General features: G+C 38.8%; 1 protein-coding gene and 1 long non-coding RNA gene across 4 annotated transcripts; one reads left to right on the top strand and one right to left on the bottom strand.

Annotated features, from left to right (window-relative positions):
- Positions 1–20848: 20848 nt before the first annotated feature.
- On the top strand, positions 20849–197191 carry FBXW7 (F-box and WD repeat domain containing 7). Of its 3 annotated transcripts, none has more exons than XM_053976363.1 (12): positions 20849–20948; positions 97365–97922; positions 166257–166339; positions 169450–169591; positions 176801–176935; positions 181265–181388; positions 183265–183401; positions 185097–185210; positions 188267–188448; positions 189505–189730; positions 193868–194078; positions 195140–197191. In XM_053976363.1, exons 2-12 carry the CDS (start codon positions 97434–97436, stop codon positions 195406–195408), a joined length of 2112 nt encoding a protein of 703 aa, XP_053832338.1. In that variant the 5' UTR covers positions 20849–20948; positions 97365–97433; the 3' UTR covers positions 195409–197191. The 3 variants fall into 3 exon arrangements, with proteins under 3 accessions (XP_053832338.1, XP_053832339.1, XP_053832340.1); XM_053976364.1 differs by lacking the exon at positions 20849–20948 and adding an exon at positions 37123–37143; XM_053976365.1 differs by lacking the exons at positions 20849–20948; positions 97365–97922 and adding an exon at positions 163622–163780.
- Positions 193960–195281, bottom strand: LOC128806644 (uncharacterized). Its single transcript, XR_008436891.1, has 3 exons — positions 195201–195281; positions 194806–194880; positions 193960–194037 (listed from the first exon to the last, which is right to left on the bottom strand). It is a non-coding gene; the product is annotated as an uncharacterized LOC128806644 (long non-coding RNA).
- Positions 197192–246968: the final 49777 nt, after the last annotated feature.

Genomic DNA, 246968 nt, shown 5'->3' with positions numbered 1-246968 from the left:
TTTTTTTTTTTTTTTTTTTTTTTTTTTTTTTTTTTTAATGAACCAACTCCCAAAGGTGACATTGTGTGGTTTAACTCAGTTCTGGCACACTGGTGACCCATCACCCTGTCCAAGCCACACATTGATAGTAGTGCAATGCACCAACTCAGTTTGCTGTGGCATTTGAAAAGAGCCTGTGCTGTGCATGTTGATGGTTTGGGGTTAATGCTAATTCTAGATGGTCCTTCTGCCAGATAAAAGGCTGTACAGTTCCAAATAAGTTTCTCAGAGATAAAGTTTCACTTATATATTTTATTTTACAAGTTTACCTTGAGAGAATGTATTTTCTGTAAACTTATGCCATTAAGCACTAATTCTTATTCCAGTGTTCATGATTGATCAATCTCTATATAAAGCTATAAAATCAATTTTGTCCAGAACTAATGTCTAGGTTTGCGGTTTATAATTATTCCTGTCACTTAGCCTCTCTAAATCTGGCATGCTAGAGAATTTATTTGCCTCTTCAGGAACTTTTTCAGCATTTAAAAATACGAAACAATGCTTTGGGCACTTCCTTGACCAATTATGACGGAAATTTTTTCTATCTGCTGATTTTTAAAAGTGGAAACTTAATATAAGCTGTGTTACTATTGAAAAACGTACCATTCCATCAAATCTCACCTGTCATTAGGTCCTGTCCTCCTTGTGTGAAACATACTGAGGGTAAAGCAATTTGCATTTCAGTATAGTTATGGATGTTTCTCATAGATTCCCTCAGTACTAGACAAACACAATTTTTAGTGTTTCTCTTTTTCCCGAACATTTATACATCACTGTTATCCTCCCCCTAGCCCTGAACTATGGAGGGCATCACTCATTTGTCTGATTCCCCAGCCCAGCTCCACACTGCTCCGTTCCACCCCACTGGTCTCTCTCTCTGATCACAACTTTCACACTGAGGTCTGCATTTGCCACGGCCACTGCCCAACACCTGCTCACTCACTTACAGCCAAGCCTTTCTGTGGACACTGGGTTCAGGGGTGCAGCTGCACCATGGGCTCTGCTTTGGCCCCTCTGCTCCCTCACCCCATTTGGTATTTCCCTCTTCTGTTTGTCTGTGTGCCCCTTGCTCTCCTGTTTGTTTTACACTTTTCATCAGTTCCTGGTCATTTCCTTATGCACAGTTTTGCCTCAGTACTTTAATTTTGTGGGTGGGTTGAATTGCAGGGGATTCAGACCATTTCATGCCTACATTAATGCAGCCAAAACATTATAATATTCCAGTTCATGAGTATTAACTGTACACCTTCCGTTGATGCACCTTCATTTTCCCTAAAAAATGTTTTTCACACAATCAGTTCCTCTAACCCACAAAATAAAAAGGAGAGCCACCAGACAGCAGATAAGATAGTAGCAAACTTTCAAAATTATTTTATCACTGCTCACTACAGAGCACTTAAGCCTCTGTGGTAATATCCTCATTGTTAACCTGATCTGAGCCAACCCATCTCACTATCGTCTTGCAACATCTACCAGTAACTGATAAGTTATCATCCTTCCGTAGAAAATGAGAAAAAGCACGGACAGGAAGTGCCTCCCACTATGTATTGTTCTAAAATGTTTCACAAATATGATGATCCCTAAGGAACTGCTACCTCTTCTTCCATTTTCTTCAATCATTTCAGCAATTATCCAGCACTTCAAGACAATTTGACATCTTATTTACAGCATGAGGCCTTTTTGTCCTGTAGAAAAGCTACAGACCCAAAGGAGGATTTGTCTGAGAAATACATAGGTAATAAGAAGGGTAATTAAACCCAACACCTCTCCTAGATATGCTAAAAATCAGTATCTTAACAAAATAGAAATAACTACTCCATAAAGTTACAAACATAAGGTTGCTGATATTACCGGCAGCTAATTAATTCCATAAGAGTCCTGCACTTGTAAAGCACATAACCCTAACATTGACCTCAGCAAAAAGGAATATTCTTTTAGTTTCTAGAAAATCATAAGTTATAGATTCGTAGATAACTCTTGGTCTGAGATTTAAAAAATATTTTTTTTTTGTAATGCTAAACTCATTGGGGACCCTAAATTGAACTTTTGTCACCTTTCTTATGTGAGACTGCTGTATATTCAACTGTTTTGTTATTTTGTAATGTAAATATTTAAAAGACACAATATTACTTAATTGTATATAAGAGACTGAGATTTTAAACAGCTTGTTCTAATAAAGATTTTAGTGTCTACAGGTTCTGTTTTTTCCATAGTCCTGCTAAGCCACTGAAGTCTATGGATGCTAATTACTTGTTATTGATGCCACAATTACGCAGGCCTGAGAAGATGTGCACAACTGGTACATAGATATCTTATATATCTTAGATATATATCGTACATAGATATCTTACTCTTGTCAGCTCTCTAAAATTCAGGCAAAGCCAAAAAAAAGAAAAAAAGAGAGAGCTGCTTTATATTTCATTATATTTTTGTTGGGATATTTCAGATTGTTTATCTCAATAGATCAATTCTGACTCCAGAAAAAGTAGTGAATTACTTCCATGATTTATCCTTGGGTGACTGTTGCCATCTTTTTTTAATGATCAATAATTTCTCAGGTTATTTCAGTTAAAACACTCAAATGGGAGTCTCCAAGCTGATAGAACTGCTAAAGTAATTTTCAGTGGATTTAAGGGAAAAGGAAGAAAAAAGATTAAAAAGAGGCATGTATTTCCAACTAGAAAATTAGAAAATATTAATAAAGTAAAGCATTACTTTCATCTATTTTTACAACAGACAATTTCATTAGAGAGGTGTATAATTGCCTGGGAATATCCAGAAAGCCTGAGACAGTTTTATTCTATTTAATGCTCTTAATGTTCAAACAACCTCAGTACGAGAGCATCATAGCAATGACAAGGCAGACACCAGTCACCTCTTTCTCTCTCTCTCTCTCCCTATTTCCTAGACAGCACATCAGCAAGACACTTGTCTAAGGTACAGACTTAGAAATCTGCATTTTGGGGCTATGCTTGTTTAGTTCTCAAGGGAGGTGCAAAAGAGGACTTGACTACTAAGTCCCAGAAAATGTTGTGACACCTTAGGGAATAACACACTTACTCTCCTGCCCCAGACACTTGCTCTTGCCCCAGTCTGCCCCTCCTAGTGCCATGATGGTGGCCCACAGCCCAGGGGCTCCTCAAATGTGCACTAAAAGAAGGCTGTAAGGGGTCGTGGGAGACCTGGCTTGGCAGCAGGTTTGAGGGGTGAGCAAAGGACCCATCCTGCACCAACATTATCTGCAGCAAACATGTCAATACATCCCAAGCACTTACTCTCTGTTTGGCTTTAAGAATGGTTAAAGTTGTACTTTCTGTGAATATCAATGACAAGAAAATAGTTGCAGCATGGTCTGACACCACAGCACCGGCTGCAGACTCCCAGTCCCTTCCAATGAAGTTGCTCCAGGTCTGGCTTTGTACTGGATCAGTCCTCTGGCCTCATTTTGAGTAGGATCTCACAAGTCCAGTAAACCATTATAAACGGGTGAATTATGCACCAAAGCAGTGTCTTTCCAGACAGTGGCTGAAATCTCGCCCAGCTCTCAGAAAAGGAGCTATTTTGGGTGCCCAGCTCTCATTAAAGGCGCATTTTTGGTTTGCTGGGGTCTCTCTCAGCCGTATCTCGGCTCAGGGCACCCACTTTGCTCTGCCTAGATGCATCCAGCTCCGGTCCGAAACGCTAGTGTGACTGCCACCCCCAGGAGGCAGTCCTGACCTGCAGCTGCAGAAATGCATCTCCTGCACGGAACCCTGCCTCCTATTACCGAGAGAAGGAGCCCGGGGCTGGGGCAGCTTGCCCTGGCGGCAGCACAGGGACAGGAGAGGGGGTGTTCTTTCCCCACTGGATCACCCGCTTTGCCCCCCAGGGTTTGGCCCGGGGTCGGACCAACCGAGAGCAGCAAAGGGGTACCCAGCCAACACTTTGTGGGGAGCAGCGCTGCCCTTCTCTCCGGGGCTCGCTGCTGCTGTGGGGCTGCTGTAAGGGCGGTCACCCCGCGGGATGAGGCTGCTCAGCTCCACAGCCACAGGAAAACTTCCCACGAGGGGGGTCACCCACACACCAGATGTACATGGGAACATGTGTTTTTGACTCCCACAGAGCACGAGAGCTTTGTAATCTTCAGCCTGACTAGTCATGCAGACCAGTCCAAACTATACAAGAATATTCTTGTGAAAGCATTGAAAATTATACATGCAATTTGTATTTTGACCATTTTCCTCAAACAGGACTTCTTCCCAGTACAGACTGCAAGGCTGGGCCTGATTCTTTAACTACATCATTTACTTTCCAAGTATATTAACTTAAATAATTCCTAATAAGATTTTGTAGAAAAACAGTGGCAGTTTAAGAAAGAACAAAAAGATACAAACCCTTTAATGACTGGAATAAACACAAGAATTTTCTTTAGGGAAAATAAATGCTTCTTATCCACTAGGCTGTATGGTGCTCGTATAGGAAGTTAAAGCAGAAGCAATCACAGAGCAATTTCCATGAGCAGGTTTATTAAAGAAGTCTTGTTTTTTTTCAGTCACTACACAGACCTATCAAAGAGGTCTGTCTTTATTCAGAGGGAAAATAGGACTCATGGAATACTAAAGTGGAAATCCTTCTGAAGGTGGCTCATCCAGAGTTTGGATGACAATGCTAGAGGGGTACAATAGCATTGTACAATTCCTACAGTGGTACAATAGCACTGGTATAGGTGCAATGAGCTTCCCTGCCTGGGGAGCCTGACTGCTAAAGTATGCAGATAAAAGGGGTAATGAAGGAGAATTAATTAAGTGGATGTATAATAAGGAGTTTATAACCCTAGAGGAAAAACAAGGATTTGTACAGCCACGCATTAGGCGGATTCACAGAAGAGATTTATTTTTAGAAAACACATGAACAATGAAAGGCCTCTTTGCTGAAATTAAAATACTAAGGTTAACTGTACTGCTAACACTTAATTTAACCATAGATAATTCTTTCCAGTTTTCAGCTTTGTGAACAGTTCTGTAGGACAACTTGAAAATATAAGAGCAGAACTTGTCCACTCATAAAAGACCATAGTCTAAAAAGGCCAGATCCTTGTGTTACCTCACTTGAGCCAAATCACTGAACTGAAAGCACAAACCAGAAGGAGGCATGAATCGAAGTATTATCCTTGTGCATTCCAGGAGCACGGGAAGAGCTGAGGTCTGGGGGAGGACTCAAAGGTCCAGGCAGGCAGCACAATAACTAGCTCCTCTCTGTTTTATTTATTTATGCACAGAGTGCATCTATTCTGTGAACACAAGATTAGTCACAGGATCCTCAAGTTATTACTATTTATGGATATACATGTTAGCATAAAATACTACCAACCCCAAACTCCTCCCTCAGTTTTTGATGAAGAGTTATTTATCTATTAATAATTAGGTTTAATGCTCCCATATACTAGACTTCAGTACTTGTTTACACTGCTTCATGCCAAAGCTTCAAATGTATTATAGGGGAAGTTCATTATTTTTGATTTATAATTATCTATGACAGGAGAGATCTTAGACAAGAGCAGAAGAGGGCGGGAAATTATCTACTCATCCTCTATTTATGCAACTACTAAAAGAGGCATGTGATGGCTTTGGCTTCAATCCAGCTACCATTAATCTCTATAGGACTCTTTCTATGACTATCATACAAGAATCATGGAGCCCTTGTTTTTTCTTCTACTAACTCAGGTGTAGACAAGCCATTGCTTTCAGTCTACAAATATCCCAAGATGGTGCCTCATGGGCAATGAGCTACCAAGTGACAGAACAAAACTTCTTGTTGATATATGGCATTATTTTTCTCCTGAAAATAAATTCTCCTGTAGCCTTGGTGATTCATTTTCCTCCCATCTCCATATCATTAACTATCAGCTGTGAAAGTCAACTACACTAGTGCAGCTCTGGGAAACCCAAGCCAAAAAAAACCACCCCAAACCAAAAAACCCAATCAAAAATAACCAAATCAATCAAAACTTGTTTAAAACCAGTGACACTTGACAATTCAGTCATGCCAGCTCTGGAGCCAATTTGTTCGCCGTGCCCCAAGCAGGGGTGCACCAGCAGCAGCCACCTTGCCCCCTCCTCATACCCAGGCAGGCTGGTCCAAGGGCTCATCAGTCCAGGGGGCTTTGGCAAGTGCTTCCACACCCCAGTCAGTCCCAGACCCCCTCAAGCCCCAACCCTGCAGCACTGTGGCAAATATGACTTGACAAGCAAGCCTGGCACAGTCTCTGCCCAGCTCACTGCATCCCTTCTCTGACTGTCCTCATTCATCAAACCTCACAAAGGCATGGAGCAGTGAGGAGTTTGTCCCCACAGGAGACACACTGGTCAGACATCTCCAGTTTTATTATTAGGGTCTTTCCCACATTACATGGAGAGATGATTCAAAGTAGTTTGTAATTTTATAGTCTTCAGCTCTTTGCCCCAGCCAGTATCTATGTGGTTTTTCCTCCTCTCAGTCTATTAAAAATGCCACGTACAAAAGCCTAACAATATCTTCCTCTCTTCTAGAAATCCTTTTTAGAGTTTTGACCTCATCCACACACATAAGCATTTTATTCCCAGTAGCTGGTAGTCTCATTACCCTTGTCTTACTTTGGACCACAAATTTATGGTTTTGTTTGCTGTTTTCTTGCATGCAATACTGTGCCTTATTTATTTTCCTGATATTTCTCCGCCTGCTGTCTTAACAGAGTCCTTGATCTTAGAGAGACATGGTCTACATCTTTTTTGCTTCAAAAAAGAATACTTCCCCTAGTGATTTTCCAGCAATAAACCTCTAACCTCTTTCAGAGTAATATGAAAATTCACATATATTTTTTTACTTTCAATCTGCATATTCTTGCATTTGTGCATATAAAATATTTTACACTTGAATATAAAGCTGAAATTAAAAATAATAAAGCAAATTAATTGCTTGCATCCTCCCATCCATTCTAAACTACGTTTATAGAATTTATTCCATTACTACATGAGCATCTCACTCCCTGGCTCCTAACCCAGCTGCCTTATAAACATAACAAAGCTTTCCTCCTAGCATAATTTGCTGCTCTGTTTTTCTTCCCCTTTCACCTCACTCTGCAACCAGATTATCCATAGGGAGTGGCACAGGGCTGCAGCAGGGAGCTTTGCCTGTCTCTTCTGGCAGCAGGGGATAATTCAGAGCAGGATGGAGTCTGTGCCAGGTTATACTGGGGCTGGGTTTTACTCCTCCTAGGTTTGAACTGGGAAGAAGCAGAAACATGTGTTAAAGCTCTGTCACTCCACCCGTATAAAGGATACTGAAATCACTACCCAGTTGTGAATTCAATTTGTCATTTTTTCTGAGACAAAGGCAATTGAGGCTTTATACCACCCCCTTCCCCAAGGCAGGGTCACCTTCCGTAGCTGTGATTCCGTGTGGTGATTTTCCAGCTACCTGCCTTCCCTCCTGGGCAGCCAGGGTGGGTGGTCACACAGCTTCCAGAGTAGGGCTGCACACCTCCTCTCACCCAACCCAACAGCTTCAGCACCTGATCTGTCAGTGCTGGGAGCTACTGACAGCATTCAGCCTGAGCAGAGCAACTAAGAGTGGCAGAGAGAACATTTCAAATTTGCAGCACCAGCAGCATTTGAAAGGCAGAGACACAGGATGTCTATAAGCAGATGGGGGAGAAGACCTTTATATACAGATTACACAAACACAGTTAGGCCTGTATTCATTATTAGTTTTAAGATAAAGCCAACAGGGTTGTTACTCTTTTCCAGTTAAATCTACACATTTTCAATCCCAAGATCATGCCTAAACCAACGTGCTTTAAATAGAGGCAAATGTGTCCACCTGTACTGTTGAAAGCAGTTGGCAGTTAACACAAGGGAAATGCTGGGATGGGGATAGGTGGGAAGACAAGGCTGGCTCAGTTCACATCCAAGAGGCAGCATGCATGAAAGACCCTGGTGTAACAGCCCAGAAGAAGAGGGAGGGGAAAAGCAAGAGCCAAAGAATTCAACTGCTGTCTCAATAAATTCTTATTCCATAAAAAGGCACCAAAATTAGATCTACACATCATGATAGCTTCCTTTATATATAGGCATGTAGTTTCTAGTGACTGATAAGCAGAACAGAACTAGTAAGCAGAACAGTTGCTAATTTTATTGTGAAAAAAAACCCAGAACAACACAGTGATTTCAAATTGTTCAGTCTGAAAGTGACTAACACAGAGTGAGAAAAGGGCTTCTGATTACAGCACCTGCAAGAAGCTCTTCAGGCTCCTCACCCCTGTAAATGTTCTTTCAGCATTGAATGTGCCTAGAGCTCTAGAGTGCCTTGATTGGATGCCATTAGAAGATATTTCCAGACAGATGCCTTAAACAAAGCCTGCAATTCTCCAAATACAAATGTGCCATAGTAAGAATGTTTATATATGAAAAAATAATTCTATTTTTCAGATATTGCCTTGTCATGTGACATATTTCAGTTGAAATTGTAGCATTTTATATGTCTCAACACTGGGAGATTGTCACCATAAAGCATTATATGCTGAATCTATAGTCAATATTGAAATAGTCAACAGATGAAAGCTGGAGCTAGACAAATGTGAAGCAGAAATAAGAAACATTTTGAATTAAAAAGAATAAGTAACCTAGGATTGGGATGCATTTGTTATTCTAAGATTTCTTCTAAAGAAACCTCACTTTCCCTTCATGATCTAGGAACTCTGAACTACCATCAGCTGCTGGCTAAAATAGAGACATTTGTTTGCTAAGCCATGGTTAGAAGAGTTTGTAAAATCTCTAAGATCCTGCAATTATGAAGACGCCTCCTGTGCATGGTCTTCTCTGCACTTTGAAAAACTGTTTTTCAAAGCCATGAATATGGCCAGAGGATGTCAGCACAGGTGAAAATCCAAGATCTGGGAGTTATAGGCCAGGCTCATTCCTTGAGTTTCACTCACTTTAGATTATCTAGAAGTCAGTAAATTAAGAGTATTTGAACTGCGAGCTAGGGCTTTTTTTGAATGAGTGTTTTTGGGACTTGTGATCCCTCAGCACATATCACACTGCACTAAAACTCACAATGAGCCTCTTTGCTGAGGCACCCATCACCAAGTTCCACCCCAGCCCCCTGATGGGTGATACTACAGCACATTCCTCCCTAGAGCTCCTTCTCCAACTCACTCTACAGCAAGCTCCCGCTGCACTTTCTACATTCCTGTTGGGAAAAAGTGCTGTCAAAAGATTTTATCCACTTTCTAGCTATGCAAAGGCAAGTTTCATCTTTACTTCTCTGGCCACCGACACCTGTCAAAACATGAACATAAACATTTCCAGAGTTTGCTGTCTTCAGCCTTCTTCCTATGTGGAAAAGAACTGCCCAAATTTGAACCCATAGCCTACTGCTTGCCAACATGCCTAACTGAACAATCACATTGCTGTTAGATGTTCCAGCTGTGCTATTCATTTATTGCCACTGGGTTACTTTACCAGAAAAACACACAAAGTTCAGTTTGGAGAGTCTTTCATGTTTGGGGATGGGGGGAGGTTTGTTTTCTTTTTTTACATAACTGAAATATTTCTTCCACTTACTTTTTAACCTTCAGTAGTTCTGGTTTTTTTGCTAGCCTGCTATGTGTGGTTGCTCCTTAGTTACCATGACACCCACTAATGTGCAGAAGGTTAGAGCCCAAGAACAGAAAACAGCTGAGTCACATGAGAAGATGGACAAGTTGTCAAGCAGATAACTGTAAAAAGCACGCAGAGGCTCCTTGGTTGACGTAAATCAGTGTAGCACCATTGAAGTCAGAGTTATAAATCTCTCCCTCTGACTTGGTAAATACCTTCAGGGATCTGAGCTGCACCTGCAATTCTGTTGATGTAGTTGAGCTTTTAGGAACTACAGCTACAGATCTCTGAAATAAGCACAAACACAGATGTAAGTATGTAATTCAGCATTTATTGGAAGATATTCAATGACTTTCCTGGAGGTATAACCAAAAAAAGTGAACGGAATATGAACACTGAAAGAAAAGCAGAGGTGAAACTAAATCTCAGATCCAAAGGACATGGAACAGACTTGAATTTCAGGACACAAGCTTTCCCCTGCTTCAGTCAGAGACTCAGCCCCCAATATCAAGTGTTGAAAATCCAAGTGACTGATAGGAGTTTCACATTTTCCTTCTTGTAGGAAAGTAAACATTAAGAAATGTATGGTCTTGCAGCTTCTGTGTTAGAAGATCAGGATATACCCAGCTTGGAAGGCTTTGTGGCAGCTGTGGGATGGGTAAGTTAATGATGACACTGCATGACATATTGGATTGCCTTTTTATTTAAATAGGTAAAGTCCTAGCCCTAGTAAGGTCAATGTGAATTGTGCCAACAGCCTAGGAAACTCTGTGTTATGTTTGCTTTAATAAGCATTTAAAAACCAAATGAAGCCTTTGGGAATGAAACACAACCTGCCCCATGCTAGGTTCGACTGTGGGCTGGGTTTGGCAAATTCCTCCTTCCTTGGTCACTTGTTCTCAGGTGGGCTCAGTGCACCAGCCCCCAGCATCACCACATCAGAGAAGAAAAAGGTGCAGTTAGCTGACTGAGCTCCAAAATAAACCTCCTAAGAAAGGGTTATTTCTGATCTGTTTTTTATTGAGGCTGTACAAAAAGCTTGCTATCGCAGCGAGGGTGGGGACAGGGCTGTGCAGCAGGAGGTGAGAGGGGCCCCCAGGGCTGGCATGCTCCAAAACTGTAGCATGACACTCAGTGCTCTGACCTCTGCAATTGCATGGGGGAAAAGCCCAGACTGTGTTTCTGCTGCCAAATCAGGGGGAAAAACTAATATAGACAGGACTGTTTATAAAGAGATCCCTAACAGAGTCTGAGATTTCAAAGCATTTTTTACTACTCCTCTACCCTTGAGTGAAAAATCAAACCACTGAAACTGATTTTGCCTTTCCAGATTGGCTAGCCTAGCTGATCAGACAGTGAAATGACGGGGTTTTTACTGGTATCAGCATTAACAGGAATCCAGAAAGCCACGCCTGTCTAGCAGCAGTTACTAGGGATCATCATGCTTTGTGTACAGTATCATTAACACACCAAATGAGAGGCTGAAGGAAAGGCTCCTGATGCAGCCTGGGCTCCCACAGGAAAGCAGCGATGCTCTCTGCTGAGCCTTAGCATGCTGCTTTTTTCCTCCACAGCCTTGTATGTGTGAGTTTGTGTTTTTCCTACTCCTGTCCACTACAAATTCTACTGCTAAAGTGTGCAAAGAGGCACTGCAAGCAGTGTCAGGAAACAGCAGGAACTTTTCTTGAGCTGTAGCAAGTGTTTTCAGTTCTGTGTCACTGAGGCATCCTCCCAGGAGGCCTGATGAGAACAATGCTGAGCAGCACTTGCAAAGTATGAGAACTGTCTAGATTAAGGCACCCAGCACTATTAATAGTCATGCAACTGATCATGTATTATAACTCCAGGCCTTTTTTCTCCTACAAATAACAAGAGTCTTGAAGTTCCTTGATGATTTAGAAGTTTTATTGTACAGCAGTAGCCTTCTGAGCATCAGTGAAGATGACAATTGAGAAGATGTTCTGGATAAGGAATTTTTAAGTTGTTTTCTAGTAGTGCTTCTGCTAAAGGGCAATTCTGCAAAATAACATGTGTAGGTTCATTGCTTTGCTTAATAGAAACAGTGAAGAACCTGAACCAAACAGAGCTACAGAAGAGATATTATGTTATCTTGCTTTTGTTCAAGCTTATGACGTGGTTCAAGCCCATTATACTTGCCAAGCGACAATAAATATTTGACCTGTGAATGCTAGAAGGGAATTCATCCTTATTTCCTCTCCTCGGATTACATAAATCTGAATGACAAGCTATTTAATCTGGGTAATAGTTAACAGTCTCTGATTGCAGCTGTTAATATTACCCAAAGGAATACCAGTTACTAGTCAAGAGAGCCATGGTAGCACCTTGCTAATGAGATCCATATTTGAGGGTACTCAGACTAATAGTTTGATTCCCATAAACACATTTCAAAAAAAAAAAAAAACAAAAAATTTGGCATTTATAATAACAGGGTCAGTAAGAGGGTCCAACTATATAAGAATCTTTTACATTTTTGGAGACTTACTTGGACTGCCTCTGAACATCCTGGAATTGCCTTCAGCTTTCCCTCTCAGGCACCTGAGACTACTTTTTACTTCTGGTAAGAAATTGCTTTCAGTCTGGTTTCTTCAATTAAAATTTTTAAAGCATTTTACATTGCATGATATAGCCCTCATAGAACAATCACCTCTGAAAGTGCTGATGACCTTCAGAATAACTCTTGCAAAGCACTAGGGAATCAAAAGTGTGTTTTTGTCTTTTCTCTCTCTAAATTTTGTGTTTGTTTGTATTTCAAAACTCTCTTTCCCACTGATATTTGGAGATGTCTAGTTTTGCTGTTTTGGAAAGAGGCTTTATACTGCAATGCTAACTTGTAGATATGAGATAGATGGAACATAATAATCTGAAGGGATCACTTGCCACAGCAATTGTCACGGCTGTAACACCTTCTCTGTTCAGGGTTTCCTTTTTTAGTGGAAAAATATAGTATTCAACACAAATTCATGGTATCATTTTTTTCCTCTCCCTTGAACCAGGGTCATCCCTAGGAGTCTATTTAGCTTTCTACACTACTCTCTTCTGGAAAATTTTGCTATGCTGTGGAGAACAAACCCACACTTCTCTGCTTGGTTCCTTGGGTAATGTCTGTTGGTTGTGCCTTTGAAAAGAAAGTTTGGGAATTCTCTCTGTGAAGTTGGGCTCTTGGATGCAGACACTTTCAAAGTTTAGCATTTCCTACATGCTTAATGTTTCTATTTCCTGATGCATTTGGTTGCTGTTTGATTTAATGTGATACGGTTTTACCTGATGAGAAAAAGCATTTTTTCAGGTAAAAGAGGAAGCCAGAGAGCATAGCACTGGGCTTTCACCCTGCCATTCGGAAGCCACTCTTCATTGCAATTTAATCACTTTCTGTTACATTGTTGCAAATTTGTAAAAAAAAAAAAAAAAAATCCCAAAGAGCCCTGAGCTAGTACAAAATGTTAAACCTTTGTGTCTTTCTATTTTCCTTAGGGCCCCGGCTGAAGCCAAATAAAAAGGGGTAGCAGTATAACTGGCTAACCAAAAATTTATTTTTGAATACACCATGAAGAGAGGAAGATTTTTCCTTTTTCATATAACTTGCCAAATTTGTATAGTTTTCAGATTCTATTGTACAATTCGGTGTAACAGCTATACCTTGATTTTTCTAGTACACAGGCAAATTCTTTGAAAGTTGCTCTTACGCTTTTCCTCCCTTTCTGTATGTATATTAATGATATTAAAATATCATTATTGAAATATAAGTAGTCAAAGTCAGTTTTTTCAAGAGCAACACAACTATAGAAACTGTATTTTCTACAGTCATGGGAGATTTTGATTTGCTAGGATATGGGAGAAACAAGAATGAACTCAGAAGGAAAAGAAAACAACACAGGAAACAAGTTACTATCTGGAGAGCATGAGAAGTACTGGAAATAAAGTTCTAGACCTATATAAATTTGCCAGCATTTTTGGTTGTGAAATGTAATATCAGAAAAGACTCAAAGCCTAGAATTTGATGAGATAATGTTGCCTCTCTGGGGCAGTACTAATAGCCTAATTCAGATAAATTGAGAGCTGTCTGTCTTACGTAGACTTTGGGATAGTTCCTTTAATCCCGTTATACTGACATTATTATTTTGGGGCACCAGGTGGCAGTGGGCTAAAACATCAGTGTCCCATTATACAGACACATAATTACAATCAAAATGGCTCCCAAAACTTTAATTGATGAGATTTTTGTGTCACCTGTTACATTTAGTAAGTATTCTCCAATTTAGCTGAATATGAGTCCAATGTCTTTTTACCCCTAAGACTGTCTTTTTTATATTTGTGCAAACCTTTTTGCAGAAACTGTTTTCCTGAATAATTGTTTTATAAACTCCAGCCATTGCGGGGAGGGGGGAGTTGTTGATGGCCAAAGGAAGATGGCTGAACAAAAAATCATACTGGAGAGCAGGACAGTGCCAGATAGTATTCAAAATAAATGTGAAATATAGTTATTCAGATTTATGTCAAGAAATGATTCTTAAATTTTGTAGAAATATCTCTGAAGACATGGACAAGAATGTGATAAAACTTCTGGGAAAAAAAAGGGCTCTGCTACGGTGTGGGGATATTCAGCACTAAGATCAATCCATAGCAGAAAACAGTGATGTTACCACCAGGTTTCCACACTGGTTTCCTATGAACTGTTGTTTAATGGAATTATAAATAGTTTAAATATTGCAGCTGTGACTCAGTTATTTTCAATACCGGGGAATACCTTATTAGGATTTGCTCCCACCAAACCTTCTTTGCTAACCATGACAGTCAGGCTACCATGGCTAAATATAGATTATGGAAGAAAGTTGCTAACACTTTCAACTTCAAGCACACACTTAGATAAATACTATAAATAGGCTGATGTTTTGTAAACTAGTACTTGCCAGAGGTACAGACTACATGCTTTCCTGTGTGAATTTTTCCCTTTGTTGCCTTTATGAGACAATTAGCTAGTCTTAGATATCTGAGCTCTCTTTTTATTACAATGAATTTCAATTTGCTGTCCAATAGCAGCAAGAGACTGACAAAGCTTGTGAGCAGCAAGCATTCAGGCAAGCTGCTCAATATAGTTTTGCCAATACACTTATCTGCACTACCCTTGCTATGTCTGTCCTGATTTTGCCAGGGTACAATTAATTCTAGTTCTTGTGCTGGCTTAGTCCTGGTGTAATCACAGCCTTGGTGGGCCTGACAAACTTTGTGTTTTGGTCTGGATTTGGAGAACATCAGAAATTGGTTCATTTGAGTGAATTATCATGAGTGTTAGTAATGGACTGAAATACCTGCCTGTAAGCTTTCTAAGACTGGAGATTTGAGCCTGCACTCAGATTGCACAGGTCAGGTCAAACTGGGGCTCAGTTCCAATCACTTCACCAAACCCTATGTTTTTGCTTAAAGCTGTGTCCTTTAAAAGTAAAAAAAGAAAAACATCAGCAGCACTCTTGTATTAAAAACAAATTAATCTATCAATATGCAGATCACTTAGGCCAGAGCTGTTTTAACTCTAGTTACATTTGCTTTAAGCTACAGCCGACATACAAAGGTAATTAACTCTATCATTGAAACTACTATATTTGTATAGATGGTCTTTTACCAATCTTCTCACTGATTGTACTGTTTCTCTTCGTTTATATGTTACTTCTACTAAAACCATTACACTACCTATAATAGAACGAGCAGAAATGGAACAATAGAATAAGGGAAGAAAAAGCCCAAAGGTCTTGCATCCCTGTAAGTATCAAAAATGAGACCATTTTCCTGAGTCGGGGTAAGAATTCACAAATCCTCTCTGATGTGATATTATTGCTATGAAACTTTTATGTAAGTGTCATAGAAAAGGATGGTGTTGTTACCAAGACCTAGGGTTTGAGATTGAAATTTCTTTTGATGAGATCATCAGTGCTATCAGCTCTCTGAGCTGATGCTGTCACAGCACTGTCCTTTACCTTTACTTGCAGTCAGATCCTGGGACTGCTGTAGTTATGTCTGGCTAAACTTTCATCAATGTTTGTTGCAGTAAATTTACTCCCTTTGTCTCTCAAGTGGGGATGAGTCTTGGGAAATAGGGTCCAGTTCTTTGGTGGCATCCAAGAAAATTTACCTTATCTATCTTTATCTGCAACTGGGAAGTATTAGACCTTTACACCTCTTGAAAATGAGATCTTGTATAGCTCTTTTTTTCTTTATCTGTTCATTTTATTGAAGAGAATATTTACATTATAACTCCACTTGAGCTCAGTATGTCCATGATGACCTGTTCCCTACATCCTAGATGAAAGATGATTTTAATTCTTGTTTTCTTGGTATTACTTCTGTTGTATCCTCTCTATTTTGTTTCAATGCAATAGGCTCTGTCTACAACCACGATTTTATTGTCTAAGTCTGGTGCAATGTGCTTACACACAACTTTACAGTACTCAGTAATGGCATGGGGAAAATGTGAATTATGCCTTACCAGTGACTCTAAAACATTCTTGAGAAGAACAGTAAGAAAAGAGAGACAAATCAAATGTCTGTCTGCTGGGATGGAGACGGTTTCAGTTCCATCATGCAGGGTGTTTAAAATGACCTTCCCAAGGTCAGCCAGGACGGCATTTTCATTTGTAGGGAATTAAAGGCAGAACTAACCGTGTCTTTGATCAGAAGATTGCCTATCAAAGAGAGGAGCTCTTTGCTTCTTTATCTCAAGTCTGTCATATCTATACATGAAGCAGAGAGAAATGATGTTTCATGCCATTTAGGAAGTGGCAGCAGGCAGTCTGAATTGGTGGATTTAGTTTTAAGTAAGGTTTTGACAGCCTATGTGTAGCCTGAGCACTGCAGCTCAAAGGGTGGGTGAAGCTTGAGCCAGATGAATCAATCTGTATTTCACTAACAACAAGCAAACCTTGTGGTTTGCTTATCTTGCCCCTTTTGCTACCTTTTGTCTGCTCCCCGGACTTTTTTCTCACCCAGCACAACAAACTGTGATTACAACAGCTGCTGATCCGGTGTCTCCTGCTCCATTGCCTGCCTCCTCCTACACCAGCAGCGCAACAGCACAGCTTCTCCACACCTCTGGTCTGTTTTTGGCAGAGGGAAACCAAAACATGGATAAGCACTATGCTACAAGCCAGGACTATGTGTCTGCTGTAACTCCCTCCTCACAGGAGTCCTGCTAAAGGGTCTGTTTCCCAGGCACCAACTCTGCCTCAGAAACCCTCCCCAGTCCGGGACCTGCATGTGTGCACCGCACACATCCCATTACATGGGATGCCTGCATCTCCCATCCCAAACCCTGACACATGCAGCCTCAGGTATGGGCAGGTTACAGAAGCTGAAGCATCTGCCTGAGACAGAGCTCAGTTTTCATTCTAATTTCCGCAGGCAGTGGGATGCACAGCAATGCCAGCCATTAGGACATATCTACCTGTAAACAACTGGAGAAAATAATTTCTAAAAAGTAAGGATTCAAATTTAAATTGCATTAGTAAAAATGAACTAAACCTTGTCAGAAGACCTCCTTCAGAATTACCATAATTTGGGTCCATGTTTTCCCACACAAAGAAATCCTTTATTCTTCCCTTTATCTGCAAACAGCTTATAAAATTTATCATAGATACCTGATAAAACCAGTTTACAAAATTTGTAATACGTGCCTCATAAAACCAGAAACATGGGCAACTTAAGCAGATTTTTAAAATGGTGGTTTAGTATTTGAATGTGCTCCTTTCATTTGGTTATTTCACCTTATTATTTATGGCATGTAAAAGACGACAGGGTCAGCTCTCCTCTATAATAACATTTCTATAGCAGATTTGTTACTCGTGCATGTGCCCTCTCTCCTGGCTAACACTCACATTCAAATAATCATCTAATTTTCTATGCCTTTTAGCATAGAAATTTAGGAAGATTTAGGAATCTTTTCAGTTACCAAGGTTGTTGATAGATTGCAGTCTTGCCATTAAGTTTAATACCAACCTCTGGTAGGGGTGGTAGTCCATCAAGATTAAAAATACCACGGGAAGAAAATGCATCCAGACAAACAGCAAGTATCCCTTCAGCCTCTAGGCAGAGTGCTTAAAACCCCAGGGTTTCTCTTCCTCTGTCACAATTTCATGCACAGTAATAATCTCTGGCAAGGTTTTTGCATTCTCACTGGATTGTATGTTGAAAACAATACAGTTCCACTTAAAATCGTTCTGTGTGTTATTTTTAAAATCATTTTTATTGAAACTGTCTGTGTGGTGGCATTCAAGTCTGGCATATGACAGTGTGATTAGTTCTGCCAATGCATTGATCTGCAGTACAATTCCTATTTTTATCCCTAGTGTTTGAAGTATAGTCACTCATGACCACATTTCCATTAAAGACTACACGCTGAACCAGTTTAATCTGTGATTAATAAAATAATCGTAACATTTTCATTAAATCCTCAGCCAGTCCAAGCACCATCATCAGTGCTGGCAGAGTAGTGATTTTCTGTTTCTTGAGTGATGCATCTGCCATTGTCAGTGATCTACACTGATTTGAAGCCAACTTTTTCCTTCACTCCCAAGTAATGTGTACTCAGTATTAGTGTCCCAGTTATGTTTGACCTATGTGTGAATTTATTATTCAACTGGCAGAGAGAGAACACCACAATTAGTAGAAAGCCAATGGCATAAGCAATAGATCCAAGAAATAGGAACCAGTAACCCCTTGACATGGATAGGGTCTGAGGAGAGAAACCTGTGTTCTCTTAGCTCAAGGGGCAAAGATCCATACTGCAGATACAAAAGTTTTAGCAATGCTATTTCCTTTGCAGAGGGCAAAAAATGCATGTGTTTTTGTAAACCTATGGGGAAAAGACCTTGCTAAATGAAAATATTATTCATGCAAATTTAATTCCTGCCTGCTCCAGGAATAAGAAGTTCAATTACCCGATTACATCTTTACCTATATACTTATTGCAAGGCTGCTTTGTCGTTCTGTGGAAAAGGTGATATTTTTGTGGGGAAGCAGGCCTCACTAGTGAAGGAGGCTTCTGTCTGCAAAAGCACCCCTTGCCAATTTGTTACAATTAGCATAAACTAGGCAGGAATGGATGTGTGGAAGTTCAGCTGGTGAGGAAGGGATGTGCCTGCAGCTCTCAAGAGTGCTTCTCTGCTGCATTGTCCCAGTGGGGACATGGCAGAGGTTTGGAGACTCAAAGGAGCTCAAACATCTGTTTTTAATACACGGGAAAAGAAAAATCAGGTAAACAAGGTAACAGGAAAGGGTAAAGAAATACCAGGCAGAAGACGATGGAGAATAAGAGACAGATTTACAACTGAATAGCACACAGGAAAAAGCTAGTGGGCAATTGGAAGGCTTTTAGTGCAGTCAGACATCCGGGTCCCAATCAATGCTTGTGTGAGGTCTGGGCAGAGCAGCTAATGTCTGCCTGGGCATACCCTGACATGGCAAAGATCAGCCATGATCTTTGGAAAAGGAAGGAAATGCCAGACCTAAGGTACATGAGTAACCTTAATTTTGCTCTTGTTGTATATGCTTTATGATGGCAACAATCAAATACTGCTTTTTTTTTTTTTCCTTTTTCCTGAGGCCTAAGCTTTTGTCAGTGGCCAGGCTGAGAGCTGCATTCAGCCATCCCATATGCTTAATGATCAACAATTAAGTACTCAGTTTTTACCTTGTTGTTTGTTGAACAGTACTGTATATCAGCATCACAAACCAAAGGAGGCCTAGCAGAGCTCTTGTGTAATGGCCACAACTCTGCAACTGGAGCACATGGCCATCACAACGAGCGGCTGAGGGAGCTGGGGTTGTTTCACTTGGAGAAAAGAAGGCTTGGGGTGACCATATCACTCTAAAACTCCTGAAAGGAGGGTGTGGCCAGATGAGGTCAGTCTCTTCTCCCAGGCAACCAGAAACATGACAAGAGGACAGTCTTAAGCTGCACTGGGAGACGTTAAGTTTGGACACTAGGAGGAACTTCTTCACAGAAAGGGTAGTTTGGAAAGGGCTGTGCAGGGACGTGGTGGGGTCCCTGGAGCTGTTTAAGGAATGACTGGATGTGGCACTCAGTGCTATGGTCTAGTTGACCATGGTGGTGTTCGGTCATAGGTTGGACTCAATGAACCCAGGGGTCTTTTTCGAACCGAACTGTGATTCTGTTAGAGGCTCTTGTAAATAACGCTTGGTTTAACCCTAGGAGAGCAGGGACGGGGTAGCCATCATTCCCGTTACTGGGTTCGCGGCGCCCGCAGCCCGACTGACAAAGTGCTGATAGGGACAGGTGAGCCCCAGTTTCTGGAAGCACCAAGAGTGACCAGCACTTCCCACCGCCGGCTCCCGGACAAACCGAGCGGTGGCCGGGCACGGAGCGGCATGCACCGGGATCGCCCCGGCACCGGCCATTCCCATGGCGGGAAAGGGCGGGGCGGCCACGGGGCCACCCCCTTGTCCCGGGCTGAACCGCGCGGCCGCGGCGGGACCTGCGCGGCTCCGCCTCGCCCGCCCTCGGCATCATCGCTCCGCGCCGGCACCGGGGCGGGGCGGGCCCCGTTGCCGGGTTACCGCTGTCATCCGCCCGCGCCACCGCCGCGCTCGCTCCCTCTCCCGCCCGCCCTCCCCGCCCCCTCCCGGCGCCGCAGGAAGCGAGCGGATCCCGGGGCGCTGCTGCCGCCTCTCCCCCCACCGCGTCCGGCGTCCCCGGCCCGGCCCTGCCTCGCCGCCCAGCGCCCCGCGCCGCCGCTCCCCCCACATGCCGCAGAGCGGAGCGGTCGCGGCGCCGAGCCCCGCCGCCCGGCTGCCCCGCCGCGCCGCCCAGCTGGGGCCCTGACGGCCCCCCCCGCCGCTGGAGCCGGGGCCCGGCGGCGCCCGCAGTGCATGAGAGGGAGAGAGCGGCGGGGGCCGCGGCCCGAGCCACTCGCCTCCCGGCCGGCGGCGGTGCGGGGACCGGCCCGGGGGGCGCCGAGGGGCGGCGAGGCGGTGGCTCCATGTGAGAGGACGCGGCGGCGCACCTGATCCGCCGCCGGGACAGCCGCAGCCGGGGAGATTCCTCGAGGGCCACCAGTCCGCAGCCCGCCCGGGGCGGGGGGCGGCTGGATCCGCCAGCCCTTTTGAAGTCACCCGGCCCCCGGCGGCAGCCCCGGGGCGGGGGGGGCAGCGGACCCCCTCCCGCCGGGGGAGAGGGGCTCCGCCTCGCCGCCCGCATCGCCCCGCCGGCGGGAAGGCGCGCGCGCCGCGAGCGGAGGGAGAGCCCAGCGGAGCCCGTCCCGAAAAGTGAGTGCGAGCGGGAGGAGCCGCCTTGGGAAGGGGTTGGGTGCTCCGGGGCTGCCGGCGGAGCGGGCGGGGGGCCGGGGGCCGGGGCGGGGGGCGCGGCGCCGGCGGTCGCCGTTTCCCATGCGGCTCACGTTGCCGGCCGCGCACGGTCTGCTGCCCCGCGGTCCACGCGCCGCTCCCGCCCGCCGCGGAGACGGGGCGGGAGGGGGGTGCTCCGCCACGGCCCCCGGGGAGGGCCGAGGTCTCCTCCCCAAGTTCTGCCGCCCGCTTTGTGCCGGGAGCGGCGGCCCCCGCGAACAAAGGCGGCGGGCTCGGACCCCTCCGTCCCGTCCCCGCCCGGGGAGCCGAGCGGAACTGCCGCGGCGGAAAGTTGTGCAAGGTTGGGAGCGGAGCGCACGGCCGCAGTGCTGTGAGCCCCGAGGGTTTCAAACATCCCCCACCCCGCTCCCCCGTTTTCCTTCTTTTCTCTATAGGTTGAATGGCTCCTAACAGACCCCGCGGCTGCCTCCTGCCCGCTCATTTACATAACACTTGGGTGGAAAATGTAGCTCTTCTTTTCGCGGAAAAACATTATTGAAGAGTTGGTTATTTTCCATGTAAAGTATTTTGAATGTGTTTTAAAAGCCAGGAGTAGTGTTGGCTCTTCCTGTTTATCGGAGTAGTTGCTGCTTCACGAGGCACGAGAGTGCTCTTGCTCTTACTCCAGACCTCACTCCGGGACTGGGTAAAGAAGTGTCTCGTTTGGGAATGGGACTGTGTTTGCTTGGGTTCTGTTTTACTTTGCTTTTTAGAATTTCCGCCCCGTGCATAATTTCCCGTTGAGCAAAAACTGTATCAAAACTTGAAGTTTTTCAATAGAGTATCTTAACTTTCTTTTAACTGAAGAAAACAACACCTCCGTAGCCTGTCGGGGAAGAAACAATTGTGTCTGCTAGTGTTAAATTGTACTATTTGGGTGTTAAAATTTATACAGCAAGTTGTTACATATGAGGAGGATGTACTGAAAAATGAAGAGAGTAGGTTGAATGTCGTTTATTTGATGAGACAGTGCTCAGACAGAGATCCAGAAATTGTAACTCTTGTGTGGAAACTGTCGTCTGCACGAGTCCTCTCCACATCTTCCTGGAAGGAGTCTAGAAAGACTTTGAAGGGGAAGGTTGTAGGGTTTGTCGGGCTTTTCATTAAAAGAAGAGTGTACAGCTTGTGAACATCCTGTGGGCCAGTTGCTAGGCGCCTGCTCTCCTGTGCTTTCTTTACCAGATGCAATTGAAAGCAGAGGAAAACAAAACGTAGCAGAAATGTACACAGTTGCTGAAGTATATGGGTGTGAACAGAAGGCCATACTCCAGCATTCCAGCTATGGATGCTTGCTCTGTGCTTCAGTTTGTGCAACACTTGAGAGCACTTACTGCCTGTTTCCCAGCTATATCTTCTCCATTCTGCTGAGGAGATAGCCTCTGAAAACTCGGGAAAACCTAGACACCGATAGGAATTTTAAGGTAGGCAGGGCACCTGATCTTTCACAATTTCATTTTGAGACACAGTTTGCTGAAGGTAAGAAGATTAATTTTCTTTAGTTTGAAATATCTCCCTATCTTAAGCTTTCTGTCATTGCTGCTGTTTTGAAAAGGGGTGTAAAGAAGTTGAACTCTACATTTGGTTCATTCCTAGCTTTTCTCAATCTCAGAACTCAGTGGTTAGGAAAGGCAGTTGCATTCTCTTCAGGCCAGTATTAAGGAGATGGTCAGTTCTGTGCTGCATTTAATATCTACAGGAGCAAAATGACACTACATCCTTTTTTCATGTGGTGATTACACTTGTTTTGAGGCATTTCCTAGTCCCAAACTTAAATCTGCCCTTTCTCCATCATCATCTGGTTGTTAATGGCAGCCTCGTTCTGTCTCTGATGGCAATTATGCATTCTTGTTGGTGTTCCAGGTTCATAAATATCTCAAAAAGATATATCACTTCATGTTTTAAATTTTTTTTTGTCAAGGTTTGGATTTTTCCTCCTACTGCAGCTTATATCTAATCAGTGTAGGTCCTTTGTTCAAGCTGAATAATTTTCTAATAGAACAGTGTCTGTTTGGAAACATAAATGTTTATGAGTAATTATGTGATTTTCATTTGCATTAACTGTTAGAAAAACTTATACAACAAATAACTTTTTAGTTTAGGGAAAGAAATACTTTTTATCTTTAGACTTAGGCTGACAAATTAACTTTACTTCCCCTTATGTATGTATGCGGTACTTTGCAGAAGTTTTGTTCATTACTTCAATGGAATTTGTTGTCTCTGAATGAGGAAAAGAAAGGAATGATGTGTGATGATTTAGGCCAGAAAATGTTATTAAACAGAGAGGAATGCTACTTACTCTTCTGTCTCTTTAAAGTAAACAGGTTTTAAAATTTGGACGGTATTTAATGAACATGTTTAATCTTCTGAATCTTTTTGTGAAGAGCACATGCAATGGCTGTATGTACATTACACTTGAAACAAAAGTAGCATAAAGACCTTATCTGCATAGCTGCTTCAGCCTTGTCATATGTGGACTGTGTATGTCAGGTAATTCTGGAAAGACATGATAAACATTGCATCAATTGCTCATGAAAATGCTCTTCCACAACAAAGTATTGTGCTTTAGTCAATTTGTGGAAACTGATGGATGGTTCAGTACTGAAATGCTCTAAGTATTCACTGGATAGACAAAATCTATTTACTGCGATCACTGCTATGGATATTAAGATAGTCTCTTGTGACAGCAAAGGCGACAAAGATTTTAGGTGTTTGTCTGATAAGACCTAGGCCCGTGTAAGCATGGAAACTGACTTATTGTCAACAAACTTCTTCATCTTGCTTTGTGGTGGTACGGCCGCTGGTTATTACACAGGCTCTTCTGGCTAAATCAAGCAAGGACAGTTTAGCCCAGAGGATGTCTGCAAAAGACTGTAGGCAGCACAAGATGCTTACAGGTGCCCGTTCCAGAGCACCCTTCCGGCTGCTATCAGTGTGTTCTTTAGGGCTGTGTCACTTCTGTGTGTTTGGCAGCCCTTAGTGGCTTCCTCTTGGATGAACATGTTTGGTGGCTTTGAGGGAGGAATGGGCAAGTCATTATTTTGAAGTGACTGGTGAATAAACGTGTTGTCAGGTGTATTGGGTACCTTCTTATTCCTATGTTAGGAGAGAGGAAGAATACTAAATCCCTGTCCATTCCTCACCTGTCACAGTTTTGCGTTTAGTAGAAAATGAAAGGTGGTTCTCCATCTTTCACTTTGTAAAGATTATTGGTGAAATAATAAAGTAATCAATTTTTGGCTACCTTCTCTTTTCAGCCAAAATCAATAAGTAAATATAACAGCTTGATTAGGCTCTTACTTAAGCATTAAGCTACACATTTGCTTTTCTTCTTTGAGAGTTTTGCATATGCAAGGTGTTTTTTGGCTGTAATGAATTGCGAGAGGCATTGTGGCTCACTTGCGAGGGGACATTTCTTGAGCAGGAAGAGGGAATGGGAGTAATTAAACTGTTGCAATGCTGTGCATCCTGCCTGGGTCTTTGCAGCAGTGGTTCTGGTTAGCTACTCCAGTGTTTGTCCTGTGCATATACTGCAGTCATGTATTTACTAATAGATCCTTGCTAGGTTTTTTTGTCAGTAATGTGGACGTGATTTACATCTGTAATGTCAAGTACTTCAAAACTAAGGGATGTCAGAGTAAAAGGAACTACTGCATTCAGTTTTGCTCATGCTCACTATGGCAAAAAATACGTGTTCATCTCCTCAAGACTGCTCATTTTTGGTAAATAGACAGATCTGTGTAATTCAGGAACTCTGCTCTATTTTGTTTTCTCAGTGTTCTCTGAAACAATTGCAGTTATTTTTACAAGGGTGAAACAATGCAATTTTTTCTATAATGTCATGCCAAACCTACCAGCAGAAATCTTTTCATTTGCTGTGGCAATTGAAGATGTTACCATCAGCTAGAGGATACAACACCCACAGCTGGTTGGTAAGAGGAGGTGTGTAAAATATTGTCCAAAATTATCTTGCTTAGTTTAGGTAAGCTTTGCCTGAGTCTTGAGCTGAGACAGTTGGCTTTGCTTTGTGCTGGAGGATGAAGTGTTGGTGTGTGCTGTTTTGGTGGCACATTTCTGGTGTGATGGTTTCAGCAGCTGTGTGCTTACAGGTAGCTGCAACAACAAGATTTGCTCTCAGTTATTTTTTTCCCAATCCAAATCCCTTCAACATGATTGGTGGTGGTTGTTGCACTAGGAACTAGTAGATTTTGTCTAGTTTTCTGACCCAACACAAATATGGCCATAAAATAGAGAAGCATGGCATGTTTTAATTAAGATATAAAAGAAACAAAGAAAAAAACCCAACCAAACAAAAAATATGTGCTGTTTTCCCTTTTGGCTGTAATTTAGAGTTATACCAGTATGATACATTTTGCAATGCTATTTACCTTAGCTTATATTGAAAAAAAAAGAAAACCAGTTTTTCTTTAATACTCTCATAAAAGGTCGAGTGATGTTTGGATTTTTATAATCCAAATACATTGTTATGAAACTGATGAACATATTGATGTACCTTAGATGTTTTGTGGGCTGGGGTCATTGGGATGTGGAAGCAAAAGGAATGGGTTTCTTGAAATTGCTTAGTCTCCGAGCTCCAGTATCGGAGAATCCTCTTGCAGGTAGTGCCTGCTAAGCTGGCCTAGGTGAGTCTAGTTTGTCTTGTGACCTGAGACTGGATGGCTGCTTACAGCAGAGGGACAGCTCTGAGGTCATTAAGTAATGCTTCCTGTTCAAAGGCTGGCTATTCAGAGTTGTCCAAAATGTGGATGTTGTTAAATGCTTTTTTGCTTGAAAAGCTTTCAGTGGTGCAGATGTCGTGACCTGTCTGATACTTCTCTGGAGAAGCAGCACTGGGAAGTTTATGAAGTCTTCAGCATGGGCAGGCTGAGATGAAGTGTACTCGAGAGGGCAGGGCATACTGCTGAACACTTTCTAAGCACAAGCTCTGCCTCCTTACCGAGGCAGGAGGGCTGCCCTAGGGTGGAGCTGAGAGGCATACACGTGCTGTGGTGAGACCTGGCCTTGTGGAGCTGGAGCTGTGGCGAGTGGGAGGTTAGAGCAGGGTTGCAATAGAGTTGCCATAATTTCCTCTTAAACTCCTCACAAACCTTAGTCAATAAATCTCACCACTCCAGTATCCTAGGTTGTAATAATAAATTAAATCTTTTCCCTGCCAGTTCTCCCTTTTTACACATGGGTCTCTCTTTGAAAATAAAATATCTGAACTGATTCGGGATAATCATTGTACTTGTTCATATGTACTCTTCTCCTGTTCCTCAATTTCTTGGTCCAATGTCAGAGCTTGTTCTCCCTCTTCAGCACTTCATCCTTAAGAAATGTTGCTCTGGATGGCTTGGAATGTGGGAGGTGACCTTTACATGATACAGGTTTCTAGAACCTTCCTCTGTGTGTTTCCTTGGTGGGTTTATCAAAGAACTTAAGGGTGGTGGTGGAGACTTGATTGCACATGAAGTTTTGGTGGGTCCTTTTGATAGATTGAAGGATTCCTTAATTCGGTCATGCAGAGTCAGAGTTACTCAGCTGTGGCTTTGTGTTTGTGTAGGTTGTGGCAACTGCTGTGAATTTCAGGAGGACAGGAGCTGCAAACCCTGGGTGTGTGTTGTTGACAGTATCTACTTAAACTCTGCCCTCTTTGACTGTCATCATGTCCTTACTGCACACATTAGCTCTGTGTTCTCACAGATGCTGGTGGATACTTTTGGAGCACATGCTTTTCAGGATAAAGTCTACCATGTTTTCTTAAAGGTGAAACTTTATGTTTAGATCTGCTGTAGAATGCAGGACCTGCCTATGCTTATAGGGAGTTAGTTTGCTGTATTGCAAAATTGCATGTGAAAGGTTATTACTGTCTTTATATAAAATGTGATGTGTTTTATAGGACAGAATGTGTGTCCGTATATGTCTGCAGGAATGACAGTAGTCACAGGGAATTCAGAACTGAACAGGCTACTTCAGGACAAGCTACTTGTCTTACTAAATGACTAACAAGCCCAAAGCATCATAAGCCAGTGGGGAAGACAAGGTTTCAAGCTTTTCCTCAAGTTCCCTTTTTAGGAGGGTAAGCTGCTCAGTGTGTTCCCTGGCAAGTGTAAGCCTTTTCAGCATTGTAGCATACTTCATGCTTGAGAAGTTGCTCACCAGCTATTGCAGTAGCTGCAAAATCTAGCATTTCTTTGCTAGACAGTAGTGTGTACATTGCTTTTGTTGACTTCTTCATTGCCTAATAAGGCTTTAGAATATACTAGAGAGTATTTTCTTTAGTGTTCAAGGCCATAACCATTAAATAATAACCAAAACTACAGCCATGGATTCAGACCTCTCTGAGGAAATATTACTCATCTCTTGTGGCAAGTGTGACCCGACACAGCTTGGCATAGTGCTGAATCTCTGTTGAAAACAGGATGTCTTCGCCTTTGCTTCACCATTGACTATGTCTTTTGCTAAGCTGTATTACTTGTGGCCCTGAGCTTGGGCCAGTAAACCTGCAGTTTGCCAGGAGTGTCTACTTCTCTTGCTGTTTATATCTTGTCATTTTGTTTTAATTCATGCAATGATACTCAAAGCGAGAGATGATCTGGCACAACAGAAAAGGACCCTGAAACTGTGATCCTGGAGATACCCTTGTCTAAGTTATTTTAAACGTTTGTTTCTGAGTTCTGCTGTGGCAGTTTCATCTGCTGTTGCCAGAGCTGATGAGTGTGTCTGCAGATCTGTGGCATTTCTCTGAGTGGGTGGATCACTGCAATGACAGGTAACTCTTTTTTTCTTTACTACAGAGTACAGTAGTGACAGTTTTTATGGATCTTGAGGGCTAATCTTCAGCATCCTTTAAGGCATGCTAAGGCAGAGTTGCTGTGATTTTATTTTTTTTTTACTTCTTTTTTTCTTTTTTTTTTTCTCAGGGAACTTTAGACACTATTTCTTTCTCCACATACCAAAATAGCAGTCTCGATTTGATCTTTCAGCAAGAATGGGTTTGAAATAATCAATTCTTCTGGAGCACTGTGTTTGGGGATTGCTTTTCTCCTAACTTGCTATTTGCTGCAAGAGTTGATGGGGAGGGAGACAATGATCAGACCTGCTATTCTCCCCCCTCCTACCCCATATAAAACCCAAGATGGGGCAGACATGACCCTTATGACAAGCCTCTGCTGGAAGGGGGCAGTTATATCCCTCTGCTTTCATGGTGTGTTAGTTGTGTTATCTGTGGCAACAGGTGGATTCTGACTGTGCTATTGGTGGTCTGGGTAAGAGTAAGTAAAACTTGGGTAAGACTTGGACACCGCTTGACTCCCAGCTTGCTGGACTTTGTGCTGCCCTGCACTTGTTCCACCCTACCAACTATGTGATACATAGCCCTGAACAGCCACTTGATCTCCATGAAACATGTCAAGAGTACCATGCAGGCTTTGGTAGCCCTTGAGTAATATGGTAGTAATGCTAATTATGTTTTAACATTGTGTCTTCAGGGGAGTGATTATATGTGTGAAAGAGGTCCTACTAATAGTATCTTAGGTGGGCTGTAATACACAGCTGGCTGAACTTTACATTTTGCAGTATTATAATATAGAAGTGTTTCTGTTAATAATCCTGATTATCTCCTTAATGGCTGCTTCATTAGGTTGTCCAGATGTTTAACTTAAATTTGAAAGTTTTACACAGCTGAGTGCACTGCAGCTAGGGCAGTTCTTAGACATGGCTTGCTGTAGCAAAACAACTTTGACATGCACAGTTACATTTAGTTTGTTTCCAGGACATCCTGTATTTTCATCTCATCTTCAAGGTCAGACTGAATGGGCTTTGAAAAACCTGGTCTGGGGGAAGGTGTCCCTGCCCATGGCAAAAGGGTTGGAATTACATGACCTTTAAGGTCCCTTCCAACCCAAACCATTCTCTGATTCTATGATTTCAGGTTGTGTATTGTATTCCCAGCTTTATAGCTTATTGCCGTGGTAAATCTGTTGTTATTTGTGCTTTGAACACTGTTAGGCTTGACTGTTTTGAAATCAAGTAATTCCTGATGTGCTACAGAAAAGTAGTGGGCTGATAGTGCAATAATTGAGGGTCCAGCATCAGCTCTGCCATTACTGACATTTGGCCTAGTGGGAGCAGTAGATAACACTCTTGTGACTCAGGAGCACAGGCAGGAGTTTTGTTTGAAGAGTAGAGGTGGGTGGTGTCCCCTGTCATGGGGTGGGTGTGTGGCTGTCTAGTGAGGGGAGCTGCATGCTGGGGTTGCTGCCTGCCTATGTAGGAGGTATGTACAGTCATCCTGCTCAGCTTGCAGTTGTTTACACGGGCTGTGGGAACCTTTCAAAGGGGTGCTGGGAATGACTGGAAAAACAAAAGCTTGTTTAGTGGCACAAAAGAAATGTTAACGTTTTGGTCCTTCTCATTCCTATTGTTTGTTTACATTGCAGAGCGGTGGGAACAAAATTGATTGCATAGGTTAGGCCCGACCTAGCAAAGATTAAAAAGGAGAAACTCATCATTAAACATTTTACTCTTCTTTCATAAAATAATTTCAAACATCACAAAGGTTGAAATGTTATATTCACTTGTCCTTTATGGGGTTGTCATTTCGTATTGTATTTGACCTGCTTAGTTGCTACTGGAAGGAATGGCTCCCAACAGCTTCTCCTACCCATATCTCTTCCTGCACTAGCTATTGTTTTTCTATAATTTCAGTTCCCTGAATTTAAGTGAGAAAGGAACTAAAAAGCAAATTGAGTTGTCTCAGTGTGACACAGAATGTGCGTTAGAGCTGGCATGGGGGATGCACAGCTGGCAGTGAATCCTTTGGGCACTGGCTGGACATTAGATCAGCTTAACTGTGCCCTGAAACCTCATGGCTGTGGTTTGATGATCTGCTGAAACCAGTGTGGAGTATGTGCTATAACCAAAAGGGCTGATCACGTTCCCTGTCCCTTCTTTGCTTTTGTGGTTGTGCTGTCCGCTTCTGAAATCCAGCTGTTTGTGAGCCAACATAAGTGCTAGTCTTGCCTGATGTCTTAGCCTTTTCAGTAAGGAGAGAGTGATATTGACCCTTTTAACAGCAATAGAAATGTAAGTAATCTGAAAGTGTTTACAATCCTTATACTAAACTACAAAAGTATTGTCATATGTATCATGCTGTAAACTATATGCATGATATAAACCACCTTCAGCACTACTACCACTTTGGCCTTTAAAAGAGAGCATGTGCTTGATCTTCAAAGGTTTTCCCCTCGAGTTCTCTTCATATCACAATCATAAGCATGCCAATATGGACAAACTAATCCTTTTATTCAGTAGAGCTACATTTAATACAGTGATCAAAGCTGCAATGTACAAAAATATTAGTATTTAAATCTGTAAAACACAAGGGAAACAAATTGTTCTGTGAGCAGCGGAGCTAACAAAACCTATTTTCCTGTGGATTTGTATCCTCTGTCTGCTGCTGTATCCCATCACTGTAGTAACAGTGCTGATTACTGTCCTGTTATCTCCTGTGACCTCCCTTATCACAACATGTCAGATCCTGCAGTCTGACTATTACACCACTCCCCCATATAATCTACCTGCTAGCTGGGGTAGAGGCAGCATGTGCTGTGATGGTTGCAGAGCTGTGCTTGGTGGCTGCTGCCAAAGGGGGAAAAAATTTTGCATTCAAGAAGTCTACTGATTGTGAAGCTAAGAGTTTAACTTCTGTTCTATTCTTTCTGCCTATCCGTTGCCATTTCTAGAAAAGCAGTGGGACCTCATTATACGGTGTGTGTATCTTTCTCTTCAGAATCACTTTCCACAAAGATGTTTTGGGCACTGGAAAGTTTCATGTATAAAGCTTCAAGTAGTTCTGTTCTTCTTTACGTTATTTGTGATGCTTTAACTAAGTTTAGTTGAATATATGCTTTTTGTTATAAAAAGCCAGTTAAGCTCAAGGTTCTTAGTGTTTTTTTTTTCCTATACCTTTTCCTTTATATCCTTCTCGGTTATGATCAACATACCTAAACTTTCTGATGGTTTTTGGCTTCCCCTTTAAGATGCATGCTACTAAATGTCACCTTTTTTAACTTTTAGTTTAACTACATTTCAAACCATTTTTATGCCTGCCTAGGAGTGCTGTATATTTACAAAGTGCCTGTTTAAAATGCTGTATTGAGTTTGTAATGTACCAATTATAATGTTCTCCAAAATATTTAATGCACATCCTAATTTTTTTCTTTTACTGAGTAATATTCTTCTATGGACTATCAAGAGTCAATATGTTTCTTTCTGAATTTGTTGTTAAGGTCCAGGAAGTTGGTGAGTAAAATATTCACCTGGACACCCACTACCTTGTTGATTATTTTCTTTGTCTGTCATGTATTTTCCATTTTATCTTGCTTGGTTAGACTACATGAAATGCTTAAGGTTCCTTCCCTTATCTTAACCTTAATAGCTTTTCTGTGAATGAGTTTTGCTGCTTTTTGCTTTCTGGACCATTAGGGAATATGTGTTGCAGTTCTAGTGAAGAACTGTGGCCTTTTGCTGTTAACCCTTTTCTGCAAATTAACAGACCACTTACTGCTTTTTCTTTTGATGCTTTACTGCTGGCATCTAAACACAAATGTTTTCCCCTAACACCAATATTAATTTTACTTAATGGCCTTTTGGGACTTTGAGGGAGGTTTTTCAAAAGTCTTTCTTTCAGCAATTTCTCCCTAGTTCACTGTTGTTATTATAAAATTCTACTAGCCTAAAAAGCATGGTTTCCTTTCCAGAAACCATGCTGTGTAAATTCTCTGATATTAACCTGCATATGTTTTACAATCGTTTTCTCCAAACAATTGTTTCAGCTTGCTTGCTATGCATGAATGGCTTATTTGTTTTTGTAACACATTAAATCAAATTTACTGGGTCTTTCAAATGTAGATAAGTACTGTGTTTTCTAATACCAATACATTCTAATACCAAGTATTTTTAGTAGGAGGTGAATGTAATTTTTTATTATTTATAAATTTTTTTTTCTCTTGTTCCTGTAGAATCACTCAGTTCTGATTTCTGCTAATAAAATGAGAAAATGCAAAAGTACCATGTTTTCTCTGAGGTGTTGGTAGTTTAGGTTTGTTAGCTCTGTCCTACTCCCTCAAATTGTGTAGTGGAGTGGTGGCAGCTGAGAAACTTGTGTACTCAAGTAGTCCTGCAGTTTGAGTGCATTGTCTAGGAGATCTGGGATTCGGATGGCAGAAACATTGAGATGTGCAGTGGAAAGGGAACAAACAGGCTATAGATGACTTCCTAATTAGTGAACAGCCTGATGCCTGTGACATATTCTTCCATTTTTCTGCTTGTTTGTTTGTTTTCAGGAGGGAAAACAACCTGCAAATAAACCCAAAATGAGTAATTTAGCTTTTCTCTGGAGAAAAATAGTAGCTGGAACTGTTCAGTAGTAGAACCATTCTATTTCCCAGTAAGTGCTTGCACTTACTGCAAGTCTAGAAGGCAAAGCCATGAAACTGCTGTAGATGTTTTAGTGGAGAATAATCAGTAGTGTTATTCCAGTAGAAATACAATTTTGTAACTAATATTTTGAATGAAATGTCAAGCTCATTAAAACATTTGAGTGTAATATCTTCTGTCAAGATGACAGTTTTGGGAGGGGTGTCCAAAAGTTAAAATACTTCTTCTGTATTTTTATTGAAATGTTCTGTTTCAAATTGTGTTTAATAAATAGTTTTAAATGTATTCTAGAAAAATTGACCCACTGGTTCATACTGACATGTGTTCTTTCTAGCCTAGTATTCTGTATCTGATAGCCATAAAAGGGAAAATCTTGTCTAGGAACCCAGAAATTCCCTAATTCTTCACATGACCCATCTCAAAACAAATGTGTAAGTGGATTCAGGTGGAACATTGAGAACAAGATCATTTTACATGCTTTTCATTTCATGCTTGTTCTCCAGCTACTTTCAGTTATGGAATCTCTGAGCCAGAAGTTGTTTCTGTTTATTCAGAAATTCTTGAATGATTTCTCTTCTGAAAACTTGTACAATTTCTTCTTGAACCCTTGTAAATTTTTCAGCTCCATTGCATCCTTTCACAACAAATCCCACAGATCTGCTGGCCATTGCCTGAAGAGTTCTCCTCGCTTCCTTAGGTGCTGCCTTGTGTTTGGGTTGCAGGGAGCAATGAACAACTACTGTTCTCTGCCTTTCATGTCACTTGCCTCCGGCATAGTTTCTTGACATGGGGATCTCTGTGCCTAAAGAGACTATTTTTTTGGGTCCCAGTTCTTCTATATTTAAGCACTTTTTGCTGTAAGAGTTCACCTCTGTAAGACGTCAGAATCCTTGTAGAATTTTTGTACATGATTTTTCTTGTAGAAATGTGGAGGTGCTGTTTGGGTATCAGTGCTTACTGGTGTTTCATCATTAGAGTCAACCATACAAATGGCAACTGCATCTGATGTTTAGGCTGTACTGGGGGCATGTTTGCTAAAGAATTGCTTGACCCTGTGAAAATGATTGATATGCAAGTAAGGATGAGGAATTCTCATTGGTGTCTCCAGGAAATGGCAATTCCTGTATAGTTGTTCCTGTGGTCATCTTTTAATGTGGTTAGAACATCAGCTTAGCAAGTTTCTTGCTAAGAAGAAGCAAGTTTCTTGCTAACTTCAGCTCTGAAGTTTCTCTCTATTGATGTTATGAATCATGAAAAAAAATAAAAAAACACTAGGATCTATCTGAAATGATAAATAGTAAGTTTCCCATCTTAGCATTACAACTGTTGCAACCAGGCAGAGCAAACAAAAATTCAGCTCTTGTAATTGAAGTTTTCTTCTTGGTCTGTGGTGTTAAGAGTGCATTGTGAGCTTCAATTTTATTACCTTCCCATGTGAGTACTTTTGTGGAGAAAAGTAAATTTAATCCTTATAGGCTTTCTGTATACCTCTAAAACATTTATTTAACTGGGTGATTTGTAGATCTATATGAATAGATTGTGTTTAGGAATAGGAATCTAAAAGAATAAATTATAGAGTCTATTTCTTAAACACTCCTATAAATGTATACATATAAAGAATGTATTATTTATAGAAATATATAGAAGGGTTCTGCAAGCTACATCTTGAGGTGTTAAGGTGTTAAAGTCATGTAACTTAGAGTGTTTGTTTAAAAAACTAGTTATTATTTAAGTTATCTAAGTAATTTATATAATCACCATAGGCTTTTAAATTTTTTTGATATATTTTTTTTTAATTTTAATGTTAAATTGATTACTATTATGGAGGAAAAATCTAAAGATACTTGTGAAGCATTTTAACTCAGTGGTTAATTTTCTGTTGCCACTAGTGATAGACTATCATATTAGCTCTTCTGGCATACAGGTGAAGATAAGATAAATGAAATCTAGGTCTGACCCTGCAGTCACTGGAGTATACACTTAGATTTGGCCAAAAGAATACCTGTAGAAAGCTATGCACTTGCATAATATTTGCTGCATCAGTAGCTACAAATGTAGATTTGTCAAACTTAGTCGAGTACTTTTATTGCCTCAGAAAAGAACTAATTGTCAGTTTTCCATTGATAAAAAAATCATAAGTCTAAGCTTCTGTTTATTTACTTCTAAGAGCAAGAAGTTAATCTCTGAAGAGTGGGACTTTTCAAGTATGCTTAAGTCATTTAGGAACATAAATTCCACTGCCTTTGTACTATGAGAGGAGTAGAACTGAACTGAAGAAGAGGATTAATTTTGGAAGTTAAGCAAACTGAAAAGTGCAGTTGATCACAAATATCAGGCAGTGTATTGTGTTCTTGATTGATTCTTGTATGAATCTTCTCAGCATAAATTAATATTAGACTGTAGAATTCTTAGAAGACTTGATCAGGTATAGGCAGGGAGAGTTAGCAAAGTGTGACTTCAGGACTTAAATAGGAAAATATTATGTCTAAATTACTTCTAATTGCTGTTTGAAAGTCATATGTATCCTCTCTCATAGAGAATGTGAGAAAAGCATTGTGTAACTATTTAGAATCAGTGTGTTTGCAATAGTAATTGTCCTGCTGTTTTCTTTGCTAGCACGTCAGTGGTGCAATAGTAGGCAAACGGCTCCAAAGTCCAAAAAAGCTTTAAGTGAAAACCTTAGAAGATGGTAGAAAATTTATGATTAAATAAAATGTTCTGTTCCTTTTTGCTATGAATTTTAATGGTCATTTGTTTGCCTCTTGACTACTCATTGATTAACTATTTGTTTGGCAGGAACTAGGAAGTCTACAAAACTTGTTGCATGACTTGTTTCAGCTATCAGTTGTTTTTCTGTGCCTTATCAGGCTGCTTGACAACTGTTTAATTGAAAAGTTTCACAAGCTATTGAAGTGTTATTGTTAGAATAAGCACTTAATTCCAGAAGGAGGATATAATCTCATGGTTTGATAGTGAGAGTCACAGTGTAGAGGGAGGGATGCTATCTTTGTCCTAGATAGCAGACTTGTTTATTTTATAAATAAAGATTACTTTTTTCTGAATAGCAAAGGATAGAACTTTGGCTGATTGTACATATCTCTGAGTAGGGACAAATATTTTACTGTCATTCTGTTACAAGAACTTTCACTGAGAATTCAAATGCTATATCCAGGGTAACAAATGGGAATCTTGTTCTGGAGAAGTTGCAGTAATAAGGATGAAACTTGCTTTTTTTTTTTTTTTTGCTTGGGTTGTTGTACATATAAAAAATCCAGTAGTTGCAGTGTGCTTGACAAAAAGATGCAGATGAGAAATGGCAGCAAAAGAATGACTTAAGATTGCTTCTAGAAAAGGCGTGTTTCACTGTTAAATATGAGAAAGAGAACATATACTTTTCCCCCTTACATACTGTTTTGCTTTATTTTCTGTGTTAACAGGTTATGCAGCTTTGATACTTGTATATTGCTGCTAGTGAAATTGTCTTTCATAGGTTCTAAACATAAAAGTTTAGAGGAAATACTTGCCTGGCCTTTTTTGTCTAGCTGATGGTAATTAGATGGAAAATGACTTTTTTTTTTTCCTTCCCTTTTGGTGGCCCAGTCTCTAATCACATAATAATGGAGCTACCTGTTACCAAAGCAAGTCTAGAAATTGTGAGTAAGTGAGGAGACTTCATTTTAATGCTTTCAAGGATTGTTGGTATAGTGCAGCTAAAGTGAAGGCAAAAATACTGCTGTTGTTTGGAGGAAGTTTGTGGCCATTGTCCTGTTAGTGCTGGTTATTGAGAATAATTACAATATCTCTCCAGACAGCAACACTAAGTGCTGGGGACTCGGGTTCAGACTTTGTTTCAGTTTAATTGAAAGCAATGGACACAAGTGCTAACAGCATTTTTGAACTTTGCTCACTACAGCTCTTCTCATTTTTGTTTGTCAAATCCAAATGAATCTTTGGGTCTGAACTGAGTGTGCCCATTGAATGATTTTGTTCTTGTTGTGCATAATTGTGGTGGTCACTAGTGCAGGTTGTCAGTGTTGCATAGGAAGCTTTACATAAAGCATTAATATGATGGATTTGAGCTCTTGTCAGGGGGAATCTCTTCACCAAAAACCCTAAACGTTTCTGATGATGAATAGGCAGGAGAGTTTGTGTCGCATTTGCTGTGTTTTGAAAAGTCAACACAAAAATATTTTACTATCAGTTTAAGGAAGAGGAGAAATTAACAGATTTTAAAACTTCTAAGTTGGTGATTTTTAAGAAAGCATAGTTAAATGCATTCTATGAGGTTTCTGATGTTTCATAGACTAACAAAAGGTTGCTTTATTAGTAGCTTTAATGAACAAATCGCTTTATTGGCTTAGACATACTGGTTGCTTTGTCGGTCTAAACAGCTATGGGTTCTTGTTTCAATTCACCATTGTGCTGGAGTAGAGAAGTGATAGCCATTGACCTTCTGTTAAAGCACAATAAAAAGTTTTTTGTGAAGAAGGAAAGTGTGCAGGGAAAAGAGCAATGCAGTGCTGTGTCTTGAGTTCAGCAACGTAAAAATCAAGATACCACATACCTCTGTTGCTTTTCTTACTAGGTGACTCAGTGTAGTGAACCACCTGAAACAAGAAAAGGCAGGACTGACTTTCTGAAGGCTGTTTTTCATGGAACCTGTGTGTAAAGAAAGAAGGTATTTATGTCCTAACTGTAATGAAACATATTAAGAAGGTACTCGTTCACTTCTGAATGAAAAGTGTATTAGTCTTCAAAAATGTCTGTTTTTACTATTGATTATCTGATTTGTTTATTGTTTTATTAAGTGATTAACACACATGACTTAACCATAGCCTGTGGCTGAATTAAGTGACCTTATTTTATTTCTTGAATTACTTCTAAGAATTTATTTAAATGAGCAAATAGCTCTTTTTTTTTTTTTTTTTTTTCTTCTGGCTGTATGCTTAAGACGCAGCATACTTTGTTAGATGCTGTAGACTTTTGTTAATAAACAGCTCTTAAAGTTGATGTAATGAAAGTCTGTGTAATGAAAGGTTGCTTTCAGGTGGGATGACATTGCAGTAATTTTTGTAGTTATCAGCGTGCTTTAAAAACTTACCATATTGCTTGTTAAAGATGAGCATCCTCCTGTAATTAGAATAATAGTGTTGCAGTAGAAGTGGGGGATTCAGATTTGCCAAATGTATTTACATTATATAACACATGAAGTTATAATCGTGATTAAAAGGATTAGGGACTTTCTCTCTGATGAAAGCACTGTATGAAACCAATTTATCATTATCTGTAAATACTTTTTTATTAGGGATGGGGCAGTACAGTGCAGCATGGATGTTCTGTAGCTGGCTGGTTTCTACTTTGCAGATGTGCACTTGTCGTTTGGTGGGAGCAGCTGCTGGAATATACTTTGCACTTTAGTTACAATCTTGAGTTTTGTTGTAGGTATTGTGTTTATGCTTGGTGGTTATAGTTGTTGAGTCTAGTTTATAGTGGTAACTCTACTTATAATACAGATAAAGTATTTGAATTACTTTTTTTCTCATGGAGCAGTTTTGTACCCTAATATGCTACTAATTCCTCAGGAAAAACAAGTTTTCCCTGGAACAGTTTGGGGACAACTATGACAAGCAGTGAAACTGGCCATGCATAAATTTATCTAGATTTCATTTTTGAGACGGTTGTTGCTATAAACTTGTTTCTGAGATTAGGACTGAGATTGGGTGAGGTTGCATAAGATGTTGAGGAGAAGCAGCAACACTGACTATGTGTTCAGACTGCCTAGCTGATCCTGGTCAGAGAGGACCTGGGTTGCCATCCTGTTCTGGTTAACAGCTATAGCTCAACAGTGCTATTTACAGGAAGTACCTTTGGACTGTCTTTAGTTTTTTTCTGAATCCTATAGCATCAAAATGTCATTAATGTAAAATTTGCATGGAGGAAACTTAGAGCAGGGAAAAAAGCACATTTTTTCATTTCCCCTTCCTATGAGGAGCTGGGTAGGATATGTAATTGGCACTGTAAGCAGTTTCCTCTTGCCTGTCTCTTCTGGTTACTGCTTTCCCTGCTTTTCCTCCTTCTCTCTGGTCTTTCAGCATGTGCCCAAGGTTTGTTTTGCTCTCTAGCAGTCTTGGTGCTATCTCCCTATCTCCTTTTGGCTGCAGTATTTTTCCTCTACACCTTTTCTTGTTCAGTTTTGTCCTCCCACCCTTGTTTTACATTTTAATGTTGTCAAAGTAGTTTTGTACCTCTTCAAAATATGTCGTTTTCCTTTGTGAAAATAAAAATTAGTTGAATCAGCCTGATTTTTAAAGGAGCTGCCCCTTCCAGAGGTCGTGTTAGCACCCCCTTCTGACAGCTACTCAAATATGTTCCTGAGCAATTCTGTACTTGTCGATGGGTCTGTATGTCAGTTTCCCAATGTGCAAATTTTACAGGTGACTTATGTTCTCAGTATTGTTTAGAATCAGTTAAGGTATCCAAGCATTTTGGCAGTACAGCAGTTACTATAAAAGTACTGTAAGAATAGTCAGTGTGCCAGTAGTTGACTAAACACAATTCATATTTCTAAATTCTGTATGTCCAAAGTATCCTTATGAGTGATGGAATTGAAGAGGTTGTGGAGCTTAAAATAATATGTTTTTAACCCTTTGTACCACTCTGTGGAAACTTGTGTTTTAACAGCCCACTGTTGGGGAACTGGTTTTGAAGCTGTGTTGATGTTATGACTGCGCACCCATCTGTAACTGGAATATGTGATAGCAATTGATGCCAGCTGTATGTGTAAAAGAAAACTGGCAATTCTGGTGTAGTTTTGCTTGGGAAGATAGCTTAAGTAAAGGTAAAGCAATAAAGCAAATTGAAGAGTTTTAGCTGTCTAGGACAGTGCTGCAGTTAGCTTTTTCATTATACATTTCTTCATCAATATCAGCTTCCTAAACATCCATCTCAATATGGACTGGCAGCCCACAAACTGCATATATTGAAGAAAGAAGATACGACAAACATCTGTTTGTTTTAAAACCAGCAGCCATCTGTGACATACAATTAAATGTGTACTGTCTAGCCCTTAGATACCACTGCATCTGCAGGAAGGAGAGTGCATTTGATATTATCTTTCAAAGCATATACCTCAGAACTCTATTCCTCAAGGGAAATAGTAAAATTTTTTACTATCCAGCATGAATTGGCTATAATACATCAAGAAAAATCCCTATAGTGGCTTAGCATTGTGGCTTGGAATCTGAAAATAATTGAACATTACCAGCTATAGTGGGAAATGGTACGTGGAAGAAATTTCAACACTTTTCCCTAATAATCCCCTACCATGATCAGAACCAAACTTTTTAAGATGAATTTGCATCAAATAGTACCAGGCCTTGCAAAGCAACAAATGCAAACCTTGCCAATGAATCTTCATCTTCCTATGGTAAATATTTGCTCTCTCCCTGACTAAAATCATCAAAATCTGTGGGTCTTATATATTCACACAGCAGAATGAAATATATTCAGTATAGGCCACCAAATGTTGTTATGGGAGTATAAGGAGAGAAAGCAAATAACTGTGAAGCACTTAAGTGAACACACATCTAGAAATGAGAAAAGACATAATCACTCTAGTCTTTCAGGCAAGTAAGACTGTCCTGCCCTCAAGAAATGGGTTTTGTGAAATTGCATTAATTTTCCTCCTCCTTTAAATCTTCAGTATATCACATGTAAATAGTAATTGTCTATTCTGCCCTTCTTAAATGACAAATGCTTTTTAATTTTGGTCATTTTCCTAGAAAAATCTCCATTTCACAGGTTTTCAGCCTCCTCATATTAATTAACATAGCCCAGATGAAATCAGAACTCATATTCTCAACTTGAAGTTGTTCTAAAGGCTATTTATTCTCTGTCCTTTCCAAATCTGGAAGTTTTCTATGCCTAGTCTGTTCAGCTATATCAGTTTGAGTAATAGAACAAGCTTTATAGGTGAGAGCTTTTAACACTTTACTGGACCAAAACTGTTGTCTTAGCAAACTCAATTTCACTTAATCTGAGCAAAACATTAACCTGGCTGTACAATGTTCAGTTTCCCCAGTTTAGGTTCTAGTTCAGCCTTGAATGAGACTCTGGCTCATTTGGTTTTCATAGGGCTTCTGCCTTACTAATCAGAAGTTATTTTTAACTCGCGTTGCTGCCTTTTTCATCAGTCTTTTGGAGGTAGAAATGCAGACAGAGCAGTGGTGTGATAGTTGGAAGGACTGAGGTTTCTATTCCTAGCTTCTGCCACTGACTTTGTCTGAAGTTCTCATATTCAGGAGCATACTATTCCGTTTTATGCATCATACTCTATAAAATGAGAGTGCGCATCTGTCAAATGTTTTGAGGTCTTTGAGTAAAAGCTGTTCTGAGTGTTTGTTTCAGGGGATCACGGTTTGTGGTGCCAGTATAATAGTACAGTTTTATTTCTTTGTGAAAAAGAAGCAGCATCAGTAGTTCACCATTCTGCATTGAAAGGACAGCCGGTAATTTACGTAATAATCTTAAATTAATATGTTCTTCAACATATATATAAGTAATAATTGTTTAATGAGAGCAGTGACTTAAAATGAATTGCTAGTAGATTTACTGGTCATTAGATGCCTTAAGGAAATAAGTAGTTATATTAATAAAGTGTTTGTGGGACTGTTTTAGCAGGTGCTAAATTTCTGTACTATTGATCTTGTTCAAAATATACATAATAAAACATAAATATTGTTCTCATGTAGTGAATGCAATATCCAAGACAGACTCACAAGTTCCAAGTGAGATGTTACTCTGCTTAATGGTACACATCTTATGTTTTCTCACTCTCATGGAAACAGCTTACTGCTATAGTTGCTGCATTAATCCATAATCCAATAAAGGGGATTTATTTGAGGGATTGAAGGCAGAGAGAAGAAAAAAAAATGTCTCTATAGTGCCCTATGGGAATCAGTTAAGCTAAAAATAAGGTGGGGCTCTTGATTGGCTCTGTGTTTGCCTTTCTCAGTGTTTGAGACATACACAATAAAGTTTCATGGTAATCTGTAAAAACCTTACCAAAATGCTTGATTTTTCTGAAAGGAGATTTAGGACTTTCCTCTCTTCTTTTGAATATGGGATGTGCCTTACCTTATCATCTGTAAGATGGCCCATTCATGCGTTATTTTAAAATGTTGCTCAATTCCTGTGTCTGAAATGAATTTTACAGAACATCCAGGAAGACATTCTAATTTTTTAATGCTTGAAAATTTCTCGTGCTAGAATTCATTTAATGAACTAGTGCTTTACTCCAGTTTCCAGTGTACAGTTTAGATAAGAATAATGATTTTGAGCTCTTGCAAGGTATAAAAATCTGGGAATCATTTGGTGCTCACATACACATATCTGCCTGTGGGTCAAAATAACTGGAAGAAAGTTTTGAAGTTCTGAGCAGGATTAAGAGTGTGTGTATGAATTAGACGACTAAAGTTTGGTTTTGGCACCTGCCATCATGTGATGCAACCAAAGCCTTGAGCTGTCTACAAAATACTCGAGCCTGTGGGCTGCAAATAGAAGCCTGCAGACATCACCAGAGTGCAACCCACAAAGCCTTGGCTGCCTGGGACTGGAAATGTGCAAAAACAGTTAGGAGTGTCCAGGAGATCTTGAAGCAAGTTGAGGAGATGTGAAAAAATGGCTCTAGCAAGTTTTACTCAGTTGAGTCCATGTTGTAGGTAGTAGTGAGGGGCAGGGGGAGCTTGGCACATCCCCTGGGTCACACACAGCAGCCAGTGTGCTCATCGGTGCCCTGGTCTCCAGCTCCTCATTCCTCTTAGCTACCAGTGGACTAGTTCTAAAAATAGTACATGTTGCAGATGCTCCTGTTACCACTGCATGAAGGAACAGGATCTTCTGCTTTGTGTGGGTAGAATTACAGTCCCTGAACATGAGCAAAAGCAGAGCTGCAGGAACCTGGTCTTCGTGGACACTGGTGTCTGGAGCACCTAAACCTGCTTCTGGTGCTCGTCAGCTGCTTTATGTATCGTTTCCTCAGAGTTAGCAGCTCTTTGAAAACTGTCATGCTAATTTAAACAGCAGGCAGCAGGAGGGCCTAGCACTCAGTATGCCATTTGATATAGGATTGGCTTTTTTCCTTTATTTCAAGTTTGGGAATTGATATAAAGTACATCCAGATTTTAGGAAGGAAATATTAATCAGATTGTAAGAATAGAATTCTTCTAGCAAAGACAGTCTTTTTTTTTTTTTTAAACAAAATTGGTCAGTTTAAAGTCAGTTTCAATTTTTACCCTTTTTGTACTTTCCAGTTGAAGTGGTGCTTACTGGGGGAAACTAATGTATCCCATTTAAGTTTTAATTCTTTTCTGTTTGTTCATTCTGACTGCTGCTATTTTATAAAGTTAGGCAGAATGTTTTGTTAACAAACAAATGAAAAGTATAAAGCAAGCAGCCCTTCCTTTTCTAATAAATGCTTCCATTATTCTTTCTTAGTAGTTAGAATGTTATGTCATGGGCCAAACTTGAGTTGATAACTAAGCTAGAAATGATAATAAAGTCTTGGTTGGGGGAAATGGATAAACTTACTGATAAAATTCTTATTTTGAAAGTTGCCTTGTGTCTTCTTCAGAGCTGCTTTTTTTTTAGTTTAGACTTACTGGCTTTGCTAACACTTAGAGTAATGCTTTCTTTTTTTTGTTTTTTCTTCATTTTTTTTAGTTATTTTTGGTGAAATTGGAGTTTAGTATTAGACTGATAATATTTTATCTTGAACTATTGTTAGTTGTTGGCGTGGACTATGAAGAATGGAGTTTTAACCAGTTAGGATGATACATGTAAATTTTCCTGTTTAAATACTAATATAATGAAAATATTTAGATGGCCAGAGAACTGAAAGATCTTGTAGGATGGTTTAACAATACTGCATATGAATCCGGATGCAGACGCAGATTTATCTGTTAATCTGAATATCTCCATTTACTAGAGTATGATAAAAAATGCTGGGTGTCTGTATGCAAGTTACTGAGAACCTGAGATGTGTTTTCAATGAGAGTAGTTTCAAGATTGTCTCAATAACTGCCTGTCTGTCCTGTATCTTGTGGCAATTCATTCTTAAAATAATGAAGGCCTGGATCAGCTGAGTTTACGTATATGAGCAATTATATATATATTTTTTTTTTTTTTCTGTTTTGGTTTGGGTTTTTGTTGTTGTTGGGGGTTTTGGTTGGTTTGTTTTGGTTGGTTTTTGTTTTGGTTTTGTTTGTTTGGTTTTTTGTTTTTGTTATTTTTTTTCATGTGTTTATATGAATGAACCAACTGCTTCCAAGGAGTCCACTGGATTCTGGGTATGTAATAGAATGACAGGTAGGCTGCTGTAGACCAAAGTGCTTATTCTATTTATGTCTCTCATTATTTTTTCATCTCATACTTCTGTATGAATATAGAAAAAATGTTAGATGCTTTTGGTAGAAACTCTTATCCAATACCATGCTGAGGAATTTCTTGATTTATCTACTTCAGTGATGTTATAGTTGCTAGAAAGTGAAAGTCATTCTGGCAAAATTTATTCTGGCTGTTGGTACAAGGCAAATAAACAGAATCTCTAATTTTCCATACCTGGTCCTAAAATTAGATTGTTCAAAGAGTCTGAAAGACCTTAGGGACTTTTAGGAGTTGCTTTGACACACACCGCTCTTTAATCTTATGAAAACTAAACCAAGCAGAAAATAAAATTGCAAACCCTCCTTAGTATCAGGGACTGATTGCTATGTTTTTCAGCTCTTTCAGTAGAACACTTGGCACCTTACCTCTTTTGGCATTCCCGCTGCTGTAAATTTAGCAGCATTTCTGCATATATCTACATCTGTGTTGCTCTGTGAGTTTTCTTTGTAAATCCTGGTCTGAAAAGAGACATGGAGAGTATTGCCTTAGAGCAATAACCGAGGATAAGTTTATCTAACTTTATGTTGATTTAATAGCTTGTAAGCCATTAAAAGACTGATGTACAAGGTCAGTAATAAACATTTCGCTATGCAGTAGTTTCTCTTTAGTCTGAGAGAAGATAATGTTGATTATCTGTACCAGGAGAGGTGAGCTTGTGCCTCTGAAACCATGATTGAAAAAATGCCTTGCTGTTTGTGTTTGCTCTCTCTTCCAATTGCAAAACAGAATTATTGTGTGAGTAGCTTGATTCATTGTGTTGGAACCATTTGGGATTATCATTAATTACTCATGGGAACTATTGCATCCTGAGAAGTTGGGTATTCCAATATTTATAAAAAACTAAAGGAAAAATTAAAATCCTTTACTAACAGGATATCCTTGGGGGTAGTTTCAGACAGATTCTGGGAGAATGAGCCCTTGATTGGGACCAAAAGATCAATATTAAATACTCCATTAATGGCCTAGTAATGTTTTGTATTTCTTGGTGTAAGGTTGTATAAAATTTCTTCTTCTTTGTCCCTCAGATTAAAGAGGCACCTCAGGGGTGCTGTTGAATCTTTCTTAAAGAAAACTGGGAGAACATGTGAATTAATGGATAGGCTGGTTTTTTGCTTAATGTTTCCACCAAAGCCATCCTAATTGCATCCACATTGTAAGCCTACACAGGCATTCATAGATCTGTTAAATCATCTCCATCTTTCAAACAGGACAGGCTTAATTCATTGCACTACCACTTATGATTGTCTATGTAGACAGATGAAAATGCACAAATAACTTTTCATCTTTCACAGTGACCATAGATTAAATTTTTGTACCTTTGTAAACTTGAATTTTTTCTCCCTGTAGCTTTGTATGTGTGCTGTGGCACCCATTTGGTTTCTTCATGTTACTGCTAAATTGCTGAAATTATTTCCTCCTTGTCCAGCACTTGCTGACTTTTGTTCAGTTTTGTTTGGTAGAACCGAATGTATATAACCATGAAGAATAAATTCAGATTGCACTGAAAGTGTCCTCTAAGTTTTGATTTGAAAGTTTAAAGGCTGCACAGATTGAACTGATGACCTAATTGGGATTTAGAATTCATATTGCTGTTTATAAAATCAGAAAAGAACGTATCAACATTCCTACTCTGTTCTCTGTTACCAGCTCTGATAGTTAGCATCTGCTTTGATCCAAAATTTCACTCATCACACAGGAGCTATACATCAGTCTCATTTCCTCCTTCACTATGAAAAGGAAGAGGCAGTACCAATAACTCAAAGATTTAGCTCTGAATCCAAGGTCATCTTGACAGAAAACCTAAAGCATTTTGTTCACTTCCTCTTTGGATGTCTAACTTTACTGTTGAGAACATAATTTTGGCATACCATGAAGATTTTGCGTTATGTATGAATTGGGAGACAGATGATCTCAGAAATATGCAGCTGAGATTCTATGCCTGTGGCAGTGTGGTAAGGATATTCTTTTGTTTTGTCCACAAAGTGTTGCACTCAAAAATGCAGGTGTTGATCAGAGTTCTTAGGAAGATTTTTAGCTTCCTTGACTCCAGATAGGCAAACTTTTTATTGCCAAATTTCCTATGTCAACTGTGATGTTATTAATAGAGGAGTACAGTAGAGGGGCTCCACTTCATCCATGTTCTGGTTTATCATCCATCTACCTTAAGCTTTGCAGTAGTTACCTGTAGTATGTATTACTTTTGAATATGGAAAATAAAGCACACTTTAAATATTGCATAATGATGTTCTCTTCTGTCATATGCCCATAGTGAAGTAAGTTGACAAGATGCAATGTGCTGAACTGAAAAGGAAAAAAGCCACCTTTATCTTCTGAAGATATTTAGGAAATCAGTCTTCTGACGGGACTCTCTCTGTTTTGCCTCTTCAGCTTGGAGTAGCATTATTTATGTTTACAGAGAGTTGTGATTAGAATACAGTTAAAATGAGTTTATTTTCTGTTTCTGGAAGCCACAATGGCTATGAAATCTGCAGCATTTCCTCCTTTATCTCCACTAGAGAGCACTACCAGCTGTGCTGCTGAGGCCTCTCCCGTATTTAGTGAAATGCTGTTGGGATGTGACAGTCTGTCCTGGATAAAATGTCACTTGAAAATGTATTAACTTCCTGTTATCTTATCACGTGTGCTCATGGGGCAGAAGGGACTTTGGACTTCTTCAAGACAAAAATCTAGGCCAGCATCTCTCAGACCCATAGAATCATTAAGGCTGGAAAAGATCTCCAAGATCAGATCCAACCATTAATCCAACACTGCCTTATTCACCACTAAACCATGTCCCCAAATGTCACATCCATGCACCTTTTGAACATTTCCACAGATGGCGATTCCACCAATTCCCTGGGTAGCTTATTCCAATGCCTGACCACCCTTTCAGGGAAGACATTGATCCTAATATCCAATCTAAACCTCCCCTGTTGCAACTTGAGGCCAGTTTCTCTTCATCTATTGCTTGTTACTTGGCAGAAGAGACTGATCCCCCACTTTACAGGTACCTGAAAGGAGGTTGTAGCAGAAAACAATGAGTTCCCTACTGAGCCTCCTTTTCTCCTGGTTAAACAAGCTCAGCTCCCTCAGCCACTTCTCAAAGGACTTGTGTTCCGGGCTCTTCCCTGGCTCCGTTGCCATTCTCTGGACCTGCTCCAGCCCCTCAATGTCCTTCTTGTAGTGAGGGGCCCAAAACTGAACACAGGACTCAAGGTGTGCTGAATAGAGGGGGACAATCACTGCCCTGGTCCTGCTGGCCACACTATTGCTGATCCAGGCCAGGATGCCATTGGCCTTCTTGGCCACCTGAGCACACACTGGCTCATGTTCAGCTGCTGTTGACCAGCACCTCGAGTTCCTTTTCTGCGAGACAGCTCTTCAGCCACTCTCTTACCTGAGCCTGTAGTGCTGCTTGAGACTGTTGTGACCCAAAGGAATGTTTTGATCTCTTTTTAAGCTGCCAGTGAAGGAAAGTCCATGTTTTTCATAACCAGTTTCTTCTGTCACTTTGTGATCTATAGACTTGCCCTACCTTTTTGCCCCCTTTTTCTCAGTGTCACTTTTCTTTAAACTCTGTTCCATTTTTAGCTCTCTATTTGCTGTAGACAGGACAAATAGTAATTAGTTTTTTTCCTCCATACACACATGCTTTTTGCTTTTAAAAGAGTGGTGTTTTCCTTTCCTCACTCTTGTCATTGAAGCCAGAGTGGCTCTGTAGCATTGCCAGTGGTGATGGATGTGAGCATCCAGAGGTGAGACAGCTGCATCCAAAGTCATTACCAGTAGCAGTTAATGGCTCTGCTGGGTGATGCAATGCTCTGAGGGTAACTTGCATCTTGCCAAAGAGGGACCAGGATGCCAGCAGGGTCATGCATGGCTGAGGCCTGTCTTTATCCATACTGTAGGGTTTGGGTACCAAGGTTGAGGAGGTGAAAGCAGCAGGGGGCAGGTGTCTGTGTCCTCAGGGTGTGCTGTGAAAAGAGTCTTGCTGAACCTTGCCAGTTTTCCTATGCTGTGCTAGATACAGTCACACACACACACACACACACAAAAAAAAAAAAAAAAAAAAAAAAGGAAGGAAAGCACTCACTGCTTCTAACTAAACTCCATTTTTCAATCTTTGTTTGTAAGCTGCCATTCCAAGGGTCTGGCCATTGTTGTTCCCTATATTCATAGATAATGTGTAGAATGCTGAAGTGTTTCTATTAGCTGATTTGTGAAGGTGTGGTCAAAGGGAGAAACATTGATAATATTTAATTTTTTTTTTTTTTTAGCTTGCAATACTTCATCTATTGTTGAAAGCAGCATTATGGAGAAACTGATTTTCACACTTGTGGATTCAGTACCTTTTTGTACTTGGATTACTTGTTTCTTTTCACTTCAGACAGTGTAGCTTCAGACAAAACTCAACTAACCTAGAGAAGATCACAAATGATGGACTATTTTAATGTGCAGAAGTCTGACCTCTGTTTCATAGAAAACGGAATTACTTCTGTGTGCTTGTTCAGTCGGTTTGGTGTATTGCAGCAGGCAGCATCTGGCTTGCTGGCAGAGCCTGGTTTGCAGGAATGGTAACTCCTGGACTCCTGGCAGGTTCTCAGTCCTGAGTGGAGGGCAGGGATTTAAAATCGTGTATGGCTACAGCTCCTCCCAGTGGCAGGTCCTGCTCTGCTTCTGATCGCTGCTGCAGCAGTCCTGAGAAACACCACCCCAGAGCATTTTTGCAGAGATTTGGGTCTGACTGGTAGGATCTATAATAAGGAATGGGCTGAGTATTTATAGCAGCCTGCTGGACAGAAAAACTGCCAGAAACACAGGTGTGGTCCCCAGTGCAGCATGGCTTATGCTGCCTCAGTAGAGGTTTTAGAAACGGTGTGTCTGCACAAAAGATGGAACTGCTGCTGTTGTTTTATACATGAAATCACCTTCATTTTTCCTGCAGAAAACATGAGATTCATATTCTATGCACACAGTTAAACTCTCATCATCTGGCATCATGATTGCTGCAGTGTCCTTTTAACAGGCCTTTACAAATGCAGTTCTGCTCTTGCTGTATCAGTCTCAGACTATTGCTGCATGCTGAATTATATTCTTGTACAACAAGTTATTTCAAAAGTGTTTGGGCAATGCTTCCAGGAGGCAGTGGAGGAGATAGCATGACTGTTGGCAGAAACTGTGTTTGGCTCTGTGCCTGTCCATACTGAAATATTTTCTGTGCTGTTTTTGTATATATAAAACCTGTGTGTTCACACAATGTGAATATATAACACTTTATTGTTGAAAACTGGACAGGATTTTTGAAAATCAGTTACTCACTAGACTCCATTCGATTTCTAATTGCACATGCATTTACATTTATTGAATTCTATTTCAGTTCTTCTTACAGTATTCCCTTTCTCTTACATCCTTAATTGGTAAGCTTTTATATACATCAATAGACTAGCACTGCAAAGTGCAGACTTTCCACCAGGTCCTTGGTGGTTTTCAAGCCTTGACTGTACAACTTGATCTGAATTCCGTATTGAACTATCATTTAAATAGAAGGTTGGATTAGAGACCTCTTGAGAATCCCTTAAGTCTAAACTAGTCTAATCTTTTTTCTTTTTCTGAGGAGGTTGAATATCTGGCTCTCTAGTCAGTAGTAGGGGCCAGAGCTTCAGTGATGAAGGACTAATATTACGGTGAGTCAAAGAGCAGCAAATCAACTGCTATTGACACCTATCAGTGTAACTGAGCACGAAACAAATATATCAGAAATACCCTGTGTTTCCCTGTCTCTCTACTTTGGGTGGAGTGCTGGGATGTGCTTCAGTTTGCTTGCACAGCTGCAGAAGGAAAAGCCTTCTGGCCCTGGCTGTGTTCCTAGTGGCCTCATCTCTGTTTTCACTTCTGTTGCATCCAAAAAATACTGCTTATACTTTTGATGGATTCTTATGGCTTTTCCCTCTTTTGGCAATCAACTGTAAACCATTAGAACATTGAATACAGTCCATTTGGTAAGATTTTTAAAAGGTCTGTCAGTCTTCTGTTGTAAAAGCAAGTGGTGACTTTTTTATAAGAAAGTTGAGATTGAAATTTTTGCTGATTAGATGGTATTGACTATTGTAATTGGAAAGGCTCAACTTTGATTATTAGGAGATGGAACAGAAGAACACTGGGGAGACAGAGTAGACTGTCTAAAAAAAGATTACTAAGGATTTCTGGAACCCTTTTCTTTTTACAGGCAAATTAAAATATTTTTCTGTGTGGTGGTGTATATATATGTTAATGTATAGCTCTACAATGTGGTACAGTTGACACACCACCACCTCACCCCTCCCCCTGCAGTCCTCCTTTCAGTTTCATGGAGTCATAAGGTGATTTTTTTTCATAGTGCCATAAGACGATTTAGATTAGAAGGGACTTTGGAGATCAGCTAGTCCAGACCCCCACTCAAAGCAGGACCAGCTTAGATAAAGTTGCTCAGTGTTGCTATCCAGGATAAGTTTTTAATATCTCCAAGGCCAGGTATTCTACAGCTTCTCTACAAAGCCTGCTTCAATATTTGGCTGTAGTGTAAGACTTTTTTTCAGAACACATAGTCAAAATTTCTGTGCTTGGAACTTGCACTTGTAGCCTTCGTCCTATTGCTATCTGTCTCCCAAGAAGAGTCTGCCAGAGAGACTCTCTGCAGGGTAGATTGTCAGTTATGCAGAGTAAAAGTATCTATGTTACTTTTCTATCACAGTAAAAGGCCCATAACATCTGAAGGTACCTGAAAATATTTTTAGTCTATTTGTTTTATGACTTGAAAATTAATACGTTGGACCTAGAAGCTTATACATTTGAGCACTGGTACAGTATAAGCAGCTCTGTCTGGTATAAATTAGTGTAGGAAGATGCTTGTCTTCACAGGAGTTGTAGCTTTCAGAAGGAAACTTATTTGGCATTATTGATATCTGGAGAGAAGTTTGTCTTCAATGGAGCCAAGGGTGGAGTAGGGTACAATTATGGGTAAATACTCTTTGTTCTCTCCACTGTTAAAACTAGTCTTTAATATTTTAGAATCTATGCAAGCTCTTATTTGATCTATGCTACCTAATATGAAGCAGGTTGAATTCCAAAACTTTGAATTTTGGTCCCACAGGAGATCTAAGCTGTGGAAGGGAGCACAGACACCTCCCATCCTTTCCTTCAACTGCCAACCAGCAGTGTCTAGATTGGCAAAGCTCTTAGCTGCCTTCCTGGAAGACACTGGAGTCATTAGCCCTTGGAAGTTAATGAATGAGCTTTTTAAAGGGAGCTGCTCTTGATGGGTTTGGCCAAGGGTCACACTCAATTTGGGAATACCATCCCCTTCTGGCAGCCTCCATGCTTTCATGTGTCCATCAAGACTGACCCTTGTTTGGACCTTTTGTGTGCTTATGTTATTTGGTTTGTGAAATGTGTTCATTGTTAACTTTGTCAGCAATAATACTTTGCAGTCAAAGGAAGGTAACTTAAAACAATGCTTTAATTATTTCCAAAAAAGTTTTCATAAAAATCAGTTTTTGATGATTTGACATGTTTAATTAAAAAGGTGCAAAGGTGAAGTTGCCCAGCAAGTTGCCAGTTGTCTCTGGTTTAACTTGAAAAGTAGTTTTCTTCTACAAACTTAATAACTTAATTCCCTAATATTTTCTTCACTCAGTATTCTCAGTAAAAAATTAATGTTTTTTGGTTTTGTTTTGTTTTTTTTAAATAGAATCTTCTGGGATAGTCAGTTTTTTTGATGATGATTAAGTAGTTGTAGTAAGTGCTGATTAATCAGTGCTGTGGTTGGGTTTTTGTTAGTTGTTTTTTTTTTTAATCCCCTTTGGAACTCCATTTAAAAATATTAAAATCTTTTTGTGTAATGTTTTCTATTGTTCAAATCTTGAGCTAGATGGATTTTGAATAATTAAATGAAATTGTACTTTCACTAAACTATTATGCACAGAAAGATCTGAGTGTTTTTTAGCAAATTAATTAGATACCGATTGCAAATTGAATTTAGAATTCTGTTCTTTACCACTTCAAACAACACAAATTAGTAACTTCATGTACTTTTTTCATTTTTTCTTTGGGAATGCACAAGTACATTTCCAGGAGGGTTCTTCATGCATATTACTCCACTTTGTTCCAGAGCTGAACATCATGCAAAATATTCTTCAGCTGTCAAAGTCTTTTTGCAAGAGAACACTGCAGCTAGTGATTTAAAATGATAGCCAGCCCTTTGTTTTTAATACTTGTGAAGAACGTGCTGCTGCTTGTAGTCTTTTTCCTTAAATGGCCTTTGGGAGGGTGACTTGCCTTCAGTGAGATAAAACTGAAGAGCATCTGTGTTGCCCTGACACATAAAAGCCTGTTTTGATGGTGGCCACTGCTGTCTGCTTGCAGGGATGGCAAAAGGAGAACTTTTCCAGGATAGCTCAAGGACTAAGCTCATCCTGGGACTGCCTGCTGGAATGGTCTTAATTGAGTGAGAGACCTAATGATACAATAGAACACCTCTGTCTGTGTTGTGAACTGAGCTGCTTATGAAGCAGTTCCTCAACTGCTGCAACTTACAGCCAGGCATTTTCAAGGTAAACAAACACCAATTTAGTTTGGGTCATAAAGCCACTTTTATAATTCAGTTTCAGTTGCACAAAATATATGAATATATAATAACATACTTGCAATTGTCTGTTTAGCTGAAGTTGTGAAGTATATGCTGATTTGCCTGCTACTGGAGGATGATGAAATATTTAGCTGAATACAAACTTCAATAGAAAATTATTATTATGGGAAAAATTTAAGGGAAATGTTTCCTTAAATTTGTGTGAACTTTTGAACCATAGGAAATGCTAAAATAAAAAAAAAAACTTCCAGTTAAAAACTGTGAGGAGGATGGTTTGACATAGTTACAGGTATCGTTTATACCTAGAGGTAATTATGCAATGTTTTCTGCTCCTCAATGCCCCAGTATTTTGACTAATGGGTTCAATATGTGACTGATTTACATTGCACACAAATTGCAAACTTTGCATTAAAAATTTGAGTAGAAAAACTGGTGGCTAGGAATATAAACGTAGAGGGGAAGCTGAAAAAAATATACCTTTCAGATTCCATGGAAAGTGCCTAAAAAAATTTCAGCTATCTGACATGCTTCAAAGATTCTGCTACTTAGCTAGGGAGACTAATATTCAGTGTCTTTCATTGCAGAATCCTGAATGGTTTGTGTTGGAAGGGGCCTTAAAATTATCTAGTTTTGACTTCCCCTGCTAAGGGCAGGAAACCTTCCACTAGACCAAGTTGCTCAAAGCCTCATCCAGCCTCACCTTCACCACTTCCAGGGATGGGGTATCTGCAGGTTCTCTGAGCAGCCTGTGCCATTACCTCACAACACTTACAGTAAAGAGTTTTTCCTAATATCTAATCTTAATGTATTCTTTTTCAGTTTAGAATCAGTGTTCCTTGTCTTATCTCTACATGCCCTCATAAAAAAAATCCCTGTCCAGCTTTTTTGTAGGCCCCCTTTAGGTGCTGGAAGGATGCAATAAGGCCTCCTCAGAGCCCTCCTTTTTTCCAGGCTGAACAACCTCAGCTCTCTCAGCCTGTCCTGATAGGAGAGGTGCTTCACCCCTCTGATCATCTTTCTGGATCTCTGCTGACCCTGTTCTAATAGGTCCACAATTCTGCAGAATCCCCTCCCTTGCTCTGCAGCCCACACTGCTTCTGATGCAGCCTTAGAATACAGTTTTCTGGGTTGCCAAGTGCACATTGATGAGTCATGTTGAGCTTCTCCTCAACCAACACCCCCAAGTCTTTCTTCTCAGGGCTGCTCTCAATCCGTTCTCTGCCCAGCCTGTATTGGTGCTTGGGGTTGCCTTCACCCAGGTGCAGGACCTTGCGCTTGGCGTTGTTGAATTTCATGAGGTTCAGATGGCCCCACCTCTCCAGCCTGTCCAGATGCCTCTGGAAAGGCAAAGTGTTGATCACACCACACAGGTTGGTGTTGTCAGTGAACTTGGTGAGGGAGCATTCAGTACCACTGTCCAGATCACCAGCAAAGCTGTCAGACAGCGCTGGTCCCAATTCCAGCCCCTGAAGTACCCCACTTATCACTCGTCTACGCTTAGATGTTGAGCTGTTGCAACTTTTTGAGTGCGACCATCCAGACAATTCCTTACCCACTGAGCAGTCCACCTGTCAAATCAATGTTTATCCGGTTTTGAGACAAGGATGTTGTGCTTTGCACCGTCCCTGCCCTCCCTTTAATCCTGACCCACATCTTGATCAACTCCTCATCCATCCACAGGCAGATGGCCATGCACTTCAGCTGGCCACTAACACAGAGGGCAGCACCCCTCCTTGTCTACTCCGCCTGTCCTTCCTTAAGAGCCTGTGTCCTTCCATTCCAGCACTTCAGTCATGGGACTATCCTACCACATCCGCATGGTGCCAGTAATATCACAGTGACCTCTTTTTGTTTTTTCCCATGCTGCTTGCGTTTGACTAGAGGCATTTCAGTTGGGCCCACCATGAAGCCAACTTAATGGCTGAAGTGGCTGGAATTGCCTTGTGGTGCCCTGCAGGTGCTCTCTGACTGACTTGTGATCCTGCTTCAGGCTCTGGACTTCTTTTGCTGGCACTGACATCAAACTAGTATGAGTGGGATAAATTGAAGTTCCTCACCCCCAGCACTGTTGGTTTAAAGCCCTCTTCCCTGGCTTGGTGAGGCTATGACTGGAGACACGCTTCTCCTTCTCTGATAGATGGACCACATCAGCCCCTGGTAGAACCAGGTTTCTCAAAGCAAGTCCCATGGTCCAGGTAGCTGAGCCCCTGGCAGTGGTACCAGTTTGGGAACTATTTTGTGATTTTCCAGATTCAACTGGCTCTTTCAAAACCATTTGACTGGGAGGATTGATTATAAAAATCTACCTGTGCTCCAGAGTTCCTAACTGTCACTCTCAGGGCTCGATAATCCTTCATACTCCTCACATGCTCCTGGTTGTATCACTGGTGTCCATGTGAAACAACATCAGCAGATAACAGCATTTGTGTGTCTTGACAAAGTCATTCCTAGCTAATGAAACATAGAAGTTTAATATTTTTGTAAAACTGAAACACTGAAGATACATCAATTGGAAGGCTCTAAGACACATCAGTTAAAAACTCCAAGAAAACATGTGAGAGAACGTTTCCTGGTGTCTTTTTGATTTCTGTTTCAGTCACTGAGAAATGCAATATTTGTGCCCAGATTGTAACTAATTTTTCTCATGCCAGTTTGAAAGCTTAACATGTAAGAGTTTTAGGATTACTTGAAATGTTTCTCTTGTGGATTGCATGAGGCACAGGGTGTACTAGCTATCCTGAGGAGTGAACGCAGCAAATCATAATAGTATTGCAGTTGTGATGGGATAGAAGAGTGAGAGTAAAACCAGGCTTGTTGTGCAGTGAGGGGCAGGAGAGGAAAGAAGAGTAATATCCCTTATTAGACCAGCTAACAGAAAGGGAGGGAGCAGAATTTGCTAGTGTATGAATTCTTAGGTATAAATGGAAAATGGTAAATTGGTTACACTGATTATTTAACTAAAGCATTTAGTTTACTTGAAGTTGATTTAGTTAAGTTATGGCAGACAAAAAAAACAGCATGAGCAAACTGTGACTTCACCTTGACTGTGTCCTTTAGCACTCTATTTACAGTGCTACAACAAATGAAATGGAATGAGGTTTGGTTTGAATGGAGACTATGCAAATGAACGACAATTGACTCTTTTTATGTCCCGAAAGGTCTTGGTGTCATCGTCACCTTCTCACCCACTGCCAACTAACTAAAAGACTAAAAGAGGTAAAAAGTGAGTCCCCAAACAATGAAGAATAAACCAAGCAATAAAATATCACCTGGTCTAACAAGATCCAGTGCTATCCTTTAGGTTTTATGTTCTTCAGTATCACATTTAAGAAACTGAACTGTGAATGGGTTGCCTGGGATGCAATGTACAAAGTATATCCCAGCACTGTATCTTGATCTTGCTTTAGGGAGAAATTAGTTCCTGAAGTTTGAAAACCAATTAGTCACATATTCTATAGGTGACTTGTAAGTTGGATATTCTGGGACCAAAGATTTCCAGAACTGTAGAGAAATTAAATACTTTGGCTTAATTATAAGAATACAAACTGTTAAAAGGCATGTAATCAGATGTGAGTTTTGCAAGATTCTTGTATTTCTGCATTCAGTTAATAATTTTAAGTTATTAAACCTTTCATGACTTTGTATGGCTTGCTTTGTCTGCTCTAGCTGCTTATTGCTAAGTGGTTGCAGGAATGCCTTTATGTGAAACTGGGCTCACAATATGTGCACTACTTACTTTGTCTTTCACATCTTGATATTAATTAAATCTTGTTAACATACAAGAAAATAAAGAGCCTTAAAACCAAAGAACTGGTAGTAATTTAGAAGTGAAATCTGATTTTGGTAATATGGAATGAAGTCTGTTTAGGATGTTATATTAATGGTTGATCATTCTGTATCACTAGGGTGCTTATTCTTAGTTCTCTTCTTTCCCTGATGGTGGGTCCAGTTGCTGCTCTAATGCAATGGCAACTGTGGACAATTAAATGCCTGGAGTGCTTTAAGTAGCACATCAGATCACATCCAGCTCAACCTTCCTCTGAGCAGGGTTTGGAATGTTTATTGCTGTGGCTTCACAGGTTTTGAGTTTTCTTCTCCCTGACAAGCTGTCTGCAGCACATCAAACCCCTTAAGAACTATTTCTCCTATACTTTGGTCACAGGAAAAGGAAGAAAAGCTACAACTAGTGTTAGCTGTCTTTTTCTTGTCCTGCCTTCAAGAAGAATGGTATCTTTCCTTTCCTATCTGCTCTTTAATAATATAGTAAGTAAACAACTTAGTCTTTAACTTCATTACTTTACCAAAGTGCCCGAAACATAATAAGCATTACTCCAGTTTTATTGGCAAGGAAATGAGGAGCAGAGCAACAAGTGATTTCATCAATGTGGTATATGACATCCATGGATTTGGTTGTGTTTGATTTCCTGTGGTAAACCTGCTGTCTCAAACAGAAATGTCCCCAACCTCCTCCCCTGGCTGTATTCTACCCTCCATGTCACCATCCCCTCTGTATTGTGTAATGAAGTCATGTGCAGCGATCTAGATTGGCCATCTTATGAATTGTGGCCTTCTTCTTTTTTTTTTTTTCCTGTGTTTTTTATCTAAATACAACTTTTCTTATTTTTCTCTGTCTGACTAAATGAACAATCATACCTCTGTATTCCCCTCTGTATGGAAGGGCAAAGAGTTTGAAATAAGGAATCAATGACTCTGTAACCTGGCATAAGCAACAAAGCTTCTAAGGTTAAAACTAGAGTTAGGCTACAGTTTTTAACCACTTTAAAGTAGGCAGTGATTGTGAAATAAATTCTGCTGATCAGCTTCTGACTTTTGACTTCTAGAAGTTTTGGAGCATCTGTGCAATGATCTAGATTTCAGAACTGTTGCAGGACAAAATTAATTATCTCAATAGCATCTAAAATGCTTGTGCAATCTACACAGATTCTTGTGCCAGCACAAGGCCAAGGGTGACATGGGGATGGAATCACTTGAGAGGGGAATGAAGTATGTTTTTGAAGCTAGTGTAAGTGGTTCTGCTGCCCCTGCCTGTCAGCCTGCAGCAATCTCAGGAGAACGTCCCTGCCATGAGCTCTGACTCTGGGCTGTTCTAGTTCAGTAAAATTCAAAATGTGACTGTAGTGGGAGATAATGCCCCTGTGCTGGTGTGTGTTTAGCTCATCTCATTAGGGATGGAGATTTCTTCAGTTTTGTGTTCTGGCACACACTTAAGGCTTGTACTGAAGCATCTGTCCTGCTGTTGTAGCTTGTGTTGTCTAGGTTAAGCTCATGCATGATAATACCTTGATTTTGCTGTGTAGAAAATAGATGACATTGCATTCAGAGATGGGGAGAAGCTAATTATCCTTTTTCTTGGTTCCTGCAAATAAATTGATACATACATTTGATAGTTTAGGAAGGATTAACTATTTCCTCAGACCTTTTTGAATCACTCTCTACTTTTGGCATAGATGAAAGCAATAGAAGGTATATTAAGAGATTCAGTATGTAACAGTCATAAATACAGAATGTCCTTGTAGGTTGTTCCTTGCTACTCAACCTCAGAATGGGTATACTATGTGTTTTTGTGAAAAGATTCTGCACTGCATCTAAATATATGCATATTTGTTTTGTTAGGAGGAGGCTGATGAAAGAGTGTAATTTCTGTTTATCTTGATTTGATTGTACTTTGTATTTTTATCTATTTCATTTTTAGAGATTAAGTTCATTTAGTTAATTTTGTTAAAATGTGGAGTGTTCTCCAGGAAATACAGTTTGCAAAATGCCCGCTTTCTATGGCTGATAGCTTTGAATTACCTTAACTTTCTTTTTGGCTGGAAGACACAGTTCCCTTTCTAGGATTACCAGATTGATGATCTCATATGAAAAAAGTGAGCAGGCAAAGTGCTTTTTCCCCTCTTGCATCAACATCTGTTAATATTTTCTGCTGTGGCCCACTTCTGCTACTGAGAAAGCTGACAAAGGCATAGAACTTAATTGTGTTGTGATGAACTTGAGTCTAAAGTAAAAGTAGTTTTTTAAACCTTAAACCAGTAGCTTAACCTACTGGTGTTAAGCTAGCATTTTCCCATGTGATTCACTCATACAGATTGTATTAAATGTAGCTATGGGTAAAGCTGTGCAGAAAGATCTGGACCATGACTTCCAAAGGGTCAATGAAAATGCACTTGGCAGTGAATAGCCACTTCAGAGTATTGCAAAAGACAATATTTATAGTAAATATTTTGCCTTAGTGTAAGCCTGCAGGTGGGGCTAGTGTTGAGAAATGGGGAAAAAAATGTGTTATTTGATAATGGTTATATTAATGTTGTTAGCTTTTATTTGAAGTAGCCGGTCTTCTCTGAGTTTTTTATGTCTGAAGCACAATAAAGGCCAATCCACTAGTTTCATGCAGCCTGAAGAGGATAGAGGATTAGAATAGCTCTATTATTGTGTTTCTTGATTTAACGTGAGATATAGTGGAAATGATGATCTTTGTAAGCCACCTGTTCTCTCTTGAACTTTGAAATTGACTTGTAAGGTTTCCTATTTGAAGTATTCCTACTGGTTAACCAAAATTGAAGGTCTGCTGTATTTCACACCCTGACATAGATATTTCCATCTCTCTTGCTTTTGGTGTGTTATTTTTTGCTTGTTTTGGCATTTTCAAAAAATGTTGCTGAAAAACTGAGTTTCATAAAGCTAACCTCTATCTGCAGCTCTATGAAGGCCTAGATTATGAATGAGAGTAAATTGCATTTTTAGAAGAATCTGTTCATTCTGAATATTGCTTGAAATTACAGTGAACAAAAAGAATTGCAGGTCTTGCTTTATTGTGTGATTTGACATGATAATTTCTGCATCAAATGGTTGACTGTTTTGCCACAGATCGCTTCTTGTGTTTTGCCTGTTCTTCCTAGAAATACACCATGCTGGATGATGTGGTGTTTTTTCCAGTGACAGGGAAGGAGTGTAGTCACACCTTCCTTGTCACTTAGCATGACCCACCTGTGAAGAGGCAGTGGTAGTCTGCTGATAGTCTGTACACATCAGGCTTTTGTGACACATAAGAGAGGTCCCTGTTGCTTTTCATCCCTCCCCATTTGCCCCAGGGAAACAAGGGCACCAGGGGTCAGATGCAAAGTCTGGGCAATGTTATTTCTGGCAATGCTACATGAAGGGTTTGAAAACCACCATTTAAGATTCATATTTCACCCTCACCAGACCAGCAGCATTCTCCTCCAAGGGTGTAGCAGGAGTTGCCCGGTTGTTATTCTGTGCTGTTTGAGGAAAACTTACCATCCTGACAAATGTGACAGTGTGTCTGCATTGAGAAGCTGGTTGTCCTCATCCTTGTTTCCATCAGTAGTAATGGAAGTGGGTGGCTCTGAAATTTGCAGTCAGATGCCAAGCTAATTGTTTCCTCTTGATATTTATTGCAGGCTAAGGTGTTGTAGCAGCATCCCTCTTTCTGTAAGATGTCAGTTTTCTTTTACAGTATTGTGGGATTTTGTTTCACTGCTGTTGCTTGAAAAGTGGTAACTCTCATAAGTAAGTCACCTTAAAAAAGAAGTACCAAGCATAAATTGATAAGTGTTTCCTTCTTAAATAAGCAGCTAGCCTGAAACAAGAGCTCTGAAGGAAAGAAACATTCAGTGCTTGCCCTGAGGGTTACCTCTGAGGAAAACAGTTACTATTTCAACACTGAATTGTAATCTGGAAATCAGATAAATGCTTATCCCAAACTCTTTCCCAAAACTTTAAAGGAGGAAAATCACCATCACTTAAAAACAGGCACATGGGGATGTGTTCAATGACTTTTAATACTTATGATCTAATATTTTCAGTATACTGAATATGTGCAGGTAGTATATGGTGGTATGAATTTATTCTTTACTTGAAGCATTGCTGAGTTTTTGTATTCAATTAGTTTATAATCTCCAGCTTTTTCCAGTGCTGTGCAGAAAACTGTCTTTTACATGTAGATTTTATGGAGGCGGCAAGAAGAGAAGGGAAAGTAGAGACTATTTAGTAAAGCTGTAAGTCCATTCCTGGAGGAGGGGAACAGCTCCTGTGCAGATGTCCCTGTATTTAGCTGTAAGAGCTCCATAGATAATTGGGTGTGAGGGGTTGCCGCTGCCTGTGTTCATGACTCAAGTGTAGGCTTCCTATCTAATGCCAGGAACCACATGTCTATCAACAGCACCACTCAAGCTAAGTGATTTTAGCTCCCAAGCCAAATGATGAATTCTGTTGTTCTTAAGCCCACTAGAAAAGACATTCAGAAATCTGCCACTGGATCATCTTCTCCTCTCCCAGGAGTCATCCTCACAAGCCCCACACTGATTGCCCTCATTAGACTGAACTCACTGTGTGAGCTAAACCTTTTATTGTCTCACATAGCTGGAAGATGGTAGAAAGGACTTTCTCATGTTTTAGCAGGTGCTGGGAATTGTTAAACGGCTGTGATTTTTTTTTACTTAGATAGTCAGACCAGATGAAAAGGTAAATATAATTCATCTGCAATGCAAAGTTAGGGAAGTTAGCAAGAGAGGCAAGACCAGGGGCCAGAGGAATTAGTCAAAGTCAAAAAAATGTTGGTGATGTTTTGGGTTTTGTTTTGGTTTTGGGTTTTTCTCTTGCTTGCTTCCTTGCTTGCCTGCAATAAACACAACTGAACACATGGAGTGAGAAAGACTTTGTTAGAAAACTTGTTATCAAGTTTTTTTTTTTTTTTTTTTTTTTTTTTTTTTTTTTTTTTTTTTTTTTTTTTGGTGATTCCTCTTGTGCAAGATGGGAAAGAATGAGCCTGAGTTTGATTACCCATTCATCTCTCCCCAAAAAGAAGGAAGGGGCCGTGAGAAAAGCTGATGAAGCTGAAAACCACCACTTCTGTCATGTTGTGTCTTGGGTGGAATTGGACATGCTTTCTTATATCTTTCCTGTAACTGCTTTGAAATCTGTCTGTAGCAGGGGCAGTGTACTCGTCTGTTGTGATGGTGGTTTTAAAATTTGTTTTGTTTTATTATCTCTGACATGAGAACTCAAATACCCAAAGACCATTTTCAGATCTTTAAGTTGCAATCTTGAGAGCTCAGCAGATGATGTAATTTTTAAAGCAATTTTCTGCTTCTCCCAATGTAGGATTTCAGTTTTTATTACCAGGAGCAAACCTTAGATTAGAAGCTATTTCATCTTTTACCTATATACCTATTGTACTGGTGTATGAAAGGAGTCTTAATTCTTTTATATGTACCAATAATGCAGCTTTTGGATTATGAAGAAAAATATAGCTTAGGTTGAGTTCATAGAGCTATAAGTTCTTCTATTATCTTAATTAGATTTGTACAACTTCATTCAGATTGCTGTCATCTCCCTTTCAAGAAGCCTATATTCTGATCTTGTGGTAATTTTTTGCTGTACACAAACACATATATCAGGGGAGCCAGCCATGTTGTGTGGCAAGCTCCAGGGTCTCTGGTGCTTCCAGCTAACTTTTGGAGAGTTGCCTTAAAACTCTTGGCTGTTGTGAAAAGTATCTTCCATCCTACTAAATCCATTGAAGTTTTAGCTTCTCTTGCATTCTTTTGCTTTTGTCTAAATATGTAACAAATAAACCTGTTGGGTTTTTTCAGTTTGAGCATCTTACTGTGTATCAGGTGTGTTGTGTGTTGAAAACTTTGCAATAAGTTTAGACATTTAAACTTTACAATGTCTTGTATATAATATAGTGATTTTATCCTGATTGTTTGTTACTAATAACAGGCTACTTTCCACCAGTTCAAAGCTGTGTTTTTTGTTTACTTGTTCACTAACTATATTCCATAATTTATGTATTGTTTCTATATGCATGTCTATTCTGCACTTTTTTTTTAGTTGGTACTTACACTTTTCGTAGTGTACTGCCTTTTCCACTCTGTCCAAGTGATATTTCATCAGCAGTTAAGAGTGTGTCTGGCGGCTTGCCTATTGAGATTTTGCATACAGGAGAGCATGGCCTTAGCTTAGCATAAAATCATGGCTCCTTTGCATTTTTTTTTTAAAGATAAACACTCTGTGGCTTGTGATGAAGAACATTGCATGAAAGATTCTTTAGCATGATAAATGTTTCTTTCAAACCGTAAGCAACCCTTCTCTGTTTTGAAGTTTGGACTTGACCAAGTTTGTGCAAGTCACGAGAGCTAAGATAATGATGAAAATTGCTGGTATTCTGAAAGGTAACCACAGTTCTGAGTATGTTGTGTTCATGACTCTCTGTCCTGTCAATGCATATTATGGAGAACATGATACATTTATTACTTTGGTTAGAAACAGGGATGTAATAAAAAGATTCATAGAAAGCAATTTTCATTTCAGGTGAAACACAGGAAATAAAGTTCTATTGAATGTTTTGTTAATCAGTCACAAGAAAAATTAAATTAAAAAAATAAAGTGGTAACACCAATGTAAAATTTAAACAAATCTGTCTTCGTGTTTTAAGTGGCACTATAGGATGTTTTTGATGTTTTTGTTCTTCCATTAACTATATCACTATGAGTAGGACTTCAATTCTCCTGTCCATAGATAGAAACACACCCTCCCCCCCAGTAAAATTACTTTGATATTCTTAAAAATACTAATTTATGTTGCAGATGCTTCTTCTATGAAGCTGTGGCTGTCAGTCACTGGCTCTATCTGCATGCACCAGGGGATCAATAGTACATTAAGGAAGCTGACTTGAGGAGAGGAAGGATTCATAAATAATAAACAGCAGGCTGCAGTGCTTGTGCTTCATCGCTACACAGAGTAATACGAATTCTAGTGAAGTACCCTTGTACTTCCTAACCCTATTAGGCTTGAAATCATTATCCCAAATATTGATGCTTTCCTTTAGTCTGTTTCTTGTTAAGAATTATGTCCGTGTAATCCTTAACTGCAAGCTGCCAAAGGAAGAGGCTAGTCTATATATCAGAAATACAGGTACAGTAGGAACACTTGTGTAAGAACTGATCTTTACTACTGAGAGACCAGGATTTGAGGATGGGGGGGCTGTTTGCAACGTTTTCTTAGCCCTATAAAAAATAGATGCTTCTGTAAAGGGATTTTTGTGGTATGCAGGACATGTGAAGTGTTGAGCATTGGAGCATGATCCTTGCACTTTAAATCTGTGTATTAATTTTTTTTCATTAGCTCTCTCTGCTTCCACATCCTGCACATTGCTGGCAAGCATGCATTAGCAGTAAGACTTTTTTCAGTAATGTGTCTGAGATATCTCTGAAATGTGGCTGGTCAGAGCTATAGCTGCTCTTTTTGGAAGTTGGTTGCTTTCAAGACATTTAAGTAATTTCACCAGATATTACTTTAAATGTTCTATATAATGTGCTCTTTCGATGAATAGCCATGTAGAATCAGCACGGCAAGAGCAAAGTCCTTGGCAATGCCTGCTCAATTGCATCTGCAGATGAGGATTTAAAATTCTATGCAGCAGACAGTACCTCCAGCAGGCGAGTAAAAGATTACTGCATTATTTTCCTTGTTTGCATCTGTAGTCTTTATCTATGGAAGGGGTTTTTTTGCCATTCAATTTGTTGTGCATGCTTGTATATAGATACTACTGGAAACCGATTTAATAGGAACATAAATATAAAAAGGGCAGAGCAAGGTGAAGGGAGAGGCTCAGTTCAGCTTTAAACCAAGGAAAAAGAGGGAGGAAGAGAGAGAATAAAGGGAAGGGGAGGGAACAGAAGAGAAATTAAGCTTTCAATGCATTGTGAAAGCGAGAAGTTTTTTTCAGCTGCTTTCACATCACTTGTATTTTTCTTAACCTTTTGCTAAAAAGGATGCTATTGAACAAGCACTGATAGTTCTATAAATGTAAGTGACAATTATTTCAAGTCAGATTATCCCATAATCAGTTTAAGCAGTTGTGTTAATGTGAGACCTTCTACTTTCAGGAATAGTATTGCATACCATACCATCTTAAACCAATTAAAATGAGCTTTTTACAATATTATTTGCATTTTTTCCTGTGAAAATGCAAAAGTATATAGTTACTGCATCATTAACTCTAGTAAACAAGAAAATGTTTCCAGTAGTAAGTTTTTTTGTGTGTTAAATTGGGATATGCAATGTTTTATTTTGAGCAGAATATACTTTCTTTTAAAGGTTAGGAGACCTGTTTATGTCTCACTGCTCATTTGAATTAGTTTTGCATTTTTTGTTTTTCTCAGAGCAAAGAGCTCCTTGAAGACTTTGTTAAAACTGCTTACACGATCTGCCTCTAACTTGCTTTGAGATTTGGTTGTGGTACCTTTGGACATTTTACTGCAAATCCTTTCATGCTTCTTTCTTCCTGGGTTCAAATTTATGTTGACTTTTCCTGATGTTCTCACTCTCGTAGCTTTGTAGCAGCCGTTCTTATTTCAGGATCTGGTAGACCTGGATAGCATTTTTCTCATGCATTCTGACTTTCCAAGAAGACTTTTTCCCCATTTCCCAGACGCTTCAGGTAGTCAGTCTGAGAGTGTAGCAGTGAAACATCGTCATTCCCCTGTGCAATTGGAAGGTCCTTTTCCAGCAGAGGCGTTTCAGCAGGTTGGCAGCCCCAAAGGTGTGCAGGCAGGCAGGCACCTGCTGTGTGCCGTGGCCGTGGCGGGTGCGTGGGTGGGGCGCGCGGCTCTGGGCTGGCACAGCCTCCTCTGGCCACGGCCCAGGCTGGGTAGGCTGTGCTGCTGGGGAGGGCAAAACAGACTGGAAGTGACAACAGCCAGAGAAGGAGTAGTCAGCAAGCAGTTTTGAGAGATTGCCATCCCTGAATTTGCTCCTCTGTTAGACAGCTGTCTGTCTTTTTGAAGCAGCTTACTTTGCAAAGAGGAGTAGAGGGAAAACTGCACGCATTTTTTAAATGCAAGGTATTATTTGCTGATGAGACTGGCTGACTTTTTTTTGAGAAACATTCTTCTTTTTTTTTTTTTCTTTTCCTTTTTTTTCTTCCCTCTCTGTTTAGCAGTCTTAATTTCAGCCAGGGAGCTGCAGAATGAGGCAGCTGGCCAATTTTGAGTGTTTATGGGACAGTACTGGTCCCAATTTCTTTAAGAATAAACTCGTCTGATGAGCAAGTCAATGTGTGGCTGTGGCTGCAGCATTATTTCTTCTTTAATGAAGAGGCTTGGCTGTTCGACTTGCTGCTCCCATCTTCTGTCTTGCAGTCATACATCAGAGCAGTTGCAGAGACTATCCATTGAATGTCTCAATCAGCCGAAGAAGGTAATTATATTTTTAATTTTAACTATTCCATTAAAAGGATGCTGTATAATTTGGATTTACATGATAAAAAGACAAATTTTAGATCTTTTTTGACAGTTTTCTTGACCTTGAGTAGCTATCCAATATCATTTTGGCATTATCAGGTTGTGTAGCAATAGAAATGTGCTGCAGTAATTGATTTTGTAATAGGATCAGGTGATTTACTGGATGCACTGACAACCACTTGCTTGCTTGTTCTGAAATGTGGAGCACTCTAATGGATGTTTTGATTGCAGCTTCGAGTTGCTCTGAAACTGCTAGATGCTCAAAGATGTAACATCTCATTTGTCAGCCTATCCCCTTTCCCGATGGCCACTTAGAATACATTAACACATGTGCTTTATGCATTCCCTGAGAGTTTGGTCCATGCTAAACTTGGTCCAAGTTGGTGCTTAGAGGAGAGTACAGAGTATAGTTCTTTATGGGTTGCTATTAAATGTTGGGTTTTTTTTCCTGTTAATATGTTATGCTTTGGAAGTAGAAATCTGGCTCTAATTAGAAAACAAACCAAACTGAACTAAACAAAACCCATTCTATACCAGAATATGGATTTTACTGTAGAAAAAGCCATTAGGAGCTGTGATCCAGTGAATTAAACTGGGGAGCTTAATTGGATCTACTTTTTTGAATCAATCTGTTTTAGGCTGACGAAATGTTATTAAACTTTAAGAGCTTTTAAGTTACATAGTACACCATTCCTTTGCAGATTAATTGGAGTGTAGTATAAGTACAAAGTGTGCAACAGTGATTATTCATAGTTTGTATATAGTTCTTTTCACTTTCAAAAAAGTTGTAAGTCTTTATCCATTATTATGAAAGAATAAACATGTCCTTTTGAGTTCATTGTTATTTGCCATATCATATAATAATGAAAACTCACATACAAAAAAAAAAAACATTGAGGTATTAAATGGCTTTTCATTGTTGTTATGCCCATTTTGGAGTGAAAACTGATAGGGAAAATATTACCAGGAAGTATATTATCAGGAAGTAGAAAAGTCTCACAGGGACCTCAAAGCAAAAAACAGTCAAAACATAACTTCAGTAGGCTAAAATATAAGGGATGGCACTTGCTTTGGCTGGAGGACATCAGTATGCAGTGTACAATAGGAGGTTGAATAACTAATAGCTGGGATCAAACATGTAACAATTTCTCAGCTGATTGTATATACAGTGATTTCAGTGGCCTGAAGTAAATCAAGGTGGCTGAATTACAAATTGTTGAACCTGATTATAATTAAATTGGAGAGCTCCTTCAGCCAATTCTCACTTGATAAAAAACAGTGAGCAAGAAACATACGATTTAAACCAATTGATTTTAATTTTATATTCCATTTATACCTCAATGAAGGTAACCAAAAGAAAATTTATTCTCACTCCTTTATTTTATTACATCTATTTATTTATAAGGAGAATATACTATTATTCCCATGCTTGCTCCAGTTGTGTATGGCTTGACATTCATATGCTTCTTGGCCATTTGATCTGGGCTTGTATTTATGGGGGTTTTTTTGCATTTGTTTTTGTTTGGTTTTTTTAACGTTGTGAAATGAGCATGAGTCCCTTTGCAGAAATAAGTTTCTATTTCACCAGCTCACATCCTTACACACCCAGATTCCTATTTCTCCAGAGTATAAGATTTTTTTTCAGTCTGAAAGAACTGGTCATTGTGTTGGAGTAGTAGAATGAGCCCAAGTGTGTTTTTTGAACCTGAAGAGTAGTAGTATTCAAAGGTGTTGATGGTGTTAGGGGTAGCACTTCAGTGAGCTAGGGTTGCAGGATCTACTTAGTGATTATTGAGTTCAGTGATTTGACTTTTAAAAAGGTGCATGTGAAGGCAACATTCTCACAGTGTTTCAGCTATTTGTTTTAAATTGTCTTAACAGAGAGTGGGAAACACAGCTATTAGTTTAAGGGAGAGAATAATTAAAAATCACTTCCATTTGAAAACATTAACTTGATGAGAAAAATAAGCTTAAATAGATTGCTTTTACTTTGCTTTTATTTTTAGTCATTTTTTTTAAGATTAGTTTACACTACATGGAAATTTTGCAACCATAATGTTGTGTATCATAAAAGTATTTGCAAGAGAGTTGATGTGATCTGCTGTGTTCTGAATTCTAAACATGATGATAAATAGCTAGTGGATTGAGTTCTGATGTTCAAGAGAAAGAACTTTGTGAGTCAGTTACAAGAGTAGTTGAAAAGAATTACATTTTTCATAGAAGGTGGCAAATAAGCTTTTTTTGTAAAATAGTGTTTTATGTGCAAACTTGCACTTGAAAACATACAACTGTGTGAAACTGTAACTAGGGCAGGGAAAAGGGCTTTTCTGTGGCGAGTAAAATGTTTCTGAAATGGCAGTGAATAAATATGTGCTGCAGGTACTGTTGCACTAGTGGAGTAGAAGAAGTAACAGAGCTAATTGAATTGTAGTATCAGAAGTTGTATTTAGCAGTTTGATTTCAACTGGAGACTCACCAAAATGCCTCTGGCACGTGTTGGTGACCTTTGGGTAACACAGTCCAAGGTGTCCCTGCCCGTGGCCACCCTCTGGGTCCCCTGTGTTGTCTCCCAGCTCCCACCCCACAGCTGCATCCGGAGTGGCTGGGGCAGCTGATCCTTACGTGCAGCAGTAGTGTCATTTGAGGTCCTGGCACCTCCTGGTGTTTAAATAACAAAAGGCAGCACTTAGCCAGATTTAAAATGAGTGTTTCTGTCTTACTATTCAGCCAGAACATATTCCTACTGGTAGCCACTAGCTAGCTAGCCCCGTGCAGGATTTGTTTTAGAAAGAAATTGTCATGAGAACGAGACTTTGAGCATGTAAAACATCAAGGTAAACATTGTAGTAAATTGGTGTATTAAAATCACAAAGAAACTGACTTTATCATAATGGTACATTCACTATTGAAAATTAACCTTGGTGATTAGGTCTCAACATTTGCCAAAATTGGTTTAATTGTGCAAGCCATTTAGTGAGATGATGTTGTAGACTTAAAATATTGTATGTTTAAAGTGTCTCCCAAGGTGTCAGCAAAAGGAATCTTCAAACAAATTAGATGCCTTTATTGAAAAAAATCCAAAACCAACCAAAAAAATTAAAAAAAGGATTGAGAGAATTATATATTTTATAAAATCGATGCTTCCTACTTTTTACCTGTTTTAACGGAACTCTTGGGGGTGTTTCCCAGAGAAATACTTGACAAAATGATGTCTCCTGGAAGATTTTTCAGCAGTCTAGCTTGATTTGATTTTCCTGAAATACATAGTGCTAGGTTTTTGTGTGCGTGTGCTGTTCTGCATAACCATACCAGCTTCTGTGGGATCCAGAACTGTTACTCATTGGTAACTAGCCTTCACAAGAGAAGAAACCCCATGCTTTTATTTACTGATCTTCCAAAAATACAGTGAAAAAGTCTTGCTATTTTTGAATGCCCGTGTAGTTATAGACAAAAGATAATGATCTTCTAAACTGGTTTTCTCACTCTGCCTGACCTGCCAGATCAGTTGAGGGCTTTTGCGTCTGATTTCTTAATGAGGAATTGACCAGATTGATTAATAGCTTCCCCTCTTCCACTCCAGGTGATTTCAGTAGGAACACATGCTAGGTCACTGGCAATGGCAGATTGTTTTAGGGTCTCACCTAAACCTAACTTGAATTAAGTCCAGAACAAAATAACGGGACTGTGAAAATGAATGCATGACATATGTTGCACTTCAAAATTTGTCACACTTGTTTTATAAGAGTACATGCCTATTTTATAAGAGTATAGATGTCTGTATTCTTGCATGTAAAGCCCTCATCTTTAACTAGAAAAATACTAATAGTGGAGAAGGAATATAAAAAAAAGGAGTACTGAATGAAGACTTGAGAACACTAAAGATTGGATACTAAGGGTAGAAGCAGTAAATTATAAGGAACTAGAAACAGGCAGGTGATTTATTGGAAGGTGGAAAACCTTGCTGTAAGCCACTTTTTTATTATCTATGTATGCATGAATCTTGCAGAGCTGCTAATCACTGATTTCCTTTTACTTCTGCAGATGACATGCAGTGTGTGTGCACTTCTACACATGAATGAGTGTTATAGTTGGGATTTGTGTTTTCTGGTTTGTTTCATGCTGCCCTCCAAATTAGTATCATTAGAAATTTATTATGTGATCTGAATGTCACACTTCATTCTCTAAGAAATAAAATTTGTGATCATAATTCTGCATTTCAGTACTAATGTGTCTAAAGGGAACCTGATAACTCCCACATAGCTGAATTTAGCTCTGCTAAGAATAATGTTTAAAATCTCCTCCCCCCCCTGCCAAAAATCAAAGTATTATTTTAGTAGAATGAAAAGAAAATATCAGTCTAGATATATCCAATAATTAAAAAAAGAGAACAGTTAGGTCTTTTTAGGTCAAAACTTTTAGCAAATTTAAAGTTAATTCTTCTGGTAAATAGATTTTCATCTTTAAATGTTGTATTGTACAGATGCTGAAGACTGAAAGTTCCTGTTTCCTGTGGAGATACCTACTTTCCCTATTTTGTGTATGGCACAGCAAAAGCAAGGATCAAGTCATGAAGTATTTCAACTAGGCAAGCAAATATGTCTTTTTTTGCAGCTTATTTGGTTGTGCCATCTTATAGCTGCTTTATTTGTTAAGAGCTTAGTGAAATTATAACTGGAGAGAGCACATTTTACTGAATTCTGAAGTATGATGCCCTATGATTTTTATGAATGAATGATGATTTATGGGCTGTTTCTTTGTTTTAAACTGGTCTTTCTCAGCACACATGGGCTGTTCTCTTTGCCAGCAGCTTAAGAGTGAAGGAGTCTTGAAGGCCTAAGAGGGAGAGACTGAAGGTGTGTAATGTTACATGTTCAGAAAAGAAGTCCTGCTGCAATCAGAAGGGTGGAGGTGGTAAAATGGCCTGTGAATACTCTGAACAATAAGTTTAAATAGCAAGAGACTTCTGAATTGTTGGGCAAAGAACCTTCCTTGGTGGTATTTGAATATGGAGATGGTGGTAAGAGCATAGAGCGAAGAGGTAGGAAGCCTTCTGTGTGTGGCAGATGACAGACTATGCTGAGGAACTGAGCAAGGGGAAAAAAGGCATACAGATTTTTAAGTGATTATCTATGTTATCTATGGTTATCTGGTCTGACCATCTGCATAGCACAGCACAGGATTGTACCCATGCTGTAACCCCAAGATCAAGGTTTGGTAACAGTATTCAGCATTCAGAGCTAAATCATGCTGCTCATTCTTTTAATTCAGACTGTTCTGCCCACAAAGCCCTAATCCAGCACTTGTTGCATTGTCCATCTACTCGCTCTTTAAACATTCTAAAATAGTATTTCGATTTTCCTGGGTCTTTATCAAGCTAAAGTGATTTCTTTCTTTTCTTTTTTTTTTTTTTTTTCTTAAGAGCAGCACATAATTTTTTCCTGTTGTTGGCAAAACAGGAAAAAATGATGACAACCTAGCAAACAGTAACATTTTGTGGTAAAATGCTATTACTGGCATCAATATTGTCATTATCAGAAGAACAGCAATGTAAGAGACAGAAAAACCATTGCAGTGTCCTCTTGCTCAAAGCAGAATTTAGAAAAAAAAATCAATTCCAGAAATAAATGAGATTTCCCAAAAGTCATAATTGGGATGGTTTACCAGAATGGTAGAGTTTTTCTTCATCCCAACAGGCTGATATTGCAAGTTTTGATTTGAGTACAATCACTTTCTTAGAAATGCTACTACAAGTGCTACAGCACACAGAATCCTGTTAATAGTATCAAGGGCTATGAGATTCTGGGGTTCAAATTAAGTATTGTCAGTGTTAATCAAACCAACTTTTCTTATAAAATCTTAGTTATTCTCCCCCCTCCTCCAAGGTTATTTTACTCATTAACTCCCACAAGACAGGAATGAGCCATGGAGAGGAATACGCCATCACAGCAATGGAGACTTTCAGGTTCTTGAGTAGTAATATCACTGGAGCAAAACTGAATTTGTGTGCTTGGCTTGGCTGCTTTGAAAGGCCCTCTGAGAAACTTCTTATCTTCTGGTTCCTATGATATTTGTTTTTCTAAGTAGCAGACTTTACTTTTTGTGACTTTGTGCCGTGACTTAGAACTTGTTGACATTCAGCCTTGGGAGATGGTGTTCAGGGACACATCAAGAAAAAAACTCATGCAGTGTGACCTGTTCTGGTCATTCATGCAACACTTTCAGTTGCCTGAAAATGTCTTGCATCCTTAGAAGCTGAATGCTGTGGTTTGCTCATTGTTTTGGTAAAGTAATTGCAAAGACTGTTTCTTGTACATTTTGTTAAAGCTTCTGTTCTGAAGCTTTTAAACAATTGTTTCCTCAGTACTGTTTTTATTCCAGTTTTAGTGGTGTTATATCTGTTACCTTAAATACCTTTGCAATTACACTGTAGTGCAAGACAGAGAAACAAACATCTCACACATTGGCATGCTATGGTCTGTGTATTTAATATTAGAAGCAGACTGTCAGTTTAACAACTTATTGTCCACAGAGTTCAAAAGATTTCTTTTTTTAATAATTACACATGGTTTTTCTTAATTCCATAAGAAGCCTCTTTTTCCTTTATCATCCCTGTTGAGATGTCACTGATGATATTGTATTGATCCATTAAAAAGGTTTGTGGTAAAGCTTTTTACTTGATGTAGGCTGTCTTTTTAATTATAGCTATGCCAGGATGCTGTACAGAACTCTGTAGTTAGGGTTGTGTCAGCACTTATATATGAAATCTCTCATTTTTATCAGGGACTTAGTGCTGACAATAAAAAATTGCTTCGAGGAAAAATATAGTAAGATCTTAGCCTTCAGGGTAAGTCAGAAAGGGTTCACTCTATTAAAAACTATTCAGATGAATCTGAGTTAATGAAGGGTTACAACCTTCTCTTTTACACACAGACTCACTATGTGTGCTTACAACCACTGTTTTAAAATTATTTTTTAAGGCTTTTTCATTACTTGAAGTATGGCCATTCAGCATCGAAAAAGCAGCAGAATTCAATGCTCTCTTCCTCTGGCCATCTCTAAGGGATCTACAGCAGTTCTTGAACCTGCCTGTCTCTTTGTTTTGGTTCCCCCCTGCCTCCTCTTCCCCTTCTCCCAAGCCTGCAGTTGCTCAGAGCAAAGGACCTAGCAAGAATGAAAGATAGCTGTCTCACTGGTGTTCTGTTTTCATACTTACCAAATGTTTGATCCCACATAAGACAGAAACGTGCGCAGAGTGGTATTTTCTCCTTATTTTAGAAACATAAAGCAGCTACTGTAAAAGCATATGTCTCATACTACAGACTGATGGTGGTGTATGCTGGCTCACAGTCCAGAGCACAGAGCTATTCCCTAATGATGGGAGCCGAAATGAACAGGATTGATTTGGTTTTTCCCTAAGGGTGGTAGTGGAGTGCCTGCAGTGCCATTTGTGGGAATGGGAATGGCTCAAACACTCAGGGCTGAGTTCAGTTCCCACTTCTTCCTGCAAGGGTGGAACGGCTCATCTCTCCCTTTTTTAGAAGAGTGCTGAGAAATTGTTTGGGTAGGGGCATCTTCCATCTCTGTTGTGGTGTGTAGGCCACTGTGTGATTAAGAATAAGGAAGAAAGAAAGGCAGAAGGAATGTGATTTTGCAGGCTTAGTATGCTTTACCCTGGGTTTGGGGAAGAGATGCCCGAGCACCAGAGTCTGCTCCCTCCTTATTTCCAAATTTTCTCTCTCAAAAAATTAACAACTATATGTTAAAAGAAGGACAAAAATACAGCTTTGCCTAGGAGCTGATATCCCAGAGTAATCATCCCTTCTATTTTTCTGTCCTGTTGTCTTAGAATGCTATAGTGAGGAGAAAGAAATGCTGGTTTAAATTTCCCTCATCAGATTTTGCTCTGATAATGCACATGTGTCTTTCTTCATTTCACATCTAACTGAGCCTGACATACAGACCTTATGATGTTTTTTTTTTGTTGCCTTTTTTTTTTTTTTTTTTTTGGCATTGTTTGTGGTTCATTGATAGCTGTCAGCCTGGTCATCAGGCTTTCCTGGGATGGGAAAATGCTAGAGGAAAAACAAACATATAACCAGCACATTCAACTGTTGATGAGTACAAAAAGTGAAAAGAAGAAGGAAGAGATGTAATGCTCCAAAAAACTAAATTTAAAGAGTCAGAGTTGTCAGAGTTCAAAGCACAGCTACACTGCATTGCTACAGATAAAAGTCTGGATTTCACAGGAACTTGCTATCACATTGAAGTTCAGTGTAGCTGACCTTGCTGGGCAGGTCTCGGACAGAATCACCCTTTCAGCTGTCTATTGCTAAGATAAAGCAGTTCACTATGAAATGTACATACATATCATTGCATCGAGGAACCTGGAGAACACGTATAAATACACCTTATTTCCATTCTGTGGGCATGTTGATGGACCATGAGGGCAAAAATTGGAGTGTGAGACTGCTGTAATGAATGTGCAGAAAGAAGTTGGGCTGATAAAGTAATGAGATTTTTTTATCCTTTATTTACCTTTCACTATTCAAAGCCCTTTTTCAGGGAAGCACATGTAATAAACATCACTTTATAAATGGGGAAACAGACTCTGAAAGTGAAGGGGATGAAGGTTTTTCTTCAGGCCCCTGGCAAATGTGAGCATGGAAACCACATCTCCTCAGAATGTATTCAGCAGTTTTCCCACTAGGTCACATTTTCTCCACATAGTATTTTCTTTATGAGAAAAGCACAGAGAAAAGTCTCAAGTGACTGCAAGATGGCAAAACATTTGTAGGGGTATTCCAAGTACTTTAAAAAGGTGATCCCTATTTCCTGTAACTGGAGACATAAAGTACAAGGAAGATAGTGACTTGCTGAAATTCTCTCATTTTGGATAAAAATCACAACTGTTTTCTACCTTTTTAACACATTTAACAAAATGGTCTCTGTAGCCTCTTGGACGTTATTGCTTCAGTTTCTTTTGTGCCACATCTTCACAAGTACGAGTGCAGTATCTTTGCCAGCCGTTGGGAACTGTGTGCCAACTAATGCAGCTGTCACTTGATTATTTTTTTTCCCCAAGCTTTTTGGCTCCATCTGCTTGCCTGGTCACTTCCATTGTTTGCTTTCCATTTCCTACTGTGCTGCCTCCCAGATGCATAGTTGTCAGTAATAGTCAGTTTGTGCCTCTCCCTGCCCCCAGTCTCCCCAGAGGATGCAGATTACACCTTTCCTTCCTCTAAATGCCTGTGCCCATACTCACAACTCAGAGAGAGCAGAAGAGACTTCCTGAACATGTCATAACTAATGTATACCAAAGCATTTTCCATCTGCTATCCACCCACAGCTACAGCTATTTCTCACAGTATCTGCAGTGACAACAAAATACTTTTCTTGAGCAGGTTTTGGTTAAATGGCATAAATTGAGGAAGAAAGGAAACTGCTTGACAACGTGGACTAAAGGATAAGTGCAGGAGCTGGGAAAAGAGTTCTGTAATTTATTTAACTTAATGATATAACAACCCCTAATTTTGAGTGGTAATTTACTGATGGAAGATTGGTCATTAATTATTTTTTCTACTTAAAAAGATCCCTTACATATCATGAGCAATTCAAGATGTTAAAGTGTGTGGATCATGAACATTGCTGAGTTGGTGCAGAGCATCACAATAAGTTTTATGAGGCAGCTGAGTTTGAAACAAAACATGAACTGGCAAACCACTTAGTCTAATTCAAGTGAATAATATGGATAGATTCTACCTGCTGCTTTGGCTTGTTTGATGCTCAGTTTTATTTATCTATTTATTTTAATTATCTATATGTGCCTATATATTTACTTGCAGTTGATTTGGTGTCAATTTTTGTTTGGGAGCTCAAGAAAGCAGCAACAACTGGCAGTTACAAACTGATTAAGTTTTTCAAATTTTATTGGTCTGAGAAGTTCTTTATTTCATTGTTGTAATTAAGTTTTTTTTAATCTTGCTTATGTGTGCTTTTTTCTCATAAAAACTTCTTATGATCAGATGGGTGCATTGAAGCCTATACATAGGTTGATTTTTAAGTGATTTGTATATTTTGGTTAACATTTTGCACATTTGGCACTTTTTCCATCAGAAGAATGAGTAGTTAACATGTATTTGCTGTAATTTATCTTTGTGGAGTTTCTAGAGAAAAGAATAAAACTGATCGTAAGGATAATTATTATCCTGTGGAGACAAAAAATGCCATCTTCCAGGTTGATTTTTACTAGAAATGTGGAGGTAATCTTTTCCAGACTGAGATATTTCTGGCCATTTGGTAACCATACCTTCCACTGGGGACAAACTTACAGAAGAGGCATCTTTCTTTTATGAAGAACATAATGAATTTTTATGTGTTTCAGTGTCAAAGTCTTCCTCAAACTTGTTTCATGCAACACATAACATGAATCTTATGACTATTCTGTGTTGCTGGTATGGTTACATTAATTATTCTTCCACCCCTTGTAGTACTCCACTTTGAAGTTTCTTGTGGACCTTTAATTTTGTAACTGAAGTAAAATAGCACCCTTCTATCTGTGGCAAAGTGTAGGCAATGAAGTACAGTGAGTTTTGCTGGAAACTGCTTTTAATGGTTCTGAGCTGTTGCATTGACTTGGTGACCCCACAAAGGTAGCAGCAGTCACTTGGATTATGGAATGTTTCAGATCCTTTATGATTCCCATGGCATCTAAAAAAAATCCGAAACGAAACAATATCTGCACTACTATCAAGGAAAAACCAGCCATGAACCTTGTTCTGAAAGAGCAAATATGTAAAATGTGTATTAATATAGTAGAGATATTAGCTACTTTTATAGCAGTTTTATTTGCTGTAAGCAGGAAGACAAATCTTGGACCTTAGTTGTTGCATCACAACTAGTGCACAGAGTGGCTGTTTGTGGAATAGTGAGTTGCAGAAGTGCTAAAATCCAGTGGCATCAGATTCTTCTAACTGAAGGAACAAAGCTTTAATTGTCTCTCATCATCTTATGTAGGAATCACACTTCCAAAATTTTCTCTGTGTGCTAGATTTCCACATACCAACTGAAATGGATGCTATTCCAATGCGTGTAGCTGACCTTTGATTCTCAGAATTGAAATTCTAAGTGTTGGAATTATGGAAAATAGTGCATACTACCAGTACCTGCTTGTGGGAAGAGCTGAGAAATAAAGAAGTGATGGTAATTCCTTGGCTGTCTTAGTGTTACAAATTTATTTTAGCCATAGTTTGAAAAGGTCTTTTATTAGTACATGTAGCTTTACAGGTGATTGTGACTGGTCCCATGAGCAGGAAAATGTCCGTAGCTGACAACTGAAATCTTGTGCCATCACTTGCAGAGGAATGGCTGTGATAAATGTCCTGATGACATATATTATATAAGGTGTAATTAGGTGACAGATGGTGTCAAACTTCACTTGCATTTGTAGTTGGCATAGTTTTTTGAGGAGGGAACAGTAAGGACACCCTGGTATTTTTGTGCTTTATTTAGCCACTTCTGTTCACAAACCTCCAGATTTTGTAAATTTACTTATGCAGTTTGAAGGCAATTACACTTTTGGTTTTAACAAGCAAGTTCTCAGATGGTCAGTTAAGATATCCTTGATGCTGAGGAAGACAGATACTACTGCTGTATAAATTTACACTTCTTTTTAAATGTATAAGTATACAGTGGTTATTGTATCTTGACAGGCCATCTATACAATGGCAGGACTGACATTCCTACAACCATGAGTCCACTATTTTCCACATGTAAAACTTCCTATGCCTATAAATATAGTCAAATACTGTTAATATGTGAAGACATTTGTCTCTTTATTTGGTTTATATTAGTGATTGTATTGATGACTGACAAACAGCTTCTGGTATCAGGCAAAATCTGTCACTAATAGAACATTTTATTTTGTTTTCATGCAAGGATTGTAGTACAGTTTTTGCATTTTCTCAGAATAAAAAAGACATTATTTTTGGTGTTTTCTGTTATTTTAATTTTATAAAATTGATTGCTGTCCCAAGGTAAGGTTTTTTGCCTCTACTATGAGAGTGCCTGTTGTTTGTAATCTTCTACATTTCAATTTGCTTTTTCTCATTTATTTCATCAATAACTCTCCTTGGATCCTATTGCTGATCTGTCATGTCAGCTCTAAATAACTTGGCAAAGGAACCTATGCAAAGGTAAATAGACTTCTGCAACTTTTACATTGTGTGAAACTTGGGTTGGCCTTTAGCAACCTGTACATTTCAGGATCATATACAAGTTTACACCAGCTTGTGTTGGGTATGTCAAATAAAAGGGGTTTAGAGAGATGAACACTTTTTGAAAATAATTTCTTATAAACACTTCAGCTACTTTAGTTAGTCTGGTTAGTGAGCTTCACTGGCTGACTGGTTTAACAGCTTGTTCATTTCCTTTATGTATTTCTTGTCCTAACAATGTTGGTGGTATGCTGCAAAGACAATTCTTCTTGGACTCCATCTCTATTGTTAGAGAAGCTTAAAATATTATTAAATTAAGGAATTGAGTTCTTGGCCTTTATGACAGTTTTCCTCTTCTTGGTGCACAAAGCCGATTTATCTTGAAGCATAAACAACCAAGTACTAATGTTATGAAGTGTCCATTTCTGCTTGTTTCAGCTGTTACTAAATATAAAAATTGATATGCTGGAACACTTACTCCTGAGTTGTCGTCTTTCTCCAAGCCTTGCATAATACAGTAAATCAATAATGCAATTTCTTGCCTACAGGCGCTGAACAGATCTGATCCTGTTTACTCTGTATCTAGTAATGAATTATCTATAATTCCTCTAAGACCTTACACTGCATAATTTATTCTATGTTTCACGTTTTCCCCCTTCCTATCTCCTTATGCTTCGTTCACTTCCAGTTTTACGCTGCCACATATACTTGGAATATTCTCTGTTGTGATACACAGCTTCTAACTTCACCTTGCAACTTCTTTTCAAACCACAATTTTTCTGTGATCTCATCTACTCCCACTTGCCTGTGTTGCTGCTTCTAATTTTCTAAAACAGTAGTGGGTAAACTAATAAGCAGCATATCAATCCCATTGCAAGCAGCTAAATATATATCTTCTGTCCTTGGTTTGAGATTTGTGAATTCTGTTGAGCAAATACTGATATTTAGACAGTATAAATGATGGACTCCACTGTACCAGAGCCACTTGGTTCATTCCTTCTGGAAAGGAACACATGTATTGATAGTGAGAGATCCTGGTTGATGTTTGTCAAACATGTATTTGGAGAAGGGACTTTTCCTATGAAGGACAAACAAAAGCACCTCCTTTGGATTTCATGTTTATTACTGGGTATGAAGGTTACTGGTAACTAATTTGGAGGTGATAATGTGCATATTAAAAAATAAAATCTGGGGCTCTTTTACTTCTGCAGATCCAAAGACTTGAATAGACTTTCAGAAATGCACTGAGTCAGAGCAGCACTGAGCATTTCAGTCATGGGAAAAGTATAGTGAAAAGGATAGAGGTAATATGTGAACAAGGAGGAGTAGAATAATTTCCTACAGCCTTTTTTCATATGTTAGCACTTGGAAAATATGTCATTCTTTCTTTGGGTTTTCTTTTAAGAGAAAAGGTGGAGCTTTTACAGACTTTGTTACCATCTTGCACTATCCCTGCTGTTGTTCATTGCTACTGAAACATACAGTCATAGAGCATGTGGCCTCTGCAGAACCAAATAATTGAATGTTCAAATCCAGCTGCAGATGCTTTTCAAAACAAAGAAACTTCTCTCTAGGTATTTTGGACTCTTGTTGCATCTTGTAAACTTTTGTAAGTATTTTATAAAATACAAATGAACACATTATCTTCAAGTGTTGATTTTTGAGAGTTTTGTGTCAATGGCTGGATGATTCCAAGTCACTCTTGAAATAGTGTATGGCACCGTTGCTACCAGAACAGAAGAGATTCAGTTGGGATTTTATTTCTTCTACTGTATTGTCACATCTGCAAATATTGGAAGTCTGTAGCTGTTTCTACGTTCAGCTGTTCATCTGTTTCAGCTATGATCTTTTGTTGTTTATTGGTGAGGATTTGGTAAGAGCAGTATGTACTCCTGAACAATAATATTGTATTTTATAGATAAAAATGCCTAATTCTTCTACCTTCATAGCTCTTCCATGTGTCTATGATCTGCTAAAAAAGAACAAAAACCAAGTCCAAGAAAATAAAAGATAAACACAAAACCCCAAACAAACCAAAAAGGTAGGAATGTTCTTGATGATGTTCCATTCCTTGAAGCGTGCTCTAAGTTCTGTCATCAGCCTGAATAGTGGAGCTGTCCTGTCCACATGTCTGCATCTCAGGCTCTCCCTGATTGCTTTGCTTTCTTCTTGTAGATAAAAAATGCTAAAGCAAAAATTTTTCACTCAAATCTTCTTGGAGAAGTGAATAACAAGAAGTGGTGGCAGAACAGAAGCAGGCACATGTGAAAGCAGTGTAGTGGTAGAAAACATTAAAACATTTACCTTTAGAAAGACCCTTTTTTATAGTTCCAGTTGTGGAATGCATTTGCCCTTGCACAGCACATCTCCTTGAACCCACTGATGATGGGATTGATGATACCTTATGCTTTCAGTGTATTTGCAGACTTGTTTTATATTTTGTTAAATTTCTGATGTTATTGGAGCAGCTTAAAGAAATTAAAAAAATCCAACAACAACAACAAAACCCCTTTGTAGAATTGAGAGTAAAGCTGGGGGCAAAGCACTCTGTCCAACTAGTAAATTCTGTGGTAAATTTGCCATCTGCAAATAGACATTAACTTTTCTTTTATTCTCCCTTGAAATTATCTGTCCTCATGAGCTTTCTCAGGATGTTCACTTCTGAAAGTATCTGCTAAAGAAGCAGGAAGCCCATGAATTGTAGTAGTGCGATAGGATCTTTCTGGCAATTCCAATTGACCAGTGCTCTTTTCCTCTTATGTTTATCATGAAGAAAATAACAACAAAAAAAAAGTGTTGCTTAGAAAATATGAAATATTTTAATTGTGTTTACAGCTTGTTCTCTGACTAAATAAGGAAGGTGCTAGTAGTTCATTTCTACATATCACTTGTAAGGTACTTAACATTTCTGAGATGTGTGTTATGTCTAAAACTTTGTAGGCTGTAGATGCCAGCTATTTTCTAAGACTATGACTGAGATCTGTGGCTGACTTTTGGTGCGTTTAGGCAGCATGGGGAAACTGTGGAACAGAACAGAGCATGAATCTGAAGTGAGCTGTTGCTGCTTTCTCAGGTGAATGTGACATGGCCATAGTGGGCATTGAGTTCAGGTTCAGCTGGGCCAACTGCAGGTTGCGTCTGCATGCTGCCTGCCCTGTGCCCGTGAAGTAGATTGTTCACCTCTAATCTGTGTGTGGAACAGCTCTTGTGAGTGCTTCCTAATCTATTTCAGGCAAAACGAATCTGCTTAGCTGAGACTTTAAACTTGTAAGCTAACCTGGCTCATTCTGACTGAAGCGGATTAGTGATGCTTATGTGCGCGGGTATGCCAGGAGATCTGGTTGGATGCAGGGATAAGCAGGCTGAGTGTGGGAGGCTGAGCCTGTGCCTCAGGAAGAGTATATGCAGGTATCTCTACACTCCTTTCCAGAAGTCCCTTTAAATAGCTTATGTTAATGTGTCAGGAAGTGTGCTTTGAAAGCAAAATAAATCTTGTGCAGAATAAGTATGCTGGGGTGCTTGCTGAGCACTTGTTTTCTATTAGCTGCTAGTCCTTACCTATTTTAAACTTAATATATGACTGCTTTGTTGCAATTTTATCTAGTTCAATGACCTAGGGTTTCCCTATGCTGCTGGTTTTAGTCCTCAATATCTTTAGGTATAATAAGTTCAACTAATGTTTCAGTTGCCACTGGAACTGAGTACATACAACTACAAAGGAGAAAGACCAACTAAATTTTTCAAAAATATCTGTTAAAAAATTGCTGTCAGGCTTCTGAAGTTGATTTTTTTTATATTTTAGAAAAGTCCTACTAGAAAGTCTGCTGAAGCTTTCTTCCATTTTTCTCTGTTGCATAACTAAGAGAATTTCGATGCAAACCCATAGAAATCGCATGCTTTTTTGAGGTTGGTGATGTGATCTCTACTAAGTCAACCATTTGTCACTGATGGATGGTGCCTGCATCTAAGCTGCTAATTACTTCCATGCTGGAGTATAGGTGATGGAGCACTCATCATCCAATCTCTGTTCCTTCACCAGTGACAGACCCAGTAATGCCCAACCTGCTGTCCTGCTATGAGCTGAACATTTTCCAGATGTTAGGACTCCTCAGAAAAAGTCTCTGGAATGTGTAAATTTATCACCTGGGACTGAATGGACTTGGGATCAGACTTTTCGGTTGTGACCTCCTGTTTACTTATAGCAAGTCCTTTAAAACAGATCCAAATATTTTTATTTCAGATTTTTTTTTTCTGGTGAGCCCTAGAGCTGGGAGTGGCAGATGTTGCTCTCTGTGACAGTTTCAACTCCAAGTCAGATGTGCAGCAGGCTTTCTTTGCTCTCTCCCCCCACCCCTGAGACTCAAAAATCAAGGAATGCAAGACTAGCTGGGCAGTCTATGAAAAGTGGCTTTGGGCCAGAAGTTCCAAAAGAACCACAATAAATTTACGCTGATCAGTATTTTTTAAATGGTCAGTTCTTCAACAGAGAAGTGAGCACTGAGTGCGGGTGCTCCTGCTGAGAACAGCCACGTTCTGAAACAGTTGGTACTTTCAATGTCAAAGTAGTTGTTTAACATATTGAAAAAAATATATCAGAAGAGCTTGGGGGTTTTGGGTCAATGCCCACCTGTGATGATGAGTTATCTTGGAAATATATCCTCGATCTCACCAATGTCTGAGGAGTAAGTGCAGATCTGAAGACCTCATTGGTGCCATTACTCTGTGTTGACTGCAATGCCTGTGAGAATGGCTATGAGTTCTGTGGGAATGGATTACAGTACATAAACCCTGCACTATTGTGAGTAGAAAATATGTTCTTGCTAGGCTTTGATAAAAATCTATGAGGAATTCACCAGAAAATGAAAGCATTTCTTAGAGCCTAGTTTCTTTCCAGGATTCTTACTGAAGAAAGAAAGAAAATTGGTATGCTAGGTATTTCCCAGGTGTTGAGATGATTGGAGTAAAAAAGTAAATACCTTATAAAGTTCAGCTGTATTTTTTGTAACGTTTTACACATCATACCTAATTGTTGCTTCAACTGAGCAAGTAGCTGAGTCCTATGTCTTGGTGACTTAAAAACTTTGGACAGAATGGTACCATTTGCTAATCATCCATGCATCTGAGACCATGGAAGCCCATGTGAAGATCATAAGAAAAAGTAAAATACACGTTGATGTGAAGGCTGTGAGGGACGACTTGAACTTCACATTGCCTGTACTATATTCTGTTTTCCTCAGTGGAGGACTAGATCTTTTGAAAAATTGAGCTATTTAGTGAGAGAGCCTTACAGTTACTAAAAGCCTTTTTGGGCTGCTTCAGTGAGAAAGTTAGGGTAAGGTCCATTTTGCAGGCTTCAAGCTATGTCATAGGACATAACCTAATCAGCCAGGTTTTCCAGTAAGAACAAATATAAATGCCCTGTTTTCAATGGTGCTTTTGCTATCAACACCCAATGTATTATTCAGAAATAATGGTGTTCCATCCACTTTGGCGTTCTATCAGTAGAAACAGTTGGAGTGAAATGCACCTGTTTGCAGCTGGACTGTTTCACACATCACTCTTACATAGTAGCGATAAAACAACATTCTGAATTATCTGTATAATGGCCTCAAAATTTGAATTAAATAAGTTATTTTACAAATTTTGTTTTTTAACAGCTTTTCTAGGTTAGAAAATAAACAATCAACCCAACAATGTGCTTTGTGTGTGTTCACTGTATCCAGAGCTCTGTTCTTTGTTGTCAATGAGATTTGACTTTTCCCTTGCCTGTTGTGGGTTCTTGTGGCACTTAGGAGACACACCATTTTGTCTCACAGATTGTACCATCTCAGCTGCTTTGGATTTCCCCCTATTACCAGCAATCTAGCAAGTTTCTCCTGAATATCAGTACTTCACTAGGAGCTGAGCAACTATCTACTTGCTTCCAAAATATGCTGGTCTCCAATATCCACAAGGCAGCTGTGTGGCATGGCAAATGACCTTTGTGAAGCACGATACACCTGATGTAGCAGCGAGGACAGGCACCAGGTTTGGATGGGGAGTGGTGCAGTCTGTGTTTGATCAGTACAGCTGATGCTGTTTAGCACTGTCTGGGAGAGATAGAAACTGCTCTTCACCTACAGGAGTCTTGAAAAATCAGGAACAAAAATTAGCCTACAGTAAAGGTGGATCAAGGCAATGATGTGGGGGACTGTTCCTCTTTGCAGCTGCTGTTGTGTTGTGGGCTCGTTGTTGAGAAGAAACTTAGCTCTACATGCCTCTTTCCACACAGGCATGAGAAATTATGCCAGCTGTGCTGAACTGGTGGGTTGGTGAGACTCCTGACAGTAGTCAAAATGCTAGCAGTAGAGCATGCCTTGCTTTTACTGAAGAGTACAGCTTCAAGTTAGGTAGGTGTTTATTTTGCAGTGGTATAAGATGTTAATTGGTCACTAATCATTACCCACCTCTGCTGGAAAGGTGTAAGATCTGTCTTCAAACAGTTCATATCTGTCATTCTTAACCCAGTGCCAACAACACCATATACATTAGAGGAAACTGGTGAGATACAATTGATTTTAGTATTTTTTTCTGGAATGGGTAAAGGGGGGACAGTTTATTTCGGTGAAGCTCCACTGAAAATATTCTGTGGCAGAGCAGTAACAGTATCTTAAATAACGTTAGTCACTGAAAAAAATCTCTATAACCTGTTTTTCATTTACTCAAATTATTATCCCAAATTCTAATTTTAAGTTTGTTTCTATTTGTCTGTATCAGTGTCTCTTTTATTTGGTAGTTCAGGTACATAATTTATTTGCTAACTGTATACATGGTCAGTGCTTTACTGCATTGAACATGGCTCTCTTTACCGCTTGTAATCACATCACCTTTCCTACTAGGAAATTGTTGTAGAGCAAAAACGGGATATTAGAGTTGATGGCTTTGTAGAATTGGAAGGAAGGTTTGAATGCCTGCCTGACATAAATATTGCAGGCCGCCTTACATTCTTATCTACCTCTGGTCATGCAAATACAAAACCTTACTTTCCTGATCCCAGAAATAGTTTGAGCAAAGAAATCTATGTTTCTGTAGGTTGTTAGCAGATGCCCTGCTGCTGAATCATACTGCTTAATCAGTTACTGAAATAAGATTCTCAGAGAGCCATTTTAAGGGCATTAAATCAATAACAATAATTGCAACCATTTCCATTTCTCCAGTGGAGCCTGCTAAGAGTCTGTTTGGGCCAGGGCCAGATTCTTTTAGACAGGCTGGGATATCATCTTCCTTCAAACCTGGCAGTCACTCATGCTGTTTGTCAGCAAGTGCCTTGTTGTTCTGCAAGGTCAGATTTTAAATCTAGTGCCATAAAGCTTCTCTGTGACACAGAGAACATAACACTTAGGAACCAATGTGCACTAGGCAGTGTTCTGGAGATGTGAGGTTAATGAGAATGCATTTTCTGATTTTTTAATACCATGTGGAGACTGTAATTTGTTTGGATTTTTTCTTTTTTTTTTTTGCTTTAAATTAGACAGTAGAAAAGGGAATGGATTCTGCTGTGTTCTGGTAGTACGTGACCTTGTTTTACTCATGTACTTCTACTGATGAAGATGCTGAAAATGCAGACAAACCAATGTATTAGCAGATTTCAGCAAGTCTGCTAAATGCCGCCTGTATGTCTCTCTTTGTATTTCTTGTAAAAGTAGAGAAGTGCAGATCAACGGATCTTCCTTATCAGATGTTGATGCAAAGGCGTTTAACATGTTTTATTGACTAGCTCTGGAAGAAAGTACATAATTTGGAGTTCATCTTTGAAAATACAGCATTCAGAATGGAGAGAGTATTGCTCAGTGGATACTGGAAAAATCTGATATAATGTTCACAGCTGAACATTTTATAAGATATGAATTGGGACTGCAGACAGATAGGCTTTCTTCATAAAATATATATTGCTCCTTGTTCTTTTAGAGCAACCTCGTAGGAATAAGGCTGAGCTGTAGTTTTTCACACCAAAATGGTAAAATACACCAGTGTTTATATCTTGTGTTGCTTGCACTACTCCAGTCTGACCCCAGCTACCTTCTCTTATCTCAGAAATTCGGTTTATATAATTTGGTTTATAACTGGTGACTTAAACACAAATAAGAAATACCTTTCTCTGTCTTATGTTATGGCCTTTTACTCCACTTTGCTTTAACAGTACTGATAGAATTATTTTTTTTCCCCCTAGAATATAAGACTACATGATAGCTTAATCAGAGAAGGGTCAGATTGGAACAGACCGCAGTGGATCATATGGTCTAACCTCTCTGCTCAAGCACGACCATCCCAGAGCACATGGTGAGGGAGACTCCACAGCCCATCTGAACCATCCATTCTGGTGTGTGGTCACTGCACAGTAAAGAAGTTCTTCCTCATGTTCAGGTGGAACTTCCTGTGCATCAGGTTCTGCCCACTGCCTCTTGTCCTATTGCTTGGCACCACTGAGCAGAGCCTGGCTCCATCCTCTTGACACCCTCCCTGCAGATACTGACAAACACTGATGAGGTCCCCTCTCAGTGTTCTCTTCTCGAGGCTGAACAGGCTCAGGTCTCTCAGCCTTTCCTCATAAGAGACGTGCTCCAGCCTCTTCGTCTTCTTTGTTGCCTTCCACTGAACCTGCTCCAGGAGCTCCATGTCTCTCTTGTCCTGAGGAGCCCAGAACTGGATAGAACACTCCAGGTGGCCTCACCAGGGCTAAGAAGAGGGGCAGGGCCACCTCCCTTCCCCTGCTGGCAATGCTTTTCCTAATGCACCCAGGATACTCTTGGCCTTGTCCTTCAGACTTTTTTTTAAAGAATAGGCAACTGAAACAGGAAATTAAAATAAAAATTTTAGGCATTAGCCTGAAATAAGCATTGTAAATTGTGGACCTTGAGGTAAAATTTGTTGTTGATAACTTGGAAAGACTTGGATGTTTAATTAATTCTCTTGTCATCTTGCTTAGCATAATATAAAAAAGTGTAAAGTTCAAAAGAAGGGAAGGCTATTTGGTATTAGTAGAATATTCTTAATTTTTACTATAACTTATAGTAATTTCTAGGAGGTTAGTCTGATGCAGAAGCCTGAGAAAAATGTTCTTTAATAGTAGTCCCAGCTCTTGATTCTCACTTTTCTCAGCTTTAATTCCACTGTCATCTTCTTTTTAATCACTAGAATGCCTTTCAGTGTAAAAGGTATATATGTTCCCATCATTTGTGTATTGTTGTTCCATATTAGAGGACTCTTTTTCTCAAACAGCTCTGAGGTAGGGGACAGTTTGGTACTTGGTGTTAATTTCCTGCCCTTCCTCTGGTTTTCATATAACTAAATTAATTTTAAATTTGATTAAATTTAGCTGCTATTTGTTCTTGAGGCTCATTGGCCCATTTCAGTTAAAGATGACCTTTTTTGGTCCATCTTTTATGCCCTGTGTTCTAAATCACTTTTTTTTGGTTTTTTGATATCTGCTCTTCTGTGTGTCTGCTTGTTGTGCTTCATTTCAGCAACATTTGAGTTGTAGCTTTAGTCCAAGAAATCACGTTACCATTTTGCCAGAAGCTGACGCCAGCCATCTGGTAAAATTACAACTCATATTAGCAAAACCTATAATTTCAGGAAATGTACCCAAAATTACTTTTATGATTAGTGGACAGGAAAGAGACTGAGACAGAGAAGTCGGGTACTTCAGAAATCATTTTGAGGTTTGCAGGCAAACGTCTTAATGGCAGTGATCTTGCTGCCAAATGCTGTTTTGCTTTTGCCTTCAGAATAGTTTGCATTAATAATGAGCAGCTCTGCTTGGAAATTTTTCATGTATTGCTCTTACGACGCAACTTTGCGAAGCAGCACCAGGTGAGGTGACAGTCTGTGTGAATGGATATGTAAAGTGCTTCAGCATACTGTACTGCTAACGTTTTCCCACTGGAAATGCATCCCAGCCCCAGGGCCCATCAGTGCTATGGATGCTGAAGAAAAAATTATGTTTAGGCTGTTTTGGCCATGCAACACTAGCCTATGTGTTAAGTCTAATAGTTGTGAAATAAGTCTGCACTGAAACTAGGCAGGGTTTTATCAGCAGTTTGGTCATAAATTTTGTCACTGTGTCACTGGGGGAGCAGAGAGGAGGTGACAACAGCTCTCATTTGTATATATTCTCAGGGAGAGGCAGGCAGCTCACCATGCCTTGGGAGCTGCACTTGCTCTGCAGTTGTTGAATGTATGTGTTAAACTAAGATGGAGTATATTTCTAATTTAAGACTTAAAGTGGTGATGAATTTACTATCTTCCTAGTGAGCTATTACAGTGAGTAATTATCCTCATAGTTAATTTAATTTGTATTTTTCTCATTTCAGCATTTAGTGATTGGATCTCGCTTCTTGTCTATTGGATAAAATCCTTGTTCATCTAGGCAGTTGGGAAGAATGGAGTTGTTTCTGCATAGCAATCACATTGCCTGTTTACATAAAATAAATGTTACTGAATGATGGTCCTAGACTTCATAGTTGAGATTTCTGGTTCATGTGTTGGTACCTATGGCTTAATGTGTGTTAACTCAGAAGAGTTTTTCCATAACACAATAACACTCCAGCACAGCTTAATCAAAGTTCTCTACTAGAAGACCAAAGGGTCATCCTCATTGCTCCTCAGACTCTTTTCCCATGGATGAAAGGCCTTCAGCTGTATAAAACTATCCTAATCAGTTTTTGATCTGGGCAGCTGGGGAGGTTCTTGTATGCAGTGGAGTTGATGCTGTAAAACTGACCCAAAGGACTCCTTTTATAGGGAGTATAGATAGTCTAGTCTGGGGACAGAAAAGCATGAGAAGATAGAACAGAATGCATAGCAGTACTGTGGAGATGTCAGGCCAGCTTGGAAAGCCCTCACAGCTACCATAGACCCACAAACTTCGCTTACTTTTTGAAACAAAGGTTGAATTCAAACCCAAAATTGTTCAAACCTGTGAAATTTTAAGGAGTGCTTAGTCTCCTTTTGCACTGTAAGAGGATTCGTGATCCTTTTTTGTAAAGAAATCCTTTATTACATGTGTATCTATCATGGAAGAGTTCAGATGATTCTGGTGGTACATCTCTAGCCTTTGCTAAGTACTTATACCACAGCATCTTTAAATTTGAAAGGCGTGTAAGAAACTGCCTGCCTAGTTTTCTAAACTGAGAATTCTTCAGCCCACATGCTTCTCAAGTAATGTATCTAAAGATACTCTGTTTATGTTGTTTTAAGTGTGATCTAATGTTTGCTTTTGGCAAGAAACTCTTCCTTGTTAGTATGCACAGAAAGAGTAGTTTACACGAGGCTGACATATTAACTGGCTGTTCTAAATTGAGCAAACAAGAATACTTCTGCTGTATCTCTAGCAGTAGTAGTGTAGGCTTCTTGTAGTAATCTAATTCATGGGGAAACCAATAAGCAGATATTCATTAGTTATTCAGGTAAGAGTTTTAATTTGGAGAGGTAAAAATTTTAATATAAAAACCCAAGTAATGGTACAGTTGTCAAAGTGGAAAGGTTAAGACAATGCAGTTGAAAATTGTGTCCTTACCTTTCATACCTTAGAGGTCCTTTCAATGGAAGTATAATCAGTGCTTCATATTGAGTGGTAACATGCAGGATTTTATGGAGGATTTGCTTGTTTTGTTTTTAATAGCTGATGGAAAATTTGGCACCCTTTAAATTACTCAAGGCTTTTTTTTTCTGCTTTTCCTTTTCTGAGGAAAAGGGGCGAGAAGCCTTTCATTAGTTCCACATGATAGTTAACTTGTCACATTTTACAGCTTAATCCTTCTTTAAAGAGTTTTCAGTGAAAAGACAAACCAGCTATCTTCTGCATAACAGTCATTACTAATATAAATACTAAAAATAACATAATTATTTATATGAACACAGTAAGATTGGTGATAATACAGATCTCCTCCTACTGTGGATTGTTGCCTCCCGCGATATCTTCCAAAGAATGCAAGTGAGTTTATTCTACATTATATCTATTCACTCTTCTTGATGAAAACATAACAATGCCAAATTAAAATTAAGGAGTAACTTTTGTACTTTTGCTGTTAGTCTTCCTTTTCAGGGAGCTAAGAACTATGAACAGTCTTCCTGATAAAGTGGCCTAAGCTCCCCACTTCTACAATAATACTGTACTGGTGTGTTAATATCTTGTCAGTTGGGAGATGGCTTTGAGGAAAAGAACTTTAAATTGTTGGTTGCTTTTTGTTTGTTTGTTTGTTTTTTTTAAATGCAGTTTTCTTATTACTGTGTGATGGAGGCTTGCAACATTTTCCTCATGGGTCACTTTCACATTTCCCTCTTAGCTCCACCCCATGCTTGCCACAGCATTGTAATTCTCATTTTCTCGTGTGTCAAATTTTGAGGTAAAAGCAGAACTTATGTAAGGCATTATTCACTGATTATTTGCTGATTGTTTGCTTTCTTTTTGAAACAAGGAGAATGCAGGCATGTTTTGAAACACTTCAAATATGAGAATTAAGCTCATGAATTACTTATGAACAAGTGTTTGTGGAAAGTAAAATCCCCTAGTTTCTCTCTTCCTCTTATATGGTTTATTGCTTTAATATGGACATCCAGTCTCTATTAATACATTTTATACCATGATTCTTTGTGCTAGAGCATTGAAATGTGCTATGACTGCAACTCAGATTATCCTCTCTTTTAGCCAGAGCAGCCCTTGTGTTGAGAATGCACAAAGAGAGAAGAAAAGGCCTTTGGTTTAAAGCATTAAGTTTTGCTGCTCCTCTTGCTATTGCAAAGAGAATCTGTGGAATCCACATGAACTATAATGCATCCAGGTTCTGTGTTGGTGTGTGCCTGAACCTTGTAGGTGGTTGTATGATCATACATACTTTATCATAATCTAAAGAATGTGGCTGCTTGTAGCTCAGACTGTTTCTTCTAAACTCTTGCTTATGAAAGGTCTGTTCATCACTCTTCTACTCTTGATATTTCTTTATCAAGCCACTTTGTCTAAATACTGCTAAATAGATATAAATTCTTGTAGCATTTTCTCATTTTCTAAACTGCTTTTTGTATTTTCATTTTCTAGTGGGTTTTGTGTGCTATTTCATATTTTATCACTTGTTAAATACTTCATGTATTTGTGCCAGAAAAGGGTAGGATTATGTGATAGGTCTTTCATTCCCAGAGTCAAAGCAAAGTTTTCTTTTTAATGGTTTCTGTGTGTTTGTCCCCATAACTGATAGTAAGGGACATGGCTCTGTGATACCCTCACTACCCATGTATTATCAGATATTGTCTCTCTTTTAAATAAATCCCTTTGTTTTCTGTGGGGAATGGTATGGAATAAAGCAAAGTCTCCGAGACTGTAAAGTAGCATTGGAGGCTAAAGGGGGTTGGGAAATTGAGGCGTGGGATTAGAGAGGGAGCCATGTTCACAGGCAGTCCTAGAAGAAAAAAGTAAGTTGGATGGTGAAATAGAGAGAGAAGGGGTAAAGTCAATTGAAATAGGATTGTGGGGTTAAATAGAAGCAGGTGAAGAGGAGGCAGAGAGCATGTGTGTTGGGAAACCTGGAAGTGTCTGTTCAGAAACATTCAGGAGAGGTCAGGACACTAGGACTTGGTGAAAAGCTTCAGCAGGTAGATGGAAAGTTGGGCCTGAACTTCAGTAGAGAGGGAGATAATTAAAACTGGCTCAGAAGATTAAATACAGCTGGACATAATTAAATTTAAACAGGAAACTTTAATTGTGGTGGTTTTTAAATTTAATGAATACTAAATCTATTTTTTTGTTTGCTGTCAAATTTGTTTGGCACAAGTAATTAGAGGAGCACTTTGATTTAATGTATGTTGCTTTGACCACTTTGCACTGAATAAACTACATTAATCAATGGTTAAAGTATACTGAAATAATGAAAAAAGAGCAGGATAATTTCTAATACAATGAAACATTGCATGTGCTGCTCTATTAAGTGTTGTCAGAGCTTTGCTGGGAGGTTAATAGTAAAGCAGGAGCAGAGAATCTTTTTGGCTGCTATTTTGTTCTGGAGCATGGAGCGGTAAATAATGGAGTTAACGGAGAGATTTGAGGTGTGTATATGTTTGGAAGAATAGTTTATCATTCTTAGAAAAAGCATGTGTTCTTTTAGAATGAGTTACATTGTTTATGATGTATTTTATTTTGAAGAAAACCTCTGAAAGTTTGTAAATCTCTACTGCAGTCTTGTTCTAATTGACATATGTACTGATTAAATACGGAAGGTTTTTTATTTTCTTCATCTGTGCAATTTATTCAACACAGTTTTGTGACTCCATTACTATGATCACGTTTGCTATCGTTTATAGCACAGCAAAATTATTCTGTAACTTTCATTTAAAGCTCATAACTTCTGTTAAATTTGTGACTTTATCTGAATTATCTTAACTTCGTTGAGTCCTTGTATGAGAATAATTGTCCTCTACCATAACCTATAAAAGAAGGTGGTAGATTCTTCATTTGATTTTTGTATTTCAGTTATTGCATGTTGGCTGCTTTGGTTTGTTACTCAGCTATTGTTCAAAATCCTTCCCATATACAAACCGTGTAGCCAGTATTCAGACCAATATATTAACTGTTTTCTTAAACACATCATGTATGTGTCTTGCTTGTAGTGTTTTGCAACGTTTGCTGTCATGGCCATAACTCAAATACATATTTTTCTTTGGTAAAATATGGTTCACAGTCTCAGTGTTAACTCTGTTATTTATTTATACCTGCTTGATGCTGTATGTGAATCCCCTTCTCATGCATGTTTTTTCAAATGGGCTTAGCAGGCTTTAGAGGCCTGGCTTGTTAGATATATTTGCACTTTTGTGGTAGCTTGGGCTTGGATCAAGTGCACCTTTTAAAGCCTAATTCCTGATTGTCCACACCTGCTTCCCTATAGCATGAGTTGAAGCATGGCTGTCCCAGAACACCTTCTGGCTGAAACTAATGCAGAAGGTGTGCTCCAGCTGTTAGGGTCAGTTTAGGCTTTGGGGAGGGTCTGGGAATAAATCACTTCCTCTCCCCAGAGCTGGTATCCTGTGGGCACCTCTGCCCCTACAGTGCTGCACTGCTTGCTTGTGAGGACCAATGCACCAGTGTTGTTCTTGGACACAGTGTGTCTATAAGGGTCTTACACTTCTTTTTCAGAAGATAAATTTGGATGTTGCGATCTTAGGAGATCCTTTGCTTGGGTGGGATGTCCGTATTTTGCTTTCTGTTTACCTCAGTTCAGTATTGTACAGTTAAATAATGCAGTAAAAAGCTCAGATATATTACAGTGTTAAGATTTAGTCAAATATCAACAGAAGTTTTTGTGTTAGTTCAATTGTCTTTGTCTGCTAAATCTGTAATTACAAAAGATTTGTTCTAGGAGCGTTCACTGGCCATAAATCATGTTGTGTCTGTAGCTATACTGTCTTTTCACTAAATGCTGTCATGATACTTAGGTTAGTCTCCAAGTCAGTCTAATATATTAATTTCCAAGATAATTATTTAAAACCTTTTCACAATCTCTTATATTTTGTTAAAAACCAAACCCCACCACTCCCCAACCTCCACCTCTCTGCATCCACCTAATTTTCTTTTTTCTTCATAGTTTCAAGTAATAAAAATGGAAAAATAAAACCAAACAGTACTGATGGAAATTTCATTTTCCCATGTTATGTGGGTTTATAGGTTAAAAATATTTAACGACTTTTTTATCTGTATTAGCAGGATAGAAATATTTCAGCAGTAAAGCAGGAAGTGAAGTCATCCTCGCAGTACAGAATGCAACCTGTTGTGGCAGATAATCCTGAGCAGTTTTCCCTTTAATCTTTTAGTATTGCTTGACATTTCTTGTTCTGAGCAACTGTTGTTCATATTTATTTTTATAATCTAACTTCTGTGAAAATGTAATGGATAAAGCTGAAGAATTACACTTAAACAGCATTTAATGTTCAATAGAGGTGGGGGCTGCATGCAGTCTTCAATAGGGGTGTGGGATGCCTTCATCAGCTCTGAGTTTACTGTTACATCAGTCTGGAGACTTCCATTTTCCTTAGGCATTTCTTGCAGTTTGTTTTCCCATACAATGCAAGCATTAAGAAACTTACCTGGGAATTGCCAAGTTAGATTCATTGACAAAGTTTAATGAGTTTTGCATGTTTATACTGAGTCTTGCCACTTGCATTGCTGTTTTGGTGTCTATCTGAAAAAAGGTCTTTGTGGTCCGAGACAGGTAGGAAAACCAACAGCTTTCCTCAGTTGTTCTTCTGGTTCTCAGTTGATTTGAGTCATTTTGGTTTTGGTATAAATGAAAGAGACGCTGTACTAGCTGAAAACATATGATTTCAGTTCTCTGGAAGTTGATTTGTAAATACACTTCTTCCTGCAAAATAATAATACTTTCTTATTCCTATCTACCATATATATGGAAATTATTCTATCTTGTGTATTAGCTGACAGTAGTTAATTCTGAAAGCACTTACATGACAGAAGGAAGCTTTAATGTTTCAAATCGCTCAGATAATGTACATCCATCTGTGCTTTAGCAAATGCATCACCTCTCTGCATACTGATGATTTCTGATGTAGCACTGCTTGTAATTAAATTTTGATAATGTATTTTACAGGCTTCTTGAAAAAACAAATTGAGTTTATTCATGCAAATGCAAAGTAAAATAGAAACTACTAACAACTAAAGCTAATTTCATGAACTGATGGTCACTCAAAAATGTAGGAATAATTAAAAATATATACTACTACTAGTGTACAATTTTAATTGGCTGGAATTTCATTTGGGTATAATAACAGTAACAACAGTGATATTTTTGTCACTTAAACATTTACCGTATTCTTGCATTTGATTACTTTAATGTTTCAAAGCTGACCTTTTATGTTGGTTGCTTAAAGATAAAGATTGGAAGTATGTATTAAATTATTGAAACAAATGCAGCATTTGCAGTTTTATCAAGTACATACTAAACCAGTAATTGCATATATAATGCTGCTGATACTGAAAAAATGCAATTAAACTTTTAAGCTACACCCATGTCTACTTAGAGAAACATTTGTGGTGGAAACTAGAATTTCTAGATTGAGAGGATGTAAACCTCTTGTTCAGCTTTTTTTTTTAAACTACTGATTTTTACATTATTTAGTGCTTCAACTTTCCAAGTTGAGAAAATAAGGTGTAGTATTGTTTTGTTCACAATGCCCAAACTATTTAGCGAGCCTGATATGTAAGTTGTATTACCATCAGATGATACATGCATCGAAATTTGACTTTTGATGAAATGTTGTTACTAAACATCACTCCCACCTGCTAAGGTTTCTGAGCTTTGGGGAAAGATATTAGATGAAAACATTTCTCTTAGAACGCACTCTTCATGGCATCTTTCTTAAATGCTCCTTACTGTATGCAGAAAAATAAACACATATGCTTTTGCTACCACTTGAATATAAAAACATAGACATTAGCTTCTGGTTTGGGTCACATGCACCCAAGTGTCCTAAAGCTTTTTTCCCATGGAAAAATCAAGAGTCAGCACAGTGTCTGCTTCCTTCCATTGAATGTGTGGTGCTTAATTGTCTTGTAGTGTTAGCTTCTCATTCACTGATTGGAACTTAATGGGTGCTTTCTTTGAACACATATTTCAGTGACTGATCTTATAAGGTTTTATTTGGAGGAATCATCACCTGGATAGATATGTGGAGAAGTGAGAACCCTGGCTTTGGGACATAAGTAGTGTTTCCCTAAGGAAGAAAGGTGCAGAGAAGTGCAGAATCCCAGCTATGAATCCTCCTCAGAGAAAGAGTGGAAAAACGCCTGTGAATGTGTTTCTGTGTCTTTTATGGTACAACACACTGAAAATTACAGTACAGCTATGGTTTCTGGTACTTTGTTCCCTATTAACCAAAAAGGTGGATGTTTTTGCAAATGTCATGGAGCAAAGTTGGGGTTTATATGCTCTCTGTCCATCATACAAAGCCCTAGTTTGTTTGTTAAAAAAAACCAACAGAACAAACAAAAAACTGTAAGAGATAGGTGAGTTAAGAAAAAGGAGGGGGTGATGGTGGTGGTGGGAGAGGTTCAGAGATTATCATTCTGTGCTGAAGTACTCATGGAAACATCCTTTGCTGTTCCTACTCCAAGGAGACTCAGGAGTTGTGCTCCCATGCAGTAATTGTGGTGTTGTGCTTTCTGAATCTCTCTCACAGTGTGGCCTGCTGAGTGTGTGGGTGGGCTGTGGGCTCCCAAGGACAGTGGCACAATGACAAAGCTAATTTCTCTCTGCACACACTTTCATGTACTGCTTTCAGAGCCTGTGTGTCTGACTGCTTGTTGAGGTGTGTCTGAATTCATCTACTCAACACATTGCTTGAATCTAGGGAAACCAGAGTCTGGATGTGCCAGTCTCAAAGGCTATAGAGCTGGAAATCTGATAGCAAATTCAATCATTAATTAGTCTGTGTTATAGCCCCTTGTTCTTATATGTTGCTTGGAGGCACATGGGTAGCTGAATGCATGAGTAATTTGGAAATTGCATTAGTATTTTTCAGTTTCTATTAAAATGCACCTAATTTTGGCCTTTTTTAACATCTTAGAGACTCATTTAACAATTACTGTAGCTTCTTAGGTTTTGGAGAACTTTACTACTCCTTCAAAAATCCCCATAACTACTAACAGTCATTTTTTTTCCAGGTGAGGTATGTGCCATTTCTGGGCCACACAGGTTGCCTAGTGATGTCTGCTTTTGACCCCAGGCATGTTTCTGGCCAGCTTAAGACTTGGCAGTGATAAGGCTGTATTCTTTAATGGGTTTTCTCTTCTTTGTTAATCTAAAAGGAAATTAGAATAACAAGAAATGAAGCTTTCAATTATATCTGAAAATATGCTGCTCTTAATGCATAAGACCAAAAGTTTGGTTTTTTTGAATAATATACAAAGTCTGTAATCAAATGAGAGGGAAATTAAATGCCATTTGAAATGATCTGTGCACAATTTTTTGCAAGTAATATTGCATATTTGTATCTTCTGTGAACATGAATGTTAATAGTTCTTGTGGATTCTCTAGAAGGCCAACTAGTTCTTCTGAATTTTGCTGACTCTGGTGCTTAGAGAGACTATGATCAGACTGTTTGACAGAACAAGTAATTCTCTTGCTAGAAAGTTGCCTGAAGTTTTTTTTTTTTTTTTCCTAGTTGTGTATCAAGTAGAAATTATTCCTTGTTTCCTGAAGTTTTTAGTTGCCAGGAATAATACAATTAAATAGGTTTTTACTACTTCATCTAATAAAAAAAGTAACATTTGTAATTTTCCACTTTTTCTTTATCTCCTTAGAATGTGAAAGCATTTGCATCTTCAGATAGCCTAGCCAAGGTCCAAGAAGTAGCAAGCTGGCTTTTGGAAATGAATCAGGAACTGCTCTCTGTGGGCAGCAAGAGGCGACGAACTGGTGGATCTCTTCGAGGTAATGCTTCCTCAAGCCAAGTAGATGAGGAGCAGATGAATCGGGTCGTAGAAGAGGAGGAGCAGCAGCAAAGACGACAACAAGAGGAGCAGCACATTGGGAGGAATGGAGAGATAGGAGGAGAAGAACCTGGATTTGTTGACAGGCATGAGTCTCAGCAGGAGCAGTTAGAAGAAAATAATAATAGACTTATTACAGTGGATGAAGATTCCACTTGTAACCAAGAGGAAGATGACGATGAACATGCTGGTGATCAAGAGGAGGAGGTGGAAGAGGAGGAGGAAATGGACCAGGACAGTGATGATTTTGATCAGTCTGATGACAGCAGTAGAGAAGATGAACATGCTAACAGTAATAGTGTCACGAATTCCAATAGCCTCATGGACTTGCCCATTCACCAGTCATCGCCATTCTACATGAAGACAAAGGTGAGAATTTTTTTGTGCTCTTAATCCTCATTAACTTTAGGTTTTGGAAAAAAAAAAAAAGGCATATTTAGCACAAGCAAAAGTTTTACAGTGAAGCAAACATTTTATTTCCTAAAGAGCTTACAGTGAAGGATTTATGTTAGCTGTTAATAATAAAAATATTTGCATGCATTTGACATGAGCAAATACCCCTATATATTTTAAGGAATAGTATTCTGATGACTATGGTCAAAATACCAAGATGTTTCTTTACAAATATTTTTACATAAGACCCTCCTGGCATTATTTATGCTATTTTCCTTCTCCAAGTGGGCTAGAAGGGAAGGTAAGCAATCGTACCCACATTGTGTTCTCAGACAAGATCTGGTTCATTTAGGTGAAAACATTGTAATGAAAAGGTAGGGTGGAATATTATAGAAACATGAAGTTCTTCCTGCTGGTCTGCTGAGTTCCTTGACAAAATACAGGTTAAAAAAAGTGCAATCGTCAGTCATTCAGTTAGGAATTCATTATTTAATGTCTTATTGTATTCTGCTTGTGAGGACCTTGAACCTGTGTGCTGGTTGTTGAAAACTTCAGATTTGCAATAAGAATGTGGAAATTAATCTTCATACTTTTATTTCTACTTATATCACCTAACATTTTCGATTAAAGAGAAGTTACTGGGTTATTGGCTGCAGTGTACATTTGTAGTTCACTATATTTTCCAAGTTCTTTGAGAAGGAGGAATTCCATTAACTCTTAGGAGCAGCAAAATAATGAAAGCAGTGATACTGACTGGTAGGAAAGAGGAGCAGGCCAGTGTTCTTCTGGGAGAATGTTCTTCCTAAGTTTATGGACTGATTTCTTTTTCTTACTCATTCATTGTTAATAAAACACCTAGCCTCCACTCACCTTTCAAAAAACAAAACCTCCTCAAACTTTTGAATTTTACTTTAAAAAATAATTAAAACCTGATGTAAAATGAAACCACAGAAAAAGTCAGCTAACATAAGTTAACAGGTTGACTATGAGCATAAATGTATAGAGATGGATAATCAGTCTTGAAGATGCACTTGAACAGGTAAATAGGGGGAATATTTGCTTCTGAAATCTGCAGTGATGTTTTTTGTTAATAACAATAGTATGCAATTCCATGATTAAAGTATCTCAGCTAGCATATTTTATTTTTGAAAAGTTGTAATGTTTTCACATGAGTTTTTTACGTAATTTTATATTTATAAATCTACTCTTAGGGTACTGAAGTATATGCTTTCTAATTTGGAATGAAAAACTGTCATATTTCATATAATTGAATTGAATTTTACTGCTGAAATCCTTGGTTTTATTTCAACACATTGGTTTTCATGTATTTAGTATGTTTTACTGAGTATCATGTAACAACTTGCATCCAGTATGGACAATAATTAATGTAGGAAATTCTTATACTCAAAATGATGTTTTTAAGTCTCTGAATTGGAAACTTGTTGAAGTGCTTTGTAAGTAGCTATACTCAAATTATGTACAGACAGAGCAGAGCACAATTTTCAGTGGTGGCCAGTTCTGAAGCTTTTTTATTGACTTCAATAACGAATGTAGCTTTTTCTTTCTTTTCTTGAGGCATATTTGACATGAACTGAAACAAGCCAGTGTAGCTAGCCTGAAGGAAGATGTCTCAAAGATCTTTGTACAGATGCAAAATTTCTGTGTGGTCTGATAGTTGCTCTGCTTATTCGATGCAGGGCTGGCCATTTTTGTCTGTGCTCTGTCCCCAGGCTGTGCTTCTGCAAGAATTGTTGGGCAGTCAGGTAGCAAATCATATTTGGATTTTTTTCAGCAGCTCTGTGGTGGTGCAGCTCTGTTTTAGGAAGTTTCAACTGTGTGCCTGAAGTATCAGCACAGGTTAGAAAGCTGCTTGAGCTGGCACTGCTCAGCATGATGGTTACACATTAGAACTGACAACATGAAACATTCATGTTACCAATTCATTAATAAACCAATATTTAACCAGAGGAACACATTCTGTGTTACAAAGTGTTGTGGAAATACATCTGTGAGAGCATGAATGAATTACCAGAGTAAAAATAAGCATGACTAATTAATATGCTGCTTTTGAGAAGAGAAGGGAGTGTTAGTAGACTTGTTAGCTATATTTACAAGTGATTTCTGCTTCTACCTGTTGAGGATAGGGTAATACTAGGAGACTTGAACTCGTGGACTTATTTTTAGCTTTTCAGACATGTTTCTCAGCGTTTGTAGTCAATTACAGTTCTCAGAACTCTGGCTGAATTACCTTGCTGTGTGCTGTACTCTGTGAAACTTGCTTTGTGCCACCATTACAGGCAGTGATGGCTGAATGCCCTACTTCATGTCCGTATGTCAGATGTAAACCTGGCTCCTGAGAATCATTCCTGATGCAACACAGTTTGTTCTGCTTGTACATATGGGCAGCACACTTTCATCCCTACCAAATACCAAGAGATAATAGTGAGACCGAACGAAATAGCAACTGCTACTACTGTAGTGTTGTGCAGCTCATCTTAGTTTTTTAATATCTCTGTTATTTGTCCTTTTACTTTTTCTTCCTTTCCTCATAAACTACTGAATAAAGTCTTTCTCTAATCTGACTTTTTGTTTGTTGACCTGCAGAATCCTGTGTGGCTAAGGAAGGAAATGTCATATTTCCCCCATAACACCACAGTGTAACCTGCTTGTGTTTGCTGCTTGTCACTTTAGTAGCAGCAAGCATGCGGTGTTCTAATAGATATATATAAAATATATAGAAATATTTGCCTCATACTACTGCTCTGTGCAAATAACTGGTATAATTGCTGCCATAATGTTGTGAAAATGTTATGAGTAAAGGGCATGGGAACTTGAAATGAGAAGGCTGGTGGTTCAGGAGGGACTTCATTGCATTCACCAGCACCACACAGGAATCCAGAAGGATCCTTGTTGTTACCTTCTATGATTTCCTGCATAAAATATTAGGCTGCTCTGTATTGACTTCTGTGCAAGCTAAAACTTATTTTTTGAAAAATGTCACTGTTTGAAAACAGGAAACTGTGCACCAGGACAAGTCTCTCTCAAGCATAGTTTAATAGTTTGTTAGTCATCATCAGTGTTTAAACTTCACCTTTACTCTGCCTTCTTCCTGTTGTCTTTTTCTATTACAATTTTGTTTTATTTTCATGTTGTATTAAAGAGCTGTTTAAGAAATGTGTTTTTTTCTCCCCATACGTTAAGCAATCATGTTCTTCCCTGAAAGATCTCTTAAATGTAAATAATAAGGACAGTGTGTTCTTTGGGCATATTTTGCTATTTTTTGTTCTTACGATACTTCTCTGAGCACTTTGGTGTTGGAACATTTCTCTTGAATTACAGATGTCTTTATATCTTGATCAGCAATCTGGATGAGGGGATTGAGTGCACCCTCAGTGAATTTGCAGATGACATCAAGTTGGTTAGGAGTGTTGATCTGCTGGAGGGTAGGAAGGCTCCATAGAGGGATCTGGACAGGCTGGATTGATGGGCCAAGGCCAAGTATATGAGGTTTAACAAGGCCAAATGCCAGATCCTGCTCTTGGCTCACATCAGCCACATACAGTGCTACAGGCTTGGGCTGAGTGGCTGGAAAGCTGCACAGCAGAAAAGGACCTGGGGGTGCTGCTGGAGAGCAGCTGAACATGAGCCAGTGTATGCCCAAGTGGCCAAGAAGGCCAATGGCATCCTGGCCTGGATCAGCAATAGTGTGGCCAGCAGGACCAGGGCAGTGATTGTCCTCCTGTACTCACACTGGTGAGGCCACCTCAAATCTTGTGTCCGGTTCTGGGCCCCTTAATGCAGGAAGGACATTGAGGGGCTGGAGCGAGTCCAGAGAAGGGCAGTAGAGCTGGGGAAGGGTCTAGAGAACAAGTCCTGTGAGGAGCAGCTGTGGGAGCTGGAGTTGTTTAGCCCAGAGGAGGCTCAGGGGAGACCTTATCACTCTCTACAAATACCTGAAAGGAGGGTGTAGCCAGGTTAAGGTTGGTCTCTTCTCCCAGGTAACAAGTGGTAAAACAAGAGGAACTGGCCTGAAGTTGCACGAGGGGAGATTTAGATTGTATATTAGGATACACTCCTTGCAGGAAAGGGTTGTCAAACACTGGAACAGGCTCCTCAGGGAGGAAGTTGAGTTAACATCCTTGGAGGTATTTAAAAGACATGTAGATGTAGCACTTAGGGACATGCTTTAGTGTCTGACTTGTAGTAGTGTTAGATTGATAGTTGAACTTGATGATCTTAAGAGACCTTTTCCAACGTAAATGATTCTATGATATCAGAACTGCAGTTAAAACAAAGTAGCAGCTATGCCAAGGACAGTTAAAATTTATTTATGCAATGTATTTACCTGTTGATATATCAAATAACTCCATGCATTGGGATTTCATGTTTGACTGATTTGTCTAATCTGATGCAAGTCTTCTTCAGAGAGCTTTCTGTTCTGTATGGTTGGCCTGTGTCCTTTGTACCTACAGAACTAATGCTCAGTTGTATTAAAGTGACTGGAGTTTTCTCACATGTCAGGTTCTTTACTGTTTGTTATTTTTTACTTCAGTTGATCTGTGTCTTGTCAAATGTTGCCATATCTGTTTTAAAAATACTAAATAGCACAAGAGAGCTAAGTAAATATATATATAGCAGTCTGACAAAAACATGTTCTTGATGCTGATTCTTCACTGATTGCATTGTATTTGTGGCATCCATTTTCAGTGATTTGTGATGACTTTGTATTAATTAAGTTCTGTTGGGTAACAATTAACCACAGCATAAGCAAACAAATACTCTTACATCCCATATTTCATAGCAACTGCATTTAAATACTTTTATCCCTCTACATGTGGGCTTCTGTTGCAATGCAAGGACAAGCATGTGTTACTAGCAGTTGCCATCACTGTGAAATAGCTCATGTAAATTATCATTCTTGCTTACTTGAGATTTAAATTGTTTGTCTACCGGTGCTCATACTCTTGAAATTGTAGTACTAGCAGATGTATCATGCTGGCAATATTTTATGTTTATCAAAATTGGTGTTTATGACAGAGGTGATACCAGCATGATTTTGTGGAAGAAAATGTCATCAATGCTATAATCCTATTTTATGACAACCACTGCATTATTTTCTCTTGTACTGACACCTGGGTTTCACCACAGAGTTATCTGTGTTGTACTCTGTTTACTTTTCCAAGTTTTTTTCCTGTAAATCTATAGGTTTATTTGGTATTTCTGAAATATTTTGATTGTTCTGATTCTTAAAAATATTTTGATAATAATACATACAATCTTAAACTTGTTCTAATTTTTTGTCTTTGTTTGCATAACCATTCCTGTAACTCACAGTTTCATAATTTTAAATATTAATGTCTTCAGTATACTTAAATATTTTATTTTTAATTGATGTTTTTGGTTCCCATTAAGATGAGTTGTTTTCCTTCAACTGCTGCGAACTTTTTATATTTACAGGAGCATTGCTTCTTGGTTATCTTAGAAATTGTTTCTAAACAGCTACAGTAATTTATGGGTTCATTCATCTCTGATGCTAATACTAATTAATACTAATACTTTTAATATTAAATATCTCTAATGTTGAAGCCACCTCAGTTAGGAAATACCCACTTTAAAAAAAATTAAACACATTAATTCATGAAAAGCATTATCTGCATTATTTCCAGCAAATATTGTCACAGATTTCTATGGTGTAGGCAAAATAGCCACTTGATATCAGACTAACAGGAGTGAAATGTATTATGTAAGGACCTGAATTTTAAAATCCAAGTAAGCAGGTGGAGCAGGAAGATTGTTAGCTGGTGCATAGCCATTCCTGCTCAACGTTTCAGAAAACACTTTTTTCTGCTCTGCTTGTATGGTGGGATTTCTGCAGGAGCGTTTGAGCCCATTTATGTGAAATGCTTTATCCTTCTGGGCAACAGGCACTGTTCAACAAGAATCTTTGCAATTTACGTAAACATTTATTTCCTTTTCTTTTATTGAGGCTGTCATAAAATTTAGCAGATTAGGTTATATGAATGTGAAATGTTACTTCTGTGTTAACTATTTGGATTGTGAGGGTGACTTCTCAGAAGGGGTCAGGCATTTGTGCGTGCAGAGCCCTCCAATAACTTCACTAATTAGTATCCTCCTCAGATGCAGGTTTGCTTGCTGCAGAATTGTGGGTTGTGATTGTTTTGTTGGTTAGCAGAGCTTCCAAGGAAACAGATTAGGTAAAATGAAGATGACAAATTATTGTATAGTTGCATCTACAACCACAAAAAACACTTTGATACCCTTTCAGAAACTGTCGTATTTTAGCATTTGCTTCATTACTAAAGGTAATAAGATTTTTTTAAATGGATACATTTAATACATAACATATATTATAAACAGCAGTGGTAAAGGCTGAGAAGCAGTTTAATTTTCATGTAAAACCAGTACTTTGATTGCAGCATCCTCTACCATACTTGATACCATACTACCCATTTGGCTGTAAGTCACAAGAGAGAGTGTGTGTAAGTAATGGTGCTGTTCAGGAGTGCCCCTTCTTGATTGTCTATTGACATGTGAGAGTGGAGGGAGAGAAGATACAACAGATAATCTGGATTGATTTGGGTGGAGCTGGAAGAGGATGTACCACAGGAAAACGTGTCCCTTGGAGCTTAAATACCCATCTCCTCAGTTCTGAAACAAATCTAAAGCCCTGCTTATATACAGAGCTTTCAGCTCTTAAATAGTTCAGGCTGTGACAGAGTTTTTTGCTGCAAGGTGCCTGGTCTAAGCTTGTATGTAGAGCCACACAGATAAGAAGGATTTATTTTTTCAGGGGGTTTTGACTTTGGATGGAAAGACAGCATTAATTTTTTAAACTGAGGAAACCTGGGCACTTTGTACAAATGTGAAGTGAAAAGGACTCCAGTGTGAAAGTCTGCAGTTATTGTGTGAATTACTGATAGGCTAAAAGCAGGCTAGGGGAATAAGGGAGAATCAAAGCTGATTACAGAAAGCTGATCCTTGGGAGCAGATTTTTTTGTGTGTGTGTACAGGCAGTACATGGAATTAGGCAAAAGTTGCAGTGTGTGTAGGGTGGTTTGTGTGTGTTAATAATTTTTCTCCTCTGAGCAGCAGAGGGGGCTGCTATTGCTTTGCTGCAGCCCTCCCTGTGCAGACTTGTGCAGTGTTCCTTTGCAAAGGTTTTCCTCACTCCAGCAGCTAAAAAAAGCCTGAAGCATGTGTTTTAAATGTAGGGAATAAATGTAACTGGAACAGAAGGAGTCAGTAGTTTTTATTTGTCAAGAAATATGTTTACAGTATAGGAAATTATGTAGGACTATTTCCTTTAAAAGAACAAGTATTAAATTTATTTTCAGATGGCTTGTGTGATGAGAATGCAATGTATAGTTCTCTAATCTGAGTACACAAGAGAAGGAGAAAAAACTTCATACTACAAAAAGAGATTGATTTTTTTACCTATTGTTTTTTCAAGGATCACATGCAAAGTATGTAGATTCTTCATGCCTTTCACTTAATGCTTTAAAGGGTTTTAAACTAAGTTATAATTTGGCTAAAGCTGTGTCAGAAAGGCTACGCATAAAAATTGCTCTGGTTGTTGAAAAAAAGGCAACAAAAAAGCATTGACAGTTTTTTTTTTTTTTTTCCCTCTTTCTTTTTCCCTATGATTCTATTTTTTAATTGAGGGGGATCTTGCCAAGGCATACAAATGCTTTAAGGGCAGGTGTTCAGCTATTGGGGCCAGATTCTTCAGTGGTGCCCAGTGGCAGGATAAGGGGCGATGAGCACAAACAGAAACATAAGAAGTTACATCTGAAAATGAGGAAAAACTTTTCCTTTGAGGGTGACAGCACTGGAACAGGCTGTCCAAAGAGTCTGTGGTGTCTCCTTCTATGGAAATACTCAAAACTTGCCTGGACATGATCCTGTGCAACCTGCACCAGGTGAACCTGCTTTAGCAGAGAATTGGACTGGATGATGTCCAGAGGTCCCTTCCAACGATTCTGTGATTCATAACTGCCAGTCAGAATTACTTTTGCATTACCATGACAGTTTAGTTATTTTCAAGCAAATTTTGTTGTTTTAAAATATATTTTTTTTTTTACTTTTCTGATACAGAACTTTGTTTTTTGTATTGGGCAGTAATAACTTTAGAAATATTCATACTTAGGAATTAATATAAATCAACACTTCTAACCTTTGATTTCTTTCTCATTTATATACCCCACAGTTTAGTGTTAATTATTCCACATGTGCAGGATCATTTGAAAAGGTTACACAACTGCCATTAGATATAGTTTGTTAAATATTAAATCATTCACAGAAGGAATGCAGGTTGTTTGCTTCTCTGTAGATAGCAAGTTACTTCTCCAACTTTACTAACCTGCAGCATGCTTTTCTACAGATACCAGTGTTTTGTTTGAAAAGTACTTTTTACTTCCTGTGTTAATACTGTGTTTGACTTCCTGTGTTTACTTCCTTTTACTTGGTTGTATTAATTTATGATTTCATTTGCTGCTCAAGGCTTGTAGGGATTTAGCTATACTTTTCTAAGTAGAATTCTCCTACACCTTCACTTGTACATAAAACTAATGTGGTACATAATTGCTGCCCTGCTAATTTTTCCTACTCTGTAAGGGGATCATGAAGTTTGCTTATGGATATGTGGGCTATATTTGTAGTAATGTGGTTATTACTAAGGGTACATACTTGAATTGTCCTTTGAATTGTCCTTTGTGCTTGGCTTAGGCATTGCTCCCTAAAGGTAAATATTGGGAAGGTACTTGCATATGCTACTCAAACTTCCATATCAGTTTATTTTATGCAGAATAAACTAAATTGATGCCTTCATGATAACTACCTGAAGCAGCATCTTGTTGTCCCATGCTTTTGCATAGACTTTGAAATCAATGTTGGTTCGGCTCCCATGTGATTTTTGCTCTGCATCTTTGCTGTCAAAATGAAAATGAGCTTTTTTTTTTTTCCAAAGGAAAGAAATAAAAAAATGTGCAGTAGTACTATTTCACCTCACCAATTATATGACAACAATATTAAGAAGCAGAAATCATGCCAATGTGCTTCAGAATCCCTTCAGTGTCCTCACTCTGTTGGGATATATGACTTGTCTAACAAATATATTTGGGAGCTCTGCCCCACTTAAATATGCCATTTGTTCCTTTTCTTGTTCTTGACTATGTGACACATGCTATTGCCTGATGTGATCGTTAGCCCAAATATTTCCAGTCTGTAGTGACACAGCTGTATTTTCTTGAGCATTTATCAGTGGATGCTGTTGCCCTGTCAGTCTTAAGCTTCTTCTCCTTTTGAAGGTTAACTGAAGTTGGTATTACTAGTTATAAAACTTAATGCAAATGATGAATCAAAGTGTGGAGAAAGTAAAACTTCTGCTGTTGAGTTAGTTTTTGGTTTTGTTGACACATCTTTCCCAAATGGTTGTTAAAAATTTCTTTAGCTATGAATTTGAAGTGTATGTTAAAAAAAAAAACAAAAAACAAACAAGTTATGATTAGTAACCTTCTTGCATTTACTGATGTTTATACTTATAAAATCATGGGATCTGAAATTAGCTTAAGGAACTGGAGGACTACAAATTGCTCTGAAGACCAAAACCCAGTTTAATATCTGCTGCAGGACTAACATTTTTTCCTGGTATGTTTCACTCAGAGCTATTTTTCAGATTACAGTATGTCCTTTATTTCTGTAGGAGACTTTTCATTATCTGCAGAACATGTGGCTATTCAGCAAAATGTGCACGGTGAAGGAATTTACATAACTTTATAAATTCTTGAGTATAAGGAGAGAAATTAGATAATGTCTATTTCTCTGCTAGTTCAATGATTTCTGAACAGGCAAAATGCTTAAAACCAAAATTTCCAAGCTGTCTCAGCAAATGTTTGAAGAGACAGCATCTAATGTCCATCCACAAAGGATGATTTTTGACACATGAACTATTCGTCTTTGCTAGTGCATGGTGTCTGCTCTGTGCAGGCAGCTGTGCTTGTGTAGTAATGATATACTGTGCATTTTGTGTAGATTTATTGATGAGCTGTTTTGTTTTGTTTATGTGAATGTTTTACAGTTTGGTTTATTGCTGAAATTTCTATTACAAAAATCCCTGTAAAACCTAGAACAAGTGTTTCTATAAATGGTTCGTTTTGTCACAAGCATCTTCCTTTTTTTCCAAAGTGTGGTTAATGAAGATGCATGCAAACTTCACGCAAAATTTGTGAGACTTCTGCCCATTCTCTCCTGGCCAAATAAGTTCAGGAATTCACCAAATTATTATAAAATGCGTTTATGTTAAAAATCTTCATGTGCCTTGACTTTGTATGGTACAACCTTTGATGTAACATTACATATAGTTAAGTGGTATTGAGATTTTAAAGGAGAAAATAATTAGTTCTAGTGGATAGATAGGTATCTTGAAAATAATCAGTGAAATACAAGTGGAAAGCATTGCTGTTGGACATCTTTTCTTCTGTCTTATTTCTCCTTTTCATGCTTCTTGCTAGCTTGAAATTTTGTTTCTTTAGTATGTAACAAGAATTGGGAAGAGGGAGAGGATCTGAGAAGGACACATTTACTAAAGAAGTACAGAGATTTCTATTCCAAATCAAGGTGGCCCAAACTAACTATTTCTTTCTAAAACCTGGCTTTTTAAAATCTGTGTTCTTACTAAAAGGTGATATTTTCTACTGACTTTACTACCTGACCATACCTTGCATAATGTCAAAGGAGTGAACTGTGAATTTTAGTAATACTCAGTGTAATTCAGTCTTGGAAGACACTGGTTATACTTTTCAGCTGTGTCATGACATATTATTCAGTTAATGCTTATAAAATTTTAATACATTTGTTCAATCCCTGGCCCCTCTGTGAAGTGGAAAATGTACTTATCGCCACCGTGGATTGCCAGCAGGGATAAATTCCACCTAATTCATCATCAGAAGTCATCACTTCTTTCAAGCAGAGTATTAGCAACATTTCCTGTAAGTGCAAATCTCGTTCTTACCCAGTCAATGTTTCAAAGTGGGCAGGAGACCCTTTCTTCTTCTCATTTAACTTATGGATGACCATTAAGGATGGCAGCTACCATAAGCATTATTGGCCCAAAGATATTGAGTACTAAAAAAAAAAAAAAGACAACAAATAATAAATACTCTTTTTGCCAATGTCATAATTCCTTCAGTTGTGGTACCTTGGTGAGATTTTCGAAAACATGCAGAAAATAATTGAATTAATTAAAATGAATATGTAAAAATAAAGAAAGCAGAAGTGACACAGCTAAATGGAAGAAATCAAACCAAAAATCATTCAATATGGATCAGTTGTTCTTGCCAAATGTAATAATGTTGTCCCTCGACTTTTAAGCTGGACTTCATCCACAGCAAGGACACTTTCTATTGGTACTCAGAGGCACTTATCCTTCTGCACAATTTTTGGCTTTGGTGTAAACCATGGTGTATGCCATGCCTTAGAGCAAGTGTTTTGTGCCCTGTGTGTGCAGGTATTCCTGTGTATGTGTTTTGGAGGACAGGCTGTTGACAGACTCTGACTCTTCCCACACTGTGCCAATCAGAATTTGGTGCTGGTGCACTTCATGTCTTCCTTGGCAGGGTTTAGTATCAGAATGCCAGTAAGCTCAGAGCTGGATTTGGCCAACCATACCAATCAAGAATGCCAGCCCTTCTGCAAACTACCTGCTTTTTTCTGTGCTCTAAGCATTCTTTACTTCACATATCTTGAGCTTTATAAATAGCCTCACACCCCTTTGCAGTATGCTGTTACCAGCTGAAAAGGATTATGTAGCTTAATTTGATGCTATCAAATGAATGCCATTGTAACAATCAGTTGCTGCATTTGTTAGATTTATGTGTATTTTACAGTGCTGGTAAGGAAAATAGTCTTGTTTCCAAAGAGGCCTTGAAAACAATTTTGTTCTAAGCATACAAACTGTAATACTTTGCACTGTTCAGCCTTTTATTTTGGCAGTTGTCAGTGGAGCTAATCCATGGAGCGTTGTTGGGATTTTTTTCTAATGCTGAATAAACAGTGTTGGGACAGAATTCTGCTACAGAAGAAAAAAAAATGCTTAAGTTTATAAGGTGGCGGAAATATTTTTAATTCCTTTTTGATATTTTTGGGGATTTTTCTTGTTCCCATTTAATATATAGAAAGAAAAGTCTAAGTCCAAAGCTCATTTTTGTCCGTGCTTTTTGTACATTATTCAAAAACTGATAAATATGTTTTAAGTATTTTGGTACTGCTTTGTGCATTTTTGCCTGTGTAGGTATGTAAGTGGAGAATTTCTCATTTAAAGTGTTGCATTTTACATGGAAGGGTGATATAATGATCAGAAAAGTTGAATTTTGCAGTATGGAAAATAATTTTTTAGTTTCCTGTCTTCCCTTTCCATAAAAGCAGCCTCCTTAGTAAAAAGCCACCTGCTTTCCCTTCCCCCAGCTTATCCTCAGCTGGGAATTTGACTTGCATTTTAATCCAGTGTTAAATATTGCATGACTTCTCTACCTGTTGCAGTTCTTAATTCTTGTCTCAGCTTTTTTTAAAGGTGCAAAACCAGCATAAAAAAGTGGTCAGCATATAAATTCCTGCAGAGCAGCTGTAGAAATTCTTTTTAACAGCTGTTGCAACACTGACTAGACTAAAGAGTTAAACTTGCTTATCCAACAAATCATGTATAGCCAATGAGAACTGGGCAGACATTTCTGGAATATTTATAAAATGCAAGATGATGCAGCTGGATTTCTGTTGCATACCTGAAATGTTTTCTGAAATATTCACTGGAGAAATGAAGACACATGCTTTAAAGATAGTTTTAAAAAAGTGACAGTGACAACAAGACACCATAGTATAGTAAATACAGTGATAAAATTAGGGCACTTGTAAAACCCGATAATAGTTTAAAATGGTTATGTAAGGTGGGCATTATTTTGTTTAGATGCTCATGGTTAAGTATTTTTTTAATGTTATGGCAACATCATTAGTATTGATACTATATAGTCTTGTCAATATGCATTTTACTAGACAGTCTATGTTGTTTTCATAAACACTCCATGAGACCTGACAAAAAATTACCTCCTGTGAATGCAAATGTGCTCTATTGTGTAGTACTGTCGTGACTGAGGGTACATCCCACGCCTATAGCTGCATGTACCTGCAAGTTCCCCTACCTTTCTTTTGAGATGGAATTCTGCTCTTGTTGAGATGCCTGGGGAGCTGTCATCTTTTTGGGACCAGTATCACTTGCTAAGGGATCCATGGACAAAGAGGTGTGACCTAATAACTTGTTCTTGCCCAAAGGTGGAGGTCTTGACTGCTCTCCACTTCTAAACACTGTTTGTCTCTTCATGCATCGGGCTGCTTTGTGAGCTGTTTACAGTTGCTAATCTAGTGGAAAAATGACATAGCAACAACAAAAGTTGAGAATTTTCAGGTTTCCTACTTACTGGAGTTATTTCAGAGCTCACAAGCCTGACAAATTTTACTGCCAGTTTATTGAAGAGTTTGTTGAAAAACTGGCCAAAGATAGCAGGGGGGAAGTGCTAGTCTTCTTTTCCCTTCTAGATTCTCCATTGGGCGTTTTCAGCTATAAAGAGGATCAGCTGTGGGATTGAACAGATCTAGTAGAGATCTTATTTTGTTACAGAGTGACATTCATTAAACTTGCTTGAACTGGTGATTCTAATTAGAAACTGAGAGTAGTGAACTCTTGGTATTGGTAAGTCTGACTTGCTGGTGGGCTCCCCATACACATGTATTGAAATCCAGTAGGTCAAATTTGAGTCTCATTTTCTCTGTGCACTCACACTTAAATGCCAGGATGCTTAAACAGTTATGAGCATGCACATAGGCATGAAAAATATGTAGTAGGTATGTTTATGTGATGATTTCCCCTTTGCTGATATGCTTGATATTTCATCTTCCCTGGCCTCTGCTAGTGGACTTTGGGGAATGCTATCTTGTGCAGTGTGAAGTCTTTTGCCAGACAGCAGCTTTACCATCATCCTTATCTATATTTTTTGACACTTCATAATTTTTTTCAATATAGGAGTGTTATACAAGTTGCACCATCTTCCACCAGCAAATGGCGTAGCTCCTTCTTGCTCTACCACAGCAAAAATTGTAAGGTAGCTTTGTATTAGACACAGCAGTTTATAATGGCCATGCCTTGATATGATTTCAGAGCCAGAATTAAGACCAGGTATTATCATTTGAGTTCATCCATGTTAAGAAAATCTGGATTCTTCTTCACTGTGTTCTTAAGCTTTGTTGCCAGTGAAAACAAAGTTTGTGCATTTCAAATGTTTATGTGTCATTGTCTGTCATCCTTTCCAGAGTTTATGCATCTCTTGGCTAATTTTCACACTATTTGGCAAAAAGATTAAGATTACACAAATTTGCAAGATAAATACAGGGAAAGTAGGTAGGAAGTGGAAGAGACTGCTGAGGAGGAAGTCTACAAGGTGACCATCACCTGTTTAGGCATCTTTGAATCCTTGTGGAATTGGGTTTTGCTGTGATCATGTGTACTGGTTCAGTCAACATTTGTTCCTTCCTTTACACCATAGAAGCCACTTATCAGTCAACACTCATAGTGACACATAAGCCTAAATAAAGGTTTGCTATGGCTGGACTGTTCAGAGGGATTCTTCCATGTAGGACTCCTGACACCATGGGACCATAAGGCCCTGGAGAAGCTATAGTGTAATTCAAGTGCAATTTGAACTTGTTTGATAATCTAACCTGGAGCCAGATTTTGTTCTTTCTGTTGGTTGTGTTTCAGCAGGTCTACACTTGAGGTTTTGTCATGGACTATGGAGAAAGCCATCAGTTTGCATGTTTTACCAATTGTTTTCCCCTTTTGCGTACTATCCAAGTGTAAGCTTTTTAGGACATTTTGATCTCATAAGATCAAAATTGGCCTCCCCATTGATCTCCTTCATAGCCTCTTCAGAAGTCTTCATTATGTTTTCTTATATGTGCAGATTTTTGTATTGGGTAAACCTGGACACAAGAGAGTCATTTTAGAGCAATAGGGGTTTTTTTCTATCCAGCATCAGTAATACAGTTGCAGTTAGCTTCTGTTCAGCAGTGCCTTTTATCTATACAATTTATTTGTTAATCTGCACAAAGCAGGCTAATATACAATCTGTCATTTGAAAACTGCTTGTACATTGGTATTAGAAATCCTTCACATAAATAAACTTGGGACCACAGTTGCGGGGTAAGTTGCTAATAGTGTCATGTAGGCTGCCTTGCTTTGCTGACAAAGTGGTTCTCGGTCTTTCTAGACCTGGGCAGGGACCAGCATGAATAGCAAATTAAAAATAAGGTTTATGTATAATGTAAATTATAGTGGATTCTGTATGCTACAGCTATCCAGAGCTTACTACAGATCTTTTTGTGAAATAAATTATCAAATATATTCAAAGGATTATTATGTTAGTACGATTAATTTGAGAAGGTGACTTTTGAAATATTGCAGTTCTCTGCTTTATCCATTTGAGGGCAGCTGTTCACCGATGTTAAGAATTGTGGAGAACCTGTCTGGGGTTCTGCTATCTACATTTTAGTTTTTCTATACTTGCAAATATTTAATTCAGGTCTCTCCAGGTCTTGTACTGATTTTGTTTAGGTTTTTTTCCAGTAATGTTAGTATGTAAAACAACTCTAGAAGAAAACTCTGGGAAGTTTGCATGAACTGGTTTTTGGTGCTGGGATAATTTCATAGATCCATGTCTTAAAATTATGGCCCTCCTGAGTTCAGTACACTGAACAAACTAGTTAATTTTGTAACATTTGCTTCCTGGTAAACAGCTCCAAAAAAGCTGACTTTTAATTGCTCTGACTGGAAAGTATAAAGATTATTGCTGCTTTGTACATGTTTTCATTTCACAGGCATCTCTTCGCTGGACTGGCCAAAAAGAACCAAGAGTCTTCTGGATTCTTATGTTTACAATTGGTTGAAAGTCCATGATAGCCTCGAGTTTAAAAATACTAGTTTTGCAGGCACTTTTACGTGATTTCATTTCAAATGTGATCTTCTGGTTAAAAGGACAGGCAGGCACTCAGAGCACTATTGGAAATCAGCCCAACTATATTTAGAAACAGAATGTTAGTAAAATGTATTACAAGGCATTAAAGCTCAAATTTTCATAATTTCACATTTGTCAGGTTTATACATGTTCTCATCCCATATAATGCAAAAGTACACACTTTTAAAGATAAAAGTGACAGAGTGGCTGTTTAAGCTTTACATTTGAAGCTTAAATTAGAATTACATTTATAATATGTATTGTGCAAATACAAAAATAAGTGATATCTACTATATGCAATGTATTTCTGACACTTCTAATATAGCCTTCACCATTTTTGTCTTCTCTCTTAACTTAAGACTGTGTTTTATTTTCTGGCTAAGGACTTTCACTTATTAAAAGTTTATAACTTTCCAGCATTAGCCTGGGACCTTTAAACATTACTGTAAGACAGTGATACTTACAGTCAGCAATGTGTAGCAAATACAAGACTAAAAACTAGAGTGATGATAAGTGGAAGTAAAATTGGGACAAGATCTCATCTGCTACTGCAAATTTTTTTTTCTGGGGGACAGTGATAAAAAAGCAGAGGAAAATAGATGCAGGTAAAACTAAATTTTTTTTCTTATTGCTATGGTTAAGTATGGAATCTAGCTCTGTAATTTCACATTGGACAAAAAAAAAGTGCCTTATTTTGCCATGGCTCTATCTACTAAAAGGGGACTACGCTAATTATGAAGGTGATCCTTTTTTTCCAACTAGGAAGTGTGTCCCTGCGGAATTACTCTAGAATAGTTCAGAAGTTCCTGGGGAAAAAACAGTGTACCATTGGGACTTCATCTCAAACCACAAAAAAAGAAGGGCTGACAATCCCGAGTTTTGTGTTTTCACAGGTGTGAGAATAACCTGTGACTGGAACTGGTGTGGTGAGCAGTGCTTGGAGAATGCAATACTCGAGTCTTGTTTACTCCCCAGTTGTATATAAATCTCTAAATGGGCCAAGTTATGTTCCTGTTTTGCACTCATGTTATGAGCTAATATTTTTTTAAAAAAGGGGGTGGGGGAATAAGCCTATAAAGTAGTAAGATGATGGCTCTTGTATCAACTAACAACAGTTGGTGGTCTGGCACATTGTCAAATTCTTTCAGCAATTGTGCAACGAAAATCTCTTAAAACTGAATTTAGTTCAGCAGTTTCAGCAGTTAGTTCAGTTTCTCTTAGTGCACCCAGAGAATTCTGTATGCAACTAAACAAAATATTGATTATTTATTAACAAAGAAAGCAAGGCTTGCTTTGTACAGCATGTTGTACCTGATCCTGATCTGATCTCAAATTATGTTTATATGATTACATTATATATTACATTTTGGTAAACTTCACACTTCGTTGGAACAACTGAGATGGTGACTAGTTCATCAGAAATGGAAAACTGATCTGTTGCTTCTTTTTGAATGATACATCAATAGGGTATGTGGGTTGATCTCTTTTGAGCTTTTGGTTCTGTTCTTCACTTTAGTTATTCAAAGTAAAAACAAAAGGCTGCTCTTTTCCCTCTTTGGAGTACTTGAGTGAAATTTTCTTATTTGAATAAAACTGAGATTCCGAGACATTTATTCTGAAGCATTCCAGTCAAGTGAAAGCCTAGTATTTGTATAAAATATGAAATAATTCAGAATGAAGTTATAAAGTAATGCCATTACTGCTGTGTACAGGCTAATGGTAAACTGTCCCTTGGAGTTTTAGCAGGAAGTGTGAAGTAGGAAATGTAAAGAGTCTTTTAGAAGAAAATTTATGTCTAGATGTGCTTTCGAATAACATATAAATGGGATGGTAGAAAAAAAAAAAAAAACAAAAACAGCCATCTGTGCAAGAAAATACTGTGCTACCCAGCATTCTGTCACAGCAGCATTCTGTCACAGCTTTTCTGTATGCAACATCTGTAAAGAAATAAGGATTGTCTTGTTTGTCTGAGAAAAGTATTGTGTTATAAGTAGGTGCTTACTGTAATGTATTTATACTGTCAATGAAATGTTAGTTTTGTGTTTTGTTTCTTTGTTTTTTTGGGTGGGTTTTTTTTTTTTATTTTTTATTTTTTTTTTGTTGTTGTGTTTTGTTTTTTTTTTTTTCCCCCATAAAAAACTTTCCACATGCAAATTTTTGGTCAGGGAGGCCCTGTATATGCAAATGAGACATGCTTACAGCTTGGCTTTTTAAGGGGAAACAAAGGGCTAAGTGGAAATGCTAATACAGTCATATTTTAATTCTGTCTTTTGTCAAGTTACATTGTTGTGCTCCAAGCATTAAAGCATTACTGCACTCCCTCTTTTGCCCTTACATAATTATACAGTTAATTATCTTTGCTGGTTTGTGCATAAAGAGACTCATAAGGTTTCTTAATGGTTATTTATTCACTGTGTTTTGGACTGTACTGACTCAGTTCTAGAAGAGCTTTGATGTTTTTCTGCATCTCTTATCAGCAGTTTCATAAGACATTTTCACACACTTTTGTTTCTTGCTACTTAGTTTTGCTCAAAAATGTTTTCAAAATATGAATATGTTTTTAAAGAAACGTGTCCAAGTATAGGCACTGGAAGGGGATTGTGGGAACATATGAAGACATTTTAGGAAAGCTAATTTGATCAAGAAATTATTCAAAATGTAAGTAAACTAATTGTGGAAAATCTGAGTAATAGACATTGCTTTGTAGCTTTGTTCAGTGGAGTAGGAAGTTTTTTTCCTGAGAAATGGGCCTTAGGTTAGTTGCTAAGGGCAGGCAGACCTCTCCCCACATCCTTCAAGAGATGCTATGTTCTTGGAGGAAGAGCCCTCCTACTTTCCACTAGTGTGATGGATAGGCCTGAGCAAACTGTTACCCAAACTCACGGGAAATGAGCTGGCCAGAAGAGGGAAAACTACTCTACCATTGCATCCTTAGAGCCAAAGCCACCCGGATGCTGCTCCCTGTATGATGGCAGGGAGGGAGGAAGAGGGGCCAACTGGAATACCTGTACTTAAGTAAGGAAGGCCAGGAGGAAGGAATTAAAAATCACAATGTAGCATCTGCTTTTATTAAATGAGCTAGTTTTGTACCAATTTTTAGGAGATGCTAATTTTTTTTCCATTTTTTCTTTTTTTTTTTTTTACTTTTGAACAATATATTATGTTTTTAGAGACTATAGTTGAGGAACAGCAAAGTCCAGATCAGTTTTGAATTTAATTTTATTGGCAGTCCAGAAGAAATCTGCTCAGAGAGTGATAAAATTGATCCTGCAGCAGCACTGTTACCCTCTGAAGGTTGCAATCTCCTTGGATTCCCCTTCTGAAAGCGTAATAGCAACTTGTTAAAAACAAAACAAAATAAAAAGAAAATTCTTCCTTTAAAGTGCAGGTATAAGTGACTCTGCTTATTAAAACTCCAGGCAGTCATGATTTTCTTCTTTTTCAATCTGCAGATCCCTTTTTGGAGAAGGGCTCTTCTGACATTGCTGGGGAGGTCCACCAGCTGTTTGACTGACAGGAGCAGTCTGCCTGCCCCTTGGTGGTTTAATTCCTGTCTATACTAGGATAGCTTGCACTTCACTGAGCAGCAGACAGGTCAGGACACTTGGCAGGAGAAGGTTGAGAGGCAGAGGCAGCAGGCTGTGGGGAGCTGATTCACCAGTCTGAAACTTAAAAAAAAAAAAAAAATCACGCAACTTTGAAGCAAAGTTTTTAGCAATGTTCTTGCAGTATTAGTAGACTTGACAAAGTAAGAACGATAAAATGTCCAAACCTGGGAAAACTGCCATCAACCATGGCTTGGTTCCTGTTGATCTCAAAAGTGCCAAAGAACCTTTACCACACCAAACTGTGATGAAGATATTTAGCATCAGCATCATTGCACATGGCTTGCCCTTCTGCCGTAGGCGGGTAAGTGTAAAAGTCTTTAAAACCTGGATTTTCACCACTTGGCTTGGAGCTCAGTGCTTTGTCATGGTGCATTCATTCCATGAGGAAGTACTTACATCTGTTTTTATCTATTCACTCAGGGTGCCATGGAGGAGCTCTTTGGTAATTTATTTCATCAATTCTTGTGCTTTAATTTAATTAAAACCTGTACATGTTGTCTTAGCTATTACTCATTTAAAGGAACATGTCAGTGATTCTTTTATGGCTGTAAACTGTGTAGGTGAAAACAAATGCTGTACAAAATAGGTGCACTCATAAATGTATTTTGCTGTTATTCAGTCTTTTAGGTAACGAAGAAAGTTTGGGGTATAAGTCATTGAACTCAGTTCAGAATTGTAGTGACATGTGCGACTTGTTGAATATTAAATTAGAGAATTTAGAAATGTTAAACTAATTAATATTTAAACATTTTTAGTAAGAATTCTTGAAATACAGTTTTAATACTTTTATAACTCAGTAAGGGAGATAACATTTTTTACTGTTACATAAAATAAAAATAGCATGTTACTATGTGGAGGTTGCGATATAGTTTATATATAGACAATCCTAGCCTGACAAGCTATCACGGGTCTTATACTACAGCTTCAGGAACTGTATGAATTAAGTGTCTCTTAAAATACATTTATATGCATTTTCTCTTGCTGCTGAATAAATACTGTTTCAGTTTACTGATAAAAGTTTTAAAATCAAGCTCATCCTTTAAATATGCTCACTTTCTTTGAATGTCAACTTAGTACTTTTTAGCAAACTTAGTTAAATCACAGATAAAATTTAAATTTGACAAGGTCACCCTGGAAAGTTTGATTTTTTTCATACTATGTTTGGAATATCTTAAAGTGTTTCTTATATGTAAAAGCTACATGGCGTACACTGAAGGCAGCAATCTAATGTCAGTCTGCAACAATGCAAAATTTAGAACATATATATATATACACACACACACACACACACAACTGTTTAATATTGGATCATGTGCATTTCAGAAAAGTATTTTTCTGAAATTAGATATTATGCATATGTGTTTGCTGAACATGAAATAGGAACGTTTCCTAATGTTGAAAGTGATAAAGTAAGTTTCTGTATTTTAATAGACTGTTTTAAATTTTTATATATGACTTAGAAACTGTTTGTTTGAAAACAAACATTTGGATATGTTTGGATATAGTTCCTTTGTCTTGGAAAAAACATAGTATACAGTGTAGAAGATAAGTTTAGTAGATATACTTCACAAGTCCTTTTGTGGCTATGTAAGTATGGTGTACTGTTGGAACTTGAATGCTGATGTCTTATGTGTGTATTTTCTGTAATGAGAAATAGGATCATACAGTAACTTATCACAGGTACAAAAAAATCCCCAAAGCAACCCAACCAAACTGTAAAGCAGTTTTCTCAAGATTTTGCACTCTTCCAAAATTACCAGAATTATCTCATTTGTCCTGTCCTACACCCCGCTCAATCAGTCAGTTTAATGTTTTAGTTATAGGAGGGTTTAGAAAGGTGTTCAGCATCTACTTTTCTTTAAGCATTAGGACTAAGGAGAAAATTTAGAAATGCTGTAAATGTATGTTTTACCAGCTAAGCTATCATCAATCTTGTATCTTGTATTCTGAAACTAATAGTTCTCAGTATGATGGCTGCTGATAGTGGAAAATATGAGAGCTCCACCTTTAGTCCCATGCCTTGCAGGACTCAAAGCCTGCATGTAACTCCCAGCCATTACCATATTGGGCTCCTTCCATGCTAACGCACAGGGGTTGCATACAAGATCTGCACGTTGAAAAAATCCAATAGTAAAACCCAATCTAAATCTTCATATCAACAGATGAGATAGTCAGTACTTCTGTTTTCTGGATTTATTCTTTTATTAAACATAACAACAACCAAAAAAGTATTTTTATGCAAAACAGGAGTTTTGACACAAAGTCTTTATGCAACTTTGCGTTTTATTTTTTAAAAATCCTACTTTTCATTTAATGAGTAATGCATTGAATTATTTAGTACTGCATTTTCAGAGCTTAGTTTGATGTGCTTTAGACCATGAGCTACTATTTTCTTCCAGGTTATTGACTTGGTAATATATCAATGCCACCCTTTTTTGGGCGAGTATATGATTGGGCCGTTCAGACATTGACCTGACTTTAATATTAGACCTTCTCCTTGTTTGAACTCATTTCTTCCCCTCCTTAATTGTACATTAGACCTAACAAAACATCTTTAAAATGTGTTCTGTGATCCTTGAGAGTAAAAATATTTCCGTTATGAGAGCTGACAGTTCATAGCTTCTGCATCCTCTGCATTGGTTATACTGGGCTTCTATCAAGAAGTGCACTATAAATGGTCACAGGACTTAGCAGTTTGCCCTTTTGCATTTTGTCAGTTTGTTCAAGTAGTTAAAACACTTGTCTGCAATACCACTAATCTGAATCCAGTTAAAAATAGTATTACTTAGCATTCTTGTGTAGCACTTGAGAATAATTTCAGTGCATAGCTATAAAAGTACTGTACTTACACAGTAAACCCTATGTATTCCTACAAAGCTGTCAAGGAAAACACCAATGCACTATCACCAAACACAGCCATAGCTGTGGTCCTCTTTAGCCTTTGACACATCTTTCTTAGGCACTGGAGTAGATTTTGCAGTATACAGTGCAGAAGCAATGAATACCTTTTAGCTGGTACACACTTGGAGTATCAGATATCATTTAGCTCTTCAGTGCAATGTAACTGCAGCTGATCATTGAACATACTTACAGCATACTCACGTATGTCACGCATGTTCCAAAATCAAGTGCCACATTTTGTTTGCCAATACTTCCAGTTGACAAAAAATTGGTCTCTTAATTAAGTATGCGAATTTTCCTTGGTAATGCTCTTAAACCACTAACAGAAGTATTTTTCCTTCTGAAGTCTTGTAATTCTCAGCTCTTTGAAAGGCTGTTTAACAAATAGATTTCTTCCCTCTTTAGTTTTCCAAGGTTTTCTTCCCTGAAATTTCTCTTGAATTGTATTGAAATATCCTTTTGAAATTTTCTGTATAACAATTTTATCACATTGAATGTATCTTTTTAAGAAATGCTAGTAAGCTGGAAGATTTGTGAGAGTGACTTGTTCACTTGCAGTGTTCCTTCATTTCAAGTGGATTAAAGTAGCACTGAATTGTTATAAAGCAGGGGTTTCAGTGTGCACCCTGTAGTATTCCAAGCTGGAAAAATCAAGGCAATAAACATATCCATTTTCACTGCCTGTAATCTCAGAAACACCAAAGATTCTGTTATACTCTATGATTTTGTGAGAATAGTTTTCCTGTATGTGTGTATGTTTTGCCCTTAAAATACATCCAACCAAATTTTGGCAATTCATCAGCTTAGTTCATCAATGAAATGCTTCTGTCTGTAGGACGTATTTTTATGTTAAGTGAACACAATACAGAGCATTGAAGCATTGCTTTTTACCAGCCTGAGTTCGTCATATAAAAGAGCATCCATTGGTCCTACACATTTGTTACTACAGTAGAGCACTTTGAATGAGACTCCAGTTCCTTTTTCTTCCTCTGGTTGACAGGTATGCTAGTAGTGTATTTAAAATACTGGTGACTTATGCATGAACAGCTTCTTTTATTTGGATTTGGTTTTTTATCCCTTAATTTCTATATTAAAACAACCAAAGCACTCTTTTCACTGTCAGTCAAATTTTTGTAAATGTTTGTGCCAGCAGTTCAAACAATAGTCTGGCCATTCAGTTTTTCAGGGAAATGTAGTCCTGAATTTTTCCACAATAAATGATATTTCTTGCTTGAATACAGCACTTGATTTCATGGGTGACAGTAAGAAGTTCCTTAATGGACAAAAAAATTGTTTTGCTTTCTCTGAAATTAAATATCCTCCCTGTACTTCAGATACTTTGGAACAGGTTCTGAATAATGTAAAAAAGCACTAATCTATTTGCCTCTTAAACAAAAAAAAAAAGTAATTTCCCTTGGAATTTCTCACCATTTGGTAGGAAGAGACTGACAGAAGAGCATAAAGAAAAAAATATGTGAAAATGTGCATATATATGTATATGTGTTTTGTTTTCTAATGTAAAACTAAAGGTAGTCTTCAGAGTCTGTCAGTGGACAAACCTGAGCACTCCCAAATGCTTGTGTCTTCTGCAAGAGAATTTTTGTTTCTGGGCTTTGTGGTAGGGAACTTGCATTATGACCTCTGATGTTAACATATCTCTTTGAATGGCTGTCAGAAATAGCTTTCTTTCAAAGCTGGTTTAGCCTTTACTTCCATTTCTCTTGATTTTGTTAGAAAATTTGTCAGAGGAGTACAGATCAGTTGATACTTAACAGGAAAGGAAGTTTGTTCTTGACCTATGTTTATTTTTCATAAAGGGGTGTGTCCATTGCTCTGGATTTCCAAATATTCACAATAAAGCCTATCTTCTAGATATTTTAATTTTCATTTTTGAATTCATAATTTATAGAGGGGTTTTTAAATTGTTTTTATTGTTTTTGGTGTTTCAGTTTTGGAAAATCTTTGTAATGAAACAGAAGTACTTCAAAAGCAGTAGAAGGAAGTTAACTGAAAAGGAAGATGGTTTTGAGTGGAAAGAAAGGAGTACTGAATAGTTACAGAAATGAGGAAGGCAAAGTCTTCTGTAACATTCTTCCTAGAAGGTCATGCCTTTAGAAGATAAATAGTCTTGGATAATGAACTTTGTCTTCTTTTTTTTCTTTTCTTTTTTACATATATGCAGTGTCTCCACTCTGAATCTGCTTTTCTCATGCCTTTCATCTATTCTCACAAGGGAAATAAATGTTTTTCCTGTCTGAAGTGGTAGTCTTGAAGAAAAAGCTATATGTTACTTATTTTATCAATCTGGAACAGTGAAAGTCTAAAAAATACCTTCTACACCCTTTTATCTGCAATTCTGTCTTTCATTTTGTTTGAAACTTACTCTGTACTGTACTTGAGAGTGAATAATACAGGTTTCACACAAGTGGAAAGAAGTGTACAGATCCTCAATTCTCTGGTCAGCTCAAGGTGGGGTGATTCAACCTGGCTCAGCTGAAGTGTCCTGTAATTTCCCAGGCAATGCTCACAAGAATTCTGCCCAGCCTTACTGAAATCCATCTTTTAAACTGTGCATGCAGTCAGATGTAGCCAGTGCTTCTGGCTCTGTAGAATTAGATACAGGCAGAAATAGGCATCTGTAGCCCTGCCCTTCTCTGGGGTGTTATAGAAACTTTGGGCTTAAGATAGCCATTTGCATGAGGAAGCACTCAGTTTACTGTTCAAACAGCTGTTCCCTGTATCCCCTGGAAAAAATAAAATTGGTAGCTAACCTGTGCATACCTAGTCCAGTCTGGTGTAGTGGGTCAAAAATAGTTGGACAACTTACTTGAGTTTTTGTTGTTGTTTGGTTGGGGTGGGGTGTTTGTTTTCAAATCTGCACTGCAATACATGTCATAGCACTCCCAAAAACTGCTTTTTCAGAATATTCAGGGATCCTCTGTCACCATACTGACTCTTTGAGAAACACTGTTATTTAAATTGTTCTACCTATTTCTGGCCAAGATAAAAGCAGCAATTGGAAACTCATTTATATTTAACACTAGCTAAAATGTTTTTCTTTGTGGTTTTGATGCACTAAAAACTTCAATTTCCTCTTGTAATGAGTGGTGCTGTCTGTTACAGACTGCAGGAGTGCAGATGTTAAAAGCATGTTATGATGATTCTGCAGTGAGTCCCTTCCCTTCAGGAGGTGTCAGAAGACAGGTTTCCTGGGCGATTTTTCTCCCTTGTGCCCAATTGTTTAGATGTCTTTAGAAATCTTTATTGTCATGCTCTTTAAGCTATTCAAACATGCTGGGTTGACTTTCTGAAAGGTCTTTACCTGCTTAAAGTCCATCTGTTTTGTTGTCTCAGACTGTGGAGGTTATAGAATCCAGCAGAAGAGGGAATGGGAGACAACAATGATGCCATAAACTGACCCAGCTGCCTCTTTGCTGATTGATCATGCCAGAGGGGAACTCATGAAATGTGTAATTAAATACTTAATGTATTGCTTTGAAACCTAATTGCTTTAACTATGAATCTCCCTTTTCTCTTTTTACAGTCCCTTCTATCACTAGGTAAATGCTTTTTGTCCTTCTGCAGCAAATGGAGGCACTTTAATTTCCTGAACGTATATTTTTCAGGTATGGGGGAAGACTCTTTTGTGATGAAAATATTGCTCTGCTGTGTCATGACTATCCTTAGTACAGAAACACAAAGAGGGCAAATAAACTTTAACTGGCAATTTTTGTTCTGGTGTTCCCCTGATTTTGAGAGGAAGTCAAACTGAACTAGAATGACACTCAGACAAGTCATAAAAGCAGGGTTGTAGCCTTAGCATCTTGCTCTTGGATCTCTGCCACTTACCACAACCAATTGACTGTCATTCTGGAAAACTTATTTACCATGTTTGAAAATACAATTTTGCATAGGAACAACAGCAATGCCTTTCTAAATGCTGCTCAGGTATTTTATAATGTTACTCATATTTTTGAAAAGGCGAGAGAAAAAACACTGGAATTGACATGAATTTTCCTCTTTTTTTTTTTTTTTTTTTAAGTAAAGGAAACCTGTACTTCTAATTTATTCTGTTCCTTTAAATATGTTTTGAGTAACCAGTTTGATTGCAAAGTTTCTTCGTAAGAGGTTTGAGATGGTTGCATATCATTTGTGTGGTCATGTGTACTTCGATCACATTTCAGAGAAGCATCTCTAATTACTTGCTCCTCACGTGGACATGATTTTAATACTGAAAGATACAGTCTATGAAGTAGGTTGATGATTTTTCTTTAAAAATTAGATGATAGTTACAAATTGTGCATTTTTTATACACTGCAGATACTTGTGCTTGTGAAAGAGAAGTGTGTGTTACAGATGTCATATGAAAACATTGATGCTGTGCAAGAAGGCAGTACAGTAAACCTGGTTTTAATAATTCTGCTGCTACTGTAACACTTGGAAGTAATAGGCAAGTAAGATTTGTGCGTGGTGTTTTTCATTTGTTTTGTAGATCATATTCTAATATAGTGGAGGACAACCAAAATTCTGCTGACCCTAAACTAATTGATAAAGTGAGAAGGAGAATAAGTTAAAATACATAAATGATGTTAGAAGTGTAAATATATTCTTTTATATATGTTCTTCCCTTATGAATTATCTGTGTTTAGCAGTACTTCCTTAAACCAGCTTAGTTTATGTTGTATCAAAGGCACTCATAAGACCTGGTAAATGCTAATGCATTCAACTTCTTTATTAGCTAGGAAAACATTTTTTTTTTCAGGAAATAGTATAATAATGTAGCAAAGATAGTAAAATTTTGTGTTTTATTTGGTGAAACAGGCTTCTTTCTCTCCTGTCTGTTTCAGATGGCTCATTATTTCTGATAGTTTATTAAGTTTGTATATGTTGCATGGCTTTGCATATGCAAGGTAGTAAATACAATCTTATTTGTAAATTGTGAAGAAGAGGCAACTTATCTGTAGAAGATGCAGGTAAGTAAAAAACTTATTTTAAAAATGTGTAATATGTAAACACAAGGAAATTTGAGACAAGATGTTTTAATATGCATAACTTCCTGTAGCATTTCTAAAATTGCATTTTTAAGTTTATAATGTAGCTAGTGTACAGTGATGGTAAGCAGCTGCAGCATACTGATCCTAGGTGGTATCATGTGGGATCTTTCCTCACTTGGTTGAGGTACCTCCATTTATGTATAGAGACATGGGTTTAAAAAGCATAGTTTTATTTGCAAACTTGGTTTGTAGGCTGGGAACCTGTAGATGATACCATACTGGTCTCTTTCTAAGAATACTCTCCCAACAGCATTTTACTTTTTGAAAATTGAAAAAGAACAGCATAGAAAGTGACACAGACATATTTGGTATATTTTTAGTGCCGTATTTTTTCCTGTTTATCGTGTGTTTAGGTACTCACTACTATATTTAAATAGTTAAGATTTTGTTGCTCTGAGACAATCTGCATGGTTCAGTGTTCTGTCAGTAAAAAAGGCAGTCTCTTCCAAAGCATGCTGCTATTAATAAACCCTAACACAAGATTACTTCTCATGATAACAGCAGCAGCTGGCAAGAATGTTTGCAATTTTAACATATTTACAGCATTGCTACATTCCATCTTGCATTTCTCCTATGGTACGTTATTAGTGAAATTTCAGACCGAATTCTTACCATGAATTTCTTCATGGCCTCACAGTCTTCCCTTCTTTTGCCTTCCCTTCTCCAAATCCTGTCTACATACCAAGCTGTCGAACAGGTCCTCTAGTGTCTAGTGCCTATTCTGTCCACATAGTTTTTATATATCATCTCTCTTTTCTTTCCTGTCTCTTTACACCCACAGTGTTCCTGTCCTTTGCCTCTCTGCTTGTCCTGCAAACACTTCTGGGAAGTCCTTTCTGCCCATGTACACCTTTAAGAAAACAAAGAATTATCTGTAACTGGCTGTATTTCCTAAGAGAACCACATAAGCCATAATGCTAAAAAAAATTTACAACTCCTAAAACATCTATCACTTGATTTTCAAAATACAAGTGTTTAGCTTTAAGTATGATAAATTCAGTATTAAAATACTACATGTCAATCAATTTGACTGCCTACCCTCGCTTTATTATCTCCAGGCAGATGATAAACTCTCATAGTTGGTACTAATTCTCTTCTCTTGCATAGCATTCAGAATAGATGCTTGTGCACCTTTCTCCTTTGGGAGGAATGTTTTTGTTTTAAACAATAATGAACTTCTGTTCATTTAATTTATTAGACATGTATGCTTGCCACTTATTTGCAGTTTCTGTTCACAGTGATGCAAGAAATAGGTAACATACAAAAAACCTAATAATACAAATTATAGAATCGAGACTGCATCATCCCTTTAACCTATGGCAGGGTCTATAGTGTCTGTGCTATTTCTGACTGAGATTCATCTAATGGTATAAAATTGCTTCTCATAGAAATGGTTAGTTTTCTCATCATGTTTGAAATGTCATTATGTGTTGAGGTCACTTTGCACTGTGAGAATTTGACACTAATTGCAATTAATATCCAGATTTATTAAGGGCACATACACAGCAGTGCTTCTTCACTTTAGAAAGAAAATGGGTTAGAATAGCAGCAGCTAATTTGGTCAGTGCCTAATTAGTTTGAATATTACATGAATTAAACTTGCAAAAGTAGATTAATTTTGGGGGTTTGTTTCTTGATTTTTTTCAAGACACACCATGTCCTTCCCGTATGGGTTAGAGAATGTTTGTAACAATTTTGTTGGGTTTATTCCGTTTAATTGGCAGATTAATTTTCTGTCTGTCAATTTCCCTTAGCTTCTTGTCCACTTTACTTTTCTTGTTGCATAAAGAGCTGGCCATCATGGGAGAAAACTTCAGTGAGTTGTAGCCATTCCTTCCCAGAAGAAGACGAGGCAGCTTGAGCTGCTTGGTTCTGAGCCACGTTAGTGATCGTGGGTGTCTGTGAGATCTGTTGGCATGGCTCAAGTAGCTTTCCAAAAGGCCTGCCTCTTGTGCTGCCTTACTGAGAGGAATTTCTTTGGAGCATCTGGTTAACAGGGATCACTTTCTGGCACCACCTCCGTTAATTACATCTGCTCAACCTGTCTGCCTTGGTTTGTCTTGTGCATTCCCTTGAAGGGTTGTATCCAGATGCAGCTGTCTTGCAGGCGCAGCACTAAGCCCTGCGCCAGTCTTGAGATTTCTGGGAAGGCATCCAAACTTCTGAGTGGGTGAAGAGGAAATAGTTTCCTGTTCTGAAGTACTGGTCCATTTTAATTTGAGCACACAAGTGAATGTTTTAAATGTCCATAAATACTGCATATTTGTCCGTTTATGGCCATGTTTAGCAGGTCCAGCCCTTGCTTTTCTTGATTTAGGAAGAGCTCATATTAGACGTGACCTATTCTTTCTGGTGTGTGGAGAAAGTAAATGCTTCAAGACATCCAAGACATCCTCAGGGAATTAATTAATTCCTGAAAACATGGCAATGAGGAGAGGTGGGTGTGCAAACCTTCATGCCCCCTGCCCCAGTTTTTCCTCTTTTTCTTCCTGATGCAGAGGGAAACCTGCAGTAAAACTTCTCACTAGTCACTGAAGTGTAAAAATAGTAAAACCTGTAATTTGCACCTCTGGAGTGTCTTACTGACTTGTGGGACTTAATTTATAGAAACAGGTAGCATTGGCAGCCCCTTGCAGTGGACACACAGACCACATGAATTCATAATTGCTGAAATTTTTCAGCTTATTCTTTGGGCTTCAGTAGACAATTTATGCCCCCCTGAGGTTATACATAGTTACCCAATCATAATAGGTGCTGCAAGTCTAATAAAACTAATCTTTCAAGAGACATCTGTGTTACTTTGCTCTCAGCATATTCTATCTTTTGTGTATGTATGTAGATAGAAAAATTGAAACATGTTATTTAGTAATTAGCCCTAAGGCCTTGTATTTTCTCTGTGATTTTAAGATTTGTAATTCAAATTTGCACTACTTAAGCATGAACAATGTTAGTGAGCAAAAAACCTTTAAATTGAACTGTCGTCTCTGTGAAGTAACTAATCTTTGTGATATAAGCACAAAAACGTCTTTTTTTTTTTTTTACCTAGTGTAACAAGGTGTGCATAATGTACAGTATTTGTATATTAATGTATTTGGAAGAAGATAAATAGAATCCTTCTTACAAGGGTACTTATATTGACACAAATTAAACCTCAGTGGGATGAAACATATGACAATTATTGAAAAATAAAGAAGTACATTATGTAGTAGTTTTGAATGTAGTTTAAACTATTTTGCACTTCAATTTTAATTTCAGTTTGCCTGTATCTTAGAGTTTTTTTCTTTTTTTGCTTATCCTTCAGAACCATGAAGTCAAGGCACCTATTTGTGTATTTTCATGCAAGCAGTTCCTTGCTGTGAGGCAACATGGGACACACATGATTTTTTTTGTCCATCTTTTGAACTCTCTCTACTAGGAGTTTTAACTTCTGTACAGGGTTTTAAGAAATAGTTTGTGTTTTGATGGTATGTGAACATATGGGGAATGAATTTGGAGTCTTGAGACTAAACTGTTGCCTTTTTTTTTTTTTTTTTTTTTTTTTTTTTTTTTTTTTTTTTTTTTTTTCCTTATATTTTTTTCTTTTTAAGCTTACTAGGAGAACATTCCAGTAGAGAGGACATGAAACATATGTTGTCTTTGAAGGATCAGTGTGCCAGATATTGGATATGGCATTCCAAAGCATGTAATGACATGGATCACAAAGATGTTGCCCTATTAAAAACCTAATATATGCAACCATCTTTGTATTTCTAAAAGAATGTCAGTTGCTACTGAGAAATATGCTAAAAACCTTTCTGAACTTTTGAATTCCTTTGACAGTGCTTGTGAACTTCAAGGTCTATTTTAAAAATACAAAATATAATATATAATTTTCATTCTGTAGCACACAATATTATAGCTGGTAGGCAATTGTTTCCTTTCTTTTTCCATTCAGAGCTGGGGAGTCATAGCATCTCGTATCTACTTAATAATAGCCCTCAGAACACATGCACAGATACAGGTGCTCTTTCTTCAGGGAGAGTTTCAAGATTTCCTTCTAGCTTCTTGCCAATAAGTAGCATCAGTGGTACTTCATAAGACTCTGTCCTAGATTAGGTGTATCTGTCACAGACATATCAAAAACCATATCAAATACAAAGGTTTTTTCTGGCCTCTTTTGGGTGTGCCTTCATTAATGGTTTTCACAAATAGACAAATTGGTACATTTGCTACTATTATCCAGCAGAAAAAAACCTTAAGTTTTTTTTAAATTATTTTTTCTTTCCATTTATATTATCTTATATTCTGACTTTAAAGTAATCAGTTTTTGGTTTTTTGTATAAACAAGAGCTCATTTTTAATAGGAAAAATATTGAATGGGAAAAATCTTACATGTTGTCTTATAATGTATTATAAATAAGGAAGCTTGATTTTCCTTTTTCAGTCCTTTGCTTCTCATGTCTTGAAAATAATGAAATAAAAAATTCTCCCAGGTTATCTTCTGTATGCATTTTCTGTTTTGTACACACTAGAGGGGAGACAAGAACCAAGATACAGTTGTAAGCAGTAGCTTCATAAGCAAGTCTGGAAACTGAGGTAATCCTGCCTTATGTCCTTATTTTCCTTGTTTCTTTCACCTTGTGGCTGCTGTCATAGTGTCCAAACTTGGAAACAGCTGCTGCTAGGAAACCCTGTCTTTTACTTGTTTGACTTGGAAAACAGGAATGGGTTATTTCTGTTAAACTGAAATAGAAAAAATACTTGCATTGAACGCTGGCCACAACTTGCTGTCTGGTTGCAGCAAGTTAGAAGTTGGAGGTCTCTGAGTCTCTATTACCTAATACAGACGATTTCAAGAACTGGACATGTGGGATGTTCACACTCATCCCTGGTCCAGAATGTGTCTAGCGTCAAGACAGAAACAGATGAGAGGTCGCCACTACATTTAAAGTGTAAAATGTGTTTTTTTCCTTCATTTATGAATGAGAATATTGGTGCTTCAATTTACAGCCATGTTTATTTTCATAAAAATACAAAAATCTCTCTATCTGATTTCGCTTGAAAGTAAAATTGAAAGCGTTCAGGAGCATCTGATAGATTACTCTGAATAATTTGAGAGATTTGTCTTCTACAGATGCAACCTGAGCTGCACTTCTGTGGTCTCAATGCAGTGATTTAGTTTCTTTACAGTGGTTGCTTGAAGGAAATGGCATTTTCTGCTTCTCTGGTAGATGCTTCAAATTTCAGAGGCTGTTTAGCACTATTGTAATTATCACAGGGTGGAGGAAGCCATGCAGTGCCACTCCAGTTGCAGGCTTGTGCTGTAGATGCAGCATTGCTTGGTTGGCTACAAATGACATGAGATATACAAAAGTGAGACTGACAAAAGGTGGAACAGCAAAATGAGTTTCTATAGTACCAAGCAGCCAGTGCTGTACTGCTAAAAATGTGGCTGTTTCTGTATATGCATGTCAGCAAAACAGAGTATCTTTGCAATGGTAAAAGGTATCGAAGTGTTATTTTAGTACTCCCAGGGTGATAGTCCCAGTTGACAAGAACTTTACATCAGGTTTAAAAGTGACACTGTGCATTATACAGTGAAGTCTCTCCAACAGGAATATATTCTTGAGGAAGAATGTATCATGACTTGAGAATGCATTCATTTCTTATAAAGACAACCTGAACCAAGTGTTGGACAGGCAAACTATGCCACAGTGCCCTTTTTGAATCTTGTTTTATGCCTTGCTTGCAGAGTCAAAGCTGGATTATTTGCACTTACAGAGGTCTGACCTCTATGTACCATTAGTAGGATAGAAATACAACCCCTATTCTTAATCAAAAAACCTTTCAATTAACCTTTCAATTAACTCAATACTGAAATTGTTTGTCACAGCCTCTTTCACCTCTTTTAGAGGAGAAACTCCTGAAGAGATCATGGTGGTTCCCTTGAGATCCAGCTTTACTTCATAATTCAGGATGTGTTTTAAGGGAAAGATACTATGGTGAGAGACACTTGTGTAAAAAAATCGTAGCCAGAGGAGAAAATAAAATACATAAAATAAATAACGGCCCAGATACTGTCACTAACTGTAATAACTACTTTTCAGGATTTATGATGAAACAACTTCAGACTTGTCTTTGAAGTCCCCTTGTTTCTACTTGCATGTAGTCAGAAGAGAAGGCTTGAATTTTGTTTTCCCATTGTTATTAGAGAATTCTTTGGATATTATCTTTATTGCAGTGGGAAAATGGTTTTTTGCTATACTTAGCATGCCATTATTTATAATCTCTTTTTTTTATTACAAACTACTTCTTGTAGCAGTTTGTTAGCAGGAGGATGCCCTACCCTGACCTTGGTTAAGAAGCTGTGTAAGAAGTCCATGTAATACTGCATTCTTAATTACATGGTGTATGTGTAAACTCACAAAGACATAGCAACAATAATATAGTAAAATCTGATGGGGGATGCTGTAAGTTCAAAAAACAGGAAATCATCTTGAAGCATCTTTTTGACCATTTTTTGAAGCATGCAAATTGTACGGAGGTTTGAAGTTTCTCTGCATAAATTTCCAAAACACATAATTCAGATAAATGCTTTGCACCCTTTTTCACAACTTTTGATAGGCCAGCTTAATTTCTCTCTTCTTCCTTGAAAAGGTTGTGCCTGTATGCAGGTGGCTTGAAAAGCCTGGTTGACATGGGTTTAATCCATGAGAAAATTAAATTATGATCAGAGTCTGTTAAGCTAGGTGGGTTTTTTAGCCTCACCAGAGAAATATTTCTGATGTTCTTGTGAATTATAGCATGTCTAAAATGTCCCATGGTTTTAATAAAGGGCACCTAGAAGTAAGAACTCTGATATATCATTTATTTAGAGTTACCATACCAATGTAATTGGCAGAATACCTTTAGGATATTTTATAAGCAAAAGAGTTTTGTAAGGCACTTTTTCTACTTAAGACTATGCTGATCATATGTACCATATGAACATTTGTAGCGCATAAAGTAATTTGAGCATATTTTTTTTCAAAATTGCCAATTTTACTACTCTGCTTCTTTAAGAAAAAATGTAGCCTTTGAAATGTAATGGTTTGTTTTGTGGTCTCATTTTGTACCCTTTTTCTTTAATTGTGCAAAGTGTAATTTTGGATCTCAGTGGTGTTGAGTAAGGTCCTTGTCATCTTGTACTTAATTTATGCTAATTTGTCATACTGTAGGAAGGGGTAGGAAGAATGGCAAGTTCTTGTCTTGGCTTGAGAGAGGTTTCAGAATGCCTGTGCTAATGATACACTGAGAGATTTGCCTCATGGAGATATGGGACACCTTTTTTTTATTCAATCAGAAGTTCCTGACTGACATTCTAGTTAATGCTAGCAAAAATAAAAAACCATACATCTATCAGAACAACACATTTAGCATTAAATGACAAGCAAAATAGCAATTGAATTTTAAATTAGAAGAAACAGGATGCTTGGGGGAAGAACTGTATTATTTAAAAAGTTGAGGGAATTTATAGGATGTATGAAGTAGCTTAGATACCCATAAATAATTTCTCATGCCATTAAGAGTTGATTCGGATAGAAGCTTTATTGTACCATTCTTAGATAAAACTTTGTGTGACAGCTACGTATATCCATTTTAGTATTTTTTTCTTTCCAAAGAAATGTTAGCTGAATTGGTTTTGTTCATTAATTCTCATCCACTATGTAATCAAGGTGGAAAATTTATACCTTTTTAAAATGAGAAGGTCTAAATATGCATATCAAGGGAAAAACAAGGCAGTTTTCCCACTAAAGAAAGTGTTCGATTTTATTCTTCTTTTCCTCCATTGTATGTATGTTTTACTGGGGGAGCAAGGGGCTATCTTACAGAAAAAATTAGGAAATTTGTAGTTTAACATAATTGCTACGTTAATATTAAGCTTTTTTTTTTTTTTACATCATGCAGCTTTTGGTGTTGTTTCTGTAGTGGACGTGAAGGGGCAGTGTAGTGCTGCTGATAAATCTTCCTCTGTGTCAACTTTTCAATCTTTTGTGGAATACCATGTTTAAAATGTGATTATTTTATTGGTTGTGTATATGTGCATTACTTGTAAGAAAGTATGATAATTCTTTTAAGTTAAAGAAATATTCTGGAAATATCAATACAGTTAAGAACATTGTTGTTTAAAATGAGTCACTGTTTTCTCCTTGATACTGTTTATACTCATGAATATAGATATTATCCAGTATTTTTTTTAAGACTGTTAGTGTTTAAAGGCTTCCACATGGTAAAAGCACATGAAGCTTATGGACAAGTGCTGGCAAAGTACAGCTAGACTTAAAATATAAAAGGGTATCAACAAAGCAACTTTGACATGATTATTGCTTGATTGGTTTTTTTCACTTTGAGTATTAAAGTACATTTGAAGTACTTATTCCTTGTGAATGGCACATTCTATATGAATTAATTGACATCCTGCAGAACTGAAATATTGAGAATGCCTGGTATATTTTTACCCAGTAGAATAAATTAGTATCCAAAGGAGGCATTCTGTCAATGTCTCTTGAAACCACCATTGCAAAGAGAAGGGTCCAAATCTTGGGATGTGTTCTCTGAAACACTGAGTATAGGTATATTCCTCAGATATAAGGAAGAAAAGATAAAAAGAAGAAATTCTTCACTGTGAGGGTGGTGGTGCACTGAAGTAGGTTTTCCAAAGGAATTTTGAAGGCACCATCCTGAGAAGTGTTCCAGGCTGGTTTGGTGGGGTTTTGAGCAACCTGATCTAGTGGGTGGCAACCTGTCTGTGGCAAGGGTATTGGAACTAAGATGATCTTTGATGTCCTTTCCACCTCAAACCATTCTGTGATTCTGTGATAATTTCTCATGTCACTGTTTTCTCAATAGAGCCAACATTGACTCCACTCTTCTCTTATGATTTTTGGTTGTTGTAGTTGGTGTTCTGTCCAAGTGCTAGGAATAATGAAGATTTTGAGGTTAAACTTTAAAAATTACTGAGTGTAGCTCTGCCAGTTTCAGTGACAAACTTTTTCACATTTTTTTTCAAAATATTTTTGAATATTTTATGTTAGGTTGTTGGTTTTTTTTCATAGACAACTTTGGGGTTTTTTAATGTGAATATTTAATTCTGTTTCTAAGTCATAAAATACAGAGTTTTAGAAAATTTTATATGAAACATGAAAAAAAGAAATCTTTCACCATTACAGTTTAAATTTTCTAGAATAAGTGGGGCTTTCCTTGTTCATTGGTACTGCTTTAGTACCCCAGGACCATAGTCTGAAAAGCTAAATAATGATACTGAGCAGCTCAGGCTCCTTTGAAGATACCAAGGCATACCTGGGTTAGTGACATAGCAAATAGTAGTATAATATTCTTTCCTCCTGGAGTGCTGATGAGCTGAAGAAACGCATGTTTCTGGAAAGAACAAAAGTAATTCTGGCAGTTAATTTTGGCATGGCTTCAAGTGTTGTACCTTCTCTCATAATAAACCACTTTAATTTGCTTAGCATTTTTAAGCTAACAGCTTTCATCATGGTGCATATTAAACAATTCAGAGAGCAGAATTAAAAAAAAAGAACTGAGTGATATTTGTGCTAAGTTTTAAGTACAGAAAATTATGGGAATCACTGATAACTGTAACGACTATTAATAATTATATAAACGGAATGTTAACAGTTTTTTAGCCAGTAAGTAATTTATGATTAATTAATCATTAGCTAACATTTTATGCATCTATGTATGTTGAATGTCTGTAACCTGTTTTTTTAAATCCATAAAGTTTTTATGAGTTCCTGAAGGTGCTTAAAAGATGAAAAATATTTTTAATGTGTGCTAGAATTCTCCAGGAAAGATCAAAGTACATGTTCTTTAACCTAAATTCAATAGATTTGACTTACATTAAAATTTGAAATTAGGTAGAGACTTACAGTGAATGTCAATAGTGGAGGTTTTTCTTCTATTACTTCTTCTATTACTACAAGGTTATGGTTGATATGAGCAATAAAAATATCATCTGTGAATACCATTGTATAGCTGCATGACAAGCTCTTTCATGCCCTGAGAAAATTGCTTTCTCTTTTTGTTTTTGTTTATTCTGTGATCAGCAGTGAACAGAAACCAGTAACATAGATGATTTGTTCTGTTTAACACTCTAAGTGCAATGTATAAAGGTTAAAAGATTGTTTGCTTTCTTAGGAGCTTCATTGTGATGACCTTAGAAGTAAGTATACTTTTTTCGCCAGATAGAAGGTTTCATTCTTCATTACTTTTAGAAACAATATAGTATTTTTATTGCAGTATGTCTTAGTGGATGAATCTTTGAAAAACATCTTACTAGACTTACTTGACACTAAAGACAAATGTTAGGATGCTGAGGGATTGTAACAATGAAGCTTTTTAATTAGGAATTTAAAACCCCAAACCCTATGTATCAAACTTTTGACAGAGCGCTTCCTTGGGCAGTGTCAATACACCATCTTTTCCCATGTTTTTCTTTGAAAGTGTTAGGCTCCAATTCTTCAAAAGAAGCAGTAACACTCTAGATGCCGATGGGAAATTTGAGAACAGGAAAAAAAGTCCTGTATTTTCACATCAGCTTTATGTATCAAAACTGCATGCATCTTTCACATCTGCCACTAGACAGATGTGTGTAATTTCAAGTGCAAAAGAGCATGTGCCATTTTAAGACTTTATGCAAACAGCGTCTATCAAATTAGCTACTTGTATAAACAAATACTCAACTGCATGCCTTGTATGCATGTCAGCTGAATGCAGTTACACACAAATTTTCTTAAAAGCAAGTGTCTTTTATGCTCACTGCTTAAAAAGCTTGTCAGTGTCTGGAGGGTAGCATGAATATTGTCAGCATTTAAATAAATGTCTTTAAAAAATGGATAGACTGAGAGGGCTATTATGCAAAAAGTTAATAGATAGTATGGTTCTTGTTGGTCACACATGCTGAAAGTACCAGAGACTGAAGTAGGAGAGTGTGTTCCTGTTCTTAAGGACTTCCCCCACGCCCCCCCCCCCCCCCCCCCGGCCAATGAAGAGATTTGTTAATGAATGGAAGACTTTCATTAACAAGTTGCCTCCTTTAAAAACTAACTGAACTTGCAAATGATCAGAATAGCATTTGGCATATCATTAGTACAGGACGAGTAAGCCTTAGAAAATGTGAAGAATTGGTTCATGCAGTTTCAACAAAAGTACTTTAGAATTTGGGCTTTTCTTTGGTAGCCTGTGCCCTTTTGGTCTCTTTTCATTTTCTTGCTATCTGTGTAGACCCTTTACATTTTTTCCAAACCTCCCCCCACCCCTGCTCAATAGCTAATCTGCTAAATTCATGCTACAACTGCCTCATTGAGTGGATGCGTTGTTCTGCCCGCTTCGTACCAGCTTTGTTACTGTGCAGTATTTTTCAGCTGTTTGTGCTCATTACCATACAGCTGGTATTTAGAGGAGAGAGGGAAGCAGGCAGAAGCTTTACTGTCTGCAAGTATAAGAAGCTCTTTTGCAAATGGGGTACTGGCAGATGGGGCATGTGTTTAAACGGGTTTTGCTGATAACAGACTGCATTAAAAATCATTCTGAGAAAGTCTAAGGTCAGCCCCATGAATTCAGAACTTGAGAGGTATTCAGCTTTTGGAAGACCTTTATAGAATATTAATTAACCCAGGTCCATGAAAGTGACAAATGGATTGTTTGCAAAAATGTTAGATACTATCCTGCTGCCCCCACTTCACAGTTCATTTCCTTCAGCATCCCCTGATTTGCTTTGTGGGTTTTTAAAAAAAACATAGGATTGTATATACTGTGTTCATGATCAGGGCTGTTGCCAAAACAAATGAGTGAACAAATAGTAAAATTCCAGACCTCATGAAAGGAAAAATAATTTTCCTTTTGATTTTGTGACTGAACTTTGCATTATATACAATTATATAAACCTTTGCCAGAAGCCAACCCTTTACATACACATGGAAATTGATTATCTTGCTAGCAGAATGAGTAGCACTGCGCTGGCTGAGGTGATCTGAGGAGATAATTGAACAAAGTTTGTGTCTAGAGCCAGTACATCATCTACTGGCTCTATTGCTGCAGCTCAGAAGGGAGAACAAGCTTTAGGGCCCTGAGACTGCTCTTCCAGGCCTGCAATGGAAGCTGGAAATTAGGAGGCTAAGTGCAAGCTGGGAACAGGTGTTCTGCATTTAGACATATAAGTTAATCATTTACTGTCTGAAATACAAGGTAATTGGTATGTGCTAACACAGCTCTGTGTGGGTCTAGTGCATGGCCCTTGTAACAGGATCATCAAATTCCTGGCTTCCTTCTGGAATTTGGTGCATTTTGGCATTGCTCTGAGCCCCTTGGGACGCCCAGGGGTGACTAAGCAGTCGCCTCGCACAGATGGAGCGCTCTGACAGATAATGAAGGATGGAAACACTGGTGGGTTAACATTTCTCAGAGTACCCACACAGTCGCTGATCCTCTCAGTCCTAATCCTCCAGGAAAAGCTACAGAATGCTTTCCAAAGCACTGAGCCTGGGACAATAAAACCATAGAGTCAATAGAGCTATTGATTTCATGGGATGCTATAATCTTGGGGTTCCTTCCCCTTGTTTTACCTCTTTGCCATTGGAGACAAACTCCTCCTTCATTACTAACACTGCCCTTTCTGCTCAGTGGGAACCTGCAAGTCTCAGATGTGTACCTAAAATATACACCACACCAGGTGTACCTGGAACCTTATCAGATCAACATTTTGGTCTCCTCCCCTGTCCCCATACCAGCTGTATTATTTGGGATAGTGGAAAATTCTGCCACTACCCATAAACCTTCCTTTACTGAGAATGAGGTGTGCTGTCTTTGTAGATGTTGGTCCTGCAGCACTGCACTACAGTAACTGTAGTGTGTGAAGCCAGTGCCTGGCAGTGACAAGATGAGCTCTTATTCCAGACCAGTTAACAGATGTATATACAATTTAGGCCACATTTTTATGTTCTTGAGAGAAGAAATTGAGATGCTTCTTACCTACTTAACTATTGACCAGAGTTGTATTTCAAGAATAGTTACGAAACATCAAGAGGTTTTAAAGAACAGCACTGTTCAGCTGCAAAATTCCATTGCTTCCCTATAGTGTGAGCTAACACACTAAAATGTGATATGAAGAGTTCTGCTTTGAATAAGTTAGTGATCACATTCAAAATTACATTGAGGACACTGAAGTGCAGCTTTATATGAGTTTTGAGTTGCAAGTGACATGCTGTTCACTGGTTAGCTTCCACATCTGAAGCACATTCACTCTGAGTTTGTCAAGACCAAAGTGGGGAATTCACTAACTGCAACTTGTTCAAGCTCTTTAAATCAAATATAATTTATTAGAGTTTTTGACATGTATTGAAGTACAGCAAAAAAAAGTAATGGCCAAAGTACGACCCAATGGCCAAAGAATGACCCAAAGTACCCTGATAGCTGCTGCAGCAGGGATAGTTCCCCTGAACCCCCTGAATTTATAAACTCTAGCACTTTGCTTTCACACATCTGTCTTCAAATGCAGTTATACAAAAGTACAAGAAGAGATTATGAACAGCTGCCATCTTCTGAATCCAACTGTGCTTCCTGGAGGCTTCATTTGCACACCTCTGCCTCCAGCCCACCTTCCTGCTTTCTCCCTCTTTTTCCAGTACTGTCTAGTAGTCTGCCAGAAGTTATTTCCTTCCTTCAGCTTTGCTGGCAAATGGATCCTGTAAATGCTCTAACTTGCTTTAGGCAAAGTTAGTTAAGTTTAAAAGGCTATCAAAAGTGATTTAAGCTACCTGCAAAATGTTTTGCATGAAGGAGATGAAAGAGCAGCAGAGCTCTAAGGTCAGTAACCTCTTGCAGAAAGGGGGTGGAATACCCAGGGGTTGAACGTCTTTAACTGGCCAAGTGAACTCGTATCTGTGGCGCATGAAGAGCAGATGTAAGAGCTGCTGTCACTGTAAAGGCCCTCCTGCAACTGCCTGTGCTAGTATCACTGCTTTGATTAAAAATCACATGCTGGAGGTTGTAGACAGACATTTGCTTGGCTAAAATCCATGCCACTGGAAACCTTCATCTCCCCCAGGCAGGTTCCTATTGCCCCTTTGGTGGTAATTATGGCCACACTGGAGCCAGCAGAGCTCCCACACTAGCTGTGGAGCAATCAGCCAGAAAAGCTTAGCCAATTTAAATGGGTGATTTGCACTAACCCAGCTAATTTAACATAAAGTGGATTTATTGTTCCTTTGGTTCTGCACTGGGGACAGCAGCTTCTGTTGGCACAGCTAAACATGGGGGAGCCATGGTACAAATGCTGCGTGGTGTCCAGGTGTGACAAATGGGCAGCTCCTTGAGTAACAACCCCACTCAGTGCTGTGGCCAACCATGTGGCTTCAGTTTAGGTTTTCTGTGAGGTGGTTTGATGAGTAGAGATGAACAAAAGGCTGTGTGAGTATATTTCAGAAGTCCTTTTAGCTAAATTAAGAAGGACAAGTGTAAATTAATGAGGCAGTTTGTTCTTCCATAGCGGAAAGCACTAGGTACTTTTGAACCTGTGGATAGGTGGTAACACAGAACTTTATCATCTAAGTTTGGATGTTTTTAAGTATCATGTAACTTCAACATTAATTTGAATTAAGTTCATATGTAAAACTAATTCAGTGGGAGTGTTTGGATGGCAAATAATTGAGGTTTTGCTGTAAAAGAAGTCAGAGTGCATAGATAAGTTTTTCTTATTAAATACAAAATGATTAAATTCATGGTACAAGTTAGAATCTCCCAGATCTGTGATGTCATCTTTGTGGTAGGGAATCTCAAATGACTGGGATTTCTGAAAAGCAAATTACATTTAATGCAATTCCTTTGCATTGTAATTTTTATAGGTATATGGTTTGTATTCTCCACATTATTTAAAAAATAATGCATGCAAAAACTAATGTGTTACCTAATGGCTAATAAATGTTTGGTGCTCAGAACAGATGCATAACTTTGAATGGATTCAGAGATCTCTAGCTATCTGTCTTTGCCTGTTACACTGTCTACACATGAGTTTTGTGATAAAGTTTGTGGTAGGATCAAAAGTGCCCATAAGGTAATAGATGCAGTAAAAGCTACAAGAAACTTTGCTAATAAGCAGACAGAGAGCAGGCACCACTGTGGATGAAACAGAATTAAGCTCCATCCAAAATCTCATCCCACTAAAGATATTTTACACTGATTTGTTTTAGAAAAGTTCATGATAAAACCTTCAGTGAACTGGAAACAGTGGAGAAATCAGTGTAATGAGCAATCAAAATCTGAAGCAACTGACTGGCAATGAGAACACATCAAAGACAGTTTTCGTAGAAAGGATGGAAATTACTGAAACTTCACAGTGTTCAGAGACATTGTGCTTCTGTCTTTGTCATGATGAGGTCCTGGATCTCCTGTGCTGGATGCTTCATTGTGTTTGCAACCCGTGGGCAAAACCTAATTGTCAGTTACTGACAACAGAGAATGTCCTCTTAAAGTTTTTTGCTTTTACGAAAAAGTTTTCTGCTTCCCTAGCAAAAGCTAGGCTTTTAGCTCAATTTTTCTGTTGGGAGTATTTCTGCTTTGTAGGACTTTGCTGAGAAGCCTTCAGTGTTGAGTTTTGGACAAATCATCCAAACCAGTGAAGTTACCCAGTTTAAAGAAAGAAAAAAAGACATCAGTCCTGCATCCCTGGAGCCTGTTTTAACAGCTGTACTTCAAACTCAAGAGCTCAGTGAAGCTTCAAGAGGATGCATTTTTGATGCTTAATATTAATTAGGAAACCTTCTCCAAAAAATGAGGCAAATTAAAATAATTAGGAGATTGTTGTGGTGTTGGCCCTTCATGTGTATTGTTGAAACATGAGCATAAAAAGGTGTATGGCTGGTGGAAATACCATTAGGCAAGATATACCTGCAACAGCATAAAAGTCCTGAAGGAAGGTGGTTAGTAGCTTTATTCACCAGTCTTGCAGTAGTTCACTTTGCTAACATGTGCCCTTCTCTTGTTTTACATTGGTGCCACTCTCTGCAGTTTCACTGAGTCACCAAGTATCTGTCCATAAGTTTGTTTAAATAAAGTTCTTGGATGTTGTCCTGTAAATATATTATGTAAAGCTGTGCAGAAGTCACAAGTGCTGTATTTTTATCTTGCTTCAGATCTTGCGTGATTCCTGGAAGTATGTTCAGGTTACCAAGGACCTTATGTAAAAATTCAGAACGGAATTATACAGCATGGCGCTATAAAGTCTCTTCAGGAAGTCTTTCAGCATAATCCCAATGCATTTACTCTTCTCTTACTGTGTGACTAGTGACTGTTTAAGTCACTTCTGTTGCTGCATCCTGCATTTGGTTTTGGGAGGGAAGAAAGTCCTGATTCACATTAGTTTTGGACATGTATGAATGGAAAGCTGAAGCAAATGGATGCATTTTTTCAGCCTATCATGGTTTCCAGTAAGTGGGGTGGATAGACAGTGTCAAAGAAGTCAGCCTGAAGGCTTACACTGAAAAAGAAAACCACGGGGAATTAATTGTTCTCTGAGAATAATGTCAATAAAAGAATTGAAAATGGCCTTAATTCAAAATAGGAATTGCAAAGTAACAAATACCCTCTGAAGACAATATGAGAAATACAAAGATATCCCCCATTTGTGAAACAGACAGACAAATTATTATGATGGATGTCAGCTGGGAATAATGGAAAGCACTTATTCTGGTCCATGTGAGTTTAGGCACTGTGTACCAGGAAGAGTGAGAGTACAGCCTCCATTGGCTGCAGTGCAGGGAGACACTGAGGTCTTGAAACTGTGGCTAAGAAATTTATTCTGGTTAGCTGAAAACATCATCTGATGAGGAATTTATGAGTAATAGCCATCATAGCTTCAGTTTTTTCCAGGGCAGAAGGACAGTCACCTTCCTCTTGGTGACAGAAATTTCCTATTGCAGAGTGTGCTCTAAATCAGATGAGAAATGAACATCAGACAGCATGGTTTACCAGGCAGAAATTGAATTCTGGGGGGACGCCTGGTCTGTGGATACCCATCCTCCCTGGTAATTCACTCAATAGGCTGCTGGTCAACCTTCTTATGTTGAGGGAATGGGCAAGGGGCAGCAATAAGATTATTACTATTTGGTCTCCCTACTTTTCAGGATTTTAGAGAGAGCTATCTCACAAAGTTGGCAATAATCTAGGTGCAATAAGTCATTTTTCAGAGCAGGGCTAACAGAAAAAACTTCTACTCAGGCTGATGAGGATGGTGGCAAACTAGCTTAATGATTCTGTCTTACCAATCAGATCTGTTATTTCAAGGTTCTTTTCAGTGCCATCAGATTCAAAGTGATGATTAGCATTTTGACCTGCAAATGCTCTTTGACCTACATTTGGTCACTACAAAAATATGCTCAATTTAATTGCAGTAAATTCTTTCAGAAGGGATGTAAGAAGTCAAAGTTCTTCACTCATGTATTTCTCAACAAAAATCAGGATGGACACTTTTGGAGATCTTAATGTGAACGGTGTGCTCTTTTTTCTGTCTGTGAGGACCAGTGCAATGGTAGGACTGCATTTTCAGTCCTTCCAGCGCAGCACCAGTTGATTCTCTGTGGGAGTTGTCATGTTTCTTATCCATTAAAGCAGACCCTTTAATAGCTCCTATCACTGCCAGGCAAGCTTTATAAGTTCAGAGTGTCTCTTATGAGACTTGGTATTATACATCTAATTCAGACAAGTATGTCTCACAATCACTATTGCATTGTTTCCAAAGAAAATACAACAATTATCCTTTCCTCTCTGACGCATCAAAGCCCAGCTCATAGGAGAGCTAAATCTCCTGGCAAGAAAGTTGTGGTAAAATTTGTTTTTCAGTTCTAGCAACAGCCAGTGTGCAAAAGCTGACTAAATACCATTGGATTGGCTGTCAACATTTAGCTGTGCATTCTTGACAGATGTCTGCTCTTTGATAATGTTCCCTTTACAAGGGGAACTGCATAGGTTGTATACAATCTTTACAATGCTTCTGGTTGTTGAAACTCAAAGAGTGATTCTTTTTTCTAGGGCAGATAGGAAGAACTACTTTTGTCATCATCTGTAGACAGTAGGATGAGTAGAAAATGAATCTCTTTTGAGTAACAAGTTTTCACATGTAGTCTCATTGTAAAAAGAGGGTCTGTCCAAAATGCAGAGAGAAATCAATAGTAGAAGTTTGGTTCTGTTTTGTCTGAAGGCATCTGTGCTATAAAAAATAAGTGGGGGAATTTTAGCTTGCAAGATAGGATATAGTTAACTTTGACTGTAGAAACTGCCACATGGTGGGAGTTGCAGAGAGCAGGATGAATGTGTCTTTGGTGCCAGGTCTGGTTTGCCTGTAGTTTCCATCTTCCATCTGGCATTGACAACAGCATCTGAGGTAGGAAGGTGGAAGCAGGACCACCCCAGTTGCCTATAGCTGTTTTTTCCATTGGTATTGGACAGACCTCAGAGCTTGGAGGCATGAGCTTTGGCCTGTAAAGGGTAGAAGTTTTGAGGCCAAACCAAAGATTTTGCAGTTTCTTTTCCCAAAAGGGAGGTATTTTCTCCTATTTCAGTTTAAGAAGAATTAAAACTATGGGAGAGAACCCAGTCTGCTGTCTTCTGTACCCCTTGTAGTGGTGACACGTGATGTTGGCCATAAATTTAATTGTGGTGAGAGCTACTGAATTTTTAAAAATCTTTATTTTCTAGAAGCGCATTCAAGATCTGAATCCATATTTTTAAGAGCAAAAATGCCTTTTTAATTAAAATGTGAGGTTATAATAATGACTTTCTGGTTGGCAAATAACTGATTTACATCAAGCCTCAACTTAAAACATAGTGCTTGGAGCACCATGAATACAAAATTCTATCCTTTCTTATCCCATGTGTAGGAGGAATCCATCACAATTGCAGATACAATGAAGCAGTGGATTTTGACATTTTATTAAAGTTTGGACATGTAATCACTCTTCAATGTTCTGTTCAAAGGAGCCTCAGCAGAAAATAGCATAAAATTACCATGCACTGATAATGGAGAGAAGCACTGAACTCCAGATTTACACTCTTATGACTTGTTCCATCACATTCTCAGTTCTTTGTTGTGTTGTCTTTATGGCTTCTAGTGTTCTGAGAGTAAAGTCCCCATTCATTTTTGGAACTCTAAAAGGACATAAATTGTAATGGCTGAATTCTGATATGACACGGGTTAACAAAAGTATAGAAGTTCTTTACTCTCAACTCTCAAAAGCAAAGCTAATATATTTTCCTACTGTTTTCTTTTGATTTCTTTTCCAAACATACAAGAAAAGTTAACTGTCTCTGACATCTGAGGTAGATGTTGTGTTATATTTCTCTGTGGTAAAGTTCTTTTATATGTTTTAAGTACTAGCATCAAATTCTGGACTCTGATTATAAAGAAAGTCACTTTCATTTGTAAAATTAATTTTGTAATTTCTATCATGAGAATTTTACATATAAATATTTGTGTAAGTTGCCTTTTTCAAACATCTTGGCACAAGAAACTCAGCTAAAATGGAAGGAGAATTGTTTATGGGGAGAGAGAAACCTTCTAATCTCAAGAGAAGTCTATCATGTTTAAAGAAAAACATAGTTTTACTGATAAAAGAATTATTAAATAAATCCACTAGGTTCACTGAGTAATAACTTTTCACCTCTTGCAACTGCTGCAACAAAGAAATAGTTTACTATTATGACTTTCCTGAAATAGGTGGGAAAGGAATTGCCTGTTCTGTTTATTTACCAGTGAGCAGAAAAAAGGAAAAAAAATCAGGTATTCAAACAGAAGTCTAAAAAAAAAAAAAAAGCCACAGAGAGAAAGAGAAGGCTGTAAACTCTTTGTACTGTCTCTGACTTTGTACTTTTTGCATATTTGAACTTTCCCTCCCAGGATTTTTTCATATTGCAGATTTCTGTGCATGAGTGGATTTCTTAAAGAGCTTGCAGGTACAGCCTTTAAAGGTGTCCTTCAGGTTGGTAGTAGATGGTCTCAACTCCTGTAAACAGATTAGGCTTTGTCAAAGTGTTTTGGGTTTATTTTTTGAGGAGGTATTGTCATCTGTGACAGCTTACAGGCAAATCACGTGGATGATGACTATGCCTTCATGATAGCATACAGAGATTTTTTCTGGTTTGACAAAAAAGTGAGCATTGTTGCTTCTGCCAGAGTACTTTTCACAGAAGTGATGTCTTGTGTAGTAGTTTTGCTGATATAACCCTAAAGTCTTAAGGCTTGGAAAGTTCTAATTTTACCTGCTATTTCTCTGCTAACCAAACCCTTCACTTGGTTACAGCTAAGGTGGGCAAAGAGCACTTTTGTTGGCAAAGAGTTCAGTCTTAGCAAGAAGCTGCAGCAACTTAAGATACCTTTAAGATACTATTTCATCCAGCTGTCCCTGGGTACTCTGCTCCCACAGCACAACCAGTAGGAGGAATACGCTAGCGATCCACAGCCACGTGTCTGCAAAATCCAGGAGTTCAATTTACACCACTGCAGTCACTGCAATCCTTATAGATTGTTTGCCTAGGTAAGCTCAGGTAAACAACCCTTCTGTTTAAGGGAAATGCCCTCTCAAATCTGCTGGCAATGTTGTTTGTCAAAATGAAATATTTTAAATAGTAAGGCTCTGCCAACCTGGCTTGTTTGGTTGGAGTGGATTAGGTTGGGCTGCAGGGGGCTGCAGGGGAAAGGATGAGTGACAGATGACAGGCAAAGCCTGTTACCCACTGAGGCACAGTGGGCACTGCTTCCACCAGTGCACCAGAACTAAGTGTCAGCCTGGAGGGTAGTCACAGTTCTAGGGAAGCTCTGTTGTCATCAATACAGCAGGAGCAAGGGCTCTGTAATAAAATTGTCTTGTGAATTGGTGTGGCAGTACGAGGTCTGTGGAAAGTGGTGAAAGAAATGTGTGAGTTGAAGATATTTTAGGTATTTCATCAATGGGTTTGGAGAACACACCCTAATTAATAAAAGTTCAGTTGGTTTTGAAGATGAAACTTTTGAGTGCAAATGCATGTTATGAGTAATATCTGAGCAGAATGATTTCACTGGAAGGCCTTTCCATCTGGTAAAGCCAAAACCACCTCCAAAATACATCAATAAAAAGTTACTAGAGTTTATTTTGCTGATGTATCATTTTACGCCTGCAGAATGGAAGTGCAGTTTCATTTAGTTGTCCTGACTGACAGTAAGGGAATCATTGTGGAGTGGTCTTCAGAGCATGTAATCAAGGGTTTCTGAAACATTTATGCTTTATCTGCTAGTAGTATTCAACCTCTTGCTGCTGTTTCTTGCTGCTTCTCCAACCTGTCTCATACACTTAGAAAGCAAGGGGCCATGAATCCAAGCCTTCACGTCAAGGAGCTGCTGTTAGCTGTCTGCAAGCTATGTATATTTGCTAACATGTAATTCTCAGCAGAACTTGGGTTCCTGACATATCTGTCCTCTGTGTAGGTTACTACAGTTTTTCCTTCACAGGGCTAAAGTGTTGCACAGTCACATGTAGCAACACTAGAAACAAAACTCAGGACTCCTTTTAAAAAAAGAAAGATATAAATTAAAAGGCTGGTTTCTTCACCTTACTTGTCTTTTGAACTGAATAATTGAAATGTGTTTTAGCAATGCTGTTTGTATATCTGTTTATTGAAAACACGTGTGGGATAGATGACTTGGCATGTCCCATCAGACAATAGGGGATTTTAGTGTGTATATGTGTCAATGAGCTGGGACTGCCAGTATAGGAGAAGCTCTTGTAACTGCAAGTTACAAGGATAGCAGGATGGAAAACACAACTGAATTTCGTGACAGATATCTTGAGGTTGGATTAAGTAATTTGCCTCTAGAATTTCTCAAAGAAAGCTGCTTTTGAAGTCAGATGTGCCACTCTTTGCACGTATTGGATTTGGGAGGTTTTACTGATTAAAGCAGCAATAATACGGGCTTATAAGATGTTGGGTCAAATCCTGGCAGTACCAAGAAGCCCCAGTGAATTCAGTGCACTTATCCTACTGATAGGGAATCCAATGTATTTTGACTTCTCTGACTGTGACCAGTTGGTACTGTGAACATGTCATCTTCCGGCTCAGCTAAGTTGGCTGGATAAACTGCTACCCTTTGGGCTACTTGCAGGTATTTGTCATGCATCCTGCCAGCAGACTTCTGCTGTTTCAGATCTGCCACTTAAGCTGCTCATGTCATCACTTCTTAGCCTGTTTAAGGGGAAAAACGTGCATTTATTGCCAAAGATCTACTTCTGTATATAGTTGTATAAGCCAATTTAGCTCACGGACTGAAATCTGTTAAGGAGGGGAGAGTAATCTCTTCTGGTACAGCTATATCCAGCAGAGAATATGCCCATAGCTTGCCATTTTGAGAGCTGGTTTTGACAAGTTTGTTTCAGAAAAGCTTATGGAAGGTATGCTGTCTTACAGTGAAGAATGTCTGTAGAGAGGTGTGGGCATTTCCTTAGGAGAAGATAGCAGTAGGCATGAGGAATGCTTCTGGAGCAGATGGGCCTCTGATCTAGAACAGTTCTTGATGTAAAGCATGTTTGGTTGTCAGTGGTCATCTTCATGTGTATTTGAAAATGGGACTTGAACTGGTAAAAGCGCGGTATCCTCCTCGTCCTAAAGATTTATTTCCTTGTCAATTTCTACTGATGTTGTCTAAAGTCAACCTCTCTGCTCTGCATAGAGGCATTGATGTGGAGAGTGTGTTCTTGCAGACTTGGTGTTCCCAGCCATGGCCCCAGAGTTTGTTTACAACCAAAAGGCGGGAATGGCAACATGAAGAAGGAGTCTTGATTCCTAGCCAAGTTTTTAGTCTGTTTCACCTCAGCTTGTGGTCAAGCCCTCAGCTTGTGAGCCCCTTGCTCCATTTGGTCCCTTTGAGCTGGGGTCTTTACCATATCTCTAAATAGTTCTTACTTTGAAAGGGCAATCTTATTATGAGGAATATTGATGTTATTTGACAAACCTTTGTTATACACATTGAGCTATCTGTTCCTTTCCAGCTTCAAGATCGCTCTGAAAAATGCTAAAAAATTAGAAGCTTCTTGAAATTAGTTTAACGTGAAGAAGCAAATATACTCAATTCAGTTACTGGTTTAATGCAGATCAAGATAATATTCTCACCTCATTCCCAAAAGCCCCTAAAGGAATAGTGCAATCCCATGATGGCATCCATACAGATAAAAGGTAGTATAACTGCATTATTTGGAAACTACTGCAAGCTACTCCTCTTTTCCCTTTAATTGAAAAACATTTTGAAGACACTAATGCTGTGGGGAGGGAGTCTTAACATCTGAGCACTGGGAATTTTTTTTTCTTAGTTGTCTGTTCTTCCAGAATATTTCTGAGAACTGTGGTTTTGTTTCAGGGAAATGAAAAGTTGGAAGAACTTGTAGAAGGTTTAGAAAGACCTGTCAGGGGCATAAAATGGTTAATTTACTTTCCTGAAATTCTTGTGTTTTCTGGAAGAAAACACAGTTGATAATTTCTTTTAGACCAAGGTTTTTGTTGGGCAGGACCAGATTTGTTCAGATCTAGGTATTGCTCAAACTTTTGTTAGAGAATGTAAGCTGGATATGTGGCAGCAGCCCAGCTGGACAAAGCTGCAGCAGCCTTTGACTCTTTTGTTGATACCATCAGCTGGCTGCTTGCATGGTGGGGTCTTGTTTGGGGACCAGTTACACATTCTGTTTCATCGAGGGCTAAGTCAGTACCTCAGTAGTGAGAAAAGATAAAGGGTATATGAACCACTCCTTGGGATCTCTCTAGGTGTCACGTACCCTTGAGCACTAATTCTCCTCAGGAGCTGAAAACACTTTTGATTGCTTATTTAAATATTTTGGTAGATATAAAACCAGAATAATGTTAACTGGCAGTTGCAGATATAGAAAATGCCCTTCCAAAAGATGGAGAGGGTTGGATTTGGTATGCTGGTTGTTTTTACAGCCTTCATGACAGCTCCTTAGCCTGGTATCCATCCCCATTCTCATACTTGGGCATCTGCTACATTTTAAAGTTAAGAGTTCCACTTTCTATTGCAACAAAAGAGTATAGTTTTTGTGGAGGTGAAGGGGGCATTATGATTGTTTCTCACACATTTTTTTTTAATTCTGAGATGGGATTTCTTTTGGTACAGCCATCTCTTTAACCTCGGTGCACACTGCCTCTGCTTAGAAAGCAGTGTTAGTATCACAACTCTTCAAAACAGATACCTTTTAGATTGTAATAGATGTCCCCTGGAAATTGGAAATGGGTTGGATTTTCCATGTCTTGGAACTGTTGACCCATGCTTTAGATCAATGCAGGCTCTGGCTGAGTCTTCCTCTTTTTTCTTTTCCCCATTTAGCCTGCAATACTGAACAGCTAACCCAGCTTACCAGTCACGTTTCTATAGCTCCTTTCAGAGAGCCACACAAAACTGCCAGCTGTCTACCTGCTGTAAAAGCAAAACCCCACCATTCCTAAAGTAGATGCACATAATATGGTAATGTAACTAGCTATCATGAACAGGAAAGTGAACAAAGCCCAGTTAGTGTTAATGTTCTTGCTTCTCAGTATGTACACCTGCTGAGTCACATTTAACTTTCCTCTGTGATATAGCAAATTAAATACTTAACATTTTTTCCCTAGGTATTTTGCATAAAGAAGCACAAAACTTGTTCAGGTTTTCTGGTTAACAGGATACTACTCTGAGAGCACCTATTGTGCTCTTCGGGACTGAGTAGCCCACACATCTTGCCACAGATGTGGGGCTTGTCTGTCTCAAAGGAAGAGAATTTCAGAGGGCTCTTTGAAGGACTGTGCTGATAAGGAGGCTGACATCCCTATCTTAAGTTGAAATGTACCTTATTGTTTTAGCTTTTAACCCAGTAGTCTGCACTACCTAAAATGCCTGAATTACAGGGAAGGTTAGTATCCTCTGCTGTCTTTTCCTTGACAGGTTGATTGCTCAGTCTAAACTTGAGACTGTTGGATTCCCTTCTTAAACTAGCTGTCCACCAAATTTTCTTTGTATTAATCAGAATCAGTAAATATGAGCATACTGTGCATAAGGCACATGAAAAGATGGTTGCTACAGCTGTTTTAAAAACCCCAGAGCTTTGCCATATGACTTGTGCCATGTAGTGTTCTCATGCTGGCTTACTTAGGGGGAACACCTTCATATTTTTGAGTCTTGCATAGCAGAGAATGAGGGTTTCTCATTGCAATGTTGCATACGAATCCAGAGACCACCCGCTGTTCCTAAACACAGGGAATTAAAATAATTTGTAACCAGGAGAGACTTCGGATGAAGTTTGCCAGAAATGTAGTAGGAACCAAAATAAAAGAGTCCCTACTACAGGTCAACCAATTCAGCTTTTGGAATCAGCATAGCGTAGGAGTTCCTAATCCATCTGGTGGTAGTGGTCTGCCTTCTAATTTTAGTCTCTTTCAGTTTACTTGTAAAGCACAATAGACCAGTGGAAAAAAATCTGCATTTTAAAAAACTTTTTGAAGAGCAGGCATGAGTCATACCTGTCCCTGCAGGCCGTTAAAAAGCTGCCAACAGTTAGCTGGGAAGAAGTGTATTTAAACTGTGTTCATGCCAATTTAAATCACTTTATTCAAAAGCATGAATGAGGTTGTAGTATTCCATTAAGACTGTTGTTATCAAATTTTAATGAGGAACTATATTTACACAAGCAGCAAATGAGTTCTTCCCAGAATTTTCTTTTTAATCAAACATTCCTAAACACTGTCTATGATTTTACAAGGGACAAAAGTGAACATTGTACAGTCTTGTCCCAGTGGGGAAATTCAGCTAACAACTGGGATGTGTTTAAATAACTGCACAGAAATTGAAATTTAGGTTCATCAACGAATGAGCTGGTCAGTGGCTCATAGTATGTTTTGTTGAAGGTAGGTAGTAAAATGGGGATTCAGGACTGGCCAGTTTTCAAGGCACAAGTTTGTTCTGTGTCTGAAATTAGACTAAAGGGAAAAGTCCTCATGATGTGTGAAGCTTGTGTCGAAGGTTAAATTAAAAGAGGCTTAACTAACGCTAGTCTGCACTTTGATTTTTTGCCAACTTTCTGATCAAAAAAAAAAAAAAAAAAAAAAAAAAAAAAGAGACTTCTGCTAAATACCAGACTGCAGGCTGGTGCTCTCATCCTCCTCCCTCCTGCTTCACTCTCCCACTTCCATTCAGTCTCTCCCTGTCACATCAGCAGGCCTATGACATACAGCAGGATATTTTTCCATTTCTGTGAGAAAGATTGGCATACATAAACCAGTTTGGCACTGATTGAATATTAGAGATGGAATATGATAATAAAAGGAAAGTGGGTAAAAAAATCCCTAGAGATTTGTCAGAACATTGCTGGCATTGCTTAAGTAATATTATAGCTAATAACAAGCTTTAGTAGTTGCTTTCAGCAAAATAAAAGGAATAGGAACTAGGACATATATTTGCACAGGCTTTATTACAAAATCTTAAATCTCTCTTCCAGTGTGCTAATTTCAAATAATACTTTGCCATATTCTGCATTTTTTCCTCTTAATTTTAAAATAGTTTTAAGATACTTTCCTGTACAACCAACCACATTGGTGACATGGACTGTTCCTTGGTATTTTATTTTGTAACATTTAATTAGTAAATCAATAGCATTAGATGGACTGTATTTCCTTAAATAATTGGGTTTGTGAAATACTGAGTCTCCATAAACTTACAAACTTTAAAACCACAGTTGCAGTCTAATTTTGTGGTTACGAGTGAATGGAACAGCAAACAAAAAAAACCCAACTTTCAAATCTTTAATTTACTCCATCCTGTCTATAAATAAAGAAATTGTAAGCTTCAAAACCCAGGAGTTTAGTTAACTGTCTTGCTATTTAACCCACAGTGAATGGATAGGTTTAGGGAGCACATCAGTTCCATTACACTGATTTGGCAAGTTGACAGAAGTTTTTAGAGAAATGGTTAAATGTGATGTCTGAGGTTATGCGAATGTTGCAACATGCAGTTTTCCTTAAGGGTAGAAACGGGGGTTTTTAACTTGTAATTTTTAAAATTCAAGTAGAAATGTTATAGCTTTATAAAGGAAGCATAAGCTTTTATTGAACAAAATGCCTTCACAAAAGAAGCTTAGACATAGCAGTGGACAGGTATGGTAGTTTTCTTTTTTTTATGCTTAGTTCTTAGGTTTTCTATAGGTAGCACTGTTGGAAAATATCTCTGAAACACTGTGAAATATGCCACCTATTTCATACTTCCTGAATTCTATGAAACATCTGTTTTAAAGAGTTGTGCTGGTAAAGCTAAGTTCATTGTAAAAAGAAAAATTATGAGCAATTGTCATCCCTCTTGTCTGGATGAGGGACTGGTTACCCAAAGTTATGCAGTGCTGTGTCTCTTGAAGAAGCAGGCAAGCATGCTGTGTGGTTTCTAGACTGGAAGCACCTGTTCAGGGAAGAGTGTTTTTAGTTGGGGCAGGTTTGCTGGCCTGCTTGCTCTGCCTGTAGCCCATTTTGACATGCAATTGCACAGCATAAGGTTAATGACAGTGGGTTAGCAAGCCTCCAAAGCATCTGGTGTGACCCCGGGATGCCTGGCATTCCTTTCTGCTCTGCAAAGGTTTGGCATCCATCCTCCACTGCAGGAAGAATGTACTCAGGAGAAACCAGCTCACAGGGCACCTCCAGTCCTCTAGAAAGGGGTGAGTTGTCATGGCAATAAATCATGAAGGCTCATGGAAAAGGAGTAAATCCCCTTCTCTGTGCTCTACCGTAGGCATGGGTTGGGTGAGAGAAGGAAGCTGGATCAAGCAGGTAGAATGTGCAATTTTCCCTTTTATAAACACCACTGCTGCTTAATGCTAGGGCAGAGCATGTGTCATGGGAAAATGACCATTTTCATGTACGAGAGACACTCTGGGCTGCAAGAGTCTGTGTCCTACCAGTCACAGTGCTGATCAGACTGACCTGACTGACCTGGGACTCACTGAGCATTCTGTAGCCAAAGGCAATGTCGGCAGAAGTGTCTCTTCCCTCCAGTGGCTGCTTCCAGCTGCTCTGCAGATGTGGGCAAGAATGGCAGAGAAAACACCAATATCCTCTAGATAGCTTGCTGGTGCAGGTATTAGACAAAGCACAGGAGAAGCATTTCAGAGGGCTGAAGCACTTCTGTGAAGACAGGCTGAGATGTTGTTCAGCCTAGAGGCTGAACAGCCTGAAGGCTCCAGGGAGACTTCACTGTGGCTTTTCAGTTCTACAAGAAGGCTTATAAAAATGAGGGAGAGTCACTTTTTATACAGGCAGGTAGTGACAGAACAAGGGGGAACGGTTTAAAACTGAAAGAGGAGAGATTTAGGTTAGATGTTTGGAAGAAATTCTTTACGCAGCTGCTCACTGAAGTTGGTTGCTCAGAGAAGCCTCATATCTGGAATTGTTCAAGGCCAGGGTGGATGAGGCCCTGAGCAGCCTGATCTAGTGGGTGGCATTGAAGACCACGGCAGGGGAGGTTGGAACTAAATGATCTTGAATGCCCCTTCCAACTCAGGCCTTTATATGATTCTGTGTCCTGCAGTCCAGATGTCCCCTGCCTTGTAGATGCTTGAACACTGTATGGAAAAATGCTTGCCCTGAATTCCAGGGAGGGACCATGGTCAAGGTTGGGAAGGGAAAGGAAAGGAGTGATAAGGTGGGACAGTAAGTCTTGTTAGACTGTGATGCTTTGGAGAGGGCAGGATGGACAAAACTGCTGGGGAAATACTGAGGCCAGAATATTGATACAGGAAGCACAGGGCAAGAGAATGGAGGACCTTGGGGATGGTGCTTACAGAGAATCAAGGAGGAGGAAAAGACAGAGAGAGCCCAGGAAATTCATACATGTTCAACAGAACAATCACCTCTGCAAAGCTGAGACTCAAGGATCCTACACTTCTGTTACCAGCAAACTGCCCTGGCACATCACGTTTCATCTTCCTCTAGAGCTTTTGCACCAAAGGTGGCATCCTGCTCTTCCTCACTGCTGGTTACCCACAGTGGTGGGGCGTTACCTGGGGGCTCAGGCTGTGTTCCTGCCTGCCACACTGGAAAGGGAATGAATGCATTGCCACGTGATGGGATGAATTCCCTTGATGTTATGAAATGGATGCCAGGATGCCATGCCTAAAACATTGGAATGTTTGCCTTTGCAAACTTGATTCACATGCACAGGTGGGTTACAATGTATAATAAATCACAAGCTCAGACACTGTTTGTTTCCACAGAATCGCTCTTATTTAGTATGTACCATGCACAGGCTGTCTTGCTAAGCAGCTTTTTTGGAGTAAAAGCATCTTATTCCTGTAATTTCAAATTCTTTTGAATGCTTGCTTCTGTAACCTTTTACCCCCTTTAGGTAAAACAGGTAGGAAAAGAGATTTGACATTTTTAATAGTTTTTTCTTTACATTCTTCCTAAATCCTTCTGGCTTAATCTCTGATTCCAGGAATTCTTCTGTCTGTAGCCTAAAGACTCACAACTAGCCCCTTCTCATTCTCATGTACCACAAATGACAACAGAAACTATTTTGTAAATAAATTTGTATAGTTTATGCCAGACAAACAAGCACTTCTCTTGGCAATTGAAATTAAGCTATCTCAAAAAAAAAAAAAAAAAGGAAAAGGAAAAATTAACAGAAACCAGCAGTAGACACCAGTCCCCCATTTGTATTCAGTACAAAGGACAGGCATTTTAAGTAAGCCTTCCAAGTCCAAATGCACATTTCTTTTTCTGTACAAAGGTGATTTGCCAACCTGCTTATATTTGAGTGAAAACAGTTTGAACATTGGTGTTCTAAGGCAGAAATGCACAATTCTCCAACTTGGAAACATTCTTGTCAATATGAACAAAAAACAACTCAGCTCTCTGGCTGAAATACTGAAAAAAGGAATTGATCACTATTAATTTATTTTGTATTGTGTTTATCATCTGTTGATCAGCAAGGAGGGCTTGTGCTTTGTCTGCCTACAAACAGTCTCTATGAATGGTTTTTTAACTTTGTGGACTATTGTCACATGCAGAATCTGTGAAATGACTATGACAGGAATATAAGGTAAGATTATTTTAAAAAGACCCCAGGCAGTGACTGCTATCCTCATATTGTGCCAACAGAATACCCTGTGCCCATGTGGCCTCTGGTTGCTGGTATGGCAGCCACCGCTCTTGACTTCAGTGATGTGTGCAGATATCTGGGAGAAGAGTGGGCCAAGGGAGGGAAGTGGGTGGGATGTGTGGTGCCAGCTTCCTCCTCAGTGCAAGTGTGGGAGCCAGCAGCTTGCAGGGGTTGCTCTGCGGGGCCACCCGGGCTTGCCCAGTGTGTAACAGGCAAGGTCAGCACTTCAGGAAATTTAGGAATGTCCTTTGGTCTCTGAAGCAACTGCTGCTGTGACTCAGAAGCACAGCCTCGTTCAATGTGAACTTGAGTGATTAGCACAGCTATTACTGCATCTATAAATAGAATTCATCTTACAATATATTAAGTTTAATGATATAATAAATAGATTACAGTTAACTTTAATAGGAGCACAATGAATGTAGATGCAGTTCTTATGAAGATCTGCTGCCATTAGAGACTGTTTTGCAAGATGTATTATATGTAATACCTTCTTCTTCCTTTGAAAAATAAATAATCTTACAATACTGTGTAAAAACAAAACTCAGTAAAGCAACTCATAATGTTCCTGTTGCACAGAAAGCAGTGAAGGATGTGAAACTGCAGGTTGCATTATCAACCTTAACTCTGCTCCTTATGAATATGCACTATGAAAAAATGTTTATTATATGCTAATATTGCTAGTTTTAAAACAAACCATATATTTCTGTGTAGGAAACTTGCATGTGGTTACTATCACAGGGAATTAAATGCAACAGGAAGCTTAGCTGCACTGATATTTTTTGTTTTAATTTATCTTTTTCTTTAACAAGAAGAAAAATGCTTTGGGAAGAAAAATGGTCTGGTTTTGTTGGTTTTATTCAGTGAAATAATACGGAGTTCAAATGAGACAAGCTTCCTGGAGTTACAACATGACATGTTTAAAGAAGGTTGGCATTATACCCCCTGCCTGTGGTTCACCTTGTTTTGCTTGTTTTGTGGTAAATCTTTGAGTGTCCATTTCCATTTATCACAGACTGAAGTATATTTTTCCATGCAAATAAGTTGTTCTGGTGACAATACAGTCCTCTGGGTTGGGAGGACAAAGCCCAAACCCCACAGTTCCTTGCCTTTTCACCTAGAGCTGTAGTTTTGCAAGTGTTCAAGGTAAGGTAGCTCTTCTGGGAGCTTGGGGAGGTTAAAAAGGAGAGTGTGGGCTGTACCTCTTGCTATGCAGGCACACATGCGTGTGTGTCTATGCAGTGAGGGAGATGAGGAATCTGACCTGGCTGGAAAATAGCCTAGCAAAAAGGTCCCAAGGTCAGCTGCCACTGTAGTTGACCACAGAGCCATACCATGAAGTCTGTGGTGGCACCTGAGAAGGTGATGCAAGCATAGAAATGAATGGCCAAGGGCAGCCACAAGTGCAGGAACTGTTTGGCTTTTTCTTCTTCCCAGTGGCTGTGCACATGAAGCTCTAGCTGAGAGAGTGGTGCCTCTAGGTGTAAATAATAGGCTTATCCTCTCTGCATGGGACACTCAGGTCATAGTTCCTCATACCTTTTTCTCAGTGGTGTAGCTGGCTCAAGGAGTTTGTGCCCTGCCTGTGAATTGCTCATTTGCTTCTGCTGGCTCAGCTGTTTGTGAAAGCATGGTAGAAATTTAAATTAGCAACTAGTTCTAAAAGAAAGAAAAAAGAAAACCCCAAGGGTAAAAACTTAAACCCATCTCTCTTCACCCTACATCAGTTAATGAATGTGGTTCACAGGGTGTTTCTACAGATGTTTGTTCCTGCAGAAGTAAGGGCAAGAGCCATTCGGGGACAGGAATGATCAGGTGAGCCTGGGACATCTTTAAGCTGGTGTTATCACCAAGGAAGAGTGCATGGTTCTGTTCCTTTCACTAATGGGCATATGACATCTTTGGCTGTACTCCTTTAAAATAACCTAAGCATCGAAGCATATGTTGCAAGTTCTGTGCCCAACTACAGGGAACCAGCAAAGAGGACAGGATGTATGACCTTCAGAGGGGAGTTCTGCTCTGCTGGAGACACAGTGATGCTGTATTACATTAAGCCTGTTTGTGAAATCTCCCTGCTCTTAAAACATAATTTGAAGTTTATTATAAGCATCCAATGCTCAAGTCAGTTATATACACTTCATGTTTAAATCCTTTTCAAAGCTATTTTTTACAGCCATTAACTAGCACACCTTTTGAATTCTATCACAATGTATTTAAAACTCTATTTTATTAAAGGCAAGTATTTTAAGAAAGTGGTTTATGGGAAATCTCTGCTATAGATATATACCTTTACAATAGTATTTGTAATCAAAGTTCACACTATTCTAATAGGATCAGGATTTATAAATAAATATTAATTGATTTTTTTCAGTTGCTACCAATGCCATTTCCTTCCCTGCAGAAACAAAGCTTAAAGTCTTTTTACAATTTTGTTTGACTACAGTACCTTACTTTGCATGGAAATCACAGATAATCATGTGTGGGGAATTTAATTTTGAAAGCAGTCTTCAAAATGCTTTGCCAAGAAACATTATACAGTTAGTGAAACAGTTTGGTATTACCTATACTTCATAATACGTATTCTCCACTCCACTTAAGTAAGCTTTGGAAGGCTTCATGCAACTTAATGTAATGCCTCTCTGGGTCCTTCCTCCCATAATAGAGTTACTGTTGCTTTCACTACTTCCTCCTGAACCTTTAGTTCATCAATATTATAAAAATGTAATTTATCATTAAGCTGCTGATCAGTGCACATTGCAGTGTCCAGAATTGCTTGTATTACACTTGAACTACACATGATCATAAGTGTCAATTTCTTCCTGTAACTGTGTTGAGGCAAACATGCAGGAATGAACCTTTCTAAGCTTGCTGCCCACATTATAAATAAATTGAGCGGAAATTCCTCTATCTGAACTGCTTTCAGGGAGCCAAGTTGCTTTTGTTCTTCCCTCATAGCTGTAATGTAGCAGCTGTTGGTCACAAACTGGTGCACCTAAATTCATTTCTCCAGGTCTGTTGTGTGGCATCAATACTAATGGTATATTCTACACAGTTACACCTGTGTGATAGGTGCATCCTACACTTCCCTTGAACTTCCTTAGCCAAATACCCATTTTCCTTAACTGGTGAGTGTGCTAAACCTTTGTCTCACCCTGCCCACAGGTCTGGAATTTACCCATAAAATACTTCCAGCTCAGCAACTAGGATGCACACTAATAAATCTCAAATCTGCAGCCTGTAAGGCTGCTGCCTAGCCCAAACTAAACTGAGAGAAACCGTGATAACATGGGATTTCTATGATCCCAGTGGGTCACTTGTTTAATTTCATTATAGTTCAAAAAGAAAAAGATCTGACAATAATGGCAGTGCCTTTTTGTAGTGGAAAGGCCCACCCTGAATTACTTTGAAACATGTTAAACACTTGCTAACGTGTAGAATATTTTTCTCCTTTTCTGAGACCTTACACATGTTGGACTCTAGCATGTGCCTTTCTCATTGAGTAAATGGGAACTGGGGCTTTTAAATGTAGGTGTCCTAAGAAAAGCTGTAGTTAAATGTCTAAAGCAGATGGCAGAAGTACCTCTCTGTGGGGCCAGATTCTTGCCTGAATGGGAGCATTTGGCAAATTAAATGAAGTATGTAGCTGGATGAATAGGTCGAATATAGAAGACAAAGTGCTGGCTGCTGCAGCTGCCCAAACTAGATTACTGAGCAGAAGGGGAGTGTTTAAAGCCTAAGTGGGTCCAAATTTGAGAAAGGGAGAAACAGCTAAGCATGACCGTTCTTCTCGGGTCATCTTCACCCTGTGTCCAGGGTAAATCTTGCACAGCTAAGGAGTTGGCTCCTCCTGCTTAGGATGTTTGATTTCCTGGATAGAAAAAAACCCACAATCCTATTAGACAACACACAAAATTCCCTCTGAAATGTTTCTAAAGGAGTCAGTCTGCTAAGCGTCTGCTAAATGTGCAGAGTACACAGAATCCCTTCTGGCACTGTCTTGAATGATGCATTTACCAATATTAATGGAGATACCAAACCATATTGCTCCACAGCTCCTCTTGCACACATTATGCTCCTGACACGCATATGTGTGTATGTGAAGTGCCAATTATGGTTTTTGCATTCCCTGGTTTAAGCACCAGTGTTTTTTCAAAATGCTGACTGGCCATTACCACAGCCAGACCATCCTGTGGTCTCTCCACTCAAAAATGTTTCTCCAACTAAAAAAAAAAACAAACCCAAGAAAAAATATTATTTTTTTGGTCTGTTGCACTGTAATCTCCATTCTTCTGGGGATTATATAGCTCTGCGGGTGATTTCTGTAATTCATTCTAGTCTTTCATTAGAAGTAATAGACAGTCTTAATTACAGCATGCCACATGACAAACTGGTAAAGGTGCTAGAAGTGTTGCCAACAGGAAAAGAATTGGATGCTGTGAATTTTTTTTAATTAAGAGTTGGCAGTACTGACGGGAAATAAGATTGGACTTGTGTCCACTGAAAACTATGTAATTTTGGTGTAGACATTTTTCTAAATGTCATGAATGTATGTTGTTTGTGGTTTTAAGAACTTGAAAAATTATTGTCAGCTTAAACAAAGTAAGACCAACCTTTGAAATTAAATGTATACCAAACAGGGAAAGAAATGGTAATTTTTGATTTTTCTCTTAACATTGCTTTAAACTGTAGTCTTCCTCAGCGTACCGTAATTCGTGACGAATATTTACTTTATACCATTAAGTATTCCTGGGACATTGAGTTACTGTAGTAAATATTATTTCCAGTGTTGGTAGAGATGTAAGTGAATGCATCATCTTTGCTACTCGCTGTCAGGCTCTCAAAAGCACCTGCAGGGTTGGGGTCTTACTTCTCCACCTTTGTATTTTCCCAGAAGGCACAGAGTGAAGCTGTGTGACCTCACTATTCCCAGGTTAGGCAGTTCCACATTACTTTTGCAAAACCAAGGGAGATTGTAGTGCATTCATTACTTTTTTTTTTTTTTTTTTTTTTTAGGACAGGGTGGTTCTCAAAGTCAAGAGAGAAAGAGAAAGTCCTTTCTAGAAAGGAATTTAGAGTGGGAGTCTAACAGTAGGTTCCCTCAGCCTTTGGTGGAGCATGTTCTTCTCCAATAAGTAAGGAGTGCCTAGGCTGTGGTTAGGCATTTTGGGGAAAAGCAAACATCCAACTGGAGTAATTTTGCAATTACTCAGAAACTATCAAACTTAGTTTGAGATAGAAGGAATGTTTTCTTTATTTGTGGAGAATCAAAAGTTGGACCACTACAGAGAAAAATACAAAAAAGGTGAGAACCAGAGCCATAACCATGTGCAATTTTTGTTTTTTGCTTTGAGAAAGGCAGACTGCTAGATGAGAGACGGTCATTGTTCAAATGTCACATCTGTCTGTGATATCTGTATCTAAAATCAGGAAAAACCCCAAACCTTTTGTGCAGAATAAATACCTGACATACCAAGTTTTCTACCATTAGCAAATGATTGCTGGGGTTATTACATAGGTCCTGACTGTGGCAAAGTGATTAGTAGTTAAGTCAGTGGGATTTTTTACCATGAGAGAATATCTGTCAATCATGATCAAAAGAGAAGTAATCTGCAATAGTAGTACTCCAAAAGAGAGGAAAATAGTAATTTCTAATTATTATTCAACTCATTGACTGCTTAATTCCAAAGCACGTTTCGTTGAAAAGATAAATCTAGCCATGCTGTCAGATTACACTTGCCTTTGGGCTGGGGGAGAGGCTAATCCCTGGGGATTTCCTGCCCATTCTTGCTTCTGTGCTGGAGCAAGAGTAGCCATCATCCCCCCTCTACATCGAGTGCATTCACTGATGCACTCGAGAAGGGGCAGAGATAGCTGCAAGAATCACAGGACATTAGGCAAGCGCATATATAAAGTATTTCTAAGTTCTCACAGTGATAATGTTCAAATTCTTTCTTACTCTGATGGCTTGAGTATTAATTTGCTTCCTGTGATTATTTAATGTGTATTTGCAGCCTGTTGTGTTTTTTTTTTTTTTTTTTTTTTTTTTTTTTTTTTTTTTTTTTTTTTTCCCCCTTCCCCTTTGCATGTGATGTGCTAGCAAAGGAAAGCAGTAATAGTCTCCTGGGATATGTACAGCTCTGTTCATATCTGAGGTATGAAGTCAACTCAAGACCATTTTGTTCTCATAAAATATACAGCACTGCAGTTTAGTAGATAATGGCATAAATGCCAAGATTTGATGGGCAGAACCATTTTCACTGGGAGATGAAAAACACTGTGAGGACTCAGTGCTGGATGGGAGATACATAAAACCATAGAGAGGCAGAATCTGTGCTGTGGGGGGGTAGTGATTTCACCTTATCTGGGTATGCTAACACCTGGCACACTTAGCTATTGCTAAGTAATAATACATACAAGATTTTTTAAAGTACTAATGAGGAAGCTAATGGGTTTTACAGAAAGTGCTTTCACTCCTTTAGATGTGTGTTCTGTAAAGGTAGAACCTTTTTTTGTGCTGCTTTGGGTGATAAAGAAGATAGTTTCCCCTCAGGTCAGTAGGAACGGACTACATGCTTCCTTCTGTTTGAGCGCATCGGTCTGGAGGGCTGCTGAGCATCTCCAGTTTCCACTGCACCTGGGGAAAATTACAGGGGAATGCTGCAGCTTCAGATCATGTTCAGGGTATGCTCTGTTCTGAACTTGGGCAGAAAACTTTGCAGATGGGAAAAGAAAAAAAAAATAGAAAAATTTCTGAAGCTTGAGTTGTCTGTATAAAAACTAAAAAAATCAAGCTGCATAGCTTGCTGTGCGGGTTCCAGGTATCTGTCTGAGAGCTGAGCCGTATGTCAGGAACTTCAATGCCCTTGAATCGAGCCGTAAGGGTGAGCTGGACAGATTTGTTGATGTGAAGAATGACCAAAAAAGGAGCGTTCTTTAGCAAGTAATTACCAAGGGCTTTCCTTGTGCTTTCACTGAAATACAGGTGAGAATCCTGCGTAGGATTTATAGCCCGAGCTAAGATGGCTTGGTGCCGCCCAAGAACTGCCGTGTACGGGAGAGGGGAGCGTGTGCGCGTCCAGGCTGTTCCAGGTGCGCGGGGAAGGCTGCCTGCCTCCCTGCTGGGGAAACCCCGCTCCTGCCTCTGACAGCTCCGCCGCGGCTCTGCTCTGGATTAGTAGTTTAATGTATATTACATAATTGCTGGATTCGGGTCTTTCAACAACTAAATCTTCAAAAACCGTTTATTCTATTGTCTAGCCAATAGAGGGTATTTCAGCATCTTTTTCCCTGGCAAAACTGTAGTGCAAATTATTCTAAAATTACCCGCACTTTTGAAGGACTAATTTGCGTCTGTCCACGGAATGCAGTCATGGACGAGTCCAGCCAGGCCTGCCGAGGGCGATGGTATAATTATAATTAGTGGAAACGAGCTTGTTTTGCACCCGCTTGGAAAACCGTGGAGAGAGTGGCACTGAGAGAACAGAGCGAGGGCTGGGGGCAGCCCCTGCCTCGGAGGCGGTGCGGGAGAAGGAGGGGGGGGAAGGGGAAGGTGAAAGGGGGGAGTAGCCCCAAACCCACACAGCGCTGGGGGTTTTCTTAAAATTTCTTCCCCTCTGCGCGGGGTGGGGGCGGTTTCCCGCCGGCGGGGCCCGCGGGTCCCTCCCGGCCGCGCATCCCGCAGTGCCGCGCCGCCGCTGCGGAGGCGGGCGGGGAGGGAGGGACGGGGCGGGCGCGGGGGGCGGGCGGAGGCAGGCGGCGGGCAGGGCGGGCAGGGGGAGCCGCGCTCCGCGCAGGCAGGGCAGGGCAGGGCCGGGCCAGCCGGGCCGAGCAGCGCCGCCGCCGCCGCCCGCCGTGCCCGAGCATGTCGGCGCGGGAGGCGGTGACCTACCTGCCGGAGAAGGGGCTGTACTGCCAGCGCCTGCCCGGCCGCCGGGCCCGCGGGGCGCCGCCGCCGCCGCGCAAGGGGAAGCGCGCCGACACCATGGGCTTCTACGGCACCCTCAAGATGATCTTCTACAAAGTGAGTGGCCGCCCCCTCCCCTCCCCGCGAGTGCGCGGCCGCGGAGGGCAAGGAGGGCAGTGAGGGCGGGCGGGGGCCGCGCGTTCTCCGCGCCGGCGGTCCGCGGGCGGAGACGTGCCGGCGGCGGGGGGCTGCCGCCCGGCCGTAGCTGCAGTCAGTGCGCTGCCGGGGAGCGCTGCCAGCGCTTGGTGGCGGGCGGTGATGCGGAATGCAGTTTGCTGCCCCTTCTTTTCATTTTCTATAAATATTTTTTTTAAATTTTTCTATATACAGCAGTCTCGGTTAGTTTGATAAATAAACGTTGTCTGAAGGAGTTGTGTTTTCCTAGCGACAAATTAAACGTTTAGAGAGATGTTTGCTCGACGGTTTCTGTGTTTTGGTTATACAGAGACCGTACTGATGTCTGAATCTTGTCACTAGACCTCTCTGCTGTAGAGAAAGTTTTATCTTCTTCATATGACAAACGGCATTTTTGACCATCTATTTACTTAGCACCTTCTGAGATACTGAAAGTCAGTCTGCGTGGTGGAACCCATGTGAAAGTTGCCTAAAATGTCTGAAAAAAACCCAGCTAAAAGAAACAGGTGAAATCATTATTAGGCAACATAATGCATATTGTTTCCTTCGCTAATGCAAAAGAATAAATCACCAGAGCTGATTATTCCACTATAGGCTTTCTACTTTTTATTTTCAAGATGTGTTTTTGCAAAACTGCATCTCCCTCTTGTGAGAAGCAGAAGAGGAATACGATGATGATAACCTCTCAGAAAGGCAAGCTGGAAATAAAAATTCTTCTTGAACAGGAAAAATCCTTTCTGAAAAGTCTATCATCAAATACTGGAATTCGTTCTCAAACATCTTACTTACGCTTCCGGTAATTTTGATGGCTCACCCATCTAGCACAGCAATAAAAGATGGTAACCATTATTTTTCAGTGATCCTTGCAACTGGTTTTCTTGGGGAGAGCAGGTGGGGCTGCTCCTCCTGGGGCGTGGGGAAGCAGCGAGGGTGAGGCTGGTGATTCGGCAGCATGCAGGGCGGTTCTGGCTCAGTGCTTGTCTGCTGAAATGCCGTGGAGTGTCCCATGTGAGGCATAGGCAAGAAAACACAGCTACAAGGCAAGCTCTTCTGGTTGTGTTGTAGCTGTTCCCATAAAAGCAAGCCTTAGCTTTCGTGTGTAAGCACTAATGAAGCAGAACACAAGGTCCTCGGTGGCCGTTTTTAGGTAAAGCCATAAGGGTATTTCAAAAGTATACATAACCAAAACCACAACAAAAGTATAAGGACCATAAGCTTTAGAGAATCCTGTTGGGTTTGGGGTGTTTTGTTTTAGGTAGGTAGACTGATACAATAAATGGTTAAATAACTATATTATAATACAACATTAAAAAAGATCAAATCAGTTTTATAACAAAGATGCCAACTTTTAAACTGTATCTTAAACATGAAACTTAAAAAAAAGGAAGCAAATGGTTATACTAAAGTCAAAATGTAATACAAGTAGTTTATGTATTTTGCAGCTCACAGTTGTAAAAACCAGTAAACATTCTTCAGCTCACTAAACTGTTGTGGTGTATCACATCTCAAAAAAAAAAAAAAAAAGAAAAAAGGGAAAACCAACAAAAACTCAGAAGTTGCATTTGGCACACATATGTCTCATTTAGTCCAAAAGTCTGTGGTTAAAGATTACCCAAATATGTAGAAAATAATCTCTATTTGTCTGCCTAGATGAATATGGCTTTCATTAGTTTCCATCTCTTTGGTAATTTTTGCAGTCTGGCTTCCCCTTTTAGCAGCTGCCCTGCTCATTATTTGGTTTTGATCATATCTAATTGCGGGTGACATTCGAGACTGGGGTGTAGTGTTTTTCATCCTTACCCTTCTTGGAAAAATGCTGGTTAATCTGTCACTCAGTTTTACTGCAGTTTTATAAATGTGTTGAATGTACAGCTTTAAAATAAAAGTATATACAAAAGAAAAGATACAGTAATTTTTTTTCTTTTAGGCCCTGAAATAAATATGATTTATAATGCAGACAGGCTATATAAACCTAAACCATTTCAATGAGAGACTAAGCAATGAACCTGAACACAAAGAATCCAGGGCTTTGGTTTAGTTCCTTCCTTCCTCTCCTGGGAGGACAGAGAGAGAACAGTTTAGTGAATAAACCAACACAAAATAAATTCACACAGTTCTGCACACTTTTGCACAATTTGGGAATTAAAAGAATGTAATTCCAATAGATTTTGGATCCTAAAAGAGCAATAATATGTACATGCACCCTATAAAATATATATCAAATATTGTTGAAATCAGAAAATAAAATGCTGCTGTAAGTCATTTTATGAGTGTCAAATTTTTGAAATTTGGTATAAGAGTAGAAGGTAAAAATGTGTTAATTTTACAGAAGTACACATAAGTAAGGTTGATTGTGTAACTAAATCCGTGTTGTTACTCTTTTTCCCTCACCTTGCAGATGAAGAGAAAGTTGGACCATGGCTCCGAGGTCCGTTCTTTCTCTCTGGGAAAGAAACCCTGCAAAGTCTCAGAATACACAAGGTAATTAAATGCAATGACAGATCACTGGATCCTGATTCCTGCGTATATCCTGTCTTTCCAATTGCTGAGCCTGATTAATTAAGTTCCTCTTAATGTTAAAACACTATAAAGCAAAGAAGAGGTGGTATCAGCATTTGTATATTGCTTTGCTAATTTAAATTACGTGAACTGAAGATGAGTTTTAATGAAGTAGCCAGACTTGCATTTCTTCAGTTGAGGTTTGTGTTTCATTCTAAATATAGCATGCCCATTTACTTAAGAGACTTTTTGAGGGCTGGAGCATTATTGGGAATAAAGTCAATCAGATTTTAAAAAGGGACATAACGATAAACCCTAAGACTATTAAAATTGTGATCAAATGTATCACTTTGCTATGGTAACAGGAATGAGAGAATGGAAATTCATGTAGGCAGAGCAGACCATCTGATCTTAACAGGAACACACACATACTTGCTATCTGCAATGTGAAAGTATTAGGGGTACTGTTCTGCTTCCTTGCTACTCCTGTGTGGTGCCAGGAGGCACAAACACCTGCTGCTGTTCCCGTCAGGTGCTTCGTGGGGTAAAGCACTCCTAACCATGAGCAGCAGCTGGGGAGCAGGGCTGTGGATGCACGCCTTACAACTGCATTCTTACTATGTAGTTGCCATAACAATTGTGCTTGGTAGTCACACTGCTTCCCATCCTGTTTGGATTTACACTATTTTGCGTTTTTTCCCCACTATAAGCATCGTCCCTCCCATGAGCCTCCCAAGGCTCTCTGGAAATGGCACTTCTTTTGAGCTCACTATAGTAGTGTTCAGTCACTGATGGCTCTTTAAGTAGTTTATATTTTATTTCTCTTCCTTTAAGGGGTTTATCAGGTGATGAGTATAAAGTTAGGCAGCAGGTCCTAGGATTGCTTTTCCTATGTGTAAATGCTGCAGCAGAGTAAAGGAGGTGATGTGCTGTTGCTGAGAGGCACTTGTTGCAGCTTCCACATCCCCCCAAGCTTGCAGGTGGTGTCTTCTCATTTCTGAGTCTGTCTAATGGAAGGACTCTCTTGTTGGCCACCGTTTTTTCAGGTGACACAGTGGGAGTTCTCTGCAGAACTTCTCTCCAGAAGAGTAAACAGTTCAGCAACAAAGAAAGCACGCTTTTTTGTCAAGTGTGTCTGTCAGGTTCAGAGGAACTGCTGAACTTGTCCAGCTTCCACGGAGACCTGACTTGTTGTTTCAGGGGGATGAAAACATAGTGGAAAAATGAAGCACAAACAAGTATTTTGTGCTTTAATCTGAGGTGAAAGGAAAGAACCTTTTAGATCCTGTTTTGAATAACTGTTTTTGACTAAGAACCAGTTTACAGCAGAAGAAAGTAAAGTGTAACAGTTCTGCTGGGGCAAGTTCAAGGCTATGTACTGCTCAGAGCCAATAAAAGCTAATGTCAAGTGCCTTATTTTGGACCTTGAATGATAGGCCTTGTGCTGGATCTCTATGTAGGTGATTAGAATGACTAAGCTGTAAAATCACATTTCTATTTTAAAAATACATTTAACTGGCATTACTTGGATTTTTGAGTAGTTATTGGCATAAAAGAATACTTAAATAACATTTGATCCTCCTCCCTTAAACTCTTTGATTTGGTTTTATCTAAATAATATGTAGGCAAATTATGCAGTTCTTGTGTCTGCTTGTTTCCATTTTCCCTAGGATCAGGAACTCTAAAATTGATCAGGTGATGAACTTTGTTTCCATATAACAGGTAAAGTAAGTAAACAAATGCCATTAGGAGGATCCTTCATCTCTGAAACAGTATTTTCATACCAGCTTCTGTTTCTGTTATTACTCAGCAAAATGAGTAAAAAATAGGCCTGCTCAAACCAATCTTTACTTTTCTTGACCACTTTGGGTAAATGTTAGGACATGCTATGATTGTCCTTCAGAATAAGGAAGAGTAGAGTGAAATATTTGTAGAGCATAATGAGGTAAATATTAAAATGAACTTGCCTGCATCATTTAAAGCTATTCCTGTAGCCACTGAAAAATCAGTAAACCCTCCAAACTCAAGCCTACTAAAAAGCTGGGTTTATCCTACAAAACAGCAGAGGGTTTTTTGGAGTCTCACACTATATTTAAAGTGTTCACGCTTGTGCAAATAGTACTGGGGTTCCATATTTCCTGCTAGGGAATACAGCTTTGATATTCTGTGAATGAAGTACTTTACATTATTATAAAAAGCAAAACAAAACCACCACCACCCCCCCTCCAAAAAAAAAAAAAGAAAAAAAAGAAAAACCAAGTCTAAAAATGAAAAAATAACCAACCAAACCAAACAAAAAAGCCCCAAGCCAAAAAACACAGTCAGCTGTATTTCTTTAGACTCCCCCAATAGTAGCTTAATCCCAGCTCTTTTAAAAGCTCCATTCCATACGAATGAGCTGGTTTTTAACATGTCAGAGTGAAAAAATCAAACTCTGATTCAGAGAGCACCTTTGGCTCCTTTTCCCTTTTCACTTCACACACCCCCCGTTTAATTCCTGTGTCATTCCATCAACACACAAACTTTAGAAGTCCATGAGAGTATTTCAAAGCCCAATTCCAGACCACAGAGCCACTAGAACTGCTTGATATTACTAGCTCTTTGTCAACAATATATATTAAAACCTAAAAATAGATTTTTTTTTCTTTCTGTTTGGAGATGAAGCAGCACTAGCACATTTCACATACAGGTGGAACTCTGAGATCTGGCTTCCTCCATCCCCTGTCAGAAGGCAGCAGTGTAGCCCAGAAGGAAAGGAAATACTCTGGCAAGAAAAGAAATGTGTAAACCTGTATCTTTACACACAACTTGCTGGGCAATTAACAGAGTGATAATTTTTCAGCCTTGAAATGTGATCCTTATTTCTCCCCTAGTTGGAGGGCTGGCACTGCAGTGGTAGAAGCAGGCAGATTTATCCAAGTGAGGGGCTGACCTCTTTAGTGACCAGCAGAACAATTCTTCATGTTAATGCTTTTGCATGATGCTAAAGAGTTTAAGTAATAGTTGCAAATTATGTACTAAATTTTTTTTGTTCTCTTGTGAATTTTCCTTGATGTTTTACCTATGGCTGTCACTTTTCGTTTGTGTGGCAGTACCACGGGGCTGGTGCCATGTTCCGCCACGCCGACGACGTTTGGGGACCTGCGGGCAGCCAACGGCCAGGGACAGCAGCGGCGCCGCATTACATCCGTGCAGCCACCCTCCGGCCTCCAGGAATGGCTGAAAATGTTTCAGGTAACCATGCTTGCAGAAATAAGCATCTGAAGCAACTCTGCCTCCATGGTTTATGGAAGGGAGCGCTTCAGTAGAGTTGGTCCTCCATATACATCCCAGAAAGTCTCTACTGTTGATTTCGTGTTCTCTTGCAATAACAATTCAGCATCAACTTTAAGGAATGCTTGTTCCCTGTTTCAGCAAAAAATAACAGCTTTAACTGGTTTCTTAATAATATAATCCTTCCTGTTTAATGTTTTCACATCTTCTGCAAAGCCTGTCCAATGTGTGAGGGCTACCTGCATGGCCTCAAGCCGTTTTTGCTTGAGACTAGTAAGCTTTAGTGCATGGTTTGCTTCAGTGAAGTTATAGCTCTAGATTCGTTACAAGTCTGGTGTCTTCTAAGAATAGAAAGAAAAGTTTATCAAAAATAGATTAAAAGGAAACTCAGTGTGTATTTTTACTGATCTCTGTGTACTGAACATGTCAGCAGCACATGTGTACACAGCTGAACGGAGGGAGGGAAGGAAGAGGTTTTTCGTATCTTTTAAATTGCCTTCAGCAACACCTAAAAATTACTTATCTGGGCAAAAGGAAGATGTGAAGGACAATGCTATGGACCACTTGCGCAGGTTGAAACTGAAATCTGCCTGGATACCAGTCAGGGAGCACCTGAGACAATTTTGTGTATGTTAATACAAGCAAAGTCTGGAGCAAGCTTCTGCTTCTGGTCCACAGCCTGTACCACAGAGATCTTAACATTTTGCTCTGTATTTTTAAGAAGCAGGGATGAGTCTTAGTCATTGATTTGAAAAATGGAAATATTATGTCTTCCTATCTTGATTAATAAACCGTTCCTTCTAAAAGCATTTTCAAAAGGAGCAACTAACAAATACAGGCATTGTTTCAATTACTGTAACAGGCAAAGATAAAAGAACAATATTGTAGATACAGGTATCTATCATACAATTTTGCAGGCAGAAGTGTGCTTTGGCTTGATTCATGCTGCCACATAATACCATTGATCTCAATCACTGTCAGTTCTGAGCATTAAAATAATAATGTAGAACCTCTTTCCTCCTTATTTTTACACATTTATGATCTGCTTAAACCAGTGGAAGCTTGAAATTAAGATTCTTGTACACATCATTCAATTTCTTAAAAATATTCACATTTAATTACTGTGGTGTATCTTTTTTGAGACTGTTCATAGAAATATGTCTTTTTAACCCCTAAGAATCATATTTGAATGGTACTACGTATATTTATATGGTAGTGTAATACTACATTGTATTTTAACATTTTGTAATGTTAAAACATTTGTACTAACAAAAGCTATTTTGTTACTGACAATATGTAACCTACTTTTATGTAAGATTGATAGTTAGTGATAGTTTCATATTTCTGAAGAAGACTATGAAAAGCTGAAGTTTTTGAAAATGGTGCAGACACCCATGACAGTAAGAGCAATGGTATTGGCTGTTTGGTTTGGATATAGTCTATAAGCCCATGAAAATTTTGTCTATGTAGACAAATGTGTACAGTATGTAATGTAGAAAACATGTTTTAATACATATGTGTTTGGATACTTTCAACTGGTCAAAATACTTAGTTGCAGTATTAAATGCCTAAATGCTGATCTATACTATTGAGAGAGAGAGGGAAACCTCTCTCTCCTAACTGGAGATCATTGAGCAGCACTTATTGATCACATCTGTCACGGGTAGTTTTTATTGTAGTCACAAAAGGGAGTCCCTTACTTTTGAAGAAAAGCTTTCAGAGTCATGTAGCTCTATCTCAGTGTTACATCTGCTTGCCTCCTCATTTTCTATGTGCTTATTTTTCACATGAGTTTCATGAAAGGGGCCAAGTCTTAAACAGCCAAATGATAAAAGCACATTCATAGGGGAGGTAGCTCTGCCCAAAGGGCAGGATTAAATAGCACATGCAGCATCATTCTTGCAATACAAAGTTTTTCCTGTAGAGAAACAGGAATGAGAGAGCTTTCTTCATGTACTGTGTATTTGCTAGTCCAGCTTAATAGCTCTCTTATTTTATAAGGAAATATATTTCCAATTAATTTTAAAGCTAAATTTTAGAGGCATGTTAGGGGGACATATGTACTGTTTCAGGTAGAACTGTTCTTTGGCATACAAGCTGGCAGTGACCAGTGATACTCAGCTATTTTGAGGACTCTCACCTGTACATTTGCCTTCAGTCCTTCTTGTGTTATCTTTTCAGATAAAATCAAGAGCACTCTGCAAATATTAAGAAAACTTAAGATGGTCTATAAGGGGTTTTTTAAATTTACTTTTTATATGTACTTCCTGTTGTTATGTTTTATAATTGATCTAAGCCTTTTATTTTTAAAGAACAAAATAATGCAGAAGGGAGAAACAATTGTCTAGTTACACTTTCCCCTTAAAAATAAAGTTGTACATGGATTTCAGTGAAGTCTGGAGAGAACTATAGAAAGGCATTTTATTAGATTCAAACCAGTTAATTTCTTAAAGGCCTATTTATTTTTTCTGGTTTGCAGTGGCTCTTGACTTCAGGTCCTTTTAAAATCCACTCTTAAGAGTTTTTAAAACCCAGTGCCCAAGTGTGTCTTTACAAAATTTCTTCCTTTATGAGAAGTTTTAAGTCACCAAATTGCTTGCCATAAGGAAAATAGTCAGCTGGATGCTAAGTTCAGTCAGAGTTGATATTTGCTTTAAAAATTACTAAGCTCTCCATTCTTCCTACTTCATATACGTAGGTTGTTGGGTTTTTTTATTTAAGTATTTTATTTAAAAATGGTATTTTCATGGAAAATTGATTTTGAAAAGTTGTTCCATACACACCAATATAGGCAATCACTTTAAATAACTACTGAATGTTATAATTTTTCCTACAACTGGAAGCATTCTTTTTCGTCGCAGTTTAGATAGTGTCCAAAATGCTTTTGCCATATCTAGCTGGCAAGAGCACAATTCCTTTTTTTTTTTTTTTTTTTTTTTTTTTACATAAATAGTTGGCTTAGTCACCTAAATTCAAATTGTTCACCATTCTCCCTTCCAAAGATGCTCAGGAATGAATACATGTACAACTGAATAGTCCACCTCTTATGTGAAGCAGGCATAAAGATTGTACCATAACCAGCATTGCAGCATTTTCTGCTCTGTGTCTGGTGGTGGGACTAGGTCAAGGGTTGGAGTTTCTGTGCAGCCCCTACATGCAGCTCTGGAGAGATCTGCACTGCAGCTCCATGCCTCTCTTGGCTGCATCACCATTACTGGTTTGTTTCAGAGGAGTCCTGCAGACTTAGAGCAGGTCTCCTGCCTGTCCCTTTGGCTTGGCTCTCATGGCAGTTTTGTTACATACAAGTTCAGCTGGTTTCGGGAGAAACTCTACGTTATCCAACCTCTAGCAGGGTTGTAGGGTCTGAGCCAGTCACATCTCCTATGGACAAGGTCCACCACATGATGTGCTGCAAATGTTTGGCCCAGGGGACCAGACTGGGGACTGAGACTCTGATATGGGTTAATGAGGGGACTTCAGCACCAGCTGCTCCTGAATCCCTCCTGGTGTGACAAACTACTTGCTGTACAGCTCTATAGCTGTAGATGGTGTTTCTTTCAGTGCTTATGTGCTATTTTTATCCAGACTGAGATACCCTCGAGGTGGGGGATGGCAGGGTTTTGGATAACGGATCCAAGAGCTGGACAGAAGCAGGCTCCAAGAAGAGCCCTTCTGCAGGTCTCAGTAATGACAGACCTCCATTAACAGAATTTAGTAATGGAGAACAGCACCCTGAAGTTAAACTCTTTAAAATAGATTGTCCTTAATATACCTATTATAGCAAAAGGATATAATTGCTACAAGCTGTAATTGTACAAATTGAAGGTAGCAGATGAGAGCTGAGCAATAGAAGAGTGCAGGTCATGGAAGAGGAGATGTGCAGAAACAGATGATTATAAAAAAAAAAAAAAAAACAGGTGGCAGGTCAGACAGAAGGTATGAGGTGGAAGTTGTAGAAGCAGCAAAGATGTTGTTTATATTGATTGTAAAAAAGGGAAGACTTACCCAGAGTAGCGAAGGGGGAAAAGAAGGGATGGTTAAAGAAGGGATAGTTAGGTAGTGCCATCTTTACAGCAGCTCCTTTACTGGATGAGGAAATGGTATGAACAGCCAAAAGGCTTTGGCTGACAAATCAACACCTTCCTCAGGAAATGAGAGCAAAGAGGGGGTGTTTCTTTAGGATTCTGAAATCATTCAAAGAGCAGTATCAGTGGGCTCTGCTGGCTTCCCAAGGGCTGTATGAATGAATCCTGGAGTTACCTTTTCTAAGGGAACTTCTGCCCATAATAAAAGCTTTAGTATAATTTTACATTAAAATTAAACTTCAGATTTGAAGACGAGGAAAGCAAAGGAAGACAATTAAGCAAAAATATTTTAAAGATAAAGTATATTCTTTACAGGCATCTTCAATTTGAAAGGGAATTGCCTGGTTGAAACCCAAGGTGTCTGGTCATGATGCCACCTGTCTCAAAAGTCTCTGGTCACCTACAAGCTTTGAAACTTTGCAAACTGTTTGGCATACTTTTTCTTTCCCCTTTGCAACATTTGTTCATTGTTGTTTCTCATCAAAACCACAGTTACTCCTTATCCTTTCTGCCTAGTGAGCTACATGCAATTTTCTTGCAAATGGATCAAGCTAAGGGGCCCAGAAACAGAATTTACAAGTCTTGTCTTCATTACTGCAAACAGTTGTGTTCATCTGGCAAGGCTTCCTCCCAGTTTTCCATGCCAGACATTTCCCTCAGAGACCCCTTACCAACTGTAGCTGGAGGTTTGTTTGCTTAAGTGAAAGACTGAGGGGACAATGTCCTAGAGACAACATTTTGTAGCAGTTGATTGCTTAAGAAGATCTGTAGGAAGCTGCCTGTACCCATCCCCTAATGATGACAGACAGATAAAAGAGGGTTCTGCTTTTAGTCATTAGCAACTCTTTCCCATTCTTGAATCTTTTCCCTTTTCTGTCCAGATCTGCATTAAGTTTTAAAAACCAACTGAGTGTAAGAGAGTTACAGATTAAGATAGCATACAGTGACATTATTAATCAATAACATGTTGGTAACTGCTAGCAACATTTGCCACAGCAGCAAACAACACTCTTCAGGCAGAGTTGTTCTAATTTAGTAAATGTAGCTGCTTATAAATTAAGAGTAGACTGACCTTGGAAATTTATATTATAAGGAAGTAGCACAAGTATTGCTTTCCCTCTTTTTAATTCTCCTAAATTCAAACACGGCTGACAGATGACATTAAAGACTGCAAACGTTTGTACCTACTACCAGCTAAGCTGTGGGTTAATGAAACAAACAGCAGTTGGAAAGTTGGTGAGATAAACAGTTCTTCAGTGCATGATTTATGGAGAACTGCTCTCTGATGGAAATGTTTCTACTGAAAGAAATTTATATTAAAAGCTGTTTACAACAGCACTGCTGCAACTTTGGCTGACAGTCTTGTTTCTTTTTAATATTCTGAGTATTGGGTATGGGACATAGAAACCCTCATCTCCTGTGGTGACACTGCACACGCACAGGTGATGGGGAATGTTTTCTTGCCAGCTTAAACCATTTCACCAATTGCCCTCAATGTGTGGAAAGGCTCAGGTCAGGAACCTCTTCCTCCATTAGGGTAGGCTGTCCAGTACCTGGCACACATTTGCTGCAGGGCAGGGGCATGGCAGTGGGGTGAGGCAGCTGCTGTGCACAGCTGCTCCCACGGCAGTCCCAGAGAGTGCTCCTTCCATAACCTCCACTGTCCTGAGGGACTCGGGTCACCTGAAAGTCCCCTGGGCCATCATTTGGGTAAATGATACTTCTACTGACATTTCAAGTATTTTGATGCTTTAATTAGGGAGAAATGATGCAATGCTGTGATCTTTCTATGTTGAGTAAAGCTGGGTATTTATCTGCTTTGCATTCACTTTCAGAAATTCCACCTTCTTCTTCATTTGCCTCATTGTTCTGGAAGAAACTGCACAGTACACTAGCATTGCAGTATTCTGGAGACCAGAGTGAATTGTCAGAGTCTAATCCAGGGAACAGAGATTTAGAGCATGAGTAGTAAAGGTCCTGAGATCCATGGCAGACTAATACAGAAATCTAAATTGTAAGGTATCTTGCCCTCTTTTTTAAAGTTTGAGTTAGCCTCTTATGGTAACTGTAATATCATTTGTATGTGCTAATTTACTTGTAAATGTCACTCTAGAAGACATTTGAGAATAGGAATGTGAATCTGCTCTCAAAAAGTGTGATGTCTCATTTTCTCTCTAAGGCTTTATTTGTGCTCTAATTCTGTTGCTAAATCAGCTAGCACTAGCTGTTGTTCTTTTCTGTAATTTTTTTTCTTTAAATCATTTTCACATAACGAATCAAAGCTCTTTGATGAGCACAAATGAGTTTAAGACATGATTTTTAGATCCTCAGTATATTAAGTTACTAATTTTTTTTCCTACAAATGATGCTTCTAATCTGCTATGCTCCCAATTGAGTGCCTTATTAAAATCTTCAAATTTTATAGCACCCATTAGTAAAAATATGGAGTAAGAAAATTACCAATCAAAATTCCCTGTTTATTCAAGTGTAAGTTGATACTTACAAAATATGCATTGGTTTATAGCCAGGATTCTGAAATTACAACATTGTCACTTAGGGACACACTGTAGTAATAAGCAGAGAGTAAGCTAATGTACTTTTCAAGAAAGTTTTTTACTTTCCTTTCCTCTTATTTCAAGATTTTGGTCTACCAAATGAAACATGAAGGTTAAAAGCTATCATCTCACTTGAATGCACAATAGAGAAAGGGAGTTCATTCTATTGCAACCCCTCTGTTGTCTGTAGCATGTGTGTAGATTTCATCAACTTCAAAAGAAGCTTAATTAATTCAATTATTATTACTAAATATTATTATCTATTTAATTGCCAATCTGTATGTGTGCATATAACAAATCCTTTCTTAGCTTATGAATTAGTGTAGTAATTTTGAATATTTTGTGTTGATTAACTCCTCATTTTTGTGTCATTAGCATGAGCATTTATCTCCTGGCTTTTTATATGCTTGTATATAGTTCAGTGAGGAAACTTAATTTGCCTTATTGGCACAGCAGTGGCACTTACTGATATAAACCAAACCAGTTTATTAAACTAAGCTCACTGTTTCTTTCCTCTTCTTCCCTTGCAGAGCTGGAGTGGACCAGAGAAGTTACTTGCTTTAGATGAACTCATTGATAGTTGTGAACCAACACAAGTAAAACACATGATGCAAGTGATAGAGCCCCAGTTTCAAAGAGACTTCATTTCCTTGCTCCCAAAAGAGGTGAGAATTGTGGGGTAATACCACATTATGAAGTGCATTGGCTGCCATCTTTAGAAAACTTCTGTGCTTACTTTGCCAGCATAGTGATGTAAACTCATGTTAGAGGTTCACAGTTTGGAACACTGCCATAGCATGTCTACTGTAATTTCAGGTTGACATATCTCTGTCTCTTGATAGCATTTAGATACTTGGAAATAGAGATGACCCCTTAAAACAAAATCCCAATAGCTCTAAAAATATCTCTGAATCTTAATTGGGCCAATTGTGCTTTTTTTGGGGGAGCTAATTCTGTTGGGGCACACACACACAAAGATTTCCTCTGGATGTAAGACCTCTCTGCACATTATTCTGTGAGTGTAACCATTATTTTTAATGCTGTAAGTGGTGAGTGTTTTGTTAATGTTATTTTTTAATTTATTTTAGACGAATGGAACCCTAAAATCTCTACTAAATAAACCAAAAGTAAACCCAGAAAAGCACGTCTTACTAAGGATCAAGCCAAACTGTAATTAAGCAGACACCTTACTGTAAATCCTTCCCTGAAAATCAGATCATGTTGTATCCAGTTAAAGAGAAACTGAGATTTAGATTTAGATGTGTGTCACTAAGTGCTGTCCACACAGGAGTAATTTGTGATGTCATCACAACTAAACATGAGGGTGGATATGCAAGGTTATATACCCAGTTTGCTGGAGTTATTGAATAAATGTATTTTAGTTGACTTATAAATAGTACTTCTCACCTTGATTGATTTTAGGGAGTTAGTCTCAATTCCTATCACTTTGCAAAGCAAGTTCTTCTAAGTTATTCTGGTGTTTGTATTTGGTTGCTATGTTTGACATGGTTTTAGTACCTGAAGACTGTTTTGTGTCTCTGTTCTTTGACACTCTTTTCTGGCATATATCCTATTTGTGAATACTTGCATGTACAAAACCCTTCTTTCCTTTACTACACTGTCAATATCTTCATAAGTCTGGAAGTGTCACAGCCTTCCCTTGCTGGCTGGCATTTGTAAGGGTTGGAATCAATTCATGCAGTAAGTATTAACTTAGTACCCAAGACATGAGATTCGTATTTAGAGAAGTAATTCCTGCAGCAGCCTTCTCAGGGAGTGGAAAGGACACTGGGAGAGGAGAAGAGTTCAGCAGCACCTCTGCATGGTTGCCATATTTCTAGAGAAGCTGTCCAAAGCATCAGAGGCAGAAGAAAGCAACAAGACTTTATATTTTGAAGAGACAGACGATATTTTGCCACTTCTGCATTTATTCAGTCTGGAAATTTAACAGAGAAATGATAACAGTAATTCGGAGATCAGTTCTCTTTGCATGATTTTGTGTCAATACTTACTGAAGTACAACAAGTGATCTAGTTACACTGTAACTAAACATCCTGTTATAATTTCAGTTTTCACAATTTCTTCACAGAAGAAATATAGTACTTAGCAGTAAAACTTCCTCACTTAGGTTTCTTCACTCCTCTGTAAACTACTTACATTTAATTTGTTTATTTCTGGTGAGATTCCTGCCTCTTGAAACCAGAATATTGTAATGACAGGCTGACTTCATCAGTGAAGCTAGCTTGAATAATTTTTGCTTCCTAACCCCCAGTCACTGTCACCAAAATTAACTGAGTTTAAAAAAGCCATGGAGCTGACTCCTCCATCTCTGCTGTTCCCTCACCCAGATCTCCTCAGCAGGGCTGTCCCCAGCTGCTGAGTGCTGGCTGCTGTGGGGGGTGATGCTCTAAGCTGTGGGGGCACGAACGAGTTGTTGGGGTCAGTAATTCCATGAAGAGGCTTCCCTAGCAAAGCCAGCATCCTGTGCAAACACGCTCCCTTGGGTTGTCGCTCCGCATTAACATCTGTGCTTATCTCCACTGCTGTTGGATGCAGTGCACTGATTTTATTACCAAACCAGAACAGGAAGATGATGTAGACAGGAGGGCTTTGCTTCAAAACCATTGTCTGCGACGCAAAGACAGCAACTTAAGTGCCAAATAACCATGGAAATGTGTGTTTTCCTCACGAGAAAACAGCAGTCAAACAGTTAATATGAAATAAATACTCTTATTTTCTTGCTGAGACTTTGGAAAAAATTATTCAAATTACTTATTTATGAAAATCAGGTTGAGAAACCAAGAGATAAAGAGTTCTGCTGAAATCAGTCATAGAAATGTTGTTGGCTCTGTGTGTTTAAGTGAAGAAAAATGCAAGGGACTGCTTACTATTGGGTTATTAACACTTCAACAGAGAGTAGTCCTAAATCAAATTCAGTCAAAGGTCAGATCTTTGCTACCTGAAATTTTCTTATAACTAGATCCATGAGCTGAGACAAAGGGATGTCATCTTTTATCCACTGCTAATCCTAAAGTCAGCTGTGGGCTGTGTTGACCATTGATGACTATTTAGATAAATGTAGTCTAAGATAAATGTTACCCATATTTAACCTGGTTTAGAATCAGTTGGCTCATAGGTTTAATTAACACCAGCTTAGCAAATGTCTGTGTCTGTATAGACAGTAATTTTTAAGTAATATTTAAACAAACTGCTGTCAACTGAGGAACATTCGGCAAAAAATGGAAAAAAATGTTTGAGTTTTGTCACATGCAGGTCTATGTGATATGTGTTAGGAAACAACATTTCTTCAGTAATTTCACGTGCCAGGAATGAAGACAGAATGTCTAAAAGGACAAGTACAGTTGTTGCTCCTGTAATAGAGAGCCTTACACGAGATCCCAAATGCTGACTCCTTGACTAAGGAGAGAAGAAGATTCTTCAGGTTTGTGGCCTGGGGTACCTACAGGACCTAACACATCATTTAAGGCACAGGTCCCTCTAATGTGGAGTGCTGTGTGCTGCCAGTGAGCTGCAGGTGGTAACTTGCAAACAAGGTGTGTCTGCAACCAAAATGCAAGTAGTTGTGACATGCTGAATCTTTATTTCCTGCTCAGTCATTGGCTTGTCTACATTACTAAATGTTTCTCACAAAATGAAATGAAAAAAATCTTCTGAGGTCAACAGCCTGCAGTTATGACTTCCTCAGTAAATTTCAGTCTTTGCTGCTTTGAAGCAAAGTCTTCCTCAGTAACTTTTAGTCTTTGCTGCTCTTCCTTCCTTCCTTCCGCACTTCCTTCCGCACTTCTCCCCTCCCCCTTTCTATCTATCTATATCATCATAACTTCAGCTAAAAATTAAATTCCAAGTCCTAAACAAAATACATGGCAAGCAGAAGTAAAAGTGGGTGATCTGATTTCCATCACAGCTTCTGCATCCTCTTAATTACAAAGTGCCCACTGTGAGCATGATAGCAGTTTTCTGCATTAATGTTTATCAGTATTGTTCTATCTGCAGAGTTTTTAGGGACTCTGCATTTCCTGTGACTTTCCTGTATCTTACACTTACTTTCCATGACTAGGGAGTTGCATTGTTGCTGTCAAGTAGAAAAGCTGTACTTGGTCATCACACCCTTAATGATACTCTTTGAGTTTTGGATTGTGATTTATATCTCTCTGTTTAAGGCTTCATGGAGATGTGGAGATTCTGAGGGCTTTATTGTGGTCACTATATGGCTTAGCTCAGTCCAAGAGGTCTGAATTCTTCCCAATAAACTTTAGTTTTGTCAGGTGGAAAAGCTCATCTTCCATTTATTTTCTGGTGCCTCTTAGGATTTGCCCAGTGGTTTTGGTAACAAGCTGCACTAAAGTTACATGTCTTGATCCTACTGCATCCCAATCCATAAAGCTCCTTGTAACTCCACCCAGGAGTGTGTTTGAATTCTCATCAGAAAATGAGCAGTACCTACACTGCCTTTCCTACAGCTGCAGGGTGGTTTTGAGCTCTGGGGAATGTAGCATTTACTTGTTCTGTATTTGGGCTTTCTGAGTGATGTTGCTCATCACAATGTACATTCCTATTTCCTATGGTGAGCACTGTACTTTTTAGTTCAACTCTCAAAATAACTTCAGTTGCAATTGTTAGCTAAAATAACATAGACATAATTACTTTGGTAATAATTCTTCTAATGATTCAAAGTAATGTGGATTACATTTTTTTAAAAATGTAGTAATTATTTCAGCTGACACCTATTTTCTTGCAAATGCAAGAATCATTTTGTGATACGATCTGTAAGGATTTAGTTACTTATGATGATTTTTATATTTCCACATGCCCACAAGAATAAACTGGAGTCTGTTAAGTTTCAGAGATTGTTTAATAATTTATTGTTCCAATTTTCTGTATTTTAGCCCCTGATGTGTGATAGCAAATGAAGTTATTTCACTTTTCTCTTCAAAAGCAGTGCAGAAAATACACTTTCTTCTTATTTTTTACAGCTGGCACTGTATGTGCTGTCATTCCTGGAACCCAGGGACCTTCTGCAGGCAGCCCAGACATGTCGTTACTGGAGAATTCTGGCTGAAGATAATCTTCTCTGGAGAGAGAAATGCAAAGAGGAGGGTAAGACTGAGCAAAATGATGGATGTAATGGTCGAAGTGTTGCCATCATAAAAAGTGTGGTTCATTTACATAATAAGCTTAAAGTTTTACGAAGGCAATTCGTGTGACTTTAGATTTAGTGCTAGTTATGCTTTAAGCTACATGATATGTATCTCTGTTGAAAGCAGGAAATAGAAATAATCCATGGAGTGCTAGAGTTTAGGCTTGAATATCTTGTTTATAAAGTACACTAGTTGCATGTTTTTAGAATACAGTTGGGTTTGCTTTTTGAGGATTATGTTCATTTAAAATGCAACCAAAAGAAATAACAGCTGAGGTATAAATATAATAGGAGTATAGCCTGGCAGTTGTAGCGTGGAGGGAAAACTGTTTCAGTGGTTGGTAGAAGGGTTGCTGTAATTTCACGTCACTTGTAGGGTAACTAAGGCAGAGATGGCACATGGTAGTGGGAGAAGGTGCTAAAAGGTCTGCTTGGAGAGGGACACACAGTCCATTAGCCACATGGATATTTTCCTGTTCATGCCAATTCAAGAAGATACGGTGCTCCAGCACTGATATGAATGGGCAAAAAAAGGCTCCCATGAAAGTAGCCCTGTATTTGTGCACACGGAGAATGTAAGCTTTTATTTTTAAGGATAATTATAGGAACAAGGTGTCTGCTTGGGCCAGGGGGAAAGGGGGGTGTAGAAGACCCACATACATGTGATCCCAGAGCAATCTCATCTTGGACACAGGACCCTGTCCAGACTGCCTTGGATTATGGAGACAAGGACTTCGGAGGGGTCAATGCAAAGGCTTCAAAAAATGAAACTATGTCAATTGTAGCTGGCTGTTTGTGAGGGCACCTAATTTGTTTTCATGTGTGATGGAAAGCAGGTGTCTGACCTCCTAAATCTTCTCTAAAGGTTCTCCTCTTAAAAATTTCAGTGAAAGTGCATTAAAAGGACAGAGTGAGAAAAAAGGAGAAGGTTGAGAGGGGAATGAGCTTACATTTGTGAGCTTACAAGTAAGAATAAATACATCCAGGCAGGAGAGCACAGGCAAGCAGGCCAGTATTGCAGCCTGCTTAGCCTCAGTGAGCTGCTCGGTAACATGAAGGAGCCCTTAATTCGAGATTGCAGGCAGAGAGGGGGCTAAAGGCAGAAGAGTGAAATCCACATACTGGCAAGACACGAGACTCCTGCCAGTAACGAAATGCAGTGGAGAGAAGAGCTGCATAGAAAAGAGAGCAGGGTGAGAGAATTGTAAAAAAACCTGTATCTGTAGTAGCAAGGGTAAAACAAAGCTCTTCTACTTAAGTGTCAAGTCAGAAAGGGCATAGCTAAACTTAAATTCCAGCCAAGAGAGGACAATGCCAAAAGCACTCAGCCTTTCAGATCAAGAAAGTAATTAAAAGCTCACTAATACCAGGAGTCACAGCGAACTTAAAGGTAATGAAGATGGGTGACCAGAGTGGAGAACCATAGACAGAAAGGTTGACTTATTTAACTGTTCCAGAATAAGCATATAAGTGGTCAAGGAGGTTTTTGGACAGTACCCATTTGTAAAAGGCAATATTCTGCTGCATTGCCTCGGAAAGAGTGATCCAAACCCAAGCTAGGAGGTTGCCAGCAAGGAATGATGAACTAGAGCATTTTCAGTTGTGATTATGGTAATGATTATGCTGAACTGACAAGGACAGACAGAGTATAAATCTCTGAGGAGCGGGGTGGTGTCATTGACACACAAATGTTGGCATGCAGGAGATTGTTACATTTCTGCCATATTTTAATGTCAGGGGTCACAGTAAGGGTTTAGGAGGGGAAAGTGTTTTCTGTGGGGTGGCCTCATCTCTTCCCCTTCCCCCCCCCCCCACTTTTTTAAAATTCCATTTTAGGGATTGATGAACCATTACATATCAAGAGGAGGAAGGTAATAAAACCAGGCTTTATACACAGTCCGTGGAAAAGCGCCTACATCAGACAGCACAGGATTGATACCAACTGGCGGCGAGGAGAACTGAAATCGCCCAAGGTGAGGTTCTGAGCTCTGTGCACGGGGCCGTGAACAAAGCAGGATCAGCTCATGGCTCGGGTTCTTTCCTTTGGACAAACAAGGCTATCCATGCACAAAAAGCAGTGAATTGCTACAGAAAAAAAAAAAAAAACCCTCATGTTTTAGCTTACCCTGTCTTTAAATTATTTTCTGACCACCATTTTGGCAATGTGTTATGCTTCATACTGCAGAACCCTTTCACTGCTCTTCTAAGAATTTCTGTACAGTTTTGTGAATTCTTAGAAATGTGCCAGTCTCTTTGAGACAGGTAATCGTGGAAAATTGATTTGAAATACTTAAATTTAAACATACAGACACATATATTGTACATATATAGGTGTATATGTATGTATTGGTAGAGCTGGGTCGTGTTGCAACCTAGAAATACTTCACAACTGTTCTGTGATCAATTCATGCTTTATTTTTAAATATATTTTTTTAAATTGAGCAGCACAAGATAATAACTTCATTCTGTGCTAAGATTTTTGTGGGGTTTTCTAAATGTTAACATTATTTTATTGACATTGATATTTATCATTACATCCTTTCCAAATGAAGACATGAAACAATATTTCAAACCTTTTGTAAATAAAATAGCAACTCTCTAATCAAACCTGATAATGAACAAGCAGCTAGAAATGTCAAGAAAACCCATATTCGTGGCTTTTTAAGGTTTTAAGGCAATTTACCTGTTTTCTTAATTAAAAACAACAAAATAAAATAAGAACAAAAGAATTCCCTTGGAAAACCTATGGCTATATACTGCTGTTTATTTGGCCGTGACTTATGTACATCTCTGGCAACGGCTCTATATTTCTTGTGTTGATATGCCACATCAAGTTATCATGGAATTATTATTAAAATTACAGCCTCTGGCATTATCCAAATGCCATTTTATTTCAACGAACATCTGAAAAATGTTTGGCTATCTTTAATAAAAAATTCTTCATACTATGTATTCTACTAAGGGTTTGTGGTTTTTTTTTTGTTTTTTTTTTTTCTGTACTGCAGTAAGATATACAGAATTACAGTTTTTTTCCAAAATCAAGCATTGAAAATCTCACCTCTATAAAGCAACATTCCAGTCCACATTCTCAGCACGTGGAATTGTTGCTTTTGTTTGCATTTAATTGAGTTGATGGTTTTCTAGTTTTTGACTTTGGTGCTGACTGGCATTTAACAAAACACAGTGCTTGGCTGGTAAGGGAAAAAAATAGATGTAGTCAGCCTTGACCACTGAAATACAAATGCTCAGCAAATAGTCAGCCCATCCTTTCATTCAAGATTGAAACAAAAGGTAACAGTAAATTGAAAATCAACTGAAAATCAACTGAAAAATAAAGAGCTGGAATAACTGCAGAGGAATAGAGCAGTGTCCAGTTACTAATTTAGCCCACTTTTGTTGATGCTTTTTCCTGGTATTTTCAGGAGGCTTGCAGTAGCTGTAGTGTGCCTGCTAAGCAATGCAGCATCACTCCATGGAAGGAGGGAAACACCTTCTTTGGTCCCAGCTGGCGGTAAATTAGACTTGACACACAGGATTAAGGGCCTTATTATTACTGAAGCAACTCTAGCATTTTGTAATTTATGAATCAGAAGAGCACTTTGTTTCTCCTGCTTCTCTAATCTCCTGCATTAAATTGTGACTGTTGCTTTTGTGTTCTTGGTTGCCAGGTGCTCAAGGGCCACGATGACCACGTGATCACGTGCCTGCAGTTCTGCGGGAACCGCATCGTGAGCGGCTCCGACGATAACACGCTCAAAGTGTGGTCAGCAGTGACAGGCAAGGTAAGGTGCCTGCTCTGCTGGATCCCTTGGGAAATGAGCCACAGGCAGAGCAGTGGCAAAAATGCTGCTGTGCCTTCAGATCGCGCTGCAGGGTGGCCTTTGGTGCTTTGGGGCAGGAATCGGAAGGTGTACTGGATAAACATGTAGGTTGCCTTTTCCCACACAGAAACTCCTCCAGTTCAAAAAAGTCACCTTGATGTGAAATTGCAATGCTGCTCATGTTACCACTGGCACATGTCCTTGTTCTCTTGGCAATTCTGCTATTCTTGTGGAGTCGTTTGTGACATGGATTTTAAAGAATTTGGACAGAAACATTACTTTATCTTCCTTAAACCTTAACTTAGGCTGCATTTACCCCTCTGGATCTTTTTCCCACTTGTGTTCTAGCATTCTTTCTATTGTTTTCAAGTTTTTGCAATTGCGTTTTCATCTTACTGGCTCAGATTTCAAATACAGAGTTTGTTTTTCTTTCCAAGCTACTATATTGCTGAGCCACCAAAAAAAAAGAAAAATTAATTTGCTTTAGGTTTAAATATTTCCTATTAAATTAGATCCAGCTCAGGCAGGAATTTAATAAGCTTCAATAATTTAATTCTGGCTTAGAGGAGCAAAACAATATGTGCAATCAAGAAGACAGTACTGAGCATTTCAGTCATGTTAGAACATCACAGCTACTCAGCCCACAGGTTTTTTTTGAGGTGACTGACTGACCAAGGATGTAGAAAAGGCCTTGGGGAAACAGTTCTTTTTCCTTTTAGACTGGTATTGTGTGCACTTAGCTTGGTTTTAATGGTATAGATAACAACAGGACAGCTGCTGAGGATAATGTGTTTAAGATGTAAAAGGTATCCACTTCATAATGTGGAAGCTGAGTGTATTCAGCATTTGTCATTGCATGCCCAGAAGATCCTTGAAGGGATTGTTAATCCTACTGTGGGTAAGAAGAAAATTAAGAGCCATGGGCAGCCTCACCCTGCTGCTGTTGGATTCCCTACAACAAACTGTGTAATGAAGGATCCCATAATGAAATTTACATCTATTTTAATTGAAAAGGGCAACCTAAACACAAATGAAAAATACTTTCTTTGTACATACCACACTCCCAAAAGCAAAATGTTCCCTTAAATATATCAAATTAAGCACAGTGGCATGACTTAACGATTATTGTTCAGTAATTTTTTGAAAGTAATTACAAAACCTAGTGTGGCCATTTACCCCAAACCTTTAAGAGAGCTAGAAATTGTGCCTGAAAGATGGAAACGTGCTGTATCAGCCCTCATGCTTACTGATGCTGAAGAATTAATAAAATAAAGAAACCCTAAAGGTTGGTTTGTGCAAATGAACATGACTAAATAATTCCTTTGACAGATGTAAAGCCCAAAATAAGGATTCTGCGTTCTTACTGCTTTAACAGGATGATTTCTTAAAATATGAGCACATTGGATTAAATGAGAAAAAAAGAGAACTGTAGAAATGAACATCAGCTATGAGCTAAAAACAGATGGATTTGATAGCGGTGAATTAAGCCAGGAGCCAGTAATTGCAGAAAACCAGTTAAAATTGTTAAAGAAAAGTACAACAAAAAATCAAACCATTTTCAAGGATGCTAAAAAGAACAGGATATTACCAACAGGAATTACTATACTGTCACTAATATAGACAAAATACTTTGGAAGAAAATTCATGTGATGGAAATACAGCATGCAGTGATAATAGAACATTTCAGCAGAAACTCATGCTAACTACTGAAGTTACGGTTTTTCTTATTAGAGTTGATCCAGATAATCTGTATTTGATTTTTTTTTTTTTTTTTACGTAATCTTTGGCTTAAAATTAGTGCATTTTCAAAAGGTATGATCACAAGGAGAAGATCCAGGACAGGACAGTTAGAAAGCCAAAGTGCATCAATGTTTTAAATGGAGTAAACTGAAAGACTGGGTATTTAGGATATACTATCTCTCAGATAAAAAATATTGGACTGCGTCAAGAGGAGTCAACTAACAGTTAAAGGAAGGCCACGGCAATTAATGCCACTTAGCATTAGATTACAGAAAAAGAGATCCTCAAACTGCCTTGACCTCTTTTCTCATGCAGTTACAGGTTCGACTGATAAAAATAATAGTGCAGAAGTAGATGGCTGTGTGCACTGAAAGACTCCATCCCCATGACAGAACTGAAGAAAATAGAATAATGCAAAAATCAACATGGCACACATTTGAATGGGTTAGAAAATGGGTAATTATAGAGATCATGTTGTTAAAGTAAATGCAGAATCTTCATGGAGTATCTTTCTAGAGGAGTCTTGCAAGGATCTTGCCTTGTCTGTACTAATTAGCATTTATTGCTGCCTGGTGGGAAAGCATATATAGTTATTACTTGTAGGGAAAACAGGCTGGGAGACGGCGACAAGCCATTGTTCCAGGCTGACAGGGGTTTTATAGAAGAAGGTGTGAGCAAACACTGTCTGTACATGGTGAGAAATCATGTCATGCATTTGGGATCAGAGAAGGGAGGCTGTGCTTATGTAGTGTGGGATTCTCTCCTGGGCAACAGTAGAGTCTGAAAAAGGTCTGAAACATGGTTTTGCAGGAGTTATGCTGTAGCTGTGGTTTACAGAGTGCAGTGTTTCTTGGATAAACAAACAGAAAAATACAACAAAAATATATGGTTTATAGATTGGTGGTAAAACTACCAAGTGTGTGCTCTTTCCACTTCTAACACACTTCAAAAAGCTATTGGAAATCCTGCAGTGACTCAGAAAAATGCCAGGAATATGACTCAGGGCTGCAAAACATGTCCTTGTATTGAGAAATTTGGAAAGACAGCTTAGTTTGTCAAGGGAAAGATTACAAGAAAAATTTCTTATAGTTGAAGTACCAACAATTGAGAGAGAAATTTGATAAGTATTTTTTAAAAAGAGGAATTTTTTTGTTCAATCAGAAAGAAGTCTCCTAGCTCTTGCTATGAGAGCCAACTCTTACAGCCAAGACTGCTTTTTCTTAAAGTATCCATTCCCCTGTGTCAAATGGGTAACTAAGGAAAATGTTTCTTTTCAGTGTTTGAGAACACTGGTTGGGCACACAGGTGGAGTGTGGTCATCACAGATGAGGGACAATATCATCATCAGTGGCTCTACAGACAGAACGTTGAAAGTCTGGAACGCTGAGACCGGGGAGTGCATCCACACCCTGTACGGACACACCTCCACCGTGCGCTGCATGCATCTCCACGAGAAAAGGTGAGGCTTGGTGCAGAGCTGCAGCTGCAGCCTGGCCTGGCATTCATACACTTGTGCTCACAGAAAGTGCTCCTGAAACCTGGGGACCTCATCCAGCATCGAGTGAAACACAAACCAGGCAAAACATAAATCAACACAAGGGAGGAGATGATTAATAGGAGCAGAAGCATAAGAATACTAAATGAAGAACTGGAAATTGAGTCATGTACTTAAAAAAGTCACAGTCTGCGTTATTTCAAAGCTAATTCTTTGTTACACCATGATCCAGTCTCCCACATGGAATAATTTCTTCTTCTTTCAATGCTACAAACTTTTAGCTCATTTTACCGAATAACATTCTAAGTATTGTCACTGCAGTATTTTCTTTAAATTTTATCTGATTATAACATAATTTTTGCAATAGTAAACCATGTCTTGATTCAACAAACATTGGAAGAGCTCTGTTACTTGGCTGTGGTATGGAGCTGTTGACAGAGAGATTATTGGTTGCATTTCTTCTTTTTTGAAGAATGATGATATTTTTCTATATAAATTCCATTAAATGTTCATTCCATCTCATTTCTGTTATTGCTTAAAAAAACTTACAGAAATATAAACTGAAAAAAAATCAAGCAGAATAACTGTCACTTTACTCAAAGTGAAATTTCTAAAGATCTTTGTTTATTTGTTATAATTAATCAACTCAGATATTAAAACAGGATGCCTGTAGCACTGGCTGGAGCTCACCATGTTCATAAACTTGCATAGGTAGATACAACAGTCCACAGAATTCCTCATGGCATTGTTTTGCTGTTCAGGAATGAAGTGCCTTTTTAAATGCTGATTGCTAATTATATCAAATAGACAGATGCTGAGGAGGTGAGTAGAGCAGGGAAGAACACTCCAGTAATTTGAGACCCCATTAAAATGTCACACCAAGCCAGAACTCTGGTGGCTGGTGCACCAACTCTATCTAATATCCCAAATTAAAACTCAGAACCCATTTGTAGCCAAGTTTGATTGCTGTAGTACTTTCATGTCCACTGCTAAGTACAGGAGGGGCTCTCGTTGCTGCAGGGTGGTCAGTGGCTCTCGAGACGCGACGCTGCGAGTCTGGGACATAGAGACGGGCCAGTGTTTGCATGTCCTGATGGGCCACGTCGCTGCAGTTCGGTGCGTTCAATATGATGGCAGAAGGGTTGTAAGTGGTGCATATGATTTTATGGTCAAAGTGTGGGATCCAGAGACAGAGACCTGTCTGCACACACTGCAAGGGCATACTAACAGAGTCTACTCGTTACAGGTATGTGATTTTTATCTGCTGCTTTAGTTTCCTTAAGTAATACTTAAAGTCAGTTTATTTCATCTTGTTTATTAAGTTGTTGGTACCTAGTACAGAATTATACAGACCACAAGAATACAGAGGCATCTGTAATAAACCCCTCTTTAATTTTGTTAGTTATATGTTGTCTTAATTTAGAAACTGAAATTTTTTTTAGAGTAGCATTTTTTTAAAGGACCCAATACAATAAAGCCCAAATCTCTATACCAGCAAGTTATGTTGTTTTGTGGATTGATGGGTTGTTTGGTTAAGATTTTTTTTTTTCAAATCTTGCATGTGTTTTGGAGTTATGTTTTTGCTTTCCTCAAGAAATCCCAAACTTATTGTTTTAAATAAATCAGAGAATACAGCAATTGACAGTGTGCCAAAAACCCTATTGGATTAATGTTCTGATTTATGGAGATCTGTTTATCCTCATTTTCTAGTCCCATCTTCCAATTCTAAACTATAAATCACAGTAAGGCTGAACCTAAAATTTTAATGATCCTATGTAAATCTCTAGCTTTCTACTTCCTCTTCTCTGAGTACAGGCCAGGTATACAAGTGTCAGGCTGTTTCAACAGCAATATGTTAATGTAGGTGCAGGTTATTATGGTACTGCTTTGTGGCATCTCTCTGTTGCCCACCAGTTATCCACAAAGCTAGCAAAGATACACACAGACCTCATGTCTTGGGTCTTCTTACCTTTACTAACCCAAAACATCATCTTGTTCATTCATAGAGTCAAAGCGTCACTTCCAGGCATTGAAATGCAAAAGAAATTAATTTCATGCTTGTGCCTGTTCACACCACAATCTGGCAGGACTTGAAAAAGAAATCAACAAAGACAGTTCAAAATTGGGAAATGGCATTCAGCATGTAACTGCTCTGGTTTGTGACTCAGAAAGTGAAGCTAGAGACATTTTTCATAAAGTATTTCATATCTCCCCATAATATATTAAATATGAACAAAGTTCCTAATTAGTTTCCTTTCCCAAAAATATGTAGCAAAATCTATCAAAAACTCCAGCCCTTCTCTTACATACATATGCTGAGGAGAATTCTCTAGACAAGCAGCAAGCAAGTTAAAAATGCTCTACTACCTACCTACCTACCTACCTTTCAAAAATATTCTGAGGATTTATTTCATGTGGGGCAGTTTGGGAACAGATGTTATTCTACCTTATCTTCACCACTGGATCTTGTTTTGGCTTACGAATATTTATGTCTTGCTCTGATACTGTAGTAATAATGGATCAAATGACTGGGTTGTGTTACACATCAGTATGTTCTGAAACAAGGGAGAAGGGGGTCAGGGTGCTTAAGGTTTGGAACAGAAAGATTCTTTACAATTGCCTGATGGCTCCTGTCCTTCAGCCTGAAGTAGCCCCACACAGCAGAACTCCCATAAGGAGAATAATCAGATGGAATAAGCCAGTCCTCCATGGCAGGTTCTGTTCTATCTGCATATTTCCCCATGTGTAGACCTAATGTTTCCCAGAGAAGTGTACGCAGCAGTTGAGGACCACTAACCGTGCTGAGTTTCCTTACTCTTTCTTACCTGCCTTCCCAGTAACCCATAGATTCTCAAGGTTCATGGATAACTCACTGATCCAAACCATTGTTTGTTTCACTGCAGCACCATCAATTTCTCTGGATGCCCAGCCTTAAACCTTTCTTTCTGAATACCTTATGAACAGGGAATACAATTAGTTTGTGGGAAAGGGGGAAAAGAATTCAAAATTTGTTACATCAATCAGGTTTAATTCTTTTTAGGATAGAAAAATATTTTCTAATGTTCCCAAGTCTTTTGGGCTATCTGGCAGTCCTTGTCTTTTTATCTGAAATCAGATTATTTCCCATCCTCTTTTGAAAGCAGGGGTCCTAAAAGAGGGTCCAGTCAAAGTCTTATCAATGCTTGCTAGAAGTGAAAGGTTATTTTTTATGCCTTCCATTCAGATACCAGAGGGTCTTTTTTAGTGTATTTTCAACAGGAATGCAGTGCATACAGCAGATAAGCAGTCTGTGTGCCAGTCACTCTATGTGCCATTCTTTTGAATCTAGGTGCCATGCCCAACCATGTCTGACTGCAGAGATCTAAGATACTCATTTTCTCTGGGTCTTATAAGAAGCAGCAGCCCCAGATAGCTGAGTTCCTTTAACTGGGTTTGTTCCTTGCCTTATCAGGTACCAGTCAGTCCACATGGACAAGTAGTGTCAGATTGCCTTAAATATAACCAAGATTCCTGTCCAGCCTCCCTTCTCCCAGGCTGCAGCTGTACCTTCATTCATTCCCTGCCAAGTTCAGATCTTCACACTTTTCACTTGACTTCTACACTCTTTGCCTTTGGTCAGTTCTACTCTTTCCAATGTCACTCAAATCCTAATGAAAATAGTAAATGCCAGACCTCTCTCAAACTCTTTTTGGTTATCTCTGATAGTACTCTGAACAAAGTACTATCCCTGCCTCAATTTGTCTCCCTCTTTGTAAAAATACAACCAAGACATTTGCTGTTTCACATTGCTTTTTACTCCATCATGGAAAAAAAATCATATTGCTTAAGATAGTTTTCCCACAAATCTGTGTTTGCTGCTACTTACCACATTACAAAGGGCTTAAAAGTTCCTTGTGGAAATTGAAGTTAGGCTGATTGATCTATAATTCGCCCTATCGCATCATCTTCAGTAAAGGAAGGAATTGTATTTGACATCTGAAACTTGTTTGTCTTCCAGGGGTTCTCAAAGATAGCAGCAGATGTCTCTGAGACTCTCTTAAAACAACTTGCCTCATGTGATTTTGTTCCCCCATTCTAGCAAAAGCTTGTACTCATTTGTCATTGGCATTAGTGCTGTGAGGCTATGCTCACATGGCTGAGGACTGAAACAAAAAGAAGCTAAATAGCTGGCCTCAATCAGCGTTTCCTTCCCACTAAAGATAAATGAGGGGGTTTTGGCCTTCCTCTTGGTGGGGTTTTTTTTTGTTGTTGTTGTTTTTTTGTTGGGTTTTTTGGTTTTGTTTGGTTTTTTTGGTTGTTTTTTTTTGTTTGTTTGTTTTTGTTTTGTTTTGTGTTTGTTTTTTTTAATGTTTCTTGTTGGGACTTTTTACACAACAGTGAAATGGCTCTTGCTAGTTTTATCTTGTGTTGTGCCCTGCCTTTCTGGTTTTGTCCCACTGTTCTCTTTTATACACATCTATTGATCTAGTTTCTACCTTTTGTATAATTCCTTGTGATTTAGCCAAGTGGGTCTCAGTAATTTACAATACTTCCTATCTTTCTTTTACACAGGATAGTTTGTGTCTTTAAGAAACTGCCAACTGTCCTGAACTCTTCTTCCCCTCAGAGAATAGATACATAAAATCCTCATGGGAAGGAAGTCTATGGTTTTTTAAGTATTCCTTCTTGAAGCCCACTGGTTTTATTCTACTGCTTTTCCCCTTTTTTGAGAATTCTGGACTCTTAGTCATTGTCACTATAGCTCAAGCTATTTTCCACCTTTCTATTCTCTACATGGTCAGTCCTCTTGGCCAAAAGAATCTCATATCTTAGTCTGTATGCTTTCCCTACAATGACTGGAAAGTTACACTTCCTTACTGTACACAATTAGGGTTACAAAAAGCTAAATTCCACATTTTTCAGTTACATTTCCTTCAATTTTCTTATGCTGTTATTTTTGTGTAGATGATTCTGGAATAATGTTGTTGTTGTTCTCCTGCTTAAACTCCCTCGGACTTGAAAAAATAGGGTTGGCTTTAAAAAACAAGGTTGGCTTTTTAACATCTCCTTTAGGAAAAATACTTTCTCTTACTGTTGCACACTGCAGGGTAGTCAGGATCTGCTGTGATTAAAGGAGATGTATTGCATTTCAAAGACCAGTGGCTCAGAGTCTCTTTTCAAACCATGTCCCTCAAGAGCCCACATGTCTTGAACAGAAAATTGCACTGACCATGAAGCACCTGCTGTGGTATCAAACGTGGCCATCTCTACTGAGTTCTTACTTTATACTGCAGTTTCTGAATATATATAGTATCTAACCTTGCATTTAGTGTATTAAATGCTTAATAGCCTTCTTTGTAAGGTCCTAATATAATTGTTTGTAATAGATTTACCTTTCTTGTAGTTTGATGGTATCCATGTGGTGAGTGGATCTCTTGACACTTCCATCCGAGTTTGGGATGTGGAGACAGGCAACTGCATTCACACTCTGACAGGCCACCAGTCACTCACAAGTGGAATGGAACTCAAGGACAATATACTTGTGTCTGGGAATGCTGATTCTACAGTCAAAATCTGGGACATTAAAACAGGACAATGTTTACAGACATTGCAAGGTAAGTTTAAACTACCTTCATGTAAATCAAGCAGCCTACAGTGATCTGTGCTGCAGATTTTACATTAAAAAACTTTAAAATAATTAGATACAAAGAAACAAGCACTGACCGCTTAAAACTTAAATATTTTTCTGATGACAGCTGTATGATCTTTTTCTGAACTAGAAGAACAAAATGTATTTAATCTAATCTATTCAAATCACTTGCCTATTATGAAAGGCAGATGGTCTGGACTGATAGCAATTTGCTATGGGTGTATTAGCCTAATAAGCCACAGAAATACGTAGGAAATTACATCTCAAAATAGACAGTCAATGTATTTATTTAGGGGTCACTTGAATGTTTCAAAGCTTACAGTTTAATTGGATCAGGAGGCAAAGGAGTACACTGTCTGTTGTAATAAATCAAGAGATGCAAGTGGAAGATGTTTTCCTCATTTTAGTAAAAAGAAAGATTTTTTTTTTCCTCCATGTTGACAGTTGCCACTCAGGCATCATGAACACAAACACATGGTTGTGTTTCTCCCCACAAAAAAGGTCTTATATCATTTTCATATATAATACAGCAGTGCTGGCTGGAGCAGAAAATTAAATTTCCCTGTAAAGCAAACTCTGCTGATTTAACATATATATTTATATGTCAGCATATAACTGTCAATATTTACTGATGGAGTGATCTCATAATAACACTTCAAAGGGACTTGAAGACAAGCTCTTACAGCAGTCACCTCTTGAGGATGGTTAAGCTCATTTTCATGGATGTTCGGTTTGCCCAACTGCCAGTGTACAACACAACGAGATCACTGAAACAAAGAAGAAAACACTGGGGAATTTTTTATACCTGCTTTCACTTTTTGAAAGCATTTCACTTTTTGAAAGCATGGCAAGGCTTCTGCACCTTTTACTATACAAACCCAGGAGTTATAACAGATAGTTCTCTAATAGTTCTAATAGATGGAAAGAGCTGTATGCAAATAGCGAGGTGTTTGTTCTAGATGCAGCACTGCCTGACATTGCTTTCTAATTAATTACAAATAGAAATGTTTTTGTTTATTCTTACAGGTCCCAACAAGCATCAGAGTGCTGTGACCTGTTTACAGTTCAACAAGAACTTTGTAATTACCAGCTCAGATGATGGGACTGTAAAACTTTGGGACTTGAAAACGGGTGAATTTATCCGAAATCTAGTCACATTGGAGAGCGGGGGAAGTGGAGGCGTCGTGTGGCGAATCAGAGCTTCTAACACAAAGCTGGTGTGTGCAGTTGGGAGCCGCAACGGGACTGAGGAAACAAAGCTGCTGGTGTTGGACTTTGACGTCGATATGAAGTGAAGGGCAGAAAGATGAATTTGTCCAAACGTGTAGACGATGTTCTCCTTTCCCTCCCCCCTGAAAAAAAAGAAAAAAGAAAAAAAAGAAAAAGGAAAAAAATCCCTTGTCCTTGGTGGTGCAGGATGTTGCCTTGGGGCAGCAGATCCTAAAGACCTACAGACTACGAAGGAGAAGACAAAGATGACAAACTATAACTGACAAGAGAGGCTTTTGCTGTCTCGTCACATAAAAAGGCTACACTTTTGACCGGGGCAGCTTTGCAAAAATCCAACTTTAGAAATGAAACCAGGTGCAATTAATTTCTTTACTTTCCTCCAAATGCTCCTTGAGCAATTTGGAGTGGGAAAAAAAAAAAAAGTTACAGTTCTCGTTAACAGGTTATTTTACCACAAAGATCTTGAAATAAGCTGCACAGGCGAGCCTGCTCGTGCACCCCTGGGTCACCCTGGGTCCCAGCAGCCCCTCTGAGCAACGCGCTGTCCCTTAGCCCCGCTCCGAGCAGGGGGTTGGACCGGACTCCCTCCAAGGTCCCTTCCAACCTCCACGAGCAGTCACTGGTTGACTTTCAAAAACCAGAGAGCATCTGCAATGAGAAAAAGAAACAAAAACAAAGAGTCCATTCCTGGTGTGGAAAAGCTAAAATATTACTGTGAATTGTTTTGTACAGGTTTATCAGAGCTTTTTCTTTTTTTTCTTTATTCCTCTTTTTTTTTTTTTTTGCCAACCATTGCCAATGTCAATCACAGTATTAGCCTCTGTTTAATCTATTTACTGTTGCTTCCATCTACACTCTTCAATGCATAAGTTGCTCTGAGGTGGCAAGTTGTCCTGGATTTTGAGAGTCCTCTGATGGATTTAATTCGCAATGCTGGTGCTAGAAGTAGGTCTTCAATTATGGGATTGTTGTCCCACCCCTGTACTGTATTCCCAGTGGCCAAACTTATTTATGCTGCTAAATGAAAGAAAGAAAAGCAAATTATTTTTTTTTATTTTTTTTTTCTGCTGTGACGTTTTAGTCCCAGACTGAATTCCAAATTTGCTCTAGTTTGGTTACAGAAAAAGACTTTTTGCCACTGAAACTTGAGCCAACTGTGCCTCTAAGAGGCTGAGAGTGGAAGAGTTTCAGACAATTAAGAGTGAAGTTTGCCTGCAAATAAAGAATTGAGTGTGTGTGCAAAGCTTATTTTCTTTTTTCTGGGCAAAAATTAAAACACATTCCTTGGAACAAAGCTATTGCAGCCTGTTCTGTGGGGAAATTTTTCTTTGTGAGGGCTGTGGTGAATGGAATGAACATACGTTAAAAAAAAACTGACAAAATTTTTAAAAAATACTATAAAATACAAAAATTAAAATAAAGTTGCTGGTCAGTCTTAGTGTTTTACAGTATTTGAGAAAAAAACAACTGTTACAGTTATTGCTGGGAGGAACTGACAGAGCAAAAACGTACGTTTTTGTAAAGATGTCACATGCAAACAAAATGAGAAAAGAAAGAGTCAAATGGTTTGCCTCATTCTCCAAGAGCCACAACTCAAGCTGAACTGTGAAAGTGGTTTAACACTGTATCCTAGGCGATCTTTTTTCCTCCTTTTTTTTTTTTTTTGTTTTTGTTTTATTTATAGTCTGATTTAAAACAATCAGATTCCAGTTGGTTAATTTTAGTTATGTAACAACCTGACATGATGGAGGAAAACAACCTTTAAAGGGATTGTGTCTATGGTTTGATTCACTTAGAAATTTTATTTTCTTATAACTTAAGTGCAATAAAATGTGTTTTTTCATGTTAGTATGTCTTTTTTTTAATTATTTTTTATTTTCTAGTTGTTAATTTAATATTATGTATCCTGTGAAGGGCAAAGCTGGTCGAGTTGCTCATCTTACTTGTAGATGCTAAAATATGTCTTGGGACTTTATATAAGCCTTCCACAAACAGGTGTGTGAGTGTCCTCTCCTTCAGTTGCCATGTAGGATTTGTCACGTGGGTCTGGACAAACATGGGGGAAAGACATTTGCTCCTTCTCACAAGGAACATGTCAGGACCTTGATCGGGGTGGGGGAGGCAGCTATAAAAAGCTGCTAAAGTACGTAAAACTTCTTCCGATAGCATCTCCTTACTGCATCTTAAATTGAAACCTGATGTTTATTATTTATGGATTTCAATCAGTTGATTGCAGTTGACAGCAAATAATAAATCCATAAATACAACCAAAATCAAAGTGAGGATTGTAGGAGAGCCTGAAATAAAGCTTCAGAACAAATAATAATATAACATTCATTCCACATCAGTCCAACAGCAGTTTTATCAGAGCCCTGAAACCAAGGTAAGTCATCATCTGTCTCAGAAACTTAGCACTTGAGTGTCAGGTTCTGCCTCAGATCTCCTTGACCAAAATGGTTGTTTTCTTCTGCATAATCTTTTCTTTCAGGGCATAGCATTTGCTTGTTTGTGACAGTTTTCCCCTGTAGAAAGCTGTCATTAAAAAAAAAAAAAAAAACCACAAAAAACAGTAGAAGAGAAAATGCATGGATGGAAAGGGAAAATATTTATATACTTACATATCTATGACTATGTGCAAACAAAATTTAATTCCAATCTCTACATTATGCAAAACATGCAATGGTGAAGGATCATGCTTCCATCTGGCCTCTAGAGATTAAAAAGCCATCCGAACTGACTGAGCAGCTCCAAATTGTAAAAATCTGTTCCTTGGGTTGGTGCTTAAGGAAAAAAAGCTTGCAGCAAGCACTGACAATATAAAAGCTGTGATTGCCTATTATTTATGTAAAAACAATTAAAGAGTTAATCCTTTCCTAAAATGGTAGTGAAAGACTGCCAGGACATTGCATGGTTCTGCTGAGAGCGCAGGCCAGGACGCTGAGCCCCCTGATGGCAGAAGGTGCCCCAGTGTGGGCTGAAGTACTTGTGAGAGGGGATGGAAATAGAAGGGTAGAAACATGAATATTTTATGCAATGAGCAAAGCAATAACTTTTAAGATGATATAATTTTCTTCCATGATTTGTAGGAATTGCAACAACATGTTTTCAAAGAGCAAAGGCGCTGGCCTGATGTTGCAGGAGGATGAGAGGTTTCTGAGTAATGTTGTGCTGGAGGGCAGGAATACAAATCTGGGCAGAAGAGTGAACTGACAGAAGAGGGAAACTAGCAAATCCAGGTGTACAAGTCAGTTCAAGTACATTTTGGGCAGCTAATATGACCAGAAGGAAAATGTGCTTAACCAGAATTGAGAAGTTTTCCTGTTGACAGTGTAGGTCCAGCAGTATCTAAATGTTCAAATTAATACAGAATAACTTGAACTTGTTAAGCAAACCATATTTTCAGATTCCTTCATCACAGATTTAGGTTCAAATAAACTATTGGCTGCAAAGCCAAGATATGTCAAGACTGTCACATTAAATACAAAAAACAGCACAGTACTTAAAAATATTTTTAGAAAAGCTTTTCCCATTCAATAAAACAAGTTTACAAAGTTAATTGTGTTAGCGCTTTAAGGACTTCTAATTTTGTGAAGTCTGTTTAGGTTTGTAGGAGTTGCTTATGAGCTATCTGAACAACATAGCTCAATAAGCAGAAATTTTGTGACTTAAGTGACAAAACTTCAAAGATGGGCCTGTAGTAAACACGTTACATGTAAGAAACTGAGCAGTTTCTTTTTACACCCCCCTTTTGTTGATGCACTTACCATAATATAGCTCACAATATGAACTCTTCTTTGGCAGCATGTGCTCCAAGTGAGACTGCTTAGGAGATGTCTTCATTCCATGTAATTAGATTTTGATTTTAAGGTGGGTGGAGTGTTTGGGGTTTTTTTTTTAATAAAAGCATTTAAGAATACTTGTATAAGACTGTAACATCTTTATGCTCTCAATACACAGGCACTTCTTTAATCCAGTGGCTTAGTCATCATAGGCTATGTCAAAATACTGCAGCTATCCTAGAGAGATAACTGCAGTGGTGTTTCTGGCATTTCTGCTCTCTTCTTTTCATGCTGATTCCCCCTTTTCTTTTAGTTTTAGTCCTAGAAAGAGTTTCCTTATTTTCTCCTGTATGTGAAACCACATCAACAACATTAAGTTTTGTTTTATGTAATAAATTTAATGGGCCCTGATTTTATGCAACAGTGAGAACTAGTATTGCCGCTTTCTCTCCAAGAGCCTGTTCCTGTGGTCTCAATTTGTTTATTCAAGAGATAGGACCAGACATTTAACAGCTGTGTCTACACCAATTTTTAGTTCAGATCAGCAGCTTTCCCAATAGAGCACAGTGCTGCCTTGGAGACCACTAACAGGATTCCTTCAGGGTGTAACTAAATCTGGAGCAGCTCTCCAGGAGCACACTTGAGGCACTCAAGCCACTGGAGGAGCGTGTGGGACCAAACCAGAACTAGTCCAACACCTCAAGAATACATTCATGTGCACATTAGGTCTCCAGGACCAGCATTTTGTAATTGGCATTACAGTTCTGCTCCTACTGCACAGCACTAATTGCTGGTGTGGACATAACCATCAACAGATCCTCTCCCACAGCACCCCCAGCTCCTCACTCATAATCAGAACCAGCTCCCATCCCAACGGTATCCACCTGATACCACTTACAAGATTTTGCCAAAGCAAACAGCTCAGATGCCTTAAACTCTTTCAGCATTCCAATGGAGAGGTTCTTCTGATCAGCTTATGGAATTCAGTAAAAAGAAATGCAAATCTCTTACAATCAGTCTGGTCAAAAATCTTCTACCAGTAAATCAACACCTGAGCACTCATAAAAAGAAACAGTGGAGTTGTGCAATTGTACAGAAGAGCCAAATAATAATAATAGTAATAATAATAAAGAAAAACTTGCCAGTAATGACCTTCGGTCTCTCTGACAAACGGTTTATTACTTAAAGGGAAATATTCAAGCCATAGCAACCACTGAATCTTTAATGAAAGTGAGAATAATATTTTCTTTCCATTTCCTGGCATTCTGTCCTTGATCCCTGACACTGTGCAAAGATACACATGCTGTGGGATGATGTTTAGTATTTTATGATGATATATGATGTTTATGATTATACACAAAGTATATGGTCTATTTGATATACACCAGGATTTTCAAACTTCATCTAAAAATGGCATATACAATTTTTCAAACACCTCTCTTCAAGCATTAGTGCAGGTTTATAAATACAACAGATGTTTTTACATAAAAGCTGTTCCAATTTTTTTCTGAGATAGAGAGTCTGACAAACCAGTTGTCACCAAAAAGTCAGTAGCCAGTCCAGGCTCTTGCTCCCTGTTCAAGTTGCCCTCTGTCCCAGGAGCTGCAGCGGTGCTTCAGGGCAAGGAAATGGTGCATTGTGCTACCAGGAGCGCAAGCTGCTGAGGGGAAATACTGCAGCACTCTGTGAGACTGCAGTTGCCTAAGAACCAATGGCTTTATGCCCATGTACACTGCATTGCTCTAGCTCAGCTGGGGCAGGAGAGTCCTATAAAATCATAACTGAGCTAGGATAGAATCTCCCCAAGAACTAGAGATGGCAGAAATCATTAATCAGAGCAGTTGCCAATTCAGCAGTGGTTCTAAATTACAGACTAAAACTTGGCAAAAGGCATCCTTCAGTTCTCCTTTGTCCTCACCTCTGCCTCGCTTAGATACAGCCTCAACTCCCTGATCCCTACTGACAAGATGATCTTGTCCAAACTTTCATAGCAGCAATACTTTTGGTGAAAGATAAGCTGAGCTTTTTGTCCTCTGTGCTGCTGGAATCTACCTTGTACATTTTGCCACTTAATGCACAGGGACAGCGCAGCCTCAAGTCTAACACTGAATGTTCCAAGGTGTAGTGCATGGAGATGAGAAGACATCATTCATCCCAGACTGAGAGATTCATCATCAGTGTCACTAAACTGATCCCCAGCCTGAGTCTAGACTGAAAAAATTGTTCTAGACCTGGTTCAATCAGGTAAATTTCAAATTGATCTCAACTCCTTAGTTTTTTAGTCATGGCTGAAAAAAATAGGCATATCCTAAAAAGCTTCATGGTTAAAGCAGGATCATAAGTGTTGTCTCCTGGAAGCTGGGAGAGGTCATGGTCTAAGGACAGTGAAAAAACATGGAAGGCCTATGTAAGCTGGATCAGAAGTGACCTATGGAATTCAGAGAAGGGCAGATGACAACAATTTGGGGCTTTTTGGGGGCAGGGTGGGATGGGAGGCTTTCCAAGAGATCATAATTTTACATCCTACAATGGCTACTGTGGAGTATTTCATCATTGTCATCAACAAAGCACAGGAGTAAGATTTTTAATGAAGCCGTTAGTTGAGCTGCCCTGTAATTGAGGATACGACCAACCCTGTTAGCTCTGGCTCACTTGAACTGCTCTTACCTGGGGCAGATTGTTTGATGGGAAGATGAATGAAGTGCCTCCAGACCTCCTCCTTCTTCTGGTTCCTCATGTTTGAGATGCAGGTTTCGCAGGCTGCTTGCGGTGCATTATTTGAGAGTGCTTTGTTCTTTTAATTTAAAACAGGAAATGTGGAATGCAGAAGATCCAAAAACTTCAAAGGCAGTTTCCATTGCCAAAGGAGTCACATTTAAACTCAAGTTCATTATCTAGATTAAATATTCAAACCTGACAGCGTGAGAAGATGCTCACACCTTCAAGAGGATTGATGATTTCTAAGGCACAGAAGGGTTCAGACTATGTCTGTAAATATCAGCATGGTAAACTGAGCAGTACCACTCTCCCTAAACTGGAATTTTATTTTGAGTTCCTCAGTTTGAAATGAGTTTCTGCTTTGCAGATATACAAAGATTATAAAACTTGTTTCCTTTACCCTGATATACGGAAAATCTGAGTACTACATTCCTCTCTCTTTTCAAACTGCCGTTTTCTTTCAAATTTCCTGATATGTTTCAGAACTGATTTTAAATGTTCACATTATAGTTTGGAATAAGGAAGAACTTGAAAGCTGCAAACTAGATAGGGCTCAAAAAGTGTTCATTCAGACAGTTTGCTGCTTTTTGTCTGCTTTAGTGTTCCTCCTGTCAGTTCTCAGTAGACAGAAGTGAACATTTCAATTAACTAACATCCACATTTTCCCAAATAAACAAGTTTTATAGGAACATTTTTCTGTTGGTGTTTCTATTGCCCAGTTAGCACACACTTTGGGCATGCATGGGATGGTTTTTACCATTCTGCTGACTACTGCAACAATTCAAATGCTCCAATTTCATGCAAAACAACACAGTAACATGATGTTCCTTGTGTCCATCCTTCAGTCTCACACACGGTTTTAGATTTCAAGCCCAGAAATGGTATGTGTGGATTTACCTGCTTATGGGCAGCCAATTCTGAGCAGAATCAGCTCTTGAGGCCTCACTGTTTATCACTATTGGCCATATGGCACAATAGGGACAACCTGGGGCAGAGGAGCAAGAAGGAGGAGGAATGCTTTGTGTGAGATACCACTAATGTGTTCATCTTGTAAATGGGATATGGCTCCACTAAGCACATAAGTCTCCAATTTGATTTGAAAAATTCAAGACTTCAGCCTAATTCTAAAAAGGCTCAAACTACATATTCATTTCTATATATACACATTCTCATCTTGGAATACTTAGAGCTTTACATATTTAAAAGAAGACTTGACAACGACATCATTTTTCTGTTTTCCTCTATTTACGCCTCTTATTTTCTCTTTTCTTTGACACTCACACTTCAATTTCCTTATGTTTCCTTTCCTCCTTTGTCCTGTTCCCTATGTTTTTCTTTTCATGTTTTACCATTCATGTCCCTATTTTCCAGATTTTTTATCTTCCTCATACTTCTCCATTTGTGAATATCTCTGCTTTGAACTGTCAGAGCCAGCTTTCCTCTCTTTCCTTATTCCAAGATCTGAGTTGGCGAGCTGGAGTCTTTTTCACACCCCTCTGTACATACAAGATATACGGGAGATACATAAGCCAGATGAGAAGCAAATATAGAGCACTCAGAAAAATTCTTCTTTTTTTCTGCATCTAATGTTTGTCTATCCTTTGTCCACAAATAACTCAAATGGTCCAACAGCAATAGGATCATGGCCTCTTAAGCACAGACTGGTCTACCTCCAATTTCACAAATGGCTGAGCAACAAGCATTGTCTAATTCAATACTCATCAAGCATTCCTTCTTCTGGTTTCTGACAAAATATAACACTTCATTTAAAAATTATGTTTTCTTGCTCCTAAGGAAATCTAGTATGTAAAGGTAATTTTGAAAATGCTCCTCGTTATGAAACATAAGTAATACATGATTTTCTAAATCTGTGCAGTATTTGGAAGTTACTTTTGTTAACAAACTTTTAGAAGACTCACATCTGGACAGAAACTGATCATCCTGACAGATGCCCATTTTATGGAGCTCTGTATAATAAATAAGAATTTGAGGCTGCAAATGAACTCCAAATGAATTCCAAACTCCACAATGGTGGCTGATATTCCTTCCAGTACTACCAACACAGCGCAGCTGGGATAGCACAGTCTGTCAGGGAATGTTAGGGATAATATAGAAACCATGTCTAAAACAATCTAGTGCACATTGCTCACTAATTCTTAATATGCACTGACAGCCTAAGCAATAAAAGCTCTGGAGCCAGCATAGGATGTGACTGTGGACCAGGTACATTGTCCTGGTGCTGCTGAGATTTTACTGTTCTAGTAAATATACCCCACTGGAAAAAGGCCCAGACATCCAACACTCATCTGAGACTTGGATTCTGCATTGTCTTAACTCAACATAACTCAAAAGTATAAGCAACTATTAAGAAGGACACAGTGTCCAGAACAACAAAGTCATGAAAAAGACATCTTCATCTTTGCAGAACAAAAAGCAGCAAAACCAACCAAACAAAACCCACACAACAACAACAAGCCAAACCAACAAAACTCAAACCCAAATCCCTGAATCTTTTATCTCCTTGTTTCATTTCATCTTAATGATACTGTTAACAATTGCAGGTAACCTCCTCTCCCTGTAAATGTATTCCCACTCAATACACAGCCCAAACTGTGTATACCATACTCAGATCATATGGCTTCATTTACTCGGTGAGAAAGATAAATATGATTTGCTACACAGATGGGTTTTTTTGGTTTTTTTTTTGTTGTTTTTTTTTTTTGTTGTTGTTGTTTTTTTGTTTGTTTGTTTGTTTCTTGTTCTATCCAAGCATTTTGCTCTTGTTTGTTGTTTTACAAACACAGCAGAACAGCAACCACTGTACTTCCCCCATGGCTTGAACCAGGCTGACAATAGATGAGTGTTCCTGCTCATCCTTTCCAGGCTAAAGGATCACTGGATCAGAAAAAATAAGTTAGAATTAGACAGAGGTTCAAAGTTCAAAAAGCAGGACACGTGACAAGCATTGTATCTCGAATGCCTGAGGTGCAGAAGCCTTTCCCACTGACAACCAGATGAGTACCTTGCACGGCTAACGGGAGCCACTGTAGCAGACAAAGGCAGCTAAACCCGACAGGAAAGGGTGCAGAAGCTCTCCCATAGACATAATGAGTGCACCAGAGAAGAAAAAAAACCTTGGGTCTAATATCAGCATATTCTGATTTGCTCTTGGAAAATCCAAAAATCCACACAACACCCCCATTATGCAATCTGATTTATCAGACAGCACAATGCAGACAAAATTGTTGTGACAGGAAGACAAAAGTTCCTTTAATCTTTGACTTTCCAGACAAATTATCTCTAATTAGTACCTGAGTCCAGTTATTTATGCACATAAACCAGAGCTTAAATGTTCTGCATCACAGAAGCACCCTGTTCCCAAACACCTGGCCAGCAGGAGCACACAGATGTCCCTCCAGGCACCAACCTTTCCCTCCAGCCACCACACACCCCATACACCCAACAGACCCTCTATAAAAGGATCTCTCTCTCCATAGTTATTCTCTAAAAATTCAGTATATTGCCCATAAAGATTCTGCTTCCTATCACTTTGGCTTTTGGTAAAAGCAATAAAGGTGAAACAAAAGACACTGTTCCACAGTAGCTGTGTGACAAACAGAAAGAAATTACTCTAGTCATAAAATAAATGAAGTGACAGTACAATATCTCATGCTAAACCAAAATTTACCTACAAATGTAGGCACTACATCTTAGACACTTCTGTACTTGGTAAGAGGCTGGAGACAACTAACTGTGAAGTTCCTGCAGTATTTTTTCCTTTCCAGGACGGATGGCTATTTGAAACTGCTCTTCTTACAAAATGTGGAAAACCTATTTTCAGTCTAACCCTTGTCTCTCTGCCAGCTAAGGATGTAAATTTTGCACTACTCTTGGAAAGCAACATGGTTTTCTGAGAGCCATTCCTATTCAGAAGCCTCCTGTGGGATGTGGCGCATCCTCTGACGTCTGTGTTTGGTAGCAAGAGCATCCCACTGCCTAGGTTTCCATTTCACATCTTCTTAGGCATTTTCCAGCATCCCAGTGTGCACTGAACAGTGAGCAATTGAGAGTTCAAGCAAATAATACGGAGCAATGGATAATAAGCCCCTAGGAATGCATCCAGCTACAGTTATACTCCATGAAGGTTAGAGGCCCAATTCTTCCTCATTTAAATCTGATGTTGAAGGAATTCATAGTTCTTTATCCAAGCTACTAATTTGCAATTTTACTGCAAACAATTTACAATCAAATGAAGTGAAAGCTAGAAGCAAAGAGTACATTAATGATCTAATTTTCTTTTTGCATTTCTTTTCATTTTATCTTTCAGTGAAGCTCCATCTTAAAAAATTGGATAATTGGCCAGTAAATAAATACAAACTTTTTATTTTAATTATTACTGCATAAAAGCTGAACTGTTGGTATGAACTGCAGCATTGTCTTCTGCTGAGGACAGTCCTGTATGACCAACCTCTGGCAACAGAAATGGGGATAATGACATTTTTCAGACTGAAAATTCATACTCTAACAAAGTAGTACAAAAATGCATCACAGTGTCTGAATAAAAATGTAGTGTTCTGGGCTAGATATAAGCAATTTGTAAATTATACAGCCATGTGCATGTTAAGATGCTTCTTAAAATACAGTAACTATTCTGTCCAAAACATAGCAGGAATGTCAAAGCAGCTTTTGTAATATTCCACTGGAGCTTTCAAGACACCAGGTGCAGCTAAATCAGTGAATTCTTCTTTTCTTAGGTTTAGAGGCAGTCTAAAGGCATTGGTCAAGCACCAAACCTCAGCCTGGGGGAAGGAGCTAGTGAAGGTGGTTATTTCACAGGGCAGTGGTCAGTCTGAGCCTTACTCCTATGAGAGACTCCCTGCTGCCCTCTGGAACTGGCTCTAGTGGTAAATTGATCTGCTGAGACAGCTGGAGAACTCACATTTTTAGAAACAGCTAATTTTCTGGAGGTTTAGGGAGCTGAGCTGGCTCAAGGGGGTAAGTTAGCTGCAAGCACAGGGGAAGCAAGTGGCCAGGAGCAAGGCAGGTCTGCCTCTCCCAGCATCCTGAAGAAATGCTGAAACCTCAGGAAACACTGAGTTAGGCTGATATGTCAAAAGGTGTCAGAGAAAGCAGAGGTGCTGCACTCATCTCAACTCCTGCCATTCCCACATCTCCTGTCTCACTTATTCCCATGCTCACCTGACACCCAGACCCCATCCAGATGGTTAAACCCCTCTGGTAAGAGCAATCAGTCCGGTCAGCTTATATGCCACATCCTCTGACCAGCTTAACCATCCCAGCAAACATCTGGGATGTAACACTGGACCAAACAGGACTGTATTCCTTAGAGAAGTGACCAGATGTTTTGCCCCAACTTAGTTGTCCACGTCTAGGCAGTTAGCACACACTGAACACTGACCTATGTGCTGCTGGTAGGGAAATAAAGAAAGCAAGAAAGAACACTTCTGGAGGAAATAGAGAGACCTATGGTCAAGACACCATAGGCTGTGCACCCTCAACACCACCACAGAGGAGACAAATCAAGCATCTATAAACCAAACTTCCAAATCCATCTCTGTGCTCAGCCCTGCTCATTTCCATGATGCTGCATGGAAAAGCAGGAGGCTGCTGGAGGAGCAGAAACTCCACAATCTGCTCAGAAGGTGTTCAACATCTGCGGTGGACCCCGCTTCTTTGACCTCCCGGTGTAGCCGCACCGTGTCTGCTCATTATGAGCCCAAATTTAATGCACTGCAAGAACCTGCAGTTACTGAACTTGATCCCAGCATGGAGGATCAGGTCTGAGCTCTGTTTAAGATGTGAAATTGAAAGACATTGAGACACGTAATTGGGCAGAAAGCTGGGCCTGGCCCATCTTGACTGAGCAAGGTAAATCAATATGCCATCAAGGAGAGAAATGCGGCACGGTAAAAGGAAGTTTGGATTGCAAAACACACTCTGTCCAACGGCTTGAAATTGAAATGCTTTCTTCTTCTAGCTAAGCAAACACAGCACAAAGCATTCATTTGAACAGAAGCATATGACAAAAATCCAAGGTGCAACAAGCACTTCCCATATGCATACTACTAGGCTAAAAAAAGAGGCAGTGAGAACCTGTACAGCTGAATCAAGCATTAGTACCCAGAAAGAAAATAGTTTTATCCCAGGGCTGAGAAAAAAATAACTGAATTCAAATAACTTGAGCAGGACACTAAACATTACACCACTGAACAGACATAAACAACCACTGAACAACACTGAGAAGACATGCCTTTCAACATCCAGGTACCTGTCAAATGGCGGAATTATTTTCAGGACTGAATCATAAAATGGTTTGGGTTAGAGAGGACCTTTGAATTTCATCTAGTCCAACCCCCCAGTGATAGGCAGGGGCATCTTTCACTAGATCAGGTTGCTCAAAGCCCCATCCAACCTGACTTTGAACATTCCCAGCAAAGCTACATCCACAACTTCACTAGGCAACCTGTTTCAGCGTCTGACCACTCTCATCATAAGAAAATATCTTTTTATGTCAAATTTAATTCTATTCCTTTTTAGTTTAAAACCATTGCTCCTTGTCTTGTCACAACAAGCCTTGGTAAAAAGCCTCTCAATCTTTCTTGTAAGTCCCCTTAATATTTTATCTCACTACTATTCTTACTGGAAAATGCCTTGAGGAATAGGCTAAGGAAACACAGACTGGTAAAATAACCCAAATGCCTTAGAGTAAAGCAAATCCTACACCAGGACTTAGGGAAGGCAGCAGTCTCAGCAAGAGATACAGCTTGAAAAGCACAAGCAAATGTACAAGATAGCTATTAAGAAAAGGGACATCTTGTATTGTGCAGGACCGTTCACCCTTGTGCAGAACCAGGCAAGTGAACAGCAGCTGCAGCAAAGGCAAGCAGTGCTTGTGCAGTCACAAAGGGTGTGCGAGCTGCCCTCGAGCCTGTGCCCTCCTGAGGGGGAGCACTCAGGGAGGCAGCAATGCTGATCATTAGCTCTCACCACAAAATACTTGGCAAAGACGGGGAGGAAAAGGCAGGGCACTTCTAAATTAGCTTTTGCACTCTACTACTCATCTTGTAGATGCTTCATGGTGGTCCAGCCTTCCAGGGCAAGGCAGAGGAGCTGAAAGATGCCAACTGCCAGTGCCCCCAAGGCTCATTACAGCAGTCACAGGCTACCATAGTGTTTTCCTTAGGTTCAGAGATTACTCAGATATTCTTCTCTTCCCACTTTCCTTTCCTTGCAATCACCTTTGAATGCAAAACAGTTAACCTGAAAGCCTTCCACTACCCAGTAAACTTTTCAATCATTTCTCTATGCTAATGCGTTTCAAGAGTTTAAATTAGCTAACTTGCATTTTGGCACCAGAGTAAGGGAGAAAACTTGCAGCAATGACCTGCAAAAGGTATTTGTGAAAGACAAATTTGCCAAGTGCTTTGGCAACAAATTACCAAATGAAAGATTAGGCTGCACAAGCAGAGGCATAAGCAGAAGATGTACAGAGGAAAGGATCATTTTAGGATTATGCATTCAGTGCCAATCACCTTAATGTGGGAAAATAAATAAAAGGATTCACAGGGGCAGACATCCAAAGAGTCCAACAGATCTAAAATGAAGAGGACATAAGAACAGATTACAAAAAAAGCTACAAATACTTGAAGATGTGAAACTAGAAAATCTGTGGGTTAAAATAAAGAGAAGAATCTAAGCATCTATAGGAGGAAATCAATAAAAATCAGATAGTTGGGGAAAAGTTGCTTCACAGTAAAATTTAATAGGCAGTGAGATGGCTTCCCCCAAGCAAGCAGCTGAAGTTTGGAGAACCCTGGCTTTGAAAGTACATTAGAAAAAAAAAACAGAATAGCAATTTAGATTCAAATCTTGGAAAACATATAAGGCTGTAAATCATTGAGAATAGAAGTGCACAAGCTCTTAAAGGCTTCCACAAGGAAGGAGAGAGAATATGCCATGGGATAGAAATACGGGTCTAAAGCTTTTCCCACTTGCAGTAAGCAATCCTCTTTCCTTTCCCTGCCAAGCCAATATCGACTTCTTCTACCATGTGACAGCGAGGGACGTGTTCTAGTGATGTGCATTTACTCTTCAGAATGCAAACACTACTGCCGACAAGCTGTTGGAATCTCAACGGTGGTCTCTAATGGAAGTTGTCTGCTTCTTCCCATCTCCATTGGGACAGCAGCCTGTGATGCAACTCCACTGTCAAGTCTGACCTAGACTGTTCCCCTGAGATACCAGAACCATTCAGCGTGTTGAAAAAGTCATTTTAAGAAACATAGAAACATAAGTGCTTTATCCCTGCTTGACTCCATGGCAGGGGAATCACACAGATACCTTGGGATATTTCTGTGCTAAATATTATGTAACAGACACTTCTCTCATTTGAAATCCTCAGTTGTTTAACAAAACAAAAAAAAAAAAACCACACAACTTCCCCCGCAGCTTCCTGATAATTAGAATATCTTCACTTTCATAGTCTACGAGAAACTGCCACAATGTAACAAGATCTCTCAGTTTCTTTATCTTCCTCTCCTACAAGAGCAGGACTTTTGGTCTTCGAGCAAACTTGATTTTTTTCTCCTTGTTTCTTACGTAATGGTGGAGTCAGAGCTGTTCCCTTCTGAACCATTATTCTATGTCATTAAGAACAGCCCTGTGCTATTTTTAAGCACCAACATCCTTTAATCCCTTCATTAATTTAAATATATTCTAAAAGACACTTAGCTCTCTACTGGGACTCCATAAAAAAAAACTGCTCTAAGAGGAGACTCCTATACAGGCTTCCCTTTCCAACTGCAAGAGAATTGTTGTGCTTGTTCTCTGCAAGCATCAAACCTGGTGGCTGTTTCTGCTGCAAAGCAAAAATACCAACCTTCTCTAGCTCAGCTGCAAGACCAAGAGCTGCAGAAGAAAGAGCCCAGTTCTCATGAATCATTTTTGGAAAAATCTCACAGTCTAGCAACACTGAAGTCTACAAGTGCCAGAACTAAAAGCGGATTTTTTTTTTTCCTTTTTTTTTTTTTTTTTTTTTTTTTTTTTTAATGGAAACTTGAAAGGGTTTCTGGAAAGTAAAGAAGTGCCACTTACAGTATAAAGCCAAAAGTTCTCAGCCAAAGATATCCAAAGGCTTTAAAGAAATACCGGTATCATTATCATCATTTTACAGATGGAAAAGGAAAAAAAAATGAGAAGGTAATGCCAATGTCAAGGTCATCAATTCAACTCAGATTTCCTGAGATTGTTTGCTGAGACACAGATCCATTCTTTATCCAGATTTATTTAACACGTAATGAAATAGTTGCGGAGAACTTGGCCTTGTTCTGAAAACATAAAAATTTGCTTGTAACATTGGTTTTGTCTATACAAAATCAAGATTATATACGCTGCTTTCCTTATTCTCTACTTAGTTTTGACTGAAGAGTCATTAGAGAGAACAAGTGAGCTTAGTAAAACGAGAACATTACTTAAGGCTTGCACAATGTAATTGCACTTTAAATTCTAGGGTGAAATTTCTGACCTAACTGAAGCTTCTACTGATTTCAGTCAGGCAAGATTTTCACCTGTAATGTGTGGTAAAAGGGAAGAAAGATAACTTTGTAAAGGCACTTTAAAGAAGTACTACATTCAAAGGGGAGAAAAGTTAAGTGAATTAAGTATTTCATGTAAACTCAGTGAGCTCATTTCCCAGATGAGCCAGATATCTGCTGAGCTTGCCTTGAAGGGCAAAAGGCAAAGATGGCTTCACCTCCTAAATGTGGCCTGGGGCATAGTTAGGATGATTTACCTTAAGACAGTTTAAATGCCCTTGCCTTATTCTGACTGAAGATCACGTCTCCTGACAACCACAGACATTGAGACATTGAGGTTAGGTCTGAACCCAGCCCCAAGTCTCCAGAATAAGATAGAAAAGGCACACCACAAACATCTGAAAAGAACAACAGTCTCTTCTCAAAAACCTATTAAGGAGTGGCTTTGCTAAATATGAGGGGGCAGTAACAGAAATTCAAAATAATCTATTAATTGAAAAGCTGACATTTTCTTGTACAATATCTGACACCTACGAGCAAATAATTACCAGAAAGCATAAGTAGAATGTGTCAGCCTGATATAAGCAATGACAACAACCTTATAGATGAGAAAAGTTCCCAAGTTTTGGAAGACAAAGAGATACTTATAGACTGGGGAAAGGCAACACCAAGTAGGAAAAGGAGAACACAGGGATTCAGACTTCAGCACACCTTTTATAGCAGAAACTCTTAAATAAGTATCTGTAATTGCTGGCATAGATAGAGAACAATGAAGATTTGTTATTCTACTGGCATGGAGAAGATAGCAAAGTGATCAGTAGCAGTCAACACAAATGGCAACAACCTAAACTCCTGTGGCATTATCAGAACCTGTCAATGGTGCCCTGACCTGCGTCATGCAGCTCTTCCATAGTGAACCAAAGGAATGTGAGCAACATAAAGCGTGCACATTCCTACTTCCAAAACTGCATTTGAAGGATAATCTCTAGCTCATTGTCTTACTGAAACTCACAGCAAGCAGTCGTTTCACTAATGCCTTGGATGGTGTAATACACCAGCTGTGTGTACAGACAAGGAAAGTTGAAAAGGGCAAAAACTGATGGAGGTCAGTTATAGAATCCTAAACAAATCTAAGAAAATGGAAAAGTGGTCTGAAATAAATTGGAGTGCCTCAGTAAAGACAAATACTAAGTGCTATACTTCACTTGCAAGTGAGCTGAAGGTCACAACAATCAACTGCACAAATACTGGATGACCAGCCAGGAGACAGAAGACAGCCTGGGGGGTTAGAAAGGCTCAGAAGTCAAATATCAATCAACACTGTCACACTGTTAGGACAAAAAAATAAACCTCCTACACATTACAACATTAAGAGCTAACAAACCTCCCCCATTGTTCAATTTAGTATTCTACATTTCAAAAAAATCCACTGACTGTACACCACTTAGAATTTAGAGGTGAGAAAACAAGGATGAGCAATGTCTGGACAAAAGACTCTTTGAGCAAATGCTGAAAGAACGAGAGAAGCTCCATCTGAGGAAGAGAGACACTGAGAAATCAGCGAATATATATACAACATGTATATGAAGTGCGGCTACGAAGAGGAAGAAGTAAAATATCCTCCTTGTTCAGAGATAAAACAAACGACGAGCAAATTTATTATGCTTGCTTAATTTTCATAAAAGAAATCCCTCTGAAAAGGTTAGATAAACATTAGTAGCAATGTTTGAGGTACAGCTAAACTGCCCTGGAGACAGGGATTAAACACAAACTTGAGGTCCCTATTTTTAAATTATTTTTATGATAAATCCTGGTTTTTAGAACACTGCATATGATTCACTCACTAGGCATATGTGTCATTTACAAATGACTATTTTCAATGTGTTTTCTCTCTCTAGAAAACACAGCAATTTTCTTGACTCTGATTTGTGATATTCCCCCCACAGTTTCTATATCCAGAAGCATTTAATTTAGAACTTTGCACATCAGACATGCACATTTGAACAGTATGCAGTATTCATGACACTATCCTGGCTGAGTGAGGCATGGAGCCAATGATACTCTGAGAGCGTAGGCAAGGGAGAAACAGGAAGAAGCAGAGTCAGCAGTGCTTGTGGAGGGAGGGGAACGTAGGCTGGGAAGAGAAAAATGAAGAGGACCTAGGGCTAGCCAGAAGAGACCAGAGAGTAAAGAATTTCAAAGTTAGGGCAACACTCCAAATTTAAAGGAAAAAGTGATATGTCCTGTTAAAATGCCCCACTGAACATGATGCTTTGCCTTTCCATGTTGTTTTATCCACTCCTCTCCTCCCCTCCTCCCCCACCCTGGGCCGGGATAACTGGAGTACAGAACCATGTTTATACTTGTTCTACTTATTGAACAGGATCTTAAAATTGTGTGAGGTGGAGGCGGGACTGATGATGAGCTGTCAAAGAAACTGGAAACCAGAAATAATCCAATATGAGCTTCACTGGAAACTGATGTGAGACCAGCTTTTGAGGGTTTTACTTTTTGCAAGAGCCTTCAAACAGGAGCTTCACTGTAAACCAACATCTTGTTTATCTTTCTAAACGGTAGATTTCCCATGCCTCCTGTTTTCCTAAGAGAAAGGTGGGAGAAGAGCATGAAAGTATTAAAATTTCCACTCCCTTCTTAGGCACTTGGCAACCCTGCCTTCCAATATACTGCTTCTTATTTAATTACCACTTCAAACAAGGCTGCATTGTATCCACAGCTTTGCTTTCCAACAGGCAGAGCAACATTGTAAAGAAGATTTAAGGCTCATCGCTAACAGCCGTAGGAAGAGAATACAATGTCCTCCGCAGAAAGGCGTAGAAGAAACAATGAAAGTGTGATACCTTGCTCAAAGAGGGAGAGTGGGGGAATTGGAGAAATTGCTAGCAAGGCCAGTGAAAGAAGGAGGGACACGTAGAAGTGAAGCAACGTGGAACTTGTCCCTTCAGTGTTTATATTGACATTGAAGGTGTATGATCTAAGACATCCTTCAAATTGATGCTACTGTTTTATTCACACAGCCACACTTGAAGTACTGCAGTCACCAAACTGGAAAAACAGAACACAAGGCACTTGCTGTCTTCCCATATTTTATTTAGTAAGCAGCAGCCACTACCTTATCTGGCTGCCATTTCCCCCCATTTTTTTTGTTATTGCATCAATATTACCACTGTCGCCAGTACTGCACCAAATGTTACCATTGCTCCAAAGGAATAGAAAGGGCCTTGGGCAGTTTCTGCTGTTTGCACCACTGCATTAGTAAAATCAGTGGAGGCTTGATTGAGACACCTCATGCATCAGCAGGCAAGAGGGCCTTCTCTGCACTGCACCGCCCACCAGTCTTGCCTCTTCTGAAGCACTGAATGGATGTGCTATGAGTAGACATGAAATCACCCAAGGTAATCAGAGAGACAGAGCACCTTTTTTCCAAGGATATATTTCTTATACTGAAAAGTGGAAATTTTTTTGCCGTGATGTTAGAATACATGGATTAAGTTGGGATGGTATTTTTCTGCCTGTTTAGATTTGCATCTCTCCAACAGATGGAACATGATAGCTGCAGCATTGGCCAAGCTGAGAATTATTCTAGTGTAGACAATAATAATGATCACAAATGGTAAAAGGAAGTGAAAGTTCAAATTTAGCTCATCAATACACGATTTTCTCCTTGCCACAGAAAACTTGGCAATTACTGCTTCCTGCTTTTGATCCTTTTTGAACGCAGCCAGAGAAATCCACCTATACAAAACTGAGATTTCAGCATGGGATTTCCAAAAGTCATCTAAAGGACTTCAGAGCATAGCTGGGCAGCAATTCTTGTGTTTCTACTACACAAACAATACCAACCTTCAGAATATACCTAGGGAACATTTGTTCCCTAAAGGAATAAAAATTTAAATTATCTGTGTTTCTTACCAAACAGGATTTTCAGGATTTCCTTTCAAGTAAACCAGTGCTGCTAGACTACTCCATAGCTGAAAAGTGTGGGAACTGCAGCACCGAGAAGCTGGGAATTCAGGCTCATGAGGTGTCACAAGTCAGAAAAACATGTTTCAGCTGCCAACAAACAGGTGCAGAACCAAAGAAGCTGGGATTTCGGGAAAAAGACAACTTGCCACACTGCCTTTAAAAGGTTAAGCAGACATGAAACCAAATCTCCTGGGTTTTTTGAAAGTACACCTGCAGTTTGTTTAGACGTTTTTTGGGTTGATTGGGTTTTTTTTTTGTTTGTTTGCTTGCTTTTAAGAAAAATTAAGACTTGAAAATTGATTCTGAATGAAATCTATGATCTTATGTCACTTAGGTAATTTAGAAAATCTGACTGTCCTGTAACTAATATGAAAAAACACCTGCAGAGAAAGATTAATACAGGAGGGTAAATTCATCTCTGCATTCAACAAAGCTCAATTATACTTTGCAGATTTCTGTAAAATTATTTTATAGTACCAAAAGGAATTGCAATCCATTGTCAGCTTTTTGGTTCCAAGACAAGCAAGGAAAATTCAACATCACATTATGAAGCTTATCTGGACCTCCAGGTACTTGGCAGACTGAAACAGTACAGTACATTTTTGGGGTGCTCAGTGCTAACCCTGCCTTGTACATTAAAACCTTTTCAATTGTTTACACGAAGGCTGCAAGGTCTACAGACAATTCATCCATTTTGTTTATTATTAGATAATAATAATTTGACTATCCATAAATGAAACATGAGATCCGGCCAAGAAACAGGTAATGGCTGGTCACCTCTGAGGGGCAAAAAAGTCATTAATATTTGGGGGCTGCCTTAAGAGAATTAGAAATCTTTCAAAAATAATTTCAAAAATGTTTTACATAGTTTTAAAATTCTCTTCTTCCTCAGGTACAAGACCCCAACAGATGAGAAGCTAAATGTCCATGACAAGACTTAGCTGCAAAGCCATGCAAATATTTAAACTGAGATGGAGATCCCTGAAAGACAAAATACTTTGTCAAGGCTTCTTATCTACTATATAAAATGGTAGGTAAGGTAGCAAATTAAACGAGCTGCACAGCCACAAGGTATAGTGCAATAAAGAATCCACTACCCAAATAATTTTATATCTAAGCAAAGGGAAAATAGAAAGACATTTATATTTGTGTCTGATATGAATGCAAACCCTGCATTTCTGATGAGGAAATGATAGTACAGCTGCCCATTCTCTGTGTGATTGCAATACTGGGCCGCATATTTATCAAACTGTCCCTTCTATTTAAAAATATATTAAAAATGTGCATGAATTCTGCATTATTAGCTAGCAACAAAGCAAAGAAACTTTTTTCTACTATTTCTTATTTGCCATCAATGCAAACTTGGGGTCTGAGAAGTTATTACAAGTCATTTTTTTTTTCACTGAACTTCTACACAAAGTTTTTGTGTTTCTGTTAGAAATGTATATTATTACAGAGTCAATCACACAATGCAATTTAGATGATAACCATACTTAGATTTTCTTTTTCTACCCTTTTGCAAATCTCTGAAAGAGGAAAAACATGCAAATGCTGATCTGGACATTTTTTAAATGTGGAAATTTTCTGGCTCAAGGACATTTCTACAAGACAGAATAAGTTGAAACAAAATGGCCAAAATTTTGCTTACTATATCCATGTGCACAGTTCAGCTGAAATAAGTCTGACCACCTCTTAAATAGACCCCATCATCTGAGAAATCCATATACAGCAAACTGAAAACAAAAATGGAAGATGGAGTGAAACCAAAGAATATTCTTTGGTCCACAGTCTGACCATCTGGCAGTAACTTCCCTGATGTCAGCATATTACTAAACACCTTCACGGATGGACTCCCAGTGACTCAAAACTACACTTCCTCTGTTCCTTGTTTGTTCCTGAACAGCAATTCCCTACCTAATACCATGGGAAACCAAAGCAGCACCACTATGAAAAAATTAATGTAATACAGTGCTCCCCAACACTACCTTGGTTTATTAGAGAATGCACAGCCTTTTCTAAAAAAGAGAGCAGGTCTTGTCTAAATGCTGTCCCTAATCTCAATTCAGAAGATGGCATTCTGCTTTTCTATGGTTAAGTTCACCAAGTATCATCAAGAAAAGAAGAAGAGAGTAAAAAAAAAAAAAAAAAAAATCCCATCAAAGCTATTAAATTTGACTGATATGGGGACTACATTCTGCTGACAACAATTTGTGAATAAATACACAGCTGGCATAATTTATCATCATACTCTTATGTTAATAAAATACTATAAAATTATTTTAACATGTACTGGCATGTCAGGTCACATTCAAGATGGTTGATGAATGCTCAAAAACTGTTAAAATGCAAGGAAAAGACAGCCCTATCAAAATGAGAACAGCCCTTTAAAAACATTATTTCAGTGCTTCTCAATTGCTATTATCAACTCAGCTGGTGAGAAGTGAGATACCAAAGTCATTTTCCTTTCTCGTATAAAATTACAATGGTTGACTTTTTTATTTTTTGACAGAAACCACTGTATTATTCATTTTGTTTCCATTCTTATTCCAAGAAGATCTGTTTTTGTAAACAGCCACTGAAATGAAAACTCATGCATACATTAAAAAAGACTAAAGGCTAAGTAAAAATAAACAGATGAGAATTCCTCACCCATATTGCACACGACCGAGCTCTCTCACCTTACCATGATCAGAAGTTTCTTTCAGAAAATAAAGCTAGACAGAACTACACTTTTCATTTTCCCAGCTCCATTATAATGATACATGATAGAAATAATTGTCTTCTACAGCCTTGTTGCGAGTATTTTCATAATAGTCTATCCCGTTAGAAGTCATGTCATTTGACTAGAGAACAGTAATGCCTACATTAAGAATAGGAAAATAATATTAATTAATACAGTCCTGTGAGTTTGACCTCAGGAGTATGGAGAACTTAGAACAAAATTTGAAAGGATGGTTAATGATTGATATGGACCTAAATGCAAAATGGGCTAATATTTAAAGAGTTCCCCAGATTGACATGGAAAGATAATCTATATTTCAGACAGACAAAAGAAATTCAGAATTATACAGATAGAGTACAACACTTCCAGTGGAAAGCATATGTCAATTTAGAAAGCTAGTGGGTAGGCAGCTATGCAAAGGAAAAACAGCAACAAGAAGTACTAAGGGGAAGAATTTCAGACAGCAGCAAGCTTGGCTACTGGAATTTTTCAAGGATAAATCTAGTTTAGTATTTTCTTTAATAACTTTGGCATGAACAATTGGGCTAATGAGTCAGTGATGTGGGGTGGCATTGCCAATATAAGAGGATTGCAATACCTACCCCAAAAGGAATGGATTTCTTTGGTGACAAGAACAATAGAAATTTGACATAAGTCCCACATGAACAAAAAAAATATTGTGGTTCTGCACTTGGGAGCTAACTGCAAAAACTGCTGCGAGAAGCTGAGAGCTCATCAATAAGAAATTACCAAGGTGGAGAATGAATGGTCTGTAAGATTCAGCCATGAAAGAGACAAATGTAATGCTAGGAAGCATCAATCAAGGTATTTTCTGTAGATAGAAAAGTATTTATGCCATTGTACAAGGGCTTTCTTTCAAAAACTGCACATGATAATGTCTTCAACATTTAAGACACAGATTCACAAACCAGAACAGGGCAGAGAAGTGCTGCCACAACCATTCAGAAGTGCACATCTTAAAAGAGAAGGACAGAGAAGACTGATAGACAACTGGGATGTTATCTGAAGGGGAAAAAAAAGAAGCTGACAAAAGAGTAAAAAATGGTATGAACTGGCCATTGGGCTGAACATTAGCAGTGGTTTCTCAGACATTAGGACAATTTGGTTGCAGAAGAACCAATCACTGCTGCAGTGACAGAGAGCATAAGAAGAAACTATTCAAAGTGTCTTATCCATTAGAAAACAGAGTCACCACATCAATGGTGGTGAAAGCCATAACATTAATGTTATAGCTTGCAACAGAAAAGGACTCAAGCTGACACTTTCAATTGTATGCGTGTGAATGTGCTGGCCTACATTTATTTATAAATAAAGGAAATAATAACAATATCCATGAAATACAAGAGAAACAAGAAAAGCCTACAATTTTATTTACTTTATCACATTTCAGCAATCAAAAGCAGAAAAGAGCAATTTAGAAGAGATTAGTGGGTGCTAATGCTTTCCACTGCATTAGAGGACATTTTGGAATACTGACAACGTGTCTTAGGGAATGACACTGATAGATAAAGACAGAGTAGTGAATCAAAAGACATGCAGATCTTCTCTAGAAGAATTCCAGGGTAATGAAGCAAATTACTTCTGTGTATAAAGTCTTTTTTTTCATAGTGTGCTTATTCCTAAAAAAATCCAAGGCACTAATGAAAATATATGTAACAGACCTTCCCCTACAAGTACAGCTAAGTAAGCACAACACATACAATGCTGTCTAACTAGGATGTCTGGCTTATAAACTTTACAGCAAACAAATTCCTAAATTATCACATTTTTAACATATATTTGTCCATTAACATTAAATATTTTTATGAGTTGACTTTTTTAAGGAAAGTAGCTTCATGCTGTCTGTATTTCAATACTAAATATTAGCAGTCCTCTACTCAGTGTTATCAAGAAACACTTAGGAGTCATACAGCACCTCTTGCTATCAACTGGCATCAAATCTAGGCTGGCTCTAATAGCACACAGTGACTGTGCTGGGCATGGATGGGTTTGCTTTGTTTCTCCTGGAGGGGAATTTCTGGCAGCTAGTGCAGATGCAAGTCTGGCATCTCACATAGATGTAGATTTTCCATACAGGACTGAAAAAAGGTGAAGAAAATTTGAAGGAAAAGAAAATAAGTCAGCTGTTTTCCAGGAAGGACGTGTAACGTTGACAGCAAATTCCACAGTGTGTTTAGTTCAGCTTGTCTGGGCCTGACATCATGATCTCACCTATGCAGAGCAGCTTGGTCCCCAAACCCACTCTAGACCTAACCACTCAGCAGTATTACAGCCTTGAGAGTTGAGGGAGTTGGCCTCAAGGAAGTACTATTAATTTCTGAGATGAAAACCCAGAGATTGTCCCTCATGCTTATTTTGCACAATAAGTCCATTCAATGGCACTCAGGGACAAGCCAAACAAAAATGAGGCTTGGCTCCTTGAGTACACATATAGGGAAGATTACATTGCACACCATTTTGTGCATCGAACACTAATCATACCACACCGTGTGAATGAGTTTCTGGGATTATCGGGAGGTCTGAGATTCCCTGGATGCACACAGGGACAGGAGAAGAACAGACTGATGAACAAACAGTGTTCTTCTCATTGAACAGCTTCCATGGCTCACACAAATCAATTTAACATGGCTCTTATGCTGCATAAAAAGAGAAAAAATCCCAAAGTCCAGCACTGCTGAAACTTGATGCTTGCACAATACACGCTCTCCTGAGTAATCTGCAGCAACCAGACATTGCCAGTGCATGAGTCCCATCCCTGAAAAGGGAGGTTAATACACATCAGTGAGAGAAAGAATATTCTTTTCTTTCTCACAGCTTTGGCTGGCACATGATGCAAAGCAACAGCTTTCTTACACTACCTAGAGAATTTCCCCACCTCATTCTGAAAAACCACTCCATGAGCATTTGTTAACTCATTCAGCACCCCTGCTCTAGGCCCCCTTTCAAAGCCCTGCCTGAATGGTGTGATTATACCATGGTACCATTTATTCTGAAGCTAGCAGAGCCATGTGAGGTATTGGTCACAGCTTTCTGAAATGCAGCGGGAGCTGCTGTTGCCCTTGGATTCCTGCAGCTCTGCTGAACAGGTTGGCCAAGAGGCCACTGTTTTGGGCAGCTGAAAGATGCAATCACACAGCTGACTTGCAGCATCTCACTTCCACAGCAGAGCTGAACCCTGAGGTCAACGGGAATGGGGAGACTTCCAACACTAAAGACAAGAATTTGCCTCCGTGATAAGGAGGGGCTGTTGAGTCAAAGCAACCATGCTGAGGCCACAACAGGGTCTAAATACTGCATGGGACCAAGCAAGGAAGATTTTTGTTCATTTTCATTTGCCTGAAGTTGGCCAGGATTTACTGAGGGGAGCTCAGCATGAAAGACTTTCCCTAGCCCCTTGAACACACTGCTGGAAGCTCCCACAGCCCAAAGTGAAAGAAACGTGGCACGACTGGCTGCAGGGGCAGGCATGTCTTACTCCAGGTGTGCAAGTGCCACTGCAGGACATGCCCCCCACCCGAGAGTTCAACCACCCCACACATCCTTTTTTTGTCATTCAGCCATTTTACAAAAGCCCAGCCAGAGTGTACCAAGGCTTACTACAAACCTGAACTGAGAGATTTGAAGAAGGTCCTGGAGTCACATTAACCTCCTCACGCTTATCTACATTATTCAGTATAAAAACATGCTTCTTAAAATTGTGGCCTGGGGAATGTCTGAATTTTGCAACTTGTAAACAAACATACAAAAGCTAATTAAAATGAGGAGGAATATGAGGCAGTTAAGAGTAAGGTAAAGTGTATCATAGAGCAAGTGGAAGAGCAAGAGCTTTGCAGAAATGTTGGATTTACTCAGTGAACAATTTGCACACTGAAGGCTTAAAAGCATTTTTCTTGTTTGTATTTAATGTTAGTCTACTACTTCAATAACCACAGAATTTGTTTCCTCCTATTTCTTGTCTTTTAATCTTGTCTCTGCATCTCATCTTTAAACCACACCAAACTGATTTTTTTACCCCAAAGAATGAAGTCCACTGACTGCAGTGCCTTGGAATCACACCTAAGTACTACTTTAAAATGTTTTGTGGACCTATATGGAAGATCAAGAGTAAGGAAATCTAGGATTTGAGATAAGCCAGCAGAATTTTCCATTTCATCTATTAACATAAAAAACTTCATTTATCTTCTGAAAAAAAACTCACTAATTTCCCATTGTCAGATAGCATGGCTGCAAATGAACACTGTGCCTCTGCAGTTGTTTAATGCAGAGACTGCTGTATCCAGATTTGCAGCTGCACAGCCAGATGGCTCCAAGTGAGATGCCCCATTGTGCAACCAATATGGGCTGGAAGAAAGGAAGAGTATTGCAGAAGAAAACCTAAAGGTTTCTTTAGAAGGAATTTCACTTGAGTGGCTACAGTCCTGTTTCTCAGCTCAGAATGGGAAGTTGGGGTGAGAGGACATGCAAGCCCATGAGGACCAGCACTGCCGGTGGAAGTCCAGGATGACAGAAGCCTTTTCAAAAGTTCAGGCTGCAGCATATCACCACCACAAGCCTCTTCCTTCATAGGACAAAGAAGGATTTCCTCACTAAGATACAAAATGTCATCACTTTGAGCAAGTATTCAACTGCTGCAGTCCTGGTAGAATTAGAATCTGCTGTAAAGGAGGAGGCAATGTGCCAGCTCATAAAGCCTGACAACTCAAGGACAATTCCTGCTGGATTCGATCAGCTGAGGTTCAGAGATTGGCCACATGACAACTGCCACTTACCAACCAACAAAATGGTTATTTTTTCATGCTGATTTAAAACCTAGATGATCCCTCAGGAAGAATCATAATCAGTAATCCTGAAGGAGTATAAAACAAATCTGAACTTCCTTCCTTCAGTGAGAAAGCAAATTTTTTTCTCCCAAGATTGTTATGATGCTCCACTGTCATCCAAGATACCCAGATTCCCTGGCTTTGACTGGTCATTTGGCAAGGAGACCCGAGTTGTTTAATTATTTCTCAAGAAGGAAAAAAATTATAGTGGAGCATGCATTTGGAAGGCAGAAAGGCAGGACCTAATGACAACTTTGCAAGTTGCTGAGCAAAATCTGCTTCCTGTGATAACTGCTTGCTGCTTTTTTAATATTATCTGTGATGTCAGAGACTGATCTGCACCCGCAGAGGCAAAGACAAGGACAGTAATTGCATAAGTACTGTTGCAGATTCTTCTTACTCTGGATGTGGGGAGGGACTTGCTAAAAGATTATGCACAAACCAGTAAGACATGCAGTGCTGTTCTCCATCAAACTAGCTTGTACCCAAGGTCTTGAAGGGCAGCAACATCAGTGCAAGCAGTTTCAAAGGCCTCTGCTGTTCTGCATTATGAATGACAGCCTAAAATGAGGTCAGCTTTTGTCTGCAACAACTATTTTACCAGACTCTCAGATAGCTCCTGTCTGACTACAGGGCTTTATTAGATGGGTGCACAACAAATGAAATGTACCAAAGCTTACTACAAAGAACTTGGTCTCTGCTTTTCTTACAGCTGAACCCAGGGTACTTCCATAAGTTTTGGTCTAAATGTCACATATGCACAGTAACAGAACAATATTCACTTCTCTAACAGCACCTTGCGCTCCAGTGTAGGAATGTAGGAAGTGAAAGAAAACTATGAAGAGTTTCCAGAGGCTGCTGAGGTCAAGATTTGCAGGGTGTGGTAATACTCCTAACCCAATTTTGATCCTTTCAAGGCCATTGCAATGGCACAAAAGTGTTACAACTTCAGTTCTAGGCATAATCTTCAACTATTTCCATGAGTAAGGCTCCCATGTTCAGAATAGCAGAGAATTGACACAGGGCGAGTCTAGTACCTGCTCTGCCCCACTGAAAAGTAATACTTTCAGTTTAACTAAAAGCATTGAACCAGCCTGTTATTGAGAAAAATACATTGTGTGTGACATGTAAAATGGTGGCACAAGTCTTTGAGTTGTATTACTGCATCTGCTTAAACCAGCAAAGGTAAAAGCTATGAATCCAGCAGTAAGGAAGAGCACTGTAATTCTCTGAAGGCCAGGTGAAGGGCAGGTTATGGACAACAAGGAGCAATCCAATTTGGTTACAGTAGCTAAGGTAAAATTTACAATGGCTATCAATCCTCATGCTTTAAGGCATAAACTGAGCACCATCTGGGGCCAGAAAGGAATTTCCCTCTGTGGTACACTATAACACAATTGGCTGCGTGTATTTCTTCCTCTGAATCATCACATATTGGTTACTGTCAGAGACAAGATACAAGACTGTATGGATCACTGGCCTGCTCCAAAGCAGCAATTTCTGTGTCGTTCGTTCTTTCTCTTCGCAGCCCTTACAGACTGCAATAACACTATTAATGCCACAGCAGCCATTTTCCAATAGATGGTAATGGACTCTCTGAAACAAACACTGATAGAAACTTAAATGCCTCCAACAACTAATCAAAAGCACTAGTCTACATTTTTATGGAGTCTGAGTGATTTACCAGTTCTGTTTTGGAAAACAAATATCCCAATCTAATTATTTGTATTTTTGAATTACACATCTAACACATTATCTTGCATTGAATTTAACAATAGCAATAGTATGAAGAAAAAAAAAGCACCAATGATGTTTAAAAAAGTAATTTGGAATTCAGCTTTGAATTTACTTTAAAGGAAAGAAGTAAGTATTGTCTTCCTGACTGAGATTTATTAACACTCCCCCTTTCCATTATCTGAACATTTCACTTGCCCTAAAGCACATCTGTAAAGACAGTGAGAGACTGCATGCATTTTCTATATCCATAAATTACAGATGTTGCTCTGAGCTACTCATCTATCAAGACAATTTTGCGTAAGAGTAAGACCAACCTGAAAAGTAACCATCTAACAGAGAATACAGAAAATAATTAGTAAAAGCATGTAGTCTGCAGACCTAATTTGCCTTACCAGGAATATTCTTTACCCAAAGCTTTATAATAGGGTGTGACAGAACACCAGGAAGCAAATCAAAGCCCAAACAACACTTCTGTGTATCAAAACAAAGAAATTGGTGCATCAGTAACATGCTGTTGTACACACACACAGCTATAACAAACTCAGTGAAGACAATATGGATAATTTCAGGACACCTTCTGTGTTGAATAACTTACACCAGGCTAATATTTTCCAATGAATAACATTATGTTATATACTTTATGGGTTAGCATATCTGCTGTAGTTTGCCTATATACATCAGTATTCTGTTTCCATGAACATGCTGTGTGCACCTATGGAAGAACAGAAGACTTGTATGTAGCATAATGTGTGATTAACCTAAAGCTGAAGTGTACAAAACAAAAAGGCAAACAGAGGACAAAATGCAAGCAGGAGTTTTACAAGGAAAGATTTTGCCATCCAAGAGCCCAGTCACTGTATCTTAACCTTTCCTCTTCCATAGGCACCTGAAAAATGAATAAATGCTGAGAGAGCAGATAACAAGATTAAGAACACAGAGACTCTTCTAGGCTGCTAAAATACACAACATGACCTAGCTGAACAGAAAGAGGGAAAACAGTACTTGTATGAGATAAAAGAAAGACACACGCTCAAACACTTAATGCCAATCACATGGTTATTCTAAATGGAAGACAAATCCTGCATCGCTACGTTCAGAGTTGACTGAATGGAAAAAAGACAGAGGTTTCATGTCCAGGAAAATGCTCCTTCTTCTCTGCAATTTGCATTTCAGAAATTATAGAATACCCTGGGTTCCCCCAGGTTCTCTCTCTTGCACAATCTCTGCAAAAGCCACTGTTTTCCTTTGTTTTGTAACATGTTTTTGTAAAGATGAAACTACAGATTTCTAAGGCTATGACACAAGTTGTGGGTTTTCTTCTTCTCCTCACCAAAACAGAAATCTTCTCTGGAAAGAAGAGTACTTCAGTTCTGTACTGACTTATGCAAATAGAAGAGAAAATTATATGGAAGCAGCTGTAATACATGATACAACAATACTTTAGGTTTGATTTCCCCACAGTCAAAAGAAGAATGTATTATGAAACAAGGGAAGAAAAATGAAACATTCTAAAGTAGGAAATTATTATCTATTTCTTATAAAATTATTTCCAGCTAGGAAAAAAGTTATTTATATCAACAGTTCCATCTCTCAGCTCCAAAGAACCCAATTAAAATTTCTTGACTACCCACACTGCACCCATTAGGCAAGACTTTCAAAACTGGGTGTCTGTCAGACATACATCTGCATGTAAGTGCTTACATGCTCTTATTTTCTTAAATGCTGAGCACCTAATTGTCCTCTACAGATTAGAACAACAACTGCTCTGTAACCAGAGAACAATTTAAAAAAAAAAAAGGCACTTATATTTTTGTTTGTATCATTGCACTGTTTGGAGTCCATCTCTCAAGAAGTTGTAAAAAGACCTGCTGAATAGAGACAGGTACTGCCTGTCTCAAGTGTGAGCACATTTTACCCACCACAGAATTCCTAGTCCTTGTGGACATGAAGAACAAGAGACCAGAGTTAGAATCATACCTTATTTTCTGGAAATCAGTGGTAGTAAGATGCAGGGCATATTCCCCAAATAAGTACTTTAAAGGTTTAATGATGCAACAGACTTACACTAAACCTTCCATTTAAAACAACAGTTTCTCACACAAGTGAACCACTGTTCTTTAGACTTCCATACAATCAGCCTATCAAGTGGAAAGATTCTAACCATTACCTTTTTTTCCTCATAACAACAAACATTTTTACTTGCTGATACAAATAGAAAAAAAACAAAAACCTGAATCTTCTTTTATTTTATCTCTCTTTTTTTTTTCTCTTGCATAGCAAGTAGATTTCACAAGAAGGCTAGTAATGAAACTCTAAAAATAACATTTCCAGGAATAAAGTCAAAACCTGGAAAAGTAACAAATCATCTACTGTAAACACAAAGAAATTGAGGGCCATTTAAGTGAGGCAACATTGATCCACTGTCTCTCATCACCATTGAAATCTAACAAAACACACAGAAACACATTGTGTGTCCCCTCAGGAAACTGAAATACAGTTAATTAAGAAACAGATTTTTGCCTTTTGATCCTTCTAATAATTCTCCCTCTTTCTCGCTGACATGTACACAGAGCGATAAGAGAATGAAGGGTTTAGGTCATTGTTGCTAGAGGCATTATTTTCTACAACCCTTCCCTCCCATGGTGCTGTGAAGAGCTTTCAGCTCTTGTCTGTCCTCACTGCATATTAACTGTGCCGTACGCACACTAACTCTCACAAATAAGGAATGTGGTTGACCTGGCAACAGGGTGTTCATTTCCTGTTTTATCCACCATTTCTTTTAATAACATTAGTCTCGGCTAACTAGAGAACAGTTCTAGCATTGCACTGTTTTGCATGTGCCTAGTTACACCAAGTACAAATAACAATCCCCAAACCACTCCATGTTGTGAGAAACACTTCAAGAACATGTTTCTGCCAAACAGGAAAACAGACAAGCGTAACAAAACCTTCTGGCTAACTTGTATTGTTCAGTATTACTTTAGGACATTTTTTCCCCAATATGCTTACCAAGAATCAAAAGGATTGAGAATTATACTCTGCAAAGAAGTCTCTGGGCAGGCAGGGGTCTTGTGAGAGGAAAAATAAAAAGGAGTCATTAGACTAGGGGAAAGCAAGTGACCTATCCAGGACAGACTGATATATGAGAAATCTCTGATCAATGCAAAAGCCCAAGGAGACTGATGTGATAGTGTAGTACATAAAGGAAGATCATATCCAATCTCTCTCAGCCTTGACAAGTAAGAGGAACATTGGTATCTGAAAGTGTTCATTTCGGGTGTCTAACCTGAGGTAAATTTATAAGGCCTTGATTTTTCAGAAAGGATGACATGCGTCATCTGAAAGTGTAAGCCTGTATTTAACAAAGCTCCTGAAAAACACAGCAAAACAGGAAGGGGAACTCATGCTCCCATTTTGCTGTGATGATTATTTTGCTCATATTCTGTATCAATCCCTGGAGAAGAGGAAGCTTGAGGGGAGATCTCATGGCAGTCTGCAACTTCCTCGTGAGTGTAAACAGAGGGCAGGCACTGATCTCTCCTCTGTAGTGACCAGTGAGAGAATCCAAGGGAAAGACATGAAGTCGTGTCAAGGAAAGTTTAGGTTGGATATTAGGAAAAGGTTTTTCACCCAGAGGGTGTTTGGGCACTGGAACAGGCTCCCCAGGGAAGTGGTCACATGTTCAAGAAACAATTGGACAACACTCTCAGGAAAATGGTGCGATTATTGGAGTTGTCCTGTGCAGGGCTAGGAGTTGGACTTTGATGATGCTTGTGAGTTCATTCCAACTCAGGACATTCTATGATTCTATGATTTTGTACAGCTCTAATGACTCAGTTTGGATTTGCCATATGACTCAATGGTCTCTGTGAGAAACACAGCATCAAGATGCAGTTAGCTGTATCATAGGCAGCCTGTGCCACATCGTCAGCTTAATTTCTCCAAATACGCAGCACTATAGATAAGCTCTGATTGCTATCGCAAGTGCCACCCTGCTCACAACACATTCAAACCCTTCCAGACTATATCTGCAAGATTTATAGACAAAACCATGAAACTCATTGCAACTCTCCTAAATAAAGACAGCAGCAATCCCCAAGGCTGTTTGCAGAAGCTGCTGTGGTGGGTACCACAACCCAGTGGTTTCCTACACAGAAACACAGCACCAGCATATAACTTTGTACAAAATATGTAAGTAGTAGTAGTAGTAGTCAGTTCTTTTTGGCCCAAAGTGCTTAGCAATCAGAATAAATGTTCGATTTTGCTTGATTACTCCCTCAGCTCTTTCCAGTTAAACCAGGTTGTTACGCATGTAAAACCCAACAACATATATTCCTTTAAAGTGAAATTTTGCACCACCAGGTTCTTGAAAGAGTGCATTAAAAGACAGCTAATTTGAAGGAAATGTTTGCCAGTAAAGGTTGGAACACAGCCAGAAAGCTACACTTTACAAAGATTTTAATAGCTATGAAATGTTTGGTACTTTGTGCTGAAATTAGTGAACAGGCTAATTTTTTCTCTGTAGGAGACTACACTCAAAACCCTGCAGGTGTGAGACCTGAGTGTATGAGTATGCTTGCGTACACCTGAAGCTCTTGCCCCACGATGCAGTTTGAGCAGCACTGCACTGTTTAGGAGCATTGAGGAGTAGCATGTCTGTAAGTCAGGATTTTGAGTGGTATCAGCATCACACTGTGATGAACGTGCACCACATCAGTTCACACTCCTGCCTGCCTCTAGACTACAGCGTCTGTTCTTCTCAGAGATAATGATTGGATTTGATGGCTATATCCTCCAGAGTCTCCTCCCTCCAGCATTGCTTCACACCTGAACAAACCCAAGTGTGAAATGCTTCCACTCTGATTTGGTAGCAGTTAGAATGCCATCTTTATGGGTTATAAAAAAAAACATTCAAGACAGCAAAAGTTCAATTTCTGTATGTAGTGACTCAGTAGGTCCACAGCAACTACATAAAAACATCTTCAATTTTTGCATTAGCAACATTACTTTTAACACAATATCTACCAGACTACCCACAGGCTTCCTTGCTAGATAGAGCTTTCCAAATAAGACAAAAAGCCGGCAATAAGTAGGCCTATGTGTTATCAAAACCAATCCTGAAATAGCTACAATGCATAGTTCGTAAATCCTTACCAACATTTATCAAGAGAAATCTCCCATAGGAATTAATAAAAAAGTTTACAGTACACAAAAACTGTTAATTGATAAGGCAAATCAAACTTGCAATTACAGGCAAGTTTTCCCTTAGCATGAAAGTTCATCTCTTGCATTCATGTCAGTCCAGAAGCAAACTGATATAGAAAAAAACCCTTGGAGATACCTCACCATCCCATTCTGGACAGAAAAAAAGTTTTCTGTATGTTATTGACATAATCTAGATTTTTTTCCAGGTCCTTATTAATAAAACTCTTTGCTAAAATATAAAAAAAGCACATTTGACCAAAAGGCATATCCAGTCTTTTCCCAACATACTGCTGGTGTCAAGATTGTCATCTCAGCGCCTTTAAGACCATTTTAGCAGCAGCCAATGTTAGCACACAGGTTAAAAAGTAATTTTTTATTCAGCTGAGTCAGATTAGGAGGCAGGGTTTGTAGAAAAGCCTGGAGGGCTTCCTTGCAGCCAGAACAGTTGCCCAGCTATAGGCTACTTGCCAGTGGGAGCGTCTGCGGGGGGTAAATTTGGGACAGCACTTTTGGTATCCCCAACAGTGCCAGGTGCATTCTGTCCTTTGACTACTTCATAGGTGCACCCACGTGTTGCACAAATGGCACTGTCACTCTGCACTGCTCCTCTTATTCTGTACACATTGTCAGACAGGTACTTACAGTCTTCAGGGTTCTCTTAAGAACTCTCTGACATTCCTGCTGTATGATGGCATTTGTAGGTTGCCTGTACTAAGTCAAAACTTCTGCTGCCTCTCAAGGACAATTGGGTGCCAAATACAGAACTCAGGAATACCCAATGCTCACAAGGACCATCCAACCGGATACAACACAGGTACACTCACTGTGAACATGTCTGAAGTACTTCTGACTGATCAGACATGTTCAGTTTTGCCTGTGAGAATGCTTTCTCTTGGCTCAGCACACTAAGAAATGGCAGGACTGCTGTTGCCACCCCAGAGAATCAGATGCTGCTACTGCTGTGGATAGGGGAATAGGTGGTGCTGCACTGAAACTTCCCTTTCCAGCAATAGTCCCTTCCTCATAGCTCAGCTCATGCCTTCCCACCTACCACCCCTTGTTAGAACAAGAAAAGGAGGGAGCATGCCACTCCCTCAGCTGCATTTCTTGACGAGGCAGCTCCCTTTCTCCTCCAGGGAAAATAAAGGAGTAAATGAGGCAAAAACATGGCCTCTCTGTGCTGTCTTGCTCATCTTGTTAGGGAAGGAGATGATACAGTTGTTGTCCCCAACACCTGCTTTTATCTAGGTGTGGGAAGAAAATGGGTCATCAGAAACATGGATCCCTACTGAGCAAGGGAAATTAATTCACCCATGCTTATACCTGGTTTCACCTTTTTCCATATGTCCTCAGGAAAATCAAAGGAGAATTATTTCTGTAGGCTCCAACTGGTTATTACAATACTCTTAAACCACTGCTGCAGTTTTCAACAGCAGAAACCCCTCAGTTTAATCCATGACTGCCCCAAGAAATTCTCAGCACTCTGGAATCCTTGCTCCTGGACAGCAGCAGGTCCTGCTGAATGCAGAAATCAACTACAGAGACATGGCTGCCCAGGTCAGGAGAAGGTCCTTCTGAAATACTAATATTTAGTGACAGACTAGGGAATTCAGAGTTAGTTAACTACCATAGCAGAAGATATTTTTGTTTAGTCAATTACTAGCTAAGTGCAGCTAATCATGTATAACCCTTTAGTATTATCTATTCTTATAAAACAATTTCTTTAAATGTGGTAGCTATCACTATCTGTAAAATTAGTACTTTTGGATGGCACTTATTTTATGATTTTCCTACTTAGAGAAGGATTTGTACAGAATTTCTTAGGGCAAAGGGAGGGGAAGAGTACTTCACAAAAGGTCTCCATCCCTCTTTATAATCTCCTCGTTCAAAATGCAGGATTGAACAGCATTTGGAGTAGGAGTCTCTTTAGCACTCAGCCCTAAAGATGGTCTTTTTAACAGTCACAAAATCTGTGGAGGAAACAGATGAACTAGAATATTTAATGGGTGGCTTGCATTCTACTGAGTTCCACAGGGACCAGGTGGTTTTACATCCTATATCTAAATTTCTGTTGAAGGTGGTTTTGAATTTCCATTTCAATTAATGCATAGCTTTTATCAGTGCTCTTACCAAAACCACATCCATTATAGGGGAAAACAAAATTATATAAACTTGATTTCAAGATGTTAATCATTGTCTGGAAAAGGCAATCCTCTATGAAGTTACACAGATTATTCTGTAGCATCAGTAACAGACTACTATGTAATCCTCAGTATCATCTCCTATCTAAAATTTGCTTTTAAATAAACCACATTTTATAAAGAAGTTGGAACTGGAGATTTAGGGTAGTTTTATACAACATTTCTGTTAAGGAAATTAACATCTTGGTGCTTTCTTTGTGGAGCTTTGGATTTGAAATCTCTCTAGAGGGGCAGTTTGGAAGGCTAGTCATTGCTTAATTAGTACTTGTCTCAACCAGCATCTGGAGTTAAAGATTCACAAGTAGGTAAATATTCAAGAAATTCTCAGAGGAATTTACTACCAGTAACTGAATACGCAAAGTTCAGAAAATTGCTCATCCTACCTCACTTCAGCTTCTTCAGAGATTTTCTTATTTTAATTTGGCAAAAACAAATGCAAAGTAAGCAGGACTGCATGCTCTTCTTCTACCTCCATGCCTAAAGAGAATAATCCAGAGGCAACTATAAAATCACTTTCAGTTCCCAAACTCAACACAGGCACACTTCAGAACATATGCAGGTAAGGTGTGCTCTGAAAACAGCAGTAATACCATTAACTAAGAAAGTTCAGTAAAGTCCTACTTAGGAATGCATACAGCTGGTCTGGGTATCAAAACTGTTAGGGACCAACATCTGCTTAGAACCCTGGAAAAATCAGGATCTTGTGCACACAGATTCGGAAGCAAAGCTTAAGTATCAGTTCAGCCATGTGGAGTTTTTCTCAGCTCCTAAGGAAACCACCCTCCCTAGCAGACTATGGAGGTCAGCCCACAATTACCACTTGTTTGAACAGTATACAAACAACAGTCAGAAACAAACATTTAATAGGGAGATTTGGATGGAAAAAAGTAATTTGCTACTCTCCAATCACTAGCTGTTCTGAACTATTACTACAAGGGCTTTAGATTAGATTATTAGATTGATAATTTAGAGATGTTAGGCAAAACTAAGCCAAAACACTGCACTAAAAATTACAGGTCACTTATTCTGATTTGCTATTGCTTTAGAACAAATTCCTTTTTTCCTTATAACTGCAGTTTTTCTTATGGATGGCTGTTTTAACCCATGGGAAAGCAAGCTGTTCTGTAGAGGTTACCATGTTGTTGGGAAGAGCAATATGGGGGCAGCTCCTACTTCACCTCCCCTCTGGCAAGGACAGCTATGCTGGCAACTACTCCTGCCCCACTGAGCAAGAAAAGAGCTGAAGTATGTAGGCAGCAGTTACCTGGAGGGGAAAGGAATGGTTGCTTACATTGGTACTTCTCCTCTCCCTACAGCAGCAATGGCATTCCTGTCCTGGCCTTCATCCTCAGAGCAGAGAATCACAGTTACCTTCACATCTGAGATGCCTTAAGGTGAGATGTGGCTCACAGCAAGACAGCTCAAAGGAAACATACTGAAAGCATTAATTTTAGTATTTCATATTAATATATATAAGTACACAAACAGACCAACAATTTCTAGTTAAAAATCATCTATGGCATCTAACAAACTCATTGTTATGCTGGGAGCAGGCATGATGAGGAATCTTTCTCTTTAATTCATAACAATCCTGAAGAACAAAGTCAGCCAACATCCAGGGATACATCAGCCACAATATTCTTAGCAAAATTAATTTATGTCAGCTGCAAGTAATTTTATTTTCTGGGAGAATAATTCCATTTGTATCATGCCAAAGACAATGGAAGGCCTCAGATTTTCCTCAAGTAGACTGGTTCTTTCCCTTTTGAAATGAGATGAGTCAAAGAGAAACTAATTAGAAAGCCAAGGAGAGTTGCCCAAGTGGGAATACAGGCTATAAGCTGTATTTGCAGCATCACCTTCTGCCTCTTTGGATGTAAAGTCAGTATTCCACGTCCCATGCCACTCGCTGCCTAAGGAAATGTTGTTAAATCCTGAGTGACCACGGGAAAACTAAGAAGGGGAGACAGGAATGCCAGTTGCACAGCTTTTAAAAAAATCCTTATCAGATCACTCTCAGAGCACAAGACTTGTTCTCTCTTGCTTTATTAGCTGGAGGTAAGGTGAATTTACTGGGAGTTACCTACGGATAAGAGGAAAATTTTGATAACAGAACAAAACATATAAAATCCTGGAGACACAACTGGTAGGGGTACCCAATCTACTTTTGTATTCAGCAAGCAGGAAGATTTTTCCTCCTATTCACACAAACTCCCCTCCCCAAACAACCTTCCATGGCACGTATCTAATTAACAAGGCTGGCACTGGTGTGGAGGATGAGCCTGCCTCTGAGTTCAGCTCTGCCCCATGGTACAGAGGCATGCTTTGTTACTAGTGGAAGAGTTTGTTGCTGACCATGGAATAGAAAAAGACTTCATCTGGATATATATGTATGTCTTTGTTAGTAGAAACAAAAACATCTATCAAAATCCACAGGTCTGCACAAAGAGCCTCACACCTAAATACCAAAAATGAACAGGAGATAAATTCAGTAATACTGTGGTGCAACTAGGAAATGGTAATGATAGTGTATTTATTCTCATGGAATAAAACATTAGTGTGCAAAAAGCATACACAATATTATGGCAATCACAATCAAGCAGAATCAGAGCCCTGAAGATCTTACATTCTAATAGAACCATGTATTTACAAATACATCATTAAACCAAATATTTAACCTGCACTTGAGAGATGTGACTGAAGTAAGCTTTGCTTTTCTTTCACTCTGGAATTTCTACTTGCTGAGAAAAAAATGTATCCCAGGGCACAATTCCTGTTGTTCCCCTCTATTTCCATTCATGCCCACCCACGTCAGTTCCTGCCCCTTTTTTATTCCACCCATCTTGCTTGTTCCTGCTCTCAAATACCCTTGGCTCAATCTCAGCTCTGCTTGCCCCTGCCTGCTAACTCTTCTCCCTTGCACCAGTCATTGGTCCCTCTTTCTCCTGCAAAGACCTTTCCCTACTTTTTCTTCCACCTACTTTCCCTCCACTTTCCAGCTCCTATCCCTCCCTCCCCCAGTTCCCCAGACCTCTCCTGGGGTTCCTGCATCCAACCCCCCCAACTCTGCATGCAGTCATGCCAGCTTTCCTTCAGGCTGCAATGGCACGAGCTCTGAGAAGACAAAGGGAAAATCAGTCCTGGCACTGCACAGCACTGGAATGGGAAGAGATTAAAAACAAAGAGCAAACAACTCAGACCCCAAAGTTCTAAGTGTATTCAGCTGAGCAGGCACCAAAACCACCTGAAGGGATAGACCTTGCTGTGTGGACACGGAACCTTTACAGCCCCAGAGCAATGTGCACAAACATACTGAGGCTTACAGCTCCTACTTAAACATGTTCTTCCCTGCCCTCCAAAACCTAAATCTGGTCAGAAAACGGAACATTCTGTGACTCTTGTACTCAGCCATTAGGTTCTGACAAGTCTGCCTTGCTGTGCAGGCTAGTTTAGATTTTCAAAGGCTTAAAAACTGACCAAAAATGGAGAGCTTAACATAGCTGTATGTAGACTTGGATGAATGCCCTGACAAATTTCAAGTCTCTGCTTGAAAACTGGCTAGAGCTTCAAAAGCATAACAGGTATGCATTAATTCTAAGATAGGCAAAACATCTTTACTCCTTAACCTTATTCTCAGAAATGGACAAAACTACTTGAAACTCTCCCACAAAGCCACCTGAGGCAGATGCTTGGCTTGAAGAAATTAATCCCAAATGCTTATAATTTGAAAATTTGTATACAATTTAAAATGAGGTCATGCACACAAGCAAATCAAAAGAAGGAATTAATTCACTACTTCCCATGGGCATGCAGGTGTTCAGCCACATCCAGGAGAGCAGGGCCCCATAACACATAATGGTGACTTGGGCAGAGAAATGCCATCACTCCAAGCATGTCTCCTGCTTCCTCCTTCATTCCCCCACTTTATATACTGAGCATGATGTCACATGGGCTGGAATATCTCTTTGGTCAGTTTGGATCACCTTTCCTGGCTGTGTAGCCTCCCAACCTCCTATGCACTCCCGACTTCCTCACCAACATGTCCATACAGAAAGCAGAAAAGGCCTTGACTCTGTGCAAGCTCTGCTCAGCAATAACAAAACCATCTCTATATTATCAACTCTGTTTTCAGCACAAATCCAAAACACAGCCCTGTACTAGCCACTGTGAAGAAAATTAACTCTACCCCAGCTAAAAAGCGGCACAGTGGAATTTGCTTTCACTATTAAACTGTCTTTATCTCAACCCATGAGTTTTCAGCCTTTTACCCTCCTGATTTTCTCCAAGCAGCTTCGTGGGGCTTAGTTGATGGCTGGGGTTAATCCATGACAGGTCTCTATAACAGAAAGCACCAGATTACACTATCTTCACTCCTAATTAGAACATACATACTCATCTTTTAAATTGCTTTTTCCACTTCCTTGCTATTACATCCACTATAAACTTTACCCTTGAAAATTCAGCCATCAGTTTATGTCAACACTCTTGTTCTGCTGGGGGAACAGGCCAGCCCACTAGGTATTTAAACAGATTCAGTGACCAGCTTTTCAAGAAGGCACAGACTGTGATTCCTATCAAGGATTCTCTGTATTTCTTCTCCCAGGTTTCTTCAAAATATTGAAAAAGGTTATTTAGAAGATAAAGCATGTAAAAATATCTGTATGTGGTCAAGTTTAGCAAACAACTTGAAAGAGTAAGGAACTAAAAGAGGGTATGTTTCCTTCTTGTTCAATGTTCCTGTGACAATTCATTCTGAGGATTCTTGGCTCACCACTGATGTTAGTATGATTTGATGGTCCTTAAAACAATGCACAAATGGCTTCTCCATTTCAAAGCTGAACCTGATTATTTTGCCCATCTCCTCTTCTGAGCTATGAACTTCAGAGAAAAGATGTAAAAATACTTTAAGAATTCATCTTTATACATCTCGTGCGTATCTTTGTCATCCAGAACAAGAACTCGCATCAATAATTACTAGAATTGTGAGGTTATCCACCAACAAGGCTTCTTTGGTGGAAAAGGCATGTTACAGTAACTCAACATTTCCATTGGTTGTTTATTTTAATGTGAAAAGGCCTATCTTAGGTTTCTCTGTAAACAAGCAAAAAAGGATTAGCAGGCATGCTGCTGCTTCCAACCAGTCATCCAGGACCTTCATATTATCATTGTTATTGTTCTTAAGGGTGATTTCCCCTATCAGTAAAACCTGTGGTGCAAGGCAAAGCTGAACTGTCACACAACTTTTTGCATATGGGCTCTGCTACTCATTCTGAAGAATAACACTGGAATATTTTTAAAGATGTTACAACCTGGCCAGTATTCTTCTCCTTCAATAATGTCAGCATAAATCTCAAAAATCATGATTCAACCTCTGAAACAAATTGATGTCTTTACCAGAACAGAAAAGATACTTTAAAATGGGTCATAGAGATCAATACATCCATTAGAATGGGTCACAAGAACCTGTTCATAACTTTCTGTTGTAAAGAATGTCACGAGATTAAATAGCCTAAGACCAAACAGAAATTACCAAAGATTTACCTCATTATCTTTCTGAGGCAATTTCTGTTCAAATAATAAAGGATATTTTAGTAACCTCTTCAGTTCTGTGAAGGTTATAAAGATTCTGTGAAAGTAGTGCAAATAAAAAAATAAATGAATAAAACATTTCCAGTAACATGGAATTCTCTTTACTCAAACTTTCCTTAGTCAAACTTTTTAAAAATAGGTTATAAAGTCTCCTAATTATAGAGTACTGAACCTCATTCAGTCAATCACAGCTCTGGATCCTCTCAAAATAAACACTACACTACTGATAAATGTACAATATTCTTCTTAGTATTATTTAGCTCCTTATATGAGCAAGGGCATAACTAAGGTGCTTGGTGCTGATCTATGCAGAATACTCATGTTTAAAGAAGTCATTGTCAATATTTCACATTGCTGGATGAAGCATATCGAACACTAATGAAGAACTTTGTCATGGTTTTCTAATGAAGAAGTCTAACAGCCTGGGAATCCTGACACTGAACACATTAGTTAATTCAAATCTTGTTTTCCAGCCCTTCACCTCACCTACCCAGTTTTGATTCTAGTCAGAAAAGTTAATCTGTTTTTCCTTTATCGAATATATAATCATTCTACTCTCAGGAGTCTGTTGCATGAATCCAGACTCTTCATATACTCACAAGTACCTATCCGGAGGAGGCAAAGCAAAACAGACAACATGCGGTACCATTTGCACAATGCAGCAGGGAAACAGGACATTAAAATTACATGTTCTCATTTGTTCAACACAGTAATTTTACATCCAACTGTTAGTGTTTTCACATCCTGTAGTATAGTTATATGTGCTTCTGTAATGCATATAATCCTCTTCCCTTTAGGAAGCTCCAGGAAACACACTTGTTGATTCACACCAGAGCAGAACATTATGAAATAAAACTAGTATTTGTGTGTGAATGTGCAACAAGAAGCAAGTAAAGTGGATCCCAGAAGAGCATCTTGCTTATTTTTCCATCTCTGGTTTTGCTGAGTTTATTCAATATGCTTCCCAGTTACAAGAGATCTCACATCACAGCTATTACACTTTGTGCAGGCATGCCATTCAAATTAGGTAATAAAACCTACTAAGTAGTAAGATTCTAACTCTCAGTATTTGGTATTGCACAAAGGCTCTAAAATAGCTTTTTAAGATAGTTGAATGAGATGAACAGAATAACCCCAATAAATATACAAAAGGGGTAGCTCTTAGTAGCTCTGTCCTACTTTTAATGCTTTTACTCTAACAGCAATGCTATTCTCTACCTCCCCTGTAGCAGATTGCAGTTTTCTCCCTTCTTTGTAGCATGGCTAATAAGTTCTGGGTAAGAGCAGCTTAGACCTCGGGCTACCAGTATGTTGAAATCAATTATGCAAAGCCCATTCATTTTGATACAATGTACTAAACTGCTGCTGTCACCGCAGTAGAATGGCTGCTCAGTTTGTTGTTTTGGATTTCTCCCCCCCTTTTCTTTTTTATCATTACAATGTCTTCAACCATTGGCAAAATTGGTATTCTTTATTGAATATATTGCCTCCTACCTAGGATGCAATGGGCACTTCAAGGTTATCAAAACCAACATGAAATTCAGAAGTAATGAAAGCTTAATCCATAAATTCTGTATATAGCATGAATTCTGTGCACAATAACATTAAGAACCCAATTAATTCAGTATATCAAATGACTAATTTGGTTTAAAAGGACTATTCCAAAATTAAAGAAAGAAAATTCTCTGAAAGTGTAAGAGTTGCAAAAATTAAGACTGTCTCTAACTTTTGCTTTTAAATGGATAAACAATGTTTGTATTAACAAGGTACTGAGTTGTAATTATTTCCCTACAAATGCAGGATATAAATGGATACCTTACAGTTCTTAAAACTGAAAATGGCATTAGCTGTCTCAGATTGTCAATTTTAATTTTTTTAACAATCATCCATTTCAATGGCAACCATAATTCTTACATGAAAATAGTATTTATAACAATAGAAAAAGGAACAATAGTAAAAAAACCCCTCCAAGACTCAAGAGACATTGTGACTATATGCATTAAGTTTTTTAAGATACCAGAACCAATCTATTAATTCAAAGGCACCATAGGTGGACTTCTCAAGGTACTTTTCAACTTGCAACATTGGTAAGAAATCCTTTTCTTTTTTGAAAAAAAGTGTACCTCTCTCTGTCAGTTTAGTATGCCAAGTGGGCTCAACATGGGGTCAGACAGGAATGAGAAAGGAGGAGGGAAAAGGACTACCCTTTTCAGCAATTGCAAAGCATTTCAATTGCACAGCCAACTCATGCAACTTCACATCCTACCTTACTAAAGGCTGTGAAAAATGACATGAAAATACACTAAAGCCACTAAACATAATGAACTTAAAATGCATGATTCAACATCACATCTTACTCAGAAAATAACCGCCATTATAACTCTATTTGAGCCCACAGAAGAAGCAAAAAGTTAGGAGCTAAAGGATCCCAAGTGGCTTAAATGTTGCCAGGGAGATAAATTCAGAGAGAAACAGGAAACAATGCTTCCTTCAGTCTATTAATGTGAGGTACTAATGTGGAAGGAGGAGTAACTTTCAACTTACAGATCCCAAGCTTACACAAAAGACCCCAAACAAAGGACACACAAGAACGCCTCAGGAGGTCTGCTGAAAACAAAGTATAAGTACTTCACTACGGAACTGAGCGTGTATTTCCAGGTACGTTATTTCTGACAGAAAAGTCAGTATCAAAACTATCTGACTTCCCTGATCTATTCTTCATCTGCTCTCCTTCATGTCTCTATATACAGCCCATTGCTCCCTGCAAGGTGCCAATGAAATGTCCCAGATTAAAACAGACAAAACCCCCTTATAATTAGATTCAATAACTGTGACATAAATACTTTCCAATAGTAAGAATGATACAGCACTTGAATGCAGAATAGGGAAATGCCCAAACTAAGTCATGCATCCCATAATGAAAGGCTGCAAAGTTAGAGAGCAATTTCTCTCTAAACATACAGTCCTGAGTTCAAAGGCTATGTTTCTAAATGCCTCTTGGCCAGACAAGCACATGCTGTAATTATTCTGAGCCTAAGTTACTCCTTCACAAGGGTTCTTGTGAACCACACAACAGAAAGCACACAAACTAGGTGTGTATGCTAAAAGGACCACCCAGTGACCAGCCACATGACGAGCTTGGACACTGTCAGTTACAACCATCCTCAAAGTTATGCAAAGTCTGGGAAACAAAGAAGGTACAACAGGCCACAGGAGAGCGATGGCCACTGTAAACACTGCGGGAATGTAAACACAGCGCTGCATAAATGCTGGGGTGTTGGCAGAATGCAGCTTTGCTGCTGGGGGATCAGCTTGCCAGCACTGCAAAACTTGTTCCTTTCCCATCTCCCAGCCTCCCCCAAACCCTTTCAATTCAATCTGAAACTGCAATGATCATTAAAAACAATGAGTACGTCTGGCGCAAGCAAACGTGCCTTGACTATCAACGATTCATTAAGTACCTGGCACTGGATCCATAATATGGGATTCTGACATGGAAAGAAAAGCTTTAGAGCTCATTCAAAAGTACGAGGTTTACATATAAAAGACGTAAAAGGTGTGTATTTGTCTAACAAATAAGAGAAGGCTAAGTCCTTTGTGGTGATGTTGATGGTTTCATCCCCTGCATAAGCTAATTTTCCTATTTAGATACCACCTTTTCCAAATCACAGATAAATTAAGTCAACTTTATTTAATGTGGTAATGATTTGTAGTGAGTGGCAGAAATTCCCCTGTAATTATGCATGAATTGATGTGTGATTTTCTAATAAGCTTAAGTGAAGAAATCATCATTTTGTGATAAATGCTTTATTTCTTAAAATGCTTGTAACACATTTCTAATAAATTTAATCAAGCAACTCGCACTCATGTAACATTTACAATTATTAAGTGTGCAGTCTTTTACACTGCCTTACTGCTTTGGCTGATTGCTGTGTGTTAAAATTTAGCATTTCATAAACATGGTTATAACATCCATTATGTTATTTTTCTCAGAACCATGAATTATTTCAATTTGAAGTTAATTTACATTCTATACAAGCTTTGTGCCTCAAAGGCAAAATTCTTTTGCCATTTACAAATAGACGTACGCATTAAGAAATGAAATTAAGTGCTTCTACCTTTTTGGACACACCTTGTCCTTCAACATGTCATGAAAGGGACAGCAAAGTCTCACTATAGTAAGCCTATTACTAGATTCCAAATTTAAAAGAATTCCCAGAGTAAAACTGCTTCATCCTACTGAAACATTCTTTATCAGCCACCCCCAATCCTGCCAACTCTCCTGCACTGAAAACCAGCACATATTCAACCTGGTGGCAGAGCTGCATTTCCATGGATGCTGGAGAGTCAGAAAGCCTTCTAAAATGACCCGCAGGCACCTTATCCTGTGGTCTCTTTGCTAGGAATTTCAGCTCAGACCTTTCCTCCTACAGCAAGATGATACAGAGAATAGATGACCTAAGGGGAGTCACAGTTCTAGATGAGTTGCCCCATCTTTGAAGACTGGAAATTGGATACATCCTGCAATTCCACACATTTAGAGGCTTGAATGTAGTTATCCCAAGTGTACCATATGGGTTAGCAACTTCCTAATAGGAGATCTGCCTGACCAAGGGGAGCCTCCAGCTCTGCTATGCTTCCTCACACTCTCTTCAATAATCTCTTATTAGAGCTTCTAAAGAAAAAGGTAAAAGAGGAAACCTTTCTCAGCATTCCACATCTGTAACTTTTTTTTTCCATTTCTCACTACAAATGAAAACCTCATATAAAAAGAATATTAAACTTGAGATGTTGAAGGTGGCCAGTTTTAAATGCTGAATCAGTGTTAAATGGCACCAATAGTAAATCTCAAACAAATAACTTACACAAGTGCTGTTCCTAGAGCTAGAAAATGTATTTCCAAGAACCAAACATTAGCACCTCAAAAGATAAGAGAATATCTAACATTTCATATATGCATATACACAAATTTTTATTCTGATGAAAGGGTAGTCTGAAGCCATTTAAATTTCAATAGACATGAAGCATATAGTCCAAAAACAAACACATCCTGCTATCTCAAGAAAAGTAAGAAAGAGGCTTGGAATAACTACTTGAGCACTTTAGTACTCTGGAACATGTAATTAATGCATAAATATCAGTGAACACAATGATTTTGGTTTGAACTTACTAATTTATCAGTGAACCCAAGTTCTAATGGTCTACATCCAAAAGGACTTTATTAGATGTTCAATTCCCTTAAAATACCTAGAAGAATTGCAGCACAACCATATCTTAGCAAGTTTCTCTCTTAAGAATGTCTATATTACAGCTGTGAATAAATCCATATGGATTATAATCTTTCTTTCTATCTTCCCATCTGTTCTCATATGAGGGCAAAAAGGTGAGTGACATTGACAAACTGAGATCCTCTTTCTTGAGCAGGTATTCACTCCTCCTTCATCCTCACAGGCATTTTTCAAGTTTTTTCCCTCCACTGGTGTGAAGTCCAGTCACAGAAGTCAGAATTAAGCTTCTGACTATTCTGTTCTGCCAACACGTTATTGCCAAATTTTGTCCTCCCACAGCCTGAATGTATTTCACAGCCTAATTCAGATCATTTAATCATCCTCCTTCAAATATCCAAACTCCTCCTCATCTCAGTTACATTCCCTGATTGTGTATTTCTTAAAGTTTTTATGTTACAATCAATAACATTGCAAAAGATTAAAAAAAAAAAAAACCAAGAAAAAAAAAAAGAAAATAAAAGATTCTGCGGTTATGTAAGGCTGGAATTTTGAAAGGAAGAAGATATTGAACTTCCACTGGATTCCAATGGGAGTTGGACTTCCATTTGTTTTATATGCCTCTGAATATCTCAGGTCTAACATACTAAATAGTGGGAGAAAGACAGAAGGAAGCAAAAGGTTTGAAAAATGCAGGAGCGCTGGTTGTCCCCAGAAGAAGACTAAAATAACTGTCAGTTAACTTAAATGCTCAGACTTCAGCAAAACCAAACATCTCCTGACTTGATTCACTTTAGGACTCAGTACATAGTCTTAATTCCACTGCTTGCTCACAACAAAATACTAGAGTTCTGGTTTAAAGTTAACAAAGCTTCAATTTATTGAACCTCAAATGTCAAAATTTGCATTATTTTCCTGCAGCTGTGTATGCTATTCCAACTGGCTCACACTTAAATGTTACTAAAAAAGCCCATCAAAAAAGCAAACAATATGCGTATTATTTTATTAAAAGCTGTTAAAGTCTGACTTTTCTGTTGTAAAATTCTTCTGAATAAAGTTGTGTACATTTTCTCCTCCCCTGAAATATTTATTTAATATAAAAAAGAAGTAATGCATTTGAAAGTATGTCTGGACAGAGCATTGCAATCTTCCTTTCTGAGGAAGCAAATAAATACTCACTATTTTTCACTTCAATAAAAAACACACACTATATTTACACATTTTAAAATCCAAGCTAAGTCAGAGATTCTCTTTTAAAAGCATTGTGTTTCATTCATGTCTCCAAAAAGGTCCCATCTCTGGAATTGTTTAAATGTACTTTTCTTTATCAGGATTTTTATTCTATATGACTCTAGAAGTAATATTTCTCTAATCTTGTATCCTCTGTGTGGTATCAGTTATGCCATTAGTGACCATTCCATATTTCAGTGTAAAAACCATTTTGAAAGGTAAAATACTGTAAAATCATCAGGAAATTGTAATATTAGCATCGTGCTTTCTCAGCCTCTATTCACATTTATTCACATTCTGTAGTAAAATGGAAACATCACATTCATCTGATCTGTATCTCAGGTGAATTTATCAATAATATTTTACAATTTTTTCTGGTCATCAACATTTTATGAATGTTATTTGCACTTTCCAATGAACTGCAAAAATAATGAACAATATAAATTCTAATTTTTATGTTTCACTGAAGCACTGAATAGTCAAACTTAAACCAAAGCATCTCTACAATGAAAAAAGAAAGATGTACAAGACCATTTTTGGTCAGTAGCTCTACTGTTGAGCTACACACTTTGTTATAAACTTAGATTAGTTTTGTAAGATGAAAATGAAGTTTGTTCTTCATCCTTTCTACAATCTGTACTGATATTGGCACACAATCTGTCAGGCAGTAAGATATGCTTGTATACATTTTTTATTGTTTACCTAGTAGCACTGGCTAAGTGGAATAGTGCTATCCATCATGACCAGCAGACAGTGACAAGAATAGACATTTCACTTGAGCAAAAATCCTTGCAAATTCTGCCAAAACAAGGAGAGCAAATCGAGGATTAGTGCAGCCATGAAGTGTTCTCTAATTGACTGGCACCATCCCTGCAGTGAACACACCTATAAACTGGTATAAGCCATAGACATTGCAGTGTCGCCCTGATTTTCAAGAGTTTTCTAAAGCCTTCTGAGTTTACATTCTTGTAGAGAACTTTCCCACACAACTTTCTGTAAACAACCTATTGTTTTGCATTCTTTCATAGAGGCGGAGAAATTTGATGTACAGGTAGTTTGTCCAGTGTAGTTGGAGAGGTGGCACGTTCACCCTCCAATCCACTGGCATCTTTTGGGAACTATAAAAGATTGGAGTCAGAAAAAATAAATTAGTCTCTTCATCGTGACCAAAGCTGTGGTGCGTCGTTTTTCCTTGTGTCATCTAGTGACATTGCAGCACACAGCTGTCCTCTATAACTCCAGCTCAAGAAAATGTTCTGGTACATAAGTAAATCAAATAAAATCTCAAATATCTTTCAAGACAGGCACCTTTCTCATCAACTGTCTTGTCTGCATTGGCACATTCAATTTTAACCGTAAAAGAGGACAAATAGATCAATACTAAAATATTTCAGCACTAGGCATGACATAAACCCAAATACGTTTTAATATGTTGTTAGCATTACCTGTAGCAATGAATGTTTTTATTTTAACTGAAAAATTTCATTTTATTTTGAATGATGCTGGCATAAACAAAATGCATGGAATGGATGAAATGGACAGAAACATATAGACTATCCCCAAACCCATTTCCCAGAGTGAGAAGAGTTTCTTTGGATGCGTTACTTGAGACTTTATACAAGTCACAGCTCCTAAAAAGTTAGTGGTATTAAATGAATAGTAAATAGCACAGTTCCCCCCCAAAAATTATAAACCCACTCAGCATCTGCCCGTGATATTTAGTTATTGGAACACACTGAAGATTAATGAGCACACTGAAATGTACCTACCCTGCCTGGTTCAGTGCCACTTGTAGTCAAAATTATAGCATTAACTCACAGGCTCTGCATCCCAGGAACCAGCAAGCAGTGCCAAAGAATCCCTGTTAAGTTATAATCACAAGATTTCTGTTTTGCCATCCACTTCAGGGGCAGACACGTGTGATCTCAACATGCCAGCTCTTCAGTGTTAGATGGAAACAGGATGGGATCGCTAATTAGAAGTGTTTAAATAATGAAAAAAATTAAATATTTTTTAATAACTGATCTCATTTTCCAGTGCACCAGACCTGCTTTCTGCCCTAAAAAAATCTACATGGTTTTGCAATTAAAGTTTTACTGGAAAAGAGAAAATGTATTTCTAAGGAAATGTACTTTTGTGTACAAAAAAAAAAAAATTAAAAGATATATCAGAGTAGGTGTGGTCCAGCATCAGATGAAGTATGGTTTAGCTATTTTTTTTATACTTAGTCTGTTTTTGTCACATTACTTACCCTTTGTGAAATTTTAAATAAATGCAGAATTATAAGGGGAATAACTTCCCAGCCTCATGCAGTAGTAGAAAGAAGGCTGATGGCAGTAACTTCTTTTTTTCTTACATACTATAAAACCCTTGAGACATTCCTATTAAAAATCACAGACAAGCGCAGAGAAAAATAATAAAATAAAGACCTGAGTAAAGTTTTAGGAAGAAGGGGACTTATGGGTTGTGGAATTCATCTGGGTATGACACAGGTTGCTGCAGACAAAAAGCCATTGAAAGTCCTTGCTTCAGGGTTCTGGAGTATAAAATATTAATGGTGTATAATTTTGCATAATTTGTTTAGCTACTGAAGCATGATTTAGTTCCTTGGTGCACAGATACAAAGAAAAGAATGAAGGAAAGAACAAAATATTTGACCAAAACTAAAGATTTGTTAGTATTCTCTTGTGCAGTGTATGAAAACATCCACATGCACACAAACTAGTCTTCAGATACCACAAATAAACAAGTGTGTATGGATATAAATACCAAACCATCTTTAATGTGCTTAGTGTTAGATTCTTGAGCTTTTCAGTTCGTTTACTGAAGACTCAGACTTC

Source organism: Vidua macroura, chromosome 4, assembly GCF_024509145.1.
Source record: "Vidua macroura isolate BioBank_ID:100142 chromosome 4, ASM2450914v1, whole genome shotgun sequence".
In the NCBI taxonomy this organism is placed as follows: Eukaryota; Metazoa; Chordata; class Aves; order Passeriformes; family Viduidae; genus Vidua; species Vidua macroura.
The sequence above is the reverse complement of the archived record's forward strand: the minus strand, read 5'-3'. Positions and strand labels throughout refer to the sequence as shown.

Excerpts from the sequence above, each read along its gene's own strand:
- FBXW7 (XM_053976363.1), top strand. The coding sequence starts at position 97,434 with ATGAATCAGGAACTGCTCTCTGTGGGCAGCAAGAGGCGACGAACTGGT. Across the intron at positions 176,936-181,264 it reads TTTCCTTGCTCCCAAAAGAG|CTGGCACTGTATGTGCTGTC; the intron begins GTGAGAATTGTG and ends TATTTTTTACAG. Across the intron at positions 185,211-188,266 it reads GGTCAGCAGTGACAGGCAAG|TGTTTGAGAACACTGGTTGG; the intron begins GTAAGGTGCCTG and ends GTTTCTTTTCAG.